This window comes from Pan paniscus, chromosome 16 (assembly GCF_029289425.2).
Source record: "Pan paniscus chromosome 16, NHGRI_mPanPan1-v2.0_pri, whole genome shotgun sequence".
NCBI lineage: Eukaryota > Metazoa > Chordata > Mammalia > Primates > Hominidae > Pan > Pan paniscus.
In genome coordinates, this window is record NC_073265.2 from 51,100,467 (window position 1) to 51,388,824 (window position 288,358).

Here is a 288,358-nt window from a genome sequence, read left to right on the forward strand (position 1 = left end):
GCTTCCACGTTGACTGGTAGGCAGGCTTCAGTGCCTCCTATGATCCAGTCTAGGGAACGACCTTCAATTCATAACAAATCACAGAAACCTTGGAAATTTTTCTGAACAGCAGCTCTCTCCACCTCCAAGAAAAACAATGAAGTTTGGTGTTTGGGCCGCCTGCCTCCTTGAAGTGTTTCACACATGATTCTCCTGGTTTAGGGAACTTTCAAGTTTGGGCATCAAATACATGCACAGCCCTTTCAAGTAGGAGGTCTGAAAACCAAGACAAATAGTGGCTGTTCTTTTTCAAAATGCCTCACTTCATTTCCAAAGCATTTGGTCTTTTTATTAGTCTCTTTAAAATATCAAATCCATCCTGCAGCACACATCCATTTGAACGAACTAGACTCCAAGAATGCTTTGAGCGGATGCACACAGTCTTATTTTGTGGGCATGCACGGAGATGGGCCTACACTTAAAAATTGTGAACATTGTAAATTAAAAATTGATATTTAGCCAGGCGCAGTGGCTTATGCCTGTAATCCCAGCACTTTGGGAGGCCAAGGCCAGCAGATTACATGAGGTCAAGAGTTCGAGACAGCCTGGACAACATGGTGAAACCCCGTCTCTACTAAAAATACAAAAATTAGCCGGGCGTGGTGGCGCATGAATCCCAGCTCTACTCGGGAGGCTGAGGCACGAGAATCGCTTGAACCCGCGAGGCAGAGGTTGCTGCGAGGCAGGATCGCGCCACTGCACTACAGCCTGGGCAGCAGAGAGAGATTCCGACTAAAAAAAAAAAAAAAGACATGTAAATGGAGTTACATTTACATGTCACCACACAAGGGTTATTATTATGTTTATGATATACTTTTTGCAATTAATTTTTCTGTGGCTTTAGATACTGATAAAACCTATTAAACATCATAACAGTATTTGAATGTGGATATTTAACAGGAATGTTGGATCAAATATTATAAAATCAAAGAACATTAGGATGTAGTATCTCTTACTTGGTTCCTCTGAGCACTGAGCGCCATGCCAGACACTTTACACACATGATCTCATTTAATTTTCCTAACACCTCCATGAAGTGGGTAGTATTATTTCCATTCTATTGTTAAGAAAACTAAACAGAGACGCAGAATGACTGAACAGGATTCCCCTCTGTTTGATTGAAAAGTCTATGGTCTAACTGGTTCACTTTACTGCCGCCTGTGTAAGTGCCATAAGTACAAGCAAGAATAACCCACTTCTAAACTACTTAAACCAGAGGATGCTGATCAAATGAAAAACATTTAAGACAAAAAGAATTTCAAAACAGAAAGGTTAAATTAAGTAAACGCTAGAGAGGAAAACAATGTAGTATAAGTATTCAGCAAAAGGCTTTTATACAAAGATGTTTTTAGAAAAGAAATGTGATTCTAAACAGTGTCTCCAATCTAAATTACATGAAAACATTTGAAGACTTGAAGACCAAAATCAAACTGTGCACAAAACAGTGGTACGTAATCCCAGAAAGATTTAAAACACAAATTTACCAAAATCACAGCTTCTGAATAACAGATTTGAAAACATAAAATAGATACTCACTGCACAAAGACAACTTTGGTTCTTCTTTGGTAAGACTTTGGCACTTACCAAAACATTATAAATAATGTTAAAAAAAAAAAGAACTTCAAATGATTAATCTTAAACTTCACCTTTTCTAAAATTAAATGCCTCCAGTCTAAGGACCTGGCTGCTTGGTCTGGAAAGAATTTAATTAGCATTTATAAACTGTCAGTGTAAATATCTTTTCAAGAGACATATATGATTATTTTAATTCAAGAAGCCAATTCAGCATTTATAAAAGGTAACTAAATCCGTCAGTATGCCTGTCCATTTTTCCTTTTGCATTAATGAGACTGAGTTTCATAATTTAATTCTGAAGCATACAATTCAAGGGTGTTCAGATTAATAACAATGTATATATTAATATAGTACATATATTAATATGTTTATCGCAAGATAATTAAAGTAAGAAAACTGTATCTTCCAGGTTTCAAGAGCAATGAAATTATCAAGTTCATTTAGACCTGATTGTGATTATTTCTCTCTCACCTTGGAATTCCCTAGGCCCAAAGGGTCCAGAGAAGCAGAGACTGTTGCTTCTGTGTCCCCAGCCTAGTGCAGTGTTTAGCTCATGGTGGGTACACAGTAAATGCTTCTTTAACGGATCTGTGCTAGCAAATTCTTGGGTACAAGTTGGATCCCTAGAAAGGTTTCTGCATTTCACCAAGGACAAACATATCTGTATCCTTTAAAAAAAAAAAAAAAAACTCTAAGCTTATTGCAACTTGGGCTTTTTACTCATAGTTCAAACTACTCAACCTACTAAAGGACTGGAAGTGCTTTCAGAATCAACCTACTCAGTTCGCATCAAGGAGACAGACTGAGAGAGGTGAGGGCATCCCTGAGACCCTTGCCCAGACCTTCTGACTACAAAATTGCTATTCCTCTCTTATGTCTGTGGAGCTGAGGCCTCACAGGGTGCTCACATGGCAGAAAAAAACAGCTACCTCAAGATAAACAAAAATTTCTCTGTCCACAATGACCAGCCACCTGTCACATTCTCAGAGTGGGGTGACCCAGGCAAACATTGCAGCAATGCCGTGGGCCTTGCTTGATGCCATTGGAGGTGAGCTCGGAGTCCCTCCTCCTTGGCAGCTGGGAACAAGGAAAGGGGGCAGGTTAAGAAAGGGAACTTGGAGGAACAGAAGGGAAAATCAAAAGGCGGAATCAAATGCAAGAGGCAAGAGATATGTCTGTGCAGGTCATTAATCAAGCCCTCCAGCATGGCCTTGTTGTGTTGTGCTGGGTCTCCCACGAGGATTCCCAGCCCCACGAAGACAAGAGCTATTCTGGAGGAAGCCATGAGGAACTTCTTTATGCAAAAGCACTCCCTAAATTCCTCACCAGAAGGACGAAAGACATGGTGCACGTTCTCGAAGAACAGATTGGTGGGAGCTTACGTTTCCCTAGGAGGTCACTTTATCGCTGTTTATCTTTGTTTTGACAGAGATGTTGCATCAAAAGCAAAGGTTTCTAGAAGCAACAAGGTAACTGTCCAAAGCCCTGGTTAGTTAATCAGATCAGCCCCCAGACATGGGTGTTTCAGACAAGTGGGTTCTGCCTTAGAAGAGGGAGATTTCCAATCAAAATGCGTAATTAGTGGCTAAACAAGAGATGCGTAGGGCCAGCCAGCTGTAAATGCTAAATGAATGTCCATAGAAGGTCAGAAGTTTTCTGAATCTGAACCAGATTCCTGTCAGGCCACACTATGTCCAGAAACATTTTCTTACCCAGAAAACCTTAGTAGCTTGGATTGCCGAAGTAATTCAAGTGAGGCCTCTGCTCTATCAATGAAATATAAAAGTTAGATAGAGCTAATTAATAGTATAAAGCATCACTTAAATTACCTTTCAAGCATTCTCAATTACCTTAGAAGAAGCAATTGACAATCATTTGGTATATGAGATATGAATCAACTTTCTCTAATTCATTAAAGCTGGTCCCCCAGAGCCCTGGCCAGACCGTACTTTGATAACCTAGTTTAAGTTATGGAAACGATTTGTACCTGAAAGTAATAGAATGGAATTGCCTTAGAAATCCCCTTCCACATAGTCTGCCATTGTACTTTTTTTTTAAACTATACTTTATAGCATTTCTATCTTAGAGGAAAAGATACCTGCATTGTACGCAGCTGTCTCAAGCCTGACTTCTTTCCAGTGTTCTCCTGGGCAGACCCCTTTCTTCCCTGGGACTCAGTTGGCCTCTCTGTAACACGAGGGGCCTCGTCTCTGAAGTTCATTATCACTCTGAGGGTGCTTGGTTCCCCATTGCTCCGGTGGCCATCAGACACCTGAATGTAACCAGCCGCTGCATTGGGGCAAAAATGTTGACTCAAATGTCCACAATGTCTAATGTCAAAACCTCAAAACCTCAAAAATGTCTTAGGCAAATCAGTTTCTCCAAAGAAAACAAATCTATATTTTTGTCTTGTTTTCTTGGCCTGACTGCCAGGCTGAGCGGAGAGTGTGAGGAAAAAGGCGACTGCGTCCTCCTTCATCAGAATACTCATTTCTCCTGGGCTTCTCCCCATGCTCAGTGCAGCTCCTCAAACAGCTCCTCAAACTGCAGCTCCTCAAACTCCTCAAACTGTCCCTCTGGGACAGAGCCTGTGTCCCAGAGCTCAGAAACTCTCTGGGTCAATTTCTCCAGGGTCAATTGCCGTCCCAGGTCCCCCACCGCCACCATCCCACACTTACCCCTTTCCCCCACCATCTCCTGCCAATTCAGGAGAAGGGATATTAGCAGGCTGCGGAAGGCTGGGGATGTCTTAAATTTGCTCATTTTAAGACTTCGAGTTAATCCCCTTGTTTTCAGTTCCATGCAACACTCGGGATTCTCTTTATGAGTGTGCAGCATTCAGATGCTTACTATTGTCGACAGCGTCCCCCATCAAAGCCTCTGGGTTCCAGCTTTATCCGGTTTGCCAAGTCAATTGCAGTCATTCCTCCCCTCAGTGTTGTTGACATCTCATCCACCGCGCTTACCTTTGCCGTTCCTCCACTGGCATTGGGGCGGGGGACGGGAACAGTGCAGACACATATGGGGTGGAATCTTGCTTCCTTTAACCTGATGCCTCCAGGGTGGAATTCCTTAGGTCGTTTGACCCTCGCCTCTCTTCCCATTTTTCCCTTGCCTTTTGCCAAGACCCAGAGTCACTCCAGGACCTGCTCTCTTCCTCTCACAGCCTCCTCCCTCACTGAGAGGCCTCCCTTAAGATCAGTCCCTCAGAGATCTCTGGGGCTCTGGCCTGTGAGAGAAGCCCTCTCTGCATTTTGGGATTGGCACAGCTGTGGAAGAGAAGAAACGTTCCCACAACCCGGCTGTGCTGACAAAGCTCTTCAAACACTGTCCTGACCATGAATGAGGCCTCTCTGTCTCCCTCCCTCCCTCCCTCCCTGTTCCCTTCCTCCCTTCCTCCCATCCTCCCTCCCTTTCCTTCCTTTGTTTTAAATATAAAAAGTTTCATGTACAGAAAGTGTACAAAATCTTTTTTTTTTTTTTTTTTTTTTTTTTGAGCCAGGGTGTCGCTATGTCATCCAGGCTGCAGGCTGGAAATCCTAGGTTCAAGCAATCTTCCTGCCTCAGCCTGCTGAGTAGCTACGACTACAGGCATGTGCTACCATGCCCGGCCGATTTTTGTGTTTTTCATAGAGATGGAGTCTCCCGTGTTGCCCAGGCTGGTCTCCATCTCCTGGCCTCGTGTAGTCCTCCCATCTCAGCCTCCCAAAGTGCTGGGATTATAGGCATGAGCCACCCCTCCTGGCCTCCAAATTTATAACTAAAGCCCATCCTTCTCCTACCCCTTTCCTTCTCTCACCCTCTGATCCCAGAAATAATCATTTTTCTAGAGTAGGCATGTATAATTTTCATGTATGCCTCATGTATTATGTGCTCACATTTACATGATCTATATCCTTTGGCAACTTGTTCTTTTCACTCAAAATTTGCGAGTTCATTTCTTACAGCTGCTATTTTCATATTCTTTTGCATGTTTTAAAATCTGCTGCTGATGGACCATTTCAACATTTTTTATTTTATTTAAAGTGTTGCGGTGAACATCCTCGTATGCTTATTTCTCTTTTTGCTTAGACTGCATGAGAGTTCCCTAGGTTGGGTGTCTACAGTGGAACTGCTGTGTTTGGATGCATGTGTTCAGCTAGGGTAGGGCTTGCCAACTTTGTTTCCGAAGTGATTCTCCTTCCCATCAGCAGGGTTTTACCGTGTGCGTGTCACCGCATCCTGTGAAACATCAGCTGTTCTCAAACTTCCCTTTGTGTGCCAATCTGACAGATGCAACAGGGCAGCTCACTGTTTCACTTTGCATGTCAATCAGTCATTTCCAGTTTTCCTATTCTGTGAATTGTCTGTTCATAGCACTTGCCCATTTTTCTATTGAGTTGTTTTTTCATATTGAGTTAAAGGAGGTCTTCGTATATTCCAAATAATAACCATTTGGCTGTCGTATTGGTTGCAAATATTCCCTCCAACTTTTTGGCTTGTCATTTAACTTTTTAATGGTCTTTTCTCTCGTAGAAAGTTCTAGCTTCTCAAGAGCATAAGAATATTCTCTTATATTCTTTTCTGTAAATTTTAAAGAATTGCTTTGCATGTAGGTCTTTAATATACCTGGTATTTATTTTAGTGTGTAGTATGAGGCAGAAATCCAATTGTTTCTCATATGAATAATTTCCTGAGCAATATTTGTCTATCCTTGCTGACTGCAAATTTTTTCATTGAGGTATAAAATTCACATTAACAAGTAACCATTTAAAAATGTACAATTCAGCAGTATTTAGTGCATTCATATGCTGTGCAACCACTACCTCTCTCTAGTTCCACAACTTTTTCATCCTAAAAGAACACCCCATAACTTTTTTTTTATGGTAATCATTGCCTTGATTTTCTTTCTTTCTTTTTTTTTTTTTTTTTTAAGTTCCGGTATTAAGTCCAACACACATTAGCTCTTTTCCCTAATGTTCTCCCCACTCCTACCCTCCCCAAACAGGCCCCAGTGTGTGTTGTTCCCTTCCCTGTGTCCATGTATTCTTATTGTTCAGCTCCCACTTATAAGTGAGAACATGCAAACACCCCATATCTTTTAAGGAATCGCTCCCTCTCTCCCAGTCCCTAGCAACCACTAATCTGCTCTTTGTCTCTACAGTTTGCCTATTTTGGATGTGTCATATAAAAGGAATCATACAAGATGTGAACTTTTGATTATGGCTTCTTCCACTTAGCATAATGTCCTGGAGGTTCATCTGTCTTATAGCATATAGTACTTTGTTGCTTTTCATAGCTGAATAATACCCAATTGTATGTATATACCACAATTTGTTTATTCCCTTATATCTTAATATACATATGTGTTGTTTCTTCCTTTTGCCTATTATGAATAATACTGCTATACTTAACTGAAATTTAATGTCACCTTTAAGGATAAATGAATTAGAATATGTAAAGTGCTTAGAACAATGCCTAAAACTTACATAGCAGAAACCATGTAAGCCATAGTTACTATTCTTATTATGCGTTTCCATATATTCATGGGTCTGTCATTACTGTCTTTTGTTCCATTTATCTTCTAATCTATTTCTCTGAAAATATCACGTTGTTTCACTTATGACAGTTTTTTAGTAAATTCTAAAATCTGGGAGGGCAAAATATATCCTACACTTGATCTTATTCCTTAAAGTTATTTGATAATCCTTGGCCTTTTCGTCTTCCACATGAATTTTTGAAATAGCCTGTCAAGGTCCATGAAAAATATTAATAGGATGTTGATTAAAATTGCATTGAATTTATAGATAAATTTGAATATGATTGCTTTTTAATGAGTCTTGCCATTCATGAACATTATATAACTTGCTGTATATTTAAGAAAATTTAAACTTTATTTCAATATAATTTTATAATTTTCTTTAAAAATGTCTTGCAAAGTTTTGATAAACTTCTTACTGTGCAATTGTTACTTTAAATTATATTTTAACTCTACGGTTTACCAGTTTCTTTGTTGCCATTCATTTCTATATTTAATTCCTTCTTTCTGAGTTCTATTTCCTGAAGGACTTCCCTCAGTAGTTTTTAAAGAAAGAATTTGAGAGTGGAAAACTTTCTCTTTTTTTTAAGAAAATAGGATTATTTAACCCTCATTCTTGAATGATAATTTAGCTGATTAAAGACAACTATATAGACAGCTTGTTTTCTCTCAATAATTTGTAGATATCCTGTTGTTCCCTGGATGCTATTGTTACGAACTCTTCTCTCAGTCTAATTGTTGATCTTTGTCAGTAATCTCTCTGTTCTTTTTAGTTGTTTTTCAGTTTTTCTCTTGGTGATTGCTATGCGATAGTTTCAATCCAGTGTCTCTTAGGTTTAAATTTGTTTTGTATTTATTCTGTTCTGGGTTCATTTTGTTTCTTGCATCTATCAAATCATATCATTCTGAATCATGTCAGCCATTTTCTCTATTCTTATAGGACTTGGATTAGAGTACGTTCGATACACTCATCTATCCTTCATGTCACTTAACTTCTCTCTCATATTTCCATCTCTGTCTGTGCTGCGTTCCAGGAAATGTATTGATCAGTTCTATTGTTCTAGTCCATTAATCCTTTCTTCAGCTATGTCTAATGTACTTTGTGGCTGTCCACTGGCTTTTTTTTTTTTTTTTTTTTTTTTTTTTTTTTTTGAGATGGAGTCTCACTCTGTCTCCCAGGCTGGAGTGCAGTGGCACGATCTCGGCTCACTGCAGCCTCCACCTCCCAGGTTCAAGCAATTCTCCTGCCTCAGCCTCCCGAGTAGCTGGGACTACAGGTGCACACCACCACACCTGGCTAATTTTTGTATTTTTAGTAGAGATGGGGTTTCACCATGTTGGCCAGGATGGTCTCCATCTCTTGACCTCATGATCCACCCACCTCAGCCTCCCAAAGTGCTGGGATTACAGGTGTGAGCCACCGTGCCCGGCCTTCACTTTTTATTTTAATGATTATTGAATTTCTAAAAAATCTACTTAGTTCTTATCAAAATCTGCCTCTTCTTTTTTATATAGTGTCTTGTCTTTAATTCTTCTTTTTAATCATACATATTTAATATTTTTATTGGGTAGTTCTTATCTGAATTTCTTGGCAATGTAATTCTAACAGTTTTAAATCGTCTGACTGTTGCTCAAGATGACTTGTTTCCTCATCTTCCATGTGGGTAAACAGTGGGAGGCATTTATAACCTGGGTTGAGGGTTTATCCTTCATAAGATGTTTGATTTTGCTTTTATCAGATTCCCAGGCATATCACTGTCTCCAGATTCTTTTAATGTTAATTCATTTGCTTGGATGCTCCAGGACCACATAGGAATGGATTCAATTTGGAAACCCATGTGTTAGAGGCAGTGATTACACATTCTCAGGGGAGAACTTTATTTTCATTCAGAACCCAGGCCAAAACAACTTTCTTTGTAATTTCCCTATGCCAATGGGAATATTTTTTTCTTGCCTATCATTTTATCTTAAAGGAGGGTATAGATTTTATGTGGGTCTCTAAGTTCCTACTTTTCAACTTACAAGGGTCCAAGACCTAATCTCCTGGATATTAAATCCCAAGCCTTGAGATTATTAAAATTGTTTAATAAAATTGGCAAACCTTCATCATTCTGGGCTGCAGTAATATCCCCTCATATGTTTATTGATCTAGTTTTAACTTACCTTTGCACTTTGCCCTAGAGGGAATTTTCTTATATTCTTTGAGCTCAGCTATTTATTTCAGAGAATGTTATGTTTTATCTAGTATTTCTAGGTGCTTTGTAGGAGGAATGCTTTTAGATATTTAGTCTTCCATATTGTCATTAATCGTTTTTCTCCTTATTTCTGTTCCATACAAATGGTTTTCCTGTTTGGGGGCACTAATGAGTCTTTTTTATTTTTATACTTTATGTTCATCTACTATTACTTTAAGTTTGAACCACAGTGAAGAATCCAAAGGATAATGCCATCTTGACTACAAATCCCAGATCTCTATTACTGATTATGACCAAGCTGATAGTAAATCGGAGGAAACAGTCCAATGTTCCCTAGTATATGTGAGTACATGAATGTGAATTTCTGAAAATTGTTGAAGCTAATTGTGGCAGGCCGTGTTTGTTGTTCACCTAGTAGCTATTCTGCCTAATTTTATTACTGGAAGATACCTGATTTTTGTTTGGATTTCCACTCCTGTCTCATGTGATTCAGGGGTAAATCTTAATTTCTCTGTCATTCCTAGCAATACCATTTGCCTTACTAGTGATAGATTTAGAAGATGTGTTTCCAATTCTGAACAATGAAATTTGAAGGGAGGTCCACTGGAGACTTCTGGGAAATGTTTCCTTGCTCTTCAAGGAAAAAAAAAGTGGCAGAGTTAAGCTTTTCTTCTGCAAGTTCATTGTTTTCAAAATGTGTTGTCTGAAACTGTCATGACCATTCAGAGACCATGAAGTAGCCACCAAGCCGAGGATGGCAAAACCAGAAAGATGGAAAGATGCTGCCTTCTTGGATAGTAGTGTTGTGCTGATGAATTAATAAAACAGGAAGCCATCTATGTCTTGTTATGTCACTTTTCAATATGTTAGATAATAAATCCCTTTGTTAAGCTAATTAAATGAAAGTTTTCGGTTACCTGCATCTGAAATATGCTAATGGATGTACCATGGTGTAAACCTACCTTTGATTGGTAACAGTCTAAAAGACAAAGGTGAGCGTAAGTTCATCCCAACTGGGATTCAATGCTTTAGCCAGATCACTGGTTTAGTGGTACATGAGGAACCTGCATTTACTCTGTGAAAATATATGTCCTAGCCTTAATACGAGAAAAGACCAGGTGATATAAAAGCCCAGGGAATATGAAACATTCCTATGAAAGAAGGATGATAACTCTGAGAAGTCCAAGCCAAAAGGAACTACAGAATGTCTTCTCATTTCCTCACACAAGGGGTTCAAAAGAATAAAGAATGCATCTGCATGCATGCATAACTAGAATCAAAATCATTTAGAGCTGCATCCATATTAGTTATAATTTTATCTATCTTGCTCCCCTGAGCTTGAAAGTGGTCCATTTCTGCAGGTTGGTGTGCTTACAAAGTGGTGGCATAGTGCGATAGAAAAGGAAAGTGATTTCAACCAGTTCCTGAGACTGCACTTCCTACCTATATGAACTTGGGTAAATCACTTCTACAAACATGTTTCTTCATCTACAAAATGGAAAATCACTACCTGCCATATAGGGCTGCTATTAAGACTTAAAAAGATTAAGTATGGATTTATAAACTGTAAAGCTCTTTAGTATGTTAGTTAAAATGATCTTTCTCTGATTTTGTAATTTAATCCATGCAAATTAATCTGAAGAGTTAACATTTGCATTCCATTATCCAAAGCAATGATTCCAACACATTTCAGATGACAGGGCTGACCAGCAGAGAAGTCTTCTGAGTGGGTGATGGCTTATGGAGAGCCCAGGTTGCGCATGGTGTGATCCATGACCACCTCACACAGCACTGGTCCTTAGACAACTAAAAGGTGCTGCTCAGGGTGTGCATCTGAGAAGGAAGAGCAGGATCCCATTTTCACAGCAATGACCTAGCTCCCGACTCAGCCATTCCTGCCCACAGTTCTTTCAGGGGCTCTCTTTTGGGACTCAGTTACCTACAGTCTCCACATGTAGACTTTTCTCCATGCAAGGACTAGTAACAATCTCCCACACTTTCTCTTTTGATTTTGTTGGTGGTGGTGCTGTTAAATGTTCTGTGGTTTTAAAAAAGAAACTCACTAATGATTAAGAATACACATTTAACATCTTTAGGAATATTGTGAGAAAGAGGAAAAAACTTCTGCAAGCAATACATCTCACCTTTTCAAAATAACAATTCTACAACTGGTCATTTTATCAATATTTGTAAAATCTAAAGGGATCCTTAGGACATGAGGCCAGTCTTCAACTCCTTTTGTGAAAAAGGCAGATCTGGTCCAAAGGTCTTACTTTCAAATGAAGAAACTGAGGCCAAGAGAAGTAAAGGGATTTTTAAATCTACAGTACCATACAAATTTACCCTTACTGTTAGCAAAAGTGGTGAAAAGAATAACTCAACCGTATTCTTAAATAAGTAAAAGTTACAAGATTAATAAATTACAATAATGGGGAAATGTTACTTTACATAAGTAATTGCTTTAATAGGTTGGGACACTTACTACTGTTAGAAAAGCAGTAGAAAATATGGAATTGTCAAAGCATTAATCTGCCTTAGTTGATTCCTGGAACATTCCTGCAGATCAGTGCATCATATCCTAAAAGGAACATGGATGAACTTGTTTGTTTAAGGAGTGCCACCAGGATTATGGGATGACTTGAAGTTTTATCTCATTAGGGATGGTTTAGGTAGAATAAGATGAGAACTTGAAAATAAAACTTACTTGCTTGCTGGATAAATGGTAGGACATGAGGCCAGCCTTCAATTCTGCTAGGTAGTGCTCCCATAGCTAGGCTTCTATATATACAAAGAGTCATTCTTATTCCGATAGCCCTAAGGATTTGGGCTCAATGGATGGAAGCCACAAGAATAGATCTATGCTGAATATAAGGATCTCCCAACCATTAACTATTCTATGAGTAAGTACAACTAAAACAAAGGCCCCCAAGTGAATTATTTTTGCCAAAAAAAATGATTAAAATTAATCCATTCCACACAAAATAAGTATCATTCGTGCTACTGAAAGAGCTGCACTATAATTCGGTGGCAACTGAGCATTAATTTTAGGTCGTGTGGGAAATATATTCTTATTCACCAGTCTAAGTCATGGGTACTCAGTCTTTATGGCCTTTACTAAACAGTGTTTTCAATGGTGTCCATTTACCATCTGGATTGTAATAATAGTCATGCAAGATTTCTGTTCTGTTCATTTGAGGCCAACTCGAAAGGAGTGCTTTCCAGGTCTCTCAGTTTTAACCATGGGAATCTTTTTCACAAGAAAGCACTTGTTTCCTGCTGCCAATAATTCCAGATATATTCAAATGTCCCATAGACCTTACAACTATTCCAGAATTCTTCAGGAGTATGATTCCCTTATCTTGGCGTAAAGAAAAAAAAAATCTACTACCTACTTCAGTAACAGTGATAGATTATTCAACTGACTGCATAGTCCAAGAAATCTTTATTGAAAAAGTTAAGAACGCTGTTAATCTTCTAGTTCATGCCCTATTTTTTTTTTTCGTTTTTACTATTTTTGAGAGCATGAATCACTGTGAATTGAATGAAGTGGGAAGATTTGATCAGAAGTGTCAAAGTAGGTTAAGCCTCTCTAACAGTACTCCACAGGGAAAGGAAATGTGCCCTGTTCCAGAGTGGCTGCTTAATTTAAACCATCAATAAGTGCTTGCTTAACTAATTTGCAGCAGCATCCTCTGGTGAAGCTAAAATTTTATAGTTTCCATTCAAATTGCAATCTTTGAACACCTGCTCATTTGTTACATTACTACTCTATAATGTCATGTGCCATGCTCAAAAATATCATTTCTACTTTGGCAAGTCCCTAGCCAGTTATAATAAAGTATGTATCTTGGGCATGGTTTTTCTACTCCTGATATCAGTAGAACTCTATAAGGGTTTATGGTAGAACCCCATGCATTTGATTTTTAGTTTTGATTGTGCTGTGGAAATAGAGGCAAGTTTTATGTCCCATATCCAAAGTTTTTATTTCCTCATTTGTATACCTCAAAAGCTACATATGCTAGTCAACTATCATAGTAATATTAGAGCATATGTAAGAATTCTCCAGGAAAAAAATGTTTAACTAAGGGCTGGCTTAAGTTTGGGTGTTACTATGGGAAATGCCATATCACAGTTAGGTGTAAAACATAGATAGGGAGAGAACATAAAATTTGGGGTTAAGGGTATAAGGTTCTAAAAGAAATCCAAGAGGCCAACACTGGCTGCATTCATTCAACACCAATGTCCTTGTTTTTAGGAAGAAGTAGAGATAGAGAGGGATGTTGGTGATGTTGGATCCTAATTTCAGTTCCTATCTCACCACAGGACCTTGGGTAAGTCATCTGATATCTGTTTGTCCCATCTGTAAGATCAATTATATGACACAATATAGGGATCAATGAACTTTTCTGTAAAGGGTCTGATAGTAAATTGTTCAGGCTTTGCTGGCCGTATTGTCTTTGTCACAATTACCCAACTCTGCCACTGTAGTGCAAAACCAGCCATAACCAATGCAAATAAATGGGTGTGGTTGTTCCAATAAAACTTTGTAAGAACAGATGATTTGGCCTGTAGGTTGTAGTTTGCCAAGCAATAGTATAATATCTACTTAACAAAGATAACTTAATATTTAAAGAGGTGCCATAAGAAGAAAAGTTAAAATGATGCATAGAGAAGGAAGACTTAAAATGATGGCAAAAGAGAAAAGTGGGTGAAGAGAAAAACTGGTACCATAAGATAAATGTTTTCTACAAAAACAAACAAAACCCAAATACCAAGAACTGAAATCTACTCTTGGTGAAAATCATTTATCAAGGCATTTAAACCACTTTAGGCATTGTAGTCAATCTCTGGGGAAGTTGCTTGATCTTTCTTCAAGTTTAAAATAATGTTAAAGAATTAAATCTTCTTTGTAGTGTTGTTATAATCTTAGTGGATAGAGGACCATGTTGGTATATATATTTCATTACTATTCTAATTTTTTCCCCACTAGAAGTCAATTTTTAAAATCTTTTCATCCAGCAGATATGTAATGTACAAAAGGGATAAAAATAATTTTGATGTGCTTATGTTTCGTATTTGTTCTCAAGTGTCATCCTTCTGATACACATCATGTGGCAACATATATGTTGACACCAATTTCTCTGAACTCTTTATCAAAAAAAATTTGCCAGCACTAACTGTAAAATGAAACATTAGTATGGTCTGAGAGGGAAGAAAATTCTGTTGTTTCTTAGAGTTTCTCCTATAGTCTATGATTTTTCTAAAATTTGAGAAGCAAATTTAATACATTGAGAATTTTGTAGGTATACAGCTCTACAATCTCTTACCTAAAACCCTGAGGCTAGATGTTTCAGAATAGAGGACTTCACATTTAAGAAAGGCAATATGGGCTGGGTGCAGTGGCTCATGCCTGTAATCCCAGCATTTTGGGAGGCCAAGGTGGGCAGATCACCAGGTCAGGAGTTCAAGACCAGCCTGGCCGATGCGGTGAAACCCTGTCTCTACTAAAAATACAAAAATTAGCCAGGCGTGGTGGTGCACGCCTATAGTCCCAGCTACTCGGGAGGCTGAGGCAGAAGAATCACTTGAACCTGGGAGGCAAAAGTTGCAGCGAGCTGAGATCGCACCACTCCAGCCTGGATGACAGAGTGAGACATCGTCTCTAAAAAAAAAAAGAAAAGAAAAGAAAAAAGAAAGACAATATGGTTCATATACCACATAGAGCTTGTATGCCTCCAGGGAAATCTGCAGCAGCACCCCACAACCAAATAAAGTACTTTTGCTACAGCCAAATTATTTACACCAAATAGAATAAAAGACCATGAATAGCCTCATGTCAATTCAGTTCAGATTTTGCTGCCAAATGTCTTTGTTTCAAAGTTTTGCAAAATCTTTTGGTTTTCAGAGCCTTCTGAATTTTTAAATTTTGAATAAGGAACTATGTGTCTGCGGTTTGTAAAAACAAAACAGAAAACTCTTTCTGAAGACTTTTTCACCTCAAAGAGACCCACAGTTGACTGAATGATACATACTTACAACTGAAGATACTTTCCAGCATGAATTCAAGAATAAGCCTCAATTTTCCCACTAGCGGCACAATTACCAAGAGAAATGTGCTCCCTCCGCTCCAGTGAGTCTCGATTTCTTCTTAGAGCTGACACTCATGGCACAGAACCCACTTTCATCAGTACTCATGGTCATTCTGGCAGTGATTCTCAACCACAAGGGCTTGTCCCCAGAGGACAAATGACCCTGTTATGAGCAATCTTCTATCCTCTAAGAATCTTTGGTTTTTCTCCCCAATAAAAAGATGATTCTTCTAGCTCTGGCAATAATTGCAACTTAATATTAACTAACATTGAGATCTGTAGAGCCCTTTAAGAATTTGATCATTTTAAGTCCAGAGCATTAATTTTTAGTCCTGGCTGTACATTAGAAACACACACAGAACTTTGTTAAAAACAGATATCCAGGCAGCACCAGATCAACATACTTAGAAACTCAAAGCACCAAAAAGATGATAGTGTCCTCCTTCATGCATAATTCAAAATAAAAACAATACTAAATCATAAAACACATGGAAGTAAGTCCACCCTGGATGGTATTTTTCTTACGAAGCTTGGGTACACTCTTCTTCCTTTTTTTTTTTTTTTTTCCTTTTTTAATGCCCCTGCTTTGCTACAGCCCTCAGCATGAACTTATTCTTCCTACCGGATAATCCAGCACTGGGTGAGCCTTCCAAACTGGTAGTCTGAGCCCCATGTGGAAGAAGGAGGAGAAGAGAAAGACAGCGGTATGGTAGAATATCCCAGACTGCCATGCAGTCTAAGAAAGGTTCTGCAAGGCCACTGAAGAGTCTTCAAGCCAAAGTCAGCTGTCAGAGGAGTTCTGTGTCTCCTAGAATTTCCAGACTAAGTATGTCTTAGTATAACTGCCATACTCAGCCAGTCGCTGAGAGAAACCACGGAAGGCATGGGCTCAATGCAAATACCGCAATGGATTTCAAAGTGCAGCTGGGCCCCTAGGTCAACCGCATTCTCTGTAATCCCCCAGTATTGGAGGTCTCTGCCACAGATCTCTAGTGTGATAAAGGGGCTCAGTACCCCTGAGAAAAAGCTTTTCTGACTAGTATCTTGTAAAGTCCTCCATAACTATCAATATAACTTCTCACTATTTTGGGATTGGAAGAGGAAAAGGGAAAGACAAAAAGTAAAGCAAATGTTACTTGAATAACACAAACCCACAAAGTTTTCACACCTGTAAACAATGTGCCAAATGTTTTATTTCTCTCATATGCAAGTAATTACCTCTCAAAGCATTTTTAAAAAACGCATTATTACACTTTACCAATGAATTATTTCTGTCCCTGGAGATTAAATCAAATCAAAATGTTACAAATAGTATCAGTATGATATAATTTCTTAAATATATGGGACATTGTCAACAGCTGTGATTCATATGAAAAATATAATCAGATATCTCAAATTCCTAATTCTGTTTTAAAAACACAAAACACTAGAACAGTTGCTATGAAATTACTGATAATGATCCCTTTAATAAACTGCAATTAACCACTAATATAGAAATTCAATTTAAGCAAGAAGTTTTATATATTATACTTTACAGAAAAAAATAATTTTGAAAAAGTAATGACAAACAGAGATCAAACATTTAGGGCATTAGTTACTGCATTCTCTTTTTAGAATATACATTAAGTAACACTAGTAAAATTTAAAGTTTTATGACCAGGCCTTAAGAACCACTATCACACATAAACAAAAATAGAGCAAACCAAGCGTGTCCACATCTCCATGAATTCAGTGATTTGAAATAAATGTTGTTATGTTAAACATTATGAGCAAATCTAAAGGTTCAACCAAAAAACTTACATATTTTTATTTTTTAAAGTTTTAATAGTTTATCTCTGATCAAGGATGGAGAAAGGACAAAAAAAAATACTGTCCTGAATTGATTCTCACAGGGCCTGCTCCCTCACAGAACAGTGTCATTATATATGCCTTATTTATACATAAAACAACCAAAGAATTTTCATTCTTCTTAGTAAGTATTTAAAATACATTCTAGGTGTGCATTAGGAGTAAATGTTAATTTGTGATGCCCTTAAAAGTCTTTCAACCTGTAAGAAACAATTTCTGGGAATATAAAAATATTGAATTTTACATATTTCAGAGTCTTGAGAAACTTAAAGTGCAGTATTTTCATGTATCAGCAAATAATAATTGTGTCATATAAGCTCATCTTGAAAGAGGATGTAAATACTTCCAAATTTTTATGAATGCTACATTACAGAGGGCAGAGTGTAGATATTTTAAGGTTTGATTGTCCAGATTTTTTTATTAGACTGCAAGGAGGAAAAATAAGCACCAAAGTAAAATATGCTTTATTAGGGGGAAAAACAGTGTTTTCATGAAAAGAAAATAGAAAACATGTCATTTCTCCCTTTAGTGACCTTTCTTCATTCAATTACCTGGTTTACCAAGAATGTTAACTCAGTTCAATTATTGAACAAATCACTCTTAAACAAAATGTCAGGATCCAACATTTGTTCATGGGTTAAAGCCTTTTGGCGGGCCATGGTGGCTCATGCCTGTCATCCCAGCACTTTGGGAGGCTGAGGCATGCGGATCACAAGGTCAGGAGTTCGAGACTAGACTGACCAACATGGTGAAACTCATCTCTACTAAAAATACAAAAAAAAAAAATTACCCAGGCGTGGTGGCACACACCTGTAATCCTAGCTACTCAGGAGGCTGAGGCAGTAGAACCGCTTGAACCCGAGAGGCAGAGATTGCAGTGAGCCAAGATCGCACCACTGCATTCCAGCCTGGGCGACAGAGCAAGACTCGGTCTCAAAAAAAAAAAACCCAAAAAAAACAAAAATAAAAAAACCTTTCAAAGAACACTAGTCATTCTAAGCTCACTTCTTATTCTTCAGTAAGGCTTTAATTAAATATAAGCCTATTGACCTTTGCTTCACAATTTTAATATTAATGAAAATTTCATTCTGAGTTTGAAGTGACGTTTCTTCAAGGGTCTGACCCATTTGGGTGGTGGCGTAGAAGTGGACTGCTAGCATATACATGGTTACAAAATTAGAGTAAAAACTAAAAGGTGAAAAAACTAGAAAACCCAATACTAGCTATTCCAGAAAACTAAAACTGAAGGATTGCTTGAAAAATTGTCTTTAGCAAGATAAAGCAGAGTGATTTATAGACAAGACCAGTGATTGTTTTTTCTCCCTGTTGGAGCCCCTGGGGTCTGTGATTAAGATGGCAATTGGGGTCTGAGAAGTCTCACTGATGACTGCTTCATCAATTTTTGCTGCTGTCTCGTTGACTGTGCATCCTCAATGGCATTACATGCTCTCTGTAAAGTAAAATACTTATTATGAATTGTAAAGACAAGTATAGGCTCATTTGGTTGAAGGGAAAGGTATGAAAGCAAGGGCTGAAGCTCTCCAAACAGGACCAACAGCTAAGGACCAAGGATACAGTCCAGATGTGTCATATAAAAATAAGACCCTTGCACCCGACTGAGTCCACAGCATATTAAGTTTATATATCCATCCATAGTTATAATTGGGAGAGCTTTGGGAGAAATAATGGTATTCATTATAAGAGGCTTTTAAAAAAGTACTTCAGCTAAAAAAAATTGAGGCATGCTCTTTAAATTGTTTACCTCTGCTGTGGCGGTGTCCTTCAGGTAAACTTTTCGAACACAGCCTTGATTGGCACTGTCTTTTTTGTGGAACAGACCCTGTTCCTGTTTCAAAAGAAACAATGACAGAAAAGAAATTATTCTGAGGAAGAAAAAAAATCCTAACTTTTAATTGTATACTTAAATGTCAACTCTATCTTATAACAAGTAGGCTAACCAAATACACATATTCAAGTAAGATATGAAATAAATCATCTTGGAACAAGGACGGTATTTCCATATGTGAGTTGTTAGAACTTATAAAATTGGATGAGCATACATCTTACATCTATCTGTATAAAATAATGGCTTTCTGCAGGCTATGATAAATAGCCTACAGAAACACCACTTGGTAACTCATCACATCTGACAAATCAAAAAACCCTTCCCTCATTTATTTGGCTGATACATAAAATTTCTGTATAATGTAAAATACATTGAGTCAATTCTCACCATTGATGTGAAAGAGAAGTGATAACTGAGGAAACTGTAAAATATATGCACAGTGACATGGTCTTTCCTAGTTTGAAAACTATATTTCATACATCGAAACATTCCTTAAATTTTGACACTCTACAATGTAGTAATGCTGAAATACAATATGGTAGGGTAACATGGTGTTTCCTTTATTTGTAAATTTCCATGAAAAGATAAGTAAACATAAATTAAAGGGTAACAGTACTCACATCTATAGCTATTAAATTTCACAGTAAATGTTCTTCTAGCTACTAAATTTCCCAGTAAAAAACGTTTAGTTTTGCAGATAGTTTCACTAATAGAAATAACATTATTGTTTAGGGAAAACAAAGGCACTAAAGAAATTGCCATATTTAGAATAATAATTTATAGTTTTTTAAAGGCATGAAAATAAATTTATAATATATAATGTAACAAACATTTCAAAGAAAGTTAAGTACTTGAGTCTAAGAACTAAGCAAAAGACAGAGTATCACTTTTACAAATTACTATGTAATTAAAATAAAAGTGCTTCCTTACAAAATGATGGGAGAAAAGACATTTTATCAAATCACTTAATAATCTTCTAAAAACCTAAAAAGAGGGAATCTTTCCGGAAATGTCTAAGATTACAGCAACATGGGTGTCCATATGAAGTTAAAAAAAAAGCTCTCCTATTTACTAATGCTTAATTCTACCAAAAAGAAAATATCAGCATATGAGAATCTTAATTATTTGGGTGGGCAGACTGATATTTCACTCTATGCAATCAAGACTGCCAGAAAATAAAGTACAGTTATTCAAATAAATTGATTACATCTTTCTTCACATCTCAGCATATAGTAGTAATAACGACACTAATCCTTCAAATATTTTGTGTAGTTAACTGCAAAACAGTCTAAAAGCAATGAACTCTTAGCTCTAAAGGTGTGACATGTTTTCTTACCTTAACTGAAATTTTTAGCACATTTTCACTGACACTAGGAGGAAATACAAAATCTTCAAATGGACATTGCCAGTCTACACACATAAGGCCCAGGATTTCAACTTCCTTTATACACAACACTCGCCTATTTTGCAAAAGAAAACAAAAACTTACAGTAAATGATGAAGACAGTTTATTCTCGCCAATATTTCACCCTGCTGGATGGCAGAGGTAGCACTTGCTTAGTAAACAATATAAACTGCCACTAAAAAAAACCTGCTTCATTTTTTTTAAGTCTAGATAACTGTCAAATAAAGAGCAAATATGACACCTACCAAGCAACAAAGTAGACTCAAAAATTCCCCTTCTGTCAATCTTGCAGAATTCAGAAAAGTGTAACTTTTTTTTCTTTTTTCTTTTTTTTTTTTTTTTTTTTTTTTGGTTAACTGACCAAAAAGCTGATAGGGAAATCATCTTTGGAACACATAAGAAACAGGCTGTACTCTCATCTGGGGAGCAATAAAGGCAGAAGTCCCTGAAAATGTTTTACTTGGAAAATTATTAATTGCTCTTTACTGTCAGCCATTTATGCCTTCCAGTCAAGAACGAACATGAAGGAAATGTCATAAACCTTAAATGTCAGCAAGGATTCACTTGAGGCCTACTAATAAAGATCAGATTTGAACACTTTAATGCTAATATACTTTATCACAGAGTATCTTATTTTACTCAATGGCAATAAAAAAATAACAGAACCCTTAAAGGGCATCCACATTGATTTCTCAGTGTGTGATTCATTTTGATTACTGATATAACTATACTTAAAATTAAGCTTCTATTACAGAAAGCAAAATTACAAAAGAAGAGAAGGACTATTAATTCAACAAATATTTAGGGTGCCAGAGAAACAAGGAAGATAATTCTGCTTGAGAGGTGCTCACTGGCTAGAGGAGAAACAAACATGTAAATAAACGCTACAGCACAATTAGACAAGTGCTGTAACAGAGTGTGCAGATTAGTCTTTTGGAGCGAGAGAGAGAGGAACAGATCGTACTGGCAAAGTAGGTGACACAGGAGTTGATTCTTGAAAGGAAGGAGTTCTCTATGTGGGTAAGGGAAATGACAGCCCAGACAAAAGGAGGAACACACTGACATATAAAGGAGTACAAAAAAGGAAAGACTTATTTGAGGAATGTGGAGGTCTGCAGCTGCAATACAAGATAGATACCATGGTGAAGTTGCGAGAAAATGAGCTTAGCACCAGACCTTGAAGGGCTATTATTTTTCCTTTTAAAAAATGTTTCACTTTTAATGAAACAGGAAATGACATGATAATGTTCTTTCACTTTTAATGAAGAGGAAATGACATGATAATGTTTATCATTTTAGATTCACGGTTCTGGTGGTAAACAGAAGGGAGGTGGCAAAGAGAGTGGCAATAGACAATCAAGGTAGGAAGTTACGGCAATATAAATAGTCCAATCAGGAGACAATGAAAGCCTCAAGTATGGCAGTGGCTCTGAGAAGGGGGAAGAAAGGGCTAGATTGAGATGTTTAGAAGGTAGACATGAATGAACATGGTGACCAATGGAGTGTGGAGAACTGAAATAGATCCCTGGCATTATATTTCTCAGCAGAGGTGCTATTAAATTTTGGACTTGTATGGGATGGTCTTGTGCACTGGACAAAGTTCAACATCCCTAGCCCCAGCCTATTAAGTGGCAGTAGTGTCCTACAATCACTGTGGCAATCTCCACCACCACCATACATTTCCAAACAGTCTCCACTGCCCACACTCCTGGCCCCAGTCGATAATCAGCTGACAGAGCTAAGGATGGCTGTCACAAATCCTCGTGCCAAACACAATTCACTATTCCAAATATCTTTAAACTCTTCTCTTTACCATCCCAATAATACTACCGTTCTCCTTCCACCTAGAATGTCTCCTTCATTTTCTTCCTCTTGCACCATGTTTACCAGGGTTCAAATCTTGGTCTTCTACTCACACACTCTCTCAGAATGGTCTCTCAGATCTCAACTCGAGATTTTTATCCAAACTCCAACTATCTATCTATCTATCTCCCTCCCTCCCTCCCTATCATGTATTCCTTTCTCCTCTACATCCACTCAGTCACCAAGCCTTGTCTCATAAGTCAAATCCTCATTCTTTAGGCCCTCCCCACTTCCTACCATGATAGCTGCCACAGTCTTTATAGTAGACAGAATTCTAAGACAAGTCTCCAAGATTCCCCAACCCTGGTATATATCTCTGTATAGTGCCCTGGACTTTGAATATAATGGATTTCACTTCCAAGATTAGGTTATTATAAGGCACAGGTGACTCTGAGCAAAAATAATTTATGTAGGTGGGCCTGACCTAAGTTCATGGACTCTAAATCTGCGTAAGAGACCAAGAAGTCAGAGATTCAAAGCACCCTTGTTGGGTTGGAATAAGGGTAGCTTCTAGGAGCTAAGAGCAGCTCGCTGGCTGACAGAGGTCAAAGAAACAGGGATCTTAGAATTCTGCCAACAACAGCAAATGAGCTTTGAAGTGGATTCTGTGGTAATTTGTTGTGCAGCAATACAAAACGTATACAGTCTCTAACTAGTCTCCTTGCCTCTGGACTGATTCTCTTCCAGTATAACATTCAAACCGCCAAGGATCTTTTAAAACTACAAGCCTCATCATATTACTTGTTTACAAACCTTCCGTGGGGTAGAAAAAAAGAGAGATTACTCATGTGTGTACTATTCTGTGTGAGAAGCTACAAGTGGTATCAAATAAAAAAATAACTGCCAGCCAGTTATGATGGCTCATGCCTGTAATCCCAGCACTTTGGGAGGCCAAGGTGGGAGGACTGCTTGAGCCCAGAGTTGAAGACCAGCCTGGGCAACATAGTGAGACTCTGTCTCTTCTAAAAATACAAAAAATTAGCTGGTGCATGCCTGTGGTACCAAGTATGCAAGAGGCCAAGATGGGAGAATCACCTGAGCCCAGAGAAGATGAGAATGCAGTGAATCACGATCGAGCCACTGCACTCCAGACTGGGCAATGAAAATGAGAACCTGTTTCAAAAAAATAAAATAGCAGACTATACCTTAAGCAAAAACCAGTGATTCTCCATCACATTAATGATAAAACCTAAACCCTTAGAATCTTATGAGCTGCTACCTATGACTGATCTCCCAACACTAACACCCTACCATCCAGCCATTCCACACTGATCTTACTGGTCAAAGTGCCATACTATTGTATGCCTCCACTTGCCTCTAATTTACCTATGCAAGAGCTACATACTCAAGACTCAGCTCAAGCACTCCCTCATCTATAAAAGCCTCCCTGACACTTTTCCCATGACACTGTGGTCCCCATCTTACTGTACCAAGAGTTTTCCCTATGTCCTCAGAGACTCTGTCCATCGCTCTTCTTAGCACCTATCACACGGTGATATCATTGATAATTTGTAGCCCCCTGCCCATTAAAATAGGGAAGGAACAGAGATGTAACTTCATCTCTGTGTCCCTGTATTTGTCATATGTTGATGGTTTTTTTTTTAAAGTCTGCTCAATAATGAATTTCTCAATAAAGATTACTAAAATAAACTATAGCAGAGTTAGGACCAACTAGTAAAGCTATAGCCTAAGAAACTTAGGTCTTGAGAACTTGTGTTTTGATTTTAAAAACTCATAAGAAAAAAAAATTCAGGGACTAAGTTTTGGGTGAATTTCAAAATAAAAAAATGCTATATACTGAGAAACTCAATTAGCAATCACTAACATGTCAATAATACATTTGACAAAAAGGGCTAATATCATTAATTTGCAAAATGCTCTTTAAATTCAGTAAGAAAAAGACTAACATACCAATGAAAAATGAGCAAAGAATATGAACAAGTAATTCACAAAGTAGCAAATATAAATAGATGATGATATATTAAAAGGTACAGGCTCAACAGTAATCAAAGAAATGCTAATTAAAACAAAAAATTATTTTCTACCCATCAAGCTAGCAAAAAATAAAAGTTTAAGTGATAAAACCTAGTCTCAGCAAAACACAGGAGAAAGAACACTTTCATATATTGTTGAGTGGTATGTAAAAAAACTGATACAACCTTTCTGAAAAATGACTTGGCGATATACAGAAAGGACCTCAAAAATCTTCACAACTTTTAAATTAGCAATCCCCCTTTTAAAATTTTATTCTAATAAAATAATAGAAAAAGATTTGGTTACAAATAAATAACAATAAGATATTAGGGAAAAAATGTCCAATAGTGAGGGAGTATTTTAATAAATTATAGCATATCTGCAAATACAAAATTATGTAGTCATTAAAAATCATGTTGTCAAAGAATATTTAATGCTTTGGGAAGATGATGACAGTATATTGTTACATGAAAAATTGACAAGACTAAAATGTAATAATGCATTTTTTTGTACATAGTTTTCGTAAAATGTGCCAGCTAATGTGGTTATCCTTGGGTGCTGACATTGCTGGTAAAGGATATTTTTAGGGGTGATCATATAATCTGTTATTCAAACCAGGATGTTTTTAAGAATGAAAGGAATAGCTATTGATAATTACATAGGGACAAAACGTGCAAGCAAATCTACTATGTCCTAGGCAAACTAGAACGCATGTATGGTTAGTTATTTTCTTTTTTTTTTTTTTTTTTTTTTTTGAGAGAGACAGTCTTGCTCTGTTGCCCAAGCTGGAGTGCAGTGGCACAGTCTCGGCTCACTGCAACCTTCGCCTCCCAGGTTTAAGTGATTCTCTGGCTTCAGCCTCCCGAATAGCTGGGATTACAGGCATGCGCCACAAAGTCCAGCTAATTTTTTGCATTTTTCGTAGAGATGAGGTTTCACCATGTTGGCCAGGCTGGTCTCGAACTCCCAACCTCAAGTGATCCGCCCGCCTCGGCCTCTCAAAAGTGCTGGGATTACAGGCTTAAGCCACCACGCCCAGCCTATTTTCATCTCCTTATTTTCAATACTGGGGTGGCCAAACTGTGCCCTTCAAGCCAAATCCAGCCCAAGACCTGTTTTAATATATAAAATTTTACTGGAACACAGCTATGTCATTCTTGTACATACTGTTCATAGCTGTTTTCTTACTATAAGGGCAAAAACAAAAGGTTGAGAAACACAGTATGGCCCTTAAAGTCTAAATTTTACTATCTGTCCCTTTAAAGAAAGTTTGTTGACTCCTGTTCTATGTTATCTACAATGAATAACCATAACTTTAGCAATAAAAATTATTTTGGATGTGGTGGTGCATGTATGCCTATAGTCCAGGCTACTTAACAGGCTGAGGCTGGAGGATCATTTGAGTCCAGGAGTTTGAGTCCAGCCTGGCCAACATAGTGAGAGACCCCATTTCTTTAAAAAAGAAAATGTTATTTTTAAGAATACTGAATTTGGAAGAAATGCTACTATTTTAATGTAATCATTAAAGGTCTAAATGATTACCATAATGATAACTACCTCAATCAAATACATTCTTGTTAGAAAGAGTCTACTAAGGCCAGGTGCTGTGGCTCATGCCTGTAATCCTGGCACTTTGGGAGGCCAAGGTGGGCGGATCACTTGAGGCCAGGAGTTCAAGACTAGCCTGGACAACATAACAAAACCCCGTCTCTAATAAAAATACAAAAATTAGCTGGGCATAGTGGTGCATGCCTGCAATCCCAGCTACTGGGGAGGCTGAGGCACGAGAATCACTTGAACCCAGGAGGCAGAGGTTGCAGTGAGCTGAGATCGCATCACTGGACTCCAGCCTGGGTGACAGAGTGAGACCCTGTCTCAAAAAAAAGAAAGAAAAGGAAAAAGAAAAGAAAAGAGTGAGAAGAGAAGAGAAAAAGGAAAGGAAAAGGAAAAGGAAAGGAAAGGGAAAAGGAAAGGAAAGGAGAAAAGAAAAGAAAAGGAGTCTACTAAGTAAGGTTAGCAAGGAAACTAAGTCATAGTATTTACTGGTCAGGTATATTTTACTAATTACCTCCTAAACAACTCCATCAGTGACTAGATTTCAAATGATGATGATTTTTCAATGTACTTGAAGAAAAACCAGATATATAATGTATACAGTAATACTCCCATAGAATGGCTTAAATCAAATAGGTACTAAGTATTACCAATAAGTATTACCAAAAAAACCCCAAATTGATTCTCATTGCCCAGTACTGGATTATATAAAAGTGATACAATTTTAAAATGAATTAACACATTGCAACAGCTAAGTACAATATCTAAGACAAATAAACATTGTTTTTGGCTTAATCTATTGAAGACAATATAAAATTATGGACATAAAAAATAAGTGATTACTTGTCAAAGTCATAAAATCTGCTTTTTAGATTGTTCTGTGAATATTTTTAACTCTTAACTAATGAGCAAATCACATGACTGGAGAATGACTGGTTAACCTCTCTTATCCTGTCATTCAGCTTTTCTTTATTCCCATTCAAATAAATTTAAATGCAGTCATGAGGAATCTAATGCAGATTTTGCCACTGTAAGAACTTTGCCTTACTCTTATAAAGCTCAACACTAAGAAAGTTCTGAAAATTATTAATATATAATTGTCATTTTGGGATAATTTTATTATCTAGGATAGATCCCAGGAAAATAAGCTTGGTAGTTTAGTATAAGTTCTTCTATTTGGAAAAATCTACCACAACCAAATGCTTAGGAAAAGCTGAGATAAACATATAGAAGTAATGCCACCCTTTAAAAGGGGTATGCTAATCACTCAAAATACAACTTAGTAACAAAAGTGATTCATGAATTAATCCTCCATAACTGGACTTGTAATTCATGAAAAAGGGTATCACTATTACAGGTATAAAGCCTATTCTACATTCTCTCAGTAGTTGTGTAACTTGGATAAGTCCCTAAGCCACACTGAGTCTCAGTTTCAGCATCTTTCAGATGAGGAGGTCGGAAAAGAAAATCTCAAAGGACCTGTTTAGATCTGTATTGTTGTGATTCTATGAAAATGAACATTTTGCCATTCACTTTGGAGAATTTTAAGTACAATTTTCCAACTCTTCTGCCATTTTAGCCTTCAAAATTCTTGTGACCTATGCAACTAAGTACTATTTGGAAAAATGTCACTTCAAGTCAGTACCTATTTGTAACCATAAGGATTGTCTTCTTGCTTCCAGGAATAGCACAGTGGTATCGGTAAGTCTCTCCTTCCAACTTTTTGATATGATTCTGAAAAGGAAACCAGGCTCTAGATTTGGGAAGTTATGCATTTAAGTAGTATTTACAATACTGCATATTAGCTAATTATAATAATAGTGTTAGGAAAAAATTAATTAGAAATAAAAGCACAATTCTACATATTGGTACATGAAGCTAGAAAAATATTCACAGCATGTTTGTAAGTTAACTTCCACTGTTGCCTTAAAAGAAAAACATGTAATAAATGCTTACCAAGTGGTCTTCTGGTAAAATACATTTTGTTCTGTAGTAACTTAGAAATATTAAAATATCTACCAGCAATTATCACACATTTTAATTAAGAAACATATGCTAATATAAAATAACTACATTAACATTACAGGGGATTTGAAATAGGGGTCACTGGTAGCACTTTGGGGTGGGTCTCTGAACCACCTAACATAAAATAGAAAATTTTGAAAACGTAGTTCTAAAACTTTTTTCAGGGCAGTTAATATTTTTTGTCAGTTTTTTTTTAATCACAGAGGGGGGTCTGTGATCTCAAAGATTAAGAACCACTGGTTTACATAGAGGTATTAATAGATATTATACACATAATAAAATTCCAAGATAATTCATGTTTAATGCTTTGAACATTTGATCTTATACGCTAAACATGCGTGGGGAAGTATATTTATATATCAAATTATATTTCTTATAGAAAAGAAAATATGACAATATTAATGTGAACAAACAATTTCTAAGATTTCAAAATAGCTGGCACAATTTATTTCTAAAAACAAATATGAGCATAAAATAATTCAAGTATAAGTAGTAGCACATTAAAACACATTTATTTTCCTTTTCAGCTATCTCAAAAGTATTGTGACTTGAATTAGTCAAATATTAAAAACAAGAGTTTTTTTATAATGAATGCTAATGAAATACTATTACTGACATTATATATAATGCATGGTTGAAAATAGATAATATATATGAAAATACAGAACATAAATATATTGAATAAATAAGACCTTGACATTTTATGACCAAGAATATAATGCCAATATTATTAAAAGGATAATATAATCAATATAACCACAAGCAGAGAAATCACACTTGATATTATTTCAATGCTTAAATATACATTTTTTAAAGTTGCTTGGTACCTAGTCATTCCTTAACAATTGCAAAAAGCCATGAATAAGGAAGAGGAATCCACAAAGAACTGGGATCTCATCTTCAGAATGAGTCTCAGAGAGGAGTGCAGATTTCACAGCAATAGCTACTTGTTTCACAATTCACTTGTGCGAATTAGTTAAAATCTTTTAACACTTTTGCCTTAATTTCTTCAAAGAGAAAATGGGAAATGAATTTAATAATGTAATGCATTTATCTGCAGCTTGAAATTTAAATATGTTAAAATATTTAGATCTGAAATGCAAGTACAAGAAATACTGCCCACTTTCTATCTTGTATGCATTTTCGTTAGTTATTAGGCTATTGTGCTTCAAGCCATTGACAGTTTTTAAAATATAATTTATCACCATAATACACTTTAGAAAACTTGTTTTCAGCACTACTAAAAACCCACTACACTCTGAGATTCAGATTAAGATATTCAGTCACTAATGGCAGCAGGGAGACCAAATTAGTTGATAAAATATTCACGTCCCCTTTCCAAAAATGCAACTCGAGGAATTTAACAATACTTTGCAAAAGCCCTTTACCCAGTAATTCAATTTTTTCAAGTAAATTCTAAGGAAATATGAAAAAGCAAACAAGATATAAAAAAGCAAAATCTATAATGATGTTTATTACAGCATTATTACTGTTAGTAGAATAATTTAATGTCATGAATTAAGAAGAGATAAAAACACAATGTAATGTCACCTCAATAGATGGCAAGACAAGAATTTAAAATGTTAATGAGGCATTTCTAAGAACATGGAAAAATATAACTAAAACTAAAAAGCAAGAAATGCTGTTTTAAATGTTGTATGATCATAAGTATGTGAACCAAAATGAGTATTAAATGACTATATATACATACATATAATGTATGTATATATGTATGTGTAAATATGTGTGTGTTTGTGTATATGTGTGTGTATATGTGTGTGTATATATGTATGTGTATATATGTATGTACATATGGGTATATTTGTATGTGTATATATATATGTATGTGTATATATGTGTATATTTGTATGTGTGTATATATGTGTATATGTATGTGTATGTATGTATGTGTGTATATATGTGTTTGTGTGTATGTATATCTGTATGTGTACATATATGTACGTGTATATATGTATGTGTATATATATGTGTGTGTATATATATATGAAGATTAGAGGATAAGTAGAATAGTACATCTCATGGAAATATAATATATGATTCAGTAACTCTCAAAGCTGCATATTAAAGAATACAAAGTAGTACTTAGGCGAAAAAGGAACATGAGGATCAAAAGATCCCCAAATAAATTATTTAGAATTTGGCCATATTACAAAGGGCTAAAAAGATATACTTTTATACTCTAATACTCTTTAATATTTCCATGTTTTGTTATACTTGGTCCCTTAAGGACAGAAGGCTTCTTTTGTATATCCAGTACAGTCTAAATAATCAATAAATATTTTTACCCAACTAACTGATCACAGCAAGATGGGCAAAGAATGAAATAGCCTAAATATTTCAATTATCCATGCCCACACTTGACATCCACGACAAAAACTACCAAGTCCTCTCATTAGTGTATAATCATTCTTTTTCTTCCAGTAATTATAATAATGCACTAAAGTTTTAAAAGTTGTCTGATATCTTAATAAAAACTAAGAAATCAGACAAGATTATATGTTCAGGCAAAATAATTAAAAGTTTCTTGAAGTTTTGTGCTTTTTGACAGAGTTATAAAAAGATATCACAAGGAAAAAATTAATAACAGAGCTAAACAAAACAATTAAGAAAAAATCTTAAGTTACAGGGGTTCTTAAAAGTAAGTCTCAGGAAAACAGCAATATAACCAGTAAAATTAAAAATTGTTACTTTAGAATCTTCAGGAAGGGTAACTATTGGAGATGATTTAAGTCAGCATCTTGAATTAGTTATTTGTGCTTGACTCTCCTAGAAAACTGCATGTGGTGACATTTTTGCCAATGCTAAATTATCTAGGCACAAGAAAGGTTTGTCAGCTACTTTTAACATTTACATGTTTTGTTATACTTGGTCCCTTAAGGACAGAAGTAATTTCCTTTGTATATCTAGCACACGCTGGTTTTTGGATGTCAGTCTTTCTTCTTTAAAGTGGTTAAACATAAAACATTCAATTTATTATTTTGATAACTGCAATCCTTAAAATACATAATCCAACTGAACAATTATATGTTAATAGTTTCATTCTCTTCAAATATACAACACATTAAATCTAAGTTTATACTTTGGCTTCATTTCTGAGGAGAAGCATGAAAGTTGCTAGATAAGACATTGTTAAACATTTCCATCATTTATTACAAAAAAAAGAAATTGAAACATAACATGTTGAGAATTAAGAGGATACTAATTTCAAAAATAATGATTATAATTTTTTTTTCTCTAAGATAATAAACCCTAAGGATTTAAAAGCAAAAGGTTGGTTTTTGAAAATAAAGAAATCTATGTATTCAAGTGCCACACAGCAATTTGCCTAATTACATGTTCAACTTCTATCTACATTAATTAAAACTAATAATTATGAAATAAGCATAACCAACAAGGAGATTCAATTTTTGAAAAGCAGAAATGCTAAAGGCTGAAAATGTATATAACATAATTATAAAATGACTATCATTTATTTAGCAACAGTACCAAGGGGTTAAATAGGAAAAAGAGGGAAGAGGAAACATACCCTCGAAATTCATGTGCCAACTATTTATTACTTGAGGTCTAAGGGCAGGCTCAGAGCAACTGACAATTCAATTACTAAAGCAGATGCTCCAGGTAATAGTCCCGTAACTTAAGCAAATTTAGAGCCATTTGTGAAACAGAAAGCTATTTAATTCCATCATCAAGACTCACAAACATAAACACATTAATTGGACATAATAATTGTCCTGTTTTTCAATTTTACCTGAAATGCACATGAACACCGTAAGATAAAATTTTCGAAATGATAGTAACAGTATCTGCTTCTGAGCTCAATAAAGTCTTTCATCTATTAAACGCAGAAGAGAGCTGATTCTCTGCATCCTTTAATATTTTATACTAATCTCTTATTTCTGGACAGTATTACCAGGAATACCACAAGTTTTTATTTGTAGTCAATCTCACTACTATGAAAAGTTCAGATGGAGGTGAGAGTTTTAAAGAAAATTTCATTAAAATTGACAATGGAATTCACACACAGTCAATTAACACCACAGTTTGTTTTGATTTTTAAGGATGAAATCAAGTAGTTTAGGAAACATTTATTCCTGTATTTCCAGTTCTTGCTGTGCAGGCAGAAAAACAAAGAAAATAAAGTTAGAAGCATGCAGAAAGATAGATAAAACGTAATCATATACAATAAAAACCAAAGGAAGAACAATTAAGAGGCATTTTATTTTAAAGTCAAGGTAGAAAAATATTAATACATTTCTTTTGGGGGAAAGCCTGTCATGGGAGAATAGCAATTTATATATGTATATATTATCAAAATATAATCAAGTTAAAACTAAAATAAAAGCCAAAAAGCTCTTAAATTTTTTTTAAGGTTTAACAAGATCATAATTATACATAATCTTTTATTCTCTCATCTAGTTCTAGTTACTGGAATAAATCTAGATTTACAAAGTAGTGCAAATAAATTAATTTGGTTGGGAGAAATGGAAGCAATGAAGTTCCAATAATCAGCTACAAAGCAGGAAAACAAAATTAACAATGTTAACTAAATGAGCTATCACAGAAATAGTGATACAGCCTATGACTTAACATTATCTTTTCTGCACACAAAAAAAGCTTTGCTCCCATGTAGAAAAAAAATCATCTGTAGTTTCCATTTAACACATGCTAAAATGAAAAACAATCAAATTCTACTCTAGAAACTATGTATAATACTTAAAGAAGTTCAAGAATCAGGAACTTTAAGAACCACCTATGAAATCCTGGGCCTAGAAATCATTAAAATTCCATTTCACTCGTGACCATGAAGAACAAAATTTACCTCAAGTAAGTCAGAGCCCTCAGATTCCTGTCTGTCATAAGGACGAATGATGCCATCTTCATGGATCAGACGAGGGGGACGGAGGCTAGATACTTCCTCAGTTGATTCTGCTGCCCTGAATAAGGCATCAGAGTAAGTGTAAGAAAATACGTGAGAGTCTTTCAAAATAATGTGTGTGTTGATTAAATACATAAATATTTCACAAAAAACAATCAGTAATTTTAAATAGCTTTCCCCAAATAATGCAAAAGTATTAAAACCAAGTCTGTCTGACTCCAAATCCCCCAACCTTTTCTAAAATAAAAAGAAATATCAAAACAATAAAAGCAGGGCCTAGCTCATCTACTCTTTGTATCCTTGGTGTCTAGCACAGGGCTTGGCACATGGTAGGTAATAAACATTTGTTGAATAAAAGAGAAATTTAGCCATAAAATATGTCTCTTTTCTTTTCTTTTTTCTTTTCTTTTTTTTTTTTTTTGAGACAAAGTCTCCCTCTGTTGCCCAGGCTGGAGTGCAGTGGCACGATCTCAGCTCACTGCAACCTCCGCCTCCTAGGTTCACGCGGTTCTCATGCCTCAGCCTCCCAAGTAGCTAGGATTACAGGTGCCCGCCACCACACCCGACTAATTTTTCTATTTTTAGTAGAGATGGGGTTTCACCATGTTCGCAAAATATGTCTTTTCTTATTCCTTTCTGGAGGCACTCTATGTTTTAAAGCTACCACAGCTTTCAATTAGACTTTAAGATCCTTAGGAGCAGGTAAATAATCTAATCTATTTATGTATTCCTTGTAATAATTAGCACACAGACACATACCTTGCACATAGTATGTACTCAATTACCTCTGAATGCCTTGGAAGGTACTACTGGCCATATCTACGATTCCACCAGTTGGACGGGCCACAGCACCCACAAGCCCTTTTCCAATTCCTTTAAAGAATCCAGCAGCTCCTTCCTTTTTGGCACCTTCAGAAAACCAATGACCATGAATGGATAAAGATATTTTTAAACGAGCAAGTTTGAGCTCAACCAAAACCTGGGCCAGATACTGAACTGTTTTACCCAGGAAGTTACAAAAATTTGGCTTTCTAAAGAAGTTAAATGTAATCCTAATGTGATAAAATAGTGGTTTCTCAAAGTGTGTTAGAAATGTGCATTCCTGGGCCCCACCCCAGACCTACTGAATCAGAAACTCTGGGGGCGGGGCCAGCATTTATGTTTTTCTAAGCACTCCAGGTGATCCTGACACATGCTCAAGTTTGAGAACTACTGATCTAGGAGTCTCATCAGTACCTGCAACTTGCAGGTGTAAGAAGGGACCAGTAAACATTCTCTTTTTTAATGCTGACCATTAGATTTTTCAAGGAGTGTGCTTTTAAAAAAATATATAACAACTTTATTGAAATGCAATTCATATACCATAAAATTTACCATTTAAAATGTACAAATTAAATTTTAGGATAAATTAGCTTTTAGTATGTTCAGACTTCTACAACTATCACCACAATCCATTTCAGAAAATGTTTATCATTTTAAAAAGAAACCCCCTTTCCATTAGCAATCATTCCCTATTTCCCCCAGCCTCTCCCCACCAAATCTTACTCAGTGTACCTCCATTCCTCCCTGCCCCTCCCCACCTCCAGACTAGGTAACCACCTACAGATACTTTCTATCCCTATGGATTTGCCTATTCTGGACATTTCAGACAAATGGAATTATGTAATATGTGGTGTATTGTGACTTTTTTTTCTACTTAGCATCATGTTTTCAAGGTTCATCCATTTTGTAACAAGTACCAGTACATGATTCCTTTTTATGACTGAGTACTACTCTAATGTATGAAAATATCACCTTTTGTTTATTCATGTATCAGGTGATGGACATTTGGGTTGTTTCCATCTTTTGGTTATTTTGAATAATGGTGCTATGAACATTTGCACGCAGTTTTTGTTTGAACACCTGTTTTCAAATCTTCTGGGTATAAACCTAGGAGTAGAATTGCTGGGACACATGGTGACTCTGTGTTTAACTTTTTGAAGCACTGACAGACTATTTTCTTCCAAAATGACTGCATTATTTTACAGTCCCACTAGTAGTGTATGAGGGTTCCAATTTCTCCACATCCTCTTAACACTTGATTCTAGCCATCCCAGTAGGTGTGAAACGGTATCTCATAGTTTTGACTCGCATTTCCCTGTTGACTAATGATGTTTACCATCCTTTTATGTGTTTATTGGCCATATGTATATCTTCTTTGGAGAAATGTCTATTCATATCTTTTGCTCATTTAAAATTGTGTTGTCTTTTTATTTTTAATAGTTCTCTATATTTTCTAGATATGTCTTTTATCACATATATGATTTGCAAAAATTTTCTTCCATTCTGTGGGCTGTCTTTTCCCTGTCTTCATGGTTGTCCTTTGAAGCACAAAAATTTTAAATTTTGATGAAGTTCAATTTATGTATTTGATGAAGTCCAATTTATGTATCTTTTCTAGCAAAGTTTTGCCTAATCCAAAGTCATGAAGATTTACTCCTATATTTTCCTCTGAGTTTAATGGTTTTGCTCTTACATTTAGGTATTTAATCCATTGTGAACTCATTTTTATATATGGTACAGGTAGGGGTCCAATTTTGTTCTTTTGCTCATAGATATGAAGTTGTCCCAGCAAATTTCTTGAGGACGGTTCTTTCCTATTGAATTATCTTGACATCCTTGTCGAAGATCAGTTAAGCATAAGTAAGAGTCTATTTCTGACTCCTTCTGAACTCTATTTCTGAATAGTATCCCACTGTTCTATATGTCTATCCTTATGTTAGTACTACACTGTCTTAGTTACTGTAGCTTTACAGTAAGTTTTCAATTTGGGAAGTAGAAGTCCTCCAACTTTGTTCTTTTTCAAGACTTTTTTTTGGCTATCTGGGATCCCTGGAATGGCCATATAAATTTTGGACTTGGCTTGTCAATTTCTGCAAAGAAACCAACTGGGATTTTGATAAGGATTGCACTGAATAAGCAATGTGCTTTTTTAATGGGATAAAAACAACAACAGCAAAACTGAGTAAATTGCTACTGAGGACCCAAACAAATCTAGTTTATCTCTGGCCCTGCTAAAAATAGCATTCAAAGTCTGAAGCATGATCTACTACTTAACCTCTCTGCTTTCTAAGGAAAATACATTCATTGAGCAACTTAAGGCTACGAATATAAAATTCAGTCAGTAATTTTCTCAATCAAGTATATAGCAGCAATAACATCTATTATGTTTACTAATAGCATCAAGTCTTCAGACTTTATAAAGGAAGGAAATATTTTCAACATACCTTCCACAGGTTTTGTTATTATTCCAGTCACTCCACCAACAACTCCCTGAAAGAGAAATCAATCATATAGTTTAGACTGAATGGAAGGTGTTTAATTTTAAGCCAACCACTAGAGGTCTCTACAGACATACTGGAAATAACAACAACAACAACAAAAATTGAAGACTTAACTTGATAATGTGAACAACATACACATATAAGTTAGCACTATGATTTTTCAAATATCATATCACAGCAAATCTTAAATGAAAGCATTTTATAAATTTTATAAAAGAAACAGGAGTAAAGCAGGTAAAAGGATTTTAAATCTGGCTATGATACCAATCAGCTACGTAACCATGGGTAGCTGAAATCTCTTTAAGTCTCAGTTTCCACATCAGCAAGATGAGTGAGTTGAGCCAAATAATATTTACTATCTAATTATAAATTTTAAGGGGATTACATTGTAACTTAGTGGAAGTGTAGAAAACTGAAAATAAAGGGCCCTCCCAAGGATAGGTAATAACCTGGCAAATAAAGTGCCTTAGTAACTGTAACACCCAACATTACAAATTACTATCAAAAAACACAGCAGTTTCCTGAAATTATTTCCAAAATTAAAACATGAATATACTAATATATTTTTAATCATTATGAAGTAATGGTAGTAAAATACCTGTATATTCTATAAACACACAGAAAGAGAACTGATGGATACACACTTAAATTGGAAACAGATGAGATGATTAGGGTATTCTAGCCTTACTTATAATGTTTTATTTACTTATTAACAGAATAACTTTTAAGTTCTTATAATTATAAGAATATTCATACATCACCTATATAATTAAGCAGTATTCATATATTACCTATATAATTTTAAAAGTATTAAAAAGTAATGAAAGGCAGTTCCTGGATTATCAACAATTAATTTTCACACATCCCTTCCACAGAAACAGTCAATTGCTGATGACCTGCAGAGCTCCTTCTCCCTCTAGTTTCCATAGGTACCATGTATCTCTGCTTCTCACTTCCTCGCCTTCTACACCAGTACTACCCTGTCATCATTACAGTTTTATGAAATCTGACAATTCAGGGGATAGATCTGGTGGTGACAATGGGGAAGGGGAGCAAAAAGGAAACTGGAAAGTCCATCATTTATCATTCTTTCTATTCCTACAGGCCTAGACTCATAAGCAGCATTCTAAGTTTCACACAACCAGCTAGAATACATTTTTTTTTAAGTTGCAGATTTCTTAAAGATTCAGCAGAGAACTTACTCGCAGAAAGCCCTTTCCTCCTCTGGCCAGGCTGTCTCCAAAATCTTTGGGCTGTCGACTCAACTCTTCTCTTCTTTTTTGCTGATATTCCTTGTCCATTGTAATTGCTGCCAAACCTTTCCCAACAGAACCAGTGATTCGAGATACAACTCCTGCTGCACCACCTATCAAAGACAAGGGATTAATTTCTAGAATATACAAGGAACTATACAAGGAACTCAACAGCAAGAAAACAAATAATCTGATTTTAAAATAGGCAAACGATCTGAATAAATATTTCTCAAAAGGAGACATACAAATGGCCAACAAGTATATGAAAAAATGTTCAAGATCAATAATCATCAGGAAAGTGCAAATCAAAACCACAGTGAGATATTATCTCACCCCAGTTAGAATAGTTATTATAAAAAAGACAAAAAAAAATCACAAATGCTGTCAAAGAAGTGGAGAAAAGGGAATGCTTACACACTGAGAGTGGAAATATAACTTAATACAGCTATTATGGAAAACAGTATGGAGGCTCCTCAAAAAACTGAAACTAGAACTACCGTATGATCCAGCAATCCAACTACTGGGTATATACCCAAAAGAAAAGAAATGAGTATATCAAGAGATGTCTGCACTCCCATGTTTACTGCAGCACTAGTGACAATAGCTAACATATGCAATCAATCTAAGTGTCTATCAACGGATGAATGGATAAAGAAAATGTGATACACACACACACACACACACACACACACACACACACACACACACAAACAGAATACTACTCAGGCATTTAAAAAAATGAAAACCGGTCATTCACAGCAACTTGGATGAGCCTGGAGGACATTATGTTAAGTGAAATAAGTCTGGCACAGAAAAACAAATACTGCATGTTCTCATTCACATCTGACAGCTAAAGAAGTTGAACTCATAGAATTAGAGAGTAGAACTGTGGTTATTAAAGGCTGAGATGGGTAGCAGGAGGAGAGGATAGGGAGAGATTGGTTAATGGATACAACATCACAACCAGATAGGAGAATAAGTTCTAGCATGCTATAGCACTGTAGGGTGACTATAGTTAACAACAACTTATTGTATGTCTTCAAATAGCTAGAAGAGAGGGTCTTGAATGTTCCCAACACAAAGAAATGATAAATGTTCGAGGTGATAAATATGCTAATTACCAGATTTGATCACTACATATTGTATACATTTATCAAAATATCACTCTATACCCCATAAATATATACAATCATGTGTCAATTAAAAATAAAATAATTTTTTAAGGCTCAGAGAAGTTACATTGTTTATATAAACAGCATTATCACAATATATAGCATGCAATTGCTTTAAACTAATAGGTGCTTAAAATTCTGTCTCATACAAAAAATGCAGAAATTAACTTTTCCCATCTAACAAGAAAAGGAATAAAATTAAAATGTAAAATTATTTGCATTTATTCAACACTACAAAGACATACTAAAAAACCAGCAGTCCACTGTTATTTTTCATTTAAAAACATGGGAAACATGTCTTTTAAAAGGGATTATTAAGAAAGTGATCCCTCCTTTACTAAATAAAAGCATTTGTTTTTCATAACAACATATTTCATAACAATATAATAAAAATATATACATATACACAAATATGTGATACATACCTACTGTGTGTCCAAAGAGGCTTCTCACTCCAATCACTAACCCCTCTGCAAATTCTTCAGGGCCTTGAACAGCACCCTGGCAAAAAAAAATAAAAAATAAAAAATAATCTTATTATTTAAAATTTAAGTTTCAGACTTTTACTTTCATAGTTCAGGGTTTGCAAGAAGAATCCAAATCTGTAAAAATCCATAAACATTGTGATGAATCAATTTTCACTTCTACCCCAAATATGGATAGAATATCTATTGTGTTTGAAGACACTTTCAACCTACATGATCTTAGCAAATTCTTTAAGTCAAAAATTGGATAGGTGTAAATCACTGGCTTCAATTACAATTTGAAGTTGGCCTCCCAGAACTAAGTTTCATCAGATTGCTAAAACAAGCTGCAGTGATAACAAGAGTAAGAGCCCAAAGATTTTTTTACTGTCTTATTCTCTCATTTATTTTCTCTGCTTTATTCTCCAAAAACCCTCATACACTGGGCTGGGCTGCTAGACCCTTTAAATGGAGGGGAATAGGTTAGATGACAGCTTGAATATGAAACAAACTTTGCTTTCAGTGCCCTATTAGTCCCTTCCACAATGGTGGAACAGTCTTGAAAGTCTTAATCTACCCAGCACTCTAAATATTCTTACAACTACATTAAATCCTGGCAAATGTGGGCAGCGCTCATTAAATTCTAAACAATCATCCAATGTTATCTCATGTACCTTTAAATAAAAATATAAAATTGATATACTTTTGTGATTTGAACATTATTCAATTCCCAGATACAATTACAATGCAAATTACTATTTGTTATTAAAAAATAGACCATCCATTTTTCTATACCTATCCTTAAAATAAATAAGAGGTCAATACCTGGAAGGGTTCATAGAATAAAGCTTCAACTCCTTCAGACAGACCTCTAATTAATCCAAATGGGTTTCCAAGTACATCTAACCCCAATACAAGGACATACATCTGTTTCAAGAACTAAAAAAGAAAAAAAATTAAATTAAGTCCTTCACAACTATTGTAAGAAACATCATAATGAAATAGAAAAAAAGAGATTTACTGATAAAATTAAGTTTGTGTTAAAAGAAAGCTGTATGGAATAATCACCACTACCTCCACTAATGGATCTTTTACTATGTGCCAGGCACTATGCTAATTTAAACAGCTTTTAAATTAGACAGAACTAGGTTTGACGCACAGGCTGCCATGCAGCAGTTATGTGACCTTGTGCAAGTCATTTAGTATCAGCCTGTCTTCTAATCTATAAAATGGAAGGTCAGGCTGGGTGTGGTGGCTCATGCCTGTAATCCCAACAGTTTAGGAGGCTGAGATGAGAGGATCACTTGAGGCCAGGAGTTAATGACCAGTCTGGGCAACATAGTGAGACTCCGTCTCTATGAAAACTCAAAATTTTTTAAAAAGGGAAGTTACACTCTCCTTGCATGGGTGAGTATGCATATTAAATACATAATTCAGTAAATGTTAGTTGTTTTTAGTATTACTTTACCATCATTATTAATAAATTCGATGGAAAATAATAACCAAAACAAAAAAAAGGGAAAACATATCCTCATTTTAACATGTAACAATCATAATGTCTGTATATGTAATAGGAGAAAGAATATTCCAGCAGTGGAAGGAAAGGAGATGTCACCATGCAGTTCCATTGTATAGCAATTGTACCAAAGTGACCTGCAACAACTACTGTTTCTATGCATACATACTTGAACCACAGAGTAACTGAGGCACAGGGAGGAAACCAGCTTAGAATTCTGCTTGCAGTTCACTAGATTATATTCAGAAACTATAATCACTGAAGAAACCAAGTATAATGACTATAAAGTCACTATTCTTTCCCAAAGTGGTAAAAGTATAATTGCAAAGTCAAAAAAGGAACTGGAGGAAAATTTTCAAAAGGTGTATAAAGAGGGGTAGAACTAAAGAAATAGAAATTAATCATTGAAGAAAGCCACTAAATAAGGAGATTTCAAAGTGAGGTAAATTAGATAAACATTACTGCACACTATACAGTCACATGCAAATGTTTTGATATTTTATGAAGTATATTCCTTATGAAATACTATGATAGGAAATTACCTGTTCACTGTAATGCCTAACAACACTCCATATAAGCTGATCTCTCTTGTAGAACTGATATCGAATTTCATAATAAGCAAGTCTGGGAGGAGAAAAAGGAAAGATTCAAAGATACTAATATTATATGATAAAAAAAAGGACTTAAAATTTGAATGACAGCTAATGCTAATCATAGCCAATTCTTTCACAATTGACTTCGTACATTTACCACATACAATTTATGATTGTCTTAATAATGGTTACTAAATTATTATGAAAACAGTGCACAAGTTTTTCATACATGCATAAAGAGTTCTTTAAAAGTCAACCATCATCCCATCACATAGTGGATTTTAAAGGTTTATTTTCTTATTTCACACTTAGAATTCTTTCTTTTATATGCAATGATAAAATGTTTAAAACATTTTGTATGCCCTGTTTACACTCAACACTGTGGATAAGTATTTCTCTATGTTATTTAAAACTTGACATAACCATTTTTAACGGATGCATAGCATGCTACCATGTGGCAGTGTCATAACAAACAATTCTTCCACTGTCAGACATTTCCAATTTTTGGTAAAATAATTAATGATGCCATGTGTATGTTGAATATAACTCTTTGGTTGAACTTCAAGGTTAGATTACTTTTTGGAAAGAATTTCCAAAAAGAGAATTACTGAGTAAAAAGCAACAAAACATTGAAGGCTCCTAACAAATGCAGTTTTCCACTTATACCAACAGTATTTAAAAAGTGCCTATTTCTTAGAACCACCCCTGACTAGTATCAAATAGGATTTTAAAATAGAATCGCTCATATTTTAAAATCTTTGATAATTTGCTTTAATTTGCATGTATTCTTTGATAAATAATAACGCCATCACTGTGTTTTCCCTTTTGTGAATTATCTCCTATTGTTCTCTGGCCATTATACCGTTAGAATCTAAGTTTTTCTTCTCAATGTTTAATATTAAGATAATAGTCCTTTCTCTGTCATTATATTTTCCCAGTCTTTTGTTTTTTAATTATTTTCATTGATTTTGTTGTAAAGTATTTGATTTTTATGTGGTTAAATGTATCTTTTATTTTCCATTGAAATGTTTTCCACTGCTTTTAAACTTAGAAAGACCTCCTCTATTCAGAGATTGGACTTTTTTTGTCTTTTCAGTTTAGGTTTTATATTTTATCATTTGTTTTCTCTGAAATTTAGTAGTGTACATGTAAGGTAAAAATGATCTACAGGGAATTTTTTTTCACCCAGATAACTACTTGTTCCAATACCATTGTTGAATTTCAATTCAATAACAATTTATTTAATGCATATGTATCTAGCATTACATATCTCTAAATATAATTATGTTTTAAAATATGGTTAATTTATAATATATGACTAAAAAATTCAATTATTATTCTATATCCAGGTATTATCTAGATATGAGTAATCAAAAAAAACAAAAAACAAGACTCTTCACCTTATCATTATGAATACAATAAGCATTCCTAAAGAGTATAATCACAAATGGAACAAATTCTCCAAATATAAGTAGTAAAGTTATCCTTTTCCTAAGCTAACATTGCACAACTGGAGAGAATTAATGTCCAGAAACATGACCTTGGTACACCTGCTTCCCAATGTACTCTAACAGAAGTCTTACTTGAATATAAGGTCATCCACATCAGTCAGAGTAGCACCTATGCTTTTCAACAGCAAGTTGACAGAATGAACTGCAAACATTTCCTGTTTTTCTTTGTCTGATTCTTCACCTCCGGAACCCAAAGACAAACTCAAATGCAACTAAAAGAAAAATAATGTTCAATAAATGAAAGCTAAAAGTGAAAAATTTACATATTTAGGATCCAGGTAGTCCAGAAACAAACCAAAAAAAGTCTTTCGATTAGAGTCCTAGTGAAAGCTATTATTTGATACCATACATTAGGCAGAACAACCCACTTACATTTGATTCTCTTTGCTTTTTGATAAAATACAAATTAGTCTGATCCAAAAACAGAGTTCTAATTTTATGCAATGTATATAAATGCCATTGCATTCATATGAGGGAAACCGACACACTTTACAAAAATGGCGTAATCATTTTAAGAAGAAAAACATGTAAACTGGCACACAAGTAATCTGCCAGTCAAAATATAGATAACAACAATAACATGACAATTAAGGTAAGTTAGCAAGCTGTCAAGTTTTTAAAAGTATAATAAGGCTTTCAGCTTCCACAGATCCTCCAACTTAGTATTTAAACATGAGATTTCAGGTTCTCATTTAGCTGCTACTTTGAACTGAACCATCATTAGTGCAATAGTGCAAGAAGACATAGGCAAAAAGTAATTCAATATGTGTAAATAAAGTAGATGAATTTCCTTTCTCATTTTGTCATTTCCTAGGCATATTAACTAACCAATATAGAGTTCAAGTAAAGTGGACTTGGGGCAACGCCAGGAAAGCCTGTGGTTAGTTTTTTCTTTCATGTGACCCTCTGCCCAAATGACGAGTCTGGGAGTGCTGGGATCCAGGAAAGGTAACCACGGGTAAACATTAATCCAGCCCTTCCCTAGGGCAATGTTACTTATGGGCTATGAAAATAATTGTTGTTCATAATCTTTGCCATTAGACTTCATGGCACAATTCCCACTGTGCCTAAGAAAATGAATAGGTAAATTATCAATCATTAATATCCCCCTAGAATATAATATCCATGAAGCTGTTTTATACCTCCACAGCAACTTTTATAATAAGCATTCAGTAAGTACTTGTTTAAGGTATTGTTCAATCCCACAAATAACTAATTTTCACTTAAAAGTGAAAAAGAAATGGTATATTACCTATCACATAAAACAATATCAATTTTAAACCTGACACTATCAATATGTCTGATATCACCAAACTAATAGATCAATTTAAAATAATAATTCCATTTTAGAAATCCATTCATTTAGCTGAAGGACTGGTAAATGCAATTGAAAGTAATGTGCTGTAAACAGTTTTTGAGAATGTAAAGGATCATCAATATTTTAAAGAGTTACTTAATTATAAATCTGGCCCATTACACAAGTTTAGAGCATTATGGTTGATAGCATTTGTGAATTTAAGAATTTACTAAGCAGTCACTTTCTCCTATAAAAGCTAAAAAGAACAACAAAAGGGAAAAAAGAAATGGGTTCATAAAGTACAAAATCAGGCAAGTGAAAGGTATCCAATTTTCCACTCCCTTAGTTACAATCAAATTTTGGAAGGGGGGAAAAACACCACATCAACAATATAGTACCTACTTCAGCATTTTCACATTCTGGTTACAGCACCCATTATAGCTCTCTGTTTAGACAGTGATAGTAGTTACAAAGTGCAACCAAAACATTAAACGTTGGCAAGCACTTCTACGCTTAATTAAGAAACGCTTTTGTCAGCTTCTTCTTTGAATAAGGGGGTTATTAATTCAAAACTGGAGAACATGCTCTGGTGGTTTCTCTGTGGGAATTGTGGCTGTACATATGCTACAGAGAACTGTCTTAATTATTTCGATTAATCAAACAAAATTCCCACCAAATACATGATGCAACAAATTAAAACCTACGTTGGTCCATAGACCCTTTAAAAAGTTCTACAATAATTTCACTAAATTTTCAAAATAATAATTACAACAAACCTTCACAGGAGAAATATGGAAATGTTCAAAGAAACTAAGAATTGACATATCAGTCATTGAAGTCTCCATTAATTCTGCATTTAGAGCATCAATATCTTGTTGGATTAACTTAGTCTGAAAAAAATAAAATCAAGAATTTCTATTTTAATTTTTTTCTCTATTAAAATTTGTTCAAAAAAGGCTGATTTAAATTTTTTTAATTTTATATTTTCCCCAAGAAATAAAAATTTTTACCCGTCTTCTTTCAGCTTCAGGGTCTGTTGTTGGGGTAAACAGTGCAATAATAGCTCCTAGAAACCCTTGATCAATTTTTAAGGCCATTTCCTGAATGAGGACCATAAAATACCTAAGAAAAAAAATTTAAGATGGAAAAGGATTTCTACCAAATCTTTTAATTTTCAATGTTAAAACTTTGATTTCAGTGAAAAGCCACAGTTATATCTTGTTCCTTCATCTCCTAAAAATTATGTTAATAAGATCAAAGTCTTCTTAGATTGAGACTTTTTCACTGGAGTGAAAGCTTCACTCAAGGTAATACTGCTGCATTAACACTTAGCACTTACAGTCCCAAATGCCACATTCGTCATGTCACAGATTAAACAAATACAACCAGATCATGTAGCATGTATGATCCAATTTTTAAAGTTCACAGCAATTACATTAAAGAACACAGCTCACAAATACATATCATTTAGATTTCACTTACTATTTTATATTCTAATTGAAGTTATAAAGGGAAGAAGATGGTTGAAGAAATTCTACAGCTTAAAATATGTAGAGACTACTACTAAAATAAGTTGAAGCATAAAAGATTACTTGACCAAAAGTGAATTAATAGGTTCAGTTGGAAAATACTTTTTACATGAAAGTCACTTTCAAAAGGAGTAAGATTTATTTTCAAAGTAGATTCTCATTTTAAATTCTTTTAGAGAAACAGCAGGAATCTTCACTTACTTGAACTGTAAGACTTTACTGTACTCATTAAATCTTGTGATGACACTCACATCAATGAAAGGCTTGGGCTCTAAGAGGAAGAAGTAACACATAAAAAAAATAATGCTTTATACTAGGTCAAACTAATGCCTATTTAACTTTTATAAATAAGGTATATCTATGTCACAACTTATTTTATTTTACCTGAATCTAAAGCAATAGATTTTGGAGGGGCAACAGGATGAAATACAACAGGGAACATTGCACCTGGTAACTGATTATCAACCTGAAAGAAAAGAAAACAAACTTAGCAAGATTTCAAATAATTTAACCTTTTAGTTTCAAAGATAATGTTATAGAAGAGGCCACTACTTTCATCATAATTAAGTGTCTGCGTGTATATGCGGTGTAATTAGAAGTTTCATTTTAAATCTGTAAAAGTTACATACCTCAGCAAGGGCAAGGCTTTCAATAAAGGACTATATAAATACTCTCATAATTGTATTAACAGTAGTCTGTACATCATTAATGAAAATACTTGTATCTATGGATCCTGTGAGATTTCAATTCTCTATGGTTTAAATAAAAGTAGAAACTGAATATGAAATTAGGGGATAAGATAAAAAGAAGAAGAATTAAAGTAGCCTAAACAGTACTTAACAGCTAAAAGGAAGGAAGGGAGGGATGCTGGGAGAGAGCAAGCAAGCATCCAAAAGGAACCTCCAGCAAAGCTCTGCTCTCTGTCCTGAAGAATGACAAAGGAAAATCTTATTTGGGGGTCCCATGACAAATTCAAAGGAACATTTAAGAATAACAATCTCAGTGCAAGAAAACCCTTTTGCAGGCTAATTGATCAAAATTAGTCTTAACAGTCACGAAGTTTATATGTAAGATGTTAAATAAACAGGATATGTGGGAAAAGGGGAAAAAACATACAAACAAAGAAAAGATACTAATTACAATGTAAACTATATAGTTGTAAAAAAGAAATTTCATTCCCAAGATTCCCAAAGTGATGATAAATACTTATTTGAGAATGACAATGTTACCTGAAGCCAGTACAACCTGGCCCTTAAACTTCTCTGGTGAGAAGATTGCTTAAATTCAATCTGAATTCCTGATAAAAAGTCTCGTTTAATAGGGCAACGAATAGGGAGGCGCATTTCCATTGGATCTTTATCAAAATTGACCTAGAAAAAAAGCACGTTTTTGTGATGAGCTGATATTAGCACAGTAGCCATTCCATTTTTAATATCTGTTTATTGATCAAATTGAAAAAATCTTTATGTCTCACCAACAGATCTATCTTAAGGTGATCTACAGTTGAGATCTCTGAAGCAAAAGCACCACTTTTCTACCAGTTATTAGAAAAAAAAGATCGTGAAACTTTTCAAGTATAGAAACTATAGTTTTAAAAACATGCTTTATGTAAAAGAAAACTTCCTCAAGTAACGAATAGTTCCAGATAATTCTTTCTTTCCTTTTCTTTTCTTTTTTTTTTTGAAACGGCATCTTGCTGTCACAAGTGCAGTGGCAAAATCACAGCTCACTGCAGCCTCAACCTCCTGGCCTCAAGTGATACTCCTGTCTCAGCCTCCCAAGCAGCTGAGACTACAGATGTGACACCATGCCCAGCTAATTTTAATTTTATTATCTTTTTTTTTTTTTTTTGTAGAGACAAGGTCTCACTATGTTGTCCAGGCAAGTCTCAAACTCCTGACCTCAAGTGATCCTCCTGCCTCAGCCTCCTAAAGTACTGGGATTACAGGTGTGAGCCACTGCACCTGGCCCAAAGATAATTCTAAACAAAGTCTGTTTTGCAATCAATAATTGAGAGCTTAGTCACGTCTGACATGAATTATATAGTTTTTTATCATTTAAGTATGGCCAAAATTGATGGGGGTGCTGGGGAATGTAACTGGTGACAGTGCTAACCAAACCATCAGGCAACAATGACAAAGAGTAACTAAACTGCATGATTAAACTAGAGCAAGCTGGAAATTGCAGTCAAGCTTCTGTAGACTTCCTGGAGCACAGGTGACTTTTAGTTTTAACTGTGTAAGGGCCTAGGTGGAGTGCATCTTTATTTGTGGATGCCTACTCACGTCCAACAATCACTCACATTTAATGAATTTACTTGAGCAGCTTTTTGTAGGTTTTTCCTCAATGAAATATGTAATTTTACACAGTCTTTATTTAGCAATATATATTGGTGTCATTCAAAATATAACAAAAATTTCAATGAGGCATTCTTAACTTCTCCCTAATCTTTCTGAAAACAAGTTCCATAAGACTATCTGATTTGTAAATAAAATTATAAAAATGTAATAAAATTATTAAAACACAGGTTTAAATCCTGTTTCACAGTATATGATTAAATAACAATATATTTTAATTAAAAATATACTAATGTGTATCATTAGACACGCCAATCCTATTAAGAAATAAAAGTTTATCTACCAATAAATAAGTTCATTTCTGCACATGTCTTTACTTGGGCATTACAATTTTACTTACTACCACCACCAAGAAAATATACATATAAAAATCAAAACAAAAGAATTTTGGTATACCTCAAAATTATTATCTAGCTTAATCCAGCCATGGTCTCTTGATATTTGATGTTTCTGATAGGATTGTTCCAATAAGATTATCTGCTTTTGACTAAATGGCTTCCATTTCTGCTTTGGTTTCATCTCCCAAACAACACCAGAACTAAATAATTCACACACAAAAATTAAATTAGCAATATGTATTTAGGTCTGTGGAACTTTATTCAACTCCAGATTATTGTAACTATTATTTTCCTATGAAAATTACATTGGTACAAGGGACTTCTTAAAGTAACGAACTATACCTGTGTTGCAAGAGTACAAAAAGAAAAGAGGCAGGCAAGAAAATACTTTTTCTATCAACGCTGACATCAACCAACTAAGGGACTGGCAAACTTTTTCTGCAGAGGGTCACATATTAAATAGGAAATATTTTAGGCTTTCTGGACTGAGACAAAATTCAAGTTATTAGATAGGCAACTTAGATACCAAAGAGAGAAAAAACTCCCATAAATTTTAATTGATGAAATTTAGAATATAAAATAATTAAGAGCAATTCTTAAAAACAAGTCTATTAATGAAAAAAAAACTTCTTTTGTGAAAGTAACATGTCACTTAGTGTTATTTATTACCAAAATCTATTGTAAATGTTCATCTATTAATGGTAATCTGTAATGAGCATCTTTAAAAATGCCATTTCACACAGATAGGTGCTGCCAAATACTGATACTGGTCAATGAGAATTTATTATTTTACTTGAGCATATATATCACTTGGAAGGCATTCATAAAATTCTATTAAATTCTTCTCTTGATATCTGCCTTTTAGTATATTAATACATTACAGGTCAATCACTTCCATTTCAAAGTTAGGTAGAAGCTCCTCAATTGCACAAATGAATTTTGAAATGTGGAAATTTCCTTACACCTGCATTGAGGTCAGAAAAAATGTTGCTGGAACTGGAGTTGCAGGCCTTAAAATATATCCTCTCCAAATACATGTGGAAGTGGAGATTTTGCTTCATGTTTTAACCTTGGACAGCACAGGAAGTACATGGAACATCTTGATACTACTTGAGATTCAAATATTAGCTGTCTTCAAAATTGACTATACTGTAGTACAAATTTTTCACATTAGCACTGTTTGTCTTCTAATTTTAGCTTGAAATTCATTTAAAAACATCATCAATTCCGCAATTATGCAACAAAAACTAATTTCCAAAGCCACTATTATTGCATTATCAATTCTGCAACAAAAATTAATTTCCAAAGCCACTATTATTGGTGTTTACTAATAGTGGTTGAGGGTGGTTCTTTTTGTTCAAAAAAATTTTAATCCTGGCCCAGAACTCAAAGAGTACAATACAAAGTTACTGCTGCTAACCCATCAAACTGCTGTGTGGTAACACAAGTCAGAACATTCAGCTTCTATTTCTGGCAAAAATTCACAGAACTGATGATAGTTAAGTCCACATGAATTAATAAAGTTAACTATTTGACACTAATGGTTTGGTAACAAAAGGTGGACTGAAATATTTTCCACTAAGTACCTGCTCACAAATAATAGGCTTTAAATGCTTTACATTTTCACTAGCTTTATGAATTTGTCCAACTAAGTCTTTTTCTGTTCCACACATATTTTTCCCATAATCAGTTGTATCTATCTTCAGGTTGTATTGAATTAGTATTTCTTCTGCTGGTTTGAAAATATTCTCACCTGTAGTTGTCCTAGGCAAACTATTTATACAGGTTAATCCTTTAGTCACTTCAGACTCAGTGCTGACTTCTCAAATATACAACTGAGCAGTATTGGTAACATCTGTTGACTCATCAAGAGCCAAAGGAAACCACTCAATATCATTTGCCTTGTTTTTGTAATTGACTATTGATGTTGTTCTGAATGTCTTCAATTCTTTAAGCAACTGTTCCTACTGAAAGGCTAATGGCCTTTAAACGAGTTCATTTTCTCTGGATACATTTCTTTAGCTGCTGCAGACACAATTCAATTAACTCACTATTGGTAAAAGACTTTCCTGGCTTGGCTAACAAATAAGTCACTCAGAAACGTACTTTGCTTGCAGCCTCATTATTGTTTTTTGTATTTGTAAAGATATTCTGTGTGATGACATATTTTGCCTTAAATTTTTCTAATTTTTCTGGCCATTGCTTTCCTGTGATTTGAAAATGTTACGGTAAGTGCTTAGTTTGGAAACTATATTGTCAACATATATTGTATTACTTCAGCAGAGCTGTAGTTCCACAACATAATAAAATGATGCTTTTTTTAATAAGAAGATAATACACATTTCATTATGCCCTAAAAGATGAACATTCAAAGTTCACTTTTCTCTTGTTTTGATATGACAGATATATATCAGTAATATAAAAAATGCTGCAGAACAATATGCACTAACTCAAACACGCTGTGATTTGTAGTGCACTCAGTAGCAATGTCAAAGCAGCCATGTAAAAGAACAGAAATCACTGTGTCCCAACAAAACATTAATTATGGGAAACAAACTGAATTTCATACAGTTTGTACAAAAACAAGCATTGGGTTAGATTTGGCTCATAGGCCAAACTTTGCTGGCACCTGAATTAGAGAATACTAAAATCTATAATATTTTATTTTACATAGCTTGTTTCTATTAGTCAATGATAGTGTTAACAATGTCCTAACTATAAAATGTATTTAGATGATACCAGTCAATGAAGGCACTGAATAAAATATCTACTATAGACAATATAAATCCAACATTATTTATGATAAAAACTTTGAGACAACTTAAAGGGGAACTTCCTCAACTTGATAAAGAGCACCTACAAAAAACTTATAGCTAACATCATAGTGAGAAACCAGATGCTTTCCCACCAGGATTAGGAACAAGGCAAGTATTTCCACTCTCAACCATTCCCACCTCAACATAGTACTGTAAGTCCAAGATGTGATAAGAAAAGAAAATAAAGTTGGGAGTGAAGAAATAAAGTGTCAATGTTCACATTTGACATGACTGTCTAAACAGAAAATCCCAAAGAATGAACCAAAAAATTCTTGTAACTAATAAGCAATTATAACAAGATTGCAAAAATATAAGGTAAATATACAAGTCAACTGCTTTCTTACATGCCAGCAATAAACAATTAAAATGTAAAATAAAAACAGAATACCATTTACATTAGCACCAAAGACACAAACACTTAGGTATAAATAAAATCGAATACAATGTGTATGTGATCTAAATGAGGAAACTACCAAAGTCCTTCAACAAATTATGTTGGAACACCTGGACATCCATATGCAATAAAGCAAATCTAGACACAGAGCTTCCATCTTTCACAAAAAATAAACTGGATTAGACTTAAATATAAGTTTGAGATCAGCCTAGACAACATGGTGAAATCCCATCTCCACAAAGAAATAAAAAATATCAGCCTGGCATGGTGGTGCGTGCCTGTAGTCCCAGATACTCAGGAGGCTGAGGTGGGAGGATTGCTTAAGCATAGTTGGCAGAGGTTGCAGTGAGCGTTGATTACACCACTGCACTCCAGCCTGGGCAACAGAGTGACACTCTGTCTCAAAAATAAAAAAATACATACATATATAAAAATAAATAAATATAAAACACAAAATTACAAAACTCCTAGAAGATAATAGGAGGAAATAAAGATAACTTTGGGTATAGTGGAGACTTCTTATATACAACATCAAAAGCACAATCCATGAAGGAAGAGAATTGATAAGCCTGAGGTAAAATATAAAACTTCTGCTGTTAAAAGCAGTTGAGAGAATAAAAAGATAAGCCACAGACTGGGAAAAAGTATTTGCAAAACACACATCTGATAAAAGACTGGTACCCAAAATAAACAAAGAACTCTTAAAACTCAACATTAAGAAAATAACCTAATTTTAAAATGAACAAAAGATTTGAACAGGTGGCTCAGGAAAGAAGATATACAGATGGCAAATAAGCATATGAACAGATTCTCAACATCATGTGTCATCAGAAAACCACAAAGTAAAACAATGACACACTACTATATCCTTATTAAAATAGCTAAAATCTAAAACACCGACAATACCAAATTTTGGCAAGGATGTGGAGCAACAGGAACTCTCATTTATTGCTGGTGGGAATGCAAAAATGATGCAACCACTTTGTAAGATAATTTGATGTTTCTTACAAAACTAAACATACTTTTATCATATGATCCAGCAATCATATTCCTTGGCACTTACCCCAAAGCGGAGAAAACATATGTCTACACAAAAACTTGCACACAAATGTTTATAACAGCTTCATTGCGAAAATGTGGAAGCAACCAAGATCTCCTTCAATAGTTGAATGGATAAACAAACTGGAGTAATAGTCCATTCATACAATGGACTATTATTCAATAATAAAAAGAAATGAGCTGTCAAGCCATGAAAAGAAACAAAGGAACCTTAAAAGCATATTGCTAAGTGAAAGAAGTTAATTTGAATAGGTTACATACTGCTTGATTCCAACTATATGAAATTATGAAAAAAGAAAAACTTTGGAGACAATAAAAAGAACAGCGGTTTCCAAAGGTTTAGAAGAGGAATGGAGGGATTAACAGGAGGAAGCTGAGAGACTTTTAGGGCAGTGAAACTATCTTATATAATACTGTAATGGTGAATACAGGTTATTACACATTTGTCAGAACTCATAGAATGTACAACACAAAGAGTAATACTTAATGTTAGATATAGAAGTTAGATAATAATGAAGTTAGACAATAATGTAGTATCAATATTAGCTCATCAATAGTAACAATGTACCACACTACTGCAAGATGTTAGTAATAGGGGAAACAAGAGTGCGGGTACATGAAAACTCTTTATTTTACAGTTTTTCTCTAGACATAAGGCTGCTCAAAAAAAGTCTGATTTTTAAAATTATGTAACTGGTGTTTTTCCTTTGAAAATCTAGATTTCACTGAATGTGTACCATGTCATAAAAAAGGTAATGAGGTTATTTTAGATAAATTTTTTAATGTTCTTATAAATAAAGGTAAACCTGACAAACCAGGACAGCATATACAATATTAAAGTAAAAAGTTTTATCGAAGAACAAAAGGGAAAACTGGACCTATATAACTAAAAATGATTTCCATGTTTAGTTTAAAAATATCATATAATACTGAAATATATAACAAAGAATGCATTGCCTATCTACATATAAATATATTAACATTATATTAATGGTATGTATGATACCATTTATAACCATTAGTTTGTCAGGTGTTGGGCAAAGTTCATTACATAGATTATCTATTTACTTTTCTCCTTAATTTGCTTTTCTTTCCCCAAACATGTGCTTATTGATAGATCCTATCCTGGTTATATTTGGTATCATGTCAACCATTCCACCCATCAGCCTCTAAAAAAGAATAAGTCTTTTACCAAATTAAGTGTGATTTTTAAAATCAACTACATATTCTAATATTTTGCTTATACAGGTATAAATAGAACTGGAGAAAATAACTGGTCCCATAACTATTAGAAAATTCTAAATGGCCACCCATTAAAGATTATGTACTCATATCAAATACAGCCTCCTCTCTGAACCTTTTTTCCAGTTTGTTTCTGTTGGTTTCCCCCTAACTCATGACAGTTTCCCCAACCTCTACTGCACAAAACAAACTAGTCACTTGTACCTCTGTACTTCCATTGTGCATGTGCATCCTTCTTTGTACATACTTTCCTTTTCTCAGTATTTTTGTAACTCATTAAACACACACACACACACACACACACACACACACAATTAAGGACAACAAGGAAAGAAACAAACCACTTTTTTCCCCACCAACTGACAATGAGTATTGTGAAGACAAAGACAATATCTTAGTCATCTTTCTATCCTCGGGGCTTTTCAACTAACAGTTCAAAGAATTATTCAGTAAGCTTACTGAATAAATATACAGCATACCAAAGTCAAACCAGGTATCTTTTTACTTTTCTCAAATCGGCTATTATGAACTTAATGCCTTTTAAAGATTTAGGATGTCTTATTTTCCTTCTTGCATACCTGGTTATCCCAATATATGAAACTTCCTGCTTGCTTTCATTGTTAACCAGTGAAAGCCCAAGACTGTGGAGAGACAAGGTTATTTCATAATCAGCCTGTTCCATTTCTTCTGCCTGCAGTGCTTTGGAAACCAAGGCAACATCATCGGTGAAAAGCAAAACTCTCTGGCGCCCATCCAGAAATGATACCCAGTGTATCTGGATGTTTGCATCATATGGAAACTGTCCACATCCATCCTGGGAAGAAGAAAGACTTCATTAAACCCACACATAGTAACTTTTTATTATATAAAATTGAACTATAATAACTGAGAAAGATTAGAAAAGTTTAAGAAGCACTACTATAAACTGAAAAATTCTAACCATCAAAATGACATAAATTAAGCTGTAATCTATTTTAAAATATACTCACCAATTGTTTTCAAAAACTAAGACTAATAGTACATAGTTTTTTAATACCTCAGTCTGAATTACCTAGTGAGTGCTGAAGGGCACAGAGCAGGATTCAAGAGGATCCTTTGGTGGCACCAATGCGATAAGATGATTCTTTGTCTCCAAGCCAGAAAACCGAATGGTTCAGAAGTTTATTAGACATGTAACCTTAGGCCAGGGTGGTGGCTCACGCCTATAATCCCAGCACTTTTGGAGGCTGAAGCGGGCAGATCATCTGAGGTCAGGAGTTCGAGACCAGCCTGGCCAACATGGTGAAACCCCGTCTCCACTAAAAATACAAAAATTAGCCAGGCATGGTGGCGGGCACCTGTAATCCCAGCTACTCAGGAGGCTGAGGCAGGAGAATTGCTTGAACCCAGGAGACAGAGGTTACAGTGAGCTGAGATAGCGTCATCGCACTCCAGCCTGGGCGACAAGAGCAACACTCCATCTCAAAAAAAAAAAAAAGAAAAAGAAAGAAAGAAAGAAATGTAACCTCAGACAAAACCAGCCTAGCTTATTTTTATGTTTTCATGATCTATAACATAGGAAATATTTATGTGAATCACACTGGTGAAGGTTATATGCAGCACTTAAAAATATGAGGCTTGATTTGGTCAGTGTTTTCAGAGGTTAAAATAATAAATTCCACTTCATTCTGGGTTTAATGGAAATAGAACAGTTCATTTCAATAAGCAGTACGAGTACCTACTATGTACTTTCCATTCCATGCTTTCCAGGGGAGAAAAAAAAAACAAAAACAACTGAAGGTACCAAGAGTATAAGAATAGTTGAGTGTCATTAATGTTCAAAATTTACTAATACTTTCAAGGTACATTATGTGATCAAAGATGCCTGCCCAATTGTTTTACTCTAATAAGAAATCAAATTTTCACACATACCTATTAAGAAGGTGAATTCTGTATCTGTAAACTACAAAATGTGCTATGTATCTTAGTTCACAGTTATTATTCCAATATTATCTGACTCTTGTTTTTCATCTATTTCATGTGAAGTACACTAAAATATCCCCAGGTAATTGTGTTTCAGTTAATTTCTAGCATTTTAAGTTTTATATGTTGATGCAATACTATTCATCGCATGAAGGTTTATGGCTATCACTCCTTCTGTGTCATATTATCATTATCTATTTAATAATTTTGCTTTGAATTGGTCAGAAATTAAAATCAACAGAGGGTGATAACTCCAAAATGGAAGAGTAGAAGCAATGTGGCTTCACTCTTTACCACAGAAAACCAAACATAAACTTCTAGTGCCAAGATTATCACCAGCAATATCCCAGAACTTGAACCTGAGGCTGACACAATTCCTGGAGCCACAGAGAAGTGGAAAGCTCCACGGAGATGGTAACAGAAATGAACTTCTCTACCCACAATGCCTCTCCCCGAATCTGCCTGGCACTGCATGCAGGAAATTCCTCTTAGGCTCACCATTTCTACACTGGATAAAGTGAGATCAAAGCAGAAAGCCAGCTTCCCCACCATCTTGGGCTCCCTTGCAGGAAAACCACTCCTGGCTCAGCCCATGGGAAGCATCACAAGTGCTTTAGGAAGAAAAACCCCCCAAGGGAGGCTACAGACAAAGAGGGAAGCAGGATTAAAAACTCCAGCCCAAGAATTTCTGCTCTTTATTTCAGCCAAAGGAAACGCCTATTCAGAGTGGCTGTTCAGCAGCACAACACTGTGGGAGGCACAGTCCATAAGTCTTCTGAGGAGGAACCCTGGGCAGCCTTCCTACATAGCTAGGATAACCCCTTTGAGATGCAACCCCTTCCCCACCACTGGAGACAGTACTGCCAAATGTTTCTGAGAACTGAGGCAAACCAGCAATTATACCACCATCTAGTGCTGAATAGGAGGCAGTGATCTAGGATAAAGGGGACCCACAGGCAACTGCAAAGGACCTCTAAGCAAACATATTCTAGAAAGACCAAAACAAGCCAGAGAACAAACACTGGAATAAATAAATAATCCTTCAATGTAAAGCCATAGACGCATGTCCACAAAAAACAACAGCAAGCAGGGAACCATGGCCTCCCCAAATAGACAAAGCAAAGTACCAGTGACAAACTCTGATAAGACAGCCACGTGTGAGTTCTCAGATCAAGAATTCGAAGTAGCAATTCTAGGAAAGTCAGCAACTTCCAAGGCAACATGGAAAAACAATTAAGAAATTTATCAGTGAAATTGAAACAGACTGAAATAATAAAATTAAACAGAAATGCTGGAATGATTAAATAAATTTGCTGAACTGAAAAATGTATTAGAGGCTCTCAAGAGCAGACTGGATCAAGTAGAGGACGGAATCAGTTAGCTCTAAGACAGGCAATTGGAAAATACACAGAGGAGAAAACAATAAAAAAGAACAAAGAATGCCTGCAAAATATAGAGAATAAACTCAAAAGAGCAAATCTAAGAGTCACTGGTGGTCAAGAGAGAGCTGAGAAAGAGCAAGGGGTAGAAAGTTAATTAAAGAATTAACAAGGAAATACTTTCCCTATTGGAGAAAGATAGAAATACACAGGTAAAGGTCACAGATGACCAAACAGATTGAATCCAAAGAAGACTACCCTAAGGCATATAATAATCAAACTCTCAAAGGCCTGTGACAAAGAGAGGACCCTAAAAGTGGCAAAAGAAAAGAAGCAGATAACATATAAAGAAGCTGCAATTTGTCTGGCAACTGACTTCTCAGGAAACCATGCCCTGCAGGAGGCAGTGGGACAACATACTCAAAGTGTTGAAGGGGAGGAAAAACCCTGCCAACCAAGAATATTGTATCCAACAAAGCTTTGTTTCAAACATGACAGAGAGATAAAGTTTTTATCAGATAAACAGAAGCTGAAGGAATTCATTACTTCTAGACCCATCTTACTAAAAATGATAAAAGGAGTTCTTCAATATGAAAGAAAACAATGTTAAAATGAAAAAAAAATTTTGGAGGCATATAACTCACTGGTAAAACTAAGTACACAGACAAATTCAGAATAATCTAACACCATAATTGTGGTGTATAATCCACTCATATATCTAGTATGAAGACTAAAAGACGAATCTATCAAAAATAATAATTACAGCAACCTCTTAATAGGCAATATAAAAAAGATATAAATTGAGACAACAGAATGCCAAGATGTATGGGGGATGAACTTAAAAGTGTAGCATTTTTTAGTTTTTCCTTTTTGGTTTCCTTGCTTTCCTTTCTGATCAAAGTTAAGTTGTCATTTGTTTAAAATAATGTATTGTGTCTATAAGATGTTTTTTGTAAGCCTCATAGTAACCACAAAGCAAAATCCTATAATAAATATACTAAAAATGCAAAGCAGTGAACTAAAAACATACTGTCAGAGAAAAACCACTTAACCACTAAGGAAGACAGTAAGAAAAGAAGAAAGAAAGAGGGGCATTATAAAAGAATCAGAAAGGCCGGGCACAGTGGCTCATGCCTGTAATCCTAGCACTTTGGGAGGCCGAGGTGGGCGGATTGTCTGAGGTCAAGAGTTTGAGACCAGTCTGGCCAACATGGTGAAACCCCATCTCTACTAAAAATACAAAAAAATTAGCCAGGCGTGGTGACGTATGCCTGTAATCCCAGCTACTAGCGAGGCTGAGGCAGGGGAATTGCTTGAACCAAGAAGGTGGAGGTTGCAGTGAGACAAGATTGCACCACTGCACTCCAGCCAGGGTGACAGAGCAAGACTCCGTCTCAAAAGAAAAAGCAGAAAAAAAAAAAAACAAAACAGAAATCCTGTAACAAAATGGCAGTAGTTAAGTCCTTACTTATCAATAATAATAATGAATGTAAATAGACTAAATTCTTCAATTAATAGAAATGGAGTGGCTGGGTAAATTAAAAAATAGGGCCCAACTATACATTGTCTACCAGAAACACACTTCAACTACAAAGGCATACATAGGGTGAAAGTGAAGGGATAGAAGAAGATATTCCACACAAATGGAAACCAAGAAAAAAAAAAGAGTAGGAGTAGCTATGCTTAGTTACATCGAATAAAATAGATTTCAAGGCTAAGATTATAAAAGGAGACAAAGTCACTGTATAATGATAAAGAGGTCAATTCAGCAAGAGGATATAACAGTTGTAAATATATGTACCCAACACCAGAGCAGCCAAATATATAAAGAAAATAATAACAGATCTAAATGAAGAGATAGACTGGAATACAATATTAATAGGGGACCTCAACACCCCCACTCTCAGTAATAGAGAGATCATCCAGACAGAAAATCAAGAAAGAAACACTGGAGTTAAACTACAGTTTAGACCAAATGGACCTAACAAACATGTACAGAACATTTCATCCGACTGCTACAGAATACAGGTTCTTCTCATCAGCACATGGACCACATGGTAGACCACAAAACAAGTCTCAAGAAATTCAAAAAAGTTGAAATTATATCAAGTATCTTTTCTGTCCACAATGGAATAAAACTAGAAAGCAATAACAACAGGAATTTGTAAAGTATAAAAACTCAGAAATTAAATATGTTCCTAAACAATAAGTCAATGAAGAAATTAAGAAGGAAATATAAAATTTTCTTAAAACAAATGAAAATGGAAACACAATATATCAAAATCTATAGGATACAGCAAGAGCAGCACTAAGAGGGAAGTTTACAGCAATAAATGCCTATATCAAAAAAGTAGAAAGATTTCAAATAAACAACCTAACAATATACCTTAAGAATCTAGAAAAGCAAGAATAAACCAAAACCAAAATTAGTAGAAGGAAAAAATAATAAAGATCAGAGCAGAAATAAATAAAATTGAGACAAAAAAATACAAAAGATCAATGAAACAAAAGGTTTTTTGAAAACATAAAATGGACAAACTTTTAGCTAGACTACAACAAAAGAGAAGACCTCAAATCAATAAAATCAAACATGAATAAGGAGACATAACAATTGATACCAAGGAAATATAAAAGGATCATTAGAGACTATTTTGAACAACTATCTGCCAACAAACTGGAAAACAGAGAAGACAGAGATAAATTTCTGAACACATACAGTCTACTAATAACGAACCCTGAAGAAACAAAAAACCTAATTGGAAGACATCATGTTAAGTGAAATAAGCCAGGAACAGAAAGTTAAACACTGCACATTCTCACTCATATGTGGTAGCTAAAAAACAGTTGTTCTCATAGAAGTAAAAATTAGAACAGCAGATACTAGAGGCTGGGAAGGATAGGAAGAAGGGGGGATAGGGAAAGATTTCTTAAAGGAGATACAAAATTACAGCAAGATAGGAGGAATCAGTTCTAGTGTTCTATAGCATTATAGGATGACTACAGTTAACAATATTATTATATAGTTTCATATAGCTAGAAAAAGGATATTGAATGTTCCTAACACAAAGAAATGATAAATATTTGAGATATGAATATGTTAACTACCCTGATCTAATCAGTATATATTACAGATATAGCACAATATAAGTATGTACAATTGTGTCAATTTTTTAAAATTATTTTAAAAGAAACACAAAGCCTGAGCAGACCAATAACAAGCAACAAGATCAAAGCAATAATAAAAAGTCTTCCCTCAAAGAAAAGCCAAGGACCTGATGGCTTCACTGCTGAATTCTACCAAACACTTAAAAAATGAACTAATAACCATTCTACTCAAACTCTTCAAAAAAAAACTGCAGAGCGGGGAATACTTCTAAACTCATTTTACAAAGACCAGCATTAACCTATTACTAAAACCAGACAAAGATACAACAACAACTACAATCCTCAACGAAATACCAGCAAACTGAATGCAATAACACATTAAAAAGATCCATCACTATGATCAAGTGAGATTCATCCTAGGGATGCAAGGATGGTTCAACATAAGCAAATTAACATGACACATGACATTAACAGAATCAAGGACAAAAACCACGTGATCATTTCAACAGATGCTAAAAAAGCGTTTGACAAAATTTGATATTGCTTTATGAAAAAAGCTCTCAACAAACTAGGTACAGAAGGAACACATCTCAAAATGATAAAGGCTATATATAACAAACCCACAGCTAACATCATACTGAAGAGGGAAAATTTGAAAGCCTTTCCTCTAAGATCTAGAACAAGACAAAGATGCCCACTTTCACCATTTTTATTTCACATAGTGAAGTCCTAGTCAAAGCCCTCAGGCAAGAGAAAGAAAAAAAGGGCATCCAAATTTGAAAAAAAAAAAAAAGTCAAATTATCCTTGTTCACAAACAACATATTACATTTAGAAAAACCTAAAGACTCCACACACATTAAAAAAAAGAAAAAAACTATTAAAACGGATAAATTTGGTAAAGTTGCAGGACGCAAAATCAATATATTAAAATCAAATGGCTGGGCACAGTGGCTCATGCCTGCAATCCTAGCACTTTCAGAGGCCAAGGCAGGTGAATCGCTTGACCTCAGGAATTTGAGACCAGCCTGGGCAACATGGCGAAACTCCGTCTCTACAGAATAAAAACAAAAACGCTGGGCTTGGTGGTACACAACTGTAGTCCCTGATATTCGAGAGACTGAAGGGAGAATTACTTGAGTCTGGGAGGTTGAGGCTGGAGTGAACCATGATCACACCACTGCACTCCAGCCCAGGTGACAGAGCGAGACCCTGTCTCCAAAAAAAAAAATCAATTGCATAGCTTTATGCCAACAACAAACAAACTAAAAAAGAAATCAAGAAAGCAATACCATTTACAAAAGCTACAAAAAATATATAAAATACCTAGGAAAAAGATTTGACCAAAATGTATAAAGCTATGAAACACTAATGAAAAAAATGAAATAGGACACCAAAAATCCCTTATTCATGGTTTATAAGAATTTAATATTGTTAAAATGTCTCTACTACCCAAAGCGATCTACAAGACCAGTGCAATCTCTATCAAAATACCAATGATATTCTCCACATAAACAGAGAAAACCTAAAATTCATATGGAACCTGAATAGCCAAAGTAATCCTGAGCAAAAAGAATAAAGCTGAACACATCACACTAACTGACTTCAAAATATATCAAAGTTATAGTAACCAAAACATCGTGGCAGTGGCATAAAAACAGACCAATGGAACAAAATAGAGAACCCGGAAATAAATCCATGCATTTACAGCCAACTCATCTTCAACAAAGGCGGCAAGAGAATATACTGGAAAAAGACAGTGTCTTCAACAAATGGTGCTGGGAAAACTGGATAACCATATGATGCAGGAGAATTAAACTAGACCCCTACCTCTTGCCATATGCAAAAATGAAACCGAAATAGATTAAAGACTTAAATCTAGGACCTGACACCACAGAACTATTTAAAGAAAACACTGGGGAAATGCTTTAGGACATTGGTCTAGGCGAAGACTTTTTGGGTAAGACCTCAAAGCACAATCAACACAAGTGAAAACAAACATATAGGATTACATTAAGCTAAAAGGCTGCATGGCAAAGGAAACAATCAACAAAGTACAGACAACATACCGAAAGAGAGAAATTATTTGCAAACTATCTGTCTAATAAGAGATTAATAAACAGAAAATATAAGGAACTCAAAACACTCCACAAGCTTGGAGGAGTGTTTTGAATTCCTTAAAAAGAAAAATCTGATTTAAAAACGGGCAAATGATCTGAAGAGGCATATCTCAAAAGAAGACATACAATGGCAAACATGTATATAAAGAAATGTTCAACATCACTAAACACCAGGGAAATGCAAGTCAAAACCACAATGAGATTATCTCACCCCAGTTAGAGGCTTTAATTAAAAAAAAAAAAAAAAAGAGATGCTGGCATGGAAGTGGAGAAAGGGAAACACTTGTACAGTGTTGATGGGAATGTATAGTAGAGCTACATGGAAAACAGTATGGAGTTTCCTCAAAAAACTAAAAACAGAACTATAATCCGCAATTCCACTGCTTGGTATATATCCCAATGAAAGGAAATCAGAATATTGAAGGGATATCTGCAGTCCCATATTTATTGCAACACTATTCACAATAGCTAAGATATGGAACCAACCTAAATGTCCATCAATAGATGAATGGATAAAGAAAATGTGCTATATATACAGAATGGAATATTATTCAGTAATAAAAATGACTGAAATCCTGTCATTTGCAGCAATATGGATAGGACTGGAGGTCATTATGTTAAGTGAAGTCAGTCAGGTACAGAAAGACAAATAGCACATATTCTCACTCATATGTGGGAGCTAAAAAAAAAAAAAGTGTATTTTATTTTATAGAGAGTTGATGTTGGTTACCAAAGGATGAGAAGGGGATGGGAGGGAACAAGAGAAGTTGGTTAATGGGTACAAAAATATAGTCAGAAGGAGTAAGATCTTGTTGTGTTAGCTAGTACAGTAGGGTTACTATAGTTAACAATAATGTATTCTATAGCTCAGAATAGCTATAGAAGAGAAGATTTGGAATGTTCCCAACATAAAGAGAAATGTTTCAGGTGATAGATACGCCAATTACTCCAATTTGATTATTGCACATTTTATGTATGTATCAAAATATCACAGGTACCCCCCAAAATGTACAACTATTATGTATGAATTTTTATAAAAAAAGAAATTAAAATCAACATCTTTACTTTCTTTTTGCTTCCATTTGCTTGTTAAATCTTTACCATCTATCTTCATGGTTATAATTTTCTGTTAGCTTGGCTGAAACAGAAGTCTTGTAAAAAACTTACAGTTAAATCTTATTTTTTAATTTAATCTGAATGTTTTTATCTTTTAATAGAATTTAAACCATTTTCATTTACTGACATAACTGATGGGAAGCATGGTCTAGCAGAAAAAGTTCACAGACTTTGAAGTCAGACAGATCTGATTTTGAATTCCAACTAGCAGTTCAAAATTCCTATAATAAGAATTAGTGATAATATATAAAAAGCATTAATATATGATATGTCCTCAATAAAATGTATCTGTCATTTATTATATACTTTCTTAGGTTTCTTTCTTTTACTATAACAGCAAAGTTTTACTTATTTTCATTTTCTCGTTTTGAAATTCCTTTCTCACTGATTTGAGTTCTACTAATTGATAGCTTTTTTAAAAAGATATAATGTTTGTCATTTCTCTAATAAAATTTAGGATTAAATGGGATATAAATATATAGTATGCACAGAATACAGTTTCCCCTCTCCCCTTACACTTTATTTTGCTGTCTTTATCTTTTATTCCACCTTGCTTTCTCTTATTTCATAGTTGTCATGTCTTTATAACTTAGTTGAGGATGCCAGGCATACATTTCGAAATGCTTCTTCTGGTCCTGTAGTAAAAAATTTTTCAGAGGTATAACTACCTTCTGAATCAACAGGATAATGCTACCTTTTACTAATGAAGTATTTTTTTCATAAAGCCCATGTTGGGGATTTTTCTGTTTATCATACTTAAATGAGGAAAGATCTGTGTAAACCTAGTGTTTGCCAACAATGTATGATTTTCTTTGAACTCCCCTGTCATGTCCACTTGGGCCTAAGCAGAACTCCCTTCTTTGATCAACTGAGTGGACAAAGACATGAATGATTTCCTTGCTTATAGCTCAATTTTCAATACGTGGCAGACTATCTGCTGACTGAGGTGGAATCACCCTCTCTTCCTACTGCCTCATTCTCTAACACCAAATAGAAGAGAAACATTAAAAACTGAAATCCCTGACCATGCTGTTAACAGAATTCTTCCCAGATCTCCTTCTATACACAGACCTTTATATCCTCCTCCAGAATGTCATTGCTACCTTTTCTCTAGTATCTATATGCTACTTACTGGGAGCTACAGTTGCTAAGTAGTATCAAATGTGAGGAGAGAAGAAATGAGGATAATTCAGTAACTACTGGCCAATTACCATTTTAAAGCAAAAGTCAAGAAAGCCTTTTAACAGCTGGCATTATTGGACAAGTGAACAATGGACAATGACACTATTTAAACTCTTTCATCATGGATTTTATTCATACAGAAACTGGATGATATATTACTAATGCAGGAGCAATTCCTATATCAGATGGGAGGCTGGTATATGAATTCTTTGGGCCCTTTCAGAGGCTGAGTCTAAAAAATAATATATTTAATCAACTCAGCTACCTAAATATTGTTTCGATAAATATTTCACTAAATTTCTTATATGCGATAATTTGCATACTATCAGACTTCATTAATTAACAAAATACATAGCTGTGCTTAGGAAAACAAGCTTTAAAAATTCATAGCCAAAAGTGGCATAGGTATGTTCAAAATAAAGTTGTTTTTAACTTAGTCTTACAATTCCTTCCTTTTAAAATAGGTAAATTAATTAAAAAGGTGCTTTACATAGGCAAGATAAAGCAGGTCTATTTTTTAAATTGTAAATAAATTACTTTGATAGATCTAAGGTAATATACTGGTTTGAACTACAGTATTTGCCATCTAAAGTCCAAAAGCTACTTATTCTGGAAATACTTCCAATTCACTTTTAGTTCAGTTAGGACAAGGAGTCAGTGAAGATAGCTTCTCTACTTCCTTCACTATCAGGTAACTCATATAGCACTCATTCACATCAAATGATACCTTTAACAGATCATGTTCCCCAACATTTGCTGCATATGTCCACGTAAGTTTTCTGGTACCAGTAGGATCTGCCCAGGCAAAAAGTCGAGCCTGTCTTGGCAGCAAGACCATTTCTTCTGGTGACCCACTAAAACACAATGAACAGAGAGAAAATCAGAATATCTTGGAGATAAGAAACCCAAACCTGTAGTTTACTGAGGAAGGGATTAGCACAAAAGTCCTACAAAATTGCTGTGGTTAATAAAACACAACTCTACCTAAAAACAAGTACCCTAAAATATCTAATAAACTCATGGTTTTTAAGCTCGGGGAAACAGAATATTGCCCTTTCTGAAGCTTCAATGCACTCGGAATTGATCCAAGTAGAATCATATCAATGGAATTCATTAGGTAAACAGATTGCCAGATCAGAGTCCACCTGTGGAAATGGCTGTGAAGAGTAAATATGTTTAGTAGCAGAAGAACTTCTATTCAGTGCTTAAATTTAAACATATTTTTTAGAGACAGGGTCTCCCTGTTTCCCAGGCTGGAATGCAGTGTTCATTCACAGGCAAGATCATATTCACAGGCACTACAGCCTCAAACTCCTGGGCTCATGAGATGCTCCTACCCAAGCCTCTCAAGTAGCTGTGACTATAGGTATGCATTACTGTGACCAGCTAAGCTTTTTAACAAATACAATACTTGAGATATATTATGGGTCACAGCAACAAAAAAATTATGTTCACACTGTTACTACACAAAGTGTGGTCTGTAAACAGGCAGAATAAGTATTACCTGGGGTCTTGCAGGAAAGGCAAAGTCCTGGGTCCCATCCAAAACCTACTGAGTCAAAATCTGCAACTTAACAAGACTCCCAGGAGATTTTAAAATTGATTATTACAATTTAAGAAGTATTTGTCCATTTAATGTAAAAAATATTCCAGAGAACTGGGAGAAAAAAAGTAATCCAACTAGGTTTTAATCCTAATCTGTACTTTTAAGTTTCTCACTGGATTCACTCCATTAGAATTAAGACTAGGGAAATCTTTAACAAATTTACATATATACATACATTTATATGTGTGTATATATGCATGAATAGATACACATATATACATATGTTAATATAAATATAATTTTATAAATAAAATTATTCGATATTTTAAGGGCTTAAATTCTCTACCATTAAATAATGACATCATCCAAAACAAATGACAGCAAAGGCAAGAACAATGAAATTCCTATCAGCCAATGATATACATTCAACACCACTATCTACTCATCGTCTTCTCATTTAACCTTCTACTATCCCTACTCAAAAAAACTAAATACAGATTTATAGGAAGAGGTTCACTGAGCGTTACCAGATTACCAGGAAAGGGAATACTTAAACAGGTTCACTCCCTTATCTGCCATTTTGAAATTTAAAAAGCTCTAAAACCCCAAAGATTTTTCTGGAAATCTGGTATCAAAACTCATTTGGTGGCAAAACCTGACCTGAATTGATACGAAACTATTGATAATTTCTATTTATCCCATTTGATGTGAATATTCATCAGTTTTGCTGAAGAAATATTAATGTGTTTACAGAGTGTTATCTCAAAACATGTAAGGGTATTAGACATAAACACCATGTGTTCCATATCACCTTTCTAAAATCTAAAAACATTTTGAATATGAAACCAAAGTGTTTCCCATTAGCTACTATGAACCAATAAAAGTATTTCCCATTAACCCTTTTTTCTCATACCTCTGTTTGTATGTGAGGATGTCCCATGGTGTATGGTTCATTATCAAGGCAGGTGCAGATCCCTCATGGTAATCAGAAAAAGTTATGACAGTTGAATGTTCGGCAGTGTTTACATCCACCAAGATACCCCCATTCTATTGTAGAAAAAAAAAAGTATGTTTGATGTACTGGTTTAATCTACACTTACATATGGAATTTCAATATTACGTAAAACACAAAAGCTTTGGTTTTTTTCGAGACAGAGTCTTGCTGTCACCCAGGCTGGAGTACAGTGGCGCCATCTCGGGTTACTGCAACCTCCGTCTCCCAGGTTCAACCAATTCTCCTGCCCCAGCCTTCCGAATAGCTGGGATTACAGGCATGTGCCACCATGCCCAGCTAATTTTTGTACTTTTTAATAGAGATGGGGTTTCACCATATTGGCCAGGCTGGTCTCGAACTCCTGACCTCGTGATCCACCCGCCTCGGCCTCCCAAAGTGCTGGGATTACAGGCGTGAGCCTCTGCACCCGGCCTGTTTTCTTAAGTTCTTATAAAAAGCAAACTGGCTCTGATCTGTTATAAATATATATTGGCATTACATATTGATATAGCAGCACCTTCAAATAATAACTAGTAAATTTTGATAGCATGGTTTACTGAAATATCTCAAAGCAAATTTTAAAAATCAAAGACATTTTATTTTAAAATATGAAAACTTCATCTATGTCCCTACAAAGGACATGAACTCATCATTTTTATGGCTGCATAGTATTCCATGGTGTATATGTGCCACATTTTCTTAATCCAGTCTATCACTGTTGGACATTTGGGTTGGTTCCAAGTCTTTGCTATTGTGAATAGTGCCGCTGGAAACCATCATTCTCAGCAAACTATGGCAAGGACAAAAAACCAAACACTGCATGTTCTCACTCATAGGGGAGAACACTTGGACACAGGAAGGGGAACATCACACACCGGGGCCGGTTGTGGGGTGGGGGGAGGGGGGAGGGATAGCATTAAGAGATATACCTAACGTAAATGACGAGTTAATGGGTGCAGCACACCAACATGGCACATGTATACATATGTAACAAACCTGCACGTTGTGCACATGTACCCTAGAACTTAAAGTATAATAAAAAATTAAATAAATAAAAATAAAAATAAAATAAAATATGAAAACTTACCAGATCTTCTAAGCTCAATAAAGTGCCATTATCCTGTTGGTTATAAAAGAATGGTTTGGAAGATCCTTCACAGCCCACCACTCTCACACAAAGTTTGCCTGACAAATTTTCTGGCCAAAATGGAAGGCACTAAAAATATAGAAGTTATTATCAGTCTTAAGACAATACCGTTATATAATAAATAAGACATTACCTAATTAAATTTTCAATTCTGATTCTGATCTTGATTAAATTATTATGAAGTTTCTAAAAATACGTCCTCCACATCTCATAGTAAGATTACTGACAATATAATGACCATGAAACCAAAGAAATCACATCAGGAGAATACAGATATATTAGTCTATATGTATTTATGGTATAATTGCAATATGAGAAACTGAAGAGCCTGTTGATTAAGAATTATAAAATTCATTTTAATTATTGAAAAATTATATTTAAAAATTAAGATATCATTTGCTTTTGTGTATACCCATTTTAATTCATTAATACATGATGAATTCTTTCACAGAGTATCTTAATCATAGATAAACCAGAAAGACAATTGAAGGCAGAGGAGAGAACACCACAGACCTTGCTGGAAGTTCTGACACCATCCTCCCAGTTGTTTGATATCGGACCATATACTTACTTCTTTGAGCCTCAGTTTTATTTATAAAACTGAAGATTTCATTCCTAATACAAAATGTCCTTCTGTTATAGAATACTAGGTAAATTCTATTTCTGAATAAAAAATACTACTATAATCAAACCCACACAAAGATTAAAAAAAAATAAGCACTTATTTGTTGCTGAGTTTATGGAGATCATTCTAAGTGCCTTGAACAGACCAGCTCTTAGGGCTCTAACTTTATTTATATTGTAATTGGAATCCTTCCTTTTGAGTCTTTTGCCAAATATTTTTTAAGTAACTTTAGAATCTTTACAGTAGAAAGTGACCTTCAACTATCCTGAGAGTCAGCTGGTTTGGTTGAAAATTCAGTCAAGATCAAGCACCAGTGCTTATCTTTGCACCTGTCCTCTTCTGGCACACATTCCCCCATTTGCTTCACCTCCTCGAATCTTACTGAGCATGAAGAGCTTAGTTCAAATCCCACCTCTTCTGTGAAACTTTTATCTTTTGATCTATAACACCATGATTTCAACTACCAATGACTTTATCAATCTTGGAAAAGTCTGAAACTCAGTTTCCTTTTCAGTAAAGTGAGAGGGCGGAATTTTAGCTAATTTTCAAAGAAATTTCCAGCTCACCTATTCAGAAATTCTATAACCACCTATAACTTAGGATGTGCTATCTCTCCACATGCAGACTTTTATGACTCTTTTAAGATAATAGCTTCTTGAATATAGAGACATTATCTTGACTATGGAGACACCATACAGTACATAATCTCTATGTACTTTTTACAATACATAGCTACGTTCTACACATATAGGAAGAATTAGAAAAAAGACTATTAATGATCTAGACTGGGCCAGTGTATTATCAAAACTTTTCTCCTTTTTTTAAAAATATAGTAAGAACAAAACCTTCCAAAGCTGGCTGTCATATTTCAACACATAAATATGATAGTCTGAAAAAGAGGTGTCTACAATTCTTATTTAGATGTCAATATTTATTTGTATATTTTAGGAATCAGTTGTAACAAAGAAAAATGCTACCTCTGAAGAAGCAATATAGTTCCATTTATTAGTTGGCATTGAGCCATCAGATGCAATCTCGCCAACTTCTAGTTCTAATGATGACTTGTTTGCAATGGTACAAAAGGGAGTCAGGGTAACTATTCGTGAAAGGTTGAAACTGCTCATTTTGATGCTAACACCAACCTGTGGAAAGGAAAAAAGCTTATTTTCCAGTTTATTCAATGTCTTTGAAATATACACACATCCCCTCATTCACACACAAACTTCTTACAATATTTTAAAATAATAATTCTTAAATAAAGCAACTATAAGTTACATTCTGCAAAAGATTATCTTCTGAGAAAAAAAATTGTAGTTCCTTAGTTTGGTTCCATCAGAAACAATTCAAGAAATATCAATTAGTAATTTAACTAATGACTTACAATGACAGATTTAATATGTCTAGCATTCTTTACTTTTTAAAATTCCAAACATAAATTGCTTTATAATTAGTGTACAGGCTTTGTTATCTGCTATTAGTAAAATAAAAATTTTGAAGTAGTAATAAAATAGGTTAATTGGCATCAGATTATTCAAATTTTCATACTAGTCAAATTTAAGATTTAAGAAATGTCTGGCAAGGGGTGGTACAGAATAAGGATTCTAGCATACTGTGAATATTTACCAAGTTGCTCAACTAGATGGATTAAACTCACTGTCCTAAACTTAGACAAATTCAGGTTTTGCTCTGGTATCAGTGACCATAAAAATTTGTAGTGATAACAGCCCTCCACATTATCACTTTAAATTCAAATTTCGGTACACTTTAGGAGCCAACTTGTTTTTTTTTTTTATTATACTTTAAGTTTTACGGTACATGTGCACAATGTGCAGGTTAGTTACATATGTATACATGTACCATGCTGGTGTGCTGCACCCATTAACTGGTCATTTAGCATTAGGTATATCTCCTAATGCTATCCCTCCCCCCTCCCCCCACCCCACAACAGTCCCCAGAGTGTGATGTTCCCCTTCCTGTGTCCATGTGTTCTCATTGTTCAATTCCTACCTATGAGTGAGAACATGCGGTGTTTGGTTTTTTGTCCTTGCGATAGTACGCATGAAAAAATGCTCACCATCACTGGCCATCAGAGAAATGCAAATCAAAACCACAATGAGATACCATCTCACACCAGTTAGAATGGCAATCATTAAAAAGTCAGGAAACAACAGGTGCTGGAGAGGATGTGGAGAAATAGGAACACTTTTACACTGTTGGTGGGACTGTAAACTAGTTCAACCATTGTGGAAGTCAGTGTGGCGATTCCTCAGGGATCTAGAACTAGAAATACCATTTGACCCAGCCATCCCATTACTGGGTATATACCCAAAGGACTATAAATCATGCTGCTATAAAGACACATGCACACGTATGTTTATTCCAACTTGTTTGTTGAACTGTAGCAAAGGTGAATGGAATCAAAGGTAAATAAGGAAGCAGAATCTTACCAGGTACTCCATATTGTTGGCAGGACACTTCACACACCCATAACTTCCCACTGTATCCAATGAGAAACTACTGGACCAGGCACTAGTTGAAATTTTTAATTGTACCTATACCAGAGAGCACATATCGTCATATAAGAAATCTAAAACACTATAATAATTTTATTTGAGAGAAAGTTGCTGGACTACTAGAAATTTCTTTAGTACCATGGGACACAGAAATATATAATCAAAGCCATATTGCAAACAGGTAACAGAACTACAAAAAACTCTAGGGAACGATAAAACAAAAACTTTCTGAGAAAGTCTGAATGAGAAAGTTCTGACTTTCTCATTCACCTATGCAATGAGTATAGTAAATCTAGATACCAATGAGATTATGTATCGTTTTTAAAAAGAATTATAATGCAAAACGATGTTTTCCAGTGATAGACTTATGATATAGAGCTAACAAATTTTTAAAGTCTTAGCATAAAGAGAATTTATGTCTTCAACATTGTTCAGCAGACACTAAAGACATTGTGATAGGCAGAATGGAAGAGAGCAGGACACAGTTCCTGTCTTCGATGAGCTTCCAACTAGACAGAGAGATTAGGAAATACATACGAAAAATTATGATACAAGACTCAATGGGATAAGAACCATACAAGAGGCAAAAAATGCTATCGAGGTGAAAGGATAAACAGTTTACTTCTGGTTCTGGGATTTAGATAAAGTTTTATAGAAGAGATCAAATTGTGCCCTTGTATTAATTTCACCTTCACCCACCCAATTAGTTTGTAAAAAACATGAGGACAACTAGAGGTCAGACACATAAACAAGCAATTACAATACCATGTGTTAATCAACACTCAAAGAGAGTGGAGTTGCCAAAGCATCACCTGTTGGAAATGCAAATTCTCAAACCATACCCAGACCTACTGAATCAAACTCTACAGACAGGACCCAGCAATCAGTGTTTAAAACCCTTCAGGTGCCATGCGTGGTGGCTTACGCCTGTAATCCCAGCATTTTGAGAGGCCGAGGCTGGCAGATCACCTAAGGTCAGGAGTTCGAGACCAGACTGGCCAACATGGTGAAATCCCATCTCTACTAAAAATACAAAAATTAGCAGGGTGTGGCGGCAGGCACCTGTAATCCTAGCTACTTGGGAGGTTGAGGCAGGAGAATCGCTTGAACCCGGGAGGCAGAGGTTGCAGTGAGCCAAGACCACACCATTGCACTCCAGCCTGGGCAACAAGAACAAAACTATGTTTCTTTTTTTTGAGATGGGGTCTCACTCTATCGCCCAGGCTGGAGTGCAATGGTGCAATCTCAGCTGACTGCAACCTCTGCCTCCCGGGTTCAAGTGATTCTCCTGCCTCAGCCACCTGAGTAGCTGGGATTACAGGCATCTGCCACCATGCGCAGCTAATTTTTGTATTTTTAGTAGAGACGGGGTTTCACCAGGTTGGCCAGGCTGGTCTCGAACTCCTGACCTCAGGTGATCCACCAGCCTCAGCCTCCCAAAGTGCTGGCTGGGATTTACAGGCATAAGCCACCGAGCCTGGCCAAAACTCCGTCTCAAAAAAAAAAAAAAAAAAAAAAAAAAAAAAACCTTTAGGTGATTCTAATAATGTACACTGAAATTTGAGAACCACTACTCCTGTATGAACACGGATGGGATGTCTAGGCCCATTTTAAATGGTTAGAAAATCTTCATATATATCACGCTTGAGCAGAATGCCAAAGGATGAACAGCAGATAATCAGGAACAATGAAGAAGACAGAAAAAAAAACAGGGGAAGAGGCACTGTAGGCAAAGGATGCAGCATATACAAAAGCCTAGAGGTGAGTTCTTGGGGAAATGTGTGGTGAGGGATACCAAAATGTGAGCCTGAAGAGGAAAGAAGGGACCAGAGCATAAAGGATGAGGCTTAGGCATTAGGTTTCTCTCCCAAAGGCCTGCCTGAGTGCTTCACACATAGGAAGGCTCAACTAATATATGCCAAATTCAATGGTTACATCTTTAGAAATGCCATTTCATCACTGGTAAAGTACGTAAATTCAAGCTATTCTATCTACTATACTACTACTACTACTACTTCAACAACAGAGGTTAACTCTATAGGCATTGGAGAAAAGGGCAACTCAGTCTCAGGAAACCTATTAGTTCCTAACATCCCACTTGATTATGCTTAAGTCTCCTTGAACCTAATTGACACCAATGGCATTTAGCAAATAGGTTAGCATGGTTTTAGGGAAGACAAATGACTCCCAAGTTTCTAGATTAGGAATTTATCTGCTTTAACTTATTATGTGAACAAAACCACACCTTATTTTTAGTAAAAATGTTCTTCTTCTTGAAAGAAAATAAAATAATATCCCTGAAATCAGCTGGATGTTTCACATGAATATCTTCTGAACGATACTGGAGAACCCGGGTAGTCTTGTTGATTAACCAATAGGGACTAAAGACAGACAGCACCATCCGGCTGCCAATTCTCCTGATGTGGACTGACAGGTCGACTGTCGTCACTTCTGTGGAATCAGAAGAAAAACACACAGGAAAGAATTCTGGAAGTGTATCACGTATGCGGAAATGTCCATTCCAGTTTTTGCCCTGGTATTTCACCAGGACTAATTCCATTATTTCACCACTGATTCTCGAATGCAGAACATCAGCAGTACTGCCTTCTGCCAGCTCATGAGTTTCTGCTGTTCCCTAAAAACAAACAAAAATTTGCTGAGTAACTTTTTAAAACCTCTGAAATAACAAAATTCTTATTTTTCACAAATGCTAAATAACCTACTAGATGCATGTAAACTGCTAAGTCTTCTGTGAAGTACCATGCTTACATATTACAAATGTCCAGTACTCACCAAGGACTAAAAAGAAAACACTACACCACAGCCACAGGCAGAAACTGACTTTGGCCATTCGGAGGCTAATAGCCATCAGTTTTGTGAAAAAATCAGGTCTATATTAAGAGTCAAAGACTAGATTCAGGAAGCCTGGCTGTTGTCCATTAGAGCTATGTCATTAAATGAGCCACTTAACTGCCTGGCCTTCAGTTTTATCCTCTAATTATAGACCATGACTAATGGTTCCCATATGAATGGAATAAGAAAATTATTCTTATTTACTAGTCAGAGTAAAAAGTTACTCTGACGAGTTATCTAAGTAAGGTGGCATTATTTCAAAAATGAATAATAACATATAAACCATGTTTCCTTACTAAAAATCTCCTTACATAAATACTATTTAATTCTTATAAAATACTCTTATATAAATACTATTTAATTCATTTAATTAATTTTTGTCTCCACAACTCAGGAATGGCTCATTGTCAGATAAAAAAACATGTAGGTTCCAAACACTTTCCAGATTTTCATATTTTAAAATATACTGCCATACAGAAATTTTAAAATATTTATCATATACCATTACTAGAAAATCTTTATTACTTCTTAAGACAGACAGTAATTATTTTTTTATTTTCCAAGGTTTATTTTCAATAGAACCTTGAAGAAACAATCATAATATTGACTTTAAAATAAAAACTTTAAGATGAAATATTTTCTCATTTTTTCCTATCTTTTAGTTAATGGAATTTTACTTAATTAATAAACAGACGATCATGCTTCTTAATTTAAGGAAGATACAGTAAAGAGGCAGGGATCAAAAAGCCAAACTGCCTAGGTTCAAATCCCAGCTCCACCACTTCCTAGCTATGGGACCTTGAGCCAGTCACTTAACCCATTTTCAACTCAGTTTTCTTATGTGTAAAATGGGCCTGATAATAGTACCTACATCAGGAGGTTATTATAAAGAGTAAATAGGCTAATACATGTAAAGCACACAGAGCAGTTCCTGGCACACAGTAAATGTTATGCCAGTTTTTGCTATCATTAACATTATGAAGGCATTACACATTACACATACGCTATATAAAACACTGACCTCACTTAAAAATACCATAAAACACTGACCTCACTTAAAAATACCATAAAACAAAATCAGAATTTACTCTGTGCAACAACAAAAATCAAACAAAATGCAAGAGACATACCTCAAGTAAATATCTTAGGGAATATGGGAGAAGATTCCGCAAAGTGAGAGAAGGATAAAGATGAATAATGTAAGCTACATCCCAGTCTTCCCCATGTGTACATATGTAGCTTAATTCATCAGGCAGAGCAACTGTATTCACTATGAGAGGTAAGAAGCTGACTTCTACTGATGGGCACTGCAACATGCATCTGACTTCCCTGCTCCTATGAAGTTCTTCCTTCCAGGAAATATAAGTGGTAGATTCTTTGTACTGATGCTCTAAGATTCCAGCTGGCTGGATAAACAATTGACACCTGCAGAAAGAGGAAACAGTGACAATAAAGTTTTGATCCAGAACTTAAAAAAAAGAATCTCATTAAATCTTCCTGACAACTCTACAAGATAGGTGCTATTATTCCTGTTTTTACAGATATACAGATGAGGAAACCAGGGCTAAAAAAAAAGGTTAGGAAATTCACCCAAAATCACATAGCTAACTTACGGAGGAACTTTCTGAAAAGAACAAACAAACAAAAAACAACTCTGTAAACAAGACAACTTAAAAAAATTTTCATTTCAAATACAAAGGCAATCTAATAAAAATACTCAGAAAAATCCTGACATCAAATATACAGTAAGGAATTTTCACCTGATAAATTCAATGATAATATAAATGTATTTCTCAATGGAAGACTAAATTATGTCTTAAAACTGGCTTTTACTGATCTTTAGTTAATAAAAATGTGAAGTTATTTTCCAGAATATAAATCCCCAACTCAATACATTTAAAGTTTAATACATTTAAGAAGTATCTACCTATATGAATCTAAAGGAACATGGAACTCCTCTTCAGGTCTGGCTATCCCAATGCGCTCCAATAGCTTAACATTCTTAACAAATTTATAGATGATAAATGCAATGGAGAAATGGTTTTTGATCTGTTGGACAAAAAAAAATACAAGTTTTTTAAAAGATATGTAAGTTCGAAAGAAAAAATGAGAGCCACAAATACTTTTAGATGTAAAAAATTTCAAACTCAGTATTGGAAGATATTTTTATTGGCAATTGAAAAATTTTAGGGTATTTAAGTGCTATATATATTAAATTTAATGTTTAAGTGTCAGTTGAAAACTGAGATATTCAAATACTCCATATATTATAAACTTATGTTTAGTATTAGTCTATATTCTTTCAAATATGTATTATTCTCTGAAGATTTAAGCCATTTTTTCTCCATGACAATATTTTCTCAATGCATCATGTATAACAACTAAACAGAAATGGATAGCAAAAAATCATGAGAAAAATAGTACAATTCTTTTCTTGACATCAGTCTGTTATGCATTGGAGCAAATAACAAGCTATAAGATAACAATGTCCAAAATTTGAAACCTTTTCATTTGTATCTGATGTTACAGGTAGGAAAAAAAAGTTCTTTTGTTGACCATATGCTGAAACCTGTAGTAATACACAGAAAAAGAAAAATGTTGGATAAAACCTTAAAAGTAGAAAAAATATTTACACAGATTAAGATGCTAAAATGTTTTTCAGAGGGACAGATCATTCCAATATGCCTTCATACATATCTTGAAAAATATAATCCAAGTGACATACAAAGAGAATGGAATGTTTCCTAACTACAATTACAATAATCCTCGGTTCTGAATATTTAAAGGAATATACCAAAAAAGCTTTATTAATTTTACATTTGTCTTAAAAGATAGAAAACAAAAATGAGCTTTAAGTAAACAAAACTACAGACATTTAAAATAAATATTATCAGAGCAAGCTGGACAGTAAACAGAAGCCATTTCTGTTACTATTTATTTCTGAATAATCAGAATTGACCTAATGAAGTTTTACTGTATTCCTATATTCAGCTAAATGATTTAATATTTCTTGATACACTGAAAGGGATACAATTCACTTTGAAGTATTACCTGTAGAGGAGAGCGAAGGGTAATTACTTTATTCCCTTCAGTTGCATCAATTTGTACCAAGACAGAGTCAGAATGACTGGCATTGGGATTCCGTACATTATACAATCGCCGTCCAGGTCTGGCCACAGGGATATTTGCAACTTCTGTATATCCATGAGGTACTAAGGCAGTGCATAAGTGAAAAGAATTCCATATATTAATTTGCCAGTGTTTCTCTATAACAGAATAATTATTAGTACCTCAAAATAATGACGAGTATTTTTCCTCATCACTAGAAATGATCACCACAAATTGCTTTTCTAAGACATACACTTAAAAAGAAGACCAGTTACTGTTATAAAATTTTTGGCTGAAAACAATTTTGCTTGGGGTTTTGAATATAAAAACAAAATCCAACTTATTTCTTATTCTCTCAATCATATAGCAACAATCTTTTTCTTTGTCACAGTGTCAATACTGTAAGACTTCTGAATATAGCTATTTTCTCTCCTCATTAAACTCATATCTTTTTAAAAACACATTACATATATAATATTTATATATATTATATAATATATACATTATTTAAGGGCAGAAAACTAATCTAGTTTTGTAAAGTTTTCTTAAATCAATAAAGTTTAATTTTCTCAAGTTTAGAAAACAAGAAACAAGACGTTAGCAATTATATGTTTCAAATGTTGTATCTCCAGATATCTGCAGCAAAATGTTTTTTCACATTTTATCAAAAATAAGCCCACACCAACAACTGCTAAGATACCCTTAAGGAAAACAAATATAGCCTACCAATGGTCAGAGTGAAGAAAGAGCTTTCTTGACGGCTCAATATAGATAGGTTCCCTTGACTTGAAGGTACCATGCTGGCATACTCCAGTTCCAAATTCTGGCCAGCATCAACATCAAAAATATCACTTTTCTCAGGGAAGCCCATTACTCTGAGATTAAAATTGGGCTTCACCTTAATGGGAACACCTACAGCATTTTTTACCGTAAAAGGAGCTCTGTCCTTTAAAGAGTAGTCAAAAGTAGAAGCAGTGCCCTCTGAAAAACCCTGAAAAGGAATATATCATCACAGTAAAATTTTTGAAAAACATACATTCTTTCCAAAACCTATACCATAATTACACATTTTTGGGAAACTAATTTTGATGACAAAAAAATTATATGTTTCATTTTAAAATTCCACTGGAAATATTCTAAGCAAGATTCAGACATACTTTTGCTAAATTGTTGAAAACATTAAGACAACTTTTGGATATTGTTATATTCATTGTATTTCCTGAAGAAATATGAATTGCCATTTGTGGCTCAGGAATAAAATCATCTCCTGGCAGCAAACTTTTATCCTGAACTGGGTTCTTCTTTACCTATGAAGAAAAATAACATAGCAAATTTAAATTATTAGCCAGTTGATAATAAAATAAAAATGCTGGAGTTCAGTTCTCCTAAACTGATCACTTTATAGTAATGCTTCGCAAAAGTCTTATTTTCAAAAATATACCATGCTTCACTTTGATTTCATGGAGATCAGCATTCATTCTTTCGGGATATAGTCCAAGCATGGGGAAAAGTTTAGAATTATGCCATGAAATTATTCAAAGCCAGCTACAATATTTGTCTCTTACGCATTCCTCAGAGCATAGCTATTTATTCAGTGTCACCCAACTGGTGATTATGTGTTGACGAGCAATCTAAGAGGACCCTGAAGTCTAAATTGATCTTTATTAGAGGTGCCGCCTGGAAATGTTTCTCTCCTTCTATTTTTTAAACCAATAACACCTTCAAATAAGTAATATTAATATAATAAACACTTAACTAGCCATCAGATTCCATCACCTTCTGTTCTAGTAGTATTTCAAAAGCCTTGTAAAACATTCTTTGTTAGCCTCCCTATGCCAGAGAAAGGCAGGTCAGAAAAATATTACTTCTTTATTGAGAGGAAATTGGAACACAGGTTAAGTGACTTATCTTTAACAAAAGAATATGTGGAGTCAGTTTCAGTGCCTGACTCCTTAGTAAGGCTGCCCCAAAGAAGTATGCTACGACAATTTCTTAACAATATATGACTCAAGTTCCTTTTAATCAAGAAAAATGTGCTTCAGTATCTAGGTTTCTGAGGTGTTCTCAAAAAACAACATAAAAAGATAACACACAAGAGTTCATTAACAATTCTCAAATATTCTGGTCTCACCCTTAAAAATCACTGAGTACTAAAGAGCTTCATTTATGTTTTATCTACCAATATGTACTCTATTAACAATTAAAACTGAAAAAAATTAAAAATTCATTTAAAAATAAAAATTACATGCTAATATAAATAACATTTTTAATCAAAAATAACTATTTTAAAAATACAGTGAGAAGAGGAACATACACATATCTCTTTACTGCCTGCCTTAAGGGAAGACAGATAAATTCTCGTTTCTGTTCTGCATTCAATCTGTTGCAATATCACATTCATGTAGTCTCTGGAAAACTCCACTATACACTCGTGACAGAATGAGAATGAAAATGATATATGAAAAGAGTTCTGACCTCATGGACAGAGCCCTTAAAAGGGCTTCAAGGATCCTAGACCACATCTTAAGAATCACTGAAATAAAAACTATGAATGAATATGCATAGTATCATTCTATCCAAAGATATTTTAAGATTTCCTTACATCAAGCCTTAAATTCCATTGTCTCTTCCCCTCCACTCTCTCAATCAGTGGCTCCCAGACAGCATGGATCTCATTGTAATAGTGCACCTGGAAAGATACACACAAAATTATAAGACAGTCCTTTGGCTTTAATTACATATTTCTGTAACCAATAGGGAAATTATTAAGTAATTAATGTTATATATCATTAGCCATTTTCAAAACCCATCTAACAATATATAGAGTGTATTTTCCTTTACTCTCTTACTCTATTGTCATAAATTATTTAGCAAATCAATCTTTAAAAAATAATTATCAAAAAACAATACATCGACAAATTAAATGTCAGAATACACTATCTATTCACATATGTACTCATAGTGGCCATGCACAAACAAGAAAAGTGTATATCTTAATTCCAAAATTGCACTTTCAAGAAGTTGTGTCTGAAGGTATTAAGTGATGTGGCCATACCTGTAGTGTCACATCAGCAGCAGCATCCATTAGAGAAGTCCAATTTTTAATATTTCCTGAAAACTTAGACTCTGCCAATAACAAAGGTACAGTTCGATGTCCAAGGCCACATTCTAAGGTAACTTGAATGGATTCTACAACAACACCACAATTTTCCTCTATCAGTGAATGTTCAATGCCCTTGAAACTTTCCGTTATTTCTGTTGCCGTGTCAACACCAAGAAACCAAGTGTTATAATCATTAATCGATTTGATACCCCAAAGATTTTCCATTTCCTTAGATGTATCTTTGGATCCATCTTCTTTTGTTTTTGGAGACAATGCAGCCATGATTGTCAACACAGTATTAAGAATTATGGGTGAAATCTTTAAAAAAGAAAGCAGAAAAATATTTATAATAAATTCTTTCCCAGATGAGAATATATACATACATGATTTTAAGTGACATACGTTAATTATAAGTGATATTTTTAAATTAAACAAATTTTAATTTTAAATTAAAGTAACTAATTTAAATTTTGAATAAATTCGTAACCAAGAAAAACAAGAGAGAACACAAAATTATGTGTCAAGCCAAGTAATCATGCAACACTGACTTCTACTCAGGTTATCTGGAATTAAATAACTAACGTTATACGTCAGTAGTCAAAATCTAAAGTTAAGCTGATCAATTCAGAGCAAAACAGTGTTATGTGAATAGACAAGTATAGAAATGTAAACAAATTCTTCATTTTAAAAACAGCTACATTAACTAAGCCAAAGTGTGTGATCCTTTTCAAGATACACATAAATATCGGTAAGCAACAAGATCTTCTGAAAAAAAAAGGAAGAAAAAGATATACATTTGCCTTATTAAAACTGGAAGACTCAAAATCACAGCTCTCCTTTGACTTACCCCAAGATCTGTAAATCCTACCTCTTATTATCTTTGGATAGTGCCTTTCTTTGCTCACTTCCCTCACTTCCTATTACTGTGCCTTAGTTCTACACTGATGATATCTTCTACGTCCAACGCCCTCTCAGCCTACCCTCCACACTGCCACCAGCATAATTTTTCTACAAACCAAATCTGAGTATGTCATTCTTATGTTTAAAATCTTCATCAACTTCCCATAATTTTTTATCCCACAAGATAAAATTCAAACTCCCTTTAACTTAATGTGCAGAGCTCTTTGTGGCCTAGTGCCTATTCAACCAGCTAGCCAGGATTCTCCCAAAGTTTGAGAAATACTAGGTTAAATAAGTTAACTGTATTCCTTTATTGTTCACTTCTCACAATCCTTACTTAAAATGTAAAGGGATATAATTATATCATCAAAAGCAGGATCTAGTATGTATTGTTTTCCTAACTTACTTGTCAACTTTTTTTCTGTGTCTTATTAATGTCACTTACAATTAATGCTTCCAGTCTTACAACTCCACCACACCATTCTCTCCAGCCATATGTGACCACCCCTCTAAATCTTAAAGGATTTTTTCACACCTCTGCCTTTGTGCATATTATCAGTTCTGTCTGGAGAAACCTTTCCATGCTCCCCAACAATTTAATCTCCCTTCAAAACTCAAATCAAATAGTCCTGCTTCTACATAGCTTTCCCTGATGTCCTGGTCTGAATTAAAGGCCCCATGCCTGTGCTCCCAACTGCATCTTGGCCATGCCTCTAGCACTGAAAGCTGTAATCACTGATTTCTTTCTTTCTCCCGCATATGTCATTAAGTTTTTTGACAGCAGGGGCTACATATCCCCAATGCCTTGTAAAGGACATTTTTTTAATACACAGTAAAAGCTCAAAAATGTTTTTTGAATCAATCATAAATTTATACACAAAGAATGTAAAGTCTCACCAGCACCTAACCTAGTGCTTTAAAATACTTGCAAATTCGAGGCGTTTTTCCCTCATTTACTACTTTATATATTTTTAAAAGTAAATCCATTAACAATATACATTCTGAGACTATCCAGTATTTTAAAATATTGAGAAAAAACTAAAATGATATTTACATGGTACTTCAAATGAAATGAGTTTGAGCCTTAGTTCAATCACTGTTGGTCACGGACCTATATAAGTAAAGCTACTACCATTATTGGCATTAACCAATCAACCAAAAATTAAGCAATTAACCAAAAAAGGACTCATTTTTGTATCCTTTGTGCAAACAGAGAAATAGATTGCAGAAAGTATTCTGTATCTTCTATTCGTGACTGGGCACGAGGTATACTTAAAGAACCTGAACGCCATTGGAAAACAATTATTGTTTTTCAATGCTTTAAATGTAGTCAATAAAACAGTAAACTCCAATAATTATTTCTAGTGTACATCTGTCATTATAAATATTTGAAGCCAAATCATATAGTTATTAAATTCAATCAACTTATACATCAAATAAAAGCCTAAAAAGAACTTATTACAAATAAAGTAATAACAACCTCTTCTCTCCATCCCTTCTTCCCTTCTCTTCCCACCCCATATCTCTTCCCTCCTCTAACTCAACCCCCCCAACACACACATGCAAATAGAATAGAGAAAAACTACCCCGATCATTTGTAGATATTAAAAAGTACTCTTTTACAGAAAATAGAAACAAACATTTGCATTAAAGAAAAACATACCTTAATGTTAAAAGTTACTGATTACTGAATATGTGACTAGCATAATGCTTGAGTTATGAGAGACATCAAAAGCTACTGTCTCAACTGCAAATATGCAATGTTGTGAAGAAAAATAAGAATTTTCACTCAAAGATTATGTTAAGTACTAACCTTAATTATAAATTCTTTAACCATAATATTTATATTTTGTTTTCCTGAAGCCCACGTACATTTTTCCATAAATAAAGAACAGGGCTGCAAGACCTATAAACAGATAAATGAAATTCACATTTCCATAGATCCATTATATACATAACACACACTTACAAGAACCATGTCTTACTTAACTTGGGATCTTTAACTACAGCCTGCTATTATACTAAAAGCAAAAAAGCAAAAATAAATTAGCTGAGACTCTGTTGTGAAGACTCTTCTGAACTATGAGAAATCTGTGAACACTGGAAGATCACTTTAAGCAGTTCTGATGAATTTCATCGTGCCAAATCCTTAAGTAATAAAGCAGATTTACTGTTTAAAATGTTTCTTTCTGCTAAAATAGTTTTCAAATGATGGCCTCTATAAAATATACCTTTGAAATATCTATAAAAGTGAGCTAAAGACTGTGGTAAGGTAGGTAAGTAAACAGTTTCCCGATGCTTGACGGGTCAGTCTGAAATATCATGTAAGGCCTTTATTAGAATAAAAGTCAATTCATCAAATTGTGAAGCCTACATTCTTATATATCATTAAAGAAACGAATAAATAGGCTTGTACCTGAACTGAATGGAGCAATTAGTACGGCATAATTATCAATTCTTAAAAAATAGGATGAGGCCAGGTATGGTAGTGCATACCTATAATCCCGGCACTTTTGGAGGCCAAAGCAGGGGGACTGCTTGAGGCCACGAGTTCAAGACCAGCCTGCACAATATAGCAAGACCCCCTTCTCTACAAAAAATTAATTAAAAAACAAAAACAAAACTAGCCAGCTAGTAGTCCTAGCTACTCAGGAGGCTGAGGCAGAAGGATTATTTGAGCCCAGTAGTTTGAGGCTGTAGTGAGCTAAGATGGCATTACTGCACTACAGGCTAGGTGACGGAGTGAGACCCTTGTCTCTAAAAGAGAAAGAATTAGGAAGAGCTAATTGATATAAACTTTTGGTGTATATAAAGACGATCCTGTCAAAGAATATTTCATGATAAAGTATAGACTTCATACTTTCTTTATGCAAGTCATTTTGTCCACAAATTTTTTACATTTAAAATGCCACTGCAAATTAGTCACATAATATAATGATTCTCTTACCATAAAATTATCAATACTAGAAAATAATTGGTGCGGTAATTAACGGACTAAAATCATATGTTTCGATAATAATATGAAAACATAATTGACATTCACTTTTAATAACAGCAGAACACCATCGCTTTTGGCGAAGTGACTCCAATTTAATTTTTTTCATTCTAAGCCTAAATATTCACTCATTCATTAATTAGGTATACCATGGTGAACAAAAGAAACAGTTGAAAAAGAATATTAATTTGTACTAAAATTCAAACACTACTCAACAGAAGATGGTATAATGAAAATAAAACTGTTCTGGAGGTAGTCCCCAGTTCTGTCACTAGCAGCCATGGCTAAGTCATTTAACATCTTTGGAATTCAATATCTTTATATATAAAAAAAAACTTTATATATACAAGTTCACAATAAACAATCTCTAAAGTCCCTGCAGAGCTCTCATATTCTAGGATTCTATGAATCAACCGTTTCTGCCATTCTTCAACCCAAGATTAGGACACAAGGTAATTCTTACTGTGGTAATGTTTTTCCCTCTCTTTTCTCTGAGAAAAGGGCAAGCGAGCACTTTCAGATCTCTCACAGAAGCTTCCATCATCTGTTCGAGTTTGGATGTTGACAGAGAAAGGTTGCACTGAAACGAGGCTGTCAGAGCAGGAGCATCAGCCTTTGTCAGGCTGGCAACAAATACCACTTCTGGATCTGTGATCATGGCCTTTAAAGTCATATTTGGTCTAACAGAGTCATCTGAAGAAACAAGCAACAGGAACCAGAAAAGTTTAAGGTAAGTCTTTTCATTTGACTACATGTTATCTACAAGTTGTTAAGTTGTTCTCAATGTTTTTCTATAACAGATATGGTGAAACTGACAATATTAATTGGTTAATTAATACTAATTATTAAATGATTATTAACAAATGCAGATTGAGCAAGATAAGGCAATCTGATCCCTGTCCCAAGAATACCATTACCACTTTGACCTAGCAAGAATAATCCTGTTTTACACTTTTACACTGTTGGCGGGACTGTAAATTAGTTCAACCACTGTGGAAGTCAGTGTGGCAATTCCTCAGGGATCTAGAAATAGAAATACCATTTGACCCAGCCATCCCATTACTGGGTATATACCCAAAGGATTATAAATCATGCTGCTATAAAGACACATGCACACGTATGTTTATTGCGGCACTATTCACAACAGCAAAGACTTGGAACCAACCCAAATGTCCAGCAATGATAGACTGGATTAAGAAAATGGCACATATACACCATGGAATATTATGCAGCCATAAAAAAGGATGAGTTCATGTCCTTTGTAGGGACATGGATGAAGCTGGAAACCATCATTCTCAGCAAACTATCGCAAGGACAAAAAACCAAACACTGCATGTTCTCACTCATAGGTGGGAACTGAACAATGAGAACACACGGACACAGGAAGGGGAACAACACACACCAGGGACTGTTGTGGGGTGGGGGGAGGGGGGAGGGATAGCATTAGGAGATATACCTAATGCCAAATGACGAGTTAATGGGTGCAGCACACCAACATGGCACAGGTATACACATGTAACAAACCTGCATGCTGTGCACATGTACCCTAAAACTTAAAGTATAATAATAATAATAAAGAATAATCCTGTTTTGAAGTTCTTTTTATCAGAATTAAAGAATGTGCATGTACGCAGGCATAAGTATATATTATATTGCAGGGGCAAGAAGGGGAAAACTGGAAAGAATATCAGGAAGAGGAAAAGAGACCCTGATAAAATAGATTATTATTAGTTGTTTCTTTCAATTTCACCCAAAAGTCCATAGTCAATGTCATATAATCTATACTATAAATATATTCAATGCATATATAAATATAGCAATATCAGATATGATCACTATTTAAAAAACATTAAAGGTAAATTTTAAAAATAGCATTCTTACCAGGACATATTAGTTTTCCAATTTAGGTTATACATTAGAGAGAAAAATATCTGACCTTAGACATTTATAATTTAACATAGAAAAGTCACTGATCTGGCAGGAGCAAGGTGTAATCCACAGCACTTGGGGAGGCAGAGGCGGGTGGATTGCTTGAGCCTAGGAGTTTGAGACCAGCCTGGGCAACATGGCGAAGCCCCATGTCTACCGAAAAACAAAAAATACCAGGTGTGGTGGTGCACAACTGTGGACCCAAGCTACTCAGGAGGCTGAGGTGGGAGAATTGCTTGAGCCCACCTCAGGAGGTGAAAATTACAGTAAGCCAAGATTACACCACTGCACTCCAGCCTGGGTGATAGAGTGACAGCCCATCTCGAAAAAAATTTTAAAAAAAAGGAGAGAAGAGGAGAGGAGAGAACAGGAAAGAAAAGGAAAGAAAAAAAATGGAAAGAAAATAAAGAAAATCACTGATCTACTGGATAATGCTGGAATAAAAGAAGTATAGAGCTGAAAGTGGCTTCAGCATACACCTAGACCAGACATTTGCAAACTCTTCCACAGAGTTTAAGGAGTTAAAGCGACATCCAGGGAAGTCCTGCTGGTTCCTCCAAAGTCCCCATGTTCTGCTTTAATATTTTCAATTGTTCTTCAATGTGCTAGAATTCTCAACATGTTTTCTTTGAATAAGATTCCCCACCTATAAAACAGGCCACTAACCACTGACCCAAATTAACTTCATTTCTGGATCAGTAAAGAAATGTTCATGGCACAGTTGGAACCAGCGGACTTTCCTGGCCATTGGTCCAATGTCTACTGTACCTCTCTCTTAAAAATGTTTTAAAAAACTAAAAAGCTAAAGTTTTTATACAGAATATGTTTAAATCTAAAAGACTAATTTTACGTTCTTAAATTTTCCATTTCTCTTTTTTCTGGTTTGTAATTCTTGTCAAAATATACAAGTTGTCATCTATGACAGATAAATTCTGCTAACCTTTCTCTATCTTGACCTTCCCTGTGGCAGTCTGTCTTGGTAAAATCTGTGTTTCTTTTGCCACATTTTCTGGACTCTGAGGCACAGCTTTGATAAAGAAATCTGCCACAGTCATCAGAAATTCCACACTGGCACATACATACAGCTTGTCAAGAACAGCATCAATTTGACTTCCATTTTTGTCTTGTTTGTAACTTATATCAATCATAGAACTGTTGTTATCTTGGTCATTCTTTCTGTCAATCATTCTGAAAAAAAATAGGCTATTCATTATTTTATTCTTGCTAAAACAATAAAAAAGATGAAGAATTTCCTATATACCTCAATAATCTTTCTTTCACCTTTCAGTTTCTAATCTGTATAGAAAACAGGTCAACATTAACTAGAATCTAATTTATCCATTAGTAAACAAGACTACTAATCTCCAAAGCAAGATATACGTTATTAAGCAATTACTGAATATTTTATACTTGTAATGCAATTCTATATGTTATTGCATTATCATGCAATTTTTGAGTATTACATTATAATGCAATACTAAAGAAACAAACCAATAATGGCCGGAAAGGAATTTGGGCAATTAACAAAACAAATCAGTGTAGTCACACAAAATAAAGGCAGCCTTTTAATATTATTTATGAAATAAAACCTCCCTGAAGGAATTTATCTTCAAAGATCATCCTACGAAAGTTTGAGTCCGAAAGTATTCAATACAACTCAAATCATCGAGTGTTTATCAAGTGTGCTCAACTATAGTTCCCCTATGTCCTCCCATGAACTGGAAAAAGCAGGCTACCTAACAGATGATAGCATTTATCACCCTTGCCTGGAGAGCTGTGTAGCTACTCCAGACACAAAATTTGCAAACTAGAAAAGGTGGGTGCATGACAGCACTCTTTCCTCATTTATTCATCTCTCGGAAAAACAAAGGGCTCACAAGTATCCCATATGTATTCAATGGAGTCCAAGTTTAAGTAGCAACACAGTTTTTCTCAAAAACAACAACAAAAAAATCAGATACAAAATATTATGTCTCATTACTTGAGAAAAATAAAAACATAATTAGGCTATTGAAAATTACATATTTCCCATTTTAGAATGAGCTAATATAACTCACCCTTTCAAAAATGGCTTGATGATGTGAATGCGCTAGAGATTCTATTTCTATTAAAACTTTGAAAGAAATTTTGCATAACTGTTTTAAAAAGACATGATCAAAATAAACATGATGAAGGAAAAATCCATAGCTTGAAGGCTTTTTAAAACAAAATTCTGCCTACTGGGAATAATTTAGAAAAATACATCACCAAATATATCACCCCATGTGGATTTAACTATTAAAACTCATTTTCTCTTAGCTCCCATTTTAAGATGTTACTCCATTTTATTATTAAACTTCCCTTTAACTTAACCTTTAAAGCAGCTGAATCTGATATTAGCACTACTTCTTAATGCAATTCAAATCAGGAAGTATGACCAAAAGACAGAGATCTTTTTTGGATGATCCCTAGCCTAGCAATGCCTGGCAGCCATGCAGGTGCAATGTCAACCTTAAATAATGTATTGCAAATTCAGAGCTGACAAACCTCGATGTTGCTCTCTCAATTCCTTCTCTGAGATCATCAAGGGTGCATGTCTTAAGTTTAACGCTGACATTCATTGAGCCATCCTTAAACATCTTCCCTGAGGAGGCCATAAGATGTAGTCTGAGTTCACCAAGTTGGAAACTGTCATTATGAAATGCAACTCCAGATTCCTATGGTACATTTTTCAAGCAAAAGAATCAATTACCTTTAAATATTATATAATTACTTTTAAACATATTAATTCAAAACTTAAAGGCAAACTGATCTCATGAATTTTAAAAGTATGAGTGCTAAAATATCTGAATGGAACAGAGAATAATATGCATGTTTGTGAGTATACCTGTACATACAAATAAATAGATATATGTGTGAATATCCAACAATGATTAGTATAGAAAAATTTATCTGATTTACAGTTTAATGCAAATAAAAATAATTAGGAAAGAGCTGTCAATTAATCAATTAATCTAACTAATAAATTTTTTCTTTTCTTTTTTTTTTTTTGAGATAGAGTTTCGCTCTGTCGCCCAGGCTGGAGTGCAGTGGCACGATCTCGGCTCACTGCATCCTCCACCTCCTGCGTTTAAGCAATTCTCCACCTCAGCCTCCTGAGTAGCTGGGATTACAGGCGCCCACCACCATGCCCGGCTAATTTTTTTTTTTGTATTTTTAGTAGAGATGGGGTTTCACCATCTTGGCCAAGCTGATCTTGAACTCCTGACCTCATGATCCGCCCACCTCGGCCTCCCAAAGTGCTGGGATTACAGGCATAAGCCACTGCGCCCCGCCTCTAATAATAAATATTTAATAAGCTCTTCCGTTAAAAAACAGTGATAAGATTTATGAGGTTTACGAGAAAGAGTAAGGCATGGTAGATGATGTGAGTGAGCATATACCCTAATTCCTTGAGAAAACAAAATAGAAATACACTAAAAGGAACATCACAAGAAGATGCTATTAGTTGTAAATGATTAAATATTTTGTGACATACAGTATTTTATTCATTCATATTTATATCTTCTCACATTTCCCAAAAGCCATTTAGTGGTTAGGTAAAGAGTATAAATAGTAAAAACTCAGAGAGGTTGAAGAGATCATTATGGCTGGGGAAAATTCATAAAGAAGGTGAGAACTTAATAGAGCCTCAGAGGCTGAGTGGGATCAGATAGGCTAAGAGGGTGGCAGAAGACACTCTACATGAAGAAAAAACATGAACAAACAATTCAAGATGCTTGAGGACATAGGATACAGGGTGATTGGGCTTGGATACTCCGATTAAAGAATGGTAGGGAAAAAACTAGAAAGAAATACAGAGGCCTGGCCGGGCGCGGTGGCTCACGCCTGTAATCCCAGCACTTTGGGAGGCCGAGGCGGGCGGATCACGAGGTCAGGAGATCGAGACCATCCTGGCTAACACGGTGAAACCCCGTCTCTACTAAAAATACAAAAAATTAGCCGGGCGTGGTAGCGGGCGCCTGTAGTCCCAGCTACTCGGGAGGCTGAGGCAGGAGAATGGCGTGAACCCGGGAGGCGGAGCTTGCAGTGAGCCGAGATCGCGCCACTGCACTCCAGCCTGGGCGACAGAGCGAGACTCCGTCTCAAAAAAAAAAAAAAAAAAAAAAAAAAAAAAGAAATACAGAGGCCTAATCAAAGTCTCAAATCCCAAACTAAATATTTAAATTTTCATGTATAGAAAAATGGACCTCGATCTTTATTCTACCATAACATATAATTCCAAATTCTCTCAGTATGTCCAGATTTAAAAAAAAAAAAAAAAAAAACCCCAGCCAATCAACAAAAACCTTCAGGGAAATGATGAACATCCAACACCATTGCTTACTAGAGACCCTGGCATTGATAATAGGGGTGCTGGGTATGTGCAATCATCGGCACACTGGTTAGAACTCCACCCCTTCTCTCACTCAAGATAGTACGTTGATGCAATTGGGTCAGAATGACATTATTACTGGCAAGCTTTGAATGCTTTTAACTTATGAAAATGGAAATAATTCACAAACTTTTATTCTGTAATCATTAATAGAAATGACCTGAGACACATCTGCTGATGACAACACACTAATGTTTCCTGATAGGATTACTGATATGGTTTCCTGATGTAGACAATTTGGAGCCACTGAATTTCTTTCCATAATATGAAATTCAGATTATATAACACAATGTTTATTAGTGGAAAGGGAAGATGGAAATGGCTACATGAGATTCATTTAGGAAACTGAAGTTGTGCCAATATCTAGGATGGATGAAAGGTAAAAAATCAAACAAGGAAGTCATTGCGGTACTACAAGTGTAAGAAGAGTTTCAAATAAAGCAGAAGTGAGAATTGATAGAAAAAAGTAAATGTTTATTCAAAGAAAAACCTGACAGTACTCAGCATCTTAATGAATAAGGAAGGCATACAAACAATGAAACAAAAGTAGACATCAAGATTCTAAGACTGCAGAACCAGCAGAATGATGGTACCAAGTAAAATGAAGAATGAATTTAACTGTTCATTTTTGGTAAGGTCATTTTCTGATGTTGTAATGAGCATTAAACATTAGAAAATAAGGCAGTCCATTGCATAAATGACAGATACAAGCCAAAAATTCAACAGTAACAATGTATGAATATTGCATAATTTGTAGTAAATAAAATGAAATATAAATGAACATATTTCATATAAATGGACATTAAGAGATATAATACCCATAATCTGTATCTGTTGTTAATGTCCATTTGAGTATATTGCTCACTGCCCAATTAGGGTATATGCTCACTGTTGAATCTATAATCAATACAGAATATGGATATTAAAATATGCCATATGTATTATAGGTATTAATGTATGACATAATATAATTAAAAATATTTACTGAAGGAAATATCAGCATAATAAAAAATAGCTCTCTAAAATACCATTGACATATTATTTAGTTCAAATCATCATGGCATAAGACCTTGGTTCTTCAATTCTTTAATTAGTATCCTTAATACATAATCTACTACATATAACATTTATTCAATAGAAACACAATTAATGCTTATATACCAAGGATAATCATGAATTCAAAAATAATCAGGTAAGGCTCCAAAGTCACTACTAAATTATTCTTAAGTCGTTATATATACATATATATATAGCTATGTAATAAAACTGTATATATAATTAATCACTCATATATAAAATTCTTCTATTGGTAATAAATCAAAATGTGTTTTGGTGCTGATATTACTTGGAAAGAAATAAAACCCTGAGTACTTTGCCTTAGCCTTGGAAGATTAGAAACACTAACAAAGTGAAGATAGAGGGCAGGACCAATGCACATTCTGTAGGCCAAATAGAATTTTATAGACATATTAAATGTTTTAATGAAAAGTCCAACACAAAAAAAAGCCAACACTCTAAAACTGACTATCAAGAGCTAAGGATTTATTTCTAATTACAGAAATGTATTACATACCTGGTTGATATCATTGTTATAAAGGATAATGGAAAGAGATTCAAAGTGAAAGTCAAATTGGAGACTGACAATCTCGTTCATAGAGAGCTTTGAGTCTGTCCCATCTTCTTGTTCTAATGGTGAAAATTTAAAAGCTTTTAAGTAGGTACATAATTTTATAAATATTTTTAAATATGAGATAATTTCTTACTCTAAATTTATATGATGCTTTCTGGGATTCTGTAAATCATATTGAGACAATTAATAAAAATGGCAATTACGTTCCAACTGTTAAATTTTTAAAATGGCAATGACTATTCCATATATATTTAGCATATATGTGCAAAGAGGCACAGGCAGACTATGTTAAAAAATTTTTTTTAAAGAGGAGGCCTTAATTTTCAAGGCACTTACACCTAACTGGCTACAAGCCATTTTCAAGACATTATGAAATTGGAGACTCAGAACAGTCCAATACTTTGCCTTATATTAGACAGCTAGTAACAGATTTTCTGCTAGACTAATGCACCTCTCACTAACTTTATTTTATTTTATTTTATTTTTTGAGACAGAGTCTCGCTGTGTTGCCCAGGCTGGAGTGCGGTGGCACGATCTCAGCTCACTGCAAGCTCTGCCTCCCAGGTTCATGCCATTCTCCTGCCTCAGCCTCCCAAGTAGCTGGGACTACAGGCGCCCACCACCACTCCCGGCTAATTTTTTTGTATTTTTAGTAGAGATGGGGTTTCACCATGTTGGCCAGGCAGGTCTCGATCTCCTGACCTCGTGATCCGCCCACCTCGGCCTCCCAAAGTGCTGGGATTACAGGTGTGAGCCACTGCACCCAGCCTCATTATCTTTAATTACCTATATTACCCAATCCATTATCTTTATAAGAAGAACAGAATATAACTCAATAGCAAAATCAAACAGAGTTCACATATGATGCAGGGGAAAGGAGTGGGTGCTTTGGAATTTTGAGACAAATGAGACTTCAGGAAGTAAGTCAGTCTTTTCTCTCATCTTTAGATAGATCACACAGACTGAATAGATCTTGCTTTCAATCACTCTTACGGACTGATTCTACAATCTTTTTCAACACTGACTCTAATTTTTTGTCATACTATAGAACAGTCTGTTCTTACAAGTTACTGGAAAAACAAATACTGCATAACTTTAACCACGTAAGCCTTCTCCAAGTTAGAAAATTCTATTTTTCTGAGAAATAATTTATATTCTAATTTTCATCATCTTTGCAGCTTCCATTTGAATTCACGAATTTTCCCAAGTGACACGGTGTCCATATAGCAAGAACCAGATACATGATCGTGATCACGGCTGAACATAGTGAGATCATTAATCACATAAGGCTTGCCTGTTAATAGTTTATTCATCTCTACATAGTTCCTGTCTAACTATAACAACAGACTTTTTATCTAGCATTTGTCTGTATGGTGGCATAAACTTCACCTGGGGAGATGTTGACCTCATCAAGCTTACGCAATACTTAAAACTATCCACTTAAATCAGAAACCTTGCACACTGTTCTAGTCATTTGTTTGTGTGATTTCAAAACACACATAGCCTAACTATACGAGAAGCAGTGTTGATATGGTATATCGACTGGTAGTTTTACCGATTACTGTCATTTGAAGTAACAGCTGATGGTATGAGAGCATGAGAAAAGCACAGCAGCCAGGACCATTTATTATATGGGCAAGGGGTACTTCATCTCTTTTTAGCCATGAAAATATTAACCTATTTACAGTCTAATTAAACATAATATTCACATCAATGGCTTTAAATTATGAAAAAAGAGTGAAATTATATTTAATATAATCTGTTTACGAAATCAAAAAGAAACCTTGTATTTTAGAAAAATTATTTAAAAATGGCTGAATTCAAAAGGTTCACTGCTTTTAATAGGTTCAAATTAATGATCTGAAAAATTATCTTAGGTATTTGAAACATAACGCTCCAATAAGTCCAGATAAATAAAGCTGTTACAAGAATACCTTCCTTTCTCATGGTTCAATCACCTGAGTATGATATGTGATACCAAGGTCCTTTTCTCTCTTAATTAATTTGGGACCTTACTACACTGCCTATCTAGCTTGATTCTTCTCTCAAGATACGCCACTTCAGTGCCTAGTGAATTCAGCAAATTTAGCATTCACAAGTAAAGGGTAAACAAGCACCATGCCAACAACAAGTGACCCTTCCCCATGTAGCAGACAACAGACATACCTCCCAGCCCCAGCCGAATTTCCACAGTAAGTAGTACAATACTGAATTAGTTCATACCACATTGTGCTGGACAGCTAGAAAAATACTAAATATAAATATGACATTAACACTAATTTTTTCTCCATAAAGTAAATATCATCAATTTATACCTTTGAGATGGTCAGGTACACTTGAAACATCAACTTTTCTCACTCTTATAGTCTCCTGCACAGACTGTGTAGGGCTTGGTTGTGAGGAAGCTTCTCCAAGATTTTCTAGCAAAATTTTCATTAAAACTGTCAAGTCATCTTCACTGAGAGCAACCTAAAAACCACCAATAATTTGTTAACTCTAATAAAAAAAAGTAGACTATCATATCTATATCTCAATTTGTGGTTTTTCAAATTAATTGTTCATCTACTTAAAAAGAAGAGAATTAGAGTTAGGACTATAAATACCAGAAGAGAAGTATTTCACCTTGTTTACTGTGTGCACACACACTTCTGCCTTCGCCCATACCCAGGCCCCTGCCTCCGGCACTCCAACACTCTCTATGGCTTATCTGTTACTATGTCTTCCTTTTCCTGGACCCGTGCCTATCTGTCCCATTTCCCTATCTTCCCATCTCCATTATGTCTCTCTCTCATCTCATCCAGTACCAGTTCCTTCTTCTATATTATTTACTCTCCTTGAAACTAAATACAGGACGAGTGTTGTTCAGTTTCTAGTCTCTACCAAAAAGTAAAAAGATGCTCTCCTGCTACGTAGCTCTTCATCTCAGTATATATGCATCTGGACATACATAAAACATTTGTTTAACTTATCAAGAATAATACCACTTAGAACAATAACAAATGTATCTACAAAGAATGTTTAAAGAACAAAAAATAGGAAGGTAGCATCTTGTCTTTTACCTTCATAAAAGGGTATGTGTGGCAAAAAGAAAAAGAGCCAGGGCTTTGAGTCAGGCAGATCTGTATCAACTACCACTTTCAAGCTGTCTTGCTGCAAAGTTTCTTAACGTCCTTAACTCAAGTTTCTTTTCTTTTTTTTTTTTTTTTTTTTTTTTGAGATGGAGTCTCGCTCTGTCGCCCAGGCTAGAGTGCAGTGGCACAATCTTGGCTCACTGCAAGCTCCGCCTCCCAGGTTCACGCCATTCTCCTGCCTCAGCCTCGTGAGTAGCTAGAACTACAGGCGCCCGCCACCACGCCCGGCTAATTTTTTGTATTTTTAGTAGAGACGTGGTTTCACCGTGTTAGCCAGGATGGTCTCGATCTCCTGACCTCGTGATCCACCCGCCTCGGCCTCCCAAAGTGCTGGGATTACAGGCGTGATCAAGTTTCTTAATCTCTAAAATAGGCATAATACCAACTTTCTCACAGATGGCTGCAGAACAAGAAACTAAAACAAACGAAACTGCTACTGGCTGCTAAAATCCATTAAACCAGTACTGTCTTTGAAGCTTCTTATCCTTCTACCTTATGTAAGACACAGTGGCTCCAAAGGCCTGCTTCAAGTACTTACAAATTCACACAAGCATGCATGCAAGCACGCATGCATAGCAAATCTCCTCTGAATACCACAGTACCCTATGTCCCCCAAATTAGGTCCCTACCACCAGAGAAATTGCCTAGTTCCCACTTTAAATGAAAATACAGAGCTATTTAAGTACAAGATAATGACCAGGGATTTATGGCTTGTCCTAAGCCCCAGGCCTCATATAACAGGTGTAATTTTAACACCTTAGAATTTCCTTGTATATCCCAACCCACTTCTCATACCAACCAAGATTACCACAGCTTCCTGAAGGGCAACTAAGTTCACCCCTCTTTCACTTTGCTGTGGGCGGGGGGGGGGGGGGGGCGGGGGAAACAAGTATGAAGGACAATTTTGAAAGGCAGCCCCACAGTTCTTTAAAAACCATCAAACTGATCCACCCAAAACAACCTGTAGGTATCACCTGCCTGATACCCTTTTTTAGCTGCAGCCCAGACCAGGGAAACAACTTGCCAGTGTCACCTGCCTGATACCCTTTCTTGGCTGCATCCCAGGCCCAGGAAAACTATACAGACTATGACCAAAGAGGGGTGTTTAGAGAGACCTGGATCAGCGACAAATTAGGCAGTGGTGGCCTCATCCACTGTTGCTGCATTCCTGAGTTATAAGGATCCTTTTGGTTAAAGTAATTATAATACTTTGATGCTAAAGTATCAGATGTTACTTTTTTTTCTTGTTTCTTCTAAAATACTTTAAAAAGCATAAAGGAAAAGGACAGAGAATACTATAATCTTCCCCTGTGAATCTACCACCTGGCTTTGTCAAATCTTAACAAGCTGCAATATTTCCTTCAGATCTCGTTTCCCATTACAGATATAGCAGAAGCCCCGTGTGTACTTCTCTGAGACCCTATTCCCTTCTCCTTTCGTCCTTAGAGAAAGACACCAGCCTAATTTAGAGATTATTTCCATGAATACTTTTCTTAAAGTTATCACACTGCATCGCTTATAAACAATATATAATAGTATTATATTGCCTGTTGAAAATCTGAAATAATATAAAACTGATAGAACTGTACTATCATTTTGCAACTCACTTTTTTCATTTTTATGTTCAAGATATATCAATTTTGTTTGATATAGTTCTGTTTTATTCACTTTATCTGCTTTACAACATCCATTATATGAAGATACCATAATTTTATCCATGTTCTGCTACCAACAGACATTCAGGTTTTACTTATGCTTTCAACAAACCTATAACCACAAAATCTTTGAAAGGGATTGTCAAATATTAGTCCTGGGATCTAATCTTTGAAAGGGAGAGCCAAATATTAGTCCTGGGATCTAACCTCTTGGCAGAAAGACAGAAATTAAAAGAAGGTACCCATACTCTGGGATAAAGGCTACCCTATGAATGCCCAAACAAACAAAATTTAATAATTGTTCTTCATGTAATATATCCACTAGTTTATGAACAGAAACCCTTCATTTCTACAAGCTTCAATTTTAACTTCTTCCCTAATAAAACTCTGCTCCTTTGACCCTTCCTATTTCATGTTAGAACCAACTCTGAAATAATCACAGGTATGAAAACCCATTAAACTACTAAATTTTTGTTTGGTTTTGTTTAGTCTCTCTCACCCCTATCCCATCCTCGGCTGTTTGGTTTCAACAGTTTCACACATAGGCACACAAGAATCACAGGATTCCTATACTTCCACGACTACCTTCAACCAGTCTCACCTCCTCCTCTGAGCTGATATGCAACCTGCTAACTACATTATTAAAAATAATGCTGTGGCTGAGCACGGTGGCTCACGCCTGTAGTCCCAGCATTTTGGGAGGCCGAGGAGGGTGGATCACCTAAGGTCAGGAGTTTGAGGCCAGCCTGGCCAACCTGGTGAAACCCTGTTTCTACTAAAAATACAAAAATTAGCCAAGTGGATGGCGGGTGCCTGTAATCACTGCTACTCAGGAGGCTGAGGCAGGAGAATCGCTTGAACCCGGCTAGTGGAGGTCACAGTGAGCCTAGATCATGCCACTGCACTCCAGCCTAGGCCACAGAGCAAGACTCCGTCTCAAAAAAAAAAAAAAAAAAGTTGTATTTATATACTTATCAAATATACACATTTGCCTATTAAAATGGTAACACCTTTCTAATTAAAACAAGGCCTCTACAAACTACACTATTAAAAATAATGGTGTATTTATATGCTTATCAAATATACACATTTCCCTATTCAAAATGATATCACCTTTCTAATTAAAACAGGCCCTCTACACATTAAAAAATACTAAGGTGCTTTGAATATAGTGTCTGAATATCACTTTGCATTGTCTTACAATTTAACTGCATTAAAACTTTAATAGAATTTTCCAAAATTAAGAATAATATTTTTAGTACACTCCAACAGATTTTATCTCAGACTCCTTGCTGGTTTTACCAAATATCTAACTAAAATGAAAACAAAGAAAAGTGAGGGAAACAAGGATGATTTCATTTGCATATTTTTTATTTATTTATTTTTGTTGTTTTTGAATAGGAAACAAAATCTAGTTTACTCAATTTATTACTTGGGCAAAAGTACACATACAACAGACAAATGCTCACTAAGAGAAAACTGGTTTAGCTTTATCAATAATGTAGCAACTCCTACATTCTGATATCCACTAGAACTGCACTATGATCAATGATAAAAGCCTATCAAGAAATTTTCATATATTATATACTAGCTACTTACCTGCATAGGTTTTAGTTTTCCTTTTATCTCCATCCCTGGAATTTGCACATACCATGCTGCTGCTAAGTTTCGCTGTATGGACAAAAGCATGTTGACTGGTTTTAAAATTTCAATGTCATTTTGTGGCAAGCTAGCCTGCAAAATAGTTCTGAAAGAAAAACAAGAATTTATTTTTTACTTCAAATTTACATTTTAAAATGAGGACTATCCTATTGTGTAACAGTTTCCACACAGCATTTCATAAAGGCTAAAAGCTGCTATCAGAAGTCTTTTAGAATACACTTCTTTTCACATTTTTAAGATCAATCTAAATCACAACACGTAAGTTTATATGCAGAGCTATCCAAAACCAAACCTACATAACACTGATTTCAAAAACATAATTTTCATACACTATGACTACTGCATTATTTATTATTTTTCACAAAGGCTGTTTGATACAGCGAATAGTTTACTGTCATGCAAACAAATGTTACATCCTCCTAAAACTGGAAGATGAAGAAAGTAATCTTATACTTAGCCCTTAATATGTTATTGGTACTTCTCCAGACTCAAGGGGGAAACTCAACTAATCTAAAAGTTAAACGAACATATGGTTATAGTCATTCCAGCTTGCCTGCCAACAACCATTTGCATAACCAAATAAACGCTCTTGTCACTCAATAGAGCCAACACTGTCCCATTTCAATTCACTAATCCTTTCGATAACTCACTGAAAATTCCCAAATGTGACAAGGTTTGAAAATGAGAAATAAATCTTAAATTTTATATATTACGAAGTTTTTTCCCATCAAAAATAAAAAAGGAAATAGCTATGTGCAAAGTGAGAAAAATAAAGAATTTAAATTAAGTATTGAGTAAACTATAATTTTATAATAGCTAATTTTTATAGAATGAAAAAACTCATATTTCAAATGTAGTAAGGGAAAATACAGACTCCATGAGGCACATACATGACTATTAACCACTGACCAAGAAGCCAATGGTCAAGGTTTCATAATTAGAAGAAATAAGGAATGAAAACCACAAATTACTATAACATTTTACCTTAGGTAAAAATTGTATGAAAATCCTATTTCTAGTAAGCAATACACAATTAGATTACATATTTATACCTTGACAGCTTCAACTGAGTGAGTTCGATGTTCATTTTATCAATGACTGGAGGAAGAGAATAATGTTCCATAGGAACCAAGCTAAACTTGTTTTCAACTCTGATTAAACCCAGATCTGCTATAACAGCATTAGGTGATACTGAAGACTGAGGAATAATAATAACTGGTGCTTTCAAATTAATATCCATCAAAAGGCGGAAACTCTTTTGAGCCAAGTCTTTCATGCTGGAAGCAGCTCTTTCTGCAGCCTGGACTGTGGCTGTGCTCAAAGCTTCTTTAGCAGTTTGGAAATTGTTGAGGAAGTTCTGTTGGAAGAGACAGATATTTAGGGGAAAAAAGGCATTTATTTTTAAAAGAAAAAACTTTAAAAAGCATTTACTTTAAAAACTAAATAAAAAAGTAATATAAAAGATGTTATTTATGATTTTGTGTATGTAGAGAGTAAAGTCTAGAAACATACACTCTGAGCTATTAACAATAGTTACTGTAGGAAGAAAGAGCTCTTTCTTTCAATTCATAAAATATTTTTCATTTTATAAAATATTTTATAAAATATAAAATAATTGAGAATTATTTTATTCTCATGATAAATTTTTGCAACAGTTCTTTTAAAAATCTCCTTTTTATTAAGAATGTTGGTTATTTTAAATTCAAATTTAAATGAAAGGGAGAAGGGCAGTACCGTACTTCTCCAAAAGTGGGTTCAATTCTGTACTGCTAGGCCACAGCAATAAAGTTTAGTCTTAGAAACTAAGCTTCTGCCGGCTTATTTCTGAGGAGGCTTTTTTTTTTTTTTTTTATGTACTCAGCATGAGGAAAGACAGTTAATTGTCTACAATCCTGTAATCATTAGTAAGAGTCAAAATTTATTTATAATAAGATGTATTTCATCTCAATTTCAACTAAAAACAGAAAAATCTTTCCCCATGAGGATAAGATCATTCTCAGAAGCAATATTCTTGGTGTACATCCATTAATATTACAAAAGCAACCTAACCTCCCCGGCACCCACCTCCAAGTTAATTGTTCTCTAGAAAAGTAAACATGATGGTTTAAGTAGAAATGCATGCTTTTAAGGAATCATGAGATTCTGCACATGGGAAACCCTAAGGACTCCACCAAAAGGCTCCTGGAACTGACATACAACTTTGGTAAAGTTTCAGGATACAAAATCAATGTACAAAACATCCAAGCTGAGAGCCAAATGAAGAACACAATCCTGTTTACAATAGCCATCAAAAAAACAAAGTACCTAGAAATACATCTAACCAAGGAGGTGAAGGATCTTTACAAAGAGAACTAGAAAACACTGCTGAAAGAAATCACAGATGACACAGACAAATGGAAAAACATTCCATGCTCATGGACTGGAAGAATCAATATTGTTAAAATGGCTATACTTCTCAAAGCAATCTATAGATTCAATGTTATTCCTATCAAACGACCAGTGTCATTTTTCACAGAACTAGAAAAAACTATTCTGAAATTCATATGGAACCAAAAAAGAACCCAAATAACCAAAGCAATCCCAAGCAAAAAGAACAAAGCTGAGGCATCACATTACCTGACTTTATACTATACTATAAAGCTACAGTAACCCAAACAGCATGGTACTGGTACAAAAGCAGACAAACAGACCAAGGGAACAGAATCGAGAACCCAGAAATAAAGCTGTACACCTACAGCCACCTGTTCTTTGACAAAGTCAACAAAAAATAGACAATGGGGAAAGGATTCCCTATTCAGTAAATGGTGCTGAGATAGCTGGCTAGCCATATGCAAAAGAATGAAACAACGTTTTATTCTATGGTGAAAGGACCCCTACCTTTCACCATATACAAAAATTAACTCAAGATGGATTAAATATTTAAGTGTAAGACCTCAAACTATAAGAATCCTACAAGAAAACCTAGGAAACACCATTCTAGATATCGGCTCTGGGAAAGAATTTATGACTAAGTGCTTAAAAGCAACTGCAACAAAAATAAAAATTGACAAGTGGGACCTAATTAAAGAGCTTCTGCACTACAAAAGAAACTTTCAGTAGAGTAAACAGACAACCTACAAAATAGAAAAAATGTTCGCAAATTATGCATCTGACAAAGGTCTAACATCCAGAATCTATTAAAAAAAAGTGTGAACAAGTGAACAAGCAAAAAACAAATCCCATTTAAAACTGGGCAAAAGACATGAACAGACACTTCTCAAAAGAAGACATACAAGGAGCCAACAAACATATGAAAAAATGTTCCACATCACTAATAATTAGAGAAATGCAAATCAAAACCATAATGAGATACCATTTCACAGCGGTCAGAATGGCTGTTATTAAAAAGTCAATAAATAACAGATGCTAGGGAGACTGCAGAGAGAAGAGAACATTTACATAACTATTCATGCAAATCTATTTCAGCCACTGTAGAAAGCAATTTAGAGATTTCTCAAAGAACTCAAAACAAAACTACCATTTGACCCAGTAATCCCATTACTGGGTATATAACCAAAAGAAAATAAATGGTTCTACCAAAAAGACACACACACTCACGTGTTCTTCAGAGCACAATTCACAACAGCAAAGACCTGGAATCAAACTAGGTGCCCATCAGCAGTGGACTAGATAAAGGAAACATGGCACATATACACCATGAAATGCTACACAGTCATAAAAAAGAATGAAATCATGTCCTTTGCAGCAACATGAATGCAGCTGGAGGCCATTATCCTAAGCAAATTAACGCATGAACAGAAACCAAATACTACATATTTTCACTTATAAATGGGAGCTAAACACTGGGTATTTCATGGACGTAACAATGGGAAAAAAAGACACTGCGGACTACTACAGAGAGGGAGGAAAGGGGGAAAAAGTTGAAAAACTATTCTCAGTACTTGGGTGACGGGATCAATCATAACCCCAAACCTCAGCATCATGCAATATACTCATGTAGCAAGCCTGCCCATGTATGCCCTGAATCTAAAATAGTTGGATTATCAACTGAAATTAACAAGTGAAGTCCAAAAGAGTTGAAATTATCTTTTTTGAAAAAAAATATGATTTTTAAAAGTTTTGATTGGCAGCCCCACTAAGAAGAATAGGCAGATTTAAATCCTTCAGCCCATGTGATATGGTCTGGCTCTGTGTCCCCACCCAAATCTCATCTCGAATTGTAATCCCCAGATGTCAAGGGAGGGAACTGGTAGGAGGTGACTGGATCACAGGGGCAGTTTCCCCCATGCTGTTCTTGTAATAGTGAGTTCTCATGAGATCTGATGGTTTTATAAGAGGCTCTTCACCCTAAGCTTGCTCTTGTCTGCTGTCATGTAAGACGTGCCTGCTTCCCCTTCCACCATGATTCAGTTTCCTGAGGCCTCCGCAGCTATGCGGAATGCTGAGTGCATTAAACCTCTTTTCTTTTTTTTTTTTTTTTTTTTCTTTTTTTTTTTTTTTTTTTTTTTTTTTTTTTTTTTTTTTTTAATTTATTTTTTATTATACTTTAAGTTTTAGGGTACATGTGCACATTGTGCAGGTTAGTTACATATGTATACATGTGCCATGCTGGTGCGCTGCACCCACTAACTCGTCATCTAGCATTAGGTATATCTCCCAATGCTATCCCTCCCCCCTCCCCCCTCCCCACCACAGTCCCCAGAGTATGATATTCCCCTTCCTGTGTCCATGTGATCTCATTGTTCAATTCCCACCTATGAGTGAGAATATGCGGTGTTTGGTTTTTTGTTCTTGCGATAGTTTACTGAGAATGATGGTTTCCAATTTCATCCATGTCCCTACAAAGGATATGAACTCATCATTTTTTATGGCTGCATAGTATTCCATGGTGTATATGTGCCACATTTTCTTAATCCAGTCTATCATTGTTGGACATTTGGGTTGGTTCCAAGTCTTTGCTATTGTGAATAATGCCGCAATAAACATACGTCCCCATCAAGCTACCAATGACTTTCTTCACAGAATTGGAAAAAACTACTTCAAAGTTCATATGGAACCAAAAGAGAGCCCGCATCGCCAAGTCAATCCTAAGCCAAAAGAACAAAGCTGGAGGCATCACACTACCTGACTTCAAACTATACTACAAGGCTACAGTAACCAAAACAGCATGGTACTGGTACCAAAACAGAAATATAGATCAATGGAACAGAACAGAGCCCTCAGAAATAACGCCGCTTACCTACAACTATCTGATCTTTGACAAACCTGAGAAAAACAAGCAATGGGGAAAGGATTCCCTATTTAATAAATGGTGCTGGGAAAACTGGCTAGCCATATGTAGAAAGCTGAAACTGGATCCCTTCCTTACACCTTATACAAAAATCAATTCAAGATGGATTAAAGATTTAAACGTTAGACCTAAAACCATAAAAACCCTAGAAGAAAACCTAGGCATTACCATTCAGGACATAGGCGTGGGCAAGGACTTCATGTCCAAAACACCAAAAGCAATGGCAACAAAAGACAAAATTGACAAATGGGATCTAATTAAACTAAAGAGCTTCTGCACAGCAAAAGAAACTACCATCAGAGCGAATAGGCAACCTACAACATGGGAGAAAATTTTCGCAACCTACTCATCTGACAAAGGGCTAATATCCAGAATCTACAGTGAACTCAAACAAATTTACAAGAAAAAAACAAACAACCCCATCAAAAAGTGGGCGAAGGACATGAACAGGCACTTCTCAAAAGAAGACATTTATGCAGCCAAAAAACACATGAAAAAATGCTCATCATCACTGGCCATCAGAGAAATGCAAATCAAAACCACTATGAGATATCATCTCACCCCAGTTAGAATGGCAATCATTAAAAAGTCAGGAAACAACAGGTGCTGGAGAGGATGTGGAGAAATAGGAACACTTTTACACTGTTGGTGGGACTGTAAACTAGTTCAACCATTGTGGAAGTCAGTGTGGCGATTCCTCAGGGATCTAGAACTAGAAATACCATTTGACCCAGCCATCCCATTACTGGGTATATACCCAAATGACTATAAATCATGCTGCTATAAAAACCTCTTTTCTTTGTAAATTACCCAGTCTCAGGCAGTTCTTTATAGCAGTGTGAAAATGGACTAATACACCATGACAGTTACATGGAAATAAGTAATAAAAAGAAAAGCATTTCATGATGCTGTTGATCACAATCATAACCAAAAGCTGTAAGTTCCAATATGAGTCCTCCAAATGCCTGAAGAGTTTCCTCAAAAAATTGTTTTAACTAAATACTCTTAAATATATCTCATTAAACAAGTTACAGTGGAAAGCCCTAAATTAAAACATAAAACGTACATTTAAAATGTATACCTGTGGAAATGTTATAGAATTATAGTCTATATCTTCAAAACAATAATTTTAAAAATTCATTTGGTTAACATCATGAAAAGGATTTCTTTAAATATTAACATTCTGTTCAGCACTCAGGTGCTCATCACACAGCCTTATCAGTGAAGATTTTTACTATCTAGGTTCAGTTGTATAAGCAAAGATATTTAGGCCTCAGTGAGGAACAAATATATTTTTAAAAACTTACCAAAAGAGACATGAAGAATTTATGAACATAAACAATCTGAACACAACCCACTTTGAAACTAAGTTTGCCGTCTACTTTGGACATATCAGCATAGGCCTCTCCTTCTGTGGCATCTGGATAAAGAGCCAGTTGGAACCTAAAGACTTCATCTCCCAAAATAGAGACAGCCTAAAAGTATTAGATTAACTGGTTATTATATCAAAAGAGCTGTATAGCCCTTATCAATGTATTATAAATAAGTTCTCTTATTACAGAATCCTTGATATATGAAGTAGAAATATATGAATTCAACATTAAAAATTATTAGCTAAAAACATTTTACGTGACAATAACTTCTTCCTATTTCTATAAAAAGCATGTTATCAGTAAAAATATCAACCACTTAGCTGTTCAGAAATAACTTTTACAAATCACTGTGTATCAAGAGGCCTAGTCTATACACAATGTGAAAGCAGACTATTACCGTTTTCATCTCCAATTCCTAATAAAGTGCTTGGTACATGACAGATAATAAATGTATACTGTGCAAATAAATAATAGCATCTCAAATCCAAAAAGCAAAATAAATTCCAATATAAAAATCTATTTTTTAATCACCTTTTTGTGAATGGACTGCAAATCTACATTCATAACTATAATATCTTTAAGTCTGGCAAACACATCAGTCTGCTTAGGCTTCACAGAAATAGAGGCATCCATTCCTATAGGAAACATAACATTTATAAACTTTTCACCCAATCCACATGACTAAGCCAGTGGTATTTAAGTTCAATAATATACTGACAAGATATAAAGTGAATAAAAATTACTCATTATAAGACACATTAATGGCATCAACTTTCATGTATGAGACACCTAAGAAAGGTAATAATACCTTTAAATAATAACTTTAAGGGACACAGGCATCTCCTCCAAAAAAGTTGTAGAAATTTTAAAACCAAAAAATAAAAACCCACCAAGTTTCAAAGAAATTCAGATTAATTTAGAAAATTAATCACATTTCTCCAAACTTAAATATCCTCTGCATTGGCAAGATCAGCAGTGGTCATTTAGGAAGACAATATTTGTTAAACAGTGATCTTACAAACATTTACTATATTATTAAAAACTGTTGCTCCAATAACTAAAAATAAATGAACATTACTTGATGAATAGTCTTACTTCTATAATAAACTGTATTAGGAAACAGTCTTCTAAGATTTCCCTCCAAAAAAAATTTGTCATTCTCAGTTTCTAAAGGCATAATGATTTCTGCAACTGCATAAAAATGTAGATAATGCATAATGCATAAGGAATGTCTCAAGTCAGCAATGAATCACAACAAATTTACTTGTAACATTTTAAAGCACATCTGTGAAAAGTTTGCAAAGTCTTCAATATAAGTAAACCAAAAGAATACTCATGAGAAATCTAACAGGTACAAGCTCATTTTTCCTAGTTATGTAAAGAAACAGAAATACCTACAACAAGAAGTAACTACTTACCATGTATTTTAATATCTGCAATGTTACACTTCTGATCACAGACAAAGACATTAAATGCATTTAATTCAGCTGTGACCTTTAAATCAAACACATCCTTTTGGGAAATGTTGCTGGATACTAAAAAATAATAGAAACCTTCTGATGAGCAAAGGGAAAAGATAATACAACACATACAATAACCTCAAATCCACCAAAATAAAAGTACCCAATGTACTCTGAGGAACCAAAATGCCCTCCATTAAGATAACATGTAATTAACATAAATTTTGGAATAATTATCAAATTCCAATCTACAAAAATTAGCATGTTCCCCTTCAAATTAAGAATAAAAGCAACTATAATATTAATAGCACCTTGAAAGTGCAATTTACTAGACGGAAACTTTACTACAACTTTTTTTTCTGGGAAAAAAGAAAACATTCTATATTAGAACTCTAGAATTCTCTTGGTCTAAAGTTTTGATTCTGAACTCCTTTTTGTATCATATATTAGATTAAGGAAGAATAACTCATGATAAACTGCAATGGTGATGCACAGTTAATAAAATACATATTATTTACTATGGCACTTACATGTTATTAACTACATAATAAATTTCTCCAGATTACACCCTGTTGCTCCATCAAGAATCCTAAAATAAATTCTTTGAGAAATGAACATAAAGGGCCAACTTAAAAAATACAAAAAAAAATGTATAATGTATATGCACGCAGGTGTATGTGTGCATAAGAATCACAATCAAACTAGCGCCCTAAATCCACTTTAGTCCAGATCCTGACTGATAAATTTAGGATCCATTTTCCTAAAAATCTGTCTTGCTGGAAGGAAATAGAGCCTTCTGATTGAAATTGCAAAAGCACCAAAAGTATCTGTCCTTAATCACCAGTACGACAGGCTGTTTTTTTCTTTAATATTTGATGTAACATAATCAAACCACAAAGACCAACAACATAGCAAAACTGGAAGACTGTTTCTTTGGGTTAATAGTGTTTCTAGTTTATTGTGAGTTTAAACATTTCTTTTTCATTTATTCAACTGTGTTGTGTATGTACTGTATGTATATATAATATAAAGGAGAGGAATTTCCAAGGATATTTCTGAGGCTATTAATGTGACAAGTACATTAAAGACAAAGCAGGTAAAGCTCTTTTACTCCAGTTTATAAGGAAATTGTTGCTCTGTTCCACGGTTTAAAAAAATCACATCCGGCCGGGAGTGGTGGCTCATGCCTGTAACCCCAGCACTTTGGGACACCGAGGCAGGTGGAGCACCTGAGGTCAGGAGTTCACGACCAGCCTGGGCAACATGGTGAAACCCCACCTCTACTAAAAATATAAAAAATCAGCCAGGCATGGTGGTGAGCACCTGTAATCCCAGCTACTTGGGAGGCTGAGGCAAGAAAATTGCTTGAACCTGGGAAGCGGAGGTTGCAGTGAGCCAAGATCACATCACTGCACTCCAGCCTGAGCAACAAAAGTGAAATTCCGTCTCAAAAAAAAAAGAAAAATCAGATCCTTGTACCTGATCTAACAGTACTGACAGTTTTACACCAAACATGCCAGTAATATAGGTAAAACTCAAACTCGTAATGGTCTGAAAACTGAATTACTAGATGTTAAATACTGACATTATATAATATGAAAGAGAAATAATTAAAATGATATTTGGCTTAAAAGTAAGCAAATGTTATTTATTCACTCAGGATATGTCATACCTAATTTTTCATAACATAAGTCATATGCCTGAGGACCCTGTGCCCATTATCTGTGTGATCTAAATATAGTTTTGGCTAGAAACCAATATGAGTGTGTCTATTCCATGAGCTCCTTCCCTGCAGTGTCCCACTAAGCATTTAAAATTGCTGAGCACCAGGTAAGTCTACCTGACTAACTGAAACGGGCCTTTGTGACCTTGTATGACTGAATCATAACTGAAGTTTTTCCTTTCTCACTTCCATTGAACTGAAGACTACAAAGACACATCAACATAAAGTACATACAATTTCTATTTTATGTAAAAGCTAGACAGTGAATTGAAATATAAATACATAATATTAAACAACATCTATTTAAAATTCCTCACTAAACTGCTCTATAATCCCATAGAGATAACATTTTCTTTCTCTTGAAACTAACCTAATCTATCAGAGCAGCAATGTCAACATGCTAAATATTCATCTTAACTGAAAAAAACAAGTTGTTATATGATTATTAAAGTTCAAAGTATTATTAGATCATAATTCAAAAATTATTACCAGCTTTGACAGCGATACTTCTGGACTCCCCCACAAGTGGTTTCAGCTCGGATTCCTTCTCAGAAGAGGAAGGCTCAGAGAATGGAGCAGCAGATGATAAAAAATCCATGAAGGAAAGTAAAGCTTCCAAATGAAGTACTAAGTCTAAGGATGCAAACGAAACCTAAGATAATGAACAATTAAAGAGGCAGATTTCAGATGCAGTAACATCTTTACATCGGGGCTCAACAGATATAAGTAGCACAAGAACAGTTCAATTAAGGGCCTTTTTAAAATTTTTATTTTTTTAAGAACTCACTATTAACTCACTATTAAAATGTTAATCCTTGCCAGATAATAAATCAACTCTCTGCTCACTCCCATGTGCAACCACAATTTTAACTCAAAAGAACTGGATGAGTTTTAAGTAAAGATACAGGAAATATTATCAGGCTTTAAACCACATTTCAGGCAGTTCCAAGCTGATTATGCATGTTCAAATGGACTGTACCAGGTCCAGTACAGGTAATGCTTGTATGTGACGTCTGTACCAGGCCTTGCTTTATGCTTCAGTTAATCTTATTCTAATCCTAACGCCAATACATAATTCAAATGTTTAATGCTTCCATCAACGCTAGGCCAAAAAACCACAGTTGACAAAAATGAGTAACAAAATTCCCTTTAAGTGTATTATTCACATACTTGTCAAGAAATCTAAGTCAAAATTGGGAAACAATCTTTTCAGAACATACACCAACTTTTTGTAAGAACTTTATTCCAATTCTATTATCTACTTAACTTTATCCATAAATTAGGAATATTATTATTGCCACTGTTATTCTCACGTTAGAACTTACAATCTCACAGTTGAAAATGGCTATGAAGCTAGATATAATCAACACAACCCAACCTTATAGTAAATTATAAAAGATTTACCTTCAGTCTCTGTTTGGTACTGTCATGAATAGTTTTAAATTCTGGTCCATCACTGTCTGCCTACAAATAGTGGAGAATTACACCACTGAGTTTCAAACACTAAAAATTCATACACTGAAAATACACATATTCTTTACTTTTCTAAGTATGCTATTAAAAGAGTAAAAAGATATTTCCTAAAGGCAAAGAAACCATTCAAAAAAAAAAAAAACAAAACAAAACTGACCACATAAGCATTTCTTACATTCCATACAAGCAAAAACTCTAATTCCTTATCCTACTGTGGAGGAAATGCTAGTATATCTAGATTAGGTACACTAATCTAAAAAGTAGGAAAAAGTGCTAGATTATAACACACTTTGCTTTGGATTACAATGGAACTTTAGGTTATTACCATTTATTCAATATCATAGGGTAACTCAGAAGGTTAATGAAAGTATCCAGGATTTTCAGATGCTTGCAAAATTCACCACAATCAATAAGTTTAGGTAGAAAAATGTTGGGAGAGAAAATGAGAATATTAAATATAAGGGTAATATATATAACTTCATATATTCAAATATTAAAGAATCCTAGAAATGAAACTAGTTACCTTTGTCAGTAACATTTTCAGAAGGGGTTCGTCAGTCACATTAGAAGAGTTAATAATGTGAAGAGGTTCCCCTTTAGAGTCTAAAAGAGAAAAAAGACAAGGTTGATCCATCAAGTTAAACATTTCACACATTTTAAAACAGGACCAGCCAAATGTACACAAATATACATTTGTCAAAACTCAGGACTGTACACTAAAAAGAGTGAAGTATGTTCTGTATAAATCTTACCTCAATAAACCTGGCTTTGAAAAAAAAGGAAACAAATTCCATAAAACAAAAATACTAGTACCCACCAATTACAACTGGTATAACATATGGTACTACTGTATTACTCTCATCTAAACAAATCATGGTATAAAGAACCTATAAAATACATAAAGTAGGGATTATTCTCAATACAAGTTTATTTTACTTAAAGATATCCCATAGAGTTCTTATAAACTTTAAACACTAACAGAACTTTAAAAGTTAGCTTACTGCAGGAACTTAAAAGGTCAAGGATACCCACTAATGATAACTTAGTATTTATTCTGAGGGAAGGACATGAGACTACAGATGATATTAATTTTTTCCTCTATATACTTTTGTATTTGATTTTCATTTTTCACAAATACATATTAACATAATCAAAAAGAAATGTTAAAACTCACATAATTTAAAAATTTAAAAAACAAATAAAACATCATATTTCCTAGTAAATTAACCCAGCTTTTCAAAATGGGTCCCCTAGAACTGTACCCAGGGACTGTTTTTGAAAAGTTGAGTTAATGTACTAGGAAATTAACACAATTGCACAGAAATCAATATGTTTAATGTTGATAAAAAGGTAGGGATCATTTGCCTAATGAATAATTTACACAAACAATATTTCACACTTACCAGTGAAATCAAAGCACTGCATACTAATTTTTTTTAGATAAGCTTTAGCAGTCATGTCATAGGTTTTAACTTTAGCTTCCATTCCAAGTTGCAGGACATTTAGCTCATGTAAAGGCCTTCCTTTCTTTTCTGATGTTTTCATCAAAGTAACCACAACCTAAAAAACGGTACCAGTATTACCACCAACTATTTCACCAATATGCAATGAAGGTAAGTCAAGAATTTAGTAAGTATCCAGAGTGATATAAGGAAGAAATTCACACAATGTTAAGATGTTTACTTCTATTTGTGCCTGCAGTTTGGCGTGATTCCCAGAACTCCTAGTCTGATGGACAGCCTTTCTTCTGAAAGTCTGTAAGACCAACAGCCAATTTTTACACCACTCCTAAGGCAAGCTTTCTCATCTTCGGCACCATTAACATTTTGAGCTGGTAATTCTTTGTGGTGGGAAATGTCTTATGCACCGTAGGATATGAGGCAGCATCCCTGGCCTCTACCTACCAGTTGTCATTAGTATTCTCCCCCCAGATAGTGGCAACAGAAAATGTTTTCAAACAATGCCAAATATCCATTGGGAGCAATGCAAACTGCTCCCCTTTAACCTAATCATTGTCCTAAGGGAAGAGAACAATCATAATATATATTACAAATAATATTTAAAAGGTCTTATGGACTTTATATATGTGTGTATGTGTGTTTGTGTGTGTGTGTTAAGTATATCTGCAAATAGAATGATTCATCTATCAATGTTTCAACTACCAAGGCTTAAAAACCTTCATTAACTCTGATATTAACCAGAAAAACATCCAAGTTTAACATATAACATCAAAGGATGTATTTCAGATTCTTAAAAGTAGAGCCCATTCCTTTAAAAGTTTGTTTGTTTGTTTATTGACTGATTGATTGTTAGAGACAGGGTCTTGCTCTGTCACCCAGGCTGGAGTGCAGTGGCACAATCAGAGCTCACTGCAGTCTTGACCTCCTGGGCTCAAGCGATCCTCCTGCCTCCCAAGTAGCCAGGACTAAAGGCACATGCCACCACAACTGACTAATTAAAAAAAATTTTTTTTTTTTTTGTAGAGATGGGGTCTTGTTATGTTGCCCAGGCTGGTCTCAAATACCTGAACTCAAGCGATCCTCCAGTCTTGGCCTCCCAAAGTACTGAGATTACAGGCATAAGCCATTGCAACCAGCCTACTTAAAAGTTTATTATTTTTAGCTCAGAGCAAAAACATAACCTCTATAAAATTATTTAATGATAAAACGGATCTTAGAGGAAGTCCTTGCAAGTCCCTGTATCCACTATGCTTTCTCACATACTCACACTTTTATGTCTATTCCTCTTTCTGCCTTGCCCCAGACCCTTTCCTGATCCCTTTTCTCAGATAATTTTTTTTAATTTTTTTTATTTTATTTTATTATTATTATACTTTAAGTTTTAGGGTACATGTGTACAATGTGCAGGTTAGTTACATATGTATACATGTGCCATGCTGGTGTGCTGCACCCATTAACTCATCATTTAGCATTAGGTATTATCTCCTAAAGCTATTCCTCCCCCCTCCCCCCACCCCATAACAGTCCCCAGAGTGTGATGTTCCCCTTCCTGTGTCCATGTGTTCTCATTGTGCAATTCCCACCTATGAGTGAGAATATATGGTGTTTGGTTTTTTGTTCTTGTGACAGTTACTGAGAATGATGATTTCCAATTTCATCCATGTCCCTAAAAAGGACATGAACTCATCATTTTTTATGGCTGCATAGTATTCCATGGTGTGTATGTGCCACATTTTCTTAATCCAGTCTATCGTTGTTGGACACTTGGGTTGGTTCCAAGTCTTTGCTATTGTGAATAGTGCCGCAATAAACATACATGTGCATGTGTCTTTATAGCAGCATGATTTATAGTCCTTTCTTATTTCTCTTTAAAAACTTCATTGAAATGTCTCCTCCTCTGGAAAATCTTTTCTGACCCTCTCAGTTTGCTTAAATGCCCCCTCCCTACCATCAGCACCCCAAGCTCCAATTAGTATCCTCGGCAGAGTTTTTGTGAAATAATTACAAAAATGTTAACAGTTTTCCTGCATGAGTTCAGACTCTACGCCTTTTACCTCTATCCTTGTCACTGGGCACATACAATAAATATTTGTTGGATGGGTGAATAAAGAAGAAAATGTATTTCATCTTTCCTCAAGAGTATGCAGATGGCAAACATATTAGTAATGTAACTTTTTTTAAAAATGCAGGCATATTGTGTTTTATTCTATCAAGAGTTTCTAACATTTGAAAAGAATTTATCTGACACTATTGCCCTTTCCTGCATTTCTTATGTGACATCCAAAGCAAGTGACATTCCAACTGTCCTAAAATCATTAAAAAGCATGTTATACAACATGCTGTCATTTTCTCTATGAAATATTATAAACTCCCAAATCCTTAACAAACTTTCAATTTTTAAAACATCACTGCTACATGTGAACAGCCCACATAGATTTTTTTCATCAGTATCAATTATCTATAAGTTTAGTAGAGGTAATTCCAATATCCATTACTTATTCACTTTACTTTACAAAAACAGATGAAAATTACACACCTCTTTAATTTCAAAATTCAGCAGCATATTAATGATGTCTACAGATCTAATTTCTTCCACTCCAGTTGTTAAACTATTTTTTGAATCATGTACATCTTGTTGTGATATAGAGATTTCAAGGGGCTCTTTAATTTCACCTGAAATGTTTAAAAGAAATTCATTACTTTTATTCACAAATTTCTTCCACAAATATTTATTGTGGACTTATATGAGTATTCTGGACCTGGTAGAGGCAATGAAAATCCACAAATTAGTAACAGCGCTAGCCCTTGGAAAACTCATGGTTTAGTGGAAGAGACATATACATTTAAAATACAAACAAACAAGCAGGCCACACCTAGTCACATTAAGTGAACAAATGTTAATAGACTCTATATAAAATGCACTGAAAGCACAGAACAAAGCATGACACTGTTATACAGAAGTCAAGAAAGGCTGTATTAGAGGAGGTATTATTCAAGTAGAGCAAAGGACCTCCTCACACGGTGGAGATGTTACTAGAAAGGAGCAAAACCAGGGAATGATAACACATGATAGGTTTTGCAAACAGAATGGAGTTTGATATGGTTGAATCATAAGGGGGACAACAAGAGGTAATACTACAAAAGAAAAAAGGGAGTGGGAGGTCAGGGCCTCTTATGCCATATTAATAAACAAAGGTAAAGCTATATAATTATGATGCTGTGTTTCTGAAATTCGTACACCCTGAAATGCAATAAAATTGTTTTAAACTGTAACACAAAAAATAACAACAGCTATCACTTGCTAAGTGCTCATCTGTGTGGCAGACACTGTTCTAAGGTCTGTATATGGACTGTTCTATTTAATTCTTATGACATCTCTTTGAGGTAAGAACTTTATTGTCCTTATTTCAGAGACGGGCAAATTGAGGTTCAGACAGATTCAGTCCCTTGCTCAGTGTCGCACAAATGGCAGAGCCCAAATTCAGCAGTCTGATTTTACAGTCTTCACTCTCCACTGTCCCTCAATACCATTAAATTAGTTATTACCATTATTGCGGTTGACATTATCTTGACCACTAATACAACACACAGGAACCATGTAGTGTAAGCTATACCAGAATTACATACAGAAAGCCGCTATTGTTAATCATTACCTTTGACAAAGCATTGCATAGCACAAGGTTTCCTAACTATCACCTTACTCCATCACTGTTCCAAACGTAATGTGAACCAGGGGAAATGATTCTAGCAAATATTTTTGCTTTTATGAAACAATTCCCAGAATAGGCAAAGATTTTTCAAATGGAAAATAAAAAATACTGATCATTTAAAAAAACAGTAAATTTAAGTTGATTGAAATTAACAAATTTTATTCATTAAAAGATCCATTAAAAGACTCAAAGGCCACCAGTCAGAATATCTATTGAAAAGTCAAAAAATAACAGATGTTGGCCAGGTTGTAGAAAAAAGGAAATACTTATACACTGTAGGTAGAAATATACATTAGTTCAGCCACTATAGAAAGCAGTTTGGAGATTTCTCAGAGAATTTAAAACAGAACTACCTTTGACCCAGCACTCCTATTACAGGGTACATACCCAAAGAAAAATACCTCATTCTACCAAAACGACCACATGCCCTCACCTATTCATCACTGCACTATTCACAATAGCAAAGACATGGAATCAACCTAGATGCCCACTGACAGTGGACTGAATAATGAAAATGTGGTACATATACACCATGACATGCTATGCAACCACAGAAAAGAATGAAATCATGTCCTTTTCAGCAACATGGATGGAGCTGGAGGCCATCATCCTAAGTTAATTAGCCCAGCAAGAGAAAACCAAATACCACATGTTCTCACTTGTAAGTGGGAGCTAAACATTAAATATACATGGACACAAAGATGGGAACAACAGACACTGGGGACTACTAGAGGGGAGAAGGTGGGACTGGGGGAGGGTTGAAAAACTACCTATCAGGTACTATGCTCACTACCTGGGTAATGGGATCATTTGTAGACAAAATCGCAGTGACATGCAATTTACCCATGTAACAAACCTGGACATGTACCCCCTGAATCTAAAATAAAAATTGGGAAAAAAAGAGAGTGAAAGGTAAACCACAGACAGGGAAAAGATATTTCTATACATATATGCATACAACACACACTAAGCAACAAAGGGCTCACATTCAGAATTTTAAAACTACATATCAATAAGAAAAAAGGCAAACATCAAATAGTTGTCAGTAGGATAGAATGGTTACATCACATAAAAGGATATCCAAATGGCCAATAACCATATGAAAAGGTGATCACCTTCACTAGTAATCAAAAAGCAAATAAAAACCGTAGTGAGATGCCACTGCCTATCTATCAGAATGCTAAATTTAAAAAGATTGGCAATGCCAAGTACTGGGGAGAATGTGAAACAACTGGAACTCTCATACATTGCTGCTAGGAAAGTAAATTGGTACAACCAGTTGGAAAACTGCTTGGTATAATTTGGCACAAGTTATTGAAGCTAAACCCAAATCTCACATATGACCCAGTAATTCTACTCCTACCTATGTATCCAAAAAAAAAGTGTATATAACTATGTCAAAGACACACAATAACATTCATAGCAATTTCATTTATGATAGCTAAAAACTGGAAACAACCTGAATGTCCATCAAAGAATGAATAAAATAAATTTTGATACATTCATATAACTGAATAGTGCACAGAAATAAAAAGAACAAACTACTCCTATGCACAACAACACGGACGAATCTCGCAAAGAAAATGAAGAATAAAAGAAGCCAAACATCGAAGAGTAAATTCTGTATGATTCCATGTACACGAAATTCAAGAAGAGGCAAAACTAATCTATCTATTACAAGTTAAAATGGTAGTTACCTCTGCATGGATTTGCAGGCAGAGTGTTGGGTACTGACTAAGAAAGGGCAAGAGGGAGGCCTTCTGGGGTGCTGAAAATATACTATATCTTGATCATGGTGTATCCATATATGCAAAAATTCACTGAATTGTGCACTGAATATTTGTATACTTCACTGTATGTATTAAAATACAGTAAAATAGTTTTTTAATAATGAAAAATACAATGTCATACCGGTTTTCACTTAGCACATGGTCCAAAATTTTTTAATGTGATAATATACTATGTTAGAAAGGTATAGAAAAACAACCTGGTGGGAGTGCAGGGTTAGTAAAGTTCTATGGAGGGCAATCGGCAAGATCTATCAAAATCTTAAATTAGTCTATCGAAATTATTTGCTGACTTAATTGTCAATTAGATTTACATATTTTTTAACTGGTGTTATCCTATAGAAATATACATACTCGTAAAAGTATATGTATGAGGATATTCAATGCAACATGGTAATAATGAAAGTTTAAAAACAACCAAAAATGTCTAGTGCTAGGAACTTGCTAAATAAATTATGATGCTTCAACAGAATTTAATACCAGGCAGCCACTACAAAGAATGAAGCAGATCTATACATATCTACAGATATGGAATAGACACCAAGATACACTGTTAATATTTGTTTAAAAACAGCAAAGTGAATAAACACACACATGCATGTACACATACAGGATGCTACCATTTGTTTGAAAAAAACTAAAGATTATACATTTATGTGTGTATACAACATTTTATATATATATATAGACATACACATATATTACCTTAAAAAATAAGGCTGGAACTTTTTCTTTAAGTCAAAAGGGCCATGGTAACTAATAATTTAAATTCTCTTTCCTTTTTTACTGCTGTATAATCTTTTCATTATCTTCGGAAAGTGATAATTTATCAACCATTTCAATTCTTACAGATATTTTACTACCAAGCCTTATTGAAAAATCAGATACACTATGCTACCATAACCTACTGCCAACTCAAAATGGTTTCTTCTATACATGCAATTTCAATGATTATTTCAAGAATCTACCACTGATTTGAAGTCCTTCTTTATGGCCTCCTCTCAACTCACGCAACTTAGAAAAAAGTCCAAAACTATAACTGACAACTTAGCTTAAGAGAGTCAATCATCTCCAAATATGATTTCATTCGATAGCATCTTGTTTGTTTACTTGGTAATATAAACTGCAATTTGTAAACATATATTTGTTTACTTTTTATTTGCTGATTCCCTACTAAACCATAAATAAATAGACACATATGTATTATGCCACTTACTGTCAGCCTCTTACCTGTCTCTTGTACTCTTGGTTTCACTTTATCCAAGTCTTCAGTACCCTCACAGAGATTTTCTGTTAGTATCCTAAATAAAAGATTAAGATCTTCTTGATTTAGACTAACCTGTAAAATATTATGTTAAAAAAAAAACTATATTACGTTTTAAAATGAAACAATTTTAATACACAAAATAAATTCCCAGTTGCAACACATGAGGGACAGAATAATCCTAACACTGAAAAGTTACATACAATCACAACTCACTTAAGTACTGCACTACTTATTTCATGTTAAAATTTTTATTTTCAAAGATAATAAGATGTTTATAGAAAACCAGTGTAATTTATCAGCCAGTATTGGCTCCAATGACTTGACTTACGTTTACTGAAAGTTAATTATGATCAAAGAAATCTGACCTTTTCTATTAAAGTGACAACTTTGGAAAATGCATAATTCTACTTTTTAAACAATAACAATTCCAATGAAATAAAATGGTTGTCTTCAGTATAAAAAAGTAAATATTTCCCTCAATGCTATCATCATCTTAGGGCTACTTAGATATCCCTAAAAACAAAATGTACATATACAATACATGAGATATAGTATAATATGCTAATACATAATTTATATACAGATCTCTACCAATATGTATGTATAACAAATTTTAAAGTTAAGAAATCTTAACTAAAGATTAAATTCTACTGAAAATAATAATGATCTTGTTGGACAAAGTCTCACTGAAATTTCTCTTATACTATTCAGCAAAAGAGTCTACATTTCATTTGGATTTCTGCTAAAAGTCTTTGGAGTTTAAAATTTCAACAATGAAGTTTTTTTTTCACTCATATACTTACATTTATTGAATCAAGACGTCCTTTAATTTCCACTACAGGCACCTTGTGGTACCAAGATGCAGCTAGATTCCGATTTACAAGAAATTCCAAGTTAATTGGGTGCAACAGCTGAATATCAGGATGGTGGATGCCTGGCTGGATCACTGTCCTACGAAAAACAGAAATGTTACATCATGCATAGATATAGGGTAGAAATGCAACATATTAAAAAAAAGCAAAGTCAAGCAGTTATTTGCTGCTCTAAATACTGATCTGAAACAGTGTGGCTTCAGTATTTTCAAAACTGAATCTATAATTAATCTATAATCCACTAGAAGGGACAAATTAAAAGGTGATATACAATGAACCATTAAGAAAACTTTTTTCTTTAAAACAGTAGATAGGTGAAAAATTGAATAAGTTTTTAAAAGCAATCCACACCATTGAAGAAATACAGAAAATCATCATATACAGTTGTTCAAGGATTAATAGGTATGTTGGTGCAGAGACTGAAGAAAATGATGGCAAAGTGAACAAGAGGAGTTAGCATTTTCCAAGGCATTTCATAAAGCTTTTCTCTAGGATTATTTTCTAGACTTGCCTTGTAGTCATTAATTTTTTATTCTACATAATTAAATCTTCATGGATGGGGTAGAAAATAATTTTAAAATGAATTATGTACAGATTTCATGTGCCACCTGGTATGAGCACTGAAGATACAAAATAATTTACACAACATGCCTGCCAAAAATGTGTAAGTTCAATCAAACCATGAGGAATCACTCAGACAAAACCAAATTGAGAGGTGAGTGGAACCGGACTGTAGTCTTCAAAACTACAGTAGTAGTCATGTAGTCATAAAAAGACAAAGAAAAGCTGAAGAACTACTCCAAAATAAATTTTTGTCAGTACAGAAATCTTCCTCAATAGTACAGAAGACAATTATACGCTATGGGTGATCCTGAATCAGGGAGAAATTTTTATAATGGACATTCCTATAATGCGAATTATTATAATGGGACAACTGGTAAAATCTGAATATTGACTGAACTTCAGATTATAGTATTACATCGATATTAAATTTCTAGAATTATATCATAGTTAATATAAGAGAATGAATGTCCTTGTTTATAGGAGACATATGATAAAGTATTTAGGGACAAAAAGTTAAAGATGTCTATTCTCAAATGATTTAGCAAAAAATGTTTTAAATATGTATATGTTTATAGATAGGTTAAAGCAAATATAAACAACTGGTGAATCTAGATGAAAGATATGTAGGTGCATTCACAGTACTATTTTTTTCCATTTTTCTGTAGGTCTGAAATTTTTTAAAACAAAAGTTGATTTAAAAACTGTTCTGGTGGCCTGGTGCGATGGCTCATGCCTGTAATCTCAGCACTTTGGGAGGCCAAGATGGGCAGAACACCTGATATCAGGAGTTTGAGACTAGCCTGGCCAACATGGTGAAACCCCGTCTCTATAACGAAAAATACAAAAAAATTAGCCAGGCATGATGGCACGTGCCTATAGTCCCAGCTACTCAGGAGGCTGAGGCAGGAGAATCACTTGAATCCAGGATGCAGAAGTTGCAGTGAGCCAAGACTGCACCATTGCACTCCAGCCTGGGTGACAGAGCAAGACTTCATCTCAAAACACAAAATAAAAAACTCTTCTGGGCCAGGCGCGGTGGCTCACACCTGTAATCCCAGCACTTTGGGGGTCCAAAGCAGGTGGATCACCTGAGGTGAGGAGTTTGAGACCAGCCTGGCCAACATGGTGAAACCCCATTTCTATTAAAAATACAAAAAAAATTAGCCAGGCATGGTAGCACATGTCTATAGTCCCAGCTACTCGGGTGGCTGAGGCAGGAGGATTGCTTGAACCCAGGAGGCAGAGGTTGCAGTGAGCCAAGATCACGTCACTGCACTCCATCCTGGGTGACAGAGCAAGACTCCAACTCAAAACACACACACACACACACACACACACACACACACACAAACAATGACAACAATTAAAAAAAACTGTTCTGTGTAATGGAACAGTTTATTTGAATAAACTGTGTTGGGTAGGAATTTCAAGTCATAAAATTTCATGGAAATCATGAATATAATATTTAAATCCATAATTATTGAAAGAGCATACCTATAAAGTGTAAGCTTTGTTAGCTGCACATCCATTCTATCAATTACTGGAGGATTTAAGTAGTCTTCATCAGACACCAGACTGAACTGATTATGAACTCTGATTAACCCAAGATCTACCACTACTGCATTGGTGGAAATAGAAGACTGTGGGATGACTATAACCGGTGCTTTCAAATCAATATTGATGGAAACACGAAAACTCCTCTGGGCAAGATCTTTCACACTTGTGGCAGCCTTTTCTGCAGCCTGGGCAGTGGCAGCACTCAGAGACTCTTTGGCTGTCTGGAAATTATTCAGGAAGTTCTGTGGACACAAAGCATAAAAAGAGAAATTCAAAGAGAATACAGGCACATCAATAATAACACTATCTTCTTTTCATACATGTGGTAACTTTTTTTTTCCAATATTTAACTTTCCGTTGAGCCCTATTTTTCTAGCAGTATTAAGAAATTACTGATAATCCATCTATAACTATGAGCTGCCTAAACTGAGCTAATGTTATATGGTTAAGGAACAGAGAAAGAAATTTTTTTCCAATAATTTTTATACTAAAGAATTTGGCTTCATTATATTGTAGCAAAAATAATTTGTTCTAGACAAAAATCATTAAATGATTCACTTTTCAACTGTTAAATAGGGGTTTTGATCCCTACATTCACGCATAAATATAATTAAAATAATGCCCACTCTAAAATCCAAGGTTTATAACATTTGCCATCATAATTATCACACTTTTAAAAGTATTTCAAAGTTGAAAAATCAATATACAAATAATTATTTTACCAGAAGTGACATAAGGAATTTATGAAGATAGACAATCTGAATACAGCCAACATTCAGAGACAGCACACCATCCACTTTGGACATGTCAGTATACAAATCCCCCTCAGTAGCATCTGGATACAAATCCAAATTAAAACGGAAAACTTCATTTCCCATTATTGACACAGCCTGAAAAACAGAGACTTGAATGTACTCTATCCGGGAAGGTAATGACAAAATAAAATCTCATTTACAAAAGGCTTTACATTTATAATCTTTATAAAAAAATTTTTCTATTGAAATATATTTCATTAATGTTTTTAAAATAAAATACATTTTACAATAGAAGCTCATATTCAGTCATTAAAGAATATTAACTATCTGTTTACAATAACCTACTTTCTTATGAACTGTCTTTGGATCAACATCTGTGACAATAATATTTTCTAGTCGGGCAAAAAGTGACTGCTTTCTTGACTGGAGAGAAAGGGAGGAATCCAGGCCTGAAAAAAAAAGTGTATTATTATAATTTCTACAGACCTACCATAAATAAGATCTTTCTTTCCATTACATTATTTTATTTTGGGGTGACTTTTTTAAATTTAGCAATGTTTCAACTCCCAATGGATAAATAAGTTGCAATACTAGAGTTTTTTGGTTTTATAAACACCAAAACCTATAAATTCATTAAACAATGATTATCTGACTTTTCAATCAGGGGAAGAAATACATCTAGTACAAATAGATTATCTCAGGATTTAAGTAAATTATCCTTTATACCTTATATCCAGTCATTTACATGGAAACTATAAAAGTTTCACAAATCAAATTCAGACTAGTAGATGCGCTGCCAGTTTGGAAAGGACAAAGGAAAAAAGCCCCTAGTTTTCTAGTTTTTAAGTTCTTAAAAAATTTCATTAAACATATTCAACATATTCTTGACCTCTACCAGGTCACAACAAGCTAGTAAAAGTAAGCCAGAGGAAAGGCTAGATGAGTTTTGGCAGCTTTTACCTAAAAGAACATAATGGGCTCATAGATATTGTCACCATTATAAGATTGCTTTTCATAAGGAAAGATAAATAAAGACAAATACATAATTATATATAAAAATCATACGAAGGTAAAAAAAAAAAGATTAAAAAGTTACTAGAAAGCACGTCCACAGACCTTTACCTAAAATCTAGACTGACACTTCTCCTAGCCCATCAATAGCATTCCTACATTGACATCAGTATCCCTTTTCCACTTCCTAGATAACTCTCAGAAAGGTCCCAAACACCAGGATATGTGTAGAGGTCAATTGGGATGGTCAGATTCTGACCAATATCTATATCCCAAAGAGAGGAAGCATACAATCCAATTATGTCTTTTCAGGTTTAACAGCTTAGAGCCCTTTATTTGTACATTCTTTAGCATTGCAAAGAGAAAAAAAGAAGGAAAAGTTTATCTTTTCACCAATTTTCAATGCCGTGTGAACTTTTACCTTGAATCTTGATTTCGGCGATATTGTTCTTTTCGTTGCAAACAACGACACAGAAAGCATTCAGCTTGGCAAATAGCCTGAAGCCAATAATGTCACTATCTCTGGAGGATACAATCACTAAAAATAAAACAAAGCATCTGTCACATGGTGAGATTCTAGTCATCTACATTCTTTTAAGGTTTATTCGCTATATTAAGTGAACCACTGTTATGTTAAAAAAAAATTATAACATTCTCCAACTCTTAAAGATTCAAACACTTTTTTTGCTTTATATATTCTGTAAAGTTTGCATTTTTAATAGTGAGATATTACTTTTATAATTTAAAAGCAAGAGAAAAAACTACAATAAATAAATAAGGACACTGAACCTCAGAAAAGTTAAATAATGTGTCTAAGGTTACATGGTTGAAGTAGCAAAACCAGGATGTGAACTGAGTTCTTCCTGATCCAAAATCTGGGCTCTTGGCCAATTAGATGCTACTCCTGAACTCTTCCCTACCTTTGTGTCTCTGAGCCTTAATTTCCTTATGTGTAAAATGGAAAGAAAGACTAACTCTTTATAAAGCTCCTTCAGGAGCCACTGAGCGGGGAGGAAGAGCTCAGTATAAATACAGATCTTCTCCCCCTATTACCTACCTAAAGGCTTCCTATACCACCACCAAAATAAGAACAAAAAGAAACATTTTTAAAAACAACAGTATTGATTACATTTGCCTTATATATCAGGTGCTCGCATATAATTTAATTTGAAGAAAAGGGGAAAATGGTATTTAAATGACTGAGTCAGATAATCTCTAGTATTCCTCATTTAGCTTTAGAATTATAAAACCCTTGCTAACAAAAAACAAAAATGTATGTTTCATACCTCTTGGCAGAGTTGAATTTTTTTGTTGTTTTTCAGTTGAAATTTGTACCTCCTTGGCAACACTTATGCTTTGATCATCAGATGGAATAATGGTTGTGAGGTAATTAATAGAAGCGACAAAAGCTTGTGTTTGCAGCAACAGATTTAAAGATGAAAAGGCCACCTAAAAATGTTTTAAAGAGAAAATTAGTTTTCCACAGCCAATTATAACCTGTAGTCTCCACGACAGACCCAAAAGATTCTCAGGTGGGCTTACATCACTGCTTTCCACCACTTTGAAGGAAGAGTAAAAAGTGGAAGATTCACAATCCCCTTAAAAAGGGAATATACAGAGACAAATTACACTTATACACTTCAGGGGTACATCAGAATATTACAGTAACCTAATTACTCCATTTCCCAAGCATAATGGTTATGAAGTCTATACTCTGCTTCTCATGGCTATGCTGATATTCAACATATAGATGGCTTCTTGGATCTTCAATGGACAATTATGATTATATAAAATTATAAGTCAAAAGGCGAAATCCCAGAACCACCATGTGCTACTACTATGTCTAGAAATGACTTCAAAGGTGGCATCCGTGAAATTTAAATATAAAAAGGACAATTATGAATGGGTTACTAAGTGACCTTTTCAAATCACAATAATGGTCTTATCATTTAAAAAGAAACACAATATATAACTTTTAGGGAAAAAGTACTACTTTTTTTAAAACAATCACTCTAGAAAGCTAAAATAGCAATACAAATTGATTTCAAGAATGGGTAGTTTTCTAATAGCAAATTAATATAAAATAAAAAGCTCTGTTTATAAAAATGAATTTCTTTTCATTTTCTCATAACACTAAATGGATATAAAAACAATAAAAGGTTCACAATATTAAAACAGATTTCCCCATCTCTCAAAAAAGTGTGAGCTAAAACTCGCCTCTCTCCTTTTCTTTTTAGTTACCCATAAGTACATTTTGCCCCTCTTACTCTAAGCTACTATGTAAGTAGTGCTTTGACTTCAAAAGTGCTCAACATGTCTCCTTATATTTTATACACTTTTTCACCTGTACATCAAACAATGGTATCTAGTTTGGCTAGTTTAGAAACCTTTTAGTTCTTTGTACATCAAAGTTCTTTTGTCTACAGCATTCCCTAATTTAGAAATAATACTTTTAAGTATTATAAAAGAAAGAAACTTTTAAGGACGCTAGGATGTGATATAACAAAACAACGGCTTTACTAAGCTGAATTATAAACACAGAGCATGGTAAGTATCGATGAGGTTATTTATAACTCTTATTGGTCCTTGATTATGTCATCAAGTTACCTAGTCGATACTCCTCAAAGGATACTAGAGGCTTCGAGACTAGGTTATTTTCAAACAGGATAAATTCCTTTAACAGAATTTCTTACCTTAACTGTTTGTTCAGTTTTTCCAAAAGCAGTTTGAAAACTAGGTCCATTCTTATCAGCCTGAAAAAAGAAGTAAAAGTTCTAAAGAAGGTACTAGGATCAAAGTAAATAAATCACTTATTTATTATCTCTGGTTAATTTATTTATAGTTATAAATGTATTTTATATACACTGTATATTTAATTTTATTGCCATTATTTTAAAGTTACATCCAAATAATGTATTTATTATAATAGTGCAAATGTGTTCTCCTCTTCAAACATGGGAGAATATTCACTTCTGGGAAACTGTAGCTAGGAATCAGAATGACAAACTCTGAAGGTTGTAAGGTGTCACAGTCACGTAGCCCATCTATCCCCTAATGCTTAAATCCCTCCATAAAGTCGTCAGCAAGTCTATCTTTTTTTATATCTCCAGTAAAAGAAACCTTGTTTCTTTACAAAACTAATCTTTAGAAAGCTTTTATTTAATGAGGTCTTCACATTGAGTCAAAAATCTATCTCCCATCATAACTAACCATTGGTCCTAGTTCTTTCTATCCCTTGGGAACATAAACAAATTCAAACTCAAAGATTTACCTCCTGTGAGAAGTTTTCTGGCCTTGCCAATTTCCCTGCCCCTCTGTTCCAATAATGCTTTGTGCTTTTCTTTATTAGGGAATCAATCACATTATATTCTAATCATTATTTACTTGTGTTATCTCCCTACTCGTCTACAATTTTCTTGGGAACAGGGAATGTTTTTCATTTCTGTATCCCAAGCGCCTAACAGTACAGACATCCAATAACACATCCAGAAGTATTCAATAAATAGCTGTTGACTGATTAAACAAATCGACTCATCTTGAAGGCAGCTAAATACCATCAGTTCCTTCAGTGTTTCTCATACGAAATATTTTTGTGGCCCTTCCTATTCATGGCATTTGTCTTCTGAACCCAATTTAATATGACTTTATCCTTTTTGATGCAGGATACTCAGCCAAATGTCACCTATATATGACCTATAATCAGTACAGGTATGTGGGTATGCCCTAGAAGACAAATGGTACCTACTTCATCCCAGGCTTCCATCTCTGGGAACAAGAAGTTTAGTGACTTTGTATAATAATAGCCCCGTACTTAAGTGAAAGAAAAGAAGGTGTACAAATGAAAAAAGAAACAGATTTCCCTCTAATTAGAAACTGTGATACACATCCAGAGCCATTAGTAACTTACTGTCATATTTTTCCTTCCAGAGAAATAGTTTGGAGTAAACAATAAATATATAATCATTCTATAGCCCTTACCTTAATATACTCCACTTTCAAAAGATCTAATCCAGGTTTGTCAGAAGAGCTAATCAAGTGAAGGGGCTTCTTTTTGGATCCTAGATTAAAGAAAAAGGAAAAAAAAGTGTTTCAAATAAATTGCTCTTTTGTCATTTGAAACATTTTAGATTTTTTAAAATTTGTTAATTAAGCTTTAAAAGAAAATCTTTGCATATTGTCATAGTTATTAAATACAAAGGCCATCACTGTTGAAGAAATTAACCAATCCAAATTCTTACCTCTGACATCCAACTTACTTAAAAACATGCATATTTATTTTCACCTGATTTCACAGGTGACTTCTAAAATTCTGACAAATAATTTATTTCACTTCTATTAAAGAAATTTAAATAATTTCCTTTTGTTTAAACTGTGAGAGGTGACTTAAAAGAGGAAAGCTTTGTTTTTGTTTTTTTTCCTTAAGAGAGAACTGTTAAACTCCTTTTTAACTTAAAAACAACAGGTACTACCAGATGTCCTTTATATCCTGAGGTAGATGTACCAAGGAACTGCCTCCAAAAGCTGTGGAAGGAGAAGTAATTTGTCCACCATTTTATCCATCTTTTGTTATTTGCAATTCTTTAACTCTTGCTTCTGAGAGAGCTTAAAATTTTCCCTTGACTTCCAAGGGCATAACCTTCACTAAAGGAAAAAATAGCCTAGAAAAATTATTATTTATATTTTTCCCTCAAGACAATAATGTAAACCTTATCTTAACACAGGTCCTATAGAAATTACTAACACATAAAATATTTTTCTTCTAAATTGAGATTTTGGTTTCAACTATTAAAAAGTTATAAAACATAGGTCTTTATACAGTCAGTGTTCTGTATCCAAGGATTCCAACCCATAGTATAAACCAACTTCAGATTGAAATATTAAAAAAAATTAAAAACAACAATAAAAAATTAAAAATACAAAAATTTTTAAAATCAACATGGTGTAACAACTATTTTACATTTACAATGTATTAGGTATTAGAAGTAATCTAGAGATTTAAAGTATATGGAAGGCTATGCATAGGTTATACGAAAATACAATGCCATTTTATATAAGGAACTTGAGCACCATGGATTTTGGTACCCACAGAAGTCCCAGAATCAATGCCCCACAGGTACCAAGGGACGACTGCATTTGACTAAAGCATTAGGGAAATATTAGGGGATTTTAATTACTGTAGATTTGTCCATTCCTACATGCCTCAAATACCTCAGCAAACAATACATACACTGAAATGAATAAACAATCAGAGTTTCTGAAAGAACTAACTTTACATCCTATCATTTTTATTTTTATAACCTGGTGTTTCTTGTGGTATATGACAATCAGAGTTTCTGAAAGAACTAACTTTACATCCTATCATTTTTATTTTTATAATCTGCTGTTTCTTGTGGTATATGAATACTATTTAATAGAAAGAACAAGGCCTTCAATAACATATGATCAGAGATAAACTCTTAAGTTTTGTCATTCATTAAATACAGGATATTAATCTTAAGCCACTTAATCTTTATTTAGCCTTTGTTTATAAAACAGGAATAATATTCCCCATATCAAGGGGATTTTTAGAGACTCTCTGAGGCAAAAGGTAATATTAATTAAGAGCACAGACCCTAGGGCCAGATTTCCAGGGTTTTAATCATGGTTCAGTCAATTACTAGCCCTGTGACGATTAGTAAATTATATTAATACAATCAGTCTGTGCCTCAGTTTACTTACATTTAAACCATAGATTATAACACTGCCTACCCCATAGCACTGCTATAAGGATTAAATGAGTTATTACTTGTAAAGTGCTTAGAACAGTGTAGCTATTATTTATTATAAATACAATATAAATGAAAGTGTTTCAGATACTCAAAAGTCCTATCTTTATTATAGGCTATTATTTCTATTTTTATGGGTATTACCTTCAATTTCATGATAATCCAAGCTGATTTTCTTTAAATAAGATACCGCAGTTAAGTCAAATGTTCTCATTGTGGCCTCTGTTCCTAACTGAGTAACATTAAATACTAGAATTGTATCTTCTTCTTTCTGCTGTTTAGTAAATTCCAAAATCACCTAAAAGAATTAGAGTCAATGAAAAGTTGATAAGAAGTCTGAATCATACTTAAAATAATGAAAACAAAATCTTTCTCCATACACATCACCATGAGAATAGTAACTTTGCTCATATCCTTCTGCCACCATAGCAATTTAATATAATTGGAAATTACAAAACTTAAATTCTATTGTTGAGAATATAAATACATTTATAAAAAAATCATGACAGAATTTAACTTCATTGTTTACTTTTTCTAATTTAGTAAAATAGGAATGTATAGATTCTTCCTAAATATGATTTTCTTAAACCTGTATTTCAAAGCAAAAATCATGTTTAGTAATTTTTTTTAAAGCATCCCCAATAAAGTAGAAAGTAAGACAAGATGTTCTCTATCATACTACTATTTAAGTTAACTCTGGAAATTATAGCCTGTATATTTAGCCAATAAAAAATAAAACGTGGTAATTTTTAAAAGATGTAAGTGCTTTTGATATTCTAATCAAAAGGTGTAGATCTTTGTCTCCACCCTTCGAATATGGGCAGGCTTGTGACTGCTTAAATCAATATAGTAGAAAGGAACTGATACTATAAGGACTTCCGGTGTCAAAAAAGACCATGAAACTCCTACCTGGGAACATTCATACTGGGGGAAGCCAGCTACCATGTAAAAAGTTCAACTACTCAGACTACCACGGCTTTTACCATGCTGAGAGGCCATAAGTAGGTGTTTCAGTCAATAGTCCCAGCTGAGCTCCCAGCCAATAGCCAGTATCAATTGCAAGCCTCATAAGTGAGCCACATGGACATCCAGCTTGAGGCTTCAGATGACTGCAGCCCCAGTCAACATCAGAATGCAACCAAATGAAAGACTATACACAAAATTACCCAGTTGAGCCCTTCCAAACTTCCTAACCCACAAACCTGTAAGCAAAATAAAATAGTTGTTTTAAGCTATTTAACTTGATAGGCAGCAATAATAACCAGAATAATATAAATACAGAAAAAAGGCAAAAAATATTATTATTAGCAGATGTTATAATTACATACTTAGGTAACACTTTAAAAATACTTAAAGAAGAGGCCAAGTGCGGTGGCTCATGCCTGTAATCCCAGCACTTTGGGAGGCCAAGGCAGGCGGATCACTTGAGCCCGAGAGTTCAAGACCAGCCTGGGCAACATAGTGAAACCGAATCTCCACAAAAAATGCAAAACATTAGCTGGGTGTGGTGGTATGTGCCTGTAATCCCAGCCTCTTGGGAGGCTGGGGTATTCTGTTATAGTAACAGAAAACAAATTAAGACATTCTTTATCACCATGAAGTTTACATTCTAGGGAAAGTTGGAGAAAATGAAGGTTGCTGTCTTGTCTTGGGTGGTCAGATCTTTCCAATAAGATGACAACTGAACAAATACCTGAAGTAAGTTAAAAAAAAAAAAAAAAAATCAAGCCATGCAGGAAAAGAGTGTTCCAGGCAAAGGAAATAGCAAGCACAAAGAATGTGCTTTGGTATACAGAAGGAAAAACATAAGACAAGTGTAAGCTCCATGCAGCAAGAACTTAACTCACTGCTATTTTCCAGTATCTAAAATAATGTCTGGTAATAATGGCACATGATCAATACCTATTGAAGGGATAGATGGAATATGGCTGAAGCAGAATGAGCAAGGCAGGAAAGAACTGGCCAGTCATATGAGGTGTTACAAATGTAAGGCCTTGTAGGCCATGGAAAGGACTTAGTCCTTTACTTTTAGTGACATTTGAAGTCAGTGGAGGATATTGAGCAGAGTAGTAACATGATCTGACATTCCCTTTTATTTTTATTTTACTTTATTTTATTTTAGAGACAAAGTCTTGCTCTGTCACCTAGGCTGGAGTGCAGTGGTGCAGTCTCAACTCACTGCAACCTTTACCTCCCAGGTTCAAGCAATTCTCCTGCCTCAGCCTCCTGAGCAGCTGGGATTACAGGTGCCCACCACCACGCCTGGCTAATTTTGTATTTTTAGTAGTGATGGGGTTTCACCATGTTGCCCAGGCTCGTCTTGAACTCCTGACCTCAGATGATCCACCCACCTCGGGCTCCCAAAGTGCTGGGATTACAGGTGTGAGCCACCATGCCCGGCCTGACATTCACTTTTAAAGGAGCAATCTGGCAAATGACAAAACAGAGTACCTGATGGAAGCAAAGACAGTTAAGAGGCTATTGCAAAATAATCCAGGCAAGAAGATTAGTGACTTGGACAGTACAGTAGCAGCAGAAAGGAAGAGCAATCATCTGAATGCATTTTGAAGTTAGGGTCATGGGATTTAATGATATTTTGGATGTAGTATGGAGAAAGAGAGAAGTTGAAGAAGGCTAACAGTAAAGAACATACCTTTCTCTAAACAAATACCAATAATACTTAGGTTTGTACACACAGCTAAAATGTAGTATTTCTGACATTATATTTTAGGACATGCTCTCACTATGGCACATGAAACAGTCAACAAGGAACATCTCCATTTTCTATCCTTTTTGTTTTATTATCAAAGCAAGACAAATTTTTTATAGAAATCTGGAATACATGTAAAAGTAAGCAGGCATATATAAAAACCTGTAATCTCACCACCCAGAGATGAACACTGTCTGTCATTTATCAAAGAAAACATATAAATATAACTTCATATGGAATCATAATATCTTTGGTATTATAATCTTTTTGTTTTCCCAAATAATGACATACTGTGAACATCTCTCCATGTCTCCTTTTACCACATGACTTTTAAAGGCTGTAAACGTATGTTGGAAATTTAGGTTGTTTACATTTTTCCAAATCATAAACATGATAATGAGCGATATTATTTAGCTTAAAAGTGAAAAGTTTAAAAAATTAAAGTAGGCATGTCATAAAAATTTTCTGCAGAAAAGTAAGTTCTAATTAAAAGTCTAAGCTCTTCCAGAATAAATTAGATATGCCACAGATCATTCTTACATCAGTTTTTTTAAAAGCATTTCATTTTTAAAAATCTCTGTGTGTGTGAGAGAGAAAGAGTGTGTGTGAGAGTGTGTATGTGCATGTGTGTTGGGCAGCAGGAAAGACAGAGTACCACATTTTTAATATACTTGACATTTGGGTCTAGCTTGAGGATAGCTTACAAGATAGTGACAGCCAGAATATATCTATTTATAGACAAAAAAGCACATACTTCTTTAATTTCAAACTTGAGTAGAAGATTGATGAGCTCCTCATTTGGGACCTCTGCAGCTTTTTTAAGTTCTGATCCTTTCATACTTTTACAAGTCTGTGGTTCTCCATCTTCAGCATCAAAATACTCATCATCAGACTCTAAAGGAAAAAGACATTTATTTGATCTGAGACAATGTACATTGAAAACTGCATGAAACACTCAAATCTAAATCTCTAAAAAGTGAAATTCATTTATTAGATATAATCTTCATATTCAGCATCAGAATAGCTGCCTTTTTTAAACTTCTACCAAGTGACTCAACCTGACATGTAATAATCATGTTTGAAATAAAATAGCACTATGTTCTTTTCTTCGATGGTTCTGTTTTTCCCTATAGTTCATTCACTCAATATTCAACAAAATATTTATTGGGCATTATCTACCACGTATCAGGCTGTGCCGGCCAGTAAAGATACCAGAATGACCAGGATAGACATGGTCCTGTCCTGATGAAGCTTACATTCTAGTTCAAAATTAAAACAGATCAATTAGGTCAAAGCTAGAGAAAAGCTCACGTAGAGATTGGGGCCAAAAAAAGTAGTTTATTTAGAATCTTAAGTAAGCATTGTCAACTACAAAAAAAACCCCTTCATTTGTCCAACGAAGACAGAAACTTGGGCTTAAAGGGGATAAGAGACTCAAAGTCACACTAATGTAGCACAACTAGAACTAAAACCAGTAAATTACTACAGCACTTTCAGATTGCCCTTATTTTCTGAAAATGTTATCTCTGTATAACAATATATAGGCTTAATTTAACAGAGAAAGAGTATTTTACTTTCCTTACCTGATTCCACAGTGTCTAGCAACAGTGAAGTACCAAGTAGACCTTTTGTCCCACCTGAAATAATAGGAATTGAGGATACCTAGCAAAGAATACAAAAAGTTTTCTTAAAAAGGATGACTTAGCAGGATTAAATGTCATAAATGAGAGGAAGACTAAAAAGTAATAGAGGATAAAGAGATATGGAAAGACACATACACACAATATAACACAATATACAAATCTTCCAACAAGATATACTGTGTAATCAACTAATAATTGGCTAGAATTTACAAATTATTAAGTCTACCACCCACATCTACAAGGACAAAACTAAGCGCAGCTCTAGTAAGTTAGTCTATTATTACTGTATATCATTTACATTTTGTCTATTATAATATTAAAGTACATCTTTTTTATAGGTCCTTGGCACATGGTATCACCATGAGCTGGCTTTATCAAATTTCATTTCAAAGTAGAAATCCAACATTTCTACTGTGTAAAGCCTTGGCACATGGTATCACCATGAGCTAGCTTTATCAAATTTCATTTCAAAGTAGAAATCCAACATTTCTACTGTGTAAAGCCTTGGCACATGGTATCACCATGAGCTGGCTTTATCAAATTTCATTTCAAAGTAGATATCCAACATTTCTACTGTGTAAAGATCAATTTCAATTAAAGTGATCTAGAACTTATAAGTCTAACATATAAGAAAATTTTATATCAATTGTTTTATTTGCAAGATTCTAAAGAAGATTTTTGTTAGTTTTTTTCCCCTCTAGCTTTATTTAAAACACATTATAAATTTGAAAGACATTTTACTTTCATTTCTGTACTTTTGGTCCTTTCACTTATAAACCTTGCCCTGAAACTGACTTTTCATCACTGCTCTAAAACAATAAAAATAGAGTTATACATTTTATCGTATCTATTTACCTGTCTCTCTGGAGACTGGGCTGATGATTTCTGTGGCAAAGGTATACTGTTCATCAAATATAGCACATCTTTCATCTTCTGGTCAGAAATTCTCACATGCATCAAAGGAAGTCCTCCTGACACTTTAAATCTAAAAATACAATTCAGTGGTTTTAAGTCAGCATCTCTACATTACAAACGAGGGAAAGAATTGCATTAATGTAATTAGATTAAAACATGCCTAAACTTTTGACATGTTTTAATCTAATTACACTAATGCCTCATTTAGACAACATTGTCAGGAAATGGGAAGTTCTATGTTAGCTAAGTTTTCAGATAATTTCAACATATCCCTCTTAAGTAGCCAAACCTCTTTAACTTAACTAATTTTTATGAAAATCTTTCCAAACACAATTCTCTACCTTTCAAAATCAAAACACTACTTCCTGGTATCAAAGATTCTTATTATAAACATCAAAGAGTATTTAACCTCATCACTCTCTATCCCATTGCCTTGCTTTATTTCTTTCTATATATAGCACTTGGCAGCACCTGACATATCACATTTATATTTGTTTATGTCTCCTCTGATTAAAATGTCAGCTCCATGAGGACATCTGTTTTACTCACTACCAATCACCACTGTGCTTTTATCAGTTGCTTACTTTTTGGCAGGTGCTTCTATTCTGTTTCCCTACTCAATGTAATTGCCTCAGGTTTATTTGTCTCAATAGCCTGTGGCAGCTAGTCATAAAGCTCTTTCTAGCTGTTGTTGTTTATCTTTGGCTTCCTGACTAAGCTGTGAACAGCTCAAGCTGACAGATGCCTAATTGCTGGATGCCACACTGGGGTACAGTAAAGCACTATAGAGAGGGAAATATAAAGCACTAAATGCCTATATTGGAAAAAAACTAAGGTCTCAAATCAGTGACCTCAGCTTCTACCTTAAGAAACTAGGACTGAAAAGCAAATGAAATCCAAAGTAAGTAAAAGAAAGAAATAATATCAGAGAGGAAATCAGGAAAAAAAAAGAATCAAAAGAGAGAAGATAATGGAAACCAATAGCTGGGTCTCCCAGAAGATCAACAAAATTGATAAACCTCTGATCACAGTGATCAGGAGAAAAATAGAAAAGGCACAAATTACTAACATCAGGACTAAAAGAAATAACATCACTACAGATTCTTCGTGTATTAAATAGGTAAGAGGAAAGCATTATGAACAGTTTTATGCCAATACATTCAACAACTAAGATGGACAAATTCCTTAAAACACACAAACTCAAAACACTTGGAACATACAGATCATACAGAAGAATAGATAATCTAGCCCTATATCTATGAAAAAACATGAATTTGTAGTTAAATACCTCTCAAAATGAAAACTCCAGGACCAGACGACTTTACCGGTGAATTCTACCTAGCATTTTAGGAAGAAATAATACTAGTTCTACACAGTACCTTCCAGAAAACTCAATGCATGAGGCCAACATCATTATCCTGATACCAAAACAAGAAAAGCAAAGACCAATATCCCTCACTACACAAATATAAAACTTTGTAAAAAAATTTTGGCAAAACAAGTCCAAAAATATTTTTAAAAATAATACATATGGGTTGAGTATCCCTTATCAGAAATGGGGCAAGAAGTATTTAAGATTTGGGAATATTTGTATTACATAATGAGATATCCTGCAGATAGGACCCAAGTCTAAACATGAAATTGATTTATGTTTCATTCATACCTTGTACACACAGTTTGAAGGTAATTTTATACAAAATTTTTAATAATTTTGTGCAAGAAACGAAGCTTGTGTTAAGAACTTATGTGCAGAATTTTCCACATGTGTCATCATGTTGACTCTCAAAAAGTTTCAAATTTTGGAGCATTTCAAATTTTTGGTCTTTGGATTAGGGATGTTCATCATTACCAAGTGAGGTTAATCGGTAATGAAAAGTTGGTTTAACATCCACCTGATAAAGGGTATCAGTGAACGACTGATACATACAACATGAATGAATCTCAAATTAATTATGCTGAATAAAGGGTATCAATAAACTGATACATACAACCTGAATGAATCTTAAATTAATTATGTTAAATTAAAGATGTTAAACAAAAAAGTTAAAAGTCTAACATTCTATTTATATAAAATTCTAGAAAATTCTAACAAATCTATAGTGTCAGAAAGCAGACCAATGTTGTCCAGGGACTGGGGGAAGAGAAATTTAAGTAGGGAAGGAAAGAAAGGAATACAAAGGGGGAACAAGGACACTTTTGGAGATGGTGTGTTCGTTGTCTTAATCGTGATGATGGTTTCACGGCTATATAGCTAAGGCAATATTTATCAAACTGTAAACTTTAAATGGATGCAGCTTATTGAACATCAATTATATTTCAATATAGCTGTTTTTTAAAAACAGTATAAACATTTCATAACTGTCTACTTAAATTCAAAATTAATTTTCTATTTTTATGTCCTTTGATTTTTCTCAGGATTATATGGGATTTCATTATCAAAAGAGCCTCTAATGTTTTCGAAGATTTTATTTTGTTGATATTAAGCATTGGATTCGATTCATTCAAAAACATGAACCATCAACTTTTACAGAATGTAAAAGTCCAAATATTTCTGAAATAAGTGTTGATGTATAATTCAAATATACATTTTCTTAAAAATGTATTTCTGCTGCAAATTTGAATAATCATTTTTTCTGTCTCCCATAGAAATCTATCTTTGCTTCCTTAAATTCTAGCGACTGATGCAGACATATTTCACCTGTTGATTTTCTAATATAAAAGAAGTTTATACATTACCTGGCCATTCTAATGTCTTTTTCTACCATGGCCTTAGCCAACTCAACATGAATATCCATGGGTTGCAATATATGCATAGTTGATGGATGCTGAAATCGACACTTTTTCCAGTTTTCCTCTTTAAAAAATAATTTCACATATTATTTATTATTTTTACAAACAGCCATGGAACATGGATAAATATTATTTTTAATGAATATTATTTTAAATTGTCAGACATTCTATGGAAAATCACTATAAATTAATCCAGAGTCAATGATTACCAATTTTCACTTCTTTCAGCGTATCAGTTAAATAACCTATGCTTTTTAAATACAGACTGACAGGATCAAAGACTGTGATATAAAATAATTCTATTTGGAGAATGTTCACATAACATCTTGCATTTCAAAGTAAACAGGAAAAACAAAGCCCAGGATCTATTACCTCAATTCCAGAATTAGTGACCAAGGTTGATAATTACAGTGAAAAGAGGAGGAAAAACAAGAAAAAAGAAAAAGAACTATGGGGTTCCTAAGTACAATATTTACACCCAGCTTGGGATACAATTCCAAAGCAAAGCAGAGTTTTATCAAACAAAATGTCATGACCAAAAATGTATAATAATTACTTTTCTTCAAATAAGGTCCCAAAAACAGATTTTCCAACAACTAATAGAGTTCTATGCAGATCTTTATTGATGACAATGACTGAAAATCTTTTATCACTTATAATCCAATTATTCTTAAGTAAACACAAAAGAAAAGGCAGTTTTAATGGTCTGTGTAAATACTCCAAGGAATTAACAGGCTCTTAATATATGAAAAGTAAGTAGAGCATTATGTATTTACGTTTTAATAAATGTCAACACTCCTACTAGAGTATAAACTCTGCACATAGAGACTATAACTGTCCTTTCCTCTAATGACCTACCACAACATGATACTATGATCAAGGATAATTAATAAATATGTATTGCTTCTAGAAACTAAGTAAGTCTTTAAAAAAACAAAAATATTTACGTAAGCATAGAAAAACACCAAAGCTTTTGGAAAATATTTAATTATCTTTAATATATTAAGACTATATCTACTATTCTGTAGATATATATTTCTCAGATATCTACAAAAGTAGACAGCATAATACTAGTAATACTATTGAAATAAAGACTAGGGTAATATAGTATAATATTTAATAATGAAGGCAGCAAGGAAAATAATATTGAGTCATCCCAAAAGTGGTAAGACAGAAAAACATGAATCCACTGCAACTTCCATTTTGTGTTCTAAGCAGCTTTATAGTCACATTACAAAAACATAGGCTATGAATAGGCTTAGATTGAAATGGAGCTAGGTATCTTAAGATAACTAGCCAAATTTCCATTTCTGTTTATAAATGTTGCAGTAATTTACACTGATAGTGTCCTACATGGTTTATTTAAGCGGCCAAAAGAATATGTGTGCAAAATGGTTGTCAGGGTTGATATATAGGCACACATATATACACATATATTACATAAACTACCCAACATAATCCCAAGATCCTAAAAGCTGAATAACGGTTTACCTGCTCTTGCAAAAAGTAGTTGTACATTTTTTATTTCAACATCAAACTTGTCATATGCCTTATCCATTATTTCTTCCAGAGATGAATTAGTAGTCTTCTGTAAACCTTGATCTTTACTGTTGAGCTAAAATGAAGGACAAATTTCAATTTTTTTTTTCCAAAACAGAAAAGCACATACATCAACATACTTTAGTTAGGTTTCAGTCTTGCATTTAGTTAGTTAAAACCTAACAAATTGAAAATACTGCTCTTAATGAATAAACATTTTAATTTTCAGATAATTATTTGTAAACAATATAATATTTCAGCATACATCTCTATTAAAGTTGAGAAATAGGTGTTCAGCACATTTTCATGTTTGAGCTGTCTGCCTCGAATAACTTGTCTAGATGTACAACTCCTCCTCTTCCTGGCTCTCAGGAATTACTGCCACTTATAGAGTCCAGCTCCCCTGACCCCCACCCTACACCCTTCACCATTAGATAGCAGCGTTTTGTTCCTTCTCCGCACTATACCACAGGAATAAAATTAGGCCACTATAATTCAGCTCCAATTTGTACTGCCTTTTCCCCCTTCTTGGTGGAAGCAAGGATCAATTCAGGAGTATACAAGGGATCTTCAAAAAGTTGATGGAAAATGCCCATTATGAAAAAGCTGTGCATGAATTTCAAAACTGTTTTGTACCAAAAGAAACTTGTACTAACTTTTTATAACATGACTGAACAGGATCTAGTTTGAGTCACTAAGAAGATTAAGGCTTCAGTTTGAAAATGGCCCTCCCGTAATAGCAACATGAATTCTGCTAAAATTGAGGCAAAAACAAATACCAAATTTATGCTGAAGCTTGGGCGAAAGAATGGTGAAATCAGTAATGCTTTATGAAAAATGTATGGGAACAGTGCCCCAAAGAAATTAGCAGTTTACAAATAGATAACTAATTTTAAGAAGGGTCAAGACAATTTTGAAGATGAAGCCCACAGTGGCAGACCACATCAATTTGCGAAGAAAAACTTAATCTTGTTCATTCCCTAATTGAAGAGGACCGATGATTAACAGCAGAAACAACAGTCAACACCAGAGACATTTCAACTGATTCAGCTTACACAATTCTGACTGAAAAATTAAAGCTGAGCAAACTTTTTAATCAAAAAAAGCCAAAACAAGTGCGCTCAAATCCGCTACAGACAAGGGTAGAGCTTTCAATGGAAATTTTAAAAACAAGTGTGCGATCAAGATCAGAAGCATTTCTTCAAAGAATTATAATAAGAGATGAAATATGGGCTGGGTGAGATGGCTCACGTCTGTAATCCCAGCACTTTGGGAGGCCAAGGTGAGCGGATCACTTGAGGTCAGGAGTTCGAGACCAGCCAGGCCAACATGGTGAAACCCCATCTCTACTAAAAATACAAAAATTATCCAGGTGTGGGGGTGCGTGCCTGTAATCCCAGATACTTGTGAGGCTGAGGCAGGAAAATCACTTGAACCCAGGAGGCAAAGGTTGCAGTGAGCAGAGATTGTGCCACTGCACTCCAGCCTGGGTGACAGAGCAAGACCCCATCTCAAAAAAAAAAAAAAAAAAAAAAAGAGAGAGAGATGAAACATGGCTTTCCCAGTACGATCTTAAGGACAAATCACAATTAAAACAATGGTTACCATGATGTCAAAATGATCCAGTCAAAGCAAAAGCAGACTAGTCAAGAGCAAAGGTCATGGCAACAGTTTTTGGGGATGCTCCAGGCATTCTGCCTGTTGACTTTCTGGAGGCCCAAAGAACGATAGCATCCGCTTATTGTGAGAGTGTTTTGACAAAGTCAGCCAAAGTTTTAGCAGAAAGACACCCAGGAAAACTTCACCAGAGAGTCCTTCTTCACCACGACAATGCTTCTTCTGCTCCTTCCTCTTATCAAATAAGGGCAGTTTTGTAAGATTTCCTATGAGAAATCATTAGGCGCCCAACTTAAGTCCTAATTTGGCTTCTTCTAACTTTTTTTGGTTTCCTAATCTTAAAAAAAAAAAAAATCTATAAACAGCACCTATTTTTCTTCAGTTAGTAATGTAGAAAAGACTGCAATGACATGATTAAATTCCCAGGACCCTCAATCCTTGAGAGATGGACTAAATGGCTGGTACCATCACTTACAAAAGTGTCTTGGACTTGATGGATCTTAAATTGAGAAATAAAGTTTATGTTTTTTTATTTTTATCTTTTAATTCCATTTTACCACAAACTTCAAAGTCCCCTCATATATTTGAAATTGTCACCTTTTACTGGAGGCTTGGCTTTCTATGAGATTCAAAATCCAAAATCCAAAAGTTGTCTTGCTCTACTTAGTTACTGACAGTGGTTTAACAAATATATATTCATATATGTACAATTTCCTATTGTCAAATATATAAGCAACAAATAACACCGTATAAGCCCTGGAAACTATGAAAACTACGAATGCTTCTTTCTAATTAGGAAAAGGCAGATGTAATCCAGTCCTTACTGTCAAATCACCCTACCACTACAGAAAATTTGGAGGTTTTTTGTTTTAATAGTCATAAAACATATATAAAATACTCCAAGCTAGGCTTGAAACACAGGCTAAAAAATAAGTCTACATTTAGTTTAGTGAACTCTGAAGAAAAAAACAGCAAACTGTTGGAGAGTTAGCTAGCAAGCAGGTCAAAGATGGGCAGACAAAAAAATGCATATATACCTACCTGAAATGTACCAAAATCTAAAATCAGAAGATCTGACTTTTCATGGTGGAAACCTGTCTGTGGAACTACTAGATAAGAAGGCTTCAGATTTATCCTTAAATCAAGGACTTTTCGAGTTTCAATAATATGTGTAAGTCCTAAAGACGTAAGAAATAATGACAGATTAGATGGTCAAGTTGAAATATGTAATCATATTATTAACAACTAGAATAAGAGTTTTACTTGAAAAGTATTACAGGTCGGGCGCGGTGGCTCACGCCTGTCATCCCAGCACTTTGGGAGGCCAAGACAGGCAGATCACGAGGTCAGGAGATCAAGACCATCCTGGCTAACACGGTGAAACCCTGTCTGTACTAAAAATACAAAAAAAAAATTAGCCGGGCGTGGTGGCAGGCGCCTGCAGCCCCAGCTACTTGGGAGGCTGAGGCAGGAGAATGGCATGAACCCAGGAGGTGGAGCTTGCAGCGAGCTGAGATTGTGCCACTGCACTCCAGCCTGGGCAAAAGAGCAAGACTCCATCTCAAAAAATAAAATAAAATAAAAAATAAAAAAAAAAGAAAAGTATTACAAAGGAGTATTACTTTTTCTCACAAATTAGATTCTCAATTCAGCATGTAAGGTGAAAACTGCATAGAGTCAACGGTAAACAATCTTATTATAGCACAGTATAGTAAACCCAACATAGCTAGTATTTTATGTAGGGATAGAAGAATTTATTATTTCCTTTATTATTATTATAGTTGGCTTGAGTTTAGAGGTCATGTTATACAAAAGTAAGTATCTTTCAAACTATATTCACACACAGTGTGATTAACAGTTTCTTAAGAACTGAGATGGAGGGTTGTTTTCCATCTCAAGCTCATTCTGAAGCAGGAGTTCTTAACTGTAATGGCAGGAAGAATCATCTGTGCCCCATATTATGCTCTTTCTCACCCAGTCTATCAGGTATATTTGATTTTGAGAAAGCCATGTCCACTCTATACTGTAATACAGCCTGAGTTTAAAATAAAGAAAAAAAGCAACATAATATTTTGAATACAATGTTTACATTAGAGTAGGCAAAATTTTTCAGCTTAGCTGATGCTTATGTAGACACTCAAATTCTTCACCTGTAGCTGTTCTCTCCTTAATTTCTTCCAGCTTCATCAATGTTGCTGATGTTATTTGCTCAAGATCCAATCCCTTATTTGATTGAAAGAATTCAACCACTGCATTGACAGTTTTCTATAAGAAAATTTTTTTAACATAACCAAGTTACACATGGTTCTTTCCATATTGTAAACTTCAAAGTTTCACCTCAATTCTAAACAGCTGTAGCTTTGAACTGTGGAACTCCTAAGATATTCTGTCCTACTACATCTCCCTTTGGAGTAAAAGAGAACCTGGAGAAAGGAAGAGCCTAAGCAAGCTTACTGGAGAGGCAACAAATGTGCACATATCATTAAGGTGTAAAGTATGTTCTACAGCGTCATATGGATGTAGCAGCAGACATTACTTCTAGTTTTAGCCTCCAATTAGTCAGAAGATGAAACACTACTTCTCTACCCTGTAATTAGATTCCCTTGCACTTTGAAGTTTAGAAAATTAAGAGGAAGAAAGCCATTCAGCTCTTACCTACATGCCAAATTTAAACTTTTAAAAAATCAGAGATCTTTCCAAGATGAAAACAGTTCTGGAGACTGGCTGTTCAACCATGTGAATGTACTTAAAGCTACTGAACTATAAACTTAAAAACAGTTAAGATGTTAAATTGAGTTATGTGTATTTTACCACAATTAAAATTTTTTAATTATAAAATATAAGGAGTTCTGCAGTCTTTATATGCTGTCCCCCCACCCACACACACACACTTTATTTAGCTTTCAATCGTAAAGTAAAATTACATCAGGGATCTCAACAAGGTGGGGCGAACCTACAAGTGATGCAATGAGTAGTGAACCATATCCATACTGATGACTAACTTGAGATGATGGATAAGATAGCATGAATAAAAGGTAAAGTCATAGATACAGAACCTGAGCCAGAACTTCCAATTACATCTAAACATCAATGCTTTTTTCCCTTGTGAACAATATTTAAAATTCTTTTAATCACTCCTAAAGCTCTTTGAATTTGTTCCAAACATTGAAAGAAAAGAGAAAATACACAAAAAAGAACTGGAGTAGGAAGTAAATGTGTAACAACTTGGAAGTAGTTGGCAAATAAACAAGAATTTTTAAAAGTATATTAGATTTTTTTAAATTTAACAAAGGCGTAGATAAATAAACCTTGGAGTAGGGAAAAATGTATTGCATATGAAAAAAATCAAAATTAGCCACTGAACATATACTGCTTTTGAAACAAGAAAAACCTATTAGGAAACTTACTTATTAAGTAAATAAATGTTAAATATGAAAGAGGAGAAATAAGAAAACAGTATGTCAGAAGTATAAGATGATTTACATAAGGAGTTACTTTCTCCTTGCACTTACAGCATCATAGATGACCTCCACAGGCTGGGACTGAAGAAGTAGAGTCTGGTCAGCAGGACTATCCTCCGGATTGGTTTCAAATTTAATTTTAAGCAAGGATGATGTCGTGTCACCAATTGAAGCCACAAGTGATGGCACAATATCCTGCTGTCTCAAACCTGTTATATACCAGTGTTCTAATTTCGCTTCTACCCTATAATCCAATGAAGAACAAGGAAAGATGCAGACAAGGTCTTTTGTAATCTAATGGACTAAAATTCAAATTTCCCTTTAAAAATATCTTTGAGAACCAGGACCATCCATGCACATTATCCAGAGCTGAAGCTCAACCTCCTTAGCCAGGCATTCAATTGCTCACACACAATCTGGTTTGCTGCTCTTGTTGTTTTAATTAACTCCTTTCATCTACGTGAAAAACTCACTTTAGCCAACTTTAGAATACTGTAAAAGTTCTGATCACTGTTGTATGAATAAAAGATCACACGACATGGATGAACTCCTCTCCCTATTTCTATGCCACTCTTAACACCCTCTTACTCCATTCCAGCTTCTCCTAGTCATTTCCATTCAGCTATCCTAGGCCTTCTCCTAGCTCAGTTATTCTCTTCCACAACTAAGCTCTTGTAGCATTAACTATGAGGCATTTAATTTTACAATACCTTCTTACCTTAGAGCTGTCTAATGTTATATAGTTCTTGAATTATTACTTTTTTGTATATCTTTTATCAGCTATAGCACACATTTCTTGAAAACAAAAACTTACTGTACTTGTCCACAGCTTTTACAGTATTGAGCCTATAAATTAAATACTATCCAATAAATATTCACAAAGGAAAGGAGGGAGGGCAGAACAAATGATGAAGTACCCACACAGCTCCACAACAAAACAAGAGCAAATATAAAAAGGCTATCTTGACATATACAAGGAAAAGAAATTAAAGAGCTGGCACTAATCATTTTTAAACCTGAATAACACACATTTTTTGCCTAAAACTATAACTAAAAGTAAAAATTGAAATAAGTTTTTAAAAACTTACTTAAGTGCTTGTGCTCCTGGTCGCTGAGATACTTGAGTGCCCAGGCCAATTATCTGAATTTTTAGTATTTCTGGAATATTCTTGTTTTCTCTTATCATAACAGAGGTGCTTACTAACTTCAGGGTCATTATATGGGCAACATACTATACAGAAAGAATGAAATTAAAATTGTTAAAGTTTAAATAATTATTACTTTCTTTAATAATTTCTTATTTATATTTGCTGAATTATAAAGCAACGTAACAAATACAGCATGGCAGGTTCTGGCATCCATATGCTCACCATAAAGGAAAAATTCTTCATTTACAAATTTATTCACTATAAATTACAAAATTCAATATAAAATTGTCCACTCAAATAGGATGCTTACAAAAGATCTAGAAATTCATTTCTCTTAAGTTTTATTTTATTTTATTTTTGAGACAGAGTCTTGCTCTATTGCCAGGCTGGAGTGCAGTGGCACAATCACAGCTCACTGCAACCTCCACCTCCTGGGTTCAAGCGATTCTCCTGCCTCAGCCTCCCGAGTAGCTGGGATCACAGGTGACCGCCACCATGCCAAGCTAAGTTTTGTGTTTTTAGTAGAGATGGGGTTTCACCATGTTGGCCAGGCTGGTCTCGAACTCCTGACCTCAGGTGATCTGCCCATCTCAGCCTCCCAGAGTGCTAGGATTAAAGGCGTGAGTCACCGTACCCAGCCCTCTCTTAGTTTTAAAGGTTATAACAATGAAGCAATTACAAAGCATTTTGTGGCATAAAGATTCAATTCAGCAGCTTTTTCTGAAACAAACTAAGTATTTCAGAATAAACCTGTGGCTGAAGGAAAGAAACCTATATAGAACATCTGCTTGATTTCTGTGCAGAGTTAGTAAGACACTGAGAAAAATAAATCCTGACCCCAAAATTACTGAGTCAAGATTGGAGGTAAAACAGAGAACCAGGGAGATGATCCTGGAATTTGGGGACCTGTTTCTCCTAGAGGTATTTGGAAATTTCAAAGGGGACAGCCTAGAGGCTGTGAAGCTAGGCTAGCAGGGTCAAAATTGGAAATCAGTTCCCACCAAAGGGTAAAAGCACTGCTAAAACACATTCTTTTGCCTGGGACCCTAAAGGGCTATATCATAAGAGTAAACGTGAACTGGAAGCAGGCAGACTCCCATGATCTGCAGCACAGCATCAAATCATCTCAACACCTACAGTAACACTGATTGGTGCACGTATACACATACACACACACTCACACACACACTCATACACAGGTACACACACACACACAAAGGCTCACTAGATTCATGACAAATTGGAACAAAAACCAGCAGAAACAACAGAAAATAGATTCACAGGAGCTCTAGACATCGAGTGTCTAATTTTAGACTTACTCAGACTACTAGATTTACTAGGGTCAAAGACATAAAAGATAAAACAGAGCATGTTAGCAAAGAATTTGGAAGCTATAAAAAAAGAACCACATAGAAATTCAAGAACTGAAATATACAAAAGCCAATTAAAAATTCAATAAATGAGTTTAACAGTAATATACAAAGAGCTGAAGAGAGAATTAGAGGAAACTAACCGAAGAATAAACAGATAAAGAACTTGGAAATACCTCAGAGAAAATAAGACACAGATGAGATATTACGAAAAGATCCCACTATGTACATTAGAAGTACCAAAGGATGAAGGATAAAAGAATGATGGGAAATAAAACTAGGAAGTGAGGATTTTTTTCCCAAATTGATGAAACCTCAAGATGTCCAAACAGTAAGAAGTCCAAACAGTATAAACAAAAATGAATACATATCTAGTCACATCACAGTAAAACTACTGAACATCTAAGGTAAAGAGATTTTCTTAAAAATAGAAAAATGAGAGAGATGGGTGGAAATTACCTTCAAAGTGATACCGTAAGACTAACAGCTGAATACACAAAAGAAAATGCAGGCCAAACAACAATGAAATTATACCTTCAAAACTCAGAAAATCATTAACAACCTAGAATTCTATACACAAAAGTATCCTTCAAAAAATAAGGAAAAATAGAGATATTTTCAGAAAGACAAAAAAAAATTTAAAAACTCCTCACCAGCAGAACTGCATTCAACAAAATAATATAATTGGTATTGTTCAGGTAGAACGAAAATTACTGACAGATGGTCAAAGACAAAGAAAGGAATTATGTGACTGGAATATTCGATATTGCTAAAATTACAATTCTCCCCATAATAATTTACAGATTCAATGTAATCTCTAACAAAAGCAGCATGTACTTTTGAAAACACTGATAAGATTATTCTAAAAGGTATATATAAGTGGAAAAGGCCTAAAATAGCCAAAACACTCTTAAAAAAAAAAAAAAACCAAGGCAGAGGTCTTACTTTAAGACTTATAAAACTATAATAATCAAGTGTATTAGTCCATTCTCATGCTGCTAATAAAGACATACCTGAGACTGGGTAATTTATCAAAGAAAGGTTTAATGGACTCACAGTTCCACACTGCTGGGGAGGCCTCACAATCATGGCAGAAGGCAAGGGAAGAGCAAAGACACTTCTTACATAGCAGGCAAGAGAGCTTGTGCAGGGGAACTCCCGTGTATAAAACCATCAGATCATGAGAATTAACTCACTATCACGACAACAGTATCGGAGAAACCAACCCCATGATTCAATTATTACCACTTGGTCTCTCCCTTGATGGTGGTGAGGGGCGGATTATGGGGATTACAATTCAAGATGAGATCTGGGAGAGGACACAAAAACCTAACCATATCAACATCATTAGTCATTAGGAAAATGCAAATTAAAACCACAGTCGAGGAACATATCAAATCCACTAAAATGGCTAAAATTAAAAAGCCTGGCAATATCAAATGTGGTCAAGAATATGTAGCAACTGGAACCAGTAGTAGGAATATAAAATATTACAACTTTTGGAGAAGTGTTTGCCAGTTTTTAGAAAAGTTATACATATTTACCCTATGACCCAGCAACTCTACTCCCAGGTATTTAACTCAAGAGAAGTAAAAACATATCTCCACCAAAGACTTGTACAAGTATGTTCATAGCAGCATTATCTGTAATAGCCAAAACCAGAAACAAAAAAATACATATCAACAGGAAATAGATAAAAAATTATGGTATATTCATACAATGAAATACTATTCAGCAATGAAAAGGAACAATCTACAGACACATACTCAACATGGATGAATATCAAAAACATTATTTTGAGCAAAAGAAGATAGAAACAAAACAATGCATGAACTGGAAAAAGTAATCACGGTGACATAAGTTATAAAGTGTTTGTTTTGCAAGGCAAAAGAAGAAAAATGACTGGAAAGGGTTACAAGGGAACTTTTTGGAAGGATGGAAATGTTCTCTATCTTGTTTTTGTTGATCACCACATAGATGTATTCAATTGTCCAAATTCATCAAATAAAATTTAAGATCTGTGAACTTTATTGTATGTAAATTCTTCCTCAACCAAATTTTAAAGACACTTATACCAATCCAACAAAAGATGTTCAACTTCTACAGATAAAATTATAAAACATTATTAGAGGAATGAAAAAGAGGTAAATAAATGGAGCCATGTGCTATATTTATAGGTTAAAAGACTCAATACTATAAAGACATAAATTATCCCCAAATTAATTTATAGAGTCAATGAAATCCCAATGAAAATCTCAAGTTTTTATAGAAACTGAACAGCTGATTCTAAAATTTATATGGAAATTTTAAGGACCAAGAATAGAAAAGGTAATCATAAAGAACACGAGAGTTTAAAGATTTCTACAACAAGGTCAAAGGACTGATTACAAAGTTACAGTAACTAACACAGAATACTACGAAGACAGACAAATGGCCAATGGAATAAAGCAGGAATTCCACAAATATGGACACTTAACTGATGATAAAGAGGTAAATGGAGAGCAGTGGCAAAGGCAACCGGTGCTGTGTAAGGAGACAGCTATATGGACAAAAATTGAATCTTAACCCCAACTTCACACCATACACAAAAATCAATTTTAGATAGACCATAAATCTAAATACATAAAGTAAGACAATATAAAACTTCTAGAAGCATAGTTTCATGACCTTGCAATGAGGAAAGACTTTTAAACAGGACACCAAAAAAGCATTAGCCAAAAAGGAAAAGATTACTAAAGAAAATAAATATTATAAATAAGAAGTCTAGCCATCAAAAGATATTATTAATGAATGAAAGTGGGGATGGGGGGAGTGGTGGCTCACGCCTGTAATCCCAGCACTTCGGGAGGCCAAGGCAAGCAGGTCGCTTGAGCTCAGGAGTTTGAGACCAGCCTGGGCAATGTGGCAAAACCCTGTCTCTACAAAAAAAAAAAAAAAATACAAAAAATTAGCTGTGCATGGTGGCACATGCCTGTAATTCCAGCTACTCAGATGGCTGAGGCAGGAGACTCACTTGAACCCAGGAGGCAGAGGTTGCAGTAAGCCAAGATCATGCCACTGCACTCCTGCCTGGGACAGTAAGACCCTGTCTCAAAAGAAAAAAAAAAACAGAAAATGAAAATGTACTTCACATTGTGTGCAGACAGACTTGCAACACAACTAAAAATGAAAAGCCAACCCACGTTGTTGGGGAAGATATTAACATCTAACTAGCAAAGGCCTCATATCCAGAATATATAAAGAATTCCTACAAACCAATAAGAAAAAAAGACAACCTAATAATGAAGAAGAGACTCAAAACCCACTTTCATAAAATAGCATATCTAAAGACCAAAGACCAATACATACATAAAAAGTGCAAAACCTCTTTAGTCATCCAGGAAATGCAAATTAAAACCGTAATATTACAATTACTTTTGCACCAACCTAATAATACTACTATTCATCCCCATTTAGAATGGCTAAAATTTAAAAGATTGATAATGCCAAGTGCTGGTGAAGATGTGAAGCAATAATTATCCTTGCATACGGCTAGCGGAAGTGTTTTCCACATTGGAAAACTATTTAATATGGTCATATCCTATGACTCAGCAATTCCACTCCTCAGTAAACGTTATCTTACACATCCACACTAAAAGACAGAAGTTCAGAGCAGCATTATTCATGATAAACAAGAAACAACCCAAATGTTCATCAACAGTACAAATAAATAAGATGTGGTATTTTCAAATAACTGAATCCCATACAGCAATGAAAGTTAGTAAAATACATCTACTGCAACAACAGGGATGAATCTCACAAGAACAAAACTAGAAACAGAAAATATATATTTTATAAGGCCATTTATAGAAAGATTAAAAATATGCAAAACAAAATAACAGTGTTGGTAGTAAAAAACAAAAAGAAATAAAAGATATGATTACCATAAAAATCAAGGTAACGGTTACCTTTGGAGAAGCAATGATGGGGGATGTAGGGACTTCTAAGGTGACAGCAATATTCTAAATCTTGACCTTGATAATAATTGCACACCTGTTCCCTTTTTAGTCAATCAAATAGGCAGTACATTTTGGTTTTGCTTACTCTTTTATATATGTTATGCTTCACAAGTTGAAAAAAATTTTTTAAGATAAAATTTTTTTAAGATTCAATTTAGCACTATAATAAGTACTTTTGTCAGGTTATTCTTATGTTCACTAAAACTACTTAAATCTAAAGTTGGAGGCTGGGCACAGTGGCTCACCCCCGTAATCCCAGCACTTTGGGAGGCCAAGGAAGTCAGGTCACCTGAGGCCAGGAATTTGAGACCAGCCTGGTCAACATGGCAAAACCTCGTCTCCACTAAAAACACAAAAATTAGCCAGGCAGGGTGGCAGGTGCCTGTAATCCCAGCTACTCAGGAGGCTGAGGCAGGAGAATCACTTGAACCCAGGAGGCAGAGGTTGCAGTGAGCCAAGATCACGCCCCTGCACTCCAGCCTGGGTGACAGAGCGAGACTCCATCTCAAAAAATCAAATAAAATAAAGTTGGAGAGAGAATTTTAATTGGTAAAACCTGACTGAAACATTCAACCATTAAGTAGCAGAGTGGAATTAATAACATTTTTATTACTTAAAAAAATCAGTAACTCTAATCCAATCCAATCTAATATAGTACAATGAGACAAAATTCCTTTAAGCCACTTAAATAATTACCTGCTTAGGTAAAGTTAGGTTGTGGGTACTCTCACTATAACCAATGGCAGTGAAGAGTTTATCTTTTTCCTCTGGAGTCATAAGGTCATCAATAGCTATGAAAAAACAACATTTTAAGAAATTAATTGCTTCCATTTTACAAATATAACTAAAAAGACTAACCAAACTAACAAGTATCCTAAAATCAACAGACACAAATGCTAAAGCAAAATTAGCCAGGTAATATCCTCTAATATACTACAACTTTGACCAAACATATTCTATTTGCTTGCTAAGGTCAAGAAAAGGCAAAGAGACACCATTAAGGAAATTCAGTTCTAATATATGGGTTTTAGAATTCCCTAAGTATTTTATTTTATTTTATTTTATTTTTTTTTTTATTTAATAATGGTTCTTTTATTGCTTCTAGTATCAAGATTATTGAGAAGTCAAATGAAGTTATGCTGACGTTATGATTCAAAAATTATCTTCCAAACATTTAACGATTATAATTTAAGATAAATAACACTTAAAGAAAGCAAACCTTTTATAATATGACTTTCAATATACAGCCTTACTTTAATTCAGTCTGATTCCATTACATTTTTGTTATTTTGTATTGGTCCTAAAAATTTAAAAAGAATTGTATTTCTATATATAGAACTGCCTGCATAAATCCACTTCAACCTTCATAAAATGGTTACATTAGTGTTTGATCTTGCAAAACTAATAATTTTCAAACTTTTGAACTTAGAATGAAATGTAAATTTAATACAAATAGTCTGACTATGTACAAGAGAAGGTAAAGTTTTCAATTCTCGTATTATCAGAAACATCATAAAGAAAGCTAGATTTATAACACACTTCTATTCCTATGTGCATCTGAAGTATGTACAATAAAATACCAACACAGCTTTCATGTGTCAATAGGGGAAGTGCAAGCAAGAATGACTTGAAGTATCCAATAAAGCAATCTCTATAGACCCCAAAATCAGGCTAAAAACTGCAAACAGCTGACTGCATCCTTGCCAGTTCTCAAAGAAAAATTTCATCACTAAAAAATAGGTGTCAAATTCACTGAAAAACTAAGTTGGGTTCTTTCATTAAACCTGGGAATAATGTAACATCAAGTATTTACTATTTTTGCAAGAGAAATAAAATCGGCAGTTCCATTTTTACATTACTTAGGAAAAATTTAAGAGTGTTTGAAGAACTGGGACAAGACATTCCAAACCTACGACCTAAAAATGAAGCAAGGGATACATACTGTCCTTCAGCACATTTCCCCACCTAATACAGAGAAATTTACCATTAGAATATTAGCTGTGTGTGGCAAGGCGGGGGTGGGGGTGGGGTCGGGGGAATCAGACACTATGTCCCAGTCTGTTGACAAGGACAAAAAGGCTCTGAATAGGTCACCATCTTCAATTCTGAATAAATTTCATATTTAAGAATTCTCAAATGCTTAAAATGGTGGTCTTTTCAGCTACCCATCCTAAGAAGTCAAGTACAAGCATGCAAGTAAATTCACAGGCACAGAGGATCCATGTTAAAAACAGTTAAGGTAGCTGTGATGCAACACCAACAATTTGAATGGCCCTGACACACTCAAAATATTATCTTAATTATTCAACAAAATCCTGAAGCAAACTCTTGCTAGTCTTGGTACACTGCTAAACACTAAAGTAGCCTGTTTCTTCCATGGTTTTAGCTTAGCTCAAGGAATTTTTACACTATTAAGAAAAAAAATTAAAGTATTTCCCCTTTTTAAATTTACACAGACGTTTAATTAGCTTTATTTACAGAGCAGGGATTTTTTTTTTTTTCAGTCTCCAATGGTGCCTAGATAACATCATTAGGCAAGAATGCCAGTTTAAAAGAAATCTATGCAGAATCCTAAAAATAACAGATGTTGGTGCTCCTCAAGAAGAGGCAAGCTTGACTGTATCAGCAGCTCTCTATGCCTCAGTTACTCAGAAGCAATTCTGTTGCAGTCTCTACATCCCATGATTTTGAAGACAAGGCCACTATTACTGCATTCCTATCAAAGCCCATAGCACATAGGTTTTCTATTTTTTTGGTGTATTCTGGACTAGAAACTGGTGCTACAGCATACACATGTGCCCAAAGTCGAGCTGTCTGTTTGAACATTTCGGGATTTTGTTTGTACTGATTTGCTACTACAGCATCCTGTGGATCATCTGGCTCTGCAGCTGCCAATAGTGCTTGCAATGACAATAATACCGTGCGGAGAGTCATTGCAGCTGCCCATTGATCTTTCAGGATATCCAAACAAATAGCCCCTGTGACGGAACTAATATTAGGATGCCATATTTTAGTGATAAACCGGACCTTAGGGGGATTAAATGGGTATGTTTCTGGTATTTTTATCTCTAGTTGGTATCTTCCTCCTTCATATGGTGTGTCTGGAGGTCCTGCTATTTCTCCTCTTAATTCTGTAAAATTCTCATCTACAAGATCTACTTTAATTTGATTTTTGCTCGTCTCCTCGCTCTTCAGCAGCTCCTTGAACTCCCGCTTGATTCGCTGCACCGCGATGTTGGCCATGTCTCCGCCCGCAGCTGATTCGTACCCGCCTCCTCCGCCACCGCTACGACCACCGCCACCGCCGCCACCTCTTCCTCCACCGCCTCCTCCCTCGGCGATTCAGACCTGAGCACACGAACACTGCCACTACCACCCTGGCCGCCGCGCTCCCTTCAGTGTGGAATCACCTCCGCGCCCGGCCACCAAAATGGCCTAGAATTCCCTAAGTATTTTAAAACTTAAGTGAAACTTGTAATTGAATATCTATGCAAAAGGTAACAAAAAATGCTAAATGTTGAGATCTTTAAATTTAAACATTTTAAATTTGACATAAATATTATTTCACAAACAAAAAAATCAATGTTTTATTTTAGTCTAAGTTTTATTTTAGATAAACACAGGAATATTCCAGCCTGATGTATTTGCTTATATATTTACTATACTGAGGTAATTTATTTCAAATGTATTTCAAAATAAAATTCAACAGGGAAGATATAATTTACATAGTTTTTTTTTTAACTTAACACTGTACAATAAATTATTTGACTTGGAACTTACTTTCAGGAATCAATGATTCTTCGTCCTTTTTCTTAGACTCTTTCTTACCCCAAAACCCACTAAACCAGCCTCCACGTTTCTCGCCTGTGTCAGCAGACTTTTTCCTTAATTTTTGCCCAGACCGAATCACCTAAAAAATAAAAATTAAAAAATTTACTTTAAGAATGTTGCCCTCTTCATTTTCAGGTGTAGCCTGGGAAAAAAACAATGGTTCTTTTTTTTTTTAACGCTACGTAACATTGCACCAGTCAAGATCGTAAATGATGCTCACAACATAATTTAGTTAAATGCAGTCCCCCTATTAGTTTATTAATACTTCTCACACCAACTGATAGCATTTTGATGAGGCTGCATGTTATGAGCAATATAGTTAAGGTTTCAAGTAAAATATTTCTAAGCAATGTGACTTCCAAATTCTTCCAAATTTTTAAGTTAAGAAGCCACCAGAACTGCATGTTTATAAAACGAAAAGTTCCTTGAAAGGGAACACACCCAAAAAGTATTAATTTAAAACAATTATATTTCAGAATTCATATACAAAGCTGGCTTGCTAACTAGGACAGTGGCAGAAGGAGGGATATAAATTAAAATAGTCCTTAAATCTAATTTCACCCTCTTTTCTCAACAAATCCTGACTTGATTTTCTATCGCTCCTTCTCTTTGCCCACTTTTCAGAGAAATATGGATGAATAACCAAAAGGCAGAATACAGGGATAAACAAAATAAAGGGGTAAGTAATTTAGATTATATGTTCTCATTCCCTGAATAAGTAAATTTCAATAATTTTTCCACTTAAAGTATTTGAAATTGGTAGTGAATCGGTAACATATTGTAAGCCTCTGTGTGTAATAAAAAGTGGAATAATACAAAAGAGAAGATAAAAGTAAAGAGTTGAATTCTATAGTAAAGAGAATAGGTTTGATTGGTGAATGTAAAGATTAAGGATGGGCAAAATGTTAAACTTTTGTCACAAGCTAGGGATGAGTATATACATTTTCAAGCCCTGTTTGAAACTGCAAGATGAAAGTAAATGACAAATCAGCTACTGTGGATACCACAGCTCAGTGGTATTCAATCCTTGCTGCACAAAAGAATCATCTAGAAGCTTTATGAGAAAAAATGCCAAAGCCAAAGCCCGACCACACAACAATTAAATCAAATCTTGAGAGAGTGGGTTCTGTCTCAAGAGAGAGGTATTTTTTTTTTAATTCCCCTGGTGATTCTAACATGCAGCCAAGGTTCAGAACCACTGAGATGACAACAAACTAGTTTCCTTCAACAGCAGAGATCATGATAAAGGGAATTAACTGCTTCAACAGTTTCACAAGTAGATAAAACCGAGCTTTTTTGGAAATGACACCCAATTAAATGTGTATCATCTGAGTTTTTCCACTTTTAAGAATCTTCTATGAATTCTTTTAGGGAAAATGCAACCAGAAACTTCAAGTTTGAACCTCTCTTAGATACTGAGACTTAATAAATAGATGAATTCATGAACAGTTTTTACAAATCTAAAAGCAGAAAAAGCTAAAAAGCATTTGGATATTTTATCAACATCTCTTTTAACCAAACTGATAGCTTTAAGTTTTAAAACGGCAGGCACTAAATTGTATTTTTTCATTGTTACCATATTCTTAGCTACCATAAAAATTATTCTTTATAAAAATAGATAATGCTTTTTTTACACTTTGGGGTAAAGAAGCCATTTTATTTTGGAAAAAAAATTAACTGAAATTAACCTTTTTAAAATATCCTAAGAGACATCAAGATAGTATGGCGACAAACCCCAACATTCAACTTCCTCCCAAATCTCTACTTAAATATCTGAAAACCTTTAAAAGAAAGATAAAGCCATTATTAGCATTAGCGTTGAAATCTTAGTTAAAGGTGTGATCAGCATGCTACAAATTTCAAGGAATTTAAAAATAAACTGAAAATTTTACACATAATAAAGAGAAAAAGAGATGAATTCGTAGGAAAGCACACAATCAAAAATACTAATTTCAAACACAGAAAGGCTATGAAGAAAATGAAGTAACAAAGAACAGTGAAGAAAAGTTTTCCTACGTTTGTCAATTACCATTTTAAAATAAATAAGAATTAATATTTAAAAATATGAGAGCTGTCACAGAACTATACACACACATACCAATGTCAAATTCTTGGTTTTGGTATTGTACTATATTATGTAGATGTAAGCACTGGGAGAAACAGGTGAAGGGTACACAGGACCTCTGTGAACTATCTTTGCTACTTATTGTAAACCTATAGTTATTTCAAAGCATATATATATATATACACATATATATATGAGACCAAAAATAAATAAAAATATACAAATGAGACCTAAGATGAAGATGGATGCAGAGCGCTTTCCCTTTTCCTCAATTACCCCCTTGTTGCCTTCACTTCCTTCTCTGTCCAACTAAGTTGCCCATGGTAAATAACTTCAGCCAATCCTCCGCCTACATTTTAAACTCCAGCCCTATGTACTTTCCATTACAATGAAAAAAATCAATGTTAGATAGGTCAAATTGCCTTCTCTTCTACGTCCATCCTTCTTTGTCTACTGCATCCCAATATTAGTTCTCTTTCTTCACTTTTTAAGCAACTGTAGCTGGTACTAAGAATACACATTTAAGCTAAAGCAACTTAAGTCGTGGAGGATTGAAATTGTTTCCTCCAGTGATTCATTCCTCTCTTTCATAGGAACAATCCCCAGCAGTAGCAAATACCTTTTAAAATATTCATACTTTCTGACCTAATAACTTGTACCTTGGGGAATTTGCCTGTGAGAAAATAAGGGATGTTTGAGAAAATGCAGAGATAAGGCTATTCATTGTAGAGTCACTTACAATTAAATATAGCCAGTGAGAAACAGTGAAGCAAATTCTGGTATATGCTCAGAATGGAATACTATTCAGCTATCTTTTTTTTTTTTTTTTTGAGACGGATTCTCACTCTGTCACCCAGGCTGGAGTGTAATGGCATGGTCTCGGCTCACTGCAACCTCCACCTCCCGGGTTCAAGCGATTCTCCTGCCTCAGTCTCCCAAGTAACTGAGATTACAAGTGTGTGCCACCACACCCGGCTAATTTTTGTATTTTTAGTAGAGACAGGGTTTCACTATGTTGGCCAGGCTGGTCTCAAACTCCTGACCTCGTGATCTGCCCATCTCAGCTTCCCAAAGTGCTGGGATTACAGGAGTGGGCCACCACATCGGCCTCTATTCAGCTATCTTAAATGATGTCAGATAAATGATTCTGCTGACATTGAAAATGGATACAATTTTTTTAAAGAAAGAAAAGCAAGTTACAAAACCTTCTCTTGACTCCACACTGTCCACCACTTACTGCTCCATTTATCTGCTCTGCTTACAGCAAAGAATCATACTGTTCCTACTCATTGTCTCCCATTCCCAGTCGTTCATGCTCTCTCATTCCTATCAAGCTTCTGCCCACATTATTCTATAAAAATTGCTCTTAAGTTACTTCTTTATTACTAATTTCAGTGAAAGTTTTAGTTCCATGGTGGCATAAGCCCTCTTCAACCCAAATAAAACTTCTGAACAAAATATAAAAAAGATCTACCCGAGATTTTGAAAAGTAAGCAAAGCAGGCAAACAGTAGAAGGGGTCACAATTTGGAGAAGTGACCTGCACAAGAGTGAGTTTTCCATGACGTTTGTTTTTCTCACATGTTGTGCCCACCCCATTCCACCCCACCACCATAATCTCCCATTTCTAATGTTCTTGCCCTTGAGCATGGGCATGACTTGCAACTAGTTTCTAAACAATAAAATATGGCAAAGGTAATAAAATATACTTGATTCTGTGTACAATGTGTATGTTATATACATAAAACTTTAGTGACCATCTTGCTGCAGTTTCTTCTTTTGAAGAAGAAAGCTGCCATGTTATGGTTGTCTATGTTGGGAAGCCCATTAGGCAAGGAACTGAAGATGATATTTATAAGCTGAGGGTAGCTCTAGCCAGAAATCAACAAAAAGCTGAAGCCTTCCATTCCACAGCCACAAAGAGCTAAATTCTGCCAAGGAAAGTGGATCCTCCATCAGTCACGTTTCAGATACCATAGTCCCAAACCAACATCTTGCAATATTTTAAAACCTTAAGCAGAGGACTCAATTAACCCATACCTAGACTCCAGACCCAGAGAAACTCAGAGATAATAGCTATGTGTTGTTTCAAGCCACTACGTTTGTTATACAGACATAGAAAACTACTATACATGGCTCTGCCCTGAGCAAGGGCCTCACCATGGAGCAGAGCAGAGGAACATGGAGCACAGTTGCACAGGCAGCTAAAACCCTGAGAAAAACTCCGTATTTCCGGCCAAGGAACCAGTAAATGGAGTTCATGAAGGCCAGAATGTATGTGAGAAAACCCTGGCAGGGAAAGAGCTGGAGAAGGGGATATCTCTTAATTCTGTATATGAACCCGTCCAAATCTCAGTCTAATACAAGCTTTACATATGTGAAACTAACCCAAACCAAAGTAGCAAAGGTCTTAGCCACATGAACTAATATGAACCATCTGCACAAGTCTCAAACTAACCCCAGTAATATTCACGTGTAAAACAAACTCAAACTTACATACCAAAGGTTTAAAGAGCTGAACTGAAATCTGAACCACCATCCACAGAAGGCAAACACAACTTAGATTCACAACTTAACTAGGTTGTACACTAACACAAAATGTCAACATTTTCCAGAGGATTATAACAAGATCCAGAGATTATATAATAATCACAATGTCAAAAATACAATCCAAAATTACTTGACATATGAAAACAAATAAAACTGAAAATGTAACCAATTCTCAAGGAAAAGATAATCATCAGATGCCAATAATCAGATAACTTCGATGTCTGATAGCTGGAACTATCAGAGAGGCACTGTAACTATAGTACATGACATAAAGGCAAACACACTGGAAATTACTAAAAAGATTGGAATCTTCAATAGAGAAATGCAAACTATAAAAAAAAACTCAATAGTAATTTTAGACCTGAAAAATATAATATCTGAAATTAAAAACTCCCAGGATGGGTTCAATAGCAAAATGAAGATGACAGAAGAAAGACAGAACTTGAAGATAGATCAACAGAAATTATCTAGCCTTAGAGAGAGAAAAAAGATTGCAGGAAAAAAAAAAGAACAGAGCACCAAAAGGTCTAAATACACACACACACACACACACACATATATATATATTACATACACACACATATATCTTATATATGAATACATATATCTTATACATATGGGTGTTTTCATCCTTGCCTATATATTTTACATACATATATATATATATATGTATAGAATATAAAATTAAGAGTCCAAATAATCAAGAGTGCAAAAGAAGAGAATAAAAAGAAATTGGTGCCAAAAAATTACTTGAAAAACGTCATGGCTAAAAATATCCCATATTTAGTAGGTTTAATGTTCAATTCTGTCCTATCTTAGTTAAAAAATCAGGTGCATCTGTCACAGTTGATCACTTTCTCTTCCTTGAAATTCTTTCTTCACTTGAATTTGAAGGTGTTACATTCATACAGCTTCCCTATTACAACTCTGGCAATCCCTTTATGGTCACCTTTGCTGGTTCTTTCCCATCCCTCTGATTGTAACAATAGAAGCTTTGGATCTTTGCAACTCTCCTCTTCTCTAGCTATTCTAATTCCTGAGGTGATCTCATGCAATCTCATGGTTTTAAAGAAATCCATGTGCTGACCCTTCCTACATTTCTATATCCAGCACAGACTCCTCTTCTGAACTCCACATAATTGCCTACTCCACTGCCCCTCTGAGGTCTAAGAAATAGCTAAAACTTAATAGGTCCCAAACTGAACTCACGGTCTTCTCTCATCTCACTCAAGCTTGTTCTCTCCCATCTTCCCCCTCTTATTTGACAGCAAATCCATCCTTCCAACTGCTCCAGGTCAAAATATTTAAAGGCATTTTTTACTCTCTCTCCTACAACTCACATCTAGTCAGTCAGGAAATACTGGCTGTACCCTCAAAGTATATCTAGAATCTGACCCTTTCTGATCACCTTTATTTGCAACCATTCTCAGTAAAGCTACTATCACCACTCATCTCAACTATTTCAATAGCCTCCTAACTGCTCCCCCTGTCTTCACTCTTGCCTTCCTTCCTACAGTCTGCTTTCAAAGTAGCCAGGGTGAATTTTAAAACTTATGCCAGATCATATCACCCTGTTTCAAAACCTACTATTAGTTTCCCAATTCAGAGTAAGAGCCCAAATCCACACAATGGCTTGTAAGATGCTACACAATCTGGCAATCTCAACTCCCACGAGCAGCCCTCCCATTCCTCTGCTACCTTACTTCTCTGACCTCATCAACCACCACTCTTCCCTCTCTCAGGACTCCAGTTAGTTTCCTGAATGAGCCAGGTATGTTCCAACCCCAAAACCTTTAAGCAGTTACACTTTATTAATTCTGCCTGGTTATACCTTTCCCTTAGATATCTTTCTGGCTGATTGCCCCATGATCTTCAGGTCTTTGCTCAAATGTTTCCTTGTTAGTGAGGCTTTTCCTGACAACCCTGTTTAAAACTGCAAATCATTATCACTGACTAGCTTCAGTGCTCCTTATATTCTTTCCTACTTTATTCTTATTGAAGTACTTATTAACCTTGTCCCCTACAATATAAATAAAAGATTTTTGTCTGTTTTGTTCATTTATGTAGGCTAATGCAAATGATAATGACAATGAAAAAAATCACGTGTTTAGTAACTGCTATGTGCCAGGCACATAATCATTTAAGTGTTTTATATGAATTATGAGGTACTCCTAATAATAACCCTAAGACATAGGTACTACTAATTAATCTCATCTCGCAAATCAGGAAACTAAGGCACAGAGGGGTCAAATGGCCCAAAATCATATAATTAGTAGATGGCAAAGCTGGGATCAGAATCCAGACCATCTGACTCCCAAGTCTACACTTTTAGTCATAATGCAAGCATAACAGACACTCAGTGAGTACTTGCTAAATAAATGAACAAGTGTAGAGATGACCCTTGAACAACATGGGTTTGAACGGCATGAGTGCACTTATACAAGGATTTTCTTCTGCCTCTGCTACCCCTGAGACAATCCTCCTCTTCCTCCTCCCACTCCTCAGCTTACTCAATGTGAAGACCTTTATGGTGATCGAATTCTACTTACTGAATAGTAAATATATTTTCACTTTCTTATAATTTTCTTAATAACATTTTCTTTTCTCTGGCTTACTTTATTGTAAGAATACAGTGTACAATACATATAACATTTAAAAATATGTGTTAATCAACTATTTATCAATAAGGCTTTCAGTTAACAGTAGGCTACCAGTAGTTAAGTTTTTGAAGAATCTAAAGTTATACACAGGCCAGGCACGGTGGCTCATGCCTGTAATCCCAGCACTTTGGGAGGCCAAGGCGGGTGGACGACCTGAGGTCAGGAGTTCGAGACCAGCCTGGCCAATGTGGTGAAACCCCATCTCTACTAAAAATACAAAAATTAGCCGGGCATGGTGGCACATGCCTATAGTCCCAGATACTCAGGAGGCTGAGACAGGAGAATCGCTTGAAACCTGGGAGGTAGAGGTTGCAGTGACCCAAGATTGCGCCACTGCACGCCAGCCTGGGCAACAGAGCAAGACTCCATCTCAAAAAAAAAAAAAAAGAGAGAGAAAGTAGTTATACACAAATTTTTAATTGTGTGGGGGCTTGGCCTCCCTAACGTTCAGTTTGTTCAAGGGTCAACTGTATATGCCTTAATCTCATTTAAAAGTATGAGTAAGTACATGGACATCTGTAACTATAAAAAGGACTAAAAGGATATACAGAAAGGTATTAACAGTAGTTACTTTTAGTTTCTGAGATGAGTGTTTTTGTTTTATTTATCTATATTTTCTAACTTTTCTACAATGAGTTATATTGCATTTGTAATTTTGTTTTCATTACCAAAAAGTCATGTTACAGAATCTTAGAAATGACATGGAACACTGCGCATAAGGCATCAATAAACAAGCAGTTATAAAACATTATCAGTAGATCATTTCCAATTTCAGAAAGAAAGGAAAAAAAGGAAGAAAGTGAAGGAAAGAGGAAGGAAGGAAAGCAGAAAAGAAAGATGAGAGGGAGAGAAGGAAGAAGGAAGGGAAGGAAGAGGAAACAAAGAAAAAGTAAAAAAAAAAAAAGGAGATAAAAAGCATAAATACGCAGGTATATAAGCATGGGAGAAAAACTGATAGCCAAAATGATCACAGTGGTATTCTAAGTTGTCAGGATTATAGATGTCTTTTATTTACTTTCTTCTTGGAGTTTTTCAGATTTTTCATTATAAAATTTTCTAAGTGGCCAGGCGCAGTGGCTCACGACTGTAATCCCAGCACTTTGAGAGGCCGAGGTGAGTGGATCACCTGAGGTCAGGAATTCAAGACCAGGCTGGCCAACATGGCGACAACCCATCTCTACTAAAATTACAAAAAAAATTAGCCGGGCGTGGTGGCACACGCCTATGATCCCAGCTACTCAGGAGGCTGAGGTAGGAGAATCACTTGCACCCGGGAGGCAGAGGTTGCAGCGAGCCAAGATCACGCCACTGCATCCCAGCCCGGGAGACAGAGCAAGACTCCATCTCAAAAAAATAATAATAATAAAAATAAGGTTTTTTTTCCCCTTCATGTTAGTGGCTTTTTTTCAGTACTCCAGTTTCTTTTCTCCTGAGACTAAATTAAGCAATAAAAACCTCACCTCGTGAAACTTCAATTTCTTGATCCTAGGTTTAAAAGCGGGCATTAACATGTTTAAAACATAAAATCAGCTAATAAAAATGATTACCTCAACTTGTGCTTGTTGCCTTGCTAAAATTATGTTAAAAACATCTAGAGTCTTCTCCAAGTCCTGTAAAAAACAGAGGCACTTGTAAACAAGAAATTTAATCATTAGATAAAAGAAATTTTTCTTTCATGATTTCTAGGCATATCTAGTCCATTATCAGTACCTGTGACCTAATGAAAGTATTGGTATAAATTTGAATGTATTCTAGACTTTTAAATTTTTTAATTTTTTACAGTAAGAGAAAATAAGTTTTCCAAGAAAATAAATCCTCATTAAATATAGTATGAAAATAATTTTTCTGTGAGACCATTATAATTAACACATAGACATAAATGCACATGAAAACAAGAATATTTAGGAAGGGGACTTGTTTTACATATCATCCTTATGATTCTTACTTCTAACTCCCCCCATTCTTATCATTACATAGCCATTGTACTAAGGGTGGCATTACAAAACACATAATATTTAAGAATGTAAAATTCTGCAAATCAATAATTAGGCTAAAGTAGAAACTGATTTGAGGCATTTATATAAAAGTACGTGGGGGAATCCAACATTAACCAGGTGACCTGTGTTCCAAGTGCTTTATGTGCTGTCTCATACAATTCTCACCACTCTGTAAGACAGATATTGTTACCATTTTATATATGAGAACACTAGACCTGAGAGTTTGAGAAACTTGTGTCCATAATCAGAAGGACACTTGGTAAATATCCAAGTCAGTACTTGAACCCAAATCCATCTGACGCCAATAACTACGCTTTTTCTAATATTTCACACTGGTGATTGTGATATACTTCAGAAAAACAGGAATTCAACTCATTTTTCACATTATGAATCATTGCTAGAAATAGTTCTATAACTGAAATCAGAAGACATTAAGCAAATTATGTATCCAGTGTGTTTCTACCTTTTATTTTTTTGATTATTTGTTTGTTCATATTTACTTTTTTATTATTAGTATACTTTAAGTTTTAGGGTACATGTGCACAATGTGCAGGTTAGTTACATATGTATACATGTGCCATGCTGGTGCGCTGCACCCACTAACTTGTCATCTAGCATTAGGTATATCTCCCAATGCTATCCCTCCCCCCTCCCCCCAACCCACAACAGTCCCCAGAGTGTGATGCTCCCCTTCCTGTGTCCATGTGTTCTCATTGTTCAGTTCCCACCCATGAGTGAGAATATGCGGTGTTTGGTTTTTTGTTCTTGTGATAGTTTACTGAGAATGATGATTTCCAATTTCATCCATGTCCCTACAAAGGACATGAACTCATCATTTTTTATGACTGCATAGTATTCCATGGTGTATATGTGCCACATTTTCTTAATCTAGTCTATCATTGTTGGACATCTGGGTTGGTTCCAAGTCTTTGCTATTGTGAATAATGCCGCAGTAAACATATGTGTGCATGTGTCTTTATAGCAGCATGATTTATAGTCCTTTGGGTATATACCCAGTAATGAGATGGCTGGGTCAAATGGTATTTCTAGTTCTAGTTCCCCGAGGAATCACCACGCTGACTTCCACAATGGTTCAACTAGTTTACAGTCCCACCAACAGTGTAAAGGTGTTCCTATTTCTCCACATCCTCTCCAGCACCTGTTGTTTCCTGACTTTTTAATGATTGCCATTCTAACTGGTGTGAGATGGTATCTCATTGTGGTTTTGATTTGCATTTCTCTGATGGCCAGTGATGGTGAGCATTTTTTCATGTGCTTTTTGGCTGCATAAATGTCTTCTTATGAAAACTGTCTGTTCATGTCCTTTGCCCACTTTTTGATGGGGTTGTTTTTTTCTTGTAAATTTGTTGGAGTTCATTGTAGATTCTGGATATTAGTCCTTTGTCAGATGAGTAGGTTGCGAAAATTTTCTCCCATTTTGTAGGTTGCCTGTTCACTCTGATGGTAGTTTCTTTTGCTGTGCAGAAGCTCTTTAGTTTAATTAGATCCCACTTGTCTATTTTGGCTTTTGTTGCCATTGCTTTTGGTGTTTTAGACATGAAGTCCTTGCCCATGCCTATGTCCTGAATGGTAATGCCTAGGTTTTCTTCTAGGGTTTTTATGGTTTTAGGTCTAACGTTTAAGTCTTTAATCCATCTTGAATTGATTTTTGTATAAGGCGTAAGGAAGGGATCCAGTTTCAGCTTTCTACATATGGCTAGCCAGTTTTCCCAGCACCATTTATTAAATAGGGAATCCTTTCCCCATTGCTTGATTTTGTCAGGTTTGTCAAAGATCAGATAGTTGTAGATATGAGGCATTATTTCTGAGGGCTCTGTTCTGTTCCATTGATCTATATCTCTGTTTTGGTACCAATACCATGCTGTTTTGGTTACTGTAGCCTTGGAGTATAGTTTGAAGTCAGGTAGTGTGATGCCTCCAGCTTTGTTCTTTTGGCTCAGGATTGACTTGGCGATGCGGGCTCTTTTGTGGTTCCATATGAACTTTAAAGTAGTTTTTTCCAATTCTGTGAAGAAAGGCATTGGTAGCTTGATGGGATGGCATTGAATCTGTAAATTACCTTGGGCACTATGGCCATTTTCACGATATTGATTCTTCCTACCCATGAGCATGGAATGTTCTTCCATTTGTTTGTATCCTCTTTTATTTCATTGAGCAGTGGTTTGTAGTTCTCCTTGAAGAGGTCCTTCACATCCCTTGTAAGTTGGATTCCTAGGTATTTTATTCTCTCTGAAGCAATTGTGAATGGAAGTTCACTCATGATTTGGCTCTCTGTCTGTTGTTGGTGCCTAAGAATGCTTGTGATTTTTGTACATTGATTTTGTATCCTGAGACTTTGCTGAAGTTGCTTATCAGCTTAAGGAGATTTTGGGCTGAGACGATGGATGGGGTTTTCTAGATATACAATCATGTCATCTGCAAAAAGGGACAATTTGACTTCCTCTTTTCCTAATTGAATACCCTTTATTTCCTTCTCCTGCCTAATTGCCCTGGCCAGAACTTCCAACACTATGTGGAATAGGAGTGGTGAGAGAGGGCATCCCTGTCTTGTGCCAGTTTTCAAAGGGAATGCTTCCAGTTTTTGCCCATTCACTATGATATTGGCTGTGGGTTTGTCATAGATAGCCCTTATGATTTTGAGATACATCCCATCAATACCTAATCTATTGAGAGTTTTTAGCATGAAGGGCTGTTGAATTTTGTCAAAGGCCTTTTCTGCATCTATTGAGACAATCATGTGGTTTTTGTCTTTGATTCTGTTTATATGCTGGATTACATTTATTGATTTGCGTATATTGAACCAGCCTTGCATCCCAGGGATGAAGCCCACTTGATCATGGTGGATAAGCTTTTTGATGTGCTGCTGGATTCGGTTTGCCAGTATTTTATTGAGGATTTTTGCATCGATGTTCATCAAGGATATTGGTCTAAAATTCTCTTTTTTGGTTGTGTCTCTGCCAGGCTTTGGTATCAGGATGATGCTGGACTCATAAAATGAGTTAGGGAGGATTCCCTCTTTTTCTATTGATTGGAATAGTTTCAGAAGGAATGGTACCAGCTCCTCCTTGTACCTCTGGTAGAATTCGGCTGTGAATCCATCTGGTCCTGGACTCTTTTTGGTTGGTAAGCTATTGATTATTGCCACAATTTCAGATCCTGTTATTGGTCTATTCAGAGATTCATCTCCTTCCTGGTTTAGTCTTGGGAGAGTGTATGTGTCGAGGAATTTATCCATTTCTTCTAGATATTCTAGTTTATTTGCGTAGAGGTGTTTGTAGTATTCTCTGATGGTAGTTTGTATTTCTGTGGGATTGGTGGTGATATCCCCTTTATCAATTTTTATTGCGTCTATTTGATTCTTCTCTTTTTTCTTCTTTATTAGTCTTGCTAGCAGTCTATCAATTTTGTTGATCCTTTCAAAAAACCAGATCCTGGATTCATTAATTTTTTGAAGGGTTTTTTGTGTCTCTATTTCCTTCAGTTCTGCTCTGATTTTAGTTATTTCTTGCCTTCTGCTAGCTTTTGAATGTGTTTGCTCTTGCTTTTCTAGTTCTTTTAATTGTGATGTTACGGTGTCTGTTTTGGATCTTTCCTGCTTTCTCTTGTGGGCATTTGGTGCTATAAATTTCCCTCTACACACTGCTTTGAATGTGTCCCAGAGATTCTGGTATGTTGTGTCTTTGTTCTTGCTGGTTTCAAAGAACATCTTTATTTCTGCCTTCATTTCCTTATGTACCCAGTAGTCATTCAGGAGCAGGTTGTTCAGTTTCCACGTAGTTGAGCAGTTTTGAGTGAGATTCTTAATCCTGAGTTCTAGTTTGATTGCACTGTGATCTGAGAGATAGTTTGCTATAATTTCTGTTCTTTTACATTTGCTGAGGAGAGCTTTACTTCCAAGTATGTGGTCAATTTTGGAATAGGTGTGGTGTGGTGCTGAAAAAAATGTATATTCTGTTGATTTGGGGTGGAGAGTTCTATAGATGTCTATTAGGTCTGCTTGGTGCAGAGCTGAGTTCAATTCCTGGGTATCCTTGTTGACTTTCTGTCTCGTTGATCTGTCTAATGTTGACAGTGGGGTGTTAAAGTCTCCCATCATTAATGTGTGGGACTCTAAGTCTCTATGTAGGTCACTCAGGACTTGCTTTATGAATCTGGGTGCTCCTGTATTGGGTGCATATATATTTAGGATAGTTAGCTGTTCTTGTTGAATTGATCCCTTTACCATTAAGTAATGGCCTTGTCTCTTTTGATCTTTGTTGGTTTAAAGTCTGTTTTATCAGAGACTAGGATTGCAACCCCTGCCTTTGTTTGTTTTCCATTTGCTTGGGAGATCTTCCTCCATCCTTTTATTTTGAGCCTATTTTTATCTCTGCACGTGAGATGGGTTTCCTGAATACAGCACACTGATGGGTCTTGACTCTTTATCCAATTTGCCAGTCTGTGTCTTTTAATTGGAGCATTTAGTTCATTTACATTTAAAGTTAATATTGTTATGTGTGAATTTGATCCTGTCATTATGATGTTAGCTGGTTATTTTGCTCGCTAGTTGATGCAGTTTCTTCCTAGTCTCGATGGTCTTTACATTTTGGCATGATTTTGCAACAGCTGGTACCGGTTCTTCCTTTCTATGTTTAGTGCTTATTTTTTTTATTTTTTATTTTATTTTATTTTTTTCTTGAGAGGGAGTTTCGCTCTTGTTGCCAGGCTGGAATGCAATGGCAGATCTGGGCTCACTGCAACCTCCAGCTCCCAGGTTCAAACAATTCTCCTGCCTCAGCCTCCCGAGTAACTGGGATTACGGGCGCCCGCCACCACGCCCAGCTAATTTTTTGTATTTTTAGTAGAGACGGGGTTTCATCACGTTGGCCAGGCTGGTCTCCAATTCCGGACCTCAGGTGATCCGCCCGCCTCAGCCTCCCAAAGTGCTGGGATTACAGGTGTGAGCCACCATGCCCAGCCGTGTTTCTACCTTTTAAAAGGGAGTAGATAAGACCTCTTCTTTCCTGAGAAGTAAAAGCTGTTTTTTTGTTTTTGTTTTTGTTTTTAAAAATTCTTATTTTTTTTTATTATTATTATACTTTAAGTTCTAGGGTACATGTGCACATTGTGCAGGTTTGTTACATATGTATACATGTGCCATGTTGGTGTGCTGCACCCATTAACTCATCATTTAGCATTAGGTATACCTGCTAATGCTATCCCTCCCCCCTCCCTGCACCCCACAACAGTCCCTGGTGTGTGATGTTCCCCTTCCTGTGTCCATGTGTTCTCATTGTTCAATTCCCACCTATGAGTGAGAATATGTGGTGTTTGGTTTTTTGTCCTTGCGATAGTTTGCTGAGAATGATGGTTTCCATTTTCATCCATGTCCCTACAAGGGACATGAACTCATCATTTTTTATGGCTGCATAGTATTCCATGGTGTATATGTGCCACATTTTCTTAATCCAGTCTATCGTTGTTGGACATTTGGATTGGTTCCAAGTCTTTGCTATTGTGAATAGTGCCGCAATAAACATATGTGTGCATGTGTCTTTATAGCAGCGTGATTTATAATCCTTTGGGTACATACCCAGTAACGGGATGGCTGGGTCAAATGGTATTTCTAGTTCTGGATCCCTGAGGAATCGCCACACTGACTTCCACAATGGTTGAACTAGTTTACAATCCCACCAACAGTGTAAAAGTGTTCCTATTTCTCCACATCCTCTCCAGCACCTGTTGTTTCCTGACTTTTTAATGGTCACCATTCTAACTGGTGTGAGATGGTATCTCATCGTGGTTTTGATTTGCATTTCTCTGATGGCCAGTGATGATGAGCATTTTTTCATGTGTTTTTTGGCTGCATAAATGTCTTCTTAGTAAAAGCTGTTTTTTATAAATAATATTTTGAAGTATTTTGAAAAGCCACTACCGTATAAATACAGGATGTTTACTAACAAAACAAGTAAGATATATCTATCTAATAAACACATATTTAAACAGATCAGATACTGACTTCCTAAACATTATTATAAAAACCAGACACCTTTCCCCAAATTGTTTACAGTAACCTTATTTTATCTGATATTTGCAGGGGGGAAAAAAGTTTTTTTAAAGAAGAAAAACTGGAAAAAAAATTCTGCATTTTCCCACATAATTCTCTCTCAAAAAGAGGTGAATTCTGTTCTTCCTAAAATTATTTTTTGATTCAAATTACATGCAGAAGAATATTAAAGGATGATTAGACAAATAATAGCTCTCACTAATATATGCAAGATATACCTGAATTTCTTTCTGTATTTCTTCTGAGACTTTAGACTGTGTTAACTTGTTTTTGTAGGCAATTTTATAACTCTTGAGTAACTGCCTGTGCTTTTTTATGTTAATCCATGACCACATCTGTGTATACCTTCTTATATGAACTTCAAGAACAGAATCAATTGCATATTTCCACCTGAAAATCAAATTTTGTTAACGTAAATGTTAATATAAAGGTTTAAGAGAAAACAGGAAAAGTCTTGACATTTTAGATCTTATGCTGTCAAATTTTTTGTTCTTCTTAACTGTCTTCCTATAAGAGCTCAGCAATTCCCAGGAAAATTGTCTGACTTAAATAGACTTAGATATAAGAAAACCCTTAAGGAACAGACTTTGCCAAAGCAAAATCCAAAAGGCACAAAACGACATGTGGGAAATAGTATTCCAGTATGGTTATAACACTGAGTCTATGTGGATGACTGATAAGCGATAAAACTTTTATAAAAATGTTGAATGTCTTGAATGTTAAGTTAAGAATTTGGGAACCGGCAGGGTGCTCACGTCTGTAATCCCAGCACTTTGAGAGGCCAAGGCGGGCAGATCACGAGGTCAAGATTTTGAGACCATCCTGGCCAACATGGTGAAACCCCATCTGTACTAAAAATACAAAAATTAGGCCGGGCACGGTGGCTCACGCCTGTAATCCCAGCACTTTGGGAGGCCGAGGAGAGTAGATCACAAGGTCAGGAGTTCAAGATGTCGAGATGCTGAAAGCCTGTCTCTACTAAAAATACAAAAATTAGCCAGGAGTGGTGGTGGGTGCCTGTAATCTCAGCTACTTGGGAGGCTGAGGCAGGCTGTTGCTTGAACCCAGGAGGTGGAGGTTGCAATGAGCCAAGATCGCGTCACCACACCCCAGCCTGGGTGACAGAGCAAGACTCTGTCTCAAAAAAATAAAAATACAAAAATTAGCTGGGCGTGGTTGCACACCCCGTACCCCCAGCTACTTGGGAGGCTGAAGCAGGAGAATCGCTTGAACCAGGGAGGCACAAGTTGCAGTGAGCCAAGATCACATCACTGCACTCCAGCATGGGGACACAGCAAGATTCTATCTCAAAAAAAAAAAGAATTTGGGAACCTAGGAGCAGAAATACAAGTGGATGTTCATATGAAAAAAGTAATATGGACATACAAAAGAAGTGAAAGCTGTTTTTATAAGTAATCAATATATTTACTATTTGTCTTTTAATACTCTTGTCTCTTTTTTTAAAGTGGCTGAATTACTTGGCTTTTAAAGGTTGCTTAACTCTGAGAGTAACTAAATATATGATTATATGTTCCTCACAAAACAAAAAACAAATTCTAACTTACCATCGTCGACCATTGGTATGAAGTGGTAAATAAGGCTTGTATTTCCTATAAGGTGCATTCCTAACCATATAATCCACTGACTCCAAAAGGTCAATCATACTTAAGTACTGTTAAAACAAAAATAAAATTATATTTATTACACTGTATATATAAAAAAAGACTAAATTTAATTCTATTTTTTAGGCTAGTGAGACTCCAAATTCCCTGAACAATGTTGCCTGATAGTCCAATAATATACTATATTTCGTCAAATTTAAGATGCTATCAATTACAAGTATACTACAGTTCATCAAATTTAAGACACTATCAATTTTAAGTTGTAATATAATTTTAGGTTCTACTACAAAAGAAAACTGCTGTTAATTAAATTGTCTTATCACCAATATATATATACATCCTATTTTCAGATGTTAAAATGTAAACTAAATGAACATCTTAGAAACAATGAAATATGGTATCTGTAAACTATGATATAAAATATGCCTGTTTCTAAGACTATATATTTTTCCTCTGGATCATCATTTCAGCAGTAGCTATTTATGAGCTGATTTAGAAATTACTGCAAAAAATTATTGCATAACCAAAGCAACATAAAGCTATTTAAGCAGCCATCTTACCATCAACACAGCAACTCTGTGTAGATCTGACAAAACAGTTCAAATGGAGGGAAACATAAACCCAGAGGTAACATGAAAGCAGAGAAGATTTAAAAAAAAAAAAGGGGCAAGTCTAGCTTCCTCCTCTCTAATTTTTCACGGAATGCAGTTCTAACTAAAGGTTACCTACCATGCGGCTGTTTATCACTTGAAATGTGTCTGGTCTGAACTTAAATGTATTTTAAGTGATGTGAAATGTCTCATTATAACTTTTTACATTTATTATATGTTGATATGATTAATATTTTGGAAATATTAAGATAAATAAAATGTATTATTAAAGTTAATTTCACCTTTTTCTTTTTACATTGTTAACACAGCTACTAGAAAATCTAAAATTACAACTTGCATTACATTTTTATTGAACAGAATTGTACAAAAAAGCTAAATTAGCTAAATCTCCTGTCCTCCTTTCACTTCCAGTTCACCAAGCCTGTCACCCCAACTCTCTGGGCATATAACCATGCTTGGGAAACAAATAGAGGAAAAAGCTGCCAACATAGCTGTTCTAAAAATTAAAGAAATAATATTTAATAAGAGTCTCTTCCATTAAAAACTGAGGAGGGAAAAACACATTAAAATCTTCCATCAACAGGCCAGGCGCGGTAGCTCACGCCTGTAATCCCAGCACTCTGGGAGGCCGAGGCGGGCAGATCATGAGGTCAGGAGATCGAGACCACCCTGGCTAACACAGTGAAACGCCATCTCTACTAAAAAAATACAAAAAAAAATAGCCAGGAGTGGTGGCAGGTGCCTGTAGTCCCAGCTACTCTAAAGGCTGAGGTAGGAGAATGGCATGAACCCAGGAGGTGGAGCTTGCAGTGAGCTGAGATCGCACCACTGCACTCCAGCCTGGGCAACAGAGTGAGACTCCACCTCAAAAAAAAAAAATCTTCCATCAACAATTGTGAGTCAAATGGAAATAATGTCATTCCCTACAGTTTGATATGATTCTCCACACTTTAGGAAAAGATGAAATAAAATTTTAAAAAACTACTTAAATTTGAAATTCATTTTCTTTAAAACAAAAATTTTTAAACAGTCAAATCTCAACATAACGAACCCCAAAAAACCACCAACCACTAGAGAAGTAATAATCACAAATAAAAGCAGTCAAGATTCAAGGCTAATCAAAGCTGGAAATATCCACATGAATCATACCTGAGGTTTGGTCAGTTCAATGGCAATATTTTGTATTTCTATGTTGCAATCCAGTTTGGGCGTTTTGAGCTCTGATTCTGCATAAGGATTCATGTAGAGTTTTGCAGAGGCTGATATTGGCTGGAAAACTTGTATCACATGGGAAGACATAAGATATGTTTATATGCTTTTACATATAAACAAGTGTAAATAATTATGAGAACACTGTTACTCTAGAAGTAAAGAAAAATGATCAAAAATGTGTGTAACAAAATCACTACCAAAAAATATTTAAGCAATTTAAGCTTCTACTTATATGCATAATAATAAGCTCAATGGTTAAAGCGAAGTCTCCAAGGAGGAAATTGGAGTCCCATGCTTCTAGGTAAGAAATGTATAAAAGAGACAGACAATCTACTCTTGGTTATTCACAGTCTGCATAAAATTAGACTTCTCTTCCTTGTTGCAAGACATTTAATGATTGTATTATTCATTAAAAATACTAATACAAAAAAGGAAATAAGATCTGATAAATTTGTCTTATTTAATCACTAGCAGAATTTAGTAACAAAATCATGAATAAAATTCATTCCAAAAAAAGAAACTGCTCACCACTTTATTATTGTCAAAATAATCATTACGTATATAACCTTAGAATCAACTAAAGAAAATAATCTTCAAGTTGAGAAGTAATATAAAAAGGTGTATCAGGGAAGATGATAGGGGAATGCAAGGTGATAAATTTTAACCGTGAATAGTATCAAACTATAAAAACTGTGATATCTCATGGTAATTACAATTTGCATAAGATTGTACAAAATTTTCAACTGCTTTAAAAGCTAGTTATAAATGGAAAATGCCTAAGAATGAAATTGTAGATTTTCCTTAACTATTTCTTACCATTAATGAACCTAAATGATTTCACAAACTAGCAGCACTTGAAAGTTTTATCATCAAAAAATGTAGGGATCTATGTAACATAAGTGCCAACTATTATCCAGCGTCAATTAGTTATAAAAGAACATGAAGAAAACAACAGTGAACCAGAGTAATACGGAACAACGTGAGTATGAAAGCTGAGAAAAATCATAAAGGGGTATACTAATAAAAAACCAATAGCTTCATTACCATGAAACTGAAATAAAGAAAACAGATGGAAAAAATAAATAAATAAGAGGAAGCTTTGTTAGAGATCCAGTTGTAAAATAAAGGTGAGGCTGCCAAGAAATAGAAAAGCTCACTAAAAAAATTCTCTAGCGTGGCAGGATTATGTTAACACTGCAATAGTAACATAAGGGTGACCTGAATACCAGAATCTCAGAGATTTAGTTACTTTTTGAAAAAAGAAAGAAAATCTAAATCCTAAAACAAAGAATACAGTAGCAAGCTAAGAAGAATACATGGAATTCAAAGAAAGTTGGCTGTAGGGAATGAACTACAGCTATACTGCCCTTCTCTCTCTCTTATTCTCCAGTGCTGTGTGTTACAATCTATTCCTAAATAATAAGTTATAACCCAAACATGTTGTATCATAATAGTAAGGTATAAAATTAATAAACTTTGACTAAGTAAGTTTATCAGAAAACTATGTTAAAATAATGTATTTAATTCTATGTTTCTTCCTATAACATGAAATAAACTTTTACTATTACTTACTGTATTGATAATTTGGGGGTATATTTCCACTTGTAAGAATTTCATTTTTCAGCTGATCCTAAACAAAAAATTTGAATGAGAGTGAAAAAGAAAATGCACACATATTCAGAGACACACACACACACACACACACAAAGCTTGGTTCTTCATCAATATCTTCGCTTCTCTGTTACTAGTAGTCAATAAGAAAAATACACTGAGCATTATTTATAAGTATAAAGATACAGAAGCAGATAATTTTAAGAATTCTGTATGTCTACAAACAACCTTGTAGTATGTCCACTCTGACTCCGAAAAAATGTACATATATGTATATCCATACACTGCGATTTCAGACACATTCTAGTCACAGGCAAATCATATGTTACAGTATCTTTCTGAGAAATCAGAGATAGAAGATTGAAATTTATCCAGTTCTAAAAATTGAATTGTTCTTTCTTTATTCTCTAAGTAAATAAACATGGCTAAGACTGGTTTAGCACACTGAAGTTTTGAATTAATCTTCTACTATTCAGAAAATCATCACAAATGTCTAAAACATTTGTCAAAGATACATGCTTTATATCTGAGAAATATTATCTTTATAATACTCTTAATCATTCTAATATGAAATATCAGAATGTGACAAGAATATCATCAAAATGAGAATGTAAAAAAGCATAAATACAGTTTTAATTTAATACCATGGGCTCTGATATCACTGCCCAGTGAATGATTTCACAAACATCTTCAAAAACAAAACTGCTTTTGTGAAGACACATAGTGGATTTGAAAGGATGTTTTTCATATTTCTGATTTAGTGAAATACAAGTTAAACAAATGGCTGATATCCTGTCCTCATGAAGGCCCTCTTATATTAAACAAATTTAGGGAGTGGGAGTGAAGTTGGCTCTTCCAAGTATACATTAATATTACCAAAATCTGTTCCCTTGATCTCTGGTAAGACATGCTGCAATTTACATTCCAGTAGGCACTAAGACTATCAAGTCGTATAAGCTATAAGAGAAAAATGAAAGAGATCAGGCAATCAACACACTGAAATTATGAATCAATATTAAAAGATTATTCTCATGTTCACCACTCCAAAATTACCCAAATGCCATTTTGAATTTTTAAAGGAAAGAAAATAACATAAAAATGAGGGGAAAATATATTCATGTTATTCAGACTTTATTAAGTCTAGCATTTGCTAAAATGCACTTTCAAGAACACTATTTCCAAGGAACTCATTCATTCAATTATCAAATATTTATTCAGAATTTAGTATTTAACAGACCCTGTAAATATTTTGCTGAAAAAAAAAAGACATGATCCCTCCAGCAGATATGAATAGCTGTTTCCTGAAAACAGGTGGTAGCAGAGGAGTCTGTGGTCAACAAGGTGGGAAAGCTACATACTAAATATCCCTCTTGGAGATTCACAGTATTTGTTAACATATTTAAAGCTGTATAGTTTAAAATAAAATGAAACGTATCTGTTTAATTATGTATAGCTTAGTACTTTAATCAATAATCTTACTTGATCAGAGAATATTTTCTCTACAACATCTCAAAATATCTCAATATCTAATAAAGTACCATTTGGGAAGTATTAACTGTATCCTGTATCTTCACTTGATAGGTAAAGAACCTATATCTCAGAACTGGTAAGTGATTACAGAGGGTCACATAGTAAGTAGCAGGGCCAAAACTAGACCCTAGACTTTTAACTCACACTCCAATGGCACATTCTGCTCCATCAATGTTTCTTCAAGAAAATAAATTAAGTGCACCTAGGAAACTAACAAAAATTTTTATTCCAACATAATACCTTGTATATAATTTTGTCTGCTTCATTTAATATGCATGGAGTCCAGTGTTCATTTGCAGTCTAAAAGAAAAAAGAGAATACCTGTGAAACGTGGTATGGATGTCATTAATAGTGCTCTAATACTTACATAATGTAACAAAATAATTTAGGAAGAAATGACATCTACTTAATGTTAACTAGTATTAGCTATCTATTTCTTTACATATATTTATAAGACAAAATCAAAGAAACAATGAAAAGAGAATTGACATGATTCTAATTTGAGTTCATTCATTCAGAAAATAATTACTGGGTTAATATGTATTTGAACTGTGGAAAGAATCGGGTATGAATGAAAACAGAGAGCCAGCCTATACACTATTGAATATGGTATACATTCTTTTTAAAAAAACAAGTAATTGTTTTGTAATAGGAAGAAAACCAGGAGAGTATGGAAATTACAGCATGACCAAGTTTCTACAAGGACAGCATGTTCAGCAACACCAAATACTAAACTTATTTAGCAGCAAGGGCGTTATTGAGAAACTTGTTACGAACTGTTTCAGTGGAGTAGTAGAGTGAGAGTACAATGAGCAGACAGGTAAAATGAGATCCAGATCAGAGGTGGGAGGATAACTTTAGATTTATAAGTTAGATTGTAATTGCAAAGAAAAATAAATGGTATGGATACAAAAGAGGTAGGTTTACTATTGCTGTAGTTGTTATAATAGCCACTATAATAGCAGGAAATAATTGAGCCAGACAATGTGCCAAAAGCTTTACATAAACTATCTCATTTAATCATCACAAAAACACTAAAAGGTAGGTACTACTTCAGTGAATGAATGTGGTTTTGACAGAAGGAGATTAACATGATAACCAGTACAATAATATTTTACAGGTCTTTGACAAAATACAATAGGAAGCATAAAAGAGGGAATGGTAAATTCTAAGAAGGAAGTGAAAAAGAATGAGAAAGAAAGGTCATATATTACTTAAGTATTAAAACTTGAGTAGAATCACCAGGCAGAAAGTAATACAGACAACTAAAGCAGAATGAAGAGTCTGAGCAAAGATACAAAGGGACAAACAGCAGCAAACACTAAGGAAACTACCCATTCTTATGCAATAGTATACCTGTTATCAGACAATAGGAGGTATATGACTATTTTGTATTTTTTGCATTGTCTGCTAGAAGCTCAAAGTTACTCTGCTCCCTGATGACCACTATCATTAGTCACAGTTTTCTGGAACAATTCTCTCTCTATCCTTTAGAACACAGATTCTATCCTCTTTAAAGGTGTTACTGTATACTTGTTTTTGTCGAAAGCTACCTCAAATTCATTTTGGAAACAGGCAAAGGATAAACTAGTTTCCTTCACTGCCTTTCCTTTGTTTCTTCAGCTCTCTCTTTTTCTTTATTGTTTCTGCTCTGTTCTTCAATGCGATGTGTATCTCTACTTCTCTATATGCCCACAACATTGTGAAGCCTTCCACATAACCATGTCCTTCTTTTTCTGTTTCTCTGTCAGTCTACCACCCTACCATTCTTCTTCCTCTTCTTTCCTTATTGAGGCCCTCTCCATATAAGTAGTCATAAGGCAAACTTGTCTCGTATTATATGGTTCACTGTCCTTAACTTTATTTTATATATATATTTTTTATTATACTTTAAGTTCTAGGGTACATGTGCACAACGTGCAGGTTAGTTACGTATGTATACATGTGCCATGCTGGTGTGCTGCACCCATTAACTCGTCATTTACATTACGTATATCTCTTAATGCTATCCCTCCCCCCTCCCCTCACCCCACAACAGACTCCAGTGTGTGATGTTCCCCTTCCTGTGTCCAAGTGTTCTCATTGTTCAATTCCCACCTATGAGTGAGAACATGCAGTGTTTGGTTTTTTGTCCTTGCAATAGTTTGCTGAGAATGATGGTTTCCAGCTTCATCCATGTCCGTACAAAGGACATGAACTTATCATTTTTTATGGCTGCATAGTATTCCATGGTGTATATGTGCCACATTTTCTTAATCCAGTCTATCATTGTTGGACATTTGGCTTGGTTCCAAGTCTTTGCTATTGTGAGTAGTGCTGCAGTAAACACATGTGTACATGTGTCTTTAGAGCAGCATGATTTATATTGCTTTGGGTATATACCCAGTAATAGGATGGCTGGGTCAAATGGTATTTCTAGTTCTAGATCCCTGAGGAATCGCCACACTGTCTTCCACAATGGTTGAACTAGTTTACAGTCCCACCAACAGTGTAAAAGTGTTTCTATTTCTCCACATCCTCTCCAGCACCTGTTGTTTCCTGACTTTTCAATGATCGCCATTCTAACTGGTGTGAGATGATATCTCATTGCGGTTTTGATTTGCATTTCTCTGATGGCCAGTGATGATGAGCATTTTTTCATGTGTCTGTTGGCTGCATAAATGTCTTCTTTTGAGAAGCGTCTTCTTTTGAGAAGTGTCTGTTCATATCCTTCGCACACTTGTTGATGGGGTTGTTTTTTTCTTCTAAATTTGTTTGAGTTCTTTGTAGATTCTGGATATTAGCCCTTTGTCAGATGAGTAGGTTGCGAAAATTTTCTCCCATTCTGTAGGTTGCCTATTCACTCTGATGATAGTTTCTTTTGCTGTGCAGAAGCTCTTTAGTTAAATTAGATCCCATTTGTCAATTTTGGCTTTTGTTGCCATTGCTTTTGGTGTTTTAGACATGAAGTCCTTGCCCATGCCTATGTCCTGAATGGTATTGCCTAAGTTTTCTTCTAGGGTTTTTATGGTTTTAGGTCTAACATGTAAGTCTTTAGTCCATCTTGAATTAATTTTTGTATAAGGTGTAAGGAAGGGATCCAGTTTCAGCTTTCTACATATGGCTAGACAGTTTTCCCAGCACCATTTGTTAAATAGGGAATCCTTTCCCCATTTCTTGTTTTCGTCAGGTTTGTCAAAGATCAGATAGTTGTAGATGTGTGGTATTATTTCTGAGGGCTCTGTTCTGTTTCATTGGTCTGTATCTCTGTTTTGGTACCAGTACCATGCTGTTTTGGTTACTGTAGCCTTGGAGTATAGTTTGAAGTCAGGTAGCGTGATGCCTCCAGCTTTGTTCTTTTGGCTTAGGATTGACTTGGCAATGTGGGCTCTTTTTTGGTTCCATACGAACTTTAAAGTAGTTTTTTCCAATTCTGTGAAGAAAGTCATTGGTAGCTTGATCGGGATGGCACTGAATCTATAAATTATCTTGGGCAGTATGGCCATTTTCACGATATTGATTCTTCCTATCCATGAGCATGGAATGTTCTTCCATTTGTTTGTGTCCTCTTTTATTTCGTTGAGCAGTGGTTTGTAGTTCTCCTTGAAGAGGTCCTTCACGTCCCTTGTAAGTTGGATTCCTAGGTATTTTATTCTCTTTGAATCAATTGTGAATGGGAGTTCACTCATGATTTGGCTCTCCGTTTGTCTGTTACTGGTGTATAAGAATGCTTGTGATTTTTGCACATTGATTTTGTATCCTGAGACTTTGCTGAAGTTGCTTATCAGCTTAAGGAGATTTGGGGCTGAGACGATGGGGTTTTCTAGATATACAATCATGTCATCTGCAAACAGGGACAATTTGACTTCCTCTTTTCCTAACTGAATACCCTTTATTTCTTTCTCCTGCTTGACTGCCCTGGCCAGAACTTCCAAAACTATGTGGAATAGGAGTGGTGAGAGAGGGCATCCCTGTCTTGTGCCAGTTTTCAAAGGGAATGCTTCCAGTTTTTGCCCATTCACTATGATATTGGCTGTGGGTTTTTCATAAATAGCTCTTATTATTTTGAGATACATCCCATCAATACCTAATTTATTGAGAGTTTTTAGCATGAAGGGCTGTTGAATTTTGTCAAAGGCCTTTTCTGCAAAGGCCTTTTCTGCATCTATTGAGACAATCATGTGGTTTTTGTCTTTGGTTCTGTTTATATGCTGGATTACATTTATTGATTTGCGTATGTTGAACCAGCCTTGCATCCCAGGGATGAAGCCTTCTTGTCCATGGTGGATAAGCTTTTTGATGTGCTGCTGGATTCGGTTTGCCAGTATTTTATTGAGGATTTTTGCATCGATGTTCATCAAGGATATTGGTCTAAAATTCTCTTTTTTGGTTGTGTCTCTGCCAGGCTTTGGTATCAGGATGATGCTGGACTCATAAAATGAGTTAGGGAGGATTCCCTCTTTTTCTATTGATTGGAATAGTTTCAGAAGGAATGGTACCAGCTCCTCCTTGTACCTCTGGTAGAATTCGGCTGTGAATCCGTCTGGTCCTGGACTTTTTTTGGTTGGTAAGCTATTAATTATTGCCTCAATTTCAGAGCCTGTTATTGATCTATTCAGAGATTCAACTTCTTCCTGGTTTAGTCTTGGGAGGGTGTATGTGTCGAGGAATTTATCCATTTCTTCTAGATTTTCTAGTTTATTTGCGTAGAGGTGTTTATAGTATTCTCTGATGGTAGTTTGTATTTCTGTGGGATCGGTGGTGATATCCCCTTTACTATTTTTTATTGCGTCTATTTGATTCTTCTCTCTTTTCTCCTTTACCAGTCTTACTAGCAGTCTATCGATTTTGTTGATCTTTTCAAAAAACCAGCTCCTGGATTCATTGATTTTTTGAAGAGTTTTTTGTGTCTCTATCTCCTTCAGTTCTGCTCTGATCTTAGTTATTTCTTGCCTTCTGCTAGCTTTTGAATGTGTTTGCTCTTGCTGCTCTAGTTCTTTTAATTGTGATGTTAGGGTGTCAATTTTAGATCCTTCCTGCTTTCTCTTGTGGGCATTTAGTGCTGCAAATTTCCCTCTGCATACTGCTTTGAATGTGTCCCAGAGATTCTGGTATGTTGTGTCTTTGTTCTCGTTGGTTTCAAAGAACATCTTTATTTCTGCCTTCATTTCGTTATGCACCCCGTAGTCATTCAGGAGAAGGTTGTTCAGTTTCCATGTAGTTGAGCGGTTTTGAGTGAGTTTCTTAATCCTGAGTTCTAGTTTGATTGCACTGTGGTCTGAGAGACTGTTTGTTATAATTTCTGTTCTTTACATTTGCTGAGGAGTGCTTTACTTCCAACTATATGATCAGTTTTGGAATAGGTGAGGTGTGGTGCTGAGAAGAATGTATATTCTGTTGATTTGGGGTGGACAGTTCTGTAGATGTCTATTGGGTCTGCTTGGTGCAGAACTGAATTCAATTCCTGTAATGTCCTTAACTTTAAATGTATCTAAGTGAACCACATCTTCCTCTCCATACATGCCCCAAAACATGTTTCCTACCACTTAGTTGCCTGTAATAGAAATAAAAATGTCCAGCCTATATATACATATATGTATGTGTGTATATATATACACACATACACTGTCTACTGTTAAAGACCATTAAAAGAAAAACTCATTAAAAAATAATCAAAATAAATTAATTTACATATTGCCCAATGAGATGAGTGTGCGCACACACACACACATACATAAACATATGCATATCTATAAGCTATTTAGAAATTCCATCTACCTATACCGAAGATGAGTACATGACTCTACAGAAATTCATCTTCCCCTACCTCCCCCACATGTTTAAGATACAGCTTTTACTTCTTTCAAATCATTTGATAATGATATTTTGATACCTATTACACAGAAAGACAAAAATAATTTTAAAATGTAATAATAGCATCACTAAAAATGTTAAACTTCTAGAAAAGTTGTTTAGCATGATAATATATTTAAAAAATCATAGTTCTTTGTCGCATAGTTGATTCTAGGCAATTTACCCTGTGACTTCAGAATAATACTTTACAGGTTCCATAGAAGTTTAAAATAAAGCAAACATTACCAGTAGACTAAGCTCTCCCAGTGTGACACCAAATGAAAGAGGCCGCTTTGGATCAGTGACCTACCAAAGAAGAAAAGATAACAGTAAAATATGCTGATGGTGAAGGCGAATCCATGTCCTTTACAATAGGCAGCAGAGGGAAATGTGTTTACAGGTTAAGCCATACAACCCAAATGGATTTGTGGAAAACACAGGGGAAGGAGGTAATAACATGGCTGGGATTATCCATATTTTGTAGACATAACATTTCTATGCTACCAATAAGATCCTTTCCCAGTGGAACTCTTTTCATACTAGAAGATGACTCACTAACTATGACTAACAAGACTTTTCTCTAGACAGTTAAAAAGGAATAATCTTTTTATGTGTATAATCAAAGATTTTTTTCACAGATAAATTTTAAAAGGTGTTACAGATAACACTGCCACTAAATCATTTTAATAACACTTAGGGTACATAGTGGAATACTATTCAGCCATAAAAAAGGAAAACATGTTTGTTTGGGTTTTTTTGCAGCAACATGGATGGAACTGGAGGCCATTATCTTAAGTGAAACAACCCAGAAGCAGAAAAACAAACTGCACGTTCTCACTTATAAGTGGCAGCTAAATAATGAATACACGTGGTCAGTGTGTGGAATAATACACCTTGGAGACTTGAAAGGGTAGGGTGGGTGAGAAGTAGGTGTAAATGATAAGAAATTTATTAATGGGTACAATGTATATTATGGGTGATGGAGACACTAAAAATTCAGACTTCACCACTATGCAGTATATCATGTAACAACACTGCACTTGTACTGCTTAAATTTACACATTTTTTAAAAAAGGCTTTCATACTTGGAAATATGAACTATCTCTTTAAGCCTTTAATGTTCTTAACACTTCAAAATGCTTCTAGGAAAATCTCTAGATCCTTAATATTTAATTTCTTTTGTCTCTATATCCAAAATCTGTCAACATTAAGTTTTTGTTCTATTTCTGATCTTCAATATCTAAGTTGCAATCCACAGTGCTTAAACTATACCACAATGTGCACAGTATCACCGTTTTAGACATCTTAAAGAAAAGTCTTATAGAATTGTTTGGTCATGGCAGAAACTAAGGGAAATAAGGAGAAGGGAAATGGATAATGTTCTAAATCATCCAACTGGGACTCCAGAGTTTAGTCACATACAATTTTCTAAATGGAAAAAATCCATGTGGTACAGTTGAGAAGTACGAATAGCTTTATAAGTCATTTTAATTAACATCAGATATACAATGATTTGTGGCAAAATATTTTCCTTTATTCCCACACTCTCTTTTTATACTTAGAGATAACCAGCTCAAAATAACCTGCAGCTCTTTCCGAAGAAACTCATTTGTTTTATTAAAGACAACCCTCAGTTGCTAATGTACTATCTACAAACCACAGCTATTATCCAGTGAGCCATCTTTATGATAAATTATTATATTTTCTCTACACCCATTTCTTAATACATAATTTTGCAAATGAAAGAATTTCCTTCATTTTAAAGGCTGAATAGTATTCCAATGTGTATATACACATTTTATTTACCCATTCATCCACTGATGGGCAATCTTCTCTATAGTGAATAGTGCTGAAATGAACAAGGGAATGCTGACATCTCTTTGACATACTGACTTCAATTCCTTTGGATATATACAGCAGTTCCCCCTTATCCTCTGGAGATATGTTCCAAGCCCCCTAGTGGATGTCTGCAAACACAAACAGTACCAAACCCTAAATATACTAGGTTTTTTCCTATATATACATACCTATGATAAAGTTTAATTTTACAAATTAGAAATGGGATTGCTAGATCATACAGTAATTTGATTTTTAGATTCTGAGGAAACTCCACACAGTTTTCCAAAATGGCTGTAGTAATTTACATTCCCACCAACAGTGTACCCAGGTTCACTTTTCTCGACATAGGATTTTAATGATAATTCTTCCACTTTCATGATGCGTTGAGTATACTTTATTTTCTTAAGCTTGTTATTAACAAAGGCATTTATGAGTGAGGTTTTTTTAAGACATTTATTTGTTAACACAATTCATTTTAATGACTCCATAAATCAAGTCAGTATAAGACAGAGGTGGTATTTTTTGACAATCTACAAATGTGTCCTGCTGACTTATCAAGTTACATAGGGAACTTACCAAGAAAAGAAAAACAAATTCTACAAATGTCAGTATTGCTTTAATTCAATTCAAATTAAAAACAAAAAGAATGCAAACTCATTTTTAGAAGCAATGAACATTTCCAGGTTCCTAGATAAACGAAAAAATTCAAGTTCTTACATGTTTCAAACTTTTAAACAAAGCAATGCATATTGTTCAAAATATGTGTTGTATTTTAATTAAAATTAGCCAGTTAAACAGTTCTTAATCAGCTGATGTTACTCTTTTGGTTATGAGTGAAGTTTGGTTTCTTCTGTGCAACTACGGTTGCACATGTGTGTGAATAATTTTGGGTGTTCAATCCAACTCAGTGGTATGTAAAGAGAAGGAGACTACAGTCAAGTGACCAGATTTTAGTCACTTTTTGGCCAATTAACATTGTCATTAGTCATTCATCACCTTTTAGAATTAACTCTTTTGTCAGCATAAAGCAAAAATTAGTTCCTTAAAGTTATAATATTATGTCTTAACACGTAAAATAAAATTCAAAAAAAATAACAGAAGACAATCCAAAAACCTCTTATATCAGCTTCAGAAAGGAACACATGGTAATTTTATAGTATATTTATGTACATAAATGCCCAATAAAACTAGGCTAACACAAGAAGATATGGTAGTGTACTCATAAGAAAAAAATTAATCTCAGATTTAAAAATGAGTACAGATAATCCACATATAGAAAAGTCAAGAATATTATAAAATACATATTTAATTATTAACTGAGTAAATAAAAATTACTTACATCATCTTCATATTTAATGTGAATATCTGTGATTTTTACTTGTACATTTTTTATTACTTGAGTTGCCAATTTTTCCACAAATGTATCCTTTTTGGCTTCTTTTGGCTTATCTATTAAAAAATAGAAAAATACAAGCTCAAGAGTTGAAATTCTCATATACCTCAAAATTAATAACCAAAGGATAGCTAAGGTACTACTCAATGGAAATTACAGCCAATAGTGTCTTTATTTATATTTTAATATGCATTTCCAACTTAAAACTTGTTTTTGAATTTATACTGTTATCAAACATTCATTTCACATTCCAAATCAGAAATAAAGTGGCAATGTGTATAAACAACACCATGGCATAAAACTACTTTTACCTACCTTTTGAACGATCAAGACCTTTAAAAGGTTTCTTAAAATGTTTTTTGTGCTTTTTACGTTTACGTCCTTCACAGTGGAAGCATTTTAGTGAGAAAAGGATAAGATTCAAGTTAGCAGACTACAGGACAGAAAAGAAAACAAGAGAATTTTTCCTAACAGCAAATTTTGGCACAACTCACCTTACCTTATTCTAAACTGACCTGTTACTTCAATATAAAGACAAATTTACAAACCTTCTTTAGTCTAGAATAACCTTCTATTGTAAAGAATAACCTTCTTTAATCTAGAAAATAAATTGGCAGGTGTAATTATACTAAAATTGGATAAAATCTCCATTCCCAATGCCATTTATAATATTAATGACTTTACAAAGTTACACTTTAATTTCAATATTACCAAAATATTGGAAATGTAACAATGACAGAATATAAAACTTTCAGAAGAAGGTTTTGATAAACATATGGTAGGAACATAGGCATACAAATGAAATGAAAGGGTAAGTTGCCCACAAATGACTTCCTCTGGATGATACACTTCACAAGCAAATTATTTAATGACTCAAGGATATAAAGAACATTAAGTGGGCATAACATGTACATTGGACTGTACACTGAATTCGATTAGGAATTCCTTTAAAACCTCATTCTCTTTCAACACTGCCTCACTGCATTCTGGCATTTACCAATACCTGTCTTACTCAACTTACAAATCTTCATACTCAAATTCCTATCAGGCATCACCTCCAGCCTGAACTCTTGAGGCAGTCTCTGTATTATCTACTGATCTCTAGTCTCCAGCCTCAGCTCCTACTAAAGGTCCTTCTACCCTGTTACCAGACTGATGTCTTTTAAAATACTAATCACATCCTGTTAATCTCTTGCTCAAAATTATTTAAAGGCTCTCTGCAACCTTCCAGACATAATTAAAATGTGTTTACACAATAAAGTCCTTTTATGATGTGACCCTACATCCCTGTCCTGTTCTATCTCCTAACATGCATCCTTGCACTGGATACTACAGAAATAATATTTCTACTTTCCCAAACAAGCCATACTTTCTAATGCCTAATGCCTCTACACATGTCATTCCGTGAACTTCCGTCACCCTCCCGGAAGTTCTTCACCAGGTGAACTCCTAGGCAGCTTTTAAATCTCAGGTCCAGCACTACTGCCTGTGTGAAGCCTTCTTAAACTACTCCAAGTAGCCCCAGGGCCTGTACCTTACACAGAATTGCATTAAACAGTGATTATACCATATTTGAAGTGCTTGCTCAATTGTCTTGCCATCAGGCAGGAGATTTCATTAGGTCAGAGATAATCCTATACCTGGGCACAAAGCACACAATACTTATCTGTTCAAATGAATAAAAAAAATTCAGATCCAACTAAATTCATGTTATATATATTTTAGAGAATATATGTGAAATTGAGCTTGAAATTTTTAATTTGTTCTTCCTTGATTTTTAAAAGCAAATTGTTCTGCCACTACAAAAATTAAGAAACAAATCCTGAACTACAAAAACAAAACCCTCAGTTTCAAGAAGTAAACATTTAGTAAGTAATGTAACACAATCAGGATAGTGCTATTCCAGTAATTCTTGCCACTGTGAAAGTCACTGACTCTGTTCTATTCATAAATCAAACATACATAAAAAGAATGAGTTCTCAAAGAAACACCATTTGAAAAGAAACAAGTAAGAAAGCCAGTCTAGCCCTGAAAACCATTCCACTTGGCTAGAACAGCTTTCAAAGACATAGACTCAGCTGCCTCGTGTTAAATTCTCTTCTTACCTGACCAATTATCTTTCTGGTTTCATATTTGTTCTAGCACCATGTTCTGTCTTTCATCTCAATGGCAGATACACCATGTTCAAACCTCTCTAAACAGTTTAAATCTAATCTTAGAGCTAATATAGCTCTTTAGAGACAGTTTCTAATTAATCCAATAAATAATAAATTTATGATTCTCAATCACAAACTAAAGCAGTTCTCAAAGACTTTGGTTTCACAACCCATTTAGCATTTATAACTTGAGGACTCTAAAGAATTTTTTATTTATGTGGGTTATAACTACTGATATTTACCATATTATAAATAAAAACTGAAAAAAGACATTCATTTAAAAATAAGCCATTACATAATAACATATAGTTATAAAAATAGCTATATTTTTTAAACAGAAAGTTGTGAGAAAAGTTGCATGGTTTTACATTCTTACAAATCTCTTTAATGTCTCACTTAGTAGAAGACAGTTGGATTAGCATATCTGCTTCTGCCTTCAACCTGTTGAGATATGTTGTTTTAATTGAAGTACATGATGAAAATCTGATCTCACTATAGATATATAATTAGAAAAGGGGGGAGCATATTCATTGCCTTTTCATATCAAACTGAACAAGTGGAAGTTTCTTAAAGGTAGCTGCATCATGGAATCTGAAACCCTATCAATGAATTTTTCATACAAATCAAAATCAATTAGTCCTTCTTGCACTTTAAATGAACCCCTTTACACATGTATGTTTTTTATCTTCCACTGGAAATATTGCTTTACTGAATTATGCAAATCTTCCAAATGTCAAGTCATTTCATTATTTAATATCAAAAGTCACATCTGTTAATATTACCACCAATCTCATCAGAAAAGTCTTAAAGTACTACTGGGAAGCTGTCGATCTCAAGTTGGCAAATACAAGTTTTCCAAAATTCTACTCAAGAGCTCAAATTTTATCACTGACAACAAATACTGCCAGTTGCTTTTCCTTGAAGTGGTTTTGTTGAAGTGTCTACCAAACAACCAAATCTGAATAATGATAGTCTGTGATTCTTCCCACTAAAAATGGCTTTCCAGAAAAAAAGCAACTAGCTCAGCTCACAACTCAAACATCTGCACAAGTAATTTTCCTTGAAACAACCATCCTACTTCAGTATGCAGAAATGCTTCAGGCATACTTTCTCTGCTGTTGCACAAAATATTAAAGAGACATGCTGAAGGGTTGAAGTTTATTAAAATTTAAAACTTCCTACTTCATCAAGGGAATTCTTAAGTAAAAACTGGCAATTTTTTTGTTTCATTTTGCTTACTGTGAGTGCATGGCAGTGAAGAATACAGTGACTACTACTATAGTCTGGTGCCACTGCCTTGAATCATGCTAAGGCAGCTAGCAATTTTTACACACTATTGCTTTTGCACCAGCAATGTAAATGTCAATAAAAGGAAAAATCAAATAATGCTTAGTATTATTATGAAGATCATTTTGACTTTTTGAGAACCACCGCTTTAGAATAAAAAAAAGTAATATCAAATGAGGAAATAATATGCACTCAGAAACTGAAAAGAGGAAATGATCATGAAACGCACGTTAAGTCCTAGCCAGCTGAATGAAGATATCATCAACAAAATAAACTACTCTCATTTCAGAAGCACCAACATTCTGGACCTCATTTTTTTATCTACGTTAATATACCTTTAAAAAAAAACTGAATCAGTGATTTTTTCTTTTACGGTGACAGCTGTTATAGTCTGCTGTTTTTAACAATGCTACCCAGACTACAGTAAGCTGGTTTGATTATAACCTACAAAACCGGACAGTGAGCCATGAGTATCTCCATGCTATCTTTGATATTAAACAAAGTAACTATAAGACAACACAGGCACACTTACGGAAGGAGTAGGTTTATTAGAACGGAAACTGCTTTCAGGGTAATTTCACCTAATGCTGTAAAGCCTGTCATGAAAATTCCTCTTCCATCTGTCACATGAATCAACCTATTAAAGTTCCTAGCTACAGAAATAATTCTAACATGATGCTTATTGTTTACAAATTTCAAGATACAGACCCACTTGCCATTTAATCAAAACAAATTTAAGTGTGACTGAGTTAATCTAACAAGCTCTTGAAGTATGATATAAAACATAAAGTTTAACAAATAAGATTATGTAAAATACTAAAAAGTATTATTTTAATATATTTGGTAGATTTCCTAGTATATAAAAGAATCATATCATAAATCCTAATATAAACAGTAAGCCTTTAATTTGCCTTTTGTGAAGCTTGAAATTTCAATATGCTGTACAGGACAGTAGTCTAGAGGTACCTCCAGAGCTACAACAGAGGTGAAACAAATCAAAGCTCAGAGGAACACCTCCTGTCACGGATCTGAATTCAAAGAAAAAATCCACTTTACTGCTTTTTACGTTCCAAAACCACCGCTATCAGAGAGGAACTGCTTAATTCAGAAACTACTGAACTCTAGAACTAAACTCAAAAGAGTAGCCCAAATCTGAAAGTTATTTGTAGATCATATTCTAAGCTTCGTAAGAACAGTGAATCAAGTTTGTTTACCCCACAAACATCCAGCATCATCCAGCACAGTGATTGCCACAAGACACTCAAATATTTAGTAAATGAATAAATGACTACAGGTGAGGAAAAGGAAATGATGGTAGAGGGGGAAAACAAAAATTGCATTTCCATATTTTCTAAAAGGATGGCATGCCATCAAATGGACTCCACCAAAAGCACAAGCATACACAAGAATATGTTTATATAGTTGAATATAATTAACCATGCATACCCACCAGGCTTGATGTCCTTGTAAACAAAGTTCTCCAAGCCATATATGAACTCCCCTGAATGTGTGCCTGCATCCCACATGGCAGCAATAACCAAAATGCAAAGCAATTTAAAGACACCTTTAATTTCACATGTAAAATATACCTAAATTTAATTTCAAATAATTAGAAATCATGTAACAGGGTAATTAAAATTTGGTGACACCAAAACTATTTTATTTCTAAGGAAATATTCACAGTGACACCATTTTCGTTCTTTCAACACACAAACTTCTTAACAATTAAAATTATAATAATCATTTCAAAATATGTGAGGCAGGTAAATATCAATTTCGGCTAACAGCTCACTAAAATTTTTGACAAGTTTTCAAACAGTGCAAAAATCCACTATTTTGGTTCTCTTTTTGCATGCCATTTTGTCCATTTTCAGAATATAATATTACTGTGATATTTGACGCTAATTTTAGAGTCGGCTGAAATGACCTCATCTTACTTTAGTGTGATCTGGTCCCTTTACATACACTATCTGAATCCTTTATAGCCATTCTCATTAATGATGGCTACATAGCATCTTCTACTTCGCTCTCCAAATCCAGTCTATCCTAGACAACACTGCAAGTTTTTCCTTAAATCATAACTCTGATCATGTCATTCTTTGGACTCTTAAAGAAAGAAAAAGGAAAAGTTACTCCCCCGCTGGCTATGGATGAAAGTTCACATTGTACAGAGTTAAGATTACAAGATCTAGAGCCAGACCGGATTCAAATTCTAGCTCTACTATTTTCTAACTGTGTGACCTAGAACAAATTATTTAACTTTCACTTTCCTCAGCTGTAAGATGGCAACAAAAATAGCACCTATGTCAAATGTGACTATTAATGGGTTAATTCATATAAAGTATTTTGAAGAGTGACTGCTGAATAGTAAATCCTCAATAAATGTCAACTACTTTCACTGTCATTACCATTAACATCATCAGAGCATGCAAATCTCTTAAAATTGACCTAAACTTAGCTTTCCAACCCTACATCCAACTACTCTGTATCAGACTCCCAAACCGTTAGCTGATCCCACAGATGCTCTATACTTTCCCACCTTCACTGTCTCCTCTACCTACGCCTTCTCTCCTTTCTGCAGATCCATCCTTTAAATCCAGTTGAAATATACACCTTCATAGTGTCTACCCTGATCTCTTTGGCCGACTATAACATGTTCATTCTGAACTCCCATAAAACTGTCTGTACCTCTTTGATGGGACTCAACACTTTCTCTTGCTTATTATTATGCAAATTTCTTATCTGTCCAATTAAAATTAAGGTCTTTGACAAGACGGTCCAAGGACTCTCTAATTTTTCTGCTTTCAACAGTGTGTAGACTGGCATCAGACTTTTTTTTAAAGGAGCCTGGAAGCTAGAAAACATTGCTGCCTACAAAATTCTGATTTTTAACCTAGCATTCTATCCCCAGACAAATCAAACGAGTGTAGAAGTAAAACACAAAGACATTCAGCCTTAAAAGAATTTTCGAAATTATATCCGGTGCATCCATTCTTAAAAGCTTCTAGATGTGTTCTAGGAAAACAAATGAGTAAACTAAGGAAGCAAAAAGGGCAAAGGACCCAGGAAACAGGGAATTAAACATAGACGAGCAATTCAGGCCAGTCCTAAGATGACACCTGTGCAGCTGGTCCAAAAAACAATCAGTTCAGAGGGGGATCTCCAAGAGACAACAGGGTGGTAGAGAGTACCAACAGATGGGTTTACACGATTGGAAAATACTATCATTACTCATATAGCAGACAAATTTCATGTAGCATGTGAAAAAGAATTAAAGATAAATTTACATAGAAGACTAAGCAAATAAGAAAGCAGCATTTACAAATTCAAGGAAAACAAAAGGTTGTATAAGAAAGTAAATATAGTCATAGTACATTGATATGATTTGGATATTGGTCCCCTCCAAATCTCATGTTCAAATGTGATTCCCAGTGTTGGAGGTGGGGCCTGATGTGAAGTGACTGGATCATTGGGGTGGGTCCCTCATAAATGATGACAGGCCTGCTTCCAATTCATCTTCTGCCGTGACCGAAAGCTTCCTGAGGCCCTCACCAGGAGCAAGTGCCGGCATCATGCTTCCTATACAGCCTACAGAACTGTGAGCCAATTAAAACTCTTTTCTTCATAAATTACCCAGTCTCAGGTATTCCTTTATAGCAATGCAAAAACTGCCTAACACACACATCATGTGACCTGCACAGTGAACAATAATCGCATTGTCATAGTAATCTAAGTAGTGACTAGTAATTGGCCAAAAATTATGATATATTCATATTATGAGAAAATGGGAAGGAGAATTCAGGGTGCAAGGAGATAGTAAGAGAAGTAAACTCCGTGACTACCATAACAGGAAGTCCTAGATAATGCCTTATGTTAATGAACTAGATTAATGACAGAATGTTAACATTGCTAAAAAATATTACTAACTCAAAGGAGTTGGTCTGGAGGGTAGCAAAGGATGAAACAAGGGACTGCCATTTTTTATCACGTCATTTTGGCAAAACTATTGATTTTCAAGTGTGTGTACATATTACTTTGATAAAATCCAACATCTTAAGTACAGAATCTAGCATTTGCGAATCTTTTGGCCTTACTAGGAATTTAATCTTTCTCTTTATGATAGCCTTCCAGAAAAATAAACTCACTCCAGTGAAATAAAAGGAGAAAAATATCAAAGAGTTTATTTTTACAGTTAAGCAAACTTTCTAGAAATGAACTCATAGTTTTATTTCAATTTTATTTTATTCCTATATGATAGTGGGAAACAATATATTTTTACCACATAAACAAGCTAAGTCAAAATCCTTTTTATGAGCAGACCAGCATGATAATTTTGTTTTCATTTTTATCATCTGCTGCTTAGAGTTGAATCATCTCCTCTCCTTCCCTCTCTTGAGTCCCTATACATGTGTAATGGTGCCTTTGTGCTTTTAATATCAATAAACAAGTAGAAAAATAAAGTATAATTAATAACTATTAATAATGGTAAAATGTGAAATATATAAAGGTCAGGGTTGTCCTCTATCATTCACATGAATAATATTATTTGAAGATGTGACTCATATCCATAGAAATGAGAAAAGAATACTGCAACATTCTTAAATGTGTTTCTTAACAGTTAAGAAAAAAATAATCTAAATATACTTCCCAATTCCTGAATTCATCTTTTAGTCTCAAAACTTTTTTGACAAATATAACATGTTAAAACTGAGTGTTAAAAGTTTCACTTTTTGAATTTTAATTCTATATGAAAAAAACTTAAATTTTGTCATTCAAGAAGCTACAATGTCATTACCATATACAGCATAGGCCTAACAGTTCTATTTACACAAAATTAATACTACAGATGTACATCCTTTATATCAAACCATTCATAATAGCCTCTTTGTCAGACCCAAATGTCTGTTTTCTCAGCACTGAAGACTCAGGAGTCAAAATTTCCTAAGTCTGAGTACGAAATGTGTAATAATCATATTACCAATTAAACTGTCAACCACGAAAACAAATGAGATTATATACCACGACTTTTCTTACAGGTGACTGAAAACACTAAAATATTCTTTAGGCAAATATAAGTTATGCTCCATTTTTTAAAAAGGAGGAGTTTAAGATTTGTTTCTAAATAATATATGTAACTTATTATGTAATTGTAAATGATAAATGTGTAATTATGTTATATCAATATATCTAAGTATACATCAATATACCTAATGATGAATATACATATGTTAATATCCTAATCTGAATAGTTTCAAGAAAAAGTGAAATTCTAGTGCTCTCCAATTCTTAGTCTTCATTTTTATAGTACTACTTTTACATATATTAATTAGCCAAAATTGAATATAAAGAAAAAAATCACAATTGTCATGAAACAAAACCATTCTTGGCTTGCTTTTTTGCCATGCTAAAGTCATACAAATAAAGAAAACTGTTTTCCTAGAAATACAGATACTTAAGCTTCAGCAGGAAGACAAAATATGCTTAAATGTGAAAATAAGAGAAAAAATGTTGAAGCTTTTAGAAAATTTCTTCCATTATGGTAACCTATGAATTTTTAAATAGTTTAGTAACTTTTAATAAAAGAATCAATATTTCTGCATAAGAAAAAATACTTGGAGCAAGAATTTAAAACTTTGATTAAAAACTTAAAGGAACAACCTATTTAAAAAAGATTTCTAATTGATTCAATTAAATGACAACATCTTAAGCTAGGAAAAGAAATCTTATATCTAAATATAATTAACATCATTTCTAACTCAATATTTGCTTTATCTTTTGAGAGAGACTATCTTCATCATAAAAATATATACACATGCCACCAAATGACACAAAAATTATATAAAATGCTAATAACTCATATACCCTAATCAGCAATTGTTGATTGAGATAAACAATAGATGTCTGGAAAAGTCCTTCAATTCATCACTCTATAGACTACTCTTTTTCATCATATCCTTGTTCTTGCTCTATAAACCAAACAAAGTCATCAGATTTATTTTTAGATAAAAACAAAAATGTAAACGTAAGGCAGGATGTTAAAATGTTAAAACCTGAAGAATCAAGTTTTTGGGTTTTTTTTTAATATCCTGTACAACACGAAGGGAGATAGCTAGGACTAGAATTAAAGCAGCATTTCCTCTAAACATCATTTCACTATAGCATTATGCTTAACCTCATTATCCAGCAAGAACACGGGTAAACATGCACACAAAGAAACTTACCATTTGCCCAAAATAAACAGGCCTGCAAATACTGAAAATTTGGAAAGTCTTCCAAACTAGCACAATAAAAATGACTAATTAAGAAAAGTGGAAAAATCAAATTGGCAACATGATAAAACACTCACAGAAAAAAGGCAATTACTTTTTCCTAAAAGTGAGTCATGAAAATATAAGCAATATTTTGAGATTTTAAAAAAATTATGTCTTTAGAACTTCAACTTATGAAGGCTTACAAAAGCATCCTCTTTAAAGGATATTAATTATATCTAAAATATAGGTATGTCTAAGTTTATCTCAAAAAAACTTTTTACCTTTTTCTGCTGCTTTTTGAAGGGCTTCTTCAATTCGGGATAGCTCTTTCTGTTTAACATCCTGCAAGGATTTTTCTTCTTTTTCAGCATCATACTTAATACCTAAAAATATACAGTCAATTCACACAAAAATAAATGGAATTAATAAATAAACAAACGGAAAAAGTTCAGCCTCATTATGATTGTGTAAGTGTATAATCTTTCTGCAATACAAAAATACTTTCACATTTTTAGTTTTATGAAACGTTTAAACATAAATTATTCCTATTCACTTACAAAAAACTTAAATACAAAAAGAAGGAGGGAGGAAAAGAAATTACAGGTAGAAAGGCAGGTAGGAAAAAGGGAGACAGGAGGAGGGTGAGAACAAAGATAAGAAGTAGAAACAGAAGGAAGACAGAAAGTACACCAGAATACTGTTCTATCAGTGGTAAATTTTGAATAATTTAATATCTAATACTACCTGGGATCAATATAGATTGATTTTTTAAACTTTCAGAGAGTAATTCGGAATACATATCAACAATCATAAAATATATAAGCCCTTTTTATCTAGTAATGTCATTTCTGATCATGCAATCTAAGGAAATAACACAAAAGAATAAAAAAGATCTATAATGACGTATTTATAGTATTGATTACAATGACGTATTTATAGTATTGACTATAGTATTGACTATAAAGCAAAAAACAGTAGGTAGCCCACAATAGAATACCATACAGCCTTTCAAAACTGTCACTGTCACCGTGAAAACTGTGAAACCTATCAAAAATGTATATAATAAAAGGCCAAGTCAATGTTGTATATATAATGTGGTAACAGCTACTGAAAATCAGGTATGCATAAACTAAAGACTGAAGAGCAAAATGTAAAAATAAAAATTTTATTTGTACAATGGTTAAGAAATTGTAAGTAATTTTTCCCTAAAACACCCAAACTTTTCTTAACATTATATTGTTCTTATAAATGAAAAAATAATAATAAAGATATTACTTAAACATCACTACTTTGAAACATTAAAAATTAAAATATTATCATTTCGAAGGAAAAAATTACCAATTTTACACATTTTTGAAAGAACATTCACTCAAAATCAGAAGCAACAAAATAGGAAAAAAAATAAAATTTTCAATCTTGAAATCTGGAGATTAACACATCAGGATATTTTTAAAGATTTATTTCACTTCATTTATTATCAGTAAATCTGCCTAATGCAGCTCAACAGGAAGCCTTAGCTGCAAAACAAGTACTCTTAGAAAACAGAATAAATTGAAAAAATGAATTAAATTTTCAACAACAAAAATACTTTATACATAAATGCGGTAAGATATATGTGCATACATATATAAAAGTATGCATATAAGTGCATCTATGTATGATTCATTTATTTAAATTACCTTCTATCTTAATAAATAAATGTATTAAAATACTTAATTCAGGTAACAATTTAATTTCAATGTGATGTTACTGAATGGTTATAACCTAAAATAACATACTTGCTCCAGGGACAACAAGCAGGTATAATCCTTCCAGGGTCGCAACAACTGCTTCTCCATAAAGGTTTTTCCAAGGAATCTTCAAAGTTAATTTATCTAAGGAAACATAATTTCAACCTTAAATTATTATTTGACTGCTCAAGAACACAAAAATTTCTCACTTTCCATTAAGCGAAAAAGCATAAAAAACTCTTCATGGTATGTACATCACTCAGAAAAAATGAAAAAACTCCAACACTAAAGTTTACAAAGGTCTTTTCCACATAAAATTACTATTAAGTGAATAGTCACATTGTAATTTTTATTTTTCAATATAAAATATTTTGATAATCATTATCCATTTAATATTCAAAAACTGTAAAATGAATAAGTCAGCTATTATTTCAATCCTGAAAAAAAGGAAACTCAGCCCTAGTGAAGTTAAATTAATTGCTTAAGTCTATCTAGTGAGTTAAGCAGTGACCAGATTATTAGTAAGGATGCTGAACCAGATTCAGTGCACAACAACAGTTGATAGTCTTAATATTGCACATGCTCTTCTATCCACATCAACAAATAAATCCTTATAGATCAACAGTAAAATAATATCTGCACAAGCTACCAGGAATTGAAGCAGCAACACAGAGAAGAGATGCAAAGGAACTTTGTGCAAATGGAATTTTGACAGCATACCAAATTGTCACAACAGGAAGAGGCTAGCTCTAAAAGCAAGGCATACGGTATTATGAATAGTATTATGAGTCACAGGCAACTCAGACCAGTTATATTCCAAATATCTACTTATAAATCACTTAGAAGACAGAACATGTGTTCTCTCTTGGAAACAATGGTATTAATGTCAAGTCCTCCTGAGGTGAGCCCACAAAAACTTTCACTCATGACACAGATGAACTATGGCCCTAATATTACTGTCCCAATTTTGGGGTTTTATGGGGGAAAAGCCTGTTCAGGGAAGACAAGAGAAGACCAAAAGGGCATGCTCTCAGCTAAATTTTGAAATAGGCAAAATCTGTCAAAATCTTTCCATGTTTCTTTCCCTAATCTCTAGTATCCCCTCTTTCCAGGTCTCCAGGCAGCAATATGTCCCCAATCCACCTTACTACAGCAATTCTATCCAAACCTTTCCTACACATAAAGTTTTACATGTTCCAAAATAAAATACCTTCCTTCATCTATAATTTTTAAAATTATATTTAAAATCTATAGGTCTCTCAGAGCTACTAATCAAGATTTTCAGGAGAAAAGAATTTGATTCAACTAAGTCATGCTTGTATGTGAATAATTAAGTCACTTACGCCACCAGAATCACTGGTGGTTTTTCATTTAAAATCATTTTTAAATGAAAATGCTCGAAGTTCAAAGAACTGAAAAACAGTATAACAAACTAAAGAGAAAATAAAATAATGCAATGTAAGACAGAATATTTGGGGTCACCTAGATGGATATGTAGGAAAGCCAGTTTTACCTGGTATCTATTCCCAAGGTTAAAATATCAAATTATTTCTCCATTTAGATTTTCACTTCTCTTCAGCTTGTAAACCTGCTGAATTTCTTAAATGGCTTGCATGTCAAGGGAAGTCAACAACGTTCTGGGTCATTTCTAAATCCAATGATTTTATATTTACAATAGGTACTGTTACATTTGTAATTATCTCAAAATCTCCTAACAAAATTTATTTGATTGCCTTCTAGGTGAGCATAAGACAGAAAAAGTGGGAAACCTCCCTTTAACTAGCATACCAGAAAGGGACTGTCTGTTCCCTAAACCTTTTCTTCTCTACATTTATACTAATTATCCCCCAATCTCTCATAAAGGTCCTAGAATTGAGTTTTTTATATATTACCCCTCCTTTTATAGATCAGGAAATGTTTTTAATTTTTAAGAAAACGGGTAACTCAAGGGCACCCACAAATATGTCTAGCTCTTAGAAAACCAAATCACACTTGAGCTTAATTAGCCACACTGACCCTACAGGTTAGGTATAATATTTTAACCTAAGGAGAAATTTAACAACTAATATAAATGCTCTGTAAACCAAAAAAAAAGATAGCTATAAAGACAATATACTTTGCATACTTATTTGTAAAGGGTCTCTCATAACTCAATGGGTAACAGTGAAGGAAGCCATTAAATCTTTGTGTACTTTAAAAGCAAAAAGAACAAATTCTGAACCATTAGAAAACCTCCTCCATAATATAAATCTATTATATTGTATAATATAAATATAAATATAATAAATATAATATAATAAATAAATATAATATATAAAAATATATAATATATTATATATAAATATATAAAATAAATATATAATAAATATAATATAATATAAATATAATAAATTTATTATATTATAAGAATATAATAAATAATGCAAAATTTCTTTAGTCAGCTATAATTGATCTAAGACACTGGAAATACAATTTCAATCTATGTTCCAATTTTAGATGTCTGTAACTTCCTTGAAGACAAAGATATCACCTTCATCCTTGCATCTCCCATAGCACTTGCGTAGTCTTGTACATAACATGTGCATAAATATTTCAAAAGTAAAAGAATAAATGAATGGCTACAACTTCTATATTCTAGGATTTCAGTGAAGCATATAGGGCCACAATACTTCTAGAGCACTGCTACACATAACCATCACATTCAGCCCTATCTAACAAACAAAAAAGATGACACATGCCTAAAGATGCTTTCAATCTAAGAAAATTTTTCCTGTTTAGAGACAAAAACATAAAAATATTCTTGTATGTTAAAAGGAAACATACATGTCATATAAAATGACCCAAACGGAAGTATCCAAATAATTGCTAAGAGATGCTAGAGTAGTGAAAGACAAAGCCTTCCTATAATACAGAATATTGAATAAAGAAAAAAAGTGATATAGCGTAATAGCAGGGTGATAAAGTTGGGAGAAAGGATGTAGCATAAGTAAAATTATAGGAGTAAGCCATCTTGGGTTGTAATTTACTTATTTTTTAAAGTAAATCCTAAACATAAAACCTGAAACTATAAAATTCCTAGATGAAAACTGAGGAAAAACTCATCTGGACATCAGCCTAGGCAAAGAATTTATGACAAAGACCCTAAAAGCAAATGCAAGAAAAACAAATTAAACAAGTAGGACTTAACTAAGAAGCTTCTAGGCCAAGCGTGGTGACTCACACTTGTAATCCCAGCATTTTGGGAGGCCAAGGCGGGTAGATCACTTGAGCCCAGGAGTTCAAGAACAGCATGGGCAACATGATGAAACTGTATCTCTACAAAAAATACAAATATGAGCCAATCATGGTGACACACCCGTCATTTCAGCAACTTGGGAGGCAGAGGTGGGAGGATCCCTTGAGCCCAGGAAGTTGAGGCTGCAGTAAGCCATGACTGTGCCACTGCATTCCAGGCTGGGCAACAGAGCAAGACTTTGTCTCTAAATTAATTAATTAATTTTTAAAAAGTAAAAATAAAAATCTTCTGCACAGCAAAAGAAATAATCAACACAGTAAACAGACAACCTACAGAAAGGTAGAAAATATTTGCAAATTATGCCTCCAACAAAGGACAAATATCCAGAATCTATAAGGAACTCAAACAACTGAACAAGAAAAAAACAACCCCATTCAAAACAGCAAAGTACATAAACAAACATTTCTCAGAATAAGAAATACAAGAAGCCAACAAACACATGAAAAAAAGTTCAACATAACTAATTATCAGAGAAATACAAATTTAAACCACACTGAGATACCATCTTACACCAGCTAGAATGGCTATTATTAAAAAGTCAAAAAATAACAGATATTGGCATGGATACAGAGGAAAGAGACCACTTGAGTACTGTTGGTGAAAATGTAGACTGGTTTAACCTCTATGGAAAACAGTACGGAGATATCTCAAAGAACCAAAAATAAAAACAGCAATCCCACTACTGAGTACCTAAAAGAAAATAAATCGTTATATAAAAAGACACCTGCACTCATATGTTTATCACAGCACTAACCACAATAGCAAAGTCACACAACCAACCTAAGTGTCCATCAACAGTTGACTGGATAAAGAAAATGTGATACATATATACCATGCAATAGTATGCAGCCATAAAAAAGAATGAAATCATGTCCCCTACAGCAAGATGGATGAAGCTAGAGGCCATTATCTTAAGTAAATCAACTCAAAGGTGGAAAATCTAATATTGTATGTTCTCACTTACAAGTAGGAGCTAAACAATGGGTACACATAGACATAAATATGCATAATAGCCTTTACAATACACAGCTCCACAGAGACATTGCCAGGACAAGTAAGAGATAAGGAATTAATAACCAGAATATATAAGGAACTCAAACAACTCTATAGGAAAAAATCTAATAATCTGATTTAAAAATGGGCAAAAGATCTGAATAGACATTTCTCAAAAGAAGACATACAAATGGCAAACAGGTATATGAAAAGGTGCTCAACATCACATCATCAGAGAAATGCAAATCAAAACTACAATGATATACCATCTCACCTCAGTAAAAATGGCTTTTATCCAAAAGATAGGCAATAACAAATGTTAGCAAGAATGTGGAGAAAAGGAAGACCTTGTACACTATTGGTGGGAATGTAAATTATTATGGCCACTATGGAGAACAATTTGGGGGTTCCTCACAAAACTAAAAATAGAACTACCATATGATCCCCCAATCCCACTGCTAGGTATATACCCAAAAGAAAGGAAATCAGTATATTGAAGAGATACCTATACTCTCATATTTAATGCAGCACTATTCACAATAGCCAAGATTTGGAAGCAACCTAAGTGTCCATCAACAGGTGAATGGTTAAAGAAAATGTGGTAAATATACACAATGGAGTACTATTCAGCCATAAAAAAGAATGAGATCCTGCCATTTGCAACAACATGGATGGAACTGGAGGTCATTATGTTAAGTGAAACAAGCCAGGCACAAATAGACAAGCTTCACATGTTCTCACTTACTTGTGGGAACTAAAATTAAAACAATTGAACTCATGGAGACAGAGAGTAGAACAATGGTTACCAGAAGCTAGGAAGGGTAACAGGGGAGAATGGTTAATGAATACAAAAACAAAGTTAGATAAAATGAATAAGACCCAGTATTTGATAGCACAACAGGGTGACTACAGTCAATAATAATTGATTGCGCATTTACATATAACTAAGAGTACTGATTACATTATTTGTAACACAAAGAAAGGATAAATACTTTTGAGGTGATAGAAACCTCATTTACCCCGATGTGATTATTACACACTGCATGCCTGTATCAAAATATCTCATGTACCCCATAAATATATATACCTACTATGTATCCACAAAAATCAAAAATAAAAAAACTTAATGGAAATAATAGACACTGGGGACTCCAAAAAGGGGTAAGGATTGAAGGAGGGGGGTGGAGGTTCAAAGATTACCTATTGGATACAAAGTTCAATATCTGAGTGACAGATACACTGGAAACGCAATCCCCACCATTACTCAATATATCCATGTAACAAGCATACACATGGACCACCGAAATCCAAAATTTTAAAAGGTATAAATTAAATAAATAAATAAAAATAAAAACCAGATAGCATGGACTAGATGGAAAGACTTTGTAGATTAAATTTCCTATTGAAAAAATTTATTCAACAAAGATATATATTTACTTACAGATGGTCTTAGTGTAGGAGTTTAACTGCAGAGAGACTTTGTACTTACCAAAACATATCCTCCATACCACATTGCTGCATAATATATCAAGTGAAAATGGTTGAACAAAACATGAAGGAAATAAGCTACATTTACAGTTTACCTACTAGAGTTTGCAAATTATACTACTTTCACATTTAAAGAAAAAGCACATAAAACTTGGAAATCTAATTTGAAAATGAAGGTATATTTTGTGTGGTGGAACCAAAGCCTGAAGAATGCAATTGCAGTTCAAATAGCCTTCTATTTTCTACCTTTTGTCATAAAAAAAAAAGTATGTACATTTTATATATAATATACATTAGGTTCAGAACTCTACGAGCTCTAATTAATGTAAGCAAAAAAAAATCTCTCACACTTTTAATCAAAGATTTTTTTAGGTTAAATAACACAAGCAAAATAGAAAACAATAGGACTAAGAATAATTCAAATGAAGACTAAAGTACTTACCAATTTGGCCAGCCTTGACTTTAAAAGGAACATCCAATTCACTCTTCAGAAGAAAGAGAAAATGTAAAGGACATCTTAAATTATTAAGCCAACCCAACAATCACTTTTGTGTGATCATTTAAATACACATGTCCAAAGAAAAACAAAAACCAAATTTTCTATACTTGAATAACTCATAAAGGACATGTTTTATAGCCAAAAAACGTTTCATAGGCCTGGTGCGGTGGCTCACACCTGTAATCCCAGCACTTTGGGAGGCCAAGGCAGGTGGATCGCCTGAGTTCAGGAGTTCGACATGTTTTATAGCCAAAAAACGTTTCATAGGCCTGGTGCGGTGGCTCACACCTGTAATCCCAGCACTTTGGGAGGCCAAGGCGGGTGGATTGCCTGAGTTCAGGAGTTCGAGACCAGCCTGGCCAACATGGTGAAATCCAATCTCTATTAAAAATACAAAAAAATTAGCCTGGTGTGGTGGCAGGTGCCTGTAATCCTAGCTAATCAGGAGGCTGAGGCAGGAGAATCGCTTGAACCCAGGAGGCAGAGGTTGCAGTGAGCCGGGATCGCGCCATTGCACTCCAGCCTGGGTGACAAGACAAAACTCTGTCTCAAAAAAAAAAATTATAACTTAAACTTTGACTTTAAAGAAAGAATTCACAAGAGAAACAAAATGATAAATAGTAAAAATAGAAAAAGTTTGTAAATAACCAGGTAAACTGGTTACTTGTTTTAAGTAAACCAAATCAAATGGAAATTAAAATCAAACCAAATCAATTTAAACACATAGACAATGTTTATCTGAAATACTAGAACAGAAAAAAGAAGAGTCTTTTTGCATAAATTAGTTGAAAACAATACTGAACAACAGTTCTCTCTCAAATATTTAGTAAATGAATAAATTTAAAAATCTTTAAAAGAAAAGTTAGATTCCCAATATATTATTTACCAAATTAGTATTTCATTTAGATAAGTTACAGAGAGGTGCCAACAAATAATAATAAACTTTCACTTACCTATATTCCAAACAACTAGAAAGTTCAAATAACTTTTTTTATTCACAGAATACTAAACAACTGATATCCATAATGATAACCTGAGTTTTTAGAATTATTAAAAATTAAACCAGTCAGTACAGCCTTTCTGTTAGGTGTGACTTAATATATAATAACACTATAAAAATCTGACCACCAAAATATAGGTAATAATTAACTAAAATAATCAATTTACCTAATCATCTGATTACGTCTGAATGCTACATAAACAGGAATTGAACAGAATGCTATTATAATAGCTTTAGATAAAAAGCCTTTTTTAGACCAAAAAAAAAAAATCTTTGCTGCCAATAAGAGCAGCTCTGTCCACCTGGAGGACAGGAAAGATAAATTCAAGGGAATTCGCATTATACAGTATACAAACTGCAAACTACAAAAAGGTGGTCTCATGCTCATTTTAATCCTCCTGAAATAATTTTCACACAAAATAAATGTAAATAACTCATATAAAAGTAAAAATTCATCAATTTGGTTTAACTGGGGAAAGGAGCTACTTTGAATAAAAAATATAAATTACAGGGGGAAGGGATAGCATTAGGAGATATACCTAATGCAAATGACAAGTTAAAGGGTGCAGCACACTAACATGGCACATGTATACATAGGTAACAAACCTGCACATTGTGCACATGTACCCTAGAACTTAAAGTATAATAAAAAATATATATATATAAAAATTACAAAACAGTTTATTATATTTAATTGTAACCAAAACTTGAATTAGGCTAAAACAGAGTTCAAATAATTTGTCTCCTTAGTATGTTAGATATATATCCTGTCACTACAATTCTATTTATATTGTCATAAATAGAGAAAAAAACCTCTTTTCCAATCTATAACAACAGAATCAGGTCTAAATTTTTGTTTAAAAAGTTGTAGCATCCTATATAAAAAAGAGAAAAATATTTAAATTTTTGAGTACCTACTATGTGCCAGGCTCTACTTCTCATCTTATTCAAGCCACAAAGACACAGAGATATTATATTGTTTTATAATTAACTTCACTTTATAGATGATTAAACTCATGCTAAAAGATCAAAGAAATTAAGAAGTTAGGCTGGGCGCAGTGGCTCATGCCTGTAATCCCAACACTTTGGGAGGCCAAGGCAGGCAGATCACCTGAGGTCAGGAGTTGCAGACCAGCCTGGCCAACATGGCAAAACCCAACCTCTACTAAAAATACAAAAATTACTCAGGCGTGGTGGCACACACCTGTAATTCCAGCTACTAGGGAGGCTGAGGCAGAAGAATTGCTTGAACCTGGGAGGCGGAAGTTGCAGTGAGCCAAGATCATGCCACTGCATTCCAGCCTAGGCAACAGAGTGAGACTCTGTCTCAAAAAGAAATAAAAATAAAAATAAAAGGTTGGAAACCTGAAAAAAATTAATTAAACAATAAACTCACTAAGTGACTTCATAAACTCACATTTAGCCCAATAAGCTAAAAAGAAACCTAATTGGGGGATGGAGGGCATTGTTTTGTTGGTTTTCAACTCAACAATAAATGACACAAATCACTTTCTGGAGCTAAAGTCCAGAAAATCCTATTTTACCTCTTAATATTACTATGATAAGGCTAGACCATCAATATATTTCCAAAATTAGATATGTTATTTAAAATCAAGCCCTCATTTATCTCAAAAATAGGTAAAGACACTACTGAAGAAAAATATTGCTATAAGGAAAAAGTCAACTACAAAACTATACAGTCAAATTAGATCAACGAAAAACACTCCGTTTCCAAGAGATACTATTTTGATTATTAGGGGAAAAAATTTCTAAGTCTTTAATCTCAGATTTTCCAACAGCAAATAGTTGAACAAGTAATCCCTTGAATGATTCCATCACTTTATCTAGTACATGGTATCAGATGCCTAGTAGGCAAAGGTTTCTAAGAACTTACCAAATTAAGTGAGTTATTAGCATAGTTTAAAAAAAACTTACCAGGGCATTTTCTTTTATCTGTAGATTATCTAAAGCCACATTTCCTTTAAAAAAAGAAAACGAAGAAAAATATTACAATAACATACCAATTTTTAAACCTATCACAATGTAGTACCAAGCACTAAGAAACTGTGCTAAGTGCTAAGAATACAATGATAAACAAAAGTGACTTAAGAGGCTACCTGGCACAAAATAGTTGGTACATATGCTCAAGAGTTATTAATTGTAGCATACTATAGGTTAACCCAGTGTAAAAGAAGTTATAAAACATTAAACTAGCTAACATTTAAACAAACAATGGGAAAGAAGTTGGAGCTTTTTGGACAGAAGAACTTTAAGACCAAAGAAAGCAGCCATCATTCTGAATGATTAAGCCAAAATCTCAAGATATAAAGAGATGATTACAAGGTCAGATCAATCATCCTGGGTTCTTTAATTATGTTATCAATTAACATTTTCTTCAGAAACATGGTGTTAGTCTTTCATGTCTCCAAACATTCTACCTTCCCAATGATTACTGTATGTGCTTCTAATATTCTTTAATCAGTCCAACTTTTATTATATTCATATGCTAAGTTATAAAAATACTATTACATGACTCAAATCTTAAACACTATCCCTGTATTTGTTGATACACAATAGTCAAATATTCATGCTCACATAAAAACTTAAGGAAAAAGTTTTCATTTCACTTAAATTATGTTAAGGCTAATAAAACTATAGTTTCAACATTAAATGCAGGCATAAATTACTGTTATATATTTTCTTAATCATTTATGACACATATATTTTTTAAAAACTATAGTAGCTATACTTCCCATTAATATTTTTCAATCAAGTAACTTTTTCTTCCAGGTATTTTGGAGTGAATTTAAAAGTATATTTAATTTGTTTACATCATTTTAGAGATCTGCTTTTCCCAGATCTCAAAATTATTAAACATTTATTAAGCACCCATTATATGTTAGGTGCTGGAAAGAGAAAGATTACCAGAACAATATTCATTAAGGCACTCACGGCTTAGCAGAGGGGACTGTGCAAAAGTAACTGCAGTTTTTGCCATTACTTTTAATGGCAAAAATGCAACTACTTTTGCACCAACCTAATAATTTTCTAAAATTTTAGAAATATTCCAATAGAAGCGTACACAAGATGAAAAGGAGGAGTCACCTAATTGCCTAGGGAAATCAAGAACACACATAGGTTTAGGCTGGAAGGTTTAAGTAGTATTTACTGGGTGGATAAGAAAAGAGGGCAAATAGATAAGTGTGAGTAAGGCACATTTTAGAAAGCACATATGGTTTGGTGTAACTGGAGGCTGTAAGAAAAGGAAACAAAATAAGGTCAGAAAGGTAGGCAGCTTTCAGGATAAAAAATTCCAGACCCACCAAAACAAAGAGACAAAATATATATAACAGAGATTATGTTATTTTAGAATCATTACTCAACTGTCCTAAGGAATAACTATTGATCTGTCCAAACAATTTAGCTACAAGGATATTGCAGTATTGGGAGGGAAAGAAGGAAGGACAGAAGAGGGGAGGAAAGGAAGGAAAGGAGGACCTAAAGATCTAAATGTCCAGGAAGAAGGCATAACGCACAATACATCTGTATTATAAACAAAGAAAAGTAGAAAGACAGGGGAAAATGTTCACAGAATATTGAGTTTTTTAAAAAGTAAAAGAATGCCCAGATTGACCTAAATTTAAAAGTATCTATATATGCACAAGTGTGTGTGCATTCCACACATACATAGAAAAAAATAAAAAACTGTAAGATGCCATAATGCTCACAGTGGTTATTTCTATGTAATAAAGTTCGTTTTCTGTGTACAAACAGTTCTCAAATTTTCTAAAATAAATTGTCGAAAACTATAATAAAGGAAGAAAAGGAGGAAAGAAACTTCACAAATGGTAAGAAAATACTATAGTATATAGTAGGAGGGAAATGAAAGAATACAGGCAGTCAGGAAACTTCTATAACACACTGAAAAGTAAAACCGAAAATAAGGCAGTAACTTCAGGATGAAAGAGGTAGAGTCACAGTAAAGAGTTATTTTGGAGGCAGAATTGACAGGATATCATCACTGTCCAGATGTAGGAGTAATAAAGTAGTCATGGAAGACTAGCGTGTTCAGCAACAGGGGGAAAAAAGTCCTTACGTATTATATATGCACTAAAATTACAAAAAGACAAACATTCCTAGATTCAAATCTGTCACATGATGAATTACACAAAATTACAATTGGGAAGTCTATTCTAGCCTACAGGGTAATCTGCACAGATGCTAGTGCCTATCTGAAGCCATCCAAACTAGTTTAATAAGATCTAAGGCCCACATGCAGACTTTCAACCCTGCTCATAAATTGTGACTGTTCTACCTAGTCATTCTCAATTGGTGGGCCAAGAGTCACCAGGAGTGATCAGAAATCATCTGCGTTAGAGATGAAGTCTTTATAACAATTGTTGAGGCACTACCATAATGTTTGTAAAAATATAAATATACTTATAAAAAGTAGGCTGTTTCTACTGCAGTGACACTTTACTTGTTTGATCAAGTAGTAGGATAGCAGGTGGTAGTTAAGATGTGAAATGTTGAAAACTACCAATATGGCTAAAAGAGTTAGACAAGTATATTTAGACAGACTGTCAGACAAAAAGAGATTGTACTTATTATTGCTGGGTGGTAGAATTAAAGATAGCTTTTTTATTGATGTTTTTCAGTATTTTCTAGTTTTTATAATAATTAGATTTTTTATATGAAATTATTATGGAAATTATAAGAAGGAAAATGGGGAAATAAACCAAAAGTAAATTCACATGTCAATACGATTTAAATATTTTTTATATAAATTTTTTCTATATCTAGTATTACCTTACCCCCAGACACGTAAGAATAACAAAGAAATATTGGCCAGTGTGCAGTGGCTCACACCTGTAATCCCAGCACTTTGAGAGGCCAAGGCAGGCGGATCACAAGGTCAGGAGTTTGCAACCAGCCTGGCCAACATGGTGAAACCCCATCTCTACTAAAAAAAAAATCAAAAATTAGCCGGGCATGGGCATGGTGGCATGAGCCTGTAATCCCAACTACTCAGGAAGCTGAGGTGGGAGAACTGCTTGAACCTGGGAGGCGGAGGTTGCGGTGAGCTGAGATCGTGCCACTGCACCCCAGCCTGGGCGACAGCAAGACTCCATCTCAAAAAAAAAAAACAAAAAAAGCAGTATCTATTTCTGCCACCCAGTCTGACAAATGCATACTTCCTCTTTGAAAATGTGAATGTTATCTAACAAACAGTAACAGTGAAATAAGAATAATACATTCTCCAAGTTATTTGCACTGAAGGAGGAGCTCTAGTTCTAATACAAAGAATAGGGGAGGAATAAGCAGTATAATTCAGATTAACACTGGCACCAGTGTAAAGAGGTAAAAGTGCATTCATTCGTTCAAGCAGTAGATGAGTACTTATCTTGGTAAGGCACTGGACTAACAAGTACTCTCCACTAAACTGCATGCTATTCTGACTGATAAATATGCAGCAGTGTCATTACATATCCTATGAATTCCAGAAATCCTGTTTAAAGAAAAAGAATTTATAAGACCAAGATTAAACCAGATCTCCCCTAAAAATCAACCATTTTACATTTAACTGAATACCGATAAAAAAGATTTCATTTTCCTTTTCTACCTTAAAACAACATAATAATTCTATACAATGTAAATAACTTTAGTGCTATAGCCAGATCACCAGGGCTAAGAACACATAGAAGTCATAGAAAGTTCTCAAAAAAACTGAAGGAAGGGTAAATATTTGTTTTTTGTTTTTTCGTTTTTTTTCATTTGTTCTCATTTTGTTTATTTTATTTTATTATTATTATACTTAAAGTTTTAGGGTACATGTGCACAATGTGCAGGTTTGTTACATATGTATACATGTGCCATGTTGGTGTGCTGCACCCATTAACTCGTCATTTAGCATTAGATATATCTCCTAACGCTACCCCTCTCCCCTCCCCCCCCCCCACAACAGGCCCCTGTGTGTGATGATGTTCCCCTTCCTGTGTCCATGTGTTCTCATTGTTCAGCTCCCACCTATGAGTGAGAACACGTGGTGTTTGGTTTTTTGTCCTTGCGATAGTTTACTGAGAATGAGGGTTTCCAGTTTCATCCATGTCCCTACAAGGGACATGAACTCATCATTTTTTATGGCTGCATAGTATTCCATGGTGTATATGTGCCACATTTTCTTAATCCAGTCTATCGTTGTTGCACATTTGGGTTGGCTCTAAGTCTTTGCTATTGTGAATAGTGCCTCAATAAACATACGTGTGCATGTGTCTTTATAGCAGCATGATTTATAATCCTTTGGGTATATACCCAGTAATGGGATGGCTGGGTCAAATGGTATTTCCAGTTCTAGATCCCTGAGGAATTGCCACACCGACTTCCACAATGGTTGAACTAGTTTACAGTCCCACCAACAGTGTAAAAGTGTTCCTATTTCTCCACATCCTCTCCAGCACCTGTTGTTTCCTGACTTTTTAATGATTGCCATTCTAACTGGTGTGAGATGGTATCTCATTGTGGTTTTGATTTGCATTTCTCTGATGGCCAGTGATGGTGAGCATTTTTTCATGTGTCTTTTGGCTGCATAAATGTCTTCTTTTAAGAAGTGTCTGTTCATATCCTTTGCCCACTTTTTGATGGGGTTGTTTGTTTTTTTTCTTGTAAATTTGTTTGAGTTCATTGTAGATTCTGGATATTAGCCCTTTGTCAGATGAGTAGGTTGCGAAAATTTTCTCCCATTTTGTAGGTTGCCTGTTCACTCTGATGGTAGTTTCTTTTGCTGTGCAGAAGCTCTTTAATTAGATCCCATTTGTCTATTTTGGCTTTTGTTGCCACTGCTTTTGGTGTTTTAGACATGAAGTCCTTGCCCATGCCTATGTCCTGAATGGTATTGCCTAGGTTTTCTTCTAGGGTTTTTATGGTTTTAGGTCTAACATGTAAGTCTTTAATCCATCTTGAATTAATTTTTGTATAAGGTGTAAGGAAGGGATCCAGTTTCAGCTTTCTACATATGGCTAGACAGTTTTCCCAGCACCATTTATTAAATAGGGAATCCTTTCCCCATTGCTTGTTTTTCTCAGGTTTGTCAAATATCAGATGGTTGTAGATATGCGGCATTATTTCTGAGGGCTCTGTTCTGTTCCATTGATCTATATCTCTGTTTTGGTACCAGTACCATGCTGTTTTGGTTACTGTAGCCTTGTAGTATAGTTTGAAGTCAGGTAGCGTGATGCCTCCAGCTTTGTTCTTTTGGCTTAGGATTGACTTGGCAATGCGGGCTCTTTTTTGGTTCCATATGAACTTTAAAGTAGTTTTTTCCAATTCTGTGAAGAAAGGCATTGGTAGCTTGATGGGATGGCATTGAATCTGTAAATTACCTTGGGCAGTATGGCCATTTTCACGATATTGATTCTTCCTACCCATGAGCATGGAATGTTCTTCCATTTGTTTGTATCCTCTTTTATTTCATTGAGCAGTGGTTTGTAGTTCTCCTTGAAAAGGTCCTTCACATCCCTTGTAAGTTGGATTCCTAGGTATTTTATTCTCTCTGAAGCAATTGTGAATGGAAGTTCACTCATGATTTGGCTCTCTGTCTGTTTTTGGTGTATAAGAATGCTTGTGATTTTTGTACATTGATTTTGTATCCTGAGACTTTGCTGAAGTTGCTTATCAGCTTAAGGAGATTTTGGGCTGAGACGATGGGGTTTTCTAGATATACAATCATGTCATCTGCAAACAGGGACAATTTGACTTCCTCTTTTCCTAATTGAATGCCCTTTATTTCCTTCTCCTGCCTAATTGCCCTGGCCAGAACTTCCAACACGCTATGTGTCTAATCTTTTAAAACAAAAAACAAACAGGGATATGTTGACTAATAATTGGAGATGAATAAACTTAACTCTGCCAGCAAGGAAAGCTCTAAAGCCAATCCCACAATCAAGTGGCTCTAATCCTACCAAGTCTAAACAGACTAAGGTGACAGATAAGGAAATTCTGTGAAGAGATCTCCCTTATGCTGGACTGACAGGCCCATGGGAGGAGGGTAGACAATATGCACAGTAAGTAGTCTGTGCTTCAGAAGAGACCCCATATGATTCTCATTAATAAACTACAAATATTTTGGATGTGCATACACTGCTAGAAAGTCACCATAGTTTCAAAGCCAATCTTGAAAGATATTTTAAGAAATATACTAAAAGGGCCAGGTGCAGTGGCTCATGCCCGTAATCCCAACACTTTGGGAGACCAAGGCGATTGGATCACTTGAGCCCAGCAGTTGGAGACCAGCCTTGCCAACATGGCGAAACCCTGTCTCTACCAAAAAATACAAAAAAATTAGCCAGGCATGGTGGCAGGTGCCTGTCATCTCAGATACTCGGGATGCTGAGGCAGAAGAATCACTCGAACCAGAAGGGCAGAGGTTGCAGTGAGCCAGGATCATGCCACTGCACTCCAGCCTCAGTGACAGCCAGAGCAAGATCCAGTCTCAAAAAAAAAAAAAAAAAAAAAAAAAAAAGTAAATCCTGGATCAAAACTGGATCAAAATTTAGTATTCTTCATCAGTGAACCACAAGATGAAAATGGAAGTAAATTAGCAAATGACATGAAGAGTTGGAGTCATCGCAAATAAAAAAAAAAAAGTAGAAATAGTTGCTAGTTATAGAAAACAACCAAGCTAGTATATTTATAAATAAAAATCCAATGGTACTAGCACAATATGGAAAAGCCTGCCTAAGTCCAAGAATGGCTTTTTAAATACATAATGACCTACAAAATAAATGTAAGAAATATAGTCCTATTGTTAAGTACCTCCAACCAGAAATAATCTCTCTAAACTTTTGCAGAAATTTAGGCTATAGCTTTCTTACGGTGCGTAACACTTAACTTTATATAAATCCCCAGTCTGATTATAAACTTCTTACTGATTCTCCTCAGAGTAGGTACTCAATAAATACTGACTTCAGAATGCATATTGTACTGGGGTGGAAACAACTACAATAAGATCATAAATCTTTATATTTTAGAAAACACTTTCAGATACATAACATTACTCAATCCTTACAGCCTCCTGGGCAAGAAACAGGTTGTATACATTAAGCAATAGAAGCTGAGGCTTAGAGAGGTTAAATGACTAGCCCAAGAATCCTATGGCAACCTAATAGTAAGTGGCAGTCTCAAGGCTCAAATCTTGTAACACTCAATGCTATCTTCAGAATAACACTGTTCTCCCGAATAGCAGAGCAAAAAGCGTATAGGATTTTAATTCAGAAGGCAATTCGACCTCCCTGGACAACAAAAATACCATAAAAGAATCAGACTCAGCATTCACAGGCCAGTGTGGTTGTCGGTTCCACTTTTGGTCTCTGTATTTGCAATGAGACGTAAAAAAATCCAAAACAAAAAGGATAACTAAAATTAGTATAACAAGGGCACAGGCAGAAAGGTAGGATAGAGTCAAGGGGGTTATGTTCAGAGCATAACCAGAAGAAAAGGTAGTGCCACAGGGGAAAACAGATGCAGGAGATGGTATTACAAAATGGTCATTTTAGTACTTTTTAAAAATCTATTTTTTTCCTCAAAAGACAGAAATTCACAAGTTATGATTTAGAACTATTTGGGACCATAAAGATTTTCAAATCTAAGCCCCTCTCACTTTATACATGAAGAAATTAAAGTCTAAAGAGATCTGGTAGTTTATCCAAGGTTATACAATTTTTTTGTGGCAGTACTAAGAATAGAATCTATGTCTCCCAACTCCTAGGTCAACGTTCTTAATATAAAACATAGAGGTTAATCCAAAACTGTGATTAAACACAAAAACCATCCAACAAACAAAAATGCCACGTCATAATCCATGAAACTAGCTTTGCATATAAAGAATAGTGAAATAAAGAATGCTTTGTACTTATTTTTTAAGATTTTGTTTATGTATCTATAACATAAACATTATTTATTTGAAAGCATATCTGAATGTTCTGACACAATTCATTTTCCAGGGAGGTGAGCTAAAGTAGATGACTGAACAGTTTTTTAAAGCAAAGCATGAATCAAATTATTTTAATGATTTATGTTTTAGTAAAGAATACCAGGCCTGGTGCGGTGGCTCACGCCTGTAATCCCAGCACTTTGGAAGGCCGAGGCAGGTGGATCATGAGGTCAGGAGATCAAGACCATCCTGACACGGTGAAACTCCGTCTCTACTAAAAAATACAAAAAACTTAGCCAGGCGTGGTGGCGGGCGCCTGTAGTCCTAGCTACTCTGGAGGCTGAGGCAGGAGAATGGCGTGAACCCAGGAGGCAGAGCTTGCAGTGAGCCGAGATTGTGCCACTGCACTCTAGCCTGGGCGACAAAGCGAGACTCCGTCTCAAAAAAAAAAAAAAAAAAAAAAAAAAAAGAATACCAAAGAAAATATTATAGCTATTCATTTCAAATGAATGTAGCTAGTCAACCCAAATTAACCAATCTAGACTCCTTTTAATGAGTTCACAGTGACTTTGTCTTCAGAGAGGAAGACAGGAAAGAGAAAGGAAACAACTCTCTCACTCTTCCTCTTCCCATTTCCCTACTGAAACAGGAAGTTTTGACAAAGAAAGGTAGAAAGCTGCAACATCACCACTGAACTTTCTCCCTTTCAGTTCACTTCAGGGATCCCATAATATTGAGTAATGTGGTAGAGCTTCCTAGCAGAATGGTTACCAAAATACCAATTCTCAGTTTTAGTTCTAGAAAAGGAGTTAATTTTTAATTAGTAATCCTACTTAAATATGTGAAAAGGTGCTTAAATTTAAATTTCTAAGCACTGCTTTAACTGGTAGTAACTGAGCCTAAATATGTATTACACTAATGACCTTTTCATTATTGTTTATTTTTATATGCTATAGGACAAGCTAATAAGAAATGTGGCCTCCACTACACCAAGTGTTGGCTGGGAGGAAAAGACTAAAGAAAATCCCTCTACAGGTTTAGAAATACCTAGATACTTCCATCTTTTATGTGTCAAAGCCAAAAAAAGCAAAAAGAGCTGCTTTTTCTTTCATTCTCAAGCTGCCCTACAGGTACCTGTTAAGACAATATATTACAGTATATTACACTTGGACCCACAAATATCAGCATGAGCCTGGAACTTCATTTATCTTGTCACTGTCATTGACTGTGGCTCTTTACTCACCAATATCGGGTGAAGAGCAAAAAGGAAAGATAAAGATACATTATTTAACTACCTTTTCTCACTATGAATGCGGAGGAAGTGGCAGTACCACTCATCCAATGAAGGATCTCACGTTGTTCTTGCCTTGCTCAAATCACAGAAGTTTAAAGACAGAAGAGATGACCTTGTCTAACCTTTTCACTTACAGATAAGCAACCAATGGTCACTTGTCAGAGACATGCCAAAAGCCACACAACTAGACAGAATCAGAGATGGAATAAGATTAAAGAGGTTTGCTCATTCCCAGTCCAGTGTTCATTCTCCTTTCTTATGCTGCGCTGCTCCAACAATATCTGGCAGCTCAAGGGGAAGTGTCAAGAGTGGGATAAAGTGTCAGGAGTGGGATAAACAGCACGGATTCAGTCTGGTTTGCAGGGCCACAGATTCTGAGGGCATTGCACTTGGCTTCTATTCCTGGTCACCAGAGTCACCCTTGTATCTAACACATCACAGTTCCTATGTTGATTCCACCTGTCCAGTGGAATTAAGAACAACAGAGTTCTGAGTACTGGAGGATTTTCCTGCTGACTCTGCACGGTAAATCATTTTGAAAAATCAAATTGACAAAGGTTCTACATTGCAACAATACTACTCAAATCATATTGCAAAAGATGAGGCATTTCAACATACCTTTTCAAATATATGTTACTCTTAAAACAATTATATCCTGGACACATCTCAATAGCTAAGGGCTGTGAAATTTATCTATTGGTACCAGTTTGTGGGGAACAAAAATCTAGATAAACCTTCCTACTTATGTAGGCAGTATGTACCCACCAGGCACTTTTCTGAACCTCTGAAAGCCTGACTTACAAACTAGCTGGCAGGTAATACTGTAAAAGCATAAGCATAAATTCAAAGGCAAATAGGGGTTTTTTTTAAAAGAAATTTGTTTGGAAAATAAGAAATGTTTAGATATGTAATGATAGCTCTACACAAAATTATCACTCAATAGAAGATTGATACCTCTAAGAAAACCAAACACCACATGTTCTCATTCATAAGTGGGATTTGAACAATGAGAACACATGGACACAGGGAAGGGAACATCACACACCAGGGCCTGTCAGGAGGTGGGAGGCAAGGGGAGGGAGAGTATTAGGACAAATACATAATGCAGGGCTTAAAACCTAGATGACGGGTTGATAGGTGCAGCAAACCACCATGGCACATGTATACCTATGTAACAAACCTGCACATTCTGCACATGTATCCCAGCACTTAAAGTAAAAGTAAAAAAGAAGAAGAAGAAGAAGAATATTAATACCTCTAAAAGTCTGAAGTTAGAAGAAACATCCTTATGAAAATAAAACAAAGACTGTTTTCCATCACCCAGCCAGGTTTGTTAATCATTATTATTATCAATATTATCAACAATGACAAAGGTTTTTGACATAATCTATCTCACCAATACACTGAGTGTTGTATATCCACTTTACAGATTAGGAGAGTGAGAACCGAAATGTTTTGCCCAGGGTCCCACAGCTAATTAATAACCAAGGTCTCAATTATCTACAGTGGCAAGGATTTTTAAAAGGAAATTCTGCTTAAACTACTTTTAAAAATACATAAGAGTTGCTTGGCATTAAATAAAATCTTTAAAGAACAGAAACAGAAAGACAATGGTAGGCTGTGTTTGCTTTGCTTCTCAAATTTAAAGGCAACATCTAAAGCATACTTCCTGATTCTGGACATTCCAGTAATTTTCCCCAACCTTCTCAACCTTTTTTTTCTGAGACAGAGTCTCGCTCTGTCACCTGGGCTGGAGTGCAGTGGTGCAATCTCTGTTCACTGCAACCTCTGCTGCCCAGGTTCACACCATTCTCCTGCCTCAGCCTCCTGAGTAACTGTGACTACAGGCGCCTGCCCCCATGCCCGGCTAATTTTTTGTTGTTTTTTTTTTTGTTTTTTTTTTTTAGTGGAGACGGGGTTTCACTGTGTTAGCCAGGATGGTCTCGATCTCCTGACCTCGTGATCTGCCTGCCTCGGCCTCCCAAAGTGCTGGGATTACAGGTGTGAGCCACGGTGCCTGGCCTCTCAACCTTTTTTAATTGTAAATTTCATTATGAATGCCTATATATACATATATGAATATATGCACACTATGATGTTTTCCAAATCATGTTAACACAATATTTCGATTCTTAAAACTACTTCCAAAGATCACCCAAGCAAAGATTATGCATTTTTATTGACATGATACCTTTCAGTCACTTAAGATATCAATTTCTCTCTCGAATTACAGATTTCATTAAGAGTAATCTACTTCTTCCGTGTCCTTTTTAAAAGCTTACAATTTTTTCAGCACCCAGCAGGTCCCTTACAAACGCAGAAGACAATCTCAGTCTTCTCCTTAGACTAGGGTTTCTCAACTAACATTTTGAGCTGGACAATTCGCTGCAGGAAGTTGTCCTCTGCATTGTAGAATGTTTAGTAGTACTCCAGGGCCTATCTGCTACATGCCAATAGCACACCTCTTCCCTCAGTGTGACAACCAAAAAGTCTCAGACACTGTCAAATATACCCTGGGTACAAAGTCACCTCCCATTGAAAATCACTGCTTTAGGCTAGTTAGACATTCCAGTTAAGATGTATCAAAGTAGTTTATCAATTGATTCCAAAGAATAGTAAGATCAGGTATGTGAGATGTGGGCGGCAAGCCACCCAGGTGCCAAGGCAAGAGACCGAGGACACGAGCTGTTCCAGTATAATAAAATATAAAACAAGAATAGTTATACCATATAGATCTTAGAGATATATGAATATCATTAATCATTAGTTTGCAGTAATTACTCTTTATCCCAATATTATAATAATCTTCACTCTACAGTCATAACCTAGGAAAAACCAGGCCATACAGAGATAGGAGCTGAGGGGACATAGTGAGGTGTGACCAGAAGACAAGAGTGCGAGCCTTCTGTTACACCCAGACAGGGCCACCAGAAGGGCTCCTTGGTCTAGCGGTAATGCCAGCGTCTGGGAAGACGCCCGTTGCCGAGCGGACGGTGGTCTAGCGGTAGCGAAGAGCGTCAAGGAAAAACACCCGCTACTTAGCAGACCAGGGAAGGGAGGCTCCCTTTCCCCGGGGGAGTTTAGAGAAGACTCTGCTCCTCCACCTCTTGTGGAGTGCCTGACATCAGTCAGGCCTGCCCGCAGTTATCCGGAGGCCTAACCGTCTCCCTGTGATGCTGTGCTTCAGTGGTCACGCTCCTAGTCCGCCTTCATGTTCCATCCTGTACACCTGGCTCTGCCTTCTAGATAGCAGTAGTCAATTAGTGAAAGTACTAAAAGTCTCTGATATGCAGAAATAACGGCATAAGCTGTCTTTCTCTCTGTCTCCTCTCTCTCTCTCTGCCTCGGCTGCCAGGCAGGGAAGGGCCCCCTGTCCTGTGGACACGTGACCCACGTGACCTTACCTATCATTGGAAATGACCCACACTCTTTACCCTGCCCCTTTTGCTTTGTATCCAATAAATAACAGCGCAGCCAGACATTCGGGGCCACTACCGGTCTCCGCGCATTGGTGGTAGTGGTCCCCCGGGCCCAGCTGTCTTTTCTTTTATGTCTTTGTCTTGTGTCTTTATTTCTACACTCTCTCGTCGCCGCACACAGGGAGAGACCCACCGACCCTGTGGGGCTGGTCCCTACAGTGAAATATTTACAAGATGAATTCTTCCCTTTCTCAAGACTTGAAAATTCAACAACAACAACAACAAAAAAACTCTGAACTGTAAAGCTTATCTGCTAAAGCAAATAGTTGTCAAAGAAGATTATATAGAATTTTCAATTTTTTGTAAAACTTGTCAACATCATGGATATCATGTCAGCTATTTTATTAAATTAATATTCCCATTTGATTACCCAAAAAAGTTTAAGACAAATTTCTTTAGCAATATTTTGAAAGAACAGGAAAAATCAACTCAGATATCTTGCCTTCCAATTTTATTGAGAAATTAGGGTTATCAACAACAGACTGTGCAATAACGATAAAAGCTCGTGACTTCTAGCTTTATAGCAACCACAAAAATAAAAGGCAGCAAACCTTTACAGAGGCAGAGTTATGAGCTGATAAAGCTAGGAGAATCCCTGATTGGATGTTCACTAGACACAATATGTGAAAGAAATGGGTTTATTTGCTCAGGCCTATTATAAAGTTAATGTTGGCCACTGGCAGAATACCTTATTCTAAAAATTTAAAAATGAGATGAAAGAAAGTCTCCTTTTCTAGATTTCACCAAAAAAAGACAAAAGGGGAAATAACATAAAATTACGACATTTTTAATTTCAGTTGTGAAAAACTTCAAAATCTTCAAGCAGTATACTCCTCAATGTCATGGTAAAACCATTATCAGAAGAAGAGAATATTGGCATCACCTTCGATGTTACCTAGTCCAACCTCCAATTTTAAAGATAAAAAAGAGTAACATTTGATGGCAATGGAACCTCTGACTATATCCATACGTTTTATCTTTTTAAAAAGAAAATGTCTAAAGTAAATATGGCATAATATTATAACATTAAAATATGAGTAATTACATGAAAATATTATATCATCCAGTATGATTTAAACTTTTCAGAATTTAAAAATGTTTTTTCTATAAAGTTTAAATTAAGATGAAGAAACTAAGGCCCAATAAGGTAAGTGGCTTGTCCAACACAGCACACCATTCACTAGGCCTATTCAGATTTCAGATTTGCTACTCCAGTGCATTTTCAAGTTTCAAATGTCTACAAACTATAAGGAATCACTGGAAAGAATATTGCCAGTATTCTGAAGAAATACTTGATTTCTGCAGAAGATGCTGGTCATTTAATTCCTTAAATGTGTCTTTCTTTACTTGCCTTTCTTTTACATTGTATTGAGTGTGGTGGGGGGGATGTAAACAATGTATGTACAGTAGGCCCTCCATATCCACGGATTGAACTAACTGCAGACCAAAAATATTTCGGGGGGGAAAAAATAAAAAGTATCAATACAGCAATAAAAAATGCAAATTAAAAAACAACAGAACAACTATTTACGTAGCATTTACTTATTGGGTATTATAAGCAATCCAGAGATGACCTAAAGTATACAGAAGGATGTGCATAGGGTACATACAAATACTAGGCCATTTAAGGGACTTGAGCAACCTCCAATTTTGGTATGGTCAGGGGTACTGAAGCCAATCCCCCATAGATACCAAGGGACTATTGTATTGTTGGGCAAACCACAGTGAACCAATCAAATGATCAGCTACCTATTAAAAACAGGCTCTTGGCCAGGCACTATAGCTCACACCTGTAATCCTAGCACTTTGGGAGGCTGAGGCAGGAGGATCACTTCAGCCCAGGAGTTGAAGGCTGCAATGAGCTACGATCTTGCCACTGCACTCCAGCCTTGGCAACAGAGCAAGACCTTGTCTCAAAAAGACAAGCCAAAAAAAAAAAAAAAACAACAACCAGGCTCTTCCGTAATTCTGTGTATAAACAGCATTGCCCAATATATGTTCCATATACGTAATTATAAATTTTAGAAGCCAAGCTTAAAAAGAAAAAAAGTAAAACTAAAAAACACGGGAAATACACTTTAATATTATATTTAATTTAACCCAATATATTCAAATATTATTTCAACACATAAGCAACATAAAAATTATTGAGGTATTATTTTTTTCTCCTACTTCATTAGCAGTAATACTTATTCAAAACGATGTTTTAATTCATACAGCACGTCTCAATTAGCACTAACCTCATATCAAGTGCTCCACAGCTACAGGGGCTAGTGGTTACCCTAGTGGACAGGGGAAGTCTATAGCTATTTGTTGTTGCTTGAATTAAAAGCAGATCCATACATTTGAGTCGTTTTTTGAATTTTCCTCCAAAGCTGACAAAGTTCCCAAATCTTTTGTGGAGTGAGAAAGTCCCAAAGTCCTCAAAGCTTAACACGTAATTCATGCAAACGATTAAGCTCGTTGAAGAGTGTATGTTTAAGTACACTATTTCCTGAATACTTTTATACACTTAATCTCCAGGATAAAAACGTTGGCATAAATTCCTGAGCATGCAACCAAGCAGACACCTAACTAATGACGATGCTGGTCGAGGCTTTAATTTCTCTCTATTGCTCCAAAACAAAATTCAAAATCCTCTTCGTATTGACGGAAAAGTAAATATTAAAGGAAGAAATTATTTTCACAGGAACTGAAAGCATTAAGAGTAAGAATCCCTAAGCACACGCCTATCTTAAAGATCTCCTGCCTATTCCTCTCCAAACCCGGTAATCCTAAAGAGAAGGAACCCAGTTCTTGCTCCCTGTAAAATGATAGTGAAGATAACTGCGAGATGCAATTTCCTCCTCCTTTTTTCTTAGTGCCACTTCGAGCGTATATGACCCGACAACCATGCTCACTCCACGCGATACCGAAACAGGGCTCTGTTTTTATGCTGTAGGGCCAAAGGGGCCACCCTGAGTGCAGCAAGACGACCACAGAGACGGGCAGGGCGGGGACAGCAGGGCCAGGGCTTGGCCTCGGGGGACGAGAAAGGTGGGAACTTTGGCAGCGCGGGCGGGATCCCGCCGCATCTCCCCAGCCGGAGTCGGGACTGGGACCCCGAGAATCCGCGGGCGGCAGAGGCTCCCGCATCCAGCACCTGCCGCACTGGGATGGGGAGTCTCGGGCGGCGCAGGGAGCAGGGCCCGGGCAGAATCCCGGACGGAGCAGCCCTCGGCTGGGCCCTCAGCGCCCGCAGCCCACTGGCCGCGCCCTCTCGCTTACCGCCCCAGATGCCCAGCTTCAGCTGGGACTTGTTCAGGTTCTCCACATAGTCCCCCAGGAAGCGGTTCAGCAAGTCCGCGACCACCGACTCCAGCACCATGGTGGCGCTGAGGCACCAGGAGAGGGAGGAGCCGGAACCGCCCGGCGCAGCTGAGGGCGGCGACCAGCGCTGCAAATGACAACCCCTCCGGCGCCGGCCCACCCCCGCGCCGCGCGCGTGACCCCGCCGGTGCGCAGGCGCGCTGTCGCCCGGCCGGTAGCTAAGGAGGCCCAGCGGTGATCCCGAGGCTTTGTAGGTGCCGCAGCCCCGGCCCTCTAGAGGCCTACGGAGGCGTGCGGGGGAAGTTAGCTTGCGCCTGTCTCGTCAGCCGTGCACGACAAAAAAAGGACCTTCGAGAAGAACAAGGGAGGGCAAGAGTTACCGAGTACAGGGACATCTATGTGGCCGCTCTGCTTTCCCGCCGTCACCTGCTGTTGAACTCCGGCCGCATCGCGGTGTCCGGAGCCGCCTGGCCTGGAGTATGCGCTGAGCGTCACCTAGGCAACCACCCCTGCACCTGTGGATCAGGTGGGGGAAAAGGACCGACCGCGTTCTTGTCCTGCTAGAGTTCGACTCCGCCTGGGGCTTGGTCTCTGCTTCTTGAAAACATTGTTTTTTTATTTTGTTTTTGTTTTGTTTTGAGACAGGGTCTCGCTCTGTTGCCAAGGGTGGAATGCAGTGTGGGGATCATAGCTCACTACAGACTTGACATCCTGGACTCAAGAGATCCTCCTGTGTCAGCCTCGCGAGTAGCTGGGACCACTGGCGCGCGACAAATAATTTGAAAAGTGGGAGGAGGGGAACAGAACCACATCAAATGGCAGATATCATAGAATGAGAACTGAATATACGCGTTTTGTGAGAAACGCGTTCTTTTCCCCTTTCTCTAAGGTTCGCTTTTAATTCACTAGCCACTAACCAGTTACCTATCTCATTACAGATATAAAAAACAAAACGTAGTAGTGCCTTTTTAAGTATGAATTACTTGTTATTTATATATCACTTTCTTCCATGCTGTCGTTGAACTGTCTTTGATGTAGCACGACCTTAAAAGCAGAGCTTTTATACCACAAGGTCTTTCAACCCTTGTGAAATTTAACCACCCATTGACATTCACCTCTTTAGAGAACTAGAAATTTTTTCCTAAAATATATTTCAAAAAGTTGTTGAGATACAGTACACAGGAAGAAACCTAAGAAACGCTGATTATTTGTAGTCGCAAGCATTAAGTGCTTTGCTACGAGGAAGTGTCTGAGAAACTATTCGTGTATTTTTCTTAAACAACCTAGGCTTACAGAGGATCACAAAGAAAAATCTTAAATTCAAAGTCCGCTGGAGAAGAAAGAAAATCAAAATGGCTACAATTGGTGTCGTGTATTAAATAAAATTAAAAGTACAAAGAAAGACCCAGTCAGTACTAACTAGTACTGTCAAGATCACATTCCTCTCCCACTCCTGCACACTCCACTCCTCTTTAAGAAGATAAATCCTTAACCATCTGTTTTTCCTAGCTGGTCACAAAGACAAAATACTAGTAAGTACTTTGGATTTCTTCACCATCCACAACCAAATAACAGCCCAACCTGTCTATTTTGCTTTTGCCATCTTTCCTAAATTCTCCATGTTTTTCTTCTGGACCATGCCATCCATCTCCTTGAAATTCACTTCCTAGCCTCCAGTTATTCCTTCCTCCAATCTATTCTCATCAACACCGGATGTGTTTTCCCAAAGCACAGGTGAGCTTAAGTTAGTCACCTGCTCAAAAACATCCAATAACTTCCCAGTGTTTAGAACACTCTCTTCAAACTTTCTCCACGTTCTTTCTAGTCATACACTCTAACAATCCCGCTTCCTTTTTACATTCACACTGACTATGCTCCAAGAGGAATGTAAAGAAGCAATATATGTTCTGGTTGAGATAAGGCATGTACCCATAAAAAGTTAAAAAAGAAACCAATCCAAGGATGTATGAATAACAGTATAAGATGATAGGAAAGATGGCACAGGCAACATAGCTTGGTCAAGCAGGTGGAGCAATAGGCACAATCTTTTGGGAGAAGTGAGTAACACTAATGCTTTGTCTAATAAAGTAATTCCTTACAGTTCTATGATATAACTTTGTAATTTTGAAAGAATGTGTAAATGTGCTTTCATATGCATCATTCAGTTTTATTATGTTTCAGTTATACTTCGTAAGGCGTCATGTCATTATTATGCGAAGGTAGGCATTTTTGTGTAATCCTCACAAAAGAGCTGTGAGGTAACTAATGCAGGTAGTAGTATGGTCCTCATTTTATAGAAAAATTAAGCTCAGGAATGTTAAGTGACTTACCCAAAGTCACACAGCAGATATTAATTTCCTTTGATTCTCTGAGCACTGCCACCCTTTTCTCTTCCAGTAATTATACAATTTAATCAACACTGAGCTATTAGTCATTTTCAGAGATCTTACTTTGAAAGGTTCATGACAGAAAAAATAAATCTCAGAGTGGAAAATTTGGCTCTACATTTTTGGTACCAAAAAATGCTATTACCATGTAGTATAAAAAGCTTTAAATTTTACTATTTTCCATTTTCAGCATGTTTTAAGGGATTGATTATGTGCATTCAGTAATGCCCCAAATCTTCCATTATTTAACAAGTCAGAAATATACAGTCCCAATTTAAAACAAACTATAACCAATGTCAAGAAACACCATTAGCACCCTTATGTATGGCATTGTATCAGAAATAATTTGGATACAGAGGTTAAAGAAAATGAGCATTCTAATTAATTATAGTTCTTGCCTTCGTTCTGGCTTAAGAACAGTGAGAATGACAACAAAGGAAATTACAAAACTAAACTTCAATGAGGGACTAAACAATAAAAACAGATGAGCAAAATATTATTTCTGTTAAAAATAAAAGTATAAGTTAGGGACACTTAAAAATTAACTCAAAAGTGTTTAAAAAAAAAAAAACTTCACACTAACCACCACCCATACCCTATTCCCCAACCCTAGAGATTTTGGAGAAAAGCAGAAGGAATTTGGGGGAAAGGAAATGGAGGAGAAAGCTGGAGTATAAGCCATGACACCATGGACTGCAGGAAAAGTTAGGGAGGTTAACTAGGAGAAAGCACAGGAGTGGATTTCAGAACGTTAGTGCCAGAGGGAGGATCATCCTGTTAATCCAGCCCCCTCAATTGACAGATGGAGACACTGAGTGCCAGGGAGAATTAAGGGTTTGCCCAAAGTCCCACAAGTTAGTGACTGTCAGAGCAAAAACCCAAACCCAAGTGTCCTGACTCCCTGCTCTGTATTCTTTCCAGTACCCCATACTCTAGTTGTGTTGAACAAGATGCATAAGTCAGAACACTGGTGTTTTATTGGTTGTAATCTCTCTTCTTGCTTTCCTTGACACTCAACCTCCTATATTTTTGTAAGTATGCTTTAAAATGTTTAATTTCCTTTTACTCTTAGAGCACCTCTGGTCTTGATGGTATGTGGTCTATTCAGCTCACTTTACAGAATTGTTTTCCAGCTCCAATACTGGATGTTCCCACAGCTACAGCTGGGAGCTTGGAACAGCCACTGTCTTCCTGTGAGTAGATTTGTGTGTTCCGGGCACCCTGTTACACCATTCTCCCAAGTACTGGGTGGTTGGCTCGTGCTTCCGAGTTAAGTAAAACATAAGGCTTAACAGGGTCACAGGGACCAGCCACGCAATGGCAAATCTCTGCTGTTTTCAAGAAATCATGTACAGGAAATGCTATTAAGGTGTTACTAAAGAAGGTGAATCATTAATAAAAACAAAGTAGATCTGCTTTGCTTGCCTGAGGAGAAAAATGTTTTTAAAGGAATCCATGTATGAATCAGCTAATCCCTGCCCAAGCAAACATTCATAATAAAATAATGATAGTAATAATAATAACTGTTAGCAAGCGTTTAACTGCCAACCAAGCATTTTCATGCATATCTTTTTAACCCCCACAACAATCTTAATGTGGTCGGTATTATTACCCTCATTTTATAACTTGAGCTCAGACAGGTTCATTAACTTGCTTAACAACTTTTCAGCCAACTTCTCAGACTGTAAACTCTGATCTGTGCTCCTAATCACTTTAACCAAGAGCTCTCAACAGGGCTAGCAACATTCTTGTCTCCCAGGAAAAGCTGAGTCAGAGCACATGCACATGGCCCTCAAGTATATAATTTGATAAAACTTTTCCCATAGATTTAGCCCTGGCCCAAGAATTTTGGCAAAGAGTAGAGGTGATTTCAAGACAAAGAAGTAGGCTGGGCTTAGTGGCTCGCACCTGTAATCCCAACACTTTGGGAAGCCGAGGCTGGGGGATCTCTTGAGCCCAGGAGTTTGAGACCAGCCTGGGCAACATGGCAAAATCCCATGTCTATAAAAAATATAAAAATTAGCCAGGTAGTGGTGCATGCCTGTAGTCCCAGCTACTCAGGAGGGTGACATGGGAAAATCACCTGAGCCTGGGAAGTTGAGGTTGAAGTGCCCATGATTGCACCACTGCACTTGAGCCTGGGCATCAGAGTGAGCCCCTGTCTCAAAAAAAAAAAAAAAAAAAGCTATTCAAGGACACAGTAAATCCAGAGACCCACCAATCCTGCCCCCTACTAGAAACATATAAGTAATGTTCAGGCCAGGTACAGTGGCTCACACCTATAGTCCTAGCACTTTGGGAGGCTGAGGTGGGCGGATCACTTTGAGCCCAGGAGTTCAAGACTAGCCTGGTCAACATGTTGAAACTCCATCTCTCCAAAAAAAAAAAAAAAGTTAGTCGGGCCTGGTGGCTCATGCCTGTAGTCTCAGCTACTTGGGAGGCTGAGGTTGGAGGATTGCTTGAGCCTGGAAAGCAGAGGTTGCAGTGAGCCACAATTGTACCACTGCACTCCAGCCTGGGCAAGAGAGTAAGACCCTGTCTTAAAAATAAGTAACTAAATAATGTTCGGTAGTCTCTTCTCACGCCTGCCTCACCCAGATGGAATTCAAATAGTTTATCTTCATCATTTTATTCCATCATTTATGGATTTACATAGCTGATATGATCTTGTACAGCCAACCTGTATCCACTTGCCTAGCATGATGGCTGGAACCTAGAAAACATTCAGTACATGTTACTTTGAATGAATGAACTAATGAGCATTTGCTCTCTTCTGTAATAATAATATTATATCCAACATTGTGTATGTCATGCCCTATGCTGAACTCTTCATATTCACCATCTTACTTTATACTCATGATAACCCTATAGGTTGACACTATTATGAATTTTAAATTTGATACTGTGGCTTAGAAAAGTTAAGTAACTTGCTCAAGGTCACATAGCAACCATTCTGGCATTAACAGTAGATCCGATTTCAGACCCAATTTTTTTAACCACTATACTTTACAACTTTCCTTCTATCTTTATGAATAATAATCAGTTCTATGTATTTAGCACTTACCATGTTACATGGTGCAAAATATTTTACATTATTATTTCCCCAAACAGCTCATTTATACCCATTAGTAGGTATGATTTCCTCCATTTCCCATCATTATGTGACCTTGGATAAGATACTTGACCTCTGAAACTGAGTTTTCATCTATAAAATAAGGATGATCCGAATATGCAGGGTTTCTGTGACAGTTCTACAGACTATATGTAAATCATCTAGCACAGTGCCTGTGTGTCCTGGAAACAAAATGCACATGCCCTATCATGAAATCATTTTTGCATGAATTCAATTTAATTCATTAAATATTATTTAGATAAGTGAATAGTTTGCAAGGCAGTATCTTAGGCAGAAATATCTGCCTGAACGCTGAACAAAATGCCTCAGATCTCTTTCAGCCTGAGCTAACTGGAAGCAACTCTCTTACAAAATGAACACAGGTTAGTTTTCAAAAGGAAGGAAAAGGGTCTCTCTGGTGGGCACAGCCTAGAAAGGCCAGATGTAGTCAGGGCGCCTCCAAAGGATGATTCCAACTGCCCAGATGCATGCAAGTGTACATTTTCCCGATAAAAAATCAGCACACATGGCTTTAGAAGTAGATTGTGATTTTTTAAATTGATGTATAACATACAATAAAGTACTCTAATCTTAAGTGTACACTAGTTGATTGATTTTACATATGGATACACCTCTGTAACTCCACCCTGATCAAGACATGAAATGTTCCCCCTAACCCAGAGGGGTTTATAATCAGAAAAGAACATCTAAAATCAGAACTGAAAACCGGAAAGCAAGTAAAGAACTTCGAAAGCTGGGCAACTGGGAAGCTGGATTTGGGGAAGGGTATTAGGCAAGAAAAAGACAAACCGGACTTGTCTTCATTTTAATGGTGAATGTAGAGTACTTCTACGTGCTCACATTCACTACGCCCGTCGATCCTCACAATGACTCTGCGGTATAGTAGAGACTGCGGTATAGTAGAGACTTAATACCATTTTGCATGTGGGGAAACAGAAACTTGTTCGGGGTTTCCGAGGAAAACACTTCCACCTGAAGCCGGAGAGAGAAATAACTGGGTCTCCAGACCTTGCTCAGCAAATCCAGCCACGTGGCAGAGGGACAGGGAAGGGCCTGGCGTCAGGTTACCAGGCAGCGCCCCTCTGCTCGGCCCACTGGCAAGCGCTCCCAGCGGCAGGTATAAAAGCTCAGGCTGGCAGTCCTTGAACACTGGTGCTGAACCCCGCCGCGCGCGCTTTGAATTTCCCAGCCGCTAAGCGCCTCTCCTGGTCGGTGTCCCAGGCAGAAAGGTGCAGAGACCCATCTGACGCAGGACTCCAGGTATTTTAGGAGGGACCCATTGGCTTGCTTAATTCCCTGGGGGATTCGTCTGAGGCTCTGCCTCTGCAAGGGGAGAACCAGCCACAGTTTCCCGGAAGGAATAACAATTACTTTAATTCTAGCTGAGGACTAGACTGCTATGGTCCAAAGAGTCAGGAAACGATTGCAAGGCAATCGTTGGCACAAAGAACAGAGCGACTGAAGTTACAATCCAGCATTTTGTGAATCTCTGCCTTAGGCCAGCCAGGGCGGAGAGGGATTAAAACAAGCTCCGAAGTGTGTATTACAACACAGTTGAGATAGGACAAAAGAAAAACAGTTGTTTTTCGCTCACTGAAAAATAGTTTGCAATAGCGGCAAGCAAGAGCAGTTTGCCTTGTTTCGGGAAAGGCAGGAAGAAACACCCCGAAAGTATTAATAGGAGAAAAGGGACAGGAATTACTGCACCTTGCGGGACTCGCTCTAACGATCCTTGTGCCTTTGTGCATTGCAGGTAGACAAGCTCCAGCAGAGAGTGGCCAGATGTGGTGCCTGGAGCGACTCCGCTTGGGTCCTGAGTGCCTTCGGGGGAGCGGAGACTGGCTTCTCCCGGGTCGGGTCCGCGGAGCCAAGTCTCGCACCACCGCCGCGTGCGCAAATGTGCTCACTCCGGACCGCATCCCCGAGTTCTGCATCCCGCCGCGGCTCATGCCCCGCCTGGCCTTGGCTGCGCTCCGGAATTCTTGGGTCGAAGAAGCAGGGATGGACGAGGGCGCCGGCCGCACAGACTGGGACCCGCGCTCTCAGGCAGCGCTGTCACTGCCGCACCTGCCCCGCGTGCGCACCGCCTACGGCTTCTGCGCGCTGCTCGAGAGCCCGCACACGCGCCGCAAGGAGTCGCTCCTGCTCGGGGGCCCGCCCGCGCCCCGGCCCCGGGCCCACACATACGGCGGCGGCGGCGGCCCGGACGCCCTCCTGGGGACCCTGCGCGTCCCGCGAGCTCCGGGCCCGGCGACCCCCGCGGCCCCCGGCTGTCCCCGCCCACCCCAGGACGCGCTCGCCCGGCGGCCCCGCGGCTGCAGCCTCCTGCGCGTCCCCGACGGGCTGCTGAGCCGCGCGCTGCGGGCTGGGAGGAGTCGCCGCCTGGCCCGCGTCCGCTCCGTCTCCAGCGGGAACGAGGACGAGGAGCGCCGCGCGGGCTCCCAGTCCCCGGCCCGGGCCCCCTCCGCGAGCCCGCCGTCATCCAGGGCCCCGCTTCCTGAGCGCCTGGAGGCCGAGGGCACCGTGGCTCTGGGCCGCGCCGGCGACGCCCTGCGCCTGGCCGCCGAGTACTGTCCGGGAACCGGGCGTCTCCGCCTCCGGCTGCTCCGCGCCGAGAGCCCGGCCGGAGGCGGCCCCGGGCCCCGCGCCGTCCGCTGTCGCCTCAGCCTCGTCCTGCGGCCGCCGGGCACCGCGCGTCGGCAATGCAGCGCTGTGGTGGGGCGCAGACGCAAGGCTTCCTTTGACCAGGACTTCTGCTTCGACGGCCTCTCGGAAGACGAGGTGCGCCGCCTGGCCGTTCGAGTCAAGGCCCGGGACGAGGGCCGCGGCCGGGAGCGGGGCCGCCTGCTGGGCCAGGGTGAGCTGTCCCTGGGCGCCCTCCTGCTGCTCTGAGGGCCCAGCCCTCCCCGGGGCGCTCTGCCCGGGGGACTCCGGACACTGACAGCCGCGTGGTACAAAATAAACGTGTATTTGTTGTTCTCATCAGGCCTGTTTCAGTACAACACTGGCAGAGATGATTCTAGATTAACTATCCCAGTAAAAGATATGATATTTTCCATAGATACCTCCAGAATTTTTTTCAGCAAATGGAATGGTTCTACAGTGTTTCCCAATATAGACAGCCATTTGCATACCATATGTACCACACACGCCTAGGAAATAATGAATCACATGAAGTGTTAGAACTAGAAAGTGTCTTGGCGATCTGTTTGCTCCAATCACCTCATTTTAAAATTGGTGCTTTCCACAACATGCATCGAGACCATCTTGGAGCATTTACTTTTGAAGCATTTTGTTTAAGACCCCGGATAAGAAAATGAGGGCAAAAGAGGTGAAGTGACTTGTCCAAGATCAACAGTGAATTATTAGTTGGAACGCCAGTCTGATACTCCTAGCTATATCTCACTGGAAAAGCATTGGAGAAAATGAAACCATTTTAATATTCTAAGCTTAAATAATAGTTATAATAGGCTAGGTGTGGCGGCTCACGCCTGTAATCCTGGCACTTTGGGAGGCCGAGGCGGGCCGATGGCTTGAGCCCAGGAGTTTGAGACCAGGCTGGGCAACATGGGAAGACCGCGTCTCCATAAAAAATACAAAATTTAGCCGGACGTGGTGGCACGCACCTGTAGTTTCAGCTACTCTGGGGCTGAGGCGCAAGGATCACTTGAGCCTGGGAGGTCAAGGCTGCAGTGAGCCGAGATCGTGCCGCTGCACTCCAACCTGGGCAACCGGAGTGAGACCCTGTCTGCAAATACTAATAATAATAATAATAATAATAATAATAATAATAATAATAAATAGTTTTACAAGCGTTAATTTATGTTTTAACCCCCAAAAGGAGGCACTGCTATGCCCATTTTACAGATGAGGATATTGAGGCACAGAATAAAGAGCAGAGCCAGAATTTGAACCTAGACAATCAGTATTTCACTCATTACTCTTATGTAGGTAATACCAATGTTTAAAGGGCTCGCTATTAAAGTTGCGAGTATTGTGCAACTTCTCTCTGAAACTGTTGACACTGAAGTTCGTGTCTACTTGCATTCCTCATCCTGCTTCTGGTGAAAAAACAAATTGCTTGAAATGAATAATTTATTATCTCATGCTAATAACTTCAGGCATTGAGATGAGCTGATGGGTCTAAAGCTCTGAGGAGGAAGCTAACCGGCCTCAGAATCATAGAAATGGGTGCCAGCCTCGTTGTAACCAGGTGAGTTTATCTGCTGGAACAGGCAGTGGAGAGTGTACAGATAGCACGGTTTTACCTCTAGCTTCTGATAATAATTCCAGATTTAACAATCCTGTTTTAGAGGACGATTTTCCCTCATCCCTTGAATTCACTGCCAGCAGGGCATTTTTTTCTTTTTTTTATGCAAATAGGAAAATGCATCCTAAATGAGGGTTTAAAAAATTGAAAATATTTAAATATATAGGATGGTGTTAAATATGACTCCATTATCAATCTGGATTCAGAAACGGTTTCTGCTTTATTTTATTTCATTTTATCTTTTAGAAACAAGGCGTCACTCTGTCACCCAGGCTGGAGTGCAGTGGTGTGATCATAGCTCACTGCAGCCTCTACCTCCTGACACAAGCTGTCATCCCGCTTTGGCTTCTCAAAGTGCTAGGATTATAGGCGTGAGCCACTATGCCCGACCAGTTTCTGCTTTTATTAAAATTGTTCACAGTTTTATACATTCATGTTCGTTAAAAATGCTATTTAGAAAAGAGTTTGATAAAATAAATATTATACAAAATTCGAAGAAAAAAGAAGAGTTTCTGTTTCAGTCACAAATTAGGGTTATTGTGATGTGTATTTATGATGACCGTTGAACAAATGTGAAGAATACTGTGAATTCTATGACTTTATCAAAATCAGCCACATCCAGAAGCTTGCAGTTGTTGACCAAATGAATGATGACATACAGTAGTTCAGATCTATCATGTGCTCTTCTATCTAATCAGTCAATATTTCCTTGGCCCTCAAGCCAACATTCATTTTTTGTGTATAACCTTCTTCATGATTTTGAAATTTTGATAGGGTAACTGCTAATGAGTTCACAAATGTAGCACTTTAAAAGGAAAATAAATGGAGAGTGAAAACAACTTGGCTACGTATAATTGTGGGTTTTAATTTTTCTGTTTTTAAAATAAAAAATGGCATTGATAGTTTCAATAGCCCAAGTTTTTATTCCAGAAGATGTTGCAATAACTATTGTCACTAGATTATATACATGTCATTTTATTAAGTAGATTTTTTTCGTGAAATAAATCAGTGCATTTGAGGGATCTAAATTTTTTATGAAATAGTAGTGGTGATTTCCAAACAGAATCACCATTAATGGCAAGTTATGGTTGATCAAATAATCTGAGTCTAATCAAAAAGGTTTTAAAGGGGCTGAGATAGAATCATAAATGATAAAATCATAAAATTTTAGAGTTGAAAAGAGCTTTAATAATCATTTTGTGCCGGGTGCGGTGGCTCATGCCTGTAATCCCAGCACTTTGGGAGGCCGAGGCAGGCAGATCACAAGGTCAGGAGTTTGAGACCAGCCTGACCAACATAGTGAAACCCTGTCTCTACTAAAAATGCAAAAAAATTAGCCGGGTGTGGTGGTGCACACCTGTAATCCCAGCTACTCGGGAAGCTAAAGCAGGAGAATCTCTTGAACCCAGGAGGTGGAGGTTGCAGTGAGCCAAGATCGCGCCACTGCACCCCAGCCTGGACAACAAAGCAAAACTGTCTCAATAAATAAATAAACAAATAAATAAGTAAATATTTAAAAATAATCATTTTGTGCAAATCTATATCATAGAAGTGGACCAGAGAAGCAAATTTTAGATTGCCCCAAATCACACAGTCAGTAAAAAGAGCTGAGACTAGAACCAATTTGATTTTCATTTTGTTCTTCAATCTAATGGCTCTTTGACTACTAATTCCAGGAAAAGAGAAACACTGTACATCACTAATCTAATCTAATGTTTTTGCATTCAAGAAATCTTACTTGCAATACAAATGTTTGGGATAACAAACATTAGCCTTTCTGGGGCAAATTTAAATTTCATTTACACTTTACTGCCCTCTAGTGGATCCCTCAAGTGTTTTGTCAATTGGCTGTACCCCTATTATCAGACCATTTCAACTAAAGGTCAATCTAATGCCAGGACCCTATTTTCTTGAAGACCTTTGCTAAAATTAGATTGTAGTGAAGATTCACATTGCAAAGTAACTTAATACACCTATCTGAGAGCACAAGGTGCCAAAAATATTTTAGATTTAAATAAAGAGGGGAAAACTTTTTCCTTTAATAATGAAGTTGGGAGTGTGTGGCAATAGCATGTTGGTTACAGAAAACTGCTTTTAATAGTTCTCATGTTTCTTCTCATCAAGCTTTAGTACTCACATCTTCTCCATAAATGATATGGCATGATCTTGCTTCTTTGTGGTTTAAATATCTTTTCTTTGAACATATTCAAAGAAAAGCCCTACACAATAAACAGAATATGCCGGTTTAAATAGCATCAGTTGAGTAAAAATTTTAACACTGCATTGTCAGCTGGTTTTACAAAGATAATGTATTCTAACCTAAAATGCTAGCTTCAGTATGGCTCAAATATTCCCAGATGATAATTTCTTTGAATCTGATTTTCTTTTATACACACCTCAACAATTCACGTTCTCCCCATATCCATCCCCAGCACTTAGTTTAACCATGGCATTTAAGAAACTGTTCTGCCTCCAGGCTTTTGAGTTCACAGATAAAACAGATGCACGACAGCCCATGGTGTTTTGAAACCCAAGTTTTACTATTCTGTACATTCACGTAGCAAAATCCCATCAAATTAATGTCACAGACATTACAGGCCCATAATAAAATTCTTAGCTAAGAATTCTCCATAGCCCTACTGATTCTGCTTTCTATTACTGTAGATTAGTTCAAATTTTGTAGAATTGTATATACATGGAAAAATTAAGTATATATTCTTTTTGGGGGAATCTGGCTCCTTTCACTCAGCATTATTGAGATATATCCATGTTGTTGCCTACATCAATAGTTCATTCTTTATATTGCTGACTGGATGACTGTCGAATGTCTAAACCCCAATTATTTTATCCCTTTATCTGTAACTGTTTTCCTTGCACTCATTATTTGTTTCTTTTTTCCCTTCTCCTCTTTTTCTGATTTCTCTGGTTTTAATTGAACAATTCCTAGGATTTTACTTTATCTTCTTTCTTAGCATATCACTCATAGTTCTTTTTAAAATTTCTTTAGTGGTTGCCCTAGTGTTTGCATTATGCATTTGCAAGTAATCTAAATCCCTTTCAACTAACACTATACCAAGCTTGTCCAATCTGCAGTCCGTGGACGGCATGCGGCCCAGGATGGCTTTGAATACGGCCCAACACAAATTTGTAAACTCTCTTAAAACATTATAAGATTTTTTTTTTTTTTTGCTTTTTTTTTTTTTTTGGCTCATCAGCTATTGTTAGTATATTTTATGTGGGGCCCAAGACAATTCTTCTAATGTGGCCCATGTCAAAAGATTGGGTACCCCTGCACTATATACTGCTTCATGGGCAGGTAGCTATATTATAATAGGGTATTCCCAATTCCTCCCTCCCTTCCCTTAACACATTGTAATTTATTTAATTTAGCTGTTCTTTGGTGTCTGTCATTCATTTGGAAAAACTTTCATCCATTTTTACTTCATTTGCTTCATTCTCTCTTTTCCTCTCAATCACTCATATGTTACATCTTTTGGAATCATCACACAGTCTTGGATATTCTGCTCTTTTTTTTTTCTCTTTGCATTGCAGTTTGGGAAATTTCTATGGACATGTCTCCAAGTTCATTGGTTATTTCCTTGGCCATGTCCAATCTATTAATGAAGCCATTTTAAATTTTAAACATTTCCTTTTGATTCATTTTTTTGGTTTTCCTGTCTCTGTTTACATTGCCCACATGTTCTTGCATGTTGTCTGCTTTTCCCATTCTAGCCCTCAACGTATTAATTATAGTTATTTTAAATTCCTGGTCGGACAGTTCTAAAACCTGTGTCGTATCTGAGTCTGGTTCTCTTGCTTTGTCTCTTCAGATTGTTTTTATCTTGTCTCCTAGTGTGCCTTATTGAAAGCTGGGCATGAATAATCAGATACTAGGAACTGAGGTAAATAGTGTGAGGCTTTATGTTTATCTGGAGGAGTTACACTGTGGTTGCTCTTTGCTATAGCTGTAAGTATCTGCGGCCAGTTTCCCTTAATGTCCATGTTTTTATCTCCTCTGCTGTCTTGAGTATCCCTAAGAGCACCTTCTTACATAAAGCATCTGCCTTGAAACTCTTTCAGCTGTTATCCACTGATGTCCTGACCCCTGTTGATATGGTGGTAAATGTTGGGAAAGGAAAGCAGTCTATAACTCTATGATTAAATCTCAGTCTACTAGTGGACCATTGTCCTTGGGTTGAGACCTTCACAAATGTTTCTTAGCCTTTTTTCTCCAGGTGAGATGGGAAGGATAGCAGGGCTCAAGTTGAGGAATTGCCCCTCTCCTAAGCTCATAAGACTCTGGTAAGGTCCTTTTCTCAAGAAGAGTAGATTTTTGTTATGGAAAAATGCTTTGAGAGTATTTCAAAATGATTACTGCTAAGTTTTCTCTTAGCTCTTCACCATGAGAACCTGGTGGGGCTTCTGGGAATAACCCATGAAAGTGTGCCACCTACAACACCCTTCCCCCAACCCCAAGACTGTGGATCGCAGGAGTAGCTCATGCTCACATTAGTCCATACTCAGCCTCCAGGAATTTGTCAAAATAACCATTTAGTATTCCCATTAGTTTATGGCTCCAGTAGCTTCTGCTCCAGGTAAGCTGATCTTGGCTTGACTCTCCATGTCAGCTTGTTCCTCCAGATTTCAGGGTAGTGGTTTGCCTTGCTACATCTAATCCCTGATAGGTCTAAGAAAAATTATGAATTTTTAGTTTGTTCATTTTTGTTTTCTTATTGTAAGAATGGGAATGACAACTTTCAAGCTCTTTATACGGTGGAGTTCATTATGAGACAAGCTTAAAGGGAGGCTGACCCCATTCGGGAAGTTAGGCTTCCAGAATCAGTATCCATTCTCCTGCTAATAGATATTTAGATTATGTCCAATTTCAAGCTTTTATGAATAAAACTGCTACAAAAATTCATGTACAAGACTTTGCATGGTTGTATGATTTCATTCCTCTTGGGTAAATACCTAGAGTTGAACAGCTGGATCATTATATGGTAGCTGTATATTTAACTTTCTAAGAAACTGACACACTCTTTTCCAGAGTGGTTGTATCATTTTACTTTCTTACCAACAAGGTGTAAGAGTTCTGGTTGCTCAACACCCTCACCAACACTTGCACAATAAGGAACTTTTGAAGGAAATATATACAGACGGTCCCCGACTTAAAATTGTTCTACTTCACAATTTTTTGACTTCACAATGGTGAGCAAGCGATATGTATTCAATAGAAACTGTACGTTCGAATTTCGATGTAATGTAATCATCATTATCTTGGTGTAAGATATTCAGAAAATATGCGGGTCCATTAAAGAAACCTGGAACATCAAGATTTTTAAATATTCAGCGATGATTCCACAGCTTTAGTGTTCAGTAAGAGTTACTGTGTTACTTTCCAAAAGTCATTAATTTAGCCATTTAAAACCAATACAGATAGGCCGGGCACGGTGCCTCACGTCTGTAATCCTAGCACTTTGGGAGGCCGAGGCGGGTGGATCACGAGGTCAGGAGATTGAGACCAGTGTGGCCAACATGGTGAAACCCTGTCTCTACTAAAAACACAAAAATTAACCGGGCATTGTGGCTTGCGTGTGTCTGTAGTCCCAGCTTCTCAGGAGGCTGAGGCAAGAAAATCACTTAAACCCAGGAGGCAGAGGTAGCAGGGAGCCAAGATCGCGCTACTGCACTCCAGCCTGTGCAACAGAGCGAGACTCTGCCAAAAAAAAAAAAAAAAATACAGATAAAAGAGATCTATCATACAGCAGGATCAAATTTTGTGAGAGTCAATTAAAGGAGATAACAATTACATAATCTGAGAAAAGTCTGACTAGAGATGGGGCTTAGACACTCTCTTGCTTTTCTTTTAGGTGGATTGATAAAGTTCACTTTTGTCAAGGAGCCGACAATCCCTCCTTTCCTTTCTTTATTATCCTGCAGCTGGTGGAGCAGAAATATGAGCCATGTAGTGACATCAGAGCTAGAATACGGCTGCAGAGCCAGTTTCTAACAGTCATGAGTCAAAGGCACCACTCCACCTACAAATCTGCGGTTGGATTGTGGGCCCTGGGCACTCTGTAGCAACTCTACAAACATCATTGTCAATAACAAATTCATTTCTTAAGCAGAGTTTAAATTCAAAGTCAGAGGAATGTGGGTTACAGATCTCAGCTGTCATTTATTAGCTGTGTCTCTTGGTCATATGAATTAGCCTTTCTAAATGCCATTTCTTCATTAGTAAAGAGGAGTAATAAATATTACCTACCACATGAAATTTTTGTAAAGATTTAAGTAGATAATACATTAGAAGTCCTCAGCACAGTGGCTAATATTTAGAACCACTCAATAAATATTAGCTCTACTTTTTGCTTCATAATAGATGATGTTACTAGATTTCTCTCCAAGTTTCTAGCATGTTCAATGGATGCTTATCTTAGAGCCAGGATCCTATAGCAAAGAGAGTTAGTAGACTAGTTATACTCATATGAGCCATTTGAGAAACATATGTGGTGCCAAAGTAAGTGTTACAAATAGTACTACAGACAGGGAGTCTTAAAAGAGGGAATCAGAAAATGAGAAACATCTCAACATTTTTATTTATTTATTTATTTATTTATTTTTGAGATGGAGTCTCTCTTTGTCACCCAGGCTGGAGTGCAGTGGTGCGATCTCGGCCCACTGCAACCTCGGCATCCCGGCTTCAAGCAATTCTCCTGCCTCAGCCTCCCAAGTAGCTGGGATTACAGGCGCCCACCACCACACCTGGCTAATTTTTGTATTTTTAGTGGAGACAGGGTTTCACCATGTTGGCCAGGCTGGTGTCAAACTCCTGACTTCAGGTGATCCGCCCACCTCAGCCTCCCAAAGTGCTGGGATTACAGGCATGAGCCACCACGCCTGGCCTCGACATTTATTTAATACTCACCAAATTCCAGGCACTATACCAGGACATTAAGTATTAGGTCTCTGTGCCACAGCTATGTGAGGAAGGGCTTGATAGGTAGATCATGATCCTCAGAGAAGAGCATGGTCACACAGCTGGTGAGGGGGAAGGCAATGATTTCGACCCATGTTGATGTGAGCACAAAGCCTCTGCTAGGCCTTGGATACCCAAAAGGTGGGTTGGACTTGCATCTGCAGAGGAAAGGGAGAAGGGCAGCCTTAGAAAAGGAACTAAGTTTTGGAGCCAAGCTAAGTAAAATGTGTTCTGGAAACAATGATTCTTAGGTCCCCAACAGCTTCCTAGCAGCACCTTTAGGGAAGGTTCTGTTGATGAACATACTGCCACTACTGGGGATCTGTATTTGCTGACTTGTTAGCACATAAAACGAAAATATACGTATCACTGTGTCTTGCAACAATTAGAAGAGGGCAGTCAAACTTCCATTTTTTCACTCATACTATCAGATTGCCCTTGAAAAACACTATTTCTCCATCTTCCAAAGACATTTTTCTGCCTGGTTAATTATGTAATCAGTAGCAGGTTAAAAGTATGAGCTTTTCTGAAAAGTGGGTAAATCAAATTCTTAAGCTAAAAAAAAATGAACAGCTTTGAGACAAGACAGATGTATTACTTTTTATTTTATGTAACCCATTTCGCTAAGCTTAAAACTGAAAACTGCGAATTTCTTTACTGGGACCAAGACCCTGAAATTTAACAAATATTTACCATCCTTAAACATTTTCAAACACTTTCAAACAACAACTTAAGGAAGTAAGTAAATCCATGAAAGATGATATAATTTAAAGCTACATAACTTAGAAATAACTTGCTCCTTTTTTTTTTTTTTTTTTTTTTGAGGTGGAGTTTTGCCCTGTCACCCAGGCTGGAGTGCACTGGCATGATCTCGGCTTACTGCAATCTCCACCTCTCGGGTTCAAGCAATTCCCCTGCCTCAGCCTTCCGAGTAGCTGGGACTGCAGGCGCACACCATCATGCCTAGCTACTTTTTTTTGTATTTTAGTAGAGATGGAGTTTTACCATGTTGGCCAGGATGGTCTCAGTCTCCTGACCTCGTAATCTGCCTGCCTTGGCCTCCCAAAGTGCTGGGATTACAGGTGTGAGCCACCGCACCCAGCCTAACTTGCTCATTTTATAGATGAAAAACATGATATCAGAGAGCAAAATAATTTTCCAGGTTTACGTTACCAGTTAGTAGCATTTTCTGACTGCCAAACTATTGTTCTTTCTGCTTTCATATACCGTAATACTAACTCTACTGGTATACTACTAATTTTTTGCATTACTAAAGAACACTTTAAAAATGATCACCACCAAAACAGCACCATTCTCCTGCCACTCTGATGTAAATTAATTTTGTCTTTGTTCACTACCTTCCAGTCTTTGCTCATATCTATATTTATATGGGTCAAATAATAATATACATATATATACTATTTTTTCTATTTTTTATTTATGATTGTAATGTAAGAGCTGTTTATGTTGCTATTAGTCTGGTATCACAGCCCTTCAGGTAGACATATAATGATTAATTATTTTCCTATTGTTGAATGTTTTGTCACTTTCCCAATTTTTTTTCATTTTTTTTGAGTTTTTTCTTTTCTTTTCTTTCTTTTTTTTTTTTTTTTCCTGAGACAGAGTCTCACTCTGTAGCCCAGGTTGAAGTGCAGTGGCATGATCTCAGCTCATTGCAACCTCTGCCTCTCGGATTCAAGTGATTCTCATGCCTCAGCCTCCCAAGTAGCTGGGATTACAGGTGTGCACCACCATGCCTGGCTAATTTTTTGTATTTTCAGTAGAGACAGGGTTTCGCCATGTTGCCCAGGCTGGTCTTGAACTCCTGAGCTCAGAAGATCCGCCCACCTCAGCCTCCCAAAGTGCTAGGATTGCAGGTGTCAGCCACCGTGCCCAGCCTGAATTTTTTCTTAGAATAAATTCTAGGAGGTGAAATTTCAGCCTCAAACCCTATAAACATTACTACAGCCCCTATGAATGTTACTATTAGAATTATTCATAAATTGACTTTCCTGATTGGTCACATTTTCTTTTACGAAATGAAATGGGGTAAGAAAGGACTTGTGGGAGTAGGGGGTACAATTCTAAATTTCACAGGCCTGAACCTGTCTGTAGAAGTCACAATACCCACTATTTTCCCAGAGTTAACATAGGAAGTCAAAGAGAGTGAGGATGGCTTGGTTACAATGGTAAGTAACAGCTATTATTGCTATGGATTAATACATATTAGGGACTCTATCTGAAGGAATTTCATGGTCTGGACTTTTACTGAGCAAAGACCCTTTCTCAAGACATTGAGATTTAGTTTACAACAACTACCTCCAAACAGCAAAAATGCTATTGGTATTGGGGTTTAAAAAACATACTGCCTTTAATAATTGGTTTGTTAGGTGCCGAGTTAAGTGCCAGGAGAGAGAACTGAGAGGAAAATTTCACTCAGATGCATCAAACTCAGTCTTAAATTACTGAGAGGAGAATAAACTAATTTCATGCAAATACATTTTTTAGACTTATGCTTTTTACATTGAATTTTCATTATGAATGTGATTAATGTATAATTCACAATCATGAATTAAGCTGCCACCGAGGCAGACCCAACAATATTAAATTACAATGTCAACAGTATCGTGGAAACGCTCTGCTTTCCAAATACCTGAGTAAAAGCCCTAAGAAAGACAGCCACAGGTGTTTATTGAGCACTCAGTATGACCTCAGCCAGTGTGTCAGGCACCTTGGGGATATTGACAAGCAGCATGTGGCATGATGTTGAAGAAAGAGTGATGACAAGGAATAGGAGACATGAGTTCTCATTCTGACTTTGGGCTCCATGAGTAAATCACTTCCTCTTTGGGTCTTAATTTCCTCTTTTGGAAAATGAGAAGATTAGCATAGATCCACCATAGCCAGTAGGTTTTATCTCAGGTATAATACCACTTAACTTATAGTGGCTGCCTGGAGTGCTATGATGGAAATAATCCCAAGGCAATGTGTGGACTTAGGGAGACAACACTCTTCAATAGCATAGCTATGTCTCTGTAGGTTCACAATGGAGCAGGAGTACGTGTGCTATTACTTATTGACCTTGGTCTCATGAGCTCTGAAGGTCTGATATTTATTGATGTTAATGAAGACAAAATTCTTGCCTAAAGTAAGCTAAAATCTGGGTTGGGAGATAAGATCAACAACCACAATTACAGTGAATAATCAAGATAGAATAAGTATAAGGGCTAATTTTTTCAGTAAATATGATAAATATCAAAACCCAGAAAAAAAGAAGATCAATAAAGACTTGAGTAGTTAAGGATACTTTCTTGGAGGAAAAAAAACACTTCAGCTGAGACTTAAAGACCAGGGCATGATAATAATATAAGTACTAAAACAATACTAAATACTAAAAAGATAATATAAATATTTATAATTATATAGTGCTTTAGAGTTTACGCACCATTTTGGCATATTGTCAAATTTTAAGAGGATTTCAAATGTGTTTTACGCTTTCAGAATGTTTTATAATTTACAGTGTTCACAATCATCATAACATTTAATCTCAGAATAATCCGAGAGGAAGGCATCACTAGCCCTATCTGATAAATGAGGAGTTTGGTAAAGTTAAGTGATTTATTCAAGAAATGTCACAAAGTTAATAAGGGACATAGTTTGAAAAAGATCTAGAGTCCAAACCTAGACTAAGGTAGGTCTATCAGTCAGGGTTGAACATAAAAACAAAGTAAGTGTTCAGTAATCTAGAAAGAGTGATTGTTATATAACCATGGTAACAAGAAGTCACCAAAACTGATTTTAAACCTGTTCTATTGATCAACAACTTGTCTCAGTGACTGCTTTTGCAAGCCAACCAATCAGTGTCAATCCTCACTTCTACAAGTCGGCCAGGCAGGATGGACTCATTTCAATAAACATGCCTCTGAGTGCCAATCAACAAGTCTCAGAGAGTGCTTCTACAGATATGAACACACTTATGTCTCTAAATGTCCTCCTATCCCTAAAACCCATGCTTCCCCAGAGCCTTATATAATATTAGCAGAAAGTTCTGCTCAGAGAGAATGTGCCTAACAAAGCTCTCCCTTTCAATAGTAAGCAATAAATTTACTTCCCACTCACCCCAGATATTGAGTGTTGGTCTCATCACCCTTTGACAAGGTCGAGTCATGAAAACAGAAACCACTCTGGGTATTTCAAACAGAATTAATAGAATGAATTGCTTACACAGGGTTGGAAGGACTGTGACAGCACAAAAGGGACAGTGAGGCAACCCACAGATTAATAGCTCTAGGTGAGCAAAAAGCTTATCAACTATTGGTGAAATGAAAATGTCTACTCAACTCATGACAAGCCTTCTTCCAGGCACTGCTATACAGCAAGGAACAAGATAAATGAGGTCCTGGCTTTCATGGGGTCAACATTCTAGGTGGAGTTAAAGATAGACAGTCTAGACCAGGCATGATGACTCATGCCTGTAATCCCAGCACTGTGGGAGGCCAAGGCAGGCGGATCACCTGAAGTCAGGAGTTTGAGACCAGCCTGGCCAACATGGTGAAACCCCATCTCTACTAAAAATACAAAAATTTGCTGGGCATGGTGGTGCATGACTGTAATCCCAGCTACTCGGGGGCTGAGGCAGTAGAATCCTTGAATCCGGGAGGCAGAGGTTGCTGTGAGCCAAGATCATGCCATTGCACTCCAGCCTGGGTGACAAGAGTGAAACTCTATCTCAAAAAAAAAAAAAAAAAAAGATGAACAGTCTAAAAAATTAGATGAACAAGGTAAATTCACATGCAGTCACATGACGATAATACAAGAGAGTAAGATGATGGAGACTGGGGATCAGGCAAGGCCTGTCTCAGCAAATGGAGCTCATGCTAGGCAGCTCAGGGCCACCCTGCCAGGCCTGAGGTGAGAGCATCTGGACAGAGGAAATCGTCGCTATGAATACCCTGACACTGGTAACAGAAAAGGTTTTGTGCTCGTCCCTGTCACCAGTCCTTCTGTGTCAAACTGTTCATTCCTAAACACCAATCTCACTGAAATAAACATTAGCTACATCTTTTCTTTTTTCTTCAAATACTGGGTTTATTCCACGTTTATTTTGTCTTCTCACCATTTCCATGTCTGACCATCGCTACTACTATGTCCCATAGTGACATTTCACACATACTTAAAGCCAAGCAAAGGGCAGAGTTCTAACTTTAAATACTAAACAGGTGTTTCAGACAACACATTCTTGGCAATGGAGTCCAGACATTTCTCAAACATGGTAGGGAAAGTTCTCACTCTGCATTGTAAAAAGGACAGCCAGATATCAACTGTTACACAAATGAAATAAGATGAAACATTTTAACAACGTGTTTAAACTATTCTTAAAGAGGCTTCCTCCACTGCCAGAGATCTCGAATAGCCTCCTAGTCAGTCACCCGGAAGCAATTCTTCACAAAATTGATGAACGTGGCCTCCACTTTGGGAAGAAAACCACCTTTATCTATTCTTGCTTGCATTTTTGCTTTAATGTCTTCTACAGAGCTAGGTCCCTTTGGTGTTTTAAAAGTTTTTTCTCGTGGTTTGAAGGATTCTTGACCTTTTAATCTTGTGTTGATGGTTTTGAGTCTTTTCCATTCTGGTTTTGTTGTTTTGCATTTTGGGTTGAAATACCTCCTGTAGATTTCTTCCCTGAAGATTTTTCTTCAGTTTCCTCTTCAGCAAAATCATCATCATTATTACCTTCTTCATCATCACCATCCTTTGTCAGCAGCATGTTTTACTTTTTTCTGTGGAAGCTTGCTACCACCTGCAGGGGCAGATCGATTTCCAGATATACTTAAGAGTTTCCCATCCTCATCCTCTTTGTCTTCTGACTCTGCAGCTTCCTGCACAGCTCCTAAGTGTTGTCCACTCATATGCACTGGCCCTGAAACATATTTCAATGGTAAGAACATGGGTGGTGTTATTTCAAAGCCCCAAAGGGAAACTGTTGGCTATACAGATGTTTTCAAAGTTGCCAGTGTTACTTTAATTGGACTGCCTTCATTATTCATTATCTCTGCTTCAACAACATGCAATTCATCCTTTGCACCAGCCCCTGAACTGGTGGTTCTTAAAGATAACTGGCGCTCATTTGTATCATTATCCATCTTAAAGTGACAATCTTTGTCGCCCTTTAGCTCGCAACTGAAAAGATAGTTCTGGGCCTTAGGAGGCTTAAGTACATGTCCATCAAATCTTCCATAGGGTGGCGGCACACACTTAGATGGGAGAGGAGGTGGGTGATGATAAAGGATTGCTGCTCCAGAGAACAGCTGCACAGGATGGAATTACACCGGTTTCTTTTTCTTTCTTATTTAAATCTGGAAACAGGACAAAGTCCATAAAGTGTGTCTGTGACTCTGGCTGGACGATTGGCCAACTGTTTCCTCCATAATATACCATAAAGGGGAAAAGAAAAGGGGAAAAAAATACCTGCTGGGGAGGAAAATACAGAACAGATGGTGATGTTTACCCCTTCATTCACCTTTGCATATGTGAGAAATGCTTGCAAAACTTCTAGGAACTGGGTGTTGCCAGAAGGAAAAAAACACATAAAAGCTAATTACTAGTAATAACAGCATCAGTAAACCTAATCACACCTGGGGTGGTTGAGCTGGAAATAGAAAACCCAGCTTATCACATTCTTACAAGCCTGTCACTTGTGGTAATCAGAGCTTAAAAAGGGAGAGGGGCTTTTCAGGGTACTGTCGTGTTATTAGTTCTTAGCTGTGATGGTCTTGTTTAGGCTAATTGTGAAATACTGCTTCTTTAAAAGCAGATGTAAAGCTTTATGGCAGGAAAAGAGACATTTAAGTAGGGAGGGTGAGTGTGAAACAGACTGAAGAAGGCTGAGCATAATCAGGCGAGATAGGTTATCTTTCAGTTCTGCTTTAACCAGATGTGTGAATCCTCTGGGCCCACGCTCTCCCCATCTGTGGAAAGGGAGGTATCAGGTGAAATTCACCCCTGATATTTCACGTAGGTTCTTTTCTAGTTTCCCTAATTGTCGGCTGGTCTGAGAAATAAAGGGACAGAGTACAAAAGAGAGAAATTTTAAAGCTGGGTGTCCAGGGGAGACATCACATGTCGGCAGGTTCCGCAATGCCCTCTGAGCCGTAAAATCAGCAAGTTTTTATTCGTGATTTTCAAAAGGGGAGGGAGTGTATGAACAGGGTGTGGGTCACAGAGATCACATGCTTCACAAGGTAATAAGATATCACGAGGTAAATGGAGGCAGGGCGAGATCACAGGACCACAGGACTGGGGTGAAATTAAAATTGCTAATGAAGTTTCAGGCACGCATTGTCATTGATAACATCTTATCAGGAGACAGGGTTTGAGAGCAGACAACCAGTCTGACCAAAATTTATTAGGTGGGAATTTCCTCATCCTAATAAGCCTGGGAGCGCTACAGGAGACTGGGGCTTATTTCAACCCTGCAGCTGCAACCATAAAAGACAGCTGCCCCTCAAAGGGGCCATTTCAGAGGCCTACCCTCAGGGACACATTCTCTTTCTCAGGGATGTTCCTTGCTGAGAAAAAGAATTCAGCGATATTTCTCCCATTTGCTTTTGAAAGAAGAGAAATATGACTCTGTTCTGCCTGGCTCACTGGCAGTCAGAGTTTAAGGTTATCTCTCTTGTTCCTTGAACATTGCTGTTATCCTGTTCTTTTTTCAAGATGCCCAGATTTCATATTGTTCAAACACACATACTCTACAATTTGTGCAGTTAACGCAATCATCACAGGGTCCTGAGGCGACATACATCCTCCTCAGTTTATGAAGATGACGGGATTAAGAGATTAAAGTAAAGATAGGCATAGGAAATCACAAGGGTATTGATTGGGGAAGTGATAAGTGTCCATGAAATCTTCACAATTTATGTTCAGAGACTGCAGTAAAGACAGGCATAAGAAATTATAAAAGTATTAATTTGGGGAACTAATAAATGTCCATGAAATCTTCACAATTTATGTTCTTCTGCCATGGCTTTAGCCAGTCCCTCCGTTCGGGGTCCCTGACTTCCCACAACAGGAGCATTGGACCAGAGTGGTGGTTTATAGTGATTTTCAATTTGTTGCTGAATCTTTTCTTTAAGTGGTATCTTATACAGAAACCCTACATCGAAGGTAATTTTATTTTTTTAAAGGTGGTGTCTTGTGATATTGCCCAGGCTGGAGTGCATTGTCTATTCACAGGCCTGATCATAGCTCACTGCAGCCTCAAACTTCCTGAGTTCAAGCGACCTTCCTGCCTCAGGTCTCCTGAGTAGCTAGGATTACACGTGAGCGTCACTGCACCACACAATAATCTTAAAGATGAAGTTGCTCTGATTGATGATGGGGTGGCAGACCCAGAAACTTATTTACTCATTCACAGATACACCAAGACAAAAAATTTTTTCTTGAAATTTTTTTTAGTATTCTTACTGCCTGGGAAACATGGTGGGGGGGGCAGATGATAAATAAACATAGTAAGTCAACAAATTCTATGATATGTTAGAAGGTGATATATATAACAGAATAAAGAAAATAAGTTAGGGGAAGGGAAGTCCACAGTGTCCAGTTAATGTGGAGGTAAATGCTATAGAGAAAGGAGTCTGGGAAGGCCTCAGGGAGAAAGTGAGGTTTAAGCAAAAACCTGAAAAGTGGGTGAGGGAACTACCAAGCACATATCTGGGAGACAAGTGTCCCAGGCAGAGGATGCAGCTGGAGCAAAGGCTCTCCACGTGAACATGTCTGTGCACTGGAGGAACAGCAAGGAAGTCAGGATGGCGGGAGTGTAGTGAACCAGGAAGTCAGTCATGGGAGATGAGTAGAAGGGAACCAGGGGCTGGATGATGCAAGGCCTTGCAGAGTCTTGTCAGGAATGTGGCTTTTATGCTCAGTGACATGGAGAACACCGCATAGTTCTGAGCAGGGGAGAGATCTGATGTGACTTCTGTTTTTACAGGCTCACTTTTGCTGCTGTATTGAGAATAGACCAGAGAGTTATAAGAATGGAAACAAAGAGGCCAGTTAAGAGGCTAGTGTCTGATTCAGGCCAGAAATGAGGTTGCTCAGACCAGGGTAGTAGCAGTAACAGGCAGTGAGAAATGTGTCCAGGCCCACCCCTCAGCCTCTTCCTCATTCCCATAGCTGCTTCTGGGGACCTCCCGGAATCCCTGAGACTTCCAGGAGCACAGTTTGCAAATCCATGGGTCTGAGGACCTGCAAGTCTCCCTTCTGGTTCTGGACTCCAGCTCCAGGGGAGCCAGAGCACTAGTGTTCAAGGAACTATACGAGGGATGGCGTGATCTGCTGGACCTAATTTTTTTTTCCAACCAAAACATTTACATTTTGAATAATCAGAAATATTTTGGCTTATAAATCATCATCAGTTTCTAGCCCAAGCCCATTTTCACACCAGCCGTTCTGGCCTCAAGTTTTGGCTGCAGGCAAGAAGTCCAGTGAAGGCCTCAAATGTGCAGTCATTTCCTTATGCCCATGTTCAACTCTCTTCTCTGGATGACAGAAAGAGACGAGAGTCCACTTGGGACCCCAACACCCAAATCCCTCCACAAGATGATCTCTGTGCTGTCTGCACTGTGATATTCATAACTTAGGATTTTACACACAGTGGGTTCTCAAAGGAAATAGGTAGCGTTGATTCAAATCTATGACAATAACTCCACATAAAAACAATATTATAAACAGCAAAATTGCAAAGAGTTGCAAGGTGGATGTATGTTTCTATTCACTTTAGCCAAACCTTATAGGCAGCTGCCCGTGATATGATCTGAGGGGCACAGAGGGCCCACCTACCTAAATTATCTCCTCCCATAGTCTTCTATGGCCAGGATGCTGGATAGGATTTATCTCAAACACCAAATGTGATCAATTAGTAAAGTCTGTCTGGAACAATGTGTTGAGGATGGAAAAGCCACATCCAAAATCAACATAACAAAAAAGAACTGTATTTGATTAGTAATGTCTGCTATGGCCACAGGGTGAGAAAATATTGTTATACATTTTATCCTTATTTTAAGCTTTTATTTTATGTTAAAAGTCCCTGTATTCAGAAGGTGCCAGTTAAAATACAAACATGAACAGGAAGAGTTCCAGTAATGAAGCAAGTTGAATATCCATTCACACGTTCTGTATGTCTCAAAGAGTAAACTCTATTTCTTAAGTATGTACCTGAATCTTTAATTGGAGGTAGCCTGGCCCAAATCTGCTTTGTTAGGAATTGTTATATGCAAATCTGGTAACATTGTTAGGAATTGTTATATGCAAATCCGGTAACATTCAACCCAGCTGTTTTGTCTGTTGCTTGTTGGCATCTTAGAAGTTATTTTTGAGCACCCACTATTTGCAAGGCACAATTAGGTGCTTTCTATATAATATCTCAAATTCTCACCACAACCCAGCAAGTAGGTATGATTTATCTCCATTTTCCAGATAAGGGTCTGGGATGTCACACTGCTATAGGTGGCAGACAGAGGTTCTGAATCCAGTTCTGCCACCTTCAACACCTGGCTCTTCCCCTCTTTTAAACATTTGCAATGGGACCTCTGAGCTCAAGCACAGTCTCCTGTAAAGGGAAGATTACCAGCAAATGGTTGTTACCAGCTGACAAATGATGAAGCTGTTCATCTCAAAGATGACTCTAGTAGCCTAAGCCTGGTGATCTTTGTGATTTCACTAAGTAAAGCCCCAAGGGCAATTAACACTGATTCAATAAAGGCCAAAGCCCTTACCCAATCATTTGTTTGCATCCCTTCAATAAAATAGAAATGTCAGCTGGATGTGACGTGCCTCATACTGCCAGTGATATTTTGAAAGAAATGACTGTTTTCTCAGAGCTCACATTTCCTCTCCAGCCTCCTCCCGTCCCTGTTGCTCCCCAAGCCACCTCCTGTCAGAGTGGTTGCTGGGAAAAACATCAGGTTTCCAAATGCTGAGTCAGGAGTGGAAAGTTCCCCAGAAAATGTACCAAATTTTTAGATCTGCATTTCTGATCTTTATAGGGAAGAAATATTTAGTTGCTGGTTTCCACTGGCACACATATGATGAATTTAGGGTGTAAGAAGCAAAATTTCAAATAAGCATTGTTGCCTGATACATCATTTGTAAAGCTCACGAGAGGAGACACTGACAGGTTTCACCCACAAGTTTTTAACCCACAGTACCTATTGTGCACACAAGGAGATCAATATAGCCTGTGTAATGAAGGAGGGCGCTATGGAGGAGGCATGAATTCCTGTGTTTGCATCTCTCTCTCTTTGAAAGTTTGGAAACCTGACTGAGGCTCTGGGATCAGACTTCCTCAGCTTGAATCCCAGATTTACTTCTTGCTAGCTTTGTGACCTTGGACATATTTTTTTAACCTCTCTGTACTTCAGTTTCCTCAACTATAAACCGGGTATTGTAATTGAGCCTACAAAAATCCTGGAGTGGTTGTAAAAACAAAATATGACACTGGGGATAAAAGGTTTAGCATAGCTTAGTATTATATTGTATAAGCTCAGTAAGTAGTTGCTTTTATTATTATTACTGTTATTGTTTACATTTGGGTATAGGATATGGACAACTGTCACCTTCACACTTGCAAGAGGGGTGCACAAGGGTATTGTCAAGCAGGGCAAGAAGTTCGATCTTTAAAATGTGCTTGGCCATAGCAAGTCCCTGGTTCTCTCTCTCTCTCTCTCTCTCTCTCTCTCTCTCTCTCTATCTCTGTCTCCAGTCTATTCTCATCAGACGTCTTCTGTGAAGTGGAGGGACTATTAGGCAGAGGCCACGCTGCAAACATTTCCAACTTATATCAAACTAGCCTAAGTGACCTCAGAGGAAAGAAAAGCAACAGAATCTCTAGGGAAGCCTCGACTGGCCCAGCTTGATCATGGGACCCTCCCCAGGCCAATCACAGTGGCAAAGGGAAGAGGGTACTTCTGTTGGCTGTTGAACAAAACCTCACTGGGCAGTGGAGGGGAGCTCTTCAGGGGATGGGAATGCTGTCCTGGAAGAGAGAGGACAGGTATGCTGCCAAGACAAAAACAACAGATGTTGGTCCTCCAGCACTCACCCTCAGTACATAAAAATAAGCTGCTTTGGCCACACATGAGTACATCACTTTATTAATAACCAAATAACATTCTTTGTGATTAAAAAAATTGTTATATAAACCAACTTGGAAGCTTAAAACCAAAAGCAACAAAAAAGCATAGATATATATGCCTTATATATATATTCTGCCAATAGGTATAAAACAAATTATATTTTAAAATATTAATCAGATCATTGTTAATTTTATAACTTTATTTTTTCAGCTTCATAGGCTTTTATTCTAAGTTGTGGTCATGTTAAATTTTCTTGTCCTATGGAGTTCCTTAAGCCGTTTTGTTTTTATGTGGGAAGGGAGAAAACATTCCGCTACAGATATGGGATGCAAGTTGACAGAAACAAAATTTGTAAAGAGTATGCTTCCAAAAACTCATTTCTTGGTATATAATGCTTTCATAGCAAATTTGCAAATAACCTAATTTATCTTTTTGATGATTTGGGGTAAGGTGGTCATGTAATCCAGGCAACATGAGAATATTTCTTGTACCCTCTGTCAAATATTTATTAGTTGATTCCCTAAATATTTCTTGAGGTTCTACTATGTTATTTTTACCAATTTGAATGAGCTGTTGGAGTAGGAAGTACAAACAAGTCGGCACTGTTCCCAGTCTTGGAACTCTGATGACTCATTGGGTGGTCTCTTGACTTAAAACTTAATTCCAGACACCTGATGGCAATCAGACTGGATTTAAGCCAAAAAGCCAAACAGGTGAAGTAAGACATTTAAACTGTCGATGAATAAATGATGACCTCTTCAGGCAGAGGAGAGGCAGTATCTGGGAAGGGGAACAGCAAGGCTTTGGGGTGCTGGCCATGTCCTATTTCTTTTCCTTTAATTTAATTTTTAAAATTATCTTACAGTCAAATTGACTTTTTTTCTTTCTTTTCTCCTTGCTTTCCTTACAGTTCTATGAATTTCAACACATGTATTGCAGTGGTCTGGGTCTGTGTCCCCGCCGAAATCTCATATCAAATTGTAATCCCCAGTGTTGGAGGTGGGGCTTGGTGGGAGGTGACTGGGTCATAGGGGTGGTTTCTCATGAACATTTTAGCACCATCCCTCTTGGTGCTCTCATGATAGTGAGTTCCCATAAGCTCCGGTTGTCTAAAGTGTGTAGCACCTCCCTGCTCTCTCTTTCTTCTTCCTGCTCCAGCCATGTGAAGTGCCTCGCTCCCCCTTTGCCTTCCGTCATGATTGGAAGCTTCCTGAGGCCTCCCCAGAAGCAGAAGCCACTATACTTCCCATATGGCCTGCAAAACTATGAGCCAATTAAACCTATTTTCTTTCTACCTTACCCAGTCTCAGGTATTTCTTTACAGTGGTGTGAGAATGGACTAATACATATATATATTTGTATCATCATCACCCACACACAGGGGTTTTGGGTTCCATCAGCCAAAAAAATTCCTTCCTGCTGGCCTTTACAACACACCCTCTCCCACCCCTTAACCCCGGCAATTACTGATCTTTTCTCCACCACTAGAGTTTTGTCTTTTCAAGAACATCACTTAAATGGAATCCTATGGTGTGTGACCTTTTGAGACAGGCTTCTTTCACCTCCCATAATCACTTTAATATTCTTCCAATATTAACAGTTTGTTCAGTTTTATCACTGAGCAGTGTTCCATGGTATGGACATACCACAGCTTGTTTATTCATGCTGTAGTTGAAGAACATTGGTGATCACGAAGAGCTACTATAAGTAAGCATGTATTAGTTTTTGTGAAAACATGTTCCATTTCTTGAGCTGGGTAGTGGGTAGACACGTAAGTTTGCCTTGTGATTAGTCATTGAGCTGTACCTTTTTATCCTCTTGCCCTTTTCCCTATGCATGTTGTATTTTACAGTAAAAGGGGTTTTTAAATATTGAGTCTGGTAAATAGGAGAAAATTTTCTGTTGTAGGAAACGTTTGAAAAATAAACTTTCATTTGACCTTAGAACAGCCTCGTAGACTTATATAATTCTGACAAAGACCTTCCCATCCTCTTGACTAAAAAGAAGACAGATGTGAAAGGACTATCAGTTATTATGACAGGTCTTTATCTTTGCTGATTGTGACAAAAGCTTCTGAGGCCTCTGCTGAAAAGACTGACAATGATCAAAGCTTTTGTTTTTTGAGATGAAGTTTCATTCTGTCACCCAGGCTGGAGTGCAACGGCGCGATCTCGGCTCACGGCAACCTCCGCCCCCTGGGTTCAAGTAATTCTCCTGCCTCAGCCTCCTGAGTAGCTGGGATTACAGGTAATCGCCACCACACCTGGTTAATGTTTGTATTTTCAGGAGAGATGAGGTTTCACCATGTTGGCCAGGCTGGTCTCAAACTCCTGACCTCAGGTGATCCGCCCACCTCAGCCTCCCAAAGTGCTGGGATTACAGACGTGAGCCACTGCCCCAGACTGATCAAAGCACTTTCATAGCAGCTCTGGACTTACCAGTAAAACTGATGTATGATCTCTTTGAGCATTATAATTACCCAAATGGGCTATATTCTATTCCAATAACCTGAGAAGTAATTAATAAAAGAGGGAAAGCTTTTGGCAGAAGTAGAGGAAATATGAATTGTATGAAATAATACAGTGACCCATGACCATATTAACTTTTTAATTAGTGGTGTATAATTTGATCTTACAACTGCTCAGCCATTTAGGAATTAGGGAGGAAGGACTTAGGTTACCATGCAACTGACTGGATGATTTATTTCCTGTAGGCCATTGGAGTAGAGCATAGATGTCCTTTCACATTTATGGTATTTCCCCCACTCCATTGTCATAAAAGAACAAAGCCAAGTCAAAATGTGTTTAATAGGGCCGTGATGCCATACCAGATATTAAAGAAAATCTAACTTAAGTTGTTATCTATTCAAGTACGATTTTGTTTCTGAACTAATATAATGAATACCCTACTCACCCCAAAATGCAATAACCTATTCAGTGGTTGTGACTTATACAATTGAAATGTCCAGATCACCTTTCTCAGCCCACAGGCCAAAGCCTACATGTTGGCTACGCTAGCTTCAAGTCACTTCTGTGGCCAGCTTTCTTTTGGGGACATGCAGAGGAAAGCTACTGTAGAGTTCCCTGAAGAAGTCACCTCTTCAGCATCTGAAGACGGGTTTAATGGCGCAAGAGTCACTGACAGACTGGCAAGTTTCCATGCATTTGGGGGCAGAGTGGCCTGCTGAGACTGGGTGCTCATTGCAAAGAGATGGGAGGAGCTGAGACTCACCATTGGTGGCAATAGAGGTCACTTTAAGTTCTTGACCAGGGGGAATAAAATGATGAAAGACATAGAATGTCAATAAGAAACCCTTTGTCTCAAGTAATCTTGGCTTCTTAAGCAAGGGAAGAAAGATATTTGTTTCCAAATGCAAGCCCTTGTATTTGGTATAGTGAAATGCTACTTGGATTTTTTTTTTTCATTTTTTTGAAAAAAGGGGATGAAGATTTTAAAAGTGAGATACTGGTTAAGTAAGATAAAATCTATGTTTTGTTTGTCTCCCTTAGTCATTCCATGAAAGAAATGAATGTTTGCCTGTCTGTAACCACCTGGCATCCAAACTGTATTTCTATGTTTCAGAATTTCTTTGAGTCTGAGATTTAGCAGGACTCAAAGCTCAGCTCTCCTCACAGAAGCTGAAAAGGCCAAACTCATTTCCCTGTTACTAGTGCAGGAGCCCAGGACCTAGCTTGGCCAATCAAATGTCCACAGATATAAACTCAGAGAAGTAGGAGCAGTGGCAGTGGTACAAGACTTCGTGCTTAATGTTAGCTGCATCCATCAGCATCCTCCATTCAGCAGTCAACCATCCATGGGGCTGGCTGACTGCTAAATGTGCTCTCGTTCCAACTACATAGACTCCCGTTGTTTCCCCCATTTTCCAAGCCTGGTCCTCCAGCCTTCTTAGAGATCCCATAAGAAACTAAAATCTTATCAATAAATTTCTTTTCTGCTTAAATGACTAGAATCAGTTTCAATTGCTTACAATCAAGAACCTTGACTAGTACAGTGAAAGATCCCACACCTACCCTCCTAAGGGCTTCTGCATGTTTTGCTCATTTTTCTGTGATGGGGACAACTTTATTAGTGTACTTTAATCATGAGACTAGTGTTGAAGAGCTCCTAGAGAAAAATTTGATTACTGCATTTATGTTAAAGGACTAATTAAAGCTATCAATTTTTTTCTTATTACAAGTTTATAGTCTTCCCCTAAGAAGGGCACATCCTATGTGCACTATCAGCTGAAAAATAAAAAGAGCTCACCAGGAAATTACTTGGAGAAAATGCTCAGTAGACACTCTAAAAAGTAATGTATCTTCCAACTGGCCTCCAGATAACACCGAGTCTCTTAAATGCAAGAGGTTACGACATCCCTGCAAGATGCAGATTCCAAAGCTGTTATGTTATGTAGAAGGAAATAATGCAAAGCCGTATTTTTTAAGTGTCTAAGTTGCCTGTATCTCTCTTCAAAGCCTCATATCTCATAGAATTATGAGAAGTACATAATTGAAGAATTATGTACTTCAATTGAAGTACACAACTGAAGAACAGTTCAATCCCTATTGTAAAACCATCTGCATTAAGGTTAGGCATATTATCTAACCTTAAGTTGTTGATGCAAAAGCAGAAGTCAGGGTAACTTAAATTATGAGTTTCTCAAGTGGTCATTTCTCAATCCTTTTATATTTTCCTCTCAGTGGGGAACATCGAGCCCTACGTGTAATAGGTGATCAATGAGTACTTATTAATTTAATTTAGAGTCAAACTGATTAGTCATCAATGATCAGGATATAGCATTGGCCTGAATTATATCATACGAACAGACATGGTCAGGGCTGCCTTTATGGTTGGGCAGATTGTGCAGTGGGGGAAGAGGAGTGGGGCAAGGATACTCACAGTATAGGCAGGATAAATCTGTAAATTTCTTATGACAATATCAGTGTATTATGGTATTTTCCTGCAGAAGTGTCTAGGATGGAATACCTTTTAGTAATTCACATGAAGGCACTGTCACCACCTACGGGTTGACAAAAGCCTGGGTAGCACCTGGATAAAGGAATTGATGGACAGGCACTGAATCTTAAAGAGATCTTGAGCCCTTAAATTACTGGCAGGGGGGCAGGGCAGCAAGAAAATTCCTGCTTTAATAAACTTGTATACCTGTGATGAAAGGTTTAGGAGTCAACATGTTACATCAGCTCAATGGGATACATGAAGAAAACAAAACAAAAACCTCTGCTTCTGATTCTCTCTAGCTCATGTTCTTGTCAGTGAAGTCCGTGCTACTTGCTACTAGAGGGAGAGGGTAGGTGATTAAGTGGGCTGTTAAGGACGTGCAGAACCACAGCAGCAGAGTCACGTCCCAGGAAAGCCATATCAGCAAGGCCCAGGGCAACAGCCATCAGCTCAGCCCCGGGGTTGTACATGGCATGAGAGAATGGAGGGGAGAGGGACTCTGTATGGAACAGCTGATTAGATAATGTTGTGGCTTAAAGCAATGATTCTCAATGGACCGATATCTATCTCAGAGGGCCTCTTGGTAATCTGAGGGGGAGTTTTTGTTCAGCACAATGATTATAGGAACACTGCGCACATTTGGTGGGTAGACTAAGGATGCTGAACAACCTGCAGTGGGCAGGACAGTTCCGTACAGCAAAGGATTTTCTCAAGTCTGGCATGACTTTCGAATGTTCGAGCAGGTATTTACATGGTGGAAAAACCTTTTTTATAATTATTTATGAGCCTAGAATTGAACTCTGTTTCATGTATCACATGAAGTAGTTTTTGCATTGTTTTAATATATATGCTGATTTTCCAAGAATGTAACTACTATGCCAATCTAGGGAAGTCTGTTCTTTGTTTGAAAATGTATGAAGAGTTGTTCATCATAGCCAAGAATCATGCCATGTGTTTTGGGCTGCATACACCTGTGTTAGTTTGTACGTGTAGCTGTCTCATGTAAAAATGTAGCAAATGTTTGAGACACCTTTTAGCAAATTCTTTAGCAGATTTACATCCAGCTATTATTAAAATACAGGTGTACATTAAGTGTAAGAATCTTCTTGCATTTCATTGATAAAAGCTTTTTTGGCTGGGCTCAGTGGCTCAGGCCTGTAATCCCAGCACTTTGGGAGGCCGAGGCAGGTGGATCACATGAGGCTAGGAGTTTGAAACCAGCCTGGCCAACATGGCGAAACACCATCTCTACTAAAAATACAAAAATTAGCCAGGCGTGGTAGTGCATGCCTGTAATCCCAGCTACTCTGGGGCTGAGGCATGAGAATCACTTGAGCCTGGGAGGCAGAGGTTGTAGTGAGCCGAGATCGTGCCACTGCCCTCCAGCCTGAGACAGTGCCACTGCCCTCCAGCCTGAGACAGTCTTGCTCTGTCTCAAAAAAAAGAAAGCTTTTTATATCTAAAATTTTGCTATGACTTTTTTCTAATTTTTAGAACAATGATAAGAAATTTAGCATTGAAATCATACATTTATTTAAGGGTTGCCTGTCGTTTTTCCATCTTTTTCTACTAATGATGTTTGATGTCTACTCCATGCCCTTATGAGTGATTGTTCCTTTCTAGCCAATCCCTAATTCTGCATAATGTACTGAAACATATACGTGTGTGTGTTTCAACATAAGAAATGTGTTTCCATAAACTTTTGTTGCTCCTTAGTACATGTTATAACAAAGGCAACAATGGACACTGCACTTATAAATCAGTCCCAGCTCATTAGTGAGAATATGTCATGCTTTCTCATTTTCTCCACTCTATCAGTATGTAGTTTATCTTGGTATGTTATCCCTCCTTCAATTAAGTACTTCCCACTTTCTCTTATGATGCATAAAATAACTGGTTATCACTCATCTTAACACTAGTTTCTATTTTCGTGTCCTCCCTGGGTACCATTGATGTTTCATCTTTCTCATCTTTTTTTTTTTTTTTTTTTTTTTTTTTTGAGACAGAGTCTTGCTCTGTTGCCCAGGCTGGAGTGCAGTGGCTCAATCTCAGCTCACTGCAAGCTCCGTCTCCCGGGCTCACGCCATTCTCCTGCCTCAGCCTCATGAGTAGCTGGGACTACAGGCGCCTGCCACCACGCCCAGCTAATTTTTTTGTATTTTTAGTAGAGATGGGGTTTCACAGTGTTAGCCAGGATGGTCTCAATCTCCTGACCTCGTGGTCTGCCCACCTCGGCCTCCCAAAGTGCTGGGATTACAGGCCTGAGCCACTGTGCCCGGCCCTCATCTTTTTTATTTTATTTTTTTTTTACTTAAAGCCCAACTCATTTATTATGCACAGCTGCAACCATCTGACCAATTCATTTTGTCTTCTAGTGAAATCATACTTTATCATTTAAATATTGGGTTAAACTTTATCATTATTACCTTTATCTTATTTCTCCATTACATTACAGCCGTGGTATTATATTGATTTTTAAAAAGTTACATGTGCGTGTAGGCTTTCTTATCTATGAATTTTTTTTTTTTTTAGAAGGAGGCTTGCTCTGTCACCAGGCTGGAGTGCAGTAGCGCGATCTTGGCTGACTGCAACCTCCACCTCCTGGGTTCAAGCGATTCTCCTGCCTCAGCCTCCCGAGTAGCTGGGACTACAGGCACGCACCACCATGCCCAGTTAATTTTTGTATTTTTAGTAAAGACTGGGTTTCACCATGTTGGCCAGGATGGTCTCAATCTCTTGACTTGTGATCTGCCCGCCTCAGCCTCCCAAAGTGCTGGGATTACAGTCGTGAGCCACCACGCCCAGATGACTATCTATGAATTTTCTTTCAGGATATGTTTCATTTGCTATAAAATCAAGACAAACTGCCAAAGGCTAGGTGAAAAATACACTTTGACTGGAAACCCCTGGCTGTCCTGCGTCCTTCCCCTTGTCCTTCTGAGAGTCACAAGAAGACAAGGCTCTTAATTTGGCCTCCAGTCACTGGGCAGGAATTTTTGGACATGGGAGAAGTGTGAGTGGTGGTAGAGGGTTTTCTTCCTTCCCCATTGTAGAAAGGTGAGCTAGCCCTGTGCTCTAGGCAGAGCCTGAGTTCACTGCACAGTGTCAGATCTGAAAAGGAGTCATGATGCTGCTGTAGACAAAGATCACTCAAGATCCAGAGCCTTTATTCTATATCACACCTGCCTGTCAGTGGCTTCTCCCTTTATTGATTGTTTCCCTTGCACTCTGCCATAGGTATCTGTCTTCAGGTAAACACGTAGGAAGGTGTTCAGCTGCACCTAACTGGGATTCAGAGAATGGCTCTGGGCAGGTGTCCCACCACCCCACTGTATTAACCAGGGTCTAGCCAGGAAAATAGAAACGATTCTGAGTATTTAAAACCCAGAGAACTTACTACAGGGGACAAATTACTTAGGTGTTGGGAAAGCAAGGAGCCAATAGGGTGTGAGGAGGCAACTCAGAGATTAGCAACAGCAGACAACCACTATTCCCCCTAGACCATGGACAAAAGGGAGAAATTGGAACTGTAGGGGGCCTGTGCCACAGGAGCTGGAGCCACAGAAAAAATATAGCTGCTGCTGGAGATGCCCACTGACCCATCAGTAGCAACCAGCAGACGTGGAAGCCTGGGAAACATGTCCTGTAGGATCAGCTTCCCTTCCCTGTCCCCCTATGCTGATCCCTACACCCCTTCTCCCTGATACAGAGCTGTGAAGAAGAAGAGGACCAGCAAACCCAGGAGGGGTAAACCCACCCTGCTATCCTGTTCCATTTGCTGATAACCATTGGGGGAAGGAATTCTGGGAGAAGGAGGAAGAGAGGAGACAACAGTTGGAGATGGCAAGTTATCAACCCTTTAATTTTCTTAATTTTTTATAGAGATGTACATGGTCTTGCTAAGTTGCCCAGGCTGGCCTTGAACGCCTGGCCTTCAGCAATCCTCCCACCTCAGCCTCCTGAGTAGCTGGGACTACAGGTGTGAGCCACTGCACTCAGCAGTTTACCAACTCTTTAAATTATGGAATGTATATGCCAGGGAGGGGATTTGGCTTAGATTTTCTATGACTTGGTGTTACTTTCTCAGAAAACAGAGCTATGGATTGGCCCTTGTTGACTATATTTGATGGAATTTCCTCCAAGCCTGCAAAATAGAGGACACCTTTCTCTGGTTTCAGAGCTGGTGAAGATTGTCTATTTTTGTCTTCTTTAGATCATTTGAGTTCGTTTCCGGGCAGCATGGGCAGTGGCACATCTATTCTTTTACATCTTTCTTTTCTAGTTTTCTTCCAAAAGATCCAGCTCTTTGTGTGTGTAGGACAAATTTCCAAACAACCACATCCAAAAGGCTCAAATCTCTTGCAAACCTAAATCAACAGATTTTTAAGAGCACCCTAACTATTCTTTTGTTAAAATGCTGTGCTTTTACTTTGTTAGTAAAATGTTTGGCATAAGGAAAATATAGTTAGGTCTAGAGTTAGATATTTGCATCATATTTGGTATGATGATGAACATACCGATGACTAGTTTTAAACCTTAGATTCCTCAAGGCTAAAATAGGGATATTAAAGCTTACCTTGAAACAAACTATGTGAAGCATCTTCCACCCCATCAGGGATGAAATAAGTATCCAACAAATAGTAAGCATTATTACCAAAATGAGCCTTGGACCGTATTTAATTTTCACTGAAATATTTATGACAATTGATGAAGACAAACATATAGCAAAACCATCTTAAAAACAGAGGAGTCCTCAAACTCAGTAGCTTTTTATTTTTTTCTTACTGTAATCCACAGTAAGTATTATATCACAATACATTTCATATGTGAGACTAAAACAAAAGTTACTAAAAACATCCCTTACCCTTACTGGATAAGATGGACATATATTTTTTTCTATGCCATTATGCTCCCTTTTACTTAAAAAAAATTCTGCTCATGATCCAATATGCTCCATATGAGTGGAAAATTCCAACTCATTAGATTCTTTTTATAAAATGTGTTTAGAAGAAAGTCTGCCTAATTCACTGACGTCAGAGGAAGTCAGGCAGCCATGGACAGCTCAAAAAGAAGTGATTGCTCTCCAGGAGCTTAAGATGAATGTAAACCCCAACTTTAGCTACATTTATGGGGTTTTACCACCAGAACACACGTTCTAAATTACCCTTTACAACTTCTTGCCATGTGGTAACATTTCAGAAACCTCTCAGGAGTCCCACTGACACAGACTTGTCTCCGACTGAGTCATTAAAAGTGGCATATGTCCCAACTTCTCTACTGACGACATCCAGGAAAGCATTAGTGATTTTTCTATTTTAAGCCATGAAGGATGTGCCTTTGCATTCTGAGGCTATTTCTGAGCCATCTAATTGCCAATGGGTTTGGTGCAATAGGTAGGCACTTAGTGAAATCACATTATAAAGTGAGTTACTCAAATATTTAATCAGCTGTGCATACAGTCCAGCCACATGGTTCCTTCTGTATAGAGTTTTATCCCCCAGGGCTAGAAGTTGCTATGTCTTACAGTTTTCCTTTCAAACATGAAAAAACTGGGTTTGGGAGACGAACATGGGTTCCAGAAATGGCCTCCTCTTAACATACAAAAGATTGACACATAAGATTCTTGGGCCAAGACATACTGCCCAAGGTAATTTATAGATTCAATGCCATCCCCATCAAGCTACCAATGACTTTCTTCACAGAATTGGAAAAAACTACTTTAAAGTTCATATGGAACCAAAAAAGAGCCCGCATTGCCAAGTCAATCCTAAGCCAAAAGAACAAAGCTGGAGGCATCACGCTACCTGACTTCAAACTATACTCCAAGGCTACAGTAACCAAAACAACATGGTACTGGTACCAAAATAGAGATATAGACCAATGGAACAGAACAGAGCCCTCAGAAATAATGCCACATATCTACAACTATTTGATCTTTGACAAACCTGACAAAAACAAGCAATGGGGAAAGGATTCCCTATTTAATAAATGGTGCTGGAAAAACTGGCTAGCCATATGTAGAAAGCTGAAACTGGATCCCTTCCTTACACCTTATACAAAAATTAATTCAAGATGGATTAAAGACTTACATGTTAGACCTAAAACTATAAAAGCCCTAGAAGAAAACCTAGGCAATACCATTCAGGACATAGGCATGGGCAAGGACTTCATGTCTAAAACACCAAAAGCAATGGCAACAAAAGCCAAAATTAACAAATGGGATCTAATTAAATGAAAGAGCTTTGCACAGCAAAAGAAACTATCATCAGAGTGAACAGGCAACCTACAGAATGGGAGAAAATTTTTGCAATCTACTCATCTGACAAAGGGCTAATATCCAGAATCTACAATGAACTCAAACAAATTTACAAGAAAAAAAACAAACAACCCCATCAAAAAGTGGGCAAAGGACATGAACAGACACTTCTCAAAAGAACACATTTATGCAGCCAAAAGACACATGAAAAAATGCTCATCATCACTGGCCATCAGAGAAATGCAAATCAAAACCACAATGAGATACCATCTCACACCAGTTAGAATGGCAATCATTAAAAAGTCACGAAACAACAGATGCTGGAGAGGATGTGGAGAAATAGGAACACTTTTACACTGTTGGTGGGAATGTAAAGAAGTTCAACCATCGTGGAAGTCAGTGTGGCGATTCCTCAGGGATCTAGAACTAGAAATACCGTTTGACCCAGCCATCCCATTACTGGGTATATACCCAAAGGATTATAAATCATGCTGCTATAAAGACACATGCACACATATGTTTATTGCGGCACTATTCGCAGTAGCAAAGACTTGGAACCAACCCAAATGTCCAACAACGATAGACTGGATTAAGAAAACGTGGCACATATACACCATGGAATACTATGCAGCTGTAAAAAATGATGAGTTCATGTCCTTTGTAGGGACGTGGATGAAGCTGGAAACCATCATTCTCAGCAAACTATCACAAGGACTAAAAACCAAACACTGCATGTTCTCATTCATAGGTGGGAATTGAACAATGAGAACACATGGACACAGGAAGTGGAACATCACACACTGGAGCCTGTTGTGGGGTGGGGGGAGGGGGGAGGGATAGCATTAGGAGATATACCTAATGTTAAATGAAGAGTTAATGGGTGTAGCACACCAACATGGCACATGTATACATATGTAACAAACCTGCACGTTGTGCACATGTACCCTAAAACTTAAAGTATAATAAAAAATAAAAAAAAAAAAGATTCTTGGGCCAAGAGTCCAAAAGTCATGAATTCTTGCCATACCTGTCCTGAACAGTTTGCTGGGAAATGTCAATCTTTTCCTTTGAATCACTTATTCAGAGGGAAGAGCACATACTCTGCACCAAGCATGTGTTAAGAGCTTTCATAAAGAGTAAAATAATTTTTCCAAAGATATCCAGTCAGCCAGTGAAAGAACTGAGATTCCAAACCTAAGTCTGTCTAGCTTACTTTAAGTGCCTGTTATATGCCAGACATTAATGGGGGGAATGCAATATAAGCAATACCTTTTGAAGTAGTTTGAAGTATATTTGGGAAATAGATCTATAAATATGTACTGACAGAGACTGAGAAAAGGGTTATCATGATTGGAATGTACAAAGTACCATGAGAGCTCATAAGGCTAAATGATCAAGTGTGTCTTTTTATGATATCCATACATAGATGGGGATTCCCAGTTCCATAAAGGTTTAAGAAGCAGAATCTATAAAAATTATAAGTCAAACACCCATTGAATATACAATTTATTTTTTTGGTAATGAAATCCTAGTATTTTAAAACCTTGCCTTTTAAGAAGAATCTTCCTAACTCAAATATTCTATGCACTAAATGTGACTTGAAGTAATGGGCCATTGGTTCATGTTTCTAAGTCTTTTTGGTTATAGAGAGACCTGGTTGTTTTGCCCTTGGCTGGATCTATCATTTACTCTTAAAGGCCAAGAAACTGGATGCCTTCCCCTTTCTAAGAGAATCAAATTCTGCTTTTCAAGCATCTTCCTTGGTTCTCCTCTATTTCCTTTGGTGCTAACTTTGACATCTGTCAACCTAATAATGGGACATAAATTCCCTTCCTACATACATTACAAAGATAGCTAAATTTAGCCCAATTTTCTCCTTCTCTCCAAAACAGCTCTTATAGTCCCTTATACACTTTTTATACTTTATCAGACCTCACACCTTCTCGGGAGAGAGCAAGTGTCTCTTCTCCAAAAATTTCAGCAAAAGACGAATTGAGTATCCTGGACTCTAACTGAATCTCATGGCCATTCTAGAACCAACCATCATAGCCAGGAGGGATGTAACATATCACTGGTCTTGGGTATGGGACATGTGCTCCCACCTGAATTTCAGAGGTCAGTCCTACCCAACTGTCTGGGCTAACAATGGAGGATAAGAGCAAAGACTGAAACTACTGTCACCTGAAATAGAATGAATAGATGCTGGCTACTCCAAAGCTATTATCATGAGAACGGAAGACCCTTCCTAGGAATTGCAGAAATCTTGTGGAGGGTATTTTATTTTTTACATGACCTAGAACAGGAATTTGAGCCAAAATCTCATATAGACCTTGAGAGGCATGGAAGTATCATCTAATATGTAACTTACATAGGGGAACTACATGAAACGAAAATGAGATAAGAAGTAGATTTACCATGAAGATAATGAAGCCTACACTTCCCTTATTTGAAAGCAATCCTAAAAATGTTACATGGCATTACCAATAATGAGTTATGATACTGAGAGTTTTCTAAACTATAAATAACAAAAAAATTTTGGCCAGGCCCATTGGCTCACACCTGTAATCCCAGCACTTTGGGAGGCCGAGGTGGGCGGATAACCTGAGGTCAGGAGTTTGAGACCAGCCTGACCAACATGGAGAAACCTCGTCTCTACTAAAAATGCAAAATTAGCTGGGTGTGGTGGCGCATGCCTGTAATCCCAGCTACGGCTGAGGCAGGAGAATTGCTTGAACCCAGGAGGTGGGGGTTGTGGTGAGCTGAGATCGTATCATTGCATTCCAGTCTGAGCAACAAGCGTGAAACTCTGTCTCAAAAAAATAATAATAATTTTTTTCCAATCATTCCTACCAAAGGAAAGACTATCTTTTTATCCTCTCTTTCAAAAACAACATTATAAAATCATTGTCATATAAGAATGTAATCAAATAATATGCAGCCAAAAATGGGGAAAGTACCACAGAGGGGCTAATTAATTAATAAAAATGTGCTATTTTCCTAAATTTTGTCATGTTTGTGGTATTTCTCAGCTCTTTCTAATCTGTAATTTATGACCTCTTTTCTCATTCTAACTAAATATTCATATTTGTACTTAATTTTGTATGTGTAATTCTGTGTGTTTTATTGTTGCTGTTATTTTTAGAGAGACAACCAAAATTGTATAAGCTGTAGGCCTTACAAAAACTGCATGCATCCCTGGATTCTACCTTTTTGGCAGTGCCCAGGAGGTGGCCTGAAGCTTTAAGCTTACTTCTTGTGGTCTCAGCAGTTCCCGGTCATATATCCTCACACCACAAACCCAGGGAGGAGAAAGCGTCTGTGGCTCAGCATTCCCAGCTTAAGTCTCAAGTTCACTCTTCTTGGACCAGCTTAATTGCCCACCGCTTGAATCAACCATCCTGTTGGGGACGGGATATTTTGGAACGGATAAGCCAATCAGGGAATTGGAGATGGGGCCGCTCCCACAGAAGCCACATAACTAAGAAAAAAGATGGAGGGATAGTTTTCAAAGGCAACTTGGTGTACTTGGTGTACTGGGACCAGAGAGGAGGGGCACCAGTGCTGGATGAAAAGCAATAGGTATCTTGGAGCTGAGGCTAGGGTGGGTCAAGTGAGCACTTGCCTCAGGTGCGGAATTTAAGAGGGCACCAAAACCTCAACAACAAGATGAATAATATTTTGATGTGATACTTCAAAAACATTGAAGTGATAAACTACAGTCTGCAGGTCAGCTGCCTATTTTTATAACTCATAAGTTTTTATAACTTTTGTTATAATGGCTGGGCTACCTCCTTTGGGAGATAGGTTCTGCCCTGTCACTGTCTACAAAATTTTAATGTTCCCAAAGAAACTGTCTGGGCCCCCAAGCCCTCTTTTAAGCCAGGAATTGTGACATTTTCGTATCTTATGACTCAGCTCTACATTGGTCTCCTGACTCTGTGAGGTGTGGAGAAGGCAGAGGAAGCCCCATTTCACTAACAATTAAGATCTTCTACCATATTAATAACACAGCTGTTGACTAACAAATGATTTAGAAGAAACAGGAATAGTGGCGGTCCTTGGACTCAGGCTAAGCCTCTGCCAATATTTCCAGCCTCACATTCATGCAGCTCCACTGCAAGCTGATGAAGCCCTGCCCAGCCAAATTCCTGGGGAGGACACATGAGATCTGCTGGGAATAGATGGATGAAGAGGCAGCCCCCAGCTGCCAGCCCAAGGCAGCCCTTGCCATCCTGTGAGGATGTGTTCTGGCTTCAGTTACTGAGCCAGGCTTTACCCTCTGTGGCAGCTGCCAAAAAGTTTCAACCCACTCTCATGCTATCAGGGGTTTGCGGTGCCTAGAAATAGCCCCAGGCATTGGTGAAAGGTGAAAGGCATCTTTCCAACTCACATATGTGACCATATAGCCAGTATTTCATTAACAGGAGCCAGAGATAACTGAAAGACATGACTAGTAACTCACAGGCTATCCAAACACATCATTTCAATTAACAGTTTCTATATCCTTCTAGGAAGTACATCCCTGGATTGCCAGTAAGAGCCACTTGTTGGTTCTGTGACCCTTAGTGAGTCACTTGGACACCTAACTATTCGGGTGTTCAGTCTCTCCATGTGTGAGGTGAGGGGGTGGGCTTGAGTGATCATCTCTGAGGTCCTTTCCAGCTCTGGCAGGCTATAATTCCACCAGCAGAGGTGTCATTTCCTCTTCTTCCCTTTAGCCCCAAGACAGCTGTAGAGGGCCCAGAGGGGCAGGGCAGGAAACACAACTTCATCCGTCTATACTGGCAAGTGAAACATAAATCCAAAATAAATTTGGGCTTATTTTTCAAGAACTCTGTCACCTAGTATTAGAATTTATTTTTTAATAATCTCAGAAATATATTGCATCTCCAAATAAAATTGTTTCTTCATGTTTACGATAGTTTGGGTCCTCTGAGATGCAGATGCCAAAAGAGATTAGCACACAAGAGATTTTCGGAGGGAAACACCTGTGAGGGAGAAGGAGCAGGTGGCAGGGGAGCCAGAGGAGCTGAAGAGACCCTTCAGATCACAGGTGGCAGGTCAGCCACCTGTGATGGGAAAGGTGGAAGAAAGGAGGGCTGGGTAGGAAGAACCTCAGACTAAAGCACAGCTCTAAGAACAGTTGCGTTAGGCTGTGTGTTACTCTGCTAGGGCTGCCGTAACAAAGGTACACAGACTGGGTGACCTCAACAACAGAAATGTATTTTCTTACTGTTTCAGAGGCTACACGTTCCAGATCAAAGTGTTGTCAGGGCTGGTTTCTTCTGCCATCTCTCTCCTTGGCGTGTAGATGGCCATATTCTCCCTGGGTGTCTTCACGTGGTCTCCCTTTTGTCCATGTCTGTGTCACAATCCCCTTTTCTGATTGGGACACCAGTCAATTGGATTAAGGCCCATCTTAAAGACCTTCTTTTAACTTCGTTATCTCTTTAATGACCCTAGCTGTGAATACAGTGCAGGCATACCTCATCTTACTGTGCGTCACTTTATTGCACTTCACAGACATTGTGTGTGTTTTTGTTGTTGTTGTTTTTTACAAATTGAAGATTTGTGGCAATCCTATGTCAAGCAAGTCTTTCAGCACCATTTTTTTCCAACAGCATGTACTTATTTCATGCCTATGTGTCACATTTGGGTAATTCTCATAATATTTTAAACTTTTTCATTATTATGTCTGTGAAGGTAATCTGTGATCAATGATCCTTGATGTTACTGTTGTAATTGTTTTGGGGCACCATTAAGCACACCCATATAAGATGGTAAACTTAATCTATCGATGTGCTATGAGTTCTGACTGCTCCGCCAACTGGCCATTCCTCATCTCTCTCCCTTTCCTTGGGCCTCCCTATTCCCTTAGACACACCACATTGAAATTAGTTGTTATTAGCCAAGCTTAATAGGGCATGTCCAAAGCCAAGACAGGCTTAAAGCTAAGCCTCTTGCACCAAACAGTTAGACAAGTTGTAAATGTGAAGGAAATATTATTGAAGGAAATTAAATGTGCTGCTCCAGTGAACACACAAATGATAAAGCAAAACAGCCTTACTGCTGCGGATATGGAGAAAGTTTTCGTGGTCTTGATAGAAGATCAAACCAGCCACAACATTCCCTTATTCCAAGGCCTGACCTAGAGGAAGGCCCTAAATCTATTCAGCTCTATGAAAACTGAGAGAGATCAGGAAGCTGCAGAAGAAAAGTTGGAAAGTAACAGAAATTGGTCTGTGACGTTCAAGGAAAGAACCTTTCTCCATAACATAAAAATGCAAGGTGAAGATGCAAGTGCTGATGAAGAAGCTGCAGCAAGTTATCTAGAAGATCTAGCTATGATAATCAATGAAAGTGGCTATACTTAATGACAGATTTTCAGTGTAGATGAAACAGCCCTCTATTTGAAAAAGATGCCATCCAGCGGTGGCTCACGCCTATAATCCAAGCACTTTGGGAGGCCAAGGCGGTTGAATCACCTGAGGTTAGGAGTTTGAGACTAGCTTGGCCAACATGGCGAAACCCCTTCTCTACTAAAAATACCAAAAAATCATCCAGGCATTGGGGCAGGGTCCTGTAATCCCAGGTACTCAGGAGGCTGAGGTAGGAGAATCACTTGAACCAGGGAGGTAGAGGTTGCAGTGAGCCAAGATTGCACCACTATACTCCAGCCTGGGTGACAGAGCAAAACTCTGTCTCAAAAAAAAAAAAAAAAAAAAAAAGAAAAGAAAAGAAAAAAGAAAAAGATGCCATCCAGAACTTGCATAGGTAGGGAGGAACAGTCAATTCCTGGCTTCCAAGCATCCAAGCACCAGCTGACATTCTGGTTAGGGGCTAACGCAGCTGGTGACTTTAAGTTGATATAAGTGCTCACTTACCATTCTGAAAATTTTAGAGCCCTTAGAATTATGCTAAATCTATTCTGTCTGTGCTCTATAAATGGAAGAACAAAATCAGGATGACAGCACATCTGTTTACAGCATGCTTTACTAAATATTTTAAGCCTACTATTGAGAACTACTGCTCAGAAAAAAAAAAAAATCCCTTTCAAAATATTACTGCTCATTGACAATGCACCTGGTCATCCAAGAGCTCTGATAGAGATGTACAAGAAGATTAATGTGTTTTCATGTCTGCTAACACAACATCCATTGTGTAGCCCATGGATAAGGAAGTCATTTTGACTTTTATGTCTTATTATTTAAGAAACACATTTTATGAGGCTACAATAGCCATAGACAGTGATTTATCTGATGGATCTGGGCAAAGTAAATTGAAAACTTTCTGGAAAGTTTTCACATTCTAGATCGAGTGAATATCAGGAACTCCAGGCTGGGGGATAGAAATGATGTTTTCAAAAGCCTCATGCACAAAATGACAGCCACATAACATTATCACACCCTGGTTAAATCATTAACTAGGATCAGCTGGATGCAAGAAGGAGTTGTGACCGTTGTCAGTCAGTAATAAATACAAAGTTTCAAGTGGATAGGTTCACAGATGCAGATTCATCCTGCTTTTCCCTCATTTCCTCCTTGCCAGGAACTTAATCTACACTTCTTCAGGCTAAAAACAAGAGACATGACTCAGCTCAGATTGCAGTAGCATACTCTGCAAAGGCCAAACCTACATACATACTAAACAGTCCAGTCTTCTAGTTCATACCTGCTGACCTCCAGTTTTACCTGGTAGCTCTGCCTGGTAGTTTTGCCTGGTAGCTCTGCCAGCTCTGCCTTGGCTGAGCACACAAACCTCGTGCACTACGGCAAGCACAATCCCCTTCTCCTTGCAGCAAAAGGAAGAAAGGCTATAGGCTCTGTCCTCCCCACAAGTGTGACTGTGAAGGAAAGACCAGGCTTTCAATACCAATTTGCCTTTTACTAGGCATACCACTTTGAGTAAATTATTTAATATCTCAATGTCTCAATTTCCCTATCCTTAATTTGTAAATAAGAGGAACTACCTTGCAAAGTTGTTATGAAGACAGAGATCACAATGCGAGAATGTCTCCTAGCATGGCGGTTTCATAGCTGGTAGTCTACAGATAATGAGCCCTCCACCCCATCCCCAATTGCCAGAATATTATTTTTCCCTACAGTCAGAACAAAAATTCTATTGTCAAAACCGTTGAGAAAATCAACAAATTCCTGTTTCTATTGTCCTTGAATTTCCTCATTTCCACCCCATTTATATGCCCAGAGCCTGTCACTGAGGCCAAAACCCACTCTCTGGGAAGGTTCTAATATCAGTCTTTCCCACTTCAGTGTGAATTTCTACATCTCTAGGCATTTCTCCTGGAAGCATGACATGGTAACTGTCCAACTTCATTGAGGAAAGAAAGGTTTTACCTCTTGGTAAAGTAAACCACATCAATAGCAAGGATTCTTCTGGTGGCCCCAAATCATAGCTATCCCCCTTTCACAAGGGCGGCTCCAGCTGAAACAGCATCTTCCCAGGGGACTGCAAACATTTTTAGTAGAAGACATCTCTTCTTTCAAATTAAATTTTGTCCTGGATCCCAGTATTTATAAAACAAATACAAATTTTACTAATATAAATTCATTTTACTTGAAATTTATAAAGTTTGCCAATTGTAACCCAAAATAGTATAAGTAAGAGATAAATAAAAGACTCTCTTAAAAATGAAACTTTACTATTTAAAAAGTATAGGAGATGATGGAATTGTTAACTAGCCTGGTTTAACCATTCTACATTGCAAACATATATCAAAACATCATATTATACCCCAGAAATATATACAGTTATAATTTATCAATTAGAAATAAAAAAGAAATGTTGACATTAGATGACAGTTAAATTTTTGATCATCTTTAGTAACATGTTGTTGATGTTGTTTTATTGTTTTGGCTACTCAGTATCAGGAAATCCTTACCACACAGATAAGTAATGCTTAATGGTTCCCAGATTTTTAACAGGTCTCTGTCAACCTCATGGGACATATTGATAAAACTGTCATTTAAACTTGAGAGATCATATTATACACATATATATACAAAGATTACATGTTTGTATATAAACACTTATGTGTGTATGCGTGTAAATATCTCATAATAAATCACCCAGAAAAAACACAATAATTGCTTAAATGATCTACAATATGATATTTTCACATTGCAATATGTTTGGCATTTATTGGTTATTGCACAAGTGAGAACTGGTCTGTAATGGGAGTGTGTGCCAAGCAGATGCATCTGAGCTTGGCATGGCCTTTAATCTGGTGTGACCCACAGAAGATATGCTAATGCATATGCACAGCCCTGATTTTAAGACAAGACCAGTGGCAACTTTCCAGGTCAACACACATGTATAAAATATTTCAATATATGTACAAGAGATACCCAGATAATTTTTTTCCAAGACCACAGAATAAACTCACAATAAATGTGCTCATGAATTCTAACAGTTAAAATTAAAATATTATCTATTTGATTATTCTGTCTTTTATCATGATTTAAATATGCTTTACTTTTTCAATAAAATTTGACCCAAGAGTTTGCAGATCCCCTGAAGCATCTCTGCAGAATAATTTGAAAGCCCCTGATTCCTGCTGAATTCTAGTCCAATACAGATGGAGAAACCAGGTCTAGAGAATTACAGGGTCTTGTTCCGGCTCACACAGCCCATTAGTGACAGAACCACAACAAGAACCTTAAACCTCAGCCTCCCAGGTCAGTGCTCTGACCAATGCCCCAAAGTGCTGGGAGACTCCTGGGCCCCACAGTATGGGGCGTGACAGATATCAGTTGGTAGCCTAGCATGAAATCCTTTTCCCACGTGGGAGAGAAAAGTCCCGAAGTGACCAGTGACATTTATGACTCAGCCTGTGCTGAAGAGCTTGGAAAAATAATGTTTTGTTAGGTTTGGTTGGGTTTTTGAGAAAGAGAGAAGCCAAGGTACATCACACTTAAGTGTAGAGGTGCTGGGTGTGCACTGGGGAAGCCTCTCAATAAACATGGGGAGGGGAGCGATGCCTGCCATGGACAAGGGTGGAAAGGGGTGGGTTGGGGGGCTGGGTTTGAATCTGGGCCAAGAGAAGAAGGGTGAGTCCAGGAGGCCTGCAACAGCAGTCTCTCCATCTGCCAGACAACTGCAACAGCTATTCTAAGCACTGGCCTGAGGCCAGACTTTATTGATTTCAGCAATAAAATTACATGTTTCAGAGCTCATCTGTTTTGGACCATAAATGACAAAAAGAGCTATTATAGAGTGTCAGATTTGTCCCTCTGTTTGGTATGATGTCTCCTATATTAATACTTGTTTGGCCTCTACAAATGATTCATTTAGGACAGCAGAATTTCTGAGTCACTGGCAGAATAATTGACTCACATTTCTCTCATCATTATTGTGTGTTCTTTCTTGATAGAGCCAAATACTATTCATGTTTCCCTTCGTACATGTTAATATTAATGTCACTAGTGGGCTGTGCTTTCTTTTTGCCAAGCAAAGACATAGTAAACATGATAATAAAATAAAAGGCATTTTCAATGTTGGTAAAGTCCTGTTTTGAAAGGGTACAACCACATTTTCTGATCATGGAACAAAAGAACAATTATCCAACTTTGAATTATCAAATGACTCCTCCTCCCATCCTAATGCCTACTTAAATCCCTACTTAAAATGCCTTTCTAGCGTTGCCTCAGTGAAGCCAATTTCCCCTTCCTACCCATACGCACTTACCTTCTGTCTAGGGCTCAGGAAGCAATGCTACACCTTCCTCTTTGCTCAGACTCCCTCCTTCCTGCAGACGAACGCTGTCATTTTATCCCTGTGTAATGTGAGGGTCTTCATCCGGGAGAAAAGAACAGAAACCCTTCAGACTCGCTCAACAAATCACAGGGACTGTGTTGAAAGGAAACAGGTGTATCTCAGAGTAATCAAGGAAAGGCAGAAAGCGGGGCTGAGCCCACGAGGAGATGGGGCATACCTGTGGGAGCAGACCAGGTGGTCACACCCCTTGGGCTCCTTCTCTAAAGAGGTTCATTTTCTTTCTTCTTTTTCTTTTTTCTTTTTTTGAGACAAGGTCTTGCTCTGTCACTGATGCTAGAGTGCAGTGGTGTAATCATGGCTCACTGCAGCCTCTACCTCCTGGGCTCAAGTGATCCTCCCGCCTCAGCCCCCAAAGTAGCTGGGACTATGAGCACACACCACCATGCCCAGCTAATTGTTTTGTTTGTTTGTAGAGACGGGGTCTCCCTATGTTGCCCAGGCTGGTCTCAAACTGCTGGGCTCAAGCAATCTTCCCACCTCGGCATCCCAAAGTGCTGGGATTACAGGCATGAGTAACCATGCCCAGCCAACAAGTGCATTTTCAACAATTTAAGGAGGCACGTTGGTAAGAAAGTTATGCCCCCAGTGTTGTAAAGTCAGAGGAAGAAGTGCAATACGGGGTGGATGCGTCTAGCCATAATTGATACACCAAAGGTCAACCCTGTGACTTATAGAGAAGATGGTCCAACAGCACCACACACAATGTACATATACCCATCAGCTAGTAATTCAGGTCTCACCCTTGACCCAGCCCAAGCTCATCCTCAGACAATTAGGGTGAGGCTCACTGATTTGTGGGGGCTCCCCAGAGTTAGACCATGGTTATGCTCTTGGCTCCAGGAACCCCCAAACTCCCTGAAATCCAATCAGCTTCTCTCTTTTCTTTTCTAAATATCTTTTCAAGTCCTGATCATTTGGGGTGGGGGCAATTTTATGTCCTCATGTGCAAGTAATCTCTGCTCTACATTGCCCCCCAAATGGAAGACCTGAAGCTTGTGTAAGATGAGAAGGAAGCTTTCCATCATTAACGCAGTGCATACCTGTGCTGTGATGATGTGTTCCCTCATGCTGGCAAGGTGACAACCCCCAAGTGTACTTTCGATTTAAAGTTTTGTTTCTTCATCATTTAAAAGGAGTGTTTATTTATTTTGAAAAGGCGTGTGTATTTTTGCAGCACCTTCCTAAAATTATAAACCCTGGACGTTTGTGAATGGAGGAGGGCAGAGCAGATAACTGCCTGTCTACTGAGCAAAGGATAAGGGAATAGACTGAGAAGAAAGGGAAGAGAGGAAAGACAGGGAAACTGGCCTGCATAGTTGCTATCATGAGGAGGTGAGAGTCTGAAGACGCATTGGCATGGGAATAGGAAAGACAGAAAAATCCCATTGAAACTAACTCCCCTGGAGCTACAGGTGGTTTTTCTTGACAGACAGAAGAGTTACTAGCTACAACCACCATGTTGCTGGAGACTGCATTCCATCCTTGGACAAGGGGATATTCAACCCTGGAAGGAGATGGTCCTGGAAGGACAACGCTAGTGGCATTGACTTGCCTGCCATGGAGCTACTGACTCCAATCTCTCCCTCTTTGTCAGGTTTTTCTACAGGAGTGTTTGCCTTGACCCTGCTTAGAAACAGGGCATGGCTCCAGCTTCTGCCAGCCTATCACAGTTGAAAAAATAAGAGAAAAAGAAGAAAGGAAAACATGAAAGCAAAGGAAGGGAAAATAGCCCGTTCTAACTTCCTTTGCCTTTGGGGCACCCGAGAGCCACTCCTGCCTAACACATGAGAGTTTGTATTATTGTCCCCTTTAGACTGGAGAGGACACAGAGACTCCAGGAGTTAAATGCGCGAGGACACGTGGTTGATGAGTGTCAGAGCCAGGATTTAAACCTGAGTCACTCTGACTTCTAGGCTTGTGTGCACAGGCACTGCTTGTACTCCCTGGGATGATCTCATTTCACTTGTCTGACTGTCGAGGAGTAATTAAAGTTCAACCCCTTTCCGTTACCGTCACTCACACACATTAACACAAACCAAGGCCCTGCTGTCCCTTGGTCAGCAGCACTGTCTCCCTGCAGAAGTCTGTCCACCTACTGGCCCTTTAGTCTAACCCCCCACCCCATCCATGTGTCCTACCCATTCAGCCCATAAAGGTGGCCCAGGCCGTTCCTATGATCCTGTTGGCTCCCACTCCTCTTGCTCTGGTCCCATCTTTACTAGACTCCCAACTCTTGGCTCTACAGCCTACCCCACAGCCTCTCACCAGCAAACCCCTCCAAATTTGGTATTTTTTCTGATGTCCTGGAGTTCAGAGCCAGTGTCTTCTCCAGACTTCAGCTTGGTCCGTGTCTCTGGTCTTTGACTCTCTGCTGCCATGGAACCTGATCATGGTTGCCTGGCCAGCTCCCTGCCCTGGGAGGAGCAATGCTGCTTAGCTAGAGACTCCTGGCATCTCAAGCAAGTCCTCACTGCCCTGACACCCACTGTTCTCTCTCAGGTTCAGGGATCAATGGGTCCAAGAACAGATAGACAAGCAGTAACAAAGGCCAGGGGAGCCAGGGAGGCCCAGTGTTTCTACAGATGGCCAAAGAAGACAGCTGTAGGGACGAGACATGCACAGTGAGCAAAGCCATCAGCCCCTCCAGAAATCCATGGGAACTAAAGGCAACCCCATGGCAGGCTGGAGGAGAGCCCGCAGCGAGGGGACAGCAAGGAAGCCACATGATCTGCTCTCCTCCCCATGGCAGAAGCCCCCTCCACCTGCTCTCAGGGCAGGACAGAACCCTGCGTCTCCACAACCTGGCACTGGAGAGGCCCTTAGAAACCACCAAGCACAACACTTACCCTGTCTATGAAATCATTTTGCCTAATCCTCTGTAAGAGGTGATCCAGCCTTGTTCATCTGATAGTTCCAGTGCCAGGGAGCTTACTGCATACCTCTTTTCATTTTCAGATAGCTCTGACCGTCAGAAAGTTCTTCTTTTCTTATGCAGTTCTCACTTACTTCTAGTTATTTTTTAAATTATTTTTATTTTTTGAGACAGGGTCTCGCTCTGTCACCAAGGTTGGAGTGCAGCAGCTCAATCATGGCCCATAGCAGCCTCGACCTCCGCAGGCTCAGGTGATCCTTCCGCCTCAGCCTCCCTAGTAGCTGAGACTACAGGTGCATGCCACCACATTTGGCTAATTTTTGTCTTTTTTTTTAGAGAGGCAGGGTCTCCCTATGTTGCCCAGGCTGGTCTTTAACTCCTAGGTTCAAATGATTCACACACCTCAGTCTCCCAAAGTGCTGGGATTACAGGCGTAAGTCATAGCAGCCAGCCGTCTCACCTCTGGTTCTTACCGACTTCCTCAGATTTATGAAAATGTCTCTCACTTTCCCACAGGTTTTCTCATTTTAAGGCTAAACATTCTCAGGACCTTCCATAATTCCTCATAGGGTGTTTTTGGCGCTCCAGGCCATCCTAGTGTCTGTGTCTATGATACACTCCAGTGCATCATAGTCCCTTTGGGACCCTTGCAGCACCTAAACCTCCTCCAGTGCCCTACATGCTATCTGCTCTGTAAAAAGCAGGGTGGAATGTTTCACCATCCAGGCACCATACTCCTACTTTTTAAACTACCATTAATTGCTTTCTGGCTATGGGATACTAAATCTTCCAACAACAATCTGAGGTTTAAATTTAGTTTTCTGGTAGCCAGAACATACTGTTGGCTCTCACAGAGCTACTTGTCAATTAAACTCCTAGGTCGCTTGTGTGTGGACTGCTGTTGGGCCTCATGTCTCTCTCTCTCTATTGGACAGTTCATGTTTAAAGCCTAAACGCAAAACTTTATATATCCATGACACTCTACCTTGCTAAAATCAGTTCACTATTCACCTTGCTGAAATCATTTTATGTCCTAATTCTGACATCAAACTCACTATCATACATTTCTTAATAAATCTCTGCAGCCAAGTCATTGACATAAATATTGAACATGACCATTCAAGATTAAAAATCTACAGTATGCAACCGTAAGCATCTAGAAATCGTCTTCCAATCATTAATTGATAATGTTTTAGGTTCCACCTTTTAAAAGGTTACAGATTAACTCTCTAGTAATTCAATCAGCATTTCTCCAACTTGCTCCATACTATCATGAAAGAGTCTAATACCTTCTTGCAATCCAGATACACTATGTTCATTGTACACTTCTGCTTCTGATCTGACCTGCAAATAGTCCTATTTAAAAGAGAAATAGTCCGGGCGCGGTGGCTCACACCTGTAATCCCAGCACTTTGGGAGGCCGAGGCGGGCAGATCACCTGAGGTCAGGAGTTCGAGACCAGCCTGACCAACATGGAGAAACCCCGTCTCTACTAAAAATACAAAACTAGCCAGGCATGGTGGCCCATGCCTGTAATCCCAGCTACTCGGGAGGCTGAGGCAGGAGAATTGCTTGAGCCTGGAGACGGAGGTTGCGGTGAGCCGAGATCGTGCCATTGCACTCCAGCCTGGCCAACAGGAAAAAAAGAGAGAGAGAAGTAAAGGGCATGATTTACAGTGAACTGTTCTTGGCTTCTGGTGAATTTCTACTCACTAGACTGAGAGTTCACAAAACTTTCATTTAACAATTAGTTGTAGAGTTTCTAGACTCCAGCTTCTTTCCTTTTTTGACAATTGGGGCAGTGTTTTCCTCTCTCCAGTCTTTTAGATTTTTCCTGTTTCCATAATTCCTCAGATGACTGACAGGCATGCCAATCTCATTTACATGCAATTTGCCTGAACCAGGATATGAAGCTGTTCAAAACAATCAGGTGGTGGTGGTGTTTTGCCATTCCTTTCCGCTATCTTGAGGTTCAATTTCCTGGTCTCCACGTTTTTTTTCTTTCTGTAAATCATTAACCTTGATAGGTGAGTGAAGTTAAAAAACAGTTGTGCTTTCTCTTTGTCTCCCATAAACATTAATTACACCACCTACCCTAAATAATAGGCTTGCACCTTTGCAGTTCCTCCTGCTCTGAACCAAATAAAAACACTTCTTACTACAGTTCTATATATTTTTTTTTTTTTGAGACACAGTTTTGCTCTTATTGCCCAGGCTGGAGTGCAATGGCGTGATCTCAGCTCACTGCAACCTCTGCCTCCCAGGGTTTAAGAGATTCTCCTGCCTCAGCCTCTCGGGTAGCTGGGATTACAGGTGCCCACCACCACAACTGGCTAATTTTTGTATTTTTAGTAGAGACAGGGTTTCACTGTGTTGGCCAGGATGGTCTTGAACTCCCGACCTCAGGTGATCCACCCACCTCGGCCTCCCAAAGTGCTGGGATTACAGGCGTAAGCCACTGTGCCTGGCCTTACTACAGTTCTTACAATTGTCTTTAATTCTAAGTTCATCCTGGACTTTAGCCATCCTGACTTCATCTTTACCTGCTCATTCATCCCTTCGGCAAAATTTTTTTTTTTTTTTTGAGATGGAGTTTCACTCTTGTTGCCCAGGCTAAAGTGCAGTGGCGCAATCTCGGCTCACTGCAACTTCCACCTACCGGGTTTAAGCAATTCTCCTGCCTCAGCCACCCAAGTAGCTGGGATTACAGGCATGTGCCACCATGCCCGGCTAATTTTGTATTTTTAGTAGAGACGGGGTTTCACCATGTTGCTCAGGCTGGTCTCGAACTCCTGACCTCAGGTGATCTGCTCACCTCGGCCTCCCAAAGTGCTGGGATTACAGGTGTGAGCCACTGCACCCAGCCCTGGGAAAACTTTTATTAGAGAATCTGTAATGACTGCACTGGAGATACGGAGCTGGATTAATTATAGCCCTATTCTCAAAGAGCAAACACCTCATGGGTAGGGAAATAGATTCTGGGTTTTTTTTTTTTTTTTTTTTTTTTTTTTTGAGACGTAGTTTTGCTCTTGTTGCCCAGGCTGGAGTGCAATGGCACGATCTCGGCTCACTGCAACCTCCGTCTCCCGCCTGCCTCAGCTTCCCGAGTAGCTAGGATTACAGGCATGCTCCACCATGCCTGGCTAATTTTGTATTTTTAGTAGAGATGGGGTTTCTCCATGTTGGTCAGGCTGATCTCAAGCTCCCGACCTCAGGTGATCCGCCCGCCTCGGCCTCTCAAAGTGCTGGGATCACAGGCGTGAGCCACCGTGCCCAGCCTAGGGAAATAGATTCTTACATTCAACCTCCTCATAATTCAATCAGCATTTCTCCATCTTGTCACCGATTAAGATAATGCAATTGCATCCTAGTCATGTATTCTCTTTTTGCTAAACGCTGGTGTTTGTGTATTTGCTTCCACACACCTTCTCAGCAAGCAGAGCATCACATGTCACTTCTTTGAATATACAGTCATGGATTGAATGACAATGTTTCGGTCAACAATGGACCGCATACGCAGCAGTGGTCTCATAAGAGTGGAATATGTAATTTCACTGTACCTTTTCTATGTTTAGATATGCTTAGATACATAAATACTTACTACTGTGTTACAATTGCCTACAATATTCAGTACGGTAACATGTTGTACAGGTTTGTAGCCTAGGAGCAACAGGCTATACCCTACAGCCTGGGTGTGTAGTAGGCTATACCATCTAGGCTTATGTAAATACACTGTATGTGTGTATATACACAGCTCCTAGGCAATAGGCTATACTATTAATATGTAGCCTCGGTGTATAGTAGGCTATACTACACACCTAGACTGATGAAATCGTCCAAAGAAGCAACACATGACTTTAATTAGAAAACAAACAAAAAAAAAAGGTATCTGGGGGGAAAAAGGATGGTAGCTGGTAGCCTGTATGTCAGGACAGGAGTAAAGGTATTTACAGTGCATGCTGCAGCAGAGAAAGAACAAGGAACAGAAAACCCTGGCATTATAACTGCATTTCCCTATTGGTGATAAGGCAAAGAATTAAGGCATGCATTTAAGTGGGTTTTTGGGACAAGGTGCGAGTGGCAGACAAGAGTCACCAGCTTCAAGTCAAAATTGACAAGCAAGCAGAATATCTCTTGGCATACATCTAACCAGCCATAAAATAAATGCATATACAAGCCTATCATTTAAATTGCAGTGGAGGCAGACCCTGAAACATTTCTAAGGGATTACACTGACTTAATACTCACAAAAAGTTTAAAAGTAAAAATAAGGGTATTTTGTAAATCTGTGACCTCAGAGTCTCCAATTCTGTGTTTCTCATAAGGCTTTAAGTTATTTCACTGCAAAATTCTCCCATCCCAGGGGTTTCAGGGCTTAAGAAGGAGTCAGTGATGTGTTAAAGTAGAGGAGCCATGGAGCAGGGCTGGCTGCGTGCAGAAGCTTCTGGGGCAGCAGCTTTTGAAATAGACTTTTGAGGATGAGTGGGCAATGACAGGTTAGAGGACAGGGGCATCTGGGCAGAGGGCCAGGAGCTGACCAAGGCAAGCAGCAGCGGGAGGGGAGGCCAGCAGTGGTCAAGCCAGTCTCCGAAGAGCCTCATCCATTACATCAGGGAGCCTGGGATTCTCCTGAAAGGAAAGGGGAACTACTACAATTTGTGAGCAGGGTGGTGTGTCATAAACCAGCTTGTGATTTTCGGACAAGGCAGGAGACAGGTCGCAACAAGGTCTCCCTAGAGAGCAGCTCTGGGAGCTTCCATACTGTGCTTTGGTTTTATGTGCCTCTTTTGTATATTATCCTTAAGACAAGCAGTCTATTAGCCAAGTGATGAAACAGGGATTAATTCCGTTCTTCCCCTAAGAAGCTGTGAAACATTTTTTCTGGCCGCTATTTTTCTGTTAAATCAGGACATAATACCTCCCCTAGCTGCCTGATAGCCAAGAAGAGCTACTATATTTGGACATCTTACTGTGAACCAGACAGTGTGCATATGCAGCCTCTCATTTAATCCTCATAATGTCTTTACCCGGAATGAACTATTAATATTCTCACTATACAGATGAAAAAACAGAGGGTTAGAAAGGGGATGTGACTCTCCTTAGATCTTATAAGTGACGTAGCCAGGAGATTCCTTTGCTGAATTTCCCAGTAATTCCGAAGGTAAACCGTGTGAGGCTCCCATTGGATTCTAGGTATTACTGCGGTCATAGGAAGTAGTGGGAAAACCCTTTCATCCTGCTCAACTAAAGTTTCACTTTCCACACAATGTGCTTCCCTTCCCTCTCCTATCAAGCTGGTGCTGCCGACAGGTGTTCAGAATATGGGGTTACTGCTTTTAATTGCAGTCCCACTCATGCCTTTTCAAAAGACAGCGGTTAGGGCAGCTCAATTCAGGTCTCAGCTTCAGCAATACTGTAACCCGACTTGCCTTCTTTTCACTTACTCATCATGCCATGATTCAGAAGCCTGTTGTTCTCAGGGTAACTCACATTCATGCTGTTGCATACAGGCATTGGTCCTGACTTCCTGTTATTGCATCACTCTTATTTTTAACTGCACTGGGATTAGACGACAGAGCCTAAAGTAAAAGTAGAACCAGAAATTCCCAGAAACTCTGGGGCAGAATTGGTCACACGGTTTTGATTTTATGGTGTTTTCCCTTGACGGAAGATAAGATTAACATAAATAATATAATTAAGGTGGCTGGAGTGTGACGAAAATAATCTAAGAGCCGAAGTCAGAAGAACAATTCCCCGTTTCCTTTTTTCTGCTGAATTTAGAGTTGTTTTTGTTAATTGAGACATAATTCACATACTACAAAATTCCCCCTTGGAAAGGGTACCACTCAATGGTTTTTAGTATATTCACAAAGTCGTACAACTATAACTCTAATTTCAGAATGTTTACATCACCCCCCAAAAAGAGTCACTGTCCCCATGAGCAGTCCTTCCCATGCCCCTTTACTGTGTGCCAACATCATCTAGACTGTTTGCTCCTCCTCATCCTTCTCTCTCCTCTCCCTGGAATCCTCCAGCTGTCACCAGCCTGGTCACCAGAGATGAAGTCCCTCTGGCTGAGCACAGGGCCAGGGTCATTGCCATTTCACTGACCATAAACGGATGGCTCTGCTGCCCTACACAATGTTGTCTCTGACAATGAAGGAACCCCATGATCTTTCTATAACTGATAGAAAGAGTGAAAGGGTATATATGCAGTCAGAGAGGGAGGCGAAGCTGCCCCTCCCTCCTCGCATGGTTTCTGGGGCCCAACCATGCTTGAGAAATGGGCCCTCCAGGATACACAATATCAGACTGATGGATTAGGAACACTGCAGCATGCTCTGAAATCACCCACATAATTCCCACCTCTTGCATCACGCCCGTTGAAGGGAACACATATTCCTCACCCTAAGTTTTCAGGAAGAAGAGAGACTTCATTCTCTGAACCCCAAAAGGTGATGTGTACAAGGGACACCCCTCTCTGGCCCCTCATTCCCTCCTTCCCAAGGGAGGGAGACTTAGCACCACTTTATGTAACATGTAGTTTTGTCTTAATTATTGTCTGATCCTCCACTAGAACATAGTGTCCCAGAAAGACAGACAGTTGGTTTATCCTTTCCACTGCTGCACCTCCAGTGCCTACAACTGCATCTGACACAGAGTAGATGTTCTGGAAACATGAATGAAGGAGAGGGTCATAAAGTGCAAAAGTGGCATGAAGTCAGCAGTCAAACCTGAACATGGCAGTCTGTCCGCCACTAATGTGAAAAGCTCTGAATGTTGAGGCTCGCATTTCTTTACAAATTAGGTTTTATCATATTTAAAAATTGTGTGTTTCACAGGCACTTAGAAAAACAGGCCCATTGTTTGGCAAGCACGGGCCCACAGCTAGAGTTGGCTACTACAACTTCCTGGCCACTCTTCTGTTCTCAGGCCTCAATTTTCAGCCCTGTCCATCCATACTCAGCTGGAATCCTGGCTCGGTGGCTGAGGCATACTCAGAGCAGGCTGCTGGTTTTCCTCCTCCGGCACGACTGCCTCTCTTCTCAGCACATCCCTGAAGCCCCACTAGAAATGCAGTGATGTGGAGAACATCCTAGTTAAGGCAACACCTCTCAGAGCTGTATGTAGTCATATTACCAAAAAGTGGTCCCGACCCAGACCCCAAGAGAGGGTTCTTGGATCTCAAGCAAAAAAGAATTGGGGGCGAGTCCACAGAATAAAGTGAAAGTGAGTTTACTAGAGAAGTAAAGAAACAAAAGAATGGCTACTCCATAGAAAGAGCAGCCCTGAGGGCTGCCATTTGACTATGTTTATGGTTATTTCTTGATCATATGCCAAACAAGGGGTGGAATATTCACAAGTTTTCCGGGAAAGGGCCGGGGATTTCCCAGAACTGAGGGTTCCTCCCATTTTAGACCATATAGGAAGTTGCCATGGCATTTGCAAAATGTCATGGGAGTGTCTTTTAGCATGCTAATACATTGTAATTAGTGTATAATGAGCAGTGAGGACGACCAGAGGTCACCACCTTGTTTTTGGTGGGGTTTGGCTGTTTTTTTTTTTTTCTACCACATCTCATTTTATCAGCAGGGTTTTCATGACCTGCAGTTTGCAAAACCAATCCTGCAGATTCCTATCTCACTTATTCGAACACCTGTGACAATTATAAGCTGCTTGACTTGGGGTGTAAAACGCCAAGGGATGTGCTCTGGTAACAACAGGTAATAAATACCTTGGCTGTCTTTGGAGTTTCACTTTGCTGAGTGGAGTGTACATATTTGGATCCACAGCTGAATTGCCCAGACCACAGAGAGGACAGGCTCTTAGTGGTGCAACAAGCCTGTTGCACTGCTCTTCCCCCAGGCAGGTGCTCCTCTAAATAAATGTTCTGCATTTCTTTGAAGGGGCTCTAAACTATTATCCCGCCCAGGGTGCCCATGCATGTCGGCCCACTCCCCTCAACCCCATGCTGTACCCCACAATTTACCATTCCTACCAATCCATTTTACCTTCCAACCTTGCCCCCACCCCATGGTGGTCTCAGCCACCACCACTAGGCAATAAGAGCTACCACTGGGTTAAAATGACAATGGTTTTAGCCAAATTTCCTCAAAATAAAAAGAGTCCAATCTATGTTCAGTGCTATCCAAGATCATCCCAGACTCACTTCTAAATTTCGTTTCAATGGTTTCCTAATGGAGCTTCAAGACAATTCACACTAAGTCTTTTACCCAATGGAACCCTTGTCTCTTAGCTTCTGCAGTAACCTAGCAATCCGAATCCAAAAAGAGGAAGTGAAGGGCATGTGGAAACTGGGTCAGCATCTCTTAATGGTGTTGATTCAGCAGAGAATCTAGGCCAGTGACATTTTGTCATGACCTACATTGTGGTAGAACCTTTCATTATACATGGAACTTGAGGCAAGGTTGATTATCTTGGCCTGAAAATGAAGGCACTTCCCCCTCATTCTTGCCAAAGAGAGTGGAAAAACACTTTTAAAAGTCACTCTACCAACTTTAGCCTTAAGATATTGGGTAAGCTACTTGGCTCTGGGTTTCAATGACTACCAGTTGCCCAACGGCATCTGGATGGCTGCTCTGCAGCCACTGTGGGTTTGTTTATAACCCGGGTTTTCAGGATAGAGGCTTTTTATCTTCTTCCCTAAGCAGAGAACAATAACCAGAGTGTGTTTAACCATGAAAGAATAAGGGTAAGCAAATTTGACTTTAAGGCCATGACGTCAAGTGGGGTAAAGTGTCAGTCTCGTTTTGCAGGTAGTTTCACGCAGGTTTGGGCCACATGAGTTCCACCCAGGGTCAGACTGTGAACTCCCTGACATCAGTCCTACAGACATACAAGGAGAGCCTGTTAGACCCGGAAGTATATTTGTCCCTTACGCAGATATACAAAATAATCTGCTCCCAAAAATGTGATTATGGTAAATATTACTTATTTTGTTAGTCTTAGAGCAGGCAGCGACACTTTCTATGCCCTGCCATTGACAAAACCATATGGCCTACTAAGACCAATTTTTAGTGAAGTAAATTCAAGTCCATAAATATTTTATCATTCAAAAATACAATTCCTAACTTGTCAGTAATGGTTACTAACATTTTCTAGAATCTCTTGATTGTAAGGTTAATTTTCATTGAATGTTTCAAGCTCAAGCAGCCTTCACTGCTTTTTATCACTCTGGGTAGAATGGACCACTTTGTTCCCACAGTCCCCTCTACATGCCTTTATTGAAGTGCACGTCACTGATGCTTCCAGTTTTGTTCATGTCTGTCTCCATATTGTCTCTTGATGTTATTAAGGGTCAAGGTCATATTTTGATCATCTGTATCTTCTCAGTGCTTAGTATAGTGCCCGGTACAAAGCTGACATCAAATATATATCAGTTGCATAAGTAAATGGATGAAATCTCTTAGAACAGTGCAAAATGTATGGTTTCTGCAGTCAGCTTAATTTCTTTCATTAGCCAAATCATGACCAATAAGCAAGATTGAAGAGTTAAAATATGGACAAGAATAATTTCTCATTTTCCATTTTCTTCATTCCATAAAGTTTTCTTCCAACTATCCCGTTTCTTCAAAAAAGGATATTTGTATTTTAAGGATATTTTTATTTCTTTTAAGAGTTTATATTATGTAAAGCTGTAAATTCTGCACAAAGATGAGTATAATCCACTATGTAACAAGAGACTGGATTTTTGTCCAGGCTCTAACAATAATCAACTGTGTCACATTAGGAAAGTCACTTCCTTATCTGTTGAGAACAGCTAGAGGTGGCAGATGAGTTTCATCTCAAGGATCAACTCCAATCAATTAGTAGTGACCAGATAAAATACTGTATTGAGGATTCTAAAATCCTATTGACATCAGTGGGAAAGAATGCTGGGATCAATTAGTGAGGTCTATAATGAATATGGTGGGAAAGAATGATGGAAAATAAGCCAGATGTTAGCCAACCTAGTATAAATGATCTCACCTGTCCCCTTCAAGCTCTAAAATCCTGATTTGTCTTTTATTAATTCACAGATTACCCAGAATATTTTTAACATTTATAACATACGCATATATATATGGCCAGGATACATTCAGTATTTACTAAATCCTGGCACTATGCAAAGTACTTTGCATGGGTTGTCTCATTTCCTCCTCACAACACTGCTAAGAGGCCCACACTATTATTATTCACATCATACAGGATGAGGAAACTGAATCCAGAGAAGTTGAATGGCTTGCAAGTTCACACGGCTATTAACAGTGAAATCGAGACTCACATCCTGAGCACCTTTCTCCCGGAACTATGCTCTTAATCGTTATGTTGGGTTAGATAGTCTACTTTGGCTTCCTTCTAAACAAAACAAAACAAAGAAAACCTAAGATAATGTCTGCAATAGAAAAAAGAAGCATATTCAGGTGACAGGAAATTGCTTGTATTTCACTCTGACAGACAATGATTTGCAACGTTAAGTAACAAAGGGCAGTACAAATATTGACTGTTCCTGAATCACTGATACTGTAAGCAAGTTGTTTGAAATACACATGTTCTTGGGAAAATTCAGACACGTAATCATTTTTCAGTAGTACTATAGAGTTCATGAAGTTAAGATATTTTATGTAAAATAAAACAGGAAATTAAGATGTTAAGAACATCCTTTGAGGCCTTGATGCTAACAGATATTCTTTTAGATAGTTTGGTCAGCAACTTTTCCTATCACATATCATCCTCAGCCCCCTCTCAGCTCCACTGACTTCCCTGACACTCAGCAGATGAGCTCCTCTCTCATTTTTCCTTTTAGGCCAGGTAGACTCATCCATTACACCCCTGCCAGGTCATAATGGCAAGCTACCCTGCAAAAGCTTTTCTAGGTTCAGATTAGAAGAGGTGCTCTAATTCACAGATTGTGGCATGATAGCTTCCTAGAAATGGCTACACACAGCCAGAAATGGCTAAACAAATTTAATTTACCAATAGGTGGAGCATGAGACCTGGCCACACTTCCTTTCACTAAAACCTCAGAAGCACTACCAACCCTCAACGTTAGAAAAGTTCATTTACATGGATGCCCAGAGGGTGGGAGAATGTGCATACTACTTCACAGAGAAGGACGCTACATTTTGCTGCATTTTGTACATGCATTTTCTTGTGTCTTTACTCTCATTTCCCTACTCACTCCTCTCTATTCAAGACTATTCCTTATGTCATCTAGGCTCTGATCTCATCATTTATAACTTTCTTCTTTCCTACATTGGGTTTAAATTAATTTCCAATTACTCATTAAGTACACTAATGGATTCTCCTTTTAAGAAATTCAGACATTACAAATAAGGCTAAAGTCCCATAGATAGTTAAAAATATAAATCTTGAAGGAGAGGTCTAGGACTAGTAGCTTAAACGTAACTGAAGCTTACCATTGGTCATCATGATGGACAGAATTTTCTCCTCTGTATTAAAATTTAAAAAAAAAAAGTAGTTTCCTCCTCCTCAGCATAAGTTGCCTCAAATCACTTTTACTTTCAGAAACAAAACAAACAAAACCAAAAAACCCTCTCTTTTTCCTAAATCTTCCTCTAGCTACCATCTCTTTTCCTCCTCTCCTTCCAGTCACTTCTTTTAAGGTTTTCTCTGTATCTTTCCGTTTATGCAGTTTCATTACAATGTATCTTCTTTCTGTTTACATTGGGTTAGACCTAATGACAATGAACATAAATTTACATCAAGAGCAAAACAAAACAAAAAACACCCAAGTTTATTTAATTGCTGGCTTCTGCTACCCCTTGGCCCAGAGAGCTGGGAGTAGGGATGGGGAAGCCAGAAGGCAGTGCACGATTAGACCCATCTGGTATATTCTCCGACAGACAGACTGAGGGCCCCCTAACGGTAAGCAGCTGCTTCTTCCAGTTATAGGACAATATTTGCATCCTGGAATTCCCAGCACTCTGTTAAGTACTTGGCACAGCTGGAGAGCAGGTTATTGCTAAGTTAAGCACTTCCTTTCACAAAAGCTTATCTGGGTGTAAGTGATTATTACCAGAAGTGTCCAGCTCACTTCTCTACTTCATCCCTGTCAGTCAATCATACTCATATGTTTACTCTCATATGTTTACTCTCATATCATCACATATCATCATAATAAATTTGTTTATGCTTTTAAGCCTAAGATCCTTCTAATTTTTTCTGGCAACACTCCAAAAAGAGTCTCAATACATGAGGTATTAAGCTATTAAATCCATGGATCAAAAGGGAAGGCCCAAAATTTCCTCTGACTATAACATTCCATATGTACACAAACAAATCAGAAATAAATTCTCTTCATAAAAGGACAGCTAGTTGTCTTGATAAAATTTAATAAGTAGTATCCATTCTTTCCCCAAAGATTTAAAACCACTTTTACCATATGGATTAGTCCATTTCCATGCTGCTGATAAAGACATATCTGAGACTGGGCAATTAACAAAAGAAAGGTTTATTGGACTTCCCGTTCCACGTGTCTGGGGAGGCCTCACAATCATGGCAGAAGGCAAGGAGGAGTAAGTCATATCTTATGTGGATGGCAACAGGCAAAGAGAGAGCTTGTGCAGGGAAGCTCCCCCTTATAATACTGTCAGATCTCGTGAGACTCACTCTCTATCACGAGAACAGCATGGGAGAGACCTGCCCCCATGATTCAATTACCTTTCACTGGGTCTCTCCCACAACACATGGGAATTCAAGATGAGATTTAGGTGGGGTCACAGCCAAACCATATCACCATAAACTTCATTTTTAACTATACAGAGCTCTGTTTTCTTTCTTTTTTTTAATGGTTCTTTGATCTTTAATTCTAGTCCAATGTCAGTACTATGCTGTTCTAATTGCTGCAGTTTTTCATTATATTTTGATATTTGGTAGGGTAAGTGCCCTTTTATTGTTATTTTCAGCAAAAATATTTTGGAGGGGGATCTAGTCTATACACTTGGTCTTCCATGTGAACTTTAGAATCAGCTTGTTATTTTCTATTAAATATTATTTTTGAATTGGTAT

The 288,358-nt window shown here is 36.6% G+C and overlaps 3 protein-coding genes and 1 pseudogene across 12 annotated transcripts; 1 reads left to right on the forward strand and 3 right to left on the reverse strand.

The window, feature by feature from the left end:
- Positions 1-16,589: 16,589 nt before the first annotated feature.
- On the reverse strand, positions 16,590-221,715 carry VPS13C (vacuolar protein sorting 13 homolog C). Of its 9 annotated transcripts, XM_055098860.2 has the most exons (87): positions 221,504-221,715; positions 205,471-205,514; positions 202,479-202,521; positions 196,309-196,404; positions 194,812-194,913; positions 189,730-189,792; positions 185,152-185,217; positions 184,783-184,892; positions 181,851-181,910; positions 176,013-176,072; positions 175,119-175,199; positions 174,204-174,261; positions 172,569-172,696; positions 170,752-170,858; positions 169,405-169,576; positions 162,670-162,732; positions 153,798-153,927; positions 150,714-150,808; positions 144,590-144,732; positions 143,553-143,745; positions 142,191-142,305; positions 141,082-141,218; positions 138,376-138,499; positions 136,831-136,948; positions 134,035-134,164; positions 133,120-133,198; positions 132,291-132,430; positions 128,971-129,124; positions 127,040-127,119; positions 125,755-125,814; positions 124,348-124,510; positions 123,483-123,599; positions 122,396-122,499; positions 122,018-122,185; positions 121,233-121,537; positions 119,106-119,253; positions 118,266-118,374; positions 114,075-114,211; positions 111,482-111,638; positions 110,602-110,681; positions 110,010-110,069; positions 109,095-109,257; positions 106,841-106,957; positions 105,954-106,057; positions 105,357-105,524; positions 99,812-100,116; positions 98,697-98,844; positions 94,627-94,780; positions 92,255-92,367; positions 88,794-88,963; positions 87,208-87,455; positions 84,802-85,031; positions 83,157-83,249; positions 80,653-80,761; positions 80,396-80,529; positions 79,943-80,029; positions 78,498-78,647; positions 78,067-78,331; positions 77,284-77,444; positions 76,736-76,801; positions 76,160-76,281; positions 75,363-75,657; positions 73,625-74,014; positions 71,314-71,418; positions 69,844-70,008; positions 68,182-68,310; positions 67,014-67,147; positions 65,282-65,408; positions 54,271-54,506; positions 48,240-48,381; positions 46,716-46,856; positions 45,871-45,952; positions 45,688-45,757; positions 44,968-45,079; positions 44,734-44,847; positions 42,733-42,872; positions 41,099-41,180; positions 39,866-39,979; positions 39,002-39,077; positions 37,354-37,517; positions 36,095-36,140; positions 33,614-33,737; positions 32,772-32,886; positions 27,552-27,640; positions 20,447-20,570; positions 19,027-19,110; positions 16,590-18,714 (listed from the first exon to the last, which is right to left on the reverse strand). In XM_055098860.2, exons 1-87 carry the CDS (start codon positions 221,601-221,603, stop codon positions 18,613-18,615), a joined length of 11,208 nt encoding a protein of 3,735 aa, XP_054954835.2. In that variant the 5' UTR covers positions 221,604-221,715; the 3' UTR covers positions 16,590-18,612. The 9 variants fall into 9 exon arrangements, with proteins under 9 accessions (XP_054954835.2, XP_034794753.2, XP_034794754.2 ...); XM_034938862.3 differs by having other exon boundaries at positions 80,396-80,761; XM_034938863.3 differs by lacking the exon at positions 76,736-76,801 and having other exon boundaries at positions 80,396-80,761.
- LOC134728418 (ubiquitin-conjugating enzyme E2 K-like) lies at positions 151,248-153,791 on the reverse strand. The gene has a single exon (XM_063597103.1). It carries the CDS (start codon positions 153,258-153,260, stop codon positions 152,658-152,660), a length of 603 nt encoding a protein of 200 aa, XP_063453173.1. The 5' UTR covers positions 153,261-153,791; the 3' UTR covers positions 151,248-152,657.
- Positions 221,716-221,724: 9 nt separating the features above from the next.
- C2CD4A (C2 calcium dependent domain containing 4A) lies at positions 221,725-232,175 on the forward strand. 2 transcript variants are annotated; one of them, XM_055098862.2, is made up of 2 exons: positions 221,725-222,071; positions 222,191-232,175. In XM_055098862.2, the coding sequence occupies exon 2, from the start codon at positions 228,848-228,850 to the stop codon at positions 229,955-229,957; it is 1,110 nt and encodes a 369-aa protein (XP_054954837.1). In that variant the 5' UTR covers positions 221,725-222,071; positions 222,191-228,847; the 3' UTR covers positions 229,958-232,175. The 2 variants fall into 2 exon arrangements, with proteins under 2 accessions (XP_054954837.1, XP_034794761.1); XM_034938870.3 differs by having other exon boundaries at positions 221,784-228,325; positions 228,819-232,175.
- Positions 232,176-243,454: 11,279 nt separating this feature from the next.
- On the reverse strand, positions 243,455-244,549 carry LOC100993187 (nucleophosmin-like; annotated as a pseudogene).
- Positions 244,550-288,358: the final 43,809 nt, after the last annotated feature.

What these genes read in the sequence shown, in the direction of transcription:
- LOC134728418 (XM_063597103.1), bottom strand. Translation starts at nt 153,260, where the DNA reads ATGGCCAACATCGCGGTGCAGCGAATCAAGCGGGAGTTCAAGGAGCTG.
- VPS13C (XM_034938862.3), bottom strand. Translation starts at nt 221,603, where the DNA reads ATGGTGCTGGAGTCGGTGGTCGCGGACTTGCTGAACCGCTTCCTGGGG. An exon ending in ACTACTTTTTGCAAGAGCAG is followed by an intron (nt 136,949 to 138,375) that starts GTAAACCGTTAT and finishes TATTTTTTAAAG; the next exon opens with AGGAAAACTGGAAAAAGTGT. An exon ending in TTAGGCATTACAGTGAACAG is followed by an intron (nt 39,980 to 41,098) that starts GTAATTTCCTAT and finishes TTTCTTTTTTAG; the next exon opens with TTCTTGAAACAGATGTATGT.
- C2CD4A (XM_055098862.2), top strand. Translation starts at nt 228,848, where the DNA reads ATGTGGTGCCTGGAGCGACTCCGCTTGGGTCCTGAGTGCCTTCGGGGG.